General features: G+C 37.1%; 1 non-coding gene and 2 pseudogenes across 1 annotated transcript; 1 reads left to right on the top strand and 2 right to left on the bottom strand.

The window, feature by feature from the left end:
• Positions 1-51,193: 51,193 nt before the first annotated feature.
• LOC143641000 (RNA-binding motif, single-stranded-interacting protein 1-like) lies at positions 51,194-209,210 on the bottom strand (annotated as a pseudogene).
• Positions 71,138-71,268, bottom strand: LOC143387504 (small nucleolar RNA SNORA3/SNORA45 family). Its single transcript, XR_013089853.2, has one exon. It is a non-coding gene; the product is annotated as a small nucleolar RNA SNORA3/SNORA45 family (small nucleolar RNA).
• A 399-nt stretch (positions 209,211-209,609) lies between the features above and the next one.
• LOC143640999 (hexokinase-2-like) lies at positions 209,610-223,885 on the top strand (annotated as a pseudogene).
• Positions 223,886-276,520: the final 52,635 nt, after the last annotated feature.

Below are 276,520 nucleotides of genomic sequence, written 5' to 3'. Positions count from 1 at the left end.
TAGTTGTGGGAATCTAAGTGAACATAGGAAATGCATCATTTGTTCACTCTGTTGGATGTCAAAATAGTAATCACTATAACCCATTCCGTTTGGTTTTCTAGAAAAAAGTAAAATATGGTATAGGTGTTTTTAAAAGGTTGAATTCCATAGCAGATAGGAGGGGGAAAGCATAATGATAAGTTTCAAAGTTATATTTGCAATTTGCAAGTCTTCCTTTTTCACATCTCTCAGATAAACATGCTAGATCTTGTTCACATAAATTGCATGCAAGTAGTAGGTTGGAAGTCAGAAACACAGTTGGAGGAGATCTAAAAAACCAAGAAACCCTGAGTTAGAAAGAATGTTTAGCTATTTTATTTGGCTTTACCTAGCTTTGTAACTAGGCAAAGTTATAATAGCATTTTCTAACAACTTTACTCTAAAAATGTAGTGTCATTTTACTTTTTTTTATAGCCTGTTTCATGGAATATTGCAAATATGAATTCTTTGGTCCTGTTACTAATCCTAAAATTATAATAGCTAACAGTGGCCCCTAAAATATGTCAGACACTATTCTAAATTTATCGTACTGTGAGGTGAGGTACTGATATTAAAAAAAATATTTAACTTAATATTTTAGAACAATTTTGGATTCATATCATCATTGTTTTTCTTTTTTTAGTACTGAAGATTGAATCCAGGGGCACTCAACCACTAAGCCACATTCCCAGCCCTTTTTATAGTTTATTTAGAGACAGGGTCTCACTGAGTTGCTTACAGCCTTGCTAAGTTGCTAAGGCTGGCTTCAAAACTCACAATCCTCCTGCCTCAGCTTCCCCAGCCAGCCACTGAGATTACAGGCGTGCACTACCTTGCCTGGCTTATTATCCCCTATTATTAACATGTTATGGTTGGTATGGTACAGTTGTTGCAATTGATAAATCAGCATTGGATATATTATTGTTTTCTAAAGTTTGTTTCAGATTTTCTTAGTTTTTGCTGTTTCTGTTCAAAGATCCCCTCAGGATACCGTGCTGTATTTGTAGTCATGTCTCCTTAAATTTCTCTTGAATTCTCCCCATTTTACAGAAGAACAGATGTCACATATAGGAAGCTAACTGACTTGCCCCCAGCCTCAGAGTTCCTAGGAGGAAACAATGGCCTCAAATCCCTGTAGTCTGTAGGCACGTTTCTAACCTCTGTACTAAATAATTGATATCTTAATCATGTTATTTCATCTTGAATTGCTTGAGTTACTTGTCACTTCAGGCAGCACCATGGTGGAGCGGTATGCATACCTGGCCCAGGTAATTTCATTGGTGGTCTGTGACTGGCTGGACTTACATAGACAGTTTTCAATAATAGAACAATAGTTGCTCATTCTTAGAGCCTTCGGGAGATCTTAGAGGAAACAAGGAGGCTTAAAATAACAGAAATTGATTCTCTCACACAGTTCAGGCCATAAGTCCAGAAGCAAGGTGTCTACAGGCCTGGCTCCTGTGGGAGCACTAGAATCATCCCTTGCTTCTTTTCTGGATTCTGATAGTCACCAGCAGTTCTTGGCACCCCTTGACCTCGATCTGCGTCGCTCTGATGCCTTATCTCCACATGGACCTCTGCTCTGGTGCTCTCCTTCTCTGTCTCTTCTTCTTATAAGGACACTTATCATGAATTTGGACCCATCCCCCCCAAAAAAATTGGGGATGATTTCATCTTAAGAGCCACATGCCTTCAATCAGATTTCCTGGATTTGAGGCCAATTCGTCTACGTAGTATCTATGAAGCTGTGGGCAGGTTAGTTTACCTCTCTGTATGCCAGAGAAATGGGGAGAATTCAAGAGGAGCCCAAGGAGACATGGTAACAAATATAAAGGGTCTACAAAGATCCACATCTACAGATTCTGGGAAGGCAGACACATCTTTTGGAGGCAGCCAACATTTGACCCACTCCAGGTATTAGCAACTCATAGAGGGTTGTTGGGAGAATTAAGTGAGATAAAATGACACAGGCTACCTGTGTAGTAGGCATGCCTTCAACACGACAGTCATTTTTATTAACACTTTTGATTAATACTGTTTTGTATGATATGAGGTCTCCCATTACAAAATGTTAAATTGTGTAAATGTCCCAAATGAAATAACTTCATTCATCTGTGTCTAGTTTATGTGACTATTATTAACCCTATAATTGCTTGACATTATCGTCGTTGTAGTTTCTAATAGGATCTCCACAAGGTTGTATGAATGCAGCCTCTCCTCTTCCTTTTCTTGGTGGCAGAGGTGGGGCAGGGGGAGGTACCTTCCGCTAATAACACTTGTCAGAAACACAGAAGCTCTTTAAGGCTCATGAAGCCAGGATGCTGCTGAATGAATTTCCTGTTTGTTTGCCCATGTTGATAGATGTGCAGCAGAAAAGAAAACAGCTGGGCAGCTCAGCTGTTTCTCTGTCCTTTGGTTACCCTCTGTGGTCACTGGTTGCAGCACTTCCCTTTTCTGCTCAGGATCTTTACCCAAGGGAGAGAATTCCAGCTTGGTACTGAGCATCAGCCTCACCCCACCCATTGCACTGCCCTGCTGCTCCACCCACTGCCTGCGCTGTCTCCTGCAGTCACTCCTGGCAGCTACAGGACTCTGAGCTGGATTCAGTGAATTCCTTCTGCATTTGTCACAGTCTCAGAATTTTAGGGCCCTTAGGAGCCAAGTCCAACCCTACTTCATTGTCTCTCGGTTCCTTTCTTCAGACAGTTGTTGAGCAGAGAGGCAGTGAGCCCCAAACCCTGCAAGGTGCTCTGCTAGGTTCCAGCAGCAAGCTCCAGGGGTTGACTTCAAACCAGCAGTGGGCCTTCTATGAGCTGCCTGAGCAGATGTCTGTATGATCTCCAGAGTGCTGATAGCCTATATCTTACCTAGAAACAATCCTTTTAATTATATATCCGTTTTTCCTGTGGTCTGTCTACTAACACAACATGTAGAATCTATGACCTTGAAAGGGGAAAAATTATATCTTCATTTGCAGCAATCCTAGTCTGAAATTAAACATTTCCCTTCATTGTAGGCAACAAACTATGTTAATATTACCAATACCTGGAACTTGCACTAAGATAAATCATGTTGATTTTTCATATTACTTTACAGTTGTTACAGATATTGAGAAATGTTATCAACACTGAGCAATCTTCAGAAATCACTATAATCATTAGATCTGCCACTGGCCTTGTTATTTAAAGTGTTAATAAAAAGGTACATGTGTTACAATAATGTCAATTTGCTTTTCAATATTTTGATAACTGTTGCAATTTAATTGGATTGTTTCTGTAGTCATATATATTTTATTTTAGGAATTCAGTACTTTTTATCTGAAAAACAACATTCATTATTTTTATTCAAGAAATTTCATTCATTCAAGATTGCTAAAGGGGTCACTGACACAGAGAAAATGTTTGGAATCCCTAAGCAAGTACCTATTCTAGACCACTTGACATAATCATGTTCCTTTTTCCTGAATGAGATAGAGACATGATATGCAGAAGTGGGCCACACCACTGTTCTGGGATCACTCTGGGACCACTCAACTCATTGCACACATTGTCCTTGTAGGAAGTGAAATAAGTATTGCCTGGAGTTTTCAGAGTAAGGAATGGCACTGAGGAATTATGCTATATATATGTATGTATGTATGTATATGTATGTGTATATATATATGATAATTTATATATATATCTATTTGGTAAATAAATTATTCAGTCCTTTTGAGTATAAAATCAAGGTAGGAGTTTCTTTGTACATGTGTCCTTTGGGGTTTAACCTTACCAAAACAAAAATAAGGTGCAAGAAATGTGGAACTGTGTCTGTTCATTTAAACATATGAGCATAAAGTTGTTTTGTTTCACTGCTTCTTACTTAACGTGATGAATTCTTGAATATTCTTTGGGATAAGAAAGGATTTGAAACCACCCCTTCAATCAACTTTTGAAAATCTTTGATTTTGGTTAAGCCAATACTTCCAGATCTCCTGAACCCCAAAGTTAATAGCCATCCTGAGTTTTAAAATATTACAGAAATGAATTCCAATAATGATTCCATGATTGAAAACTAAAACCTGTAAAGAAAGGTTTGAAGAATTTTATGCACATACCCAGTGAATGCATTGATTTAAACTTTTGTTTAACCTACTAAATTTCCCATGGTAATTCACATTTGAATTTCTATACTCCAGTAGATGAATCAGCATCTTAATTTAAGCTATTATATATGGCTCTGTCTGGGTGGCACACATTTACACTGGGAAGCAGTACCTTCTTTGTTTATCAAAGTTTGAAAAATTGAATATTTTGTTAAATTAAATAAATCTGACATGTTTTCAAGTAATTGGATGGGAAAAATAAAGGTGCTGATGCTGTTTATGAGAAGAAGAGATGTCATAAACTTGGAAATCATTAGATTGAAAGCAGCGCACATTTAACCTTTATTTCTTCACTAAATTGTAGATTCACTTATGAAAGAAAAGGGAAAAACTTAAAAACATAGATCAGAAATATGCCACTCATAAAAAAGAGGCATGACCAGGTGAAGGGTGGGCTGGAATTGAAGATCATAACCTTCCAACTCTGGGGGATCCAATCTCTGTCCCCTCATCTCATGTCCCCTATAGGAGAACTTTTATACCCTAATTTCTACATGAATTTCAGGAAAACAGGGCTGTGTGCTTTTGAACTAGCAACCTAAATATTTACACTTCACTTTTCCCACCCCTGCCACCACAAATGACAGTAATAATTCTTATGTCAATAAGATGAATTCTATCTTGCCCCAAACCTTCCGACTCCCACGTTAATCTCAGTTCACAAGTGGGTGATGAAAAAATAGCTAGTCTGCTTTAAGTAGTCATTAAGTGGTCTCTCATCTCCCAGTCCTTGTTCCCCCACTCCCATATTATACAACTAAAACAATACTTTCATCGGTCACCATCTTTGGTGACTCTTCATAGCTCACAGAACAAAATCCAATTACATCAACACGGTATTTAAACCTTCCAGAATTTTGTCCTAATCTCTCTCTCTCTCTCTCTCTCTCTCTCTCTCTCTCTCTCTCTCTCTCTCTCTCTCTTTAGTACCAGAGATTGAACCCAGGGGTGATTAAGCATCCCCAGAACTTTTTATTTTTATTTTTTAATTTTGAGACAGAGTCTCACTAAATTGCTTAGGGCCTCAGTAAATTGCTGAGGCTGGCTTCAAATTTGCGATCCTCCTGCCACAGCTTCCTGAGCTGCTGGGTTTATAAGCACACCCCACTGTACCTGGCACCCCAATCTCTTATTGTGATTTATTGTACAGGACTCTCATAGAAAGCTATGGTTCTTGTCAAACAGAATTCCCCCATTTCCCAACAATCCATTATTTTGTTTGTGGTTACCAACCCTCTAACACCCTTTTCCTTGTTAGAAATGAGGGCACTCAACCACATCTGCTTAGATTATACATACCATGTGCATCCTTAATTGCGAAGTTCAGATCCAGTCTTTTCCCCAGTAATTTAGGCCACAATGACCATAATCCTAAAGATATTACTCATTTGGGATTTATGAACTATGCTGAAGTTGTTAATGTGTAACTGTATTTCAATTTCTTTGAATTGAGAAATAGCACATTTCCAAGCATATAGTAGGATTCAATAGCCCTAGACTTGTCATTTATTGATTATTTGATCTTGACTTCTCTAATGCTTAGTTTTCTCATTGGTAAAATTAAAATAATTGCTATCTTGTAAGACTGTTGCTAGAATTAAAAATTCTATATGTGAAGAGTGCTATATAACATCACAAATGAGATATCCCTACCCTAAAGTAGCTTTTAACTTAGCTGGATAAATAGATGATTAAGAAATTCAATCTGGTATGGGGAAGAATGCTAGCAAGAAGCTAGAAGATTCAATTCTATCTCAATTTAGCTTCTCAATAAGTCAGAGACTTTTCTGCTCATTCTTTTTCCAGGTTTTAATTTCCTCATATCTAAATCAAGGGGAGGTGATGTGTGTGGAATAAAAAACTCTAAAATCTTTTCCCACAATAATACACAATGTTTCTAGAAACAAAACATAAATACAAGACCAGAAAGATGTAATTCTGAGTTTTGAGGGTTATAAAGAGGGGAGTGCAGTTACTTAAAGAAAAAAAAATTAAGTTAAGATTTGAGACAACTCTTGAAATTGAAGAATAGAAAGGGATTCAAAAAGAGAATGGGAGAGGGGAACAAGAAACAGCAAAGATTAGCATCACAAGCAAAATACTGGAGGATTAGTGAAGAAAGCCATCTGATTCTTGGCTGATCTGAGACACTGGGGCTAAGAGACAGTTGGGCATGAGGGGAAAAAGCAGTGGATGGCAGCCTTGGACACCAGGCTACAGAATTTAGATTTGAACTGGTTGGCAGTAGGGAGTTGCAGAAGAGTATAAGCAAGTCAATGCCAGGAGCATTCAGAAACGTCCATTGAAGCAGCTACTCCACCATCATGCAATATGGAGACACTAGAGGCAGGGAGATTAGCTCTGGTGGAAACGCTTCCTTCGGAGCCCGATTAGATAGATTTAATAATGTAATCTAAAAATAATTATATTAGATCTAATAACTTAGGCTCCAAGTGATAGGAACAACTATCCTTGACTAGGAAGGTGTGATAGACTGTTTTATTGATCAAAATATTCATTTAATCTCTAGAAGGATTTGTACACTCATGCTGTGTGAGTTCAGGCTTGGCCATGTGACTTGCAAGGCTCCTCATTTTAAAAGTATCATCTATCTCTTTCTCCTGAACTCAAAAATCATGTGTCTTTTCTTTAGCCAAATGAGTAGACATAATGCATGCTACTTCCAAGCCAAAGCTTGAAGGGCTGTGTTGAGGTCCCATGTTTTTTTTTTTTCTTTATGCTATGAAGCTGTTGATGTTCCGGAGAGGAGCTGCTCCTCAGCCTGGACACTGGAGTCACAGGGTGTGAAGCAGAGCTGCAGTCAACCCACAGATTCCACGCAGTATTTGTAAGGAATGCACACTGCCTTGGTTAGGCAGTGACATTCTGGAGTTGTTACTGCAGCTTATTTTAGCCTTAGCTGATGGATACAGATGATAACTGTAAAAGCACACTCTGAGAAAGAGGAAAAAGAGAGATAAGGGAGTTGCTAATTTAAAGAAGTAGAAGACAGCAGCACCTCAGGAACTCAGGGCATTAGAACTTTATCTCAGCCATTACGTCTTTTCTGTTACTTCTACCTCTTGAGTTTAAATTGATTATGTTAACAGTAAAATAATGATGCATTGAGGAATATCTTATAGATGTTTAATACAAACCTTTTAAAATAAAATATTAATAGAAAAAAAAAGAACTTTACCTCAAACTGGTGAGGACCTCATTCAAAGTTTACAGGTAGGGAAAGCAAAGGGATCCCTGGCCTCATTCTTGATGTTCTGAGTTAGGTCTGACATCAGGACATCTAAAGGGAGGTTTCCTTGGGGGTCAGGCCTAACATGACTTTCTTCCCACTCCTCACTTCTCTAACTTCTAACAGTGGGTCTGGTGTGAGGAGTAGGGTGCTAGATCCAATGGGAATTAACCTTTCCAGGACTCCCCAACCACAGAATATATGACATGATAACCATTAGTTCCAGGATTTTGTCTTTAGTCAGTAAGTGCTGGCAGTTTACTGAGATAAGAACTGTGTAGTAAGAAGTATGGGACAGGTAGCAATAATTTAGGTGGGCTGGAGATGGGAAAAGGGAATTAATGAATCCAATCAAGGAATAGAGTGTCTGATCCCATATAAGATATGGGAATGGAGAGGGGTAGAGGTCTTAGAGATCAAATTCACATGACTAATTTATAGACTTACTACTACTAGATACCATGTTTATCCTTTGCATTACCCCTGAAGTCTTATATTCTCAATGAAATCTCCAATAAAGGAGTGTAGAAATTGGTTTCCACTTCAATCAACCTATCACAGATAGGTTGTAACTTTCACCTAACTGCCAAGCCTGCTTACTGCTACTGTTTCCTGTTAGGTTCTGCCATCAAGGGCAACAGAGGGAGCTTCTAAGTGTGGGGGAGTTAGGAGCTGCTCCTTCTTTGCTTCCTGTGCTGGTATGTGTCCCCAGCAATGCCTTCTCACCCTGACAGTGGGTTCGTTTTAGAAGCAATAGTTGAATCCACTTTGCTGGTTTCAACACTCACAGAATCAGCCTTAACACACCCACCCACAGACCTTGATGCAGCCGGGCCAGGCACCACCTTACAGGTCCCAGGCTCAGCCCTGTGGGAACCCTTCTGTCTCTAGGCTTTAACATTGTAACTCTTCCCATTGTCCACCTAGTCCTAAGGTGGCAGTTGCTGCCTTAGTGATACTTAGGCTTATCTTTTTTACCCATTTAGTTACCTAGTTAATAACTTTATACCTAGTCATCAATTCTTTATATTTAATTCTTTTTGTTGAAACAATGTGGCATTTGTGTCTCCTGCTGGGACCTTGACTTATCCTTTCATATATATATATATATATATATATATATATATATATATATATATATAGAGAGAGAGAGAGAGAGAGAGAGAGAGAGAGAGAGAGAGAGAGATAGATAGATAGCAACTAATGATTTCTATTAAGAAAAATTAAGTAACCTGCTCAATGTCATTCTGCTAGTAACTGGACTCCAGTAGGGAGTCAGCCTCCTTTTAACTCCAGAGCCCTGGGCATAACTGCTCTGGTCTTTGCTTTATTTTGAGCCCCACTGTCTTGCTCACCAACATGGTCTACCTTTCTTGGTGCATGCCTTCACTTGGCAAACTATTCTGGGGCAGGAACTGCTCTTTTCCCCACCCTCTGAGTATAGGATGGAAGGCCTGGGGAGGGGGTTGTGCACAGCATCAGTGCATTGATCTCATTGGGAGCAGACAGATGCCAAGGCCTCTATCTGCCATGCCACAAGTTCAGGACTTGGTATTATAGAAACTACCCTTTGCAGTCCTTGGCTGTGAATTCTCTCTACCCAGCTTCCCCTGGCAGCTTTAGGTGAAGAGAACTGGGGCACCAGAGCATGTACAGCCAAGCAGCCTAGGGAGGTAATAAGCCTGGCTGGAGCAGAAGACAGCATTTTCTGCTAGGAGATCCCCAGGGTTTGGTCTGCTTATTTGGGAAGGAAGCAGACAATTTAAATTTTAGTCCTCTATGAATTAAAGCCCTTCCAATGTAATGTGTTTTTGCTCTAGGCCTTTCTTTGTTTTCTTTTCTTTTCTTTTTTTTAAGTTGTTGATGGACCTTTATTTTATTTATTTATTTGCAGTGCTGTTTGCTTTTCAAACAAAACAGAGCAATAGAAGCAGTTGGTTTTCTCGGCCACTGGTTTCCAGACCTGAGCATCTCCTGCAAGTTTGATGTGTGGCAGCCTGTGCTGTGGGTAGGGCTAATGCTAGATGGGTGCGGGGAGAGAGGAGCCTCAGCCTGGCTCTTTTCCAGGGTTCCATGCAGTGTGACCTCAGCAGAGCCTGGCAGAAAGGGAAAATAACAGTCTCAGCCAGCAGCAGGCCTAAACTGGCTGCCCCATACCTCAAGCCCCTTCCTTCTACCCCGATGGCTCTTGGCCTTAGATGATCAGGCTGACACCTGGAGGTGGTGGGGGGTAGTCTGGGAGGCAGGCAGGACTCTCATGCCACTCAAAATGCTCTTGCCCCGATTTTAAAAATTCAGTAAGAGCGAGGGGTTGAAGGTTCAGTCAAGCAAACAACTAAGAATTGTTGTTCATTGTGCTTCTGATGTTGATAGGCATTATAATTGAAAAAGCTGGTTTCCTGATTGTTTACAGTGTGCCAGGGATGGGCATGAAGGTTACTAACTCAATTTAGCTGACCCTTGCCTGGCAGGGCACTTGGGGGAAATGCAATTCATATCTTTAACATAGTAGATTTGACTCTTTATTGTGATAATTGGAGTTTGCTCACAGCAACTTCTCATGTTGCTCCTATCATTATCCCCATCATAAAAGCAGGAAGGCTTAGCTTAGAGGATTTAAGTTACCTATGGAAGGCTCACCAGTATGAAGCAGAAACTTGGATTTGAACCTCAGCAGAATGAGCCGGACTTTTAATTTTAAACCATCGGTAGATATTGCCTCTCCATGGCTAAAAACAAAACTTATTAAGCTGCAAGAACCTTTTCCTTCTAGCCTGGTACTTGGTGTGATAGCACCCTCCCTACCTGCCAAGCCCTTTCTGACCTCCCAGGGATACTGGACCCGCTACAGCCATCCTCCTCACTGGTGGGAACACCAACCTGTCAGTGTTCCCTTGGGATACAAATGCCTTTGGGTTTAGGATCTTAGCTCAGTTTACAGAGAGACTCTCCTGGGATTCAGAGATCTAGTCCTATTAAATCATATATATATATATTTTTTTTTCTTCATTAAAATCTGAGGTTTGGGAAATCGCCTGCCTGATAATGCAAATCTATAAATTCTGCTTCCTGCTGTTTCCAGGCTGACTGTAAATACCCTGAAAATTCAGCTTCATTGGAAATGTTTTGATTATTCTGCTTCTGGCTCAATGGGCAGTAATAAATAAAAAATAAAAAGTGGTGGGAGATAAACTGGATTAAATTTATTTAAGCCTTACCAGGGCTCAGTTCAGCTGGGGGCAGGGTGTTGGAGGTGGGTGCTGGGTTGGATAGTTAAGAACTTTTGGTTTGTTTCTGTCATGTCCAACTTGGCTTTTTAATTCCTAAACCTGAGTACTCAAGGTCTGTATAGCCATCTCTTGTCTTGCTGATGACTCACCTTTAGCTCTAAAGTTAGTGGGGATAGATGAGTCACTATCATTTCAGAAGCCATAGAACCTAGCTTCTATCAAAGTAGGGCCCAACCAAAAGTGAACACCAAACCCTAAGAACTCAGGGACAAGAATTCAGGAAATTTGAGAATGGAGGTGTTCTAGGAAACTGGGTGCATGAATGACACATGTCATATAAATTAGAAGTCAGGGTCTTAGGTGGCCTGAATTCTCCAAAAAGGGCTCACTACCATTTAAGGACTGATGCATTTCCTAAAGATACATTGCTTTGCTGGTCACAGCAGCAGGAGTGATGTGACAGCGACTATCACAGTATGGCACATAACCACAAGATGCTGCAATCCTAAGACCATCTGAGCTCATCTAACAGTCCTGGGGGATCTATTTGATGGCTTCAAGTGTGGAGATCATCAGAATTCCAGAACCGGCCTCATGCTGCCTGGGCTAACCCCATCAGGTTATGGATACAAGAAAGACTCAGTAGACATTCCTCAATGGAAAGACTGGAAGAGAAATCTATGGCCTCATTGTTTGGAAGCAACCCATGAAAATAGCAGAGGTCTCAGGCTTTGCTGCAACTCCTTGCCTAAGGCTCCAACTATGGGCCTGGCCCTGTATCCTCACCTGTATTTACTTCCCCCTAGGTGCCCATGAATGCTTCTTTTCAGTAGGTCATCATTGACTCACTCCAAGGACCTGCCCCCACCAAAATACCACCATGATTTCTACTACATGCTCTCTCAAAACCTTCCATTCTCTGAAAACTTAGGAAGTTAGAGAGGAAGAACCCTAGGAACAAAAAAAAAAAACCAAAAAAACAAAAACAAAAACAAAACAACCTAAAATGCAACATCTTTGTATAATGTCCTCCTTTTTCTTTCTTTTTTTTTTTTTTTGCCTTTGGTGCCAGAGATTAAACCCAGGGGTATTTAACCACCGAGGCACATCCCCAGCCCTATTTTATTTTTTATTTTGAGACAGGGTCTCACTAAGTTGCTGAGTCTGGCTTTGAACTCACAATCCTCCTGCCTCGGCCTCTGGAGTTGCCTGGATTACAGACTTGCGCCACCACACCAAGCCATGGCCTCATTCTTGACCCATCTCATACTAGTTTCTTCCTACCAGAAGCCATTGGGAGAGAAACAGCCCAAGAAATATTTACTCTGATACACTGTTTGCTTTAATTATTAACATATGGCAGCCAACAGAACCAGCAGAACTTCCTCCAGACACTTGTGAAAGCAAAAGGAACAGCTCGTGCCTCGGCCTTCCTAAGATGTTTGAGCAGTCGTGTCAGATGGGCACATGCAGGGTTCACACATAACAGCAAACACTCCAAGTGTGCTAATGGATTCATTTACTCTACAAATATTTATTGAGCTGGCACCATCTAGATGCTGGGAACACATCAGCCAAAAAAACAGACAAGAATCCTGGTTCTTATGGAGCTTATACTCCAGTGGGAGGTGGAGGAGACCAAGATTTAAAAAAAAACAAGAAAATTATATGGTATGCAAGGAAGTAATCACACAAAAATGTAGCAGGGTAAGAGGAATGGGGAGAGGGTTCTATTTTACATGGTGGGTCATTAAGAAGGTAACATTTAAGCAACATCTTGAAGAGAAAAGGTGAGCCAAACAGATATCTGGAAAATGGCACTACAGACAGACAGCATAGCCTGTGCAAAGGCCCTGAGGTGGGAACACACCTGGAACATCAGTGGAATATAAGGAAGTCTGAATGTTGTGTCCGGAGAAGAATTGAGGGTAGTAGGGGAAAGGAGACTTTAGAGGAAACAGTGGGCAGACAAATCAGACCTCACAGACTCACTATAAAGTTTGCATTCTTTTAAGGAAGCTTGGTACAGAGGGACCTGATCTGACCTAGGGTATAACAGAATTCCACTTGCTTTCTGGGTGTTGGGTTTCATTACATGCTCAGATGAGATCACAGAGACAGGCCATTTGTACTGAAAACAATCACTGCACTTTTCCCCTACACGTTCAGGATTATTGTGCTGGGAGGCTCATGCACCAGCATCCTCCAATGAACGGAGCTCTGCCACGGCCCGCGTCACAACTCCCTGTCTCCTGGAAGCAAAGTCCCATTATGTTCCATTCCAGCATCACATAGAATTGGAGAGAGAAAAGGAAGTCTCCTCCTCCACTGGTTGCAGACTTCCCAGTAATTCAGACTCCACCTAGCAAGATCCATTTGAGCTAATTAACGGCCCTCTTTTCAGTAGGTGTCTCTTCACTATGATTAAATCTGGGTCAGAGACAGAAAGCTTGTTCCATTATGGTTCTTTTTAAAAATTATTATTCTTCAGGCTTCTAATACTGGCATGAACTGCGGGTGAATTTCTGAAGTCATGTTCCTTAGCTGTCACAACTAGTAATAGAAAAATTTAATTTATAAAGAATTAGGAGAGGCAGGAGAGGCACGCTTTTCGGTCTAGAACAAAGGAGATCAATCCTGACACAATGGCAGCATGACATTTGTGGACTTTGAAGATTCCAGCCTTCCTCTTCATTAATTAGAGAGAATCAAGAGTTCTGGTGGTTAATTATTTGCAGAAATTGCACTCTGCAAAAGCAGATGCCAACTCATTCCAGCCGCCGCCAGCTGCAGCTCTGCATGATAATTAAACTGTGAGTCACTCCTCAGCTCGGTCTGTGTTGGCAAGTAAACTCTCCACATGGACATCCCCACCGGCCAGGCCACCATTGGGTTTAGGCACAGCCATGGAACTTCCTAGCACAGTGATCTCTGAATGGATTGCCCTGGACAGGGAGCACTTTAAAAATCCAAGCAAGAAACATAAGATCAAGGTCACCTACAATCTGCCATCACAAGGTCTATGTTCCCTGGGTGGAGGGTATTCACCTGTCATGTCAGCTGAACCTCTTGAGCTATTGTTACAGGGTAAAGTGATTGATTATCCTAAAAAGCAACTTTGATTTTAATACGTATGCATTTATATTGTGTATATATGTATGTGTTATATTATACTCAGCTACATCCCAGCCCTTTTTATTTTTGAAAAGTTTGAGACAAGGTCTCCTTAAGTTGGTTAGGGCCTCGCTAAGATGCTGAGGCTGGCCAGGAACTTGCAGCCTCCTGAGTCATGAGGATTACAGGTATATGCCACAGTACCAGGCTTATTTTTAATTTTTTGTAAATGCACAAGTAATTGAGACTCATTGGATCAAAGTTAAGTAATATACAAGCTTATAAAGTAAAAAATGCAGGTTTCTCTGGCCCCCTGTCAATCCACAATCCTGAGGTCCTGTGGAAGGTTTGAGGCAGGGCGGTGGTAGGGGTTCCAGACTCTTCCCAGTCTGCAGGTTGCAGTGTTTGGATACGTTTCTGACCAGGCAGATATTGACTCTAAACATGATACCTCAACATCCCTGCTGCTTTTCTTTACCCACAAGAACCTCTACTCTCTGTATCTTGTCTGCTTCCACAAGATTGAGCAGCAAATTTAATATCAGACTCCAACCCCAGTTTATGAGTCTTGTCATAGGATCTGACTGCATGTCCTGGCAGAGGAATTGCAGGGACAGTGGCATCTATTCGTATGACCTTGATGTTTGTATGCAGGCAACCAGAGATCAATTCACAACACCACGTGGTGTTAGCAAGGGGATGGGGGGATGGGGGAGGCAGGGGGGAGGTGGGGGGATGGGGGATGGGGGGAGGCAGGGGGAGGTGGGGGGATGGGGAATGGGGGGAGGCAGGGGGGAGGTGGGGGGCAGGGGGGGGATTGGCATTCAGAAGCCATGGGCAATGAGGAGAATGCCTGCCTTACAGGTCCTCCCCTAAGTACCAAGACTGCCTGGGGTGTTTTGACATTTGCTGGCATAAAGACCTTTGGGTTATTTCACAGTTCATTTATCTAAAGTATTTAAAACTCTCTCCAAAGAGAGAGAGGCTAAGGTTACAATATTAGTCTGCTGATCTCAGACCCCTCTCAGGCTACCAAGGTTATTCTGACCACTTTGAGGACACCCAGCTCTAAATAGCAGTCAGCAAATTTCATGCACATCTTGATCGTGTTATTCGTTACACCATCTGCCATACTGGACTGTCTCTGTGGCCAGAGGCTCATCTCTCTGAGGGCAGGGGGTGTAGTAAGCATTTGAGTTTGAGTGCAGCCAGCACCTAACTGGAAGGGGCCAGCTCTGTTCCACGGCACCCTTGTTGCATAGTATCTGTTTGTCATGTTTTTTTGTGTGGTGCTGGTTGTGGTGGCTGTTTCTATGAACATAATTTGACCAGGATGTGATGGCTAGTTATATGTCAACTCAAGTAGGCTGTAGTATCCAGTTATTTCATCAAAAGCACCTAGGTATTTCTTTGAAGGCACTTTGTAAATGTTAGCAGCAGTTACAATCATTTGACTTTAAATTAATATTACCCTTGATAATGCAGGTGGCCCTCATTCAATCAGTTAAAGGCCTTTTAAGCAAAAACAGTTTTCCCAGAGACAAAGAAATTTTGACTCAAGACCACAGCATCAGCTCCTGCCTGAATGTCCTAACTGCCTGCCTCCTTCCCTATAGATTTTAGATTTGCCAGTCCCCACAATTAGGTGATCCAATAAACACAATAAAACTTATCCATTTATCAAATCTCATTGCTTCTGTTTTCTGGGGAAGCTTGACGTGATACACATACACCCATGTAAATCACGTCATTTGTTCAGTTGGTTCCACACTTATTTTCTGAGTGCTTCCTACATGCCAGGAGTTGTGCTAAGTACTGGGAATAGGAAGAGACAGTCCCCAATCTAAAGAGTAGTAGGAGCAAGTTCAGGGCAGTGCCCGAGATGTCCTAGAGAAACAAACCCAGCCTCACATTGGGAGAACTGGGCTCAGACAGTGAGTCACCTGTGCTGCCTCCTCCAGGGACTGGCATGGAGCCAAGAGGAATAAGACTCATTTGCCAGGGCACCCAAGTTTTTATGGTGCCAAAAAAGCAAAGAGACAAAGCTGGTAGAGGAGAGATGGGGTTATGTGCACTTAAGGTTGAAGAGGCCTTCTTCCCCACAAGTGACCATTCCCAAGATTCCCCTTCCTGGGGTGGTGGCATGACTTCAGTGGGGCATAAACCCCACTCCCTTTCCAGGAAGACCTAAAGATGTCTCACCAGTCCAGAAGCTTCAGGGAAGGCCTGACTTTGGACTGACAATGAACCTTAAACACTTCAACCTACTGGAACAGAGGGTAAGAGGAGGAATCTTTGCACTTTTAAATCAGCTTTCAAATGGAATGTTATCTGCTGTGTGAAAGTTTCATTTGAAAAAAAATAAGAGAAAGCAGTATAAAAACAAGACCAGCCAAGCCAGGCACAGTGGTGCATGCCTGTCATCCCAGTAGCTCAGGAGGCTGAGGCAGGAAGATGGAAAGTTCAAAGCCAGCCTCAGCAAAAGTGACGTGCTAAGCAACTCAGTGAGACCCTGTCTCTAAATAAAATACAAAATAGGGCTGGGGATGTGGCTCAGTGGCCCAGTGGCCCAGTGGCCCAGTGCCCCAGAGTTCAATCCCCAGCACCTCCACCCCCCTCCACCCCCCCCAAAAAAAAAACAATTCCAGCTTAAAATTTCAAAGAGAAGCTAGAGGTCTGTTAGTTTTCCTTTCATATAAGCTAATTGTTATAGGCCCAGCAGCCCAGATGGCTGTCACCAGGGCTCTCCTCCTGAGCAAGAACACATCCACATTTTTCCTTCTCCCTCAGGAGGACAGTAGCAAAAAGATTATACCAGGCTCAAACTAGGCACCACTGTTTCAATGAGAAGCTGAGGATTCAAGCAGAATTGAGTGAGCCCATATAGCATCACTGATAAATGGGAAATAAAGTTCAGTTTCTTCTGAGACACTTGACTATCATCTGCCATAATATGGTCTTAATCAACACATGAATCTATGATGATGAGTATGCTTTAAACATGGCTCTCCAGAGGGAGTTGCAAGGCACAACCATTCTTGTGGGTACTGGAACCATTTAGATTTCTAGTTTGAGCCAGGTGCAGTGGTTCACACCTAAAATCCCAGTGGTTCAGGAGGCTGAGGCAGGAGGAATGCAATTTCAAAGCCAGCCTCAACAACTTAGTGAGACTCTAAGCAACTCAGCGAGAGTGTCTCAAAATAAAACATAAAAAAAATGACTGGGGATATAGCTCAGTGGTTGAGTGCCCCTGGGTTCAGTCCCTGGGACAAAAAAAAAAAAAAGATTTCCAGTTTGAAGTTCTGGGATTGCTTCCTCTCAATTTCCTTTATTTCAAAAAGCTGGTGTGTTTGGGGGTTTGTCTGTCACTAAGGTGGTTCTCACCCTGTGAAGCTGATTCCAACTTCCTAGGGACCATTGTGCACATTACAACTCCAACTGATAGCTCCAATCAGACTGTTTTGGAATCCCACCAATAGTTCAGCCACCTAATAAACACTATTATGTACTGGGTTATTGAAAGGCAGGCAGCTTTTACATTCACATTTGAATGAATGTTGAAACCAAGTGTTACCACCAGAGTCCAGAGTTCCAGGGGTCTAAGCTAGGTGATCCAGTTTAGGCAAAAGTGAGCTCATAATTATATCAAATTATACTTTACAGCACTTTAGTTTATGGAGTCCATACCATATGCTTCATTTGCTCTTTAAAACCACTCTGTGAATCATTCGTAATATGTGAATTGTACAGCAAAAAATAAATAAAAACAATGCTCAAAAAGAACACATAAGCACCATTCAGAGCAGCTTGACTGGCTTCATACGCAGCCCAAGCTTTTCCTCACTGCACCATGGGCATCTCCAGACCTACCAAGGCTGCTCTGGACTGAGCTTGATTTCACAAAAATGCATCTGCTGGCCCAGGTATGTCCCCAAAGGAAGCTCCATCCCCAAAGCTTTCCTTCAGGGACTCTCCCAGAAATCATGAGCTCCATGGAGAAAGACATCTAGCAACATGTTGTGAAAGTAGCAGAGTTTTCCAGGTCTCACTCTCGCCTCTATCTTCCTAGTTCGGTTATTTACCAGGAAATCTCAATCGACTTCATTTCTCCACTGAGATAGAGCCAGCTGACTTTAATGGAGGCATATCAGCCAGGAGAGACACCTGGGATGATGCTGGCAAGCCAGGAGACCTGGATCTTCTACCCCTTCAAGGGCTCATCTGAGCAATGCCAACCCCTTCTCTGGTTGTGGACTGGCCACATAGATACCACCATCCTCCAGGAGCCTCAGTGCTGGGACACAGACCCAGAGATAGTCTTTCAGTCCATTTCATGTTGCTATAACTGACACATTATAAAACAAAGAGGTCAGTTTGGACTCACGGTTTTGGAGGCTCAAAGTTCACATTGGGGCGAAGGCCATGGGGGATGGCACCACACAGCAGCAGCGTGTATGAGAGCAGCAAGCAGGTGATGTGTGGAAGAGAGTCTGAGGGGAAGTGCCAGGCCCCCTTTATAACAACTGCCACATGCGGAGCTAATCCAATCCAGGAACTAACCTACCCACATGCAGGAGAAGGGCATTCATTCCTCCCAAGGTGGGGCCCCCGTGGCCTAATCACCTCCCACTCGACCACACTTCTTAAAGGCTCCTCCAACTCTCAGTACCTCACAGAGGACCAAGCACATGGCTCTGTGGGACAGAAACTGAACCCAAACCACAGCACTCAGCTTTGACTTGGTCAGCCTGGTCTCTGCCACCATTATCCTTCTGAAAGAGGGGAAAGGGGTGCTCCTTTGTCCTTGCTCTGTCCAGTACATGCCTATTTGTGTCCTTTGGGAGAGGAGGATGCCTAGTGCAGCTTCCAGAAAAATCCAACTCTGAGGTTCCTGGGTTCCTTTCTTAGAGCACAACAAGGCTTCCACCATCAAGCCCCACCCTCTTTCTCCATGAGTCTTGATAATCAAGGACTCTCACCTGTATTGGCTGCTAGACCCTTTTGGCCCTTTATTCCTGATGTCATGGGCTTGTTAGAAAGAGGAATTGATGGGTGTTGCCCTGGGCAAAATGCCTTCTCTCTCTCCAAACTCAGAAGCTGCTTCTGTGCTATGAGCAGTCCCCAGGAGGGACCTTTTTCTGCAGCCTCTTGAAGGAACTGCTACAAAGGATTAGCCATGCACTTAACAAGTGGTCAGATGTGTGCTCTCACCAAGTAGACCACTCTCTGTTGCACAGGCACTTAACACATCTGAGGGTGTTTATGAAGGTCCTTCTTCCCAGGTGCCTTGTTTGTTGATCTCTCCCATTCAAATCTTGTCTGCCATCAAGAATCATTTAGCTTAGGTTGGAGAGCTGACAATTTCAGGCAGGAAATAGTCTTTGACTTCCAACCACATACTGTTCATGCCTCTCATTGAGGTCACCTCATATTCCACCTGGCATTGTCATTGAGCTACATCATGTGTTCTTTACCCACCTAGACAAAGATTCACTGAAGACAGGGCTCTTGGATCCATAATGCTTTATGTGTCTGTAGTACTTGAAATATTTTATTGACTAAGTGCATGAATATACTTATTCTGTATGATGGGGCTGGATTTATAATAGGTGTTTAAGATCTGTTGAATTAAATAAATTTCAGATTTGAAAGCTGTATAGAATAGTTCTCCCAGAGGTAAAGAAGAAGAAAAAAAAACAGCTCTGTTACAGTGCATATTATTAATATCCTCAAGCAAAAGACTGAATTATCCTGCAAAGTGTATGATCAGAGTAACGTACAAAGCAATAAAATTGGTATGGATATAGAAAAACTTAGCTTCAGGTGAAATTGAAAAACTAATTGAAAACTATGACTCAGCCGTCTGCATTTTTCCTGGTTTGACAAAGTAGCACAAAATGTACGGTGACCATAAATAAACCCTTAATGGCCTTCGAGGTAATGAGTAACTGTGTGACTAAGACAAAATTAGGAGAAAGTCTTATACCTTGAAAAAGAAAATGCGCCCATGTCTGTCTAGTCCTGGAGACTCCCAGTTCTGGGAGTACATGCTGACTTTTAAGCAATAAGCTATTGGCCATTGTTGAGTAGCCCAGGAACCTCTGAATATTTGTAAAACAAAGCCCTGGGTGTGTGTGTGTGTGTGTGTGTGTGTGTGTAGGGAAGGGAAGGTGAAGGGAAATCTTTGTGACAAAACATGATGACAGTATTCACACATTTGCCAGATGTTTACAACAGTGGAGTAGGAGGCTCACATCTGCATCTCATTGTCCCTTCCCTAAATGGGCTTCCCTGGGACTGCTCAATAGAATATATGGTCATGCTGGTCCGTGTAGGAAGATCTGGCAGAGGTTGCAGTGTCGATGGATCAGAACTTGGGAAGTGGCTAGATCCAACATTCGACGCTTTACTTGATCTGTACCTCATATCAATCCAGTCCTTAGCTCAGAGGGCCTGGCGAAATGGGGAAGCGCTTAAGTTAGGGAGCCCTGGTATGAGTCACTGCACACGGGCTCCAGCAGGCTTCTGTAGCTGCTGCTGAGGGAGTTTGGACATTTATCTCCCTCCAGCAAGGCTTCTGCTGTGGCTTGAATATGGTTTGTCCCAGGGAAACCCCATGTGGAATGTAATTGCCCACGTAATGGTATGGCAAGGTGGTGAGTTAGGTCACGGGGAATCTACCCTCATGGAAGCATTTGTGTAGTTCCTGAGCAAGGGGGTCATGATCATGAGTGTTGGTTGTTGTAAAGTGGGTCAGCTCCTCTGTTCCCTTCTTCTCCTGCACTTTCTGCCTTTCTGACACGCATGGAACTGCATGATGCCCTTGCCAGAAGCCAAGCAGATGCTGGTAACATGCCCTTGAACTTCTAGAACCATGTACCAAAAAACCCTCTTTCCTTTATAAGTTACCCAGTTTCAGGTATTCTATTATAGCAAACAGAAAATGGACTAAGACAGTTTCTAACTTGGCCTTAATACTATACAAAGTTACTTTGTAGTTGCTCTTCTGAATAACTGCTTCTTGATTTTAGAGAAAAAGGAGAGGCCCAGAGAGGGCAAAGTACTTGTCTAAAGTTGCACTGTTATTAAAATGTAAGCCTGGGACCTGTACTCTCCTTGAAAATACAGTTTTTTGTCCATACTGCCCTTCAGGTCAGAATAATATCCACCCTATTTTCCTCTGGGACCTACCAATAAACTGTTCTTATGAATGAAAAAAAAAAGGGATTTTTTTAATCATCCCGTAGTCAATTATTACTAAAGTTGCCTCTGCAACTTAGAGGATGCTCAGAGGTCAGAGATGAGAATATGGGCTGTCTCATGGGGGTAAAAAGTATGAGTTATTGTGTTTTTTACATATTCTAAATTCAAATTCCAAGACTGACATTTAAAGCATCTCTCCAAAGCCAAGTTCGGTGTAGTTCTCTGGTTGTCAATAGCAAAATTGACCTTCCCTCCTAGACTCACACTCTAAATTATTCTGAAGATTCTTCCTCCACACCACTCCCGACAACCCACCTGAAGCCATCTCCAGGACACTCTTGCTGATTTACAACCGCAATATTGCTAAAAGGGAATGGAAAAAAGCCAGGCTGAGTTTCTGTTAGACAGAATTACTGGCATGAAATACCAACATCGCTCTGACCTGGCTATGACTGACTGGCTGGCCGTGTGGCTGCACCCCCATCCCCACCCCATTGCACTGAAATAGGTCATTTGTTGGAAAACCGAGGAAGCCTTGTTCCCCAATTCTGGTCCCCCAAAGAACCAAGGAGGAAGGCTGTGATGGCGCTATGTGCTTGCATGTAGCTCCCGACAGCCGGCCTTGGACTAGGAAGCCTCTGCTTATTGGGTTTCCATGTCAGTGGTTTGTCTTTGATGAGTGTCTGTGACTGCTGTGTGTGGAGCCCTTCTGCTTCCTGCCTTTCCAGAAGGAATAAAGTCGGCGAGGCAGAATGCAAGCCGTGAGCTCCAGCTGTCACTGGTTAAGATGCAATGATTAGCTGTGAATTAGCCATTTGGCTGAGGCAAAATATTATCTAAATGAAGGCAATCTCCTTCCCTTGTATTTATTCCCTCCCAGAACCTTGATCCAAGCTATCCATGCATCAACGAAATATTTATTGATACCCTCCCCATTTTGCCCCAAATGCAGAGCTCAGTAAGATGTAAAAATCTTACAAGTTACTGAAGACTTAAGTTGGGGAAAAAAGGTATTTGTTCATCAAGAGTAGAAAACTCAGATGACTGTGGGGGCTCAGTGGGTAGTGTGAATGGATGAATGAAACTGTTTTATCATAGCATCTTAAGGTATATCCCCCCCCCCCCCTCAAAGACACATCTTTCTTAAGTCAGGGGTAGTGGCATATGCCTATAATCCAAGTGATTGAGAGGCTAAGGCAGGAGGATTGCAAGTCTGAGGACAGCCTCAGCAACTTAGGGTCTCACCAAGTTGCTTAGGGTTTCACTATCTCAAAAAAATAAAAAAGGGCTCAGTGGTAAAGCACCCCTGGGTTTAATCCCTGGTATTTAAAGCAAAAAAAACATCCTCCTTGTATATTTAACATACAGGAATGTTCTTTCCTCAAGAATCAGAGCTTGCTGATCTATCTTTAGTTTTCATATTTTTTTTTATAGAAAGTAGAGTATCTTCAATTTGTCCATACAATAAGCTGAGTGCCTGGACAGATGGCAACCAACACATGGTTTTAGTGTGAAGAGACAATTGGAAGTGAATAAGGAGTTGATGGGACTGTCTAGCTGGAGCACTTGTGGGCTACTGGATGGGAACGGCTGCTTACTGTGTGACCCACTGCTTTGTGGCCAAGTGAGGACAGGGGCCCAGTGACACACTGTCTTCACAATCTTCTGAAGCATGAAACTTCACCATACAAGTTATGTGCCACCTTACCATTTCTTCCTTTTAGATTTCTTTACATTTTTCTTGTACTTCTGCTTCCCTCAAGTGGATAGGATGCTTGTCCCTGAAACCTAAACTGTTTCCCCCCATTTGTGTGCTTCCAGCTCTTTGCAAGTGGCTACTTACTATATCATCAGAGGACAGAGGACACCCTTCCTGTGGGCTGGTCAAACTTCGGCAGAATGTAATGCATTCATGCCTGAGTATTGATTTTTTTTTTTAACCAGAGATTAAACCCATGGGTGCTTAACCCCTGAGCCACATCTCCAGCCCTTTTTTATTTAGAGACAAGGTCTTGCTGAGATGCTTAGGGCCTCATTAAGTTGCTGAGGCTAGCTTTGAACTTAGATCCTTCTGCCTCAGCCTCCTGAAGTGCCAGAATTACAGACATGCTCCACTGAGCCTGGCTCTGAGTATTTATTTTTAAGGAAAGCAGAGGGAATTTGCCAAATGACATGCAGGCTTCATACAGATAACCATGAAAAGGTCTCTAAGGTAGATTGCAAAATGGTCACATATTCCTCTTTGCTATCCTCCTACCAAAAAGTCTATTCTCCATTCCTTGATTCTGAATTTGACTCTGTGCCTTTGTTCAACCTCTAGCAAACATGATACAGGTAGAGACTTAAAGGCATTTGCACACTGAGGTTCACACACTCCTTCTGCACTAGATCCATGGGATCACCATGAAAATAAGCTCAAATCAACCCATTAGGAGGCCACCCAGAGGAGAAAACACTTCAGATAACCTGTTAACCCCATACATGTGAGTGACACTTGGTCTAGACCAATCGTGGCTCAAAGGAGACCTCCAGAGGAACCACTCAACAGAATACAGTCCAAATTGCCAAACCACACACTCACAAACTAGTAGATGTAATTGTTTGAAATCAAATGAAAACTACAACATGCTACCCTGTCAATCCAACTGAAGGTCAGATTCTGCCCACTGCTATCCGTGTGCCCCATGCTGAGCAAGTGATGACCACACAGCAGTAGAGACCAGAGACACCCTGCATAAGGATACTGTCCCAGTTTCCTCTTCCTACACACCTGTTTGCCTCTGATTAAAAGGACTAGGAATCACTAAACAGGAAATTCAAGGTAGGAACTGTGCTGGTTATTGATTTCCAAGTCAGATTCTTCAGATTGAGCCTATTGGGGAATTGTCATAAATAGAGTACAAATATTAAAGGAGAAGAGATAGCCTGAAGGCATACTGTGTACAAGCCAGGCATTGGTGTCCATCTCAATTTAAGTAGCCCCTTTGTTTCCTAAGTCTTCCAGAATTGGGTGGTCTGCATAGGCAGCAAGCTCCAACTCTTCTTGCTCTTGCCTCCTTCTCTGATCTAATTCCCTTGTCCTCAAGACTTTTGCACCCCATCTTTCGGCAAACAAATCAGGTTTCCTGAAGTGAATGGAGCCTTAAGGTACGACCCAGCCTGGAAACTTGTGAGTCGATTTCTTTTTAGTGAAAGGCAGAGAGGTCAAAGTGGGAAGAGTATTCACATGATGTTTTCTTGGATAAATACTGGCTGATTTGATATTTGTGTTTTGATTAATACAACAAAATTTAATTAATTCTTTAGGTACGGTTCTAGATGTTATGAACACAAAAAAATAGTATTAAGTTCCTATAGTAAGAGCCCCACAGCCTAAAGAGCATCAGAATGGAGAGACTAACCAAATGGATGTGGGGAGTCAGGGAAAACTCCATCAATAAGTCACATACAAAATGAGACTTGAAGAAAAGTGGAATATCAATAGGCAGATCTGGAGTCATGGAAGAGCACGACGGGGTTGGAAGTCAGTAAATACTCTGTCTTGTCAAAGCATGGGGTATATTTACATAATGAGGGATGCCTCCTTAATATCAGTCTCAGTGCTATGGTCTAAACGTCCTCCAAAAGTCATGTGTTGGACTTCCTCTTAGTAGTCTACCAAATATCAATTCTAAGAGGTGGTACCTTTAGGGTGGATTAATGCAATCCTTGTGGGAGTCAGGTCACTGTCGCAGGAGTGTGTGACTTACGAAAGGATGTGATTGGTCCCCCTTTTGCTCTCTCTCTCACACTTTCTTGCTTTTCTGTCATGGGATAACCTACAAGGAGACCCTGACCAGATTCTAGACCCTTGATCTTGAACTTCTAAGCCTCCACAACTGGAAGCCTATATGCTATGTTCCAGTTATTGGGGGTTTTTTGTTTTATTTTTTATAAATTACTCAGTCTGTGGTATTCTGTTTTAGGCAGCCTAAATGAACCAAGACACTAGGAAGTTTAAAAATTGGAAATCTTACAGGTGATGGGAACCACTGAAGGATTTTAAACAGAAGAGGAAACCATTCTGATTTGTAATTCTTGAAGGTAACAAACTGCTACTTGAGTGTTTGGCATTGAAGGTGGGACAGTCAGCTTGGAGCTATTATAGCAGTCCAGAAGAATGGATGAACTGAAATGACAGTGGATGGAGAGGACAGGATAAGTTTCATATGCTTGCAAATCTGAGTGGATAAGAGCTGGTGATGACTGGAGGTTGGGAGTTGACTGAAGAGAAGAAGGAAGCTAAATTTGAGATGTCTTGTTTAGACACTCAGTTGAAGTAATTTAATGGAGTAGATCTCTACAAGTGGGTGAACTCTGTTAAATAATATGATTCATTTTCAATATTACAATTCGCCATATCTGTGAATATGCAGTGGGTATTATGAAGGCAAGGAGTGGCCAGTGAATAGAAAAGATAATGGTTTAAAATAGTATAAAAGTGAATGCCAGCAGACTCAAGGACTTTTGGGAACTCCAACTAAAAATAGCAGTCTGGGCTGGACTGGCTGGATTGGCAAGCTCATGCGCTGTGGCTAGGTGGGGGCGCCATGGCTGTGAGCAGGCTGGGTGGATCCCCAGATGACCTTGGCCTATAGTTAGCTCTCACAATCAGCTGTGGCTGATTTCCAAAGCAGCAGCAATAGCAGCTGACCGCTTGTAAGTATATTTCCTTCTCTGTAAAGAAAAAGTGCTCAGGAGCCATAAATTTCCCAAGTGACTATTGCTTCTGGTTTGACTAAGGGCTTCCATGACTAAAAATATCCCTTTGTTTTCTATAAGATCATTAAAAAATTAATCACCTTTTTCTTGAGTCAAAATACCTTGAACCTCTGGGGTAACAGGAGAATCAAAGTGTAAGTTCTATTCCTGGGAAATATGTCAAAGAAATGCCTGCTTACATGCTTTAGTTCATTAGAGTATCTTTCCCCCATCTACACAGCACAATAACAGTAAATTAGAATACAAGAATTCAAAGGCAGGGAAGGAGCATAACTCTAAGAATAAGAAGTAAATGCCTCCTTTGGGGATCTGAGGTCAGAATACAAGATTTCACTAACTTGAGACTTTCAGATAAAAAATTTTTTGCAATCACCTAGAATTCAGGGCAAAATATCTGATGATAAGTTTGCTTTAGTATATGATATCTAGGGAAAATACTGAGAGACTGGGGAAAAAAAAAAAAAAACTATTCTGTCTGTGAACTGAACTTTACATACTGTACTTTGTCTCAGAAACACTAGAGGGCGTGAGTCAGAGGCAGAAAGCTACAAAGAAAACCAGAGGAAGGCATTTTTGCATTTCACATTGGCACAACATTTTACTTAGTTAGACACTAATATTTATACTGGTGATCAAGTGACTTTATAGTGAAAATTCAGTATTAAAAACTTTATGATCTCTAGGACCTGTTCAGAATCTACAACAGTAAAGGACAACCATTTCTCTCTGACTAGAATCTATGTTCTGTCCATTTTAAACATTTTGAAAACCAATACAATACAGGCTCTGTGAGTCTTTAATTTTAGAGGATATATTATTTGGATGAATAACCTTTCACAGATATTGGATTTTTTTTAACACAGCACAGTGGTCATACTTACAGTTCTTGTAGTGAATAGTAATGACACCAGGCATTTCAGACCCTTATAGGAATAAAGTATACTCGCTATAGATAACCTGGATCCAAAGACCTCCCCTCTCCATTTTCTCCAGTATCCCTATGTACTACCTCTACATCAAAGCACCAGTGTGAATCCAGAAACACTTAAGTTACCTGTCCTAATACCATGCACATGTCAATGAGAACTGATATTTAATTTTCTTGTTTAAACTCCCAGTTCCTCAGTACCTTTGTGCCTCTTGAAAATGCCAAATGAATTAATGAAGGCAAGTCTCCTCACTAACTTTTTTAATGAACAATTAATTACTACAACTAGAAACAAATATCTTAAAATCTCAACAAGAGATTATACAACTAATTTTTAAAGTATTTTAATGAGTAACAAACTAATACATCAATGAGAGACTGTCCTTAAACCACAGCAGACTTTTGAAATATAACTGATAAAAGCATGCATGACTCCAAATGTAGGAAAAGTCACCATGCAGCATGCCAAGTTAATAAGGATCTGCCCTTTTACAAACCTTGGGGTCAGACTCACCTGTAAGTTAATGCCAAGAGAGTAGACATGACATTATGAATTCCTCAAGGCAGAGTCTGTTAGAAACAAACAATGACTCTGACTCTGATAAGAAAACACTTGGCTCCAAAATTTGGATTTGCCTTTGTTAGTCATGCATGATACTACTTACCTCTCAGGGAAGAACCTCTAATTTCAGAAAGTGCTGACGTGTATTACTGCACCCGTTAGCAAAAGTCTTTGGCAGAAATGCCATTTATCCTTGTTGTGGTAATGAACAGAATTAAAACATTCTGGTGTCACCATTCCTGAAAAAGCACAGTCACTTGACTATTTCTTCCATAGGCATAGTGAAATATTTCACGGAGGCACATGGGTGTAGAGCACTATGGAGCGATATTGCTGGTGAATGACAGAACATCTGTTTGATTTACATGAAGCCCCAAGTGCTCATATGAGAATAGGTTAGGTTTAGATTGACGAGCGAATGTGTAGCCAGACTTCTGGCTGACAAATGGCAGAGCTATGCCAGTGCATTCGTTTCTCTGGAGAGAGACCAAAAGTGAAACAGGAGGATCAAGTTCACTCCATAAAGGACATTCAAACCTAGAGGATGACAGGGTTGTGAGGGCAGTAAGCACATATAGATGGGAATTCCTCAGAATAGTATTGGATGAGTTTACAACTGAACACTCATCCAAGCCAGTGACCAATTCCTTATCAAGCGTGGCCATTCCCCCTGTGTGTTTATGTTGACATTCCCTCGGAGGGATCCAAGATAATTCTATTTTATGGGCATCTTAGGTTTAAAGTCACTAACTCTAAAAATGGCCTCTTTAGGTAAATTGGAAATGAAAAATAACAACTGATGAGATTAGTATTAAAAACGGTGCTAAGTATTAAATGATCCAGATTGAATTAGATTTATTTTGGCTGGGCACAACTGAGAACAGAAACCTCCATATAGCATTTGGTAAGGATGAATTGTTTGGATTGCACTCTTCTTTGTAGGCTGATGCTGAAATTTCAGGACTTTGGGTCTGCCTTGAAGGAAGTGAGAAGATAGTAATGACAGGTGCTGTTCATGGAATTTCTGTGGTGTGCTGGGCATCCTTCGTGGTACTTAATGTGTATTATCCCATTTAATTCTTACCACCATGCCATGGGGCAGGGTTTATGGTCTTTGCTTTTGTAGATGAGCCTGAGCTATGGTGACTGTAGTTGACCTTCCAAGGTTGTACACTGCAAGTGCCCAAGTCAGGATATGAACTCTGGTGACTTCAAAGCCCTTTGCATCCTGCCACATGGCATCCTGAACATCTGATGATAATACTTGTCAAGGTTGAGCAATCTCACTCCCTGTGGTATTTGAAGAGTTTTTAAATGAGCAGCAAAGAGAGCCATGTGACCTGGGTTTGAATCCTGACTCTTCTAGCTGTATAACCTTGGGAAATTCCCAACCTCCTTCATCTGTAAAAAGTTTGTGTGTGTGTGTGTGTGTGTGTGTGTGTGTGTGTGTGTGTATTGTGTTAGAATATTTTTAAGCTCCCTTTCATTTCTAACCTTTGATGATTTTATGTGCCTTCAAGGAACTTAATTTCTTGTAATTGAGGTGCATGTCTGGTCCCTTGCTCAGTAAGTGAATTCAGATGTAAGGAAACATTTTCCACTTGCAATTGCAGGACTGATTTAATTTTTGCCATAGAGTATTATCCCCTCCGTGCTGTAAAATATGTTTCCTATGCGGGTTTCCTGAGCAGAGACTATCTTCTATTTCCTGGGCAGACTACTCTGTAGAGTGTGGTGTTCAACTCGTGACTGTACAAGGCTTGTAGCTCATGCTAAAAATATAAATTAGCATTTTATAGTGTCACAGTTGGATTTATCTGAAGGCAATAACTATTACAAATATTTATGTACTCATCTATGTTGTGAATTAATGGGGCTTTTTTTATTGACTTTCCCTCCGTATTTCTAATTCACAATACCACCCTGATGGTGAAAATGACTGTCTACGAGTACACCATTGGCATACCTTGCTTGTCTGGCTTGCACCCATTCTTCTGTTGATGGGAATATGTACATTGGCTCTCCTGCCACGGACATTCATCACCCGCTGCTCTGCATTCTTGAGGATCAAATGACATGGGCTGTGCTGTATGTGAGGAGCAATATTTGAACATTCCTTTGATGTTGTGCCTTGTGACACTCAATGTTTAAATCCAAGCTTTTGCCATTTGACCAAATGCCAAATGTGCTAGTCTGAATATCTATCATCTTACATATAGCTGGATGGAAAAATAGGATCAAACCACTGGGAAAAATTTCAAAACTATTTTGGAGAACTAATTAAAACAAAGCTTTGATTAATTGGAAAGTTAGTTGAGCAAGATTTTCTAGCTAATTATGAGCTAGGGTATGACACTGTAAAAAATCCATTTAATACATACTGAGGATCATCTGTATACATATGGTATTAAGTGTTGAAAGAAGGACAAAGGTTCATGTAGTCCTTCTATTCAAAGTGTCTTCTGGTTCTCTTCTATCAGGTTCTATTAGCTTCCAGGTTTTTAAAATGTTTGCTTTTTGTTGTAATTGTTACAAAGATGTGACTATACAGAATATATATACTTTGAATTCATTTTTCTTCATTTAAACACTGTAATAATTTAACCTATGTGTCATTCTGATAGGAGTTAAACATTCCCTTGTTTGCTTAAAATTTGGGTTGTTTCTACTGTTTTCTCCTCCATTATTTTTTATTTCCTATTGCAAACTTTCAAATATAGAACTATTAAACCTAAGAGGATAATTTTAAATGTTCATTATCAATATTCATTGCAATTGCTTTCCTAGGGCATTTACCATTTACACACTCATGAACATGTTAGCCTGTAAATTTCTCCTTACTCTCTCCGTCATCATCCATCACTTGTTTATTTATATATTTTTGCTTATATGATAAAGTACTTTTTTGAGGTGGGGGGATCAAATTTATACCTGTTATCTTGCATTCACACAATAACCTTGCAAAGCCAATACAAATGAATGAATAGATACCAGGAAAGACTAAGTGACTTGTCCAAGTCCATACAAGTACTATCAGAACTGGAACTTGATCTTGCTTCTTCTAAGTCTACATCTGTTTCCACTGTCCTACAGCTGCCCCCTCAAGTAACATGCTGTATCAAGGGTATTGAGACCTTTAAGATAAGCTTGAAGGGGTTCAGTAGTTGGTCTGTATCAAGATAAAAAAAAAGGTCAGTGGCACATGCCTGTAATCCCAGGAGCTAGGGAGGCTGAGGCAGGAGAATCACAAGTTGAAAGCCAGCCTCAGCAACTTAGCGAGGCCCTAAGAAATTCAGTGAGGCCCTGTTTCTAAATAAAATATGAAACAGGGCTGGGGGTTTGGCTCAGTGGTTCATTCAGTGCCTCTGAGTTCAATCCCCAGACCAAAAAAAAAAAAAAAAAAAAGTAGATGAGTGGGACCATAACCAAAACTTTCCCCCAAAAGAGCAAATAATTTTGATTAATTAGGTCATGCTGTTTCACCCTCCCACATGCACATTAAAAAAATTTAAAAAGAAACAAAGCATGTTATTCAATAATGCTGGAGAGTTGGAGTATTTTAACTAAACTCAGATATACGTGAGTAACTCCAGTTGGAAGTTGTTCATGCATATCTGAAGGCAGAATGTGGCCTTTTGACTTTGTCCTATTAAACACAAGGAAATTCATAGTTAAAATTCCATTCCTAGCTCCCCAGCCAAGATGGGAATGGTCCAAGTCATGAAACATGATGGACAGGGCTGCCACCAGGCCCAATAATCTGTTGGTATTGTACAGTAGGGTGGTCCGGCCACAGTAAATCAAGGTCTCACCTTCATTTTTCAAAAAGGCAAATGGATTCAAGGTGTGTACATCATTCTTGACAGTGGGAAGACAGACAGGTTTTGCAAGAGGCTAGAGCAGGGCGTGTGGAGTAAATGACAAACACCTTTCAGTTGGAGGGTGTTTGGACTCTCCAGGTGTTCATTTGGAAGGTCATTTTGGGGAAATAATTTGGGACCAGATGCTGCCACCTTATTTGCAGAAAGAAGAAAGGAAAACCCAATTTGGAGGCCACAGTTGTGTAAAACAGCAGGATCTGCCAAACACTGGCTCCACAGAATGTGGTTTTGGGGGAAAGCAGTCTGTGCTTCATCTGAAAGCTCCTGGTGTTTAGAAGGCCCCAGGTGAGCTGGGCAGGAGGCTGAATAACGGGCACTGGCAAAACTCAGGGATGGGCTCACCTCCCTCACCATAAAATACCATTACATAATCAGACTACTGCTTAATGGAGATTAAAAGCAAAACAAAGCAACAACAAATCCCTAGTATTTGTTTTTCAAAGATGTGACTCTGAACAAAGATAGTAGGAAGAATGGCGAGTTACATCACCCTGTTCCTCTTAGATAATTGCAAAGTAGGCTGCTTTTTTTCAAGTGTTCAGACCATCTCCTCTGGAGACTTTTACAGGGCTGTGAAACTGCTCTGGGGCATCCTTCAGTGCTGAGATGATGATTTGGATTTGCCCTGCCTTTAAGGAGGAAAGCTAGAGGAAGCAGGATTTATCTGCAGAGAAGTGAACATCTCCCCAGGTCTCTTGTTTTATAGCTAGATTTTAATTTTAATGAGTGACAATCCTGAAAAACAATAACACTAAGCAGGTTGGAAGCAGTTTCAATTTCAAAGTCCTGTAATGATGTCTCCACCTCACCAATGTATTTTCACAGCTATTTGCCTGAAAACCCAGGCAATAAATGAATGCATTGTTAAGAGCTCTGCCTGAATTTGGACTCATTTTGCAGGCAGCATTAGAAAGAAAGCATGCTGAGTCGAGTTCTGGGGTATTTCCCCCAGTCTAATCTGAATGGTCATTCTCTCTGACATGACTGGAGTGTTTTCTGTCACCTCCAAACACTGCATGCTGTGATAACATTCATTTCCAAGGCTCCTACCCAATATGACACTCAGGAATGGGGAATTCAAGTGGGGTTGGTCAAGGTGGCTCTTCCACCCAGCCCTGCCCTGGTCTGGATGTGGAGCTGGGGAGAAGCTGACCCACGTTTGCCCTGTTGTATATGGAAGGCTTTTCTTTAGGTATTTAACTTGTGGGTGGTCCTTGCATCTCCTACTACATTCCAAATATTTTCAAAACTTTCTGAGTGGTAGTAGCTCAAACAAATGAGCACACCATCCTGCCTGATAGGAGGAGGAGGTGAGTGCCCACCTCTTTCTTCACACCCTGCTTCTCTTTCAAGTCAGTTTGAACAAGGCAGAATTTGTGAATCTGAAGTCCTAAGATTCAGGCCACAGTAGATTTTTTTATAGCCCATGTGGTTTAATGTCCAGTGGTTTCCAAGTTTTTTTATTTTTTACCTGTTGTTGGACCTTTTATTTATTTATATGTGGTGCTAAGAATCAAACTTTGTGCCTCACACATGTTAGGCAAGCACTCCACCACTGAGTCCCAACCCCAGCCCAGTTTCCAAGCATTTTAGATAGTTCATCAGAATCGGTGAACAATTTTAAATGGATACTCCAAATCCTTGTTATTCATTTATAAATTATATACCTATGCTATTGAACCAACATTTCTAGTAATTAAAAAGAGAAACATTTTAAAGATGAAATGAATTTAATAATTATTTTCTTGATGGCAGAAAAACAATTGGTGTTTTTACTGTCCTATTAAGTTTGTAGGCTCATTTTGAATTTATTTGGGACTGAACTGAACAAGGACCATTTGAAAAACTGGCTTTAACAATTTATGATATGAATCATGAGTCTGTTTCCAAGTTCAGTTTTGTAAGAAAAGAACAGAATGAGGGAAATAGAGAGGAGACACAGCTCCACAGGCACAGGTTTAATCAAGGCACTTGCAGAGGGAGGTCCAGTGGAGGCTGGGGCCAGTCTGCCTACAGCTTGGGGTAGACATAGGAGTGTCTATGTCTACCCCAAGCTGTAGATAGAAGGATTTTGGTGGTTAGGCTAGGGAAGTTATTAGGGAAGGATCCTTGTGGAATAGCCTGGGGTGTTTTCAGGATTTCCTTTCTTACAATGATAGAGTAGGGGGTTCTTTGCATGATAATGGAGTATTGATGTGGTTAGGTAAGGCTGAGAATGACCCAGAAGTGACTCTTATCCTGAAATGGAGGATATGTTTCAAACAGTGATGCTTGTGTCAATTTCTTCCTAACAAGTTTATTTTTATACCTGGTTTTAATGACTAGCATAGCTCAAAACAATGCTACAGAGAGAATGCAGGAAGGGCCTTGTTGGTTGTATTGACAAATTGTGACTCATTTTTTTTTTTAGTCACATCTATGTTTTGCAGAGACTTTGTTGAATGTTTACTGATTTCATCTGCCTTGGCATCAATCAAATGATCTTATAATCTAATAAAAAAGTGTTTTTTTTTAAATGGTGTCTCCCATTGGCCAAACCTGGAGAAAACCAGAAGACAAAGATGTCCTGTCCACAGCTGGGAGGGCTGAGGCAGGAGTACCTCGAGCTCAAAGGCAGCCTCAGCAACTTAGTGAAGACTTAAGCAACTCATTGAGGGCTTGTTTCTAAATAAAATATGAAAAATGGCTGAGGATGTGGCTCATTGGTAAACACCCCTGGGTTCAATCCCTGGTACCAAAAAGAAATCTGGTCCATTCAAAGACATTTAGCATTTAGATAATGGATATGTTCAAAGCTCTTTGAAATCATATATTTGCAATATTTTTAAATAATTTAGAAAAATACCATTTCCCATATATCAATCTCAGAATTTTTAAGAAATGAAATCATTTTCAGAAAAAAAATTTATACAGGGGGTGGAAACAGTTCTAAATACCTGCTTCAAAGTGTTCTCTCCATAGCATGCATTTCTTTTTTAAAAGCCATCGCTATCTCTCTCACTCATCCAGTGTTAATGTTACTTGGCTGGACAGACTTGGTGTCATTTTTGCAGAGATACCTGCTGGGTTGCATATTCCAATAGCTTCTAGTCACCATGTAAATTTCAGAGACATGCTCTTTATCCAGTAATGTGGCAGAAGGAGGTGCTCACTTGATGAGCAGGTCTGGTTTGTTTCTGTCAGTAGGAGAACACTTTAGGAACAGCTTGGACACATTTTGAGGGAAACAAATGAATCCATCTAAGTTTCTGCCAGTAACACCTGGTGGGCTGGCTCAAGGAGATGGAGAAGAGTTTAACAGAGACAGTTACCAATGCCTGGGTGCAGTTCAGGAAGCCAGCAGTGACAGGGAAGGAGGAACAAGGAGCCCTTACTTCTCTCCCGAAGCCTGGCCCCAGCCTAGGGTGAGAGCGCTTATTCCACAATGGGAGCACGATGGTGGCTGTAGTGGCAGAGGGCCATCTTGATCTACTCAGGCTCCCGTGAGAGCTCAGACCACAGAAGCCCATTTTCCGACAGTTCTGAAATCCAAGGTTAAGGTGCTGGCCATCTTCTCCCTGTGTCTTCACATGGTCACCTCTGTATTTGTCTCTGGGTCCATGTTTCCTCTTCTTAAAAGGCCACCAGTCTAATTGATCTTTCTTGAGCCTAATTACCTCCTTAAAGGCCCTTTCCCAGAATCAGTCATATTCTGAGATATGGGGGGTTACAATGTAACGTGTGAGTGGGATGGGGTGCAATTTAGCCCATGACTGGACACTGTCAACCTGTGGCCTGTAGGGAGGGTGCCCAAGAAGTCACACCTTAACAGCTGCTGCTTCTGATCTGCCTGGCAGTGGCTGGTCTGCCAGTACCTTTCACTGGCCACACCTAAATGGTGGGAGCCCGAGACAAACCAGCCTGTTTGCTGCCACCCTGAGAGATGGTCAGCCTGCTGGGGTCTGGAGAGGAAAAGGAAGAATCATACAGGAATAATATTTTACAAAGTCACTGTGCTGAACTTAGAAAATAGAGATTTACAACTGTTAGGATTTAACAAAGAAGAAAACAGAACTAATGGTCAGAATGGGGTGGCTAGTTTTGTAGGTTGCACAGGGTTGTTAGTTTTGGAAACTGCTGTTACTAGGTTCAGCTCTGTGTGTTGTAACAGTGTGAACATCATGCATAGAATTAGTCCTTGTGAGAATTAGAAGTCTTCCCTCTGGGCAGACAAATGAGAAAACGTGCCTTCCACCAGGCTGAGCAGTCTTTTGGGTGCATTCTTTGGTGGATTCCCTATTCATCTTCATAGGCCAAATGTGTATGACCTGAGGTAGCAACCCTTTGTGACCTCAGGTTGACAGTCCACACTCCACAGTCTTCAGTACCCCAGCCCCAAGGGTCACAAGCAATTGAAGGATACATTTCAATGTTGTATCTGCCATATTCTTGCCATACTCTGAAAACTGGAGGAAGAAAATTATTAAGCCATAGCAAAATTAAAACCTGTCACTTAAATCATTCAAGCCTTATCTGGCTAGTAGTTTCTGGATGAACTTAAATAAGTGTTTAGTGGATCTTCCTCCTAGAGGGAGTAACTAATTTAGATCACTTGTTAACACTTTGGGCAACTCTATTTTCAAAAAAAAAATGTTTTAGTTGTAGATGGACACAATATTTTTATTTTTATTTATTTATTTTTATGTGGTGCTGAGGATCGAATCCAGGACCTTATGCCTGCTAGGCAAGTATTCTACCATGGAGCTACAATCCCAGCCTGGGTCATTCTATTTTAAGAGTTTAGAATTATTGGCAAACACGAGTATAAGCACTGGGTCTAAGCATTGGGTTGTCTTTATCCATCCAGTAGCCTGTGGGTTACGGTGAGGAAGCTGCACACTGTATATCTTCAGGGGGTACCGGGCCATTCTACAGTCATTGTAGACCTGTATGGCCTCTCTGACAACTCTCTGGTAGATAGTAGTGAAACTTTCAAAGAGCAGGTGTCTCCTCCATCTCCAACTGATGGGAAGTTGCAGTGTGAGTAAGTGGCAGGCTAGGTACCTAGGTGAGGCACTGGGGATGGTGCTGGGGAAAGGGAAGGACCCGGTGAAGATTAGCACATGGCCCTAACTCCTCAATAATGTGAAGGAGATAGATGGGCACCTTAGTCCCAGTTTTAAAATAACACTCAGATGTACTGCCTTCCCCATATCCCCTCCCTGGCTCTGTTGGTGAGCCAAGAATGGAAGGTTGGCAAGGAGAATGAGCTGCCACCTACTCCAGCAGTGGCCACATTAGAATACAGAGGCTTTGGGTTTGAAGGGATGAGATTGTGAGACACCCACAATTGCCACTGCCAGGCCAGGAGAGGGAGGAGAATTACTGAGGTCCAGGGACCTGGGGTGGATGGTAAGCAGTGGCTGCACCAGCAGCAACCTCGCCTGGTCCATGGTTGCTGCAGCCATTGGTGGAAGCCACAAAACAATATCCCAGGAACCAGAGATCTGTGCCATAAACTGCATCCTGCCTTAGATAAACCCAGCTCCTTTTCAGAACAGAGAAGAGCAAATGAAATTCTATGTGAAAGCCATTGATACTGGTTGTACTCTAGGCCTGGCACCTTCCCTTCCCTTTTCCTTTCTTTGAGGGCCAGTCTTCTGTCAGCTGTCACTCACTGCTCATCTTTGCCAATATTTACCCTCCAACTCCCCGGTCTCTAATGACTGCACCCCATATGCCAGGTGGAGGTGTTCATTGTAAAAGATAGAGACAGACAGATGCAGAGATTTCCTCTAATCTTAAGGTGATAAACACTTTGAAAACATTTTGGCATTACCTTGTAAACCTAAAGCCAGGCCTGTCCAATGATCTAGCAGTCATACTTCAGGGCATGTCCCCTACAGGAAAACATGCATAGTTGTCCCAGTAGACACATGAAGACATGTTCATCACAGTCAAAGACCAGAAAGAGAACACGTTTATCAACTATAAAGTGGTATACAATGGATTACTGTGTGACAAAACAGATAGGTTATAGATATGCCAAAATGTGATTAAATGTTAAAGATTGAGCAAAAGAAGTCGGATGTAACAAATATTTAATGCATGATTTTATTTTTGTACAGTTTAAGTATGGGCAAACTAAAGTATATTTTAGGGATTCATATTTTAGTGGTAAATCATAAAAAAGGCAAGAAAATGAATACTGTGAAGACTGCAGAGTAGAACTTCCTGAATGAAAGGAGGGTTTTATGATTTTGAAGAGACACCCATGCGGAGTGGTCTGTGGAGGTGCCCCTGTTTGATTCTTGACTTGGGCGTGAGTGAGAAGGGTGTTCATTTGGTAAAGGTACATCTGTTTTATGCACTTTTCAAAGCTTATTATGTTTCACAAATTTGAAATAGTTAGCATGAAACTGCTCACTGCCTGTTAATTCTCAGGAAGATTAGGTATGAAGATGAAACTTACAGGATAAATAGGGGTTCTCTAGGTAGGGGAGAATATTCTAGGAGAGAGACAACAAAGTGCAAAAGTCCAGAGCAGAGAACTCTTCTGAGGTCTTAAGAGTTCATGATGGGATAAGACTGGGGATTAGGCTTCAAAGGCAGTAAAAATTAGTCATGGGGGAGCCAGGCACTTAGACTTGGTGGGGCTTGTCGCAGGATTTTAAACAAGGGAATGAAATTATAAGAATTGGAGAGCCCACAGGAACACATAGCAAAGAGGTCATTGAAATATGACTTCTTCAGCAGGGTCATTTGACTTGAGAACAGGAAGTTCCCTGTCCCCCCTATAGTATCGGCCAGTGCTATAAACTAAAAGTGGCCAAGTGGAAATGCAATGGGTGAGGTATGGATTAGGTTGGGAAATCCACTATTTCCCCATTCTAAGAGGTTGTAGCTCTTTTCATTCTCAAAAACTCAAAAGAATTTATTTTAGAGACATAAAAATTAACTTGGTTTTCCAGGTTGTTTTTCACCCTTCATATCCCTCCAATGTAATGAGGTATAATTGACAAATAAAAGTTGCATATATTTTAAAAATAAATAATTCATGGTTAACAAGATAGTTCAACTGGAATGTTGATGCTCTATGAGACTAGATGGGTTTCTCTTGGAAGGTGCTTGAAAAAATACCCAGGAAAATCAGGTATTTCTGCAGAATCAGTTTCTAAAGCATATCGAACAGAGATGGCAACTTCCAGCTGACATCTTAGAAACCTCATTTTGTCCTTAATTTAATACACACCAAAGCTGGTGGCTGAGAACTTATTTGCCCTTAGGGGACAGATTTAGAAAGTGGTTTATTTTATCTTCTTTTCCTTCCATACTTTTTCTTACTTTTATTTATTTTTCTTTCTGTGTCTTTTCTACTTCCTTTCTCTTTCTCCTTCATGCCATCTGCTCATTTCTATCTCCTTTCTGGTTTTCCACTGCCACAGCCTTCCTGATTGTCAATTTTACCATGCTCCATGTGACAACGGGCAAGCTGACTGCATGAGCCAAAATTATAACATCACAAGAAACCTCGTCTTTTGGAGGGTACCTGCCCTCTTAGGGCCAAATCTCTCCTGCTCCTTGTTACACCCTGACTGCTTCAGGAGACAGAATAGAAGGAGAGCAGCTTCCTCACACTTGAGGCCACACAGTGGGAGATAGCAGATTCTGAGCAGGGTGAGCCAGGCTAGGCATCTTGCACAGGAATGTGTGTGATGTGGTTACATGTAGAGATACTACCCTGCAATCTATCAGATCATAATGGAATGAAATTAGAAGTCAATAATAAAATAAAATATAGAATCTACTATAACACCTGGAGACTAAATAATATGCTATTGAATGATGAATGGATAGCAGAATAAATCAAGGATAAAATAAAAAATACTTAGAAGTAAGTGAGAATACCATACAACATAGCAAAATCTCTGGAATACTATGAAGGCAGTGCTAAGAGGAAAGTTCATTGCATTGAGTTCATTTATTAAAATATTAGAAAGTCAATGAATAAATAACCTAAGATTACATCTCAAAGCCCTAGAAAAAGAACAAATTTACACCAAAATCAGTAGAAGACAGGAAATAATTAAAATCAGAGCTAGAATCAATGAAATTGAAAAAAAGAAATAATTCAAAAAAATGACAAAACAAAAAGATGGTTTTTTGAAAAAATAAATAAAATTGATAAATGCTTAGCCAAGCTAATGAAGAGAGATAGAAAACTCAAATTACTAAAATTCATGATAAAAAATGAAATCGCAATGGATACTACTGAAATACAGAAGATAATTAGAAACTATTTTGAAAATTTATATTCCAGTAAAATAAAAAATCCCCCAAACATCAACAAATTTCTAGAGACACTTGACCTAACCAAACTGAATCAGGAGACATACACAATTTAAACAGATCAATTTCAAGCAACAAAATAGAAGACATCATCAAAAGTCTACCAACCAAGAAAAGCCCAGGACCAGACAGATTTTCAGCAGAGTTCTACAAGACCTTCAAAGAATAATTATCACCAATACTCCTCAAATTATTCCATGAAATAGAGTGAGTTTGAAAGCGTCCTTTCTTTTCTACCAGACAAGTATCACCCAGATACCAAAACCAGACACATCAAGGAAAGAAAACTTCAGACTAATATCACTGATGAACACAGATGCAAAAATTCTCAACAAAATACTGGCAAATCATTCAAAAACTTATTAAAAAGATAGTGCACCACAATCAGATGGGGTTCATCCCAAAGATGCAAGGTTGGTTCGACATACAGAAATCAATAAGCGTAATTTATCACATCATTAGACTTAAAGACAAGAATTATATGATCATCTCAATAGATGCAGAAAAAGCATTTGACAAAGGACAGCACCCCTTCATGTTCAAAACACTAGAAAAATTAGGGATAGTAGGAATATACCTCAACATTGTAAAAGCTTGCTAAGCTCAAGGCCAACAACATTCTAAATGGAGAAAAACTGAAAGCATTCCCTCTAAAAACTGGAACAAGACAAGAATATCCACTTTCACCACTTTAACATAGTTCTGGAAACTCTAGTCAGAGCAATTAGACAGATAAAAGAAATTAAAGGGATACAATTAGGAAAATAATTCAAACTCTCACTATTTGCCAATGACATGATTCTATATTTAGAAGATCCAAAAAATTTCACCAGAAAACTTCTAGAACTAACAAATGATTTCAGCAAAGTATCAGAGTATAAAATCAACACCCATAAATCAAATGCATCTCTATACATCAGTGCTGAATCACTGAAAGAGAAATTAGGAAAATTATCCCACTCACAATAGCCTCAAAATAAAATAAAATACTTGGGAGCCAATCTAACAAAAGAGGTGAAACACCTCTACAGTGAAAGCTATAGAACACCAAAGAAAGATATTGAAGAAGACCTTAGAAGATGGAAAGATCTCCCATGCTTGTGGATAGGCAGATTTAATATTGTCAAATGACCATACTACCAAAAGTGTAATACAGATTTAATACAATCCCTATCAAAATCATAATGACATTCTTATAGAATTAGAAAAAGCAATTATGAAATTGATTTGGAAAAATAAGAGACCTAGAATAACCAAAGTATTCCTTAGAAAGAAAAGTGAATCGGGAGGATGACTATTCCAGACCTTAAACTATACTACAGAGGCATTGTAACAAAAACAACATGGTATTGGGACCAAAAAAGACACATGGACCAAGAAGACACAGAGAAAACCCACATACAGACAATTATCTTATACTGGATAAAAGTATCAATAACATACATTGGAAAGCGGGCATGGTGGCACACACCTGTAATCCCAGAAGCTCAGGATGCTGACACAGGAAGATAGTGAGTTCAAAGCCAGCTTCAGCAATGCCGAGGTGCTAAGCAAGTTGGTGAGACCCTGTCTCTACATAAAATACAAATTAGGGCTGGGGATGTGGCTCAGTGGTCGAGTGCCCCTGAGTTCAATCCCTGGTATCCGCCCCCCGCAAAAAAAATACATTGGAGAAAAGATTGCCTCTTCAAAAAATGGTGCTGGGAGAATTAGAAAGCCATATGTAACAAAATGAAATTGAACCCCATCTCTCACCCTGCACAAAACTCAAGTCAAAGTGGATCAAACCCTTAGGCACTGGAAGAGAGTCTCTGTGCCTAACAGAATAAAAAGTAGGCCCCCAAATCTTCACCATGTTGGCTTAGTAACTGACTTCCCTAACAAGACTTCTAAAGTGCAAGAAGTAAAACGAAGCATAAATAAATGATTAGAAATGATGGTGGAATGTGATGGTCATCATTATCTAAAGTACATGTATGAAGACATGAATTGGTGTGAATATACTTTGTATACAACCAGAGATATGAAAAATTTGTGCTCTATATGTGTAATATGAGTTGTAATGTATTCTGCTGTCATATATGAATAAAAAATTCATAATAAAAAAGAAAAAGAATAAATACATGGGGTGGATTCAAACTAAAAACTGCTTCTCAGCAAAGGAAATGACCAATAATGTGAAGAGAGCCTACAGAATGGAAGAAAATCTTTACCACATGCAGATAAAGCATTAATCTCCAAAATATAAGAACTAAAAAAAAAACAACACCAAAAAAACAAATAACCCAATCAATGAATGAGCTAAAGAACTGAACAGTCTTCTTTTCTTCACAAAAGAAGAAATATAATGGATCAACAAATATATGAAAAAATGTTTAACATCTCCAGCAATTAGAGAAATGCAAATCAAAACTACTCTCATTTCACTCCAGTCAGAATGGCATTTATCAAGAATATAAGCAACCATAAATGTTGGTTAGGATGTGCGGGAAAAGATACATGCACACGTTGCTGGTGGGACTGCAAAGTGGTGCAACCATTGCGGAAAGCAGTATGGAGATTCCTTGGAAAACTTGGAATGGAACTACTATTTGATTCAGCTATCCCACTCCTCAGTTTATACCCAAAGGATTTAAAATTGGCATACTATAGTGGCATAGCCACATCAGTGTTTATAGCAGCTCAATTCACAATAGCTGAACTATGGAACCCACCTAGGTGCCCTTCAACAGATGAATGGATAAAGAAATTGTGGTAAATATACACTATGGAATATTACTCAGCCTTAAAGAAGAATGAAATTATGGCATTTGCAGGTAAATGGATAGAGCTAGAGAATATCATGCTAAGCAAAATAAGCCAGTTCCCAAAAACCAAAGGCTAAATGTCTTCTCTATGCGTGGATGCTAATTTGCAATGCAGTGGGTCTAGAGAAAAATAGAGGTACCTTGGATTAGGCATAGGGGAGTGAAAGGAGGTGGGATATGGGGGTAGGAAGAATAGTACAATGAATTGGACATTATTACCCTATATACACACATGATTATGCAACTACACAACCAGTGTGATTCTACATTATGTACAACCAGAAAGATAAGTTACACTCCGTTTATGTAAAATGTGTCAAAATGCATTCTGAACAAAATTAGAACAAAAACAACAAAAAAGCTAAAACAAACAAACAAACAAAAAACCCAAAACAAAAAGGCTGTCGGACTTGTGGCCTGTATCTTTCTCTTTTTTATTGTTATTATTTTTTATTTGAGGAGCTGAATATGAAAGTGAAAGAAGGATCTGGAATACTTGTGCTGTTGTAGAACAGATTTTGACCTTCAAAGTGAGAGTCATTGGCTCTGTGAGAGGGATGAAGGACATCACCTGAGATCATTTGGCAAGAAACATTTGGAGTACCTGCTGTGAGTCTGAGTCCTCACAGACTGACTTTCACAGGTTTTTGGCTGTGCTGCCTCTGACTTTCATGAAGGGGCCCTATCTGAAACTGTTTTAGGAAACAGTCATTGTGTGGGTGGAGAAGGGGAAGAGGGGTCAGACAATATACAGGTATTTAGAAATCCATAATCTGACATATGGGGAATGTGTCATCTAGGGCAAAAGAAGTCAGAATGATGTTCTTTGGAAAGCATCCCACACCCTGCACAATCTCACCCTGCACAAAACTCAATTCAAAGTGGATCACACCCTTAGGCACTGGAACAGAGATCTGCACCTATAGAATAAAAAGTAGGCCCCCAAATCTTCATCATGTTGGCTTAGGAACTGACTTCCCTAACAAGACTTCTAAAGTGCAAGAAGTAAAACGAAGAATAAATAAATGGTTAGAAATGATGTTGGAATGTGATGGACATTATTATCCAAAGTACATATATGAAGACATGAATCAGTATGAACATAACTTTTTAAAAAACCAGAGATATGAGAAATCTAGGGCAAAAGAAGACAAAACAAAAAGCAAGATGATACTTTCTTGTCATACCGTCTAAACATTTTCAGAGCAGGAATGATAAAGGAATGTCAACTCTTTGGACATCTGGTCCAAATCTCCTTCCAATAAGAGCAGAGCTACCAAAGACTTCACTTGTTGGCTTACCAATGCCATGTCTCAGAAGGCACAGGAACCAGGGAGGAAATGGATCTCTGGAGTAATTCTGATCAGTAACTAAGGAACTGGCTGATAATGTGAAAATGAGGAGATTGCAGGAGAGATGCCTGTGTACCCTGGTCCCCTCATAGTATGTCCATAGCAATTTACTTCACTCTTGCTTTGTTACTTCTCCTTGAAACATTGTCACCTATAGACAGTGAACTTTTATCTTTCCACAAGCTGTCCTCTGAGGACCAGGACATCATGATGATGATGATGATGATGATTTTTTGGTGGTGCTGGAGATTGAACCCAGGGCCTTGTGTGTGTGACGCAAGCACTCTACCAACTGAGCTATATCCCCAGGCCCACTTTGTGTGATCTTTATGTCTTTTGGTATCTGGTGCAGTATCTCTTAAAAGCAAAAATCAATCTTGCTGAACTGGAATATCAGGAGCATATCAACCACTGTCGGGATGATCTGACAAGGCTCTTTAAGAGTTTTTTCTAATTATGTTTTTATTGTAGTTGGGTACGGTGGTGTACTTGGTAATATCAGAGACTCAGGAGATTGAGACAGGAGGATTGCAAATATGAGGCCAGCCTCAGCAACTTAGTGAGGCCCCAACCAACTTAGTGAAACCCTGTTTCAAAAATAAAAAGTTTTGGGGCTGTATCTCTGTGGTAAAGTGCTCCTGGGTTCAATCTCCAGTACCCAAACACAAACAAACCCAAAAAACAAACATCAGCAAAATAAAGACAAAAAAGTTTCCAGTGTAGAAAATTGGGAAAAAAATCAGATAAATACGAGAAGATAGAAAATTTGCATAATATTCTCAACTACTATTAAGCATTTTGAATTTTTTCATTTTTTATACTTAAATATTGTTTTATAATTATGATCAGGCAGTAGCTACAGTACCTAGTACTTTTCTTCTTATATTCTGATCAATTTTTCATGACTAAAGATCTTTGATTTGATTTGGCACAGTGGCACACACCTGTAATCTCAGTTAATTGGGAGGCTGGGGCAGGGGATCAATAGTTCAAGACCAGCCTGGGAAACTTAGTAAGACCCTGTCACAGAACAAAAAAATATAAAAAGGGTTGGGGATATTGCTGAGTGATAAAGCACTTGCCTAAAGTGGGAAGTCCTGGGCTTGATCCCTAGTACAAACCCCCACCTCCAAAGAAAAACTTTAAGTCTTTTTTTTTTGGTACCAGGGATTGAACCCAAGGGGACTTAACCACTGAATCACATCCCCAGCCCTTTTTATATTTTATTTATAGACAGGGTCTTGCTAAGTTGCTTAGGGCCTCACTAAGTTGCTGAGGCTGGCTTTGAACTTTGCGATCCTCCTGCCTCAACCTCCCCCTGCTGCTGGGATTACAGGCTGCACCACCTTGCCTGGCCAAAAAAGTTTTTTTAAAAAATGATGTCATAATATTTGTTTGCATATCTTTGTCATAATTAATCATGATGATTTAAAAAGTAAAACAGCACAAGGATTTTCATGGGCTTCAACTTTTATGAATGTTGATATTCATGAAAAGTCAGAAAAGAAATACTACTTGTATTGGAGGGACTGGGCCAGGTAGGGTGGCAGGTTTGGCTCTAGGCTGTCCCTTGGGTTCTGAGCGTTATCGTGAGTCAGTTGTGGTACGTCTGGCAGGTGATCTGGTAGTGTGGACTGTGGAGCCAGATTTGAGGAGTAAAAGTTAAAGCTGCAGTGCTCAAGCCAGGGCAGAGCAGAGCAGTGAAGTCACATCTCCACCTCCCAAGACTGTCTGGCTTGTTTTGTGGTATCCTAGTTGGTATAACCAAATCTAGCAGGTGGAAATTACCACCAAACAATTTTAACTCACTAAGTAAGTTTGAGAGCTGTTCCAAAAAGATGCAGAATACTCCATGAGGTGCGGAGATATTCAAGCAGGGCCTGTGGCTTCTGGAATGTCAGAGGGTAGGAGTCACCTGCAGTGTTGTTAATGATCTGTGTCTTGAGTGAGCAATGAAATGGGCCTGAGCCTTTCAGAATCACGTGCTTTAGAAAAATAAATAACAGTATTTAATCCAAAGCCACTTATTTTCAATTCTCAGCAGTCTAGAGACCTGCCAACACTCTCTGGAACCTAAGTTGTGGTCTGACAAGGCCCATGGCTTATCCCCCACCCTTGGCTTCCTTTGTTCTTAAAAAGTCACGTTTATGTCTCTCCCCAGTCTAGCAACAAGGCTCACAGTCAGGATCAGTGCACTGCCAGTATCAGTAACAGTGATGGTGTGAGCTTCATTCAGCTACTTGGTTGAAAGAACCCCAAATTCAAGATCTCTGTTGTCTCTGGAGGATTTTGTTCCCGAGAATCTAACCATCCACCAGGAGTCAGTCTTCAAGATTTCAGCGGGCTATGACTGGGTCTTGGGTCTTTTAAGAGCTCACAGTTAAGGCTGAAGAATAATAAAAGCCTCCCTCTAGTGGCTCAAGCTCAAACAGTATCTTGTCCTGTAAAGGACCCAGTGTGAGTATGCAGGAGTCATTTCAGAGCCATTGCAAAACAGGATTGAAATTCAAGGGCTCTCCTGGTGGATCCCACACTAGGGGCCCTGCACACAGCGCGCCTCCCAGCTGTGGCTGTGCCAAGAGCTTCAGCCGCTGCCGTGCAAGGTAGCCCCTGAGAGCACGTGACCACCACCTGGCCCTGCCCTCCTAGGCCCAGCCTGCCTCCAGCCCTGGCGAGTTTTTTTCTCATAGAGTTGCTATTTGATTGGGGAAAGAACTGCCTGGATTTCCTTTAATCCTGAGCTTTGAGTTCTCCTCCCTCTCCCACCTACTTGGCATCTTGGGCTTCTTGTAGATGGGGACGGGGGAATCAATGACATTTGTCCCAGTTGTCACCTTTTGGCTACTCAAAATGAGTTGAGGCTATTATTAGTCAGAACTTAACATGTGTAGACTCCCACCCCAGGCTGGGGGCCACCACCTTTCTCCTAGTGAAGTTTTGTGAAATTCAAGATGTAGAATTCCATCTCTGGTTACTATGCGTAATGTTATTACCAATGGAAGGTGTGGCCATTGGGGCTATGAGGAAGATCCCCAACCAACAGGGAAAAGGGAGACTCTCATACCAGAGAACAAGAGCCACTGTCTTCCTTTTCTTCAGACAATTCTACTGCAGGTTAAAATATATCCCCAGTTCCTTGGTACCTAACTGCCTGAGGAGCCACAGCTTTTTGGCAAAGTGTGGCTTATCCACAAAGCTGTGCCACTCCACCTTGTATATGTGAGCCATCACTTTCTCTGAACTGTCATCACTCTGGCTTGATCCTCCTTATTATATAGAAGAGATGCTTTTAATAAGAGTGTTTATTCATTTCAGTATACGGTCAGCCCACTGTCTCTGTGGGTTCTGCATTGGTGGATTTAACCAACTCCCAATGGAAAAGTCTACATTGAACATGTACAGACTTTTTTCTAGTCAGAATTCCCTAAATGATATAGAATATCAACTATATACAGCATTTACATTGTTTTATTATAAGCAATCTAGAGGGAAAGCATCCAAAGGGAAAATGTGAATATGTTGTAGGCAGATGCTATTACATTGTATATAAGGAACTTGAGCACCTATGGATTTTTGTGTTTGTGGTGAGTCCTAAAACCAATCTACTGTGTATACCAAGGGATGACTGTATAATGTACTCAGATGGAAGTCCCTTTGACTTGTGACATAAAGATTTCTTTGCTTTGCATGGCAGTGCACACCTGTAATTCCAGCAGCTCAGGAGGCTAATGCAGAAGGATTGTGTGTTCCAAGTCAGCCTCAGCAACTTAGCAAGACCCTGTCTCAAAATAAAACAAAAAAGGCTGGGGATGTGGCTCAGTGTTGAAGCGCCCCTGGGTTCAAGTCCTGGCACCTTAGAATACAAGAACAAAATAAGGTGAGGTTAACAAAACTTATGGTGCCCAGTAGCCTAAATAGTATTTCTTCTTACCTTACCTATTTCTTCTTACAGTCATGTGAAAGGGCACTCACATGTGTAGCTGAAATGCAAATGAGACCAACCACTGAGATTCCTGTAGCCCTGATTGTCTCAAAGGCCAGGCTTCTCTCCTGCTCTAACATCTCTCTCTGAAGCACTGGTTAGCATCAGGAGTATGCGCTGTCTGTTCTGGAAAAGTATCAAGTACCAGGGTTTTCTTGACTGGGTCAAGTGAAGTATTCTAACTCCCCCTTAGCTAGTTCACATAGCACACCAAGGGCCCTGGAGGGGAGGCATGTAGAATTGGAGGGGAGTGGATCTTTTTCTTTTACCGCCATGACAGCAGAAAACCTAAATACTGTACAACATTAAAACATTTAATGCACTTTGGTGAGGAGTTAATTTCCTGGATTAAGTACTTTCCATATAGCATGTCAGTGAGGGAAAGGGAAGTTCTCCCTCTTCCAAGTCCCCAGTGAATGCTGCAAGGGACCTCTTACTGGAAAGAGCCAAACCAGGTGACTTTACAGGAAGTCATGGTCATAAAGGCCTGGGTGGGATCATTCTGTCTTCCTTACCCATGTGCTGGCTTCCACAGGTGGGAGACTATTATTCTGTCCATCTAAGAAGTGAAACTGTCAAAGGCTAGCAGTAAGGAAAGGAGGAAGAAAAGGGATCTGATTTTTTTGTTCTTTAAAGACATATTAAATAGATCATATCCCAGTGGCTCAGGAGGCTGAGGCGGAAGCATCAAGCCTCAGCAACCTAGCGAGGCCCTAAGCAAGTCAGTGAGATCCTGTCTCAAAATAAAATACAAAAAAGTGCTGGGGATGTGGCTCAGTGGTTAAGTGCTCCTGGGTTCAATCCCTAGTACAAAAAAAAAAAAAAAAAAAAACAACTCCCTCACCCCCACCATAAAAAAAAAATCCCAACAGATCAGCAGGTCTCAAGCTGTAGCTCAGTGATGGAGGGCTTACTTAGTGTGCTCAGACCCTGGGTTTGATCACTACCATAGCCAACAAAACAAAACAAACCAAACACCGAAAATAGTGTGAGTAGCATATTTCAGACTGGACTTGTGCTGAGATGTGGCGCACTGATGGTTAATGTGTTTGGTCACTACATGGATTTAAATCAACTGAGCCTGAAGGAGATCAGAAGTGAAATGAAACTCTGATAAACATTTAATCTTCTTGAAAAAAAAATTGACAGGAATAATAAAGTTTCAGATGTTTTTTATTCAAAGATTCCCAAAAGAAATAAAACAAAAAAAGCTAACAATCTGATCAAATGTACAGTTCAAAAATGTCTTTTGGCGTTTAACAACAAGTCCTAGGAAAGAAAACTACAGAGTTATCTTGAACCGGACAAATAAGTTACCACTGGCAAGTTTGTGGCACTAGTAAAACAAAAATAAAAAATTAACTCTCTTGATCATACAGGTATCTCTATGAAAATCTTTTTTTTTCAATCTGTACAAAAGGTCTTTCTTCATAAATTAATTTTTTATAATTTAATGGCTGTCTACTATGTGATGTTTAACTGATTTATTTTTATTTATTTTTTTCTTATGTACAGAGGTTATGTTTCCCAAATCTTACCCAGACGAGTTTGGCACTTAGTTCAGACATTTTTAGCAGCAGATTTCCCCTCCCCTCTAACTGAGCTATCAAATTTCTGTCTTAACTAATGCAAAAATATCAAGTAGTGAGAGACCCAGGTTTATAAATGTACTAGGTACACGGAGGGTGCTGCATTCAGTCTGGACTTTCACAAAGCAGTAATATTCCAGGGAGCATAGAACCAATAATACCACAACTTCAAAAAAAAAGAAAACAAAAACAAAACAAACACATTTCTCTTATGACTATTTAATTTTCACTTGAATCTACACTTCTCAGAGCAGCAAGGACTTTTGAAACTATGAAATGTCACTGACATCTATAATCAAATACAAGCAATAAAATTTAAGAACTAAAAAATACTCAAAAGAAATAACTGCTTAGGCCTAGCTCCTGAGCTAGGAGGATTTGGTCTGTGGAAACAGGGAGGGCCAGCAACTTGTCCCAGCACAAAAGAAAATAGACTCTGAGGTAGATAACTGATCATACATAGCTGACCAGACAAGTACACAGTTTTGGAAGACAACTTAATTTACCATTGCTTTGAAAACATATGCAATTACCTTAATAAAAGAGCTTTAATAACAGTGAATCATCTCATATGTACTAAACTGTGTATTTATGAATCAGGAATTTCATAGTTTCAAAATTGGTTTTCTTTACACTTGAACACTTGTAGTGATGAAGTAAAGTGTGGCACTGCTTGGATCCAAATCTTCCTTCATGCTTTTTGTTTGTTTGTTTGTTTGTGTGTGTCCATACATCAATTAAAATTATAAAACCTATATTCAAAGGTACAAAAAAGGCACATTCTCCTAACCGCAAACTGGTCCGGCAAAAATAAAGAGCACAGAAGATGTGATGCTGAGACAAGTTGGAGCTACTGGTTACTGGCTCTTTGGTCTTTGGTGAAGTTACCTTTAAATGTGCCAAGTCATTTTTATTTTTCAAATTTACCTAAGAGAGAGAGAGAGAGAGAGAGAGAGAGAGAGAGAGAGAGAGAGAGAGAGCGCTAGTAGCCAATCGTTTCGCTTCTATTCATATCTCAGCTTATGTTTGAAGAGAAATCCTTACTTTTAGCTTTTGCCATTTAGTTGCAATAGCAACATATTTTTTTTTTTCGGTTTGCCAGATCGCAGGCATGATTCTCATTCTAAAGCACTATCATTAGTATAAAGGAAGGACAAAACATTCGGTGACTCCCCTCCCCCCCCCTCCCCCAGCCCCAATGCTACCTAACACTAAATCTAGAACATCAAGTTAGTTTTTTTTTTCTTACTGAAAAAAGGCAAAAAAGACTTTACATTGCATCATACAGCAGATATCCTACATCAGTCAAACTATCAGAGGAAACTGTCGGAATACAGCCTTACAAATGCTTTAACCCTATTAAAAGTTCCCCAGTCAGAAAATGTGTTTCACACAAAACAGTTTTTCCCTTCTTGCATTTTACTACCTTACACATTATGTGAAAAATCATTAAAAACACCTACTACATATTTAAAAAAGCCAAAATTTCAGCAACTTTTATTGACTACCTTTTAAAAGCCCTATTCTGCTGTTTTACAAGGCATAATAGACCAGCTCATTTGGTCAAAGCATTCTACATCATTAGTTTGAACTAACTTTTACTGAAACAGCTACAGCATCAAAAGAGTTAAGGCAAATTGGAATTCATAGAAAAGGATAAGACACTTCACACTACGTTGAAAGAAAAACGGAAAGCTAAGGAAAGAGACATGACGGCAACACTGAGTTACAGCAACACTTGCACGGCAAGCATGGAACACCATGGGTGAAGTCGGACTAGTTAAACTTCAGAAAGCCCATTTCATACAGCTGAAAAAAACACAAATTAAACACAAAATGAACAAAACCTCAAAAATCCGGTCATGCACTCGGATAAGTCTTCATGGTCTTTGTGCATACCCAGGAAATTGAAGTTTTGTTTTTTTTTTCTTTTTTGCATCATAACATTTGATAAAAATCTTTTTTGGTGTTTTTTTTTTCTTGTTTTGTTTTTTACTAAAATAAACCTGTACAGGGGAACAGCTACTAGATTAATTTAAGGGTTTTATGCACCTTATAGAACTTATAGCAAAAATAGTTTTAGTTGATTTCATTATAAATAACGTTTTCAAGAACCTGTGCAAAACTGTCAATAATTTCCTAAAGCACAATTGATCAGAAAAATCCATGATTGTTCAGCCTTCACACCCTTCTTCATGTAAGAACACCCTTCTGTACATCTGCAAGAGAAAGATAAAAGACAAGTACTTTTGTGGTCTCGATATAATACACCATAGAGCTTATAATCTTATTTAAAGAGAGATGTATTTGAAAAAGGCTGTGCTGATCACTGATGTTTCATGGAGAGATGCAAACTCTGGACCTGATGGTCACTTTCAATGTTTTGAATCTGCCTTTCAATCTGGGACTTGCAAAGTACTTTCCTCTCTAAGGGAATCAGTGCCAAATACATATGGGTCTCCAAAGATCAAGGGTGACTTTATAAAAACCAACAATACATATTGTCACTAGGGCAATCCAGAAACCAGGTTCCATATAGATATTTTACTATAGTATACATGGTAAAGTAAAAAAAAAATGGTACTTGGGGAATACAATCTTTTAATCTAAGGATACTGACACTAGCAATATCCTGGCTCTGAGTTTTGACTAATCTTGTAATGCTTGATAAAGCAACATCTGATGCTAAATTGCCTTTAGTTTTGAGTACTAGAGAATACAGTATAGGATACTTATATAATAAGTTTGATACAAGATGTTCTATGATGTTATAGATCTTTTTTTTTTGAGGGTTCGAGGAGTGTGTGTATATGTGTTTGATTTCAATATAAAGTGTTATTCTTTTTGCATAGAACAGTGAATCTGCAAACTAACAAAATTATTGATTTTAACATTTTAACAAGATTGGATGCCCTGGCTATAATGAAATCAAGTATGATCGATCTGAGTTATTCTAAGCATCATTTTGATAAGGGAACCACAGACTGCCTGATTGGCGCCTTGGTAATGGAGACCTTTCTCTCATACCTCACAGTTACTTATTGGGTTGAAAGGAATATGGAGAATGGTCATTAGACATCTCTACAGCCACCTGCTGCTGACCACTCGCCTCCTACAACAAAGCAGAGCAGATGAAATGTGTTAGTGGTAAAATCTTAACTCTGCTACTTGGGTCTAAGTCAAAGGCATACACCTGAAAATAAGCAGTTTTTAAAGTGAATTTCTTAATATTATGCAGAGCTTTTTAGGTCATTCCCTCAAGTAGCTGAAATGGCTGATAGACACCAAGCACCTCCCATCCAAATCTTTGACTTCTCTATTCTGATCAAGCTACATTTATCAAACAAATTTCTTAATCTGTTTTTCCCTGGGGTCAGATGTGATTTAGAATTCATCATTTTCAAGGTTCAGAATCTGAGACATGGTATGAAATATGCTGTATATCATATAATACCCTCAAGTAGGGCTTAGGGATGTCCCTCATAATAAAACATATCAGTAATTCTATATAGAACCGAGTGCATAAACACAGTAACTGGGACAAATGTATCACCTTGTCTCAGTTCAAGTTGGGTTTTTTGAAAGGTCAGAATTTTTGCTAAGAAGTTAGTCACAAAGAGAATTTTTATTTTCAAAGTTTTTGGAGGGTTTCAATATTGCTGATAAAGAATTGTGGGCTCCGATAACTGTGGGATAAGTGTGGGCTCCGCACACTGAAAGGCAAATAATAAGAAGGCATGGTTCTTTGGCCCTTTTTGGAAATGGGAGCCTTTGGGTTCTGCCCAGTGCCTACTGGGAAAGAGCAAATGAGCTGAGTATTTTCCTTGGAATTTTAAGGATACTCTGATGGAAAATGCTGTTTCCGGTCCAATCATAATCAGATGCCAGACTTCTTCCATACCACCTCCAGTGACAAGAACCAAGAGTTATTTAGCTACACTAACAGCCTCTATAAAAATAGGTATGGCTTCTCTCCCACGTCTGCTACATCAGCTTTCCTTTTTCATTTACTATCTGAATTATGACTGACTTCTTTTTGTGAGTATCACCATTGATACAATCTTTAGGACTAGGATTACAAACTCCAATTTTATCTCATTTTAGGGGTGACAAGATAGAGCTCTGGAGGGGTGAAAAAGGTGCTACAAGCTTGAAAAATATTTCTAGGAGTTCTTGGGGATGTGGCCTGGATGTTGTTATCCTAATTTGTAACAATTATATTTTATAGTCCCAAATAACATATTCCCTCTAAAGTCAATCCTTTTATGCAAATATTTGACTTTTGATAGATTTTACTTTCAGTTTTACTTAATTCACCCATTTTTGAAACTACCTATTGCCAGAATGGCCATTTAATACTCTGCACCAACCTTGACAGGAACCACCGTCGTCTGCATGTGTGTATACTGTGGCAAGTAGGCTCCTTGCATAGCTGACGTTGCAGGCATGTACTGAAAAGGAGGAGGAGGTCAGGATGGACAATGGAAAACCATGCAAAATCGGGAGTACTCAGGGAATTTTGAGCTGGATATAAAATATATGGAGTTCTCCAAGAAGAAATTTAAATACGCTACCCTCAAAGGTTTATTAGTCCATGTAAATATGTCATATGGAAGGAATTTGTCAAACTATAAATTCCATGTTGTCTTTGGATTTCCTAACAAAGAAACACACAGGTGAAGATCATTAAAGTCTGTCATAGTGAATAATTCAATATCACTAATGCATCATTCTAGGTGATCTTTTCTCAGAAGACCTTGTTATCATCTAGCAGCTCCCTGAGTTGTTACCTAGTACTGTTTTTACAGGTGGAGACCTAAATGTGGATGACTTATTGGACCTATCATTGAAGATTAGGCCAGGGAATCCTGATTTCCTGATGCTGAAGTCACTAACTCTTAAAGGCAGGAGGAATTTCTGGTCCATCTCAGGCTGTGTCTGGCTCTGGCTTAGTCTGCACAAGAAGTTGCTGCTGGTTTTGAGTGTAAGAGGGGAAAATGCACCACCCTTTGTTCTTTTGAGCCACTATAGATACAGGCTGCATCAAACTCCTGTGGGCATCTCTTACAATTTAAACTATAAACAAACCAACATGGATCTAGTACCAGGTCAACCTCATTACTCTACCAAGTCCCCTGGACTCTAGTGAAATAAGTCACGAATATCATGATTCAGTGCTCTCAAATTCTAAAACAGAAGGAATAGGTGAGGGAATATTTCCTATTTTTGCTACCATGTGTCACCTTCATCCTTTGCTGCATGAAATGGTACTTCATGATATACCAGTGACATTAGTTGAAGAAGCTAGATGTGGCCATGTGTGAGTGCTAAATTTTGGCAAAGGGGAAACCTAGAGAACAGATTTTCAGTTTTTCACTTAATCAAGAAATATCTGAGTTTTTTCGTTTTGGAAGGCAATGTGGGGTGGGGCTGGGGCCAGGCATAATAACTGTCATCATCGAACCTGTGATTCTATAGGGTAGGCACAGGGGTGCATTAATTGACCCTCCTCTATTTGCAGAGACACATGATATTAATTTGCCACCTACTGTTCCGGTGCTGCCTGGTGAAAGATGACTCATCTGCTGGGCCAGAGGGCTGATCATAGATGCAGGCTGTAGTGACATGGTATGCTCCATTGAGGGAGTTAACACGGCACCCTGTGGATGGGAGACAGAAGCAACAAAGGATAAAATGAGAGTAGTTAAGATTCTATAATTACCTTTTGCAAAGGAAATCCCTTTGTGAGTAATGTGAAGCAAAAATAACATCTTTCAGACTGGCAAGGAGTATCAATAATAAATAAGGTTCAGAAGTCTTAATAGATTGCTTTTCCTGAGACTTTGTAAGAGTGTTAGGGGAAATGGTATTTTGATATTCACTTCACAAAAATTCCTGCATTAACAACTACCCTCACTTAACTGGGAAGCTAGTCCAGCAGGAGGAGCTATAATAGCAAGCACAGATTACAGACTCTCCTTGGCTGGCAAAGGTATAAAATGCTTAAAAAAGACAGGTGATGTTTTCTGTAGCTGCAAAAGAATAGGACCAATAATAATGATCTGTTTAAAAATGTTCTATAAAGAGAGCCCTTTGTTTCAAGATTAAGTTGTTGGGATCAAGAGCATTCTTCACTCACTCGGTGGTTCTCAGAACTTTTTGTGATTCTGGTGCCAAAAGAGGGAACATTAACCAACCAATTCCAAGTTCTTCCATTTCATTTAAAAAATATTGGTCAGTAAAAATCAAAATTTTTTAAAAAATTTGGGGTACTGGAGATTGGACCTAGGTATGCTTTACCACTGAGCTAAATTCCTGGCCCATTTTATTTAAGACAGGATCTCACTAAATTGTTGAGGCTGGTTTGCAACTTGCAATCCTCCAGCCTCAACCTCTGAGCTGCTGGAATTACAGGTGTGTGCTACTGCTCTGGACTAAATTAAATATATTTAAGAAAACAGGGAAGAAAAAAAATCACTTATAATCCAGCCTCTCCCATAACAACCACAATGTGCCCCTTCCTGCCGCTGCATGTTTCTCCATAGTTGCAATGAGAGAACATGAAGAATTTCACATCTTGGGTTTTTACTTTTAACTTAGCATTGCACTAAAAAAATTAACAGATTTCACAGTTGTCACTGTCATCATTTTTAATGCTTGGATCATGGTTCACTGACCATCTACACCAAAATTAATTATTTTTGGACTTTAATTGTTCAATTTTTTCTATAAACTGTGGATTTTATCATTCCTCTTTTGCATTTGGCCAATTACCTGATGGAGCAAGTATTCTAACATACTCCACAAGTACTAATGTACATTCTGGCATCATTGTAACTGATATCCTTTAAATAAGTTATTTGTTTTACTGATAATCTAATTATTGATATGCACAGTTGTGGGCAGAGGTATGTGCGCAGGCAGGCAATTTGGATCTGGGTGGGAAACGGTAATGAATTCTCAGCAACGTTCTATATACATTCCTCATGTCTCCTGAAAGATGATAAACTAAAATATGTGCAATCTTTGTCTCTAAAAGTTGTCAAAGGGGGAAAAAAGATACATTCTACTTCTAATGTGCATTATCAAAAGCACAGAGTAAGATTAACATGACTCAGAAGTCCAGAAAATGGGGAAGGAGTTTCCTGATCTTTTTGCTCATGTACACATAATACACATCACAAATCCACACATGGCCATGAATATGTGCACGTATGTGTCCCAGTATGAAATGTGTATATACCACATAATACATGTGCATTCATAAGCATCAAAGATGTATTTTCCTGTGTTATAAATATCAACCTGTTTTATTAGCTTCCTAAAGGTCATCTCAAGCATTTCTTGTTCAAAACTAGTTATGCCTGAATTGCTATTTCATACATACAGTCATATAGTACAGTGCCCACTTTAGGAGAGGTATTCTGAGACGAATTTCCATCTCATCTTAAGACCAAGAGCCAAGTTCTCTTCCTAAGCAACAGATCTATGTTTATCTCACAAACTCTTTAAACTGATTATCAGGATCCCCATTCTGCACTTGTCACCAGAAAGCTGAGGTCCAAGTCTATGGCTTTCTTAACAGTAAGCATGCAGGTCAGTGTAGGCATGCTTAGCTTTGTGATTTCATCTGAAGAATAGCTCATTTAGAAAAAGTAGTACTAGATACACATTAGATCAACAAGTGTTCAAGTCACCAAAGAAATCACATTTGTTATTTATCAGAGTGCATTATACTACACTGTACCTGATTTCCAAAGAGGCGAATAACACAGATGAAAATCTCCATCTTTACTTTAGGGTTGCATTAAACAGAGTAAAACCATGAGTGTGGTTTTATCAAATATTGTAAAACATTGTGACTCAAATATCCCCCCAGAACTGATGTGAGCAAGAAATTGTGTACTGCCCTCCAACGGAGTATGTTTTAAATTCTTATGAACAAATTTATTTAATGCTTACTACTGATTCATTTTAAACTTGTGCACTTTCATATTCCATGCTTAAAATTTCCCAAGTCCCTTATCACCTTTTGCAAGGGGTTTTAACCTGAAGAGTACACACATGGCTTACTTGCAGGCAGAACATTAGGCCACTGAGGTGAACAACTTACGGGTTGCTGCAGGATATATGGTTGAGGTTGCATCCAAGAAAGACTTTGCACCTAGAAAAGGGAGAATTTTAAAGAAACAATGATTTCCATTGTAATTATTGCCTAGTTCTCTTTTAATTGTGTTAAAAATCTACAGAAGGAAAATAAGGAAACAATACTATCAATGAGTAAAAAGATTATAAGGCAGTTAGCATTCTTGGCAAACTGGTCACTCTGAATGGGATGAAATAATTATTTAGAACCAATTTCTATTGGCCCACTCAAGAAGTATTTGTTGAGTATCAGGCAACAAAGAGAAAAAGATGAATAAGACATGGGACCCACCCTCAATAAATTTACTGTCTAAAGCAGAGAAGTTAAGTATGTAAAACGTCTCAAATTAGTGAAAAGTGTTACAATCAAGGTATGAACTAGGTGCTTTAGGATATGGATGAAAGAGGATTAATTCTAGAGCATCTGATTAGAAACTAACCCTCAAAGTATGGGCTGACTTAATAAAAATAACCAAATTCAATCTCTCTTTGATACTCAGGACATTAGGTTTCAAAAATCTTACATAGTACTTAATAATTTCTACTTAGTGAGGAAAATAAATATCTGAAATTCAGATTGAAGAAATTAAACTTTAGTAACTATATCTGACATCTACAGTTAAAAGGGCATCCACACAGAAAAAAGACCCTCTGAACTGAGAAATAAGATGTGAGGGTCAGGCTTGTGGCAGGAATTCTGGCTTGTGTCGTTTGCCACTCAGGAGAGGGATACATCAGTCCCTTTTTGATGCCCAGGGATTTCCAGAGTCTATGTAGTTAAAAAAATGTTTCAGTTTCCAATTCTTAACACAACCTTCTTGTATCCTGTCCCCTAGTTTCAACTTCAGAGATTCTACAGAGAGAATATGGGGAAGAGTCATGGGGGAAGAATGCATTGTGATTTACCTTGATAGCAGAGCCCCGATACTTGTTTTCTCTGGTTTCCTTTGCCACCTAAGGCAGACCAAAGTTAAGTGCTTCTGCCTTGTTAACATTTCAGTTATCTGGAGTGCAGCCTTTCCCCGCTGGGGTACTGGTGGTTTCTTGCAGATGCTAATAATTTCTCAAATCCAACTACATAAGCATATGGTGATTTAGTAGGGAAAGGCCCACTCCAACACGAGTGGTGGGCCCTCCTTGGATAAATCACAGGGAGGCAAGCAGTTCCCTGTACATCCCAATGTGGGCCAAATGCACTCAGTTTTGATATGCTTCGGTCTTTATAATCTAGTCAGGTACAGCATTATGAGGTTAAGGGCTGTGAGTCCTAATCCAATTTTCTCTGTTAAGCATCAAGCCAGCTATGGTCGATTTCTATTCCTCAATGTTCCCTAATTAGAAAATGGCAATAATAACCTATGCTTTTTAAACTCTTTCCACTGGTTCTTAGCCATCTTGGGGTCACAGATCCCCTTGAAAACCTAATAAAGAAAGAGACTGCCCCCACCCCCACTAATTGCACACACACAAGTGACATTCTGCAGCACAGGTCACTTAAAGCTCATTCACTGGCCCTACCTGGTCCCTGAACATATGGGGTTAAGTATCCGTCTGAGATGTTATGGCACTGAGTGTCAGGGAAAGAGAATGGAATTCCACAGGTATCTTAGTATACAGAATGCCCAGGAGAGGAAATCAGGCCTTTGAAATGATAACGTTGTTTCCAGTTAGCTATATCAAATTTATTACCAAACTGGCCTTCTAATTTTTTATTCTATGAAATGATTCTGAAATGCACATTGATTTCATATTAAAGAAGGGAAAAGGTAGTGGAGAAAAACCATAATAGCTGAAATATCTATAGCAGCATATGTTGAAATTAATATGTGCAATCTTTCATTTGCCTAAGAATAAGCTTATACATGCCCCTATTTTTAATGATATATAAATGACAGATTTCTAAGTTCAGATAGTTCAAAATTATCTCTTAACATCAGACATAGGAATTATTAGGGAAAATGCAAGGAAAATATAGAAATCTTAAGTACTACACAATTAAAGAGGCATTAAGTGACTTCTATACCCAGCAGGTTGAAGAACCATGGTAAGTATAAATGACTCTCAGAGAACAAAGAAAAGGGAAAATGACTGACAATCAGGGGAAGGAACATACAATAATCTAAAGGCTGAGAGAGGTGGTGATGACTACTTTAAAATTTCAGTCTTAGGGCTGGGGATGTAGCTTAGTGGTGGAGTTCTTGCCTCACATGTGCAATCCCCAGCAACACAAAAAGACAATAAAACCCTAACAACCCCTTCAGTTTTAGTGCATCTAGTCACTTTTCTGTTATTCAAAGCTACTTTTATGTTTTTTAGACAGAACCAGCTTTGACATTGGCTTAGGTTAACCAATTTATTATTTAAGAAGTATAACTAATATATTTTTATTATAAGCCAGCTACTGATGATAATAGTAATCACAGCTAATATTTCGAGTGCTCATTAACACTTTTCATAGACTCAGTCCTGTAACTTTTCCAAACCTATGAGACAAACTATTATTATACCCATTTTAAAGATGAAGAATCTGAGGTTACAGAAGTCAAATAACACAGCTGTTACATTAGATATTGTAGTCCTCTAAGATCAGAAATCAGGACTACAACATCTAATTCAATTGTTGTTAAAACAAGAATACACCAAAGTTTAGTTTAGTCCCATAGAATACCAATAGTCAAGAGAAGAGAACTCTCTTTCTCTGCAACTGAACTCCATTAGAAGCTCCTGTCTGGACTGGGCAGTCAACATCTGGAGGGGCTCTGATGCAGGGGAGAGGGCACGTGCACTCTTGGGGTCATGTAAAAGAGGAGCTATCCCTGAAGTATAATCAGATTGACCTTATGATAGTGCTTAATAGATTTCTTCAGTTGGGAATTTAAGGTAAAGCCTCTGCACAAAATAACATATATAAAATAGAGCTGCCTCTATTTTTTTTTCTTTCTTTTGGTGGGTAGACCCCAAATCTCATCTGCACTGTTTACTGAATGTAACCTAACTGACACTCCTTTGTGTATAAGCATATTTACTTCTTTTATTAGTTTCTGCTGACAAACAAATAAAAGCAAGATACACACCTATTCTGTATTTTACCTAATGGCATTTCTCTTAAATTTCAGTTTTTGGGACACCTGGCATCTAAAAGCTGGGCGGATAGTGGAGGAAGTATGTGGGTTTGTCTCAGTTCTAAATTGCCATGTTTCCAAGGACAGATAATGGGCAACCAATTCCCTGGCTTTATATATTTTCCTAAACATAAAAGCAAATTAGTCTACCAAATCAAAAGCAGCTAATTCTAAATTGGGTACCCAAAAGCTGCATAAATGAGTTAAATTTCATTATAAATATTCAGATTTTTAAGACACATTAACAAATGCAGCAGAGATTCACGATCATAAGTTGTTGCACTACTGACAAATCCTAAAGGTACAAATCTGGTAGGCAGATACAGGAGATGCAACATAGGTGTAAAAGAAGTTTGAGTGATCATTCAGTTTGTAGCAATACTGTATGGTGAAGGATAAAATCTAGAATAAACACAAAAGCCTGTATTAAGTAATCCTTTAAGTGGAATAATTCATGGAAAAACGATATTTTCCACCTTTAATTTCCCTCAAGCCATTACGCATTTATCATAACAACATACCCGTTCTGTATAGCAGCTGTGGTCGGGTCGTAAGGGAGTGTCATTCCAGCCTACAGGAAAGAGAAGGACATAAACGTTCAGCTGGAAAGGCATGATTTGATAATGCTATTTCTTAGACATTGCAACATAAGACAGTAACAGTAACATTTGATAAAAATGTTTTTTTTTTTTTTTTGCTATAGCCAAGCATAATTGTAAGCTCAGTAAGAGAATTAAGCTCTAGACCTGTTGCTTGTCCCATATGGTAGCCATTAGCCACATGTAGCTATTTAAAATTAAATAGAAAAATTCAATCTCTCTAGCAAAACAGCTACATTTCAAGTGTACACATGGCCACAAGTGGCTAGTGATTATCACTGGATGGTCCAGATTCTAGAACATTTTCTCCAGACATTCTGGGACCTGTATGCTATTTTTAAAAATTATCTTAACAATTCATTGAAAAGAAATATAGAGAAGTGGAGGCCCAATAATTTATTAAGAAATTGAAGGTTAAAAAAAAAACTATTCAAAAGAACAAGATTAAATAAACATACAACCCCCCCCCAAAAAAAACCCTCAATGACAAATACATTTATTTTAATGTTATTTAGAATACTTTTTGAATATAATAAATGTAAACCCTTCTAAATGGTCATACCTAAACCATGGCATAAAAGACCTTCAAAACACTCTTGCAGTTCCATAGCAATTTAGAGCCTCCTACTTAGGCAGCTAGCTGGGGAACACAGCTGTTTGTACCATCTATGTGGAGAACTGTCACTTTGTGAGCACCCCCCCACACACACAGAGGGAAGGGTCTCAGTCTGAGCATTACTTGAATGAAAACGTGCTGGCAGAAAGGTGTGACCCAGGCAGCTGAAGGGAGATGCCTGTGTGACCTTTCGGAGCTGCCCACGACTGTATACCCACACTGAAGTTAAGAAAGGACTTACAAGTCTCACCTCTCCTTCTCGGGGCCATGGTCTTCCATTAGGGATGTATTTGTTTGGGTTCTGTCTCTTCTTCTGTCCTCCATCCACAAATTTGCAAAATAAAGGTTCTGTAGGAGCTGAGTGATCGGGCAAAAATATTACAAAACCACAACCGTGCGCACGCACAGGTGACAAGCGTAACGGGATTTCTTTTTTAGTGGGAGCAGCGTGAGAGCTAGGAGGGAACTAATAGAACACTGCAAGGCAGAAGCTTCTTCAGACCCTTAGAAAATCAGCCACTGGTGAAAGATCTTAGTATAGAATAACACACTGGTTATTATTTCCAAACCAGGGCATCATGAAAACATCTGAAGGGCCATTTTGTTGAAGAAGCAAAGGAATCTTCCCATTCACTTTGGTGCTTTTTTTTTTTTTTTTTTTTTTTTTTTTTAACGGGCACTTCTTTGCCTTCTGGCTTCTCTACAATTCTGCCTTTAAACAGTCACTCAAATAATCTTCAAATGAAAATAGGATTGTGCCACCCTGCACTCCTCCAGCTGCAAATGCCTCTGGAGCTTCCCATTAACATTCCTCAGAGGGACCTCCACTCCTCCTGGTGGAAAACAAGTCCCCCCTTTGTAGCACATACCCCTATTTGTAATTGCAGCATTTCTAAGTCTGTGTTCCCTGATGCCTGCTTTTCCTTCCTGTGTGCTCCGTCATCACTGCATCCCCAGTGTCTAAGCAAAGGGCACTTGATAGGTGCTTCTTACCTAGAGGCTGAATCAATGAATGGATACACACAGACCTCATTTGTTCCTGGGACACAGGAGTGAAGTCTGTCATCGTGAGAAAGCTTCCAACACCTGCCCGTCCCATTTAAAGACTTTTCTGTACCTGAACCATTCCACTTGGCGAGTTTTTTTTTTTCTTTTTTTTTTTTAACCAAGTGTCCGTCTCACAAAAATGAGACAAAGGGAAATCCAAGCAACAAATGTAGAAAAGATGCAGAGATTCTTTGAAAGGAGACACATTCATTAGAACTAAGAGACATAATAACAAACCACAGGCAGCAGAATAGGCCACCCCTGACTTCCTTTTTCAATTTGCTTTTCTGAGATAGAAGCAGCAGCGCATTCCTGGAAGTTGTGCATTTTTCTGCATGCGTCTTGTTAATATAATAAAGGCACTCACACCTTCCCAACTGGTTCCCACATTCCATCCTTTGTCTACTGTAGAACCATGATTACTACTTTCAAGTTCTGTTTCAAACTTAAATAACCATGAAGAGAAAAATATTACTTGTGGAAAATTTACTCCTTTCTCCTTTGCCGCTTATAATCCTAATTCATCTCTTATTTTATATCACTATTATCCACCCGCTAATGACAGGGTAGAGGCAATAGTGTTTCTCAACATTTCTCTGCCAAAACACAAAACACCGAACTGTATGTGATTCCATCTCGGTGAGCTGTCTAGGCTGTTGGCTGGTATGCTTTTCCCTTCCTGGGTTGAACCACTCCTGAAGGATGGGTTGGAATGGGATTCATTTCTGAATGGCAACTGTACTCTGGGTATGCTTTGGTTTGGATATGATTTCCTAAATAAATAGTTCACATGTTGGAAGCTTGGTCCCTAGTGTGGCAATGTTTAGGTGAAGCACACAGGAGGGTCCTTAGGTCAAACCTAAGAAGGAGTGGAGGTAGTTCTTGCAGGATCCTGTGTTCTTACAAGAGCAAGCCCAAACCCTGAATTGCTCTCTGGCTTGGTCTTGTAATAATGCTCACGTAGAGATACCACCTATCATGTGGCTCTCACAAGAGGCAAGCTGATACTGGCACTATACCTTTGAATCCCTAGAACTATAAGCTAAATAAGCCTCTTTATTAAGTCATCCAGCCTCACACATTTTGTTATAGTAATGAAAAAATGGACTAATACAGGTAGTAGTTGTTCAAAGTAAAAATGTCAGGTGTCTGGTGAGAATTTTAGTGTTCCTTTGTTTACCTTCTTGTCTCTAATACCTCCACCTGAGCTTTCCTGAATATGGAACTTCCATAGAAGGCAAACTGGGTATGATAGAAGATGGACTGCAGCCAAATCCCAGAATACAGATAAACCATACTACTTGTCTTTTCAAAAAAATTGAGTTTTTAGAAATTCTACCTTTACCAATTACAGACAGTGAACAGATACAATGAAGCAAGAAAGTTTTATAATCACTGATATTAATTCTACTACAGGGCGATTAAGGGACAGGTAGAAACTAGGGCTGAGAAATAGCATCCAAGTAGGAAGGAATAAAGGACAAAATCTTCTGCAAATAAGGACTTTTTATACCTGGAATCTTTCAAAGTTACTCACCTTTGAGGGCAAATGCTACTTAAAATTCTAGCACTGAAACTCTCCTCAGGCTCCTGGGTCAATGTGAAAGCGTGTTAAGAGCAGGCCTGAAATGCAGGTTGTGTGTGTGTGTGTGTGTGTGTGTGTGTGTGTGTGTGTGTGTGTGTGGTGGGTGGTGGTGGCCTCATTTAACAATGACGGACAGAACAAGAACTCAGATGAAGAAAGGCAAGATCTCACTCTCTGCACATCTAGAAAGGGCCTCATAGTAGAATGTTTTCTCCAATGATATTTAAGGTTATAAGGTCTTGCTTCCATATACTCCTGTAGGGCAAAGAGTATAATAAACTCTGTGGAGCTGGCACTTTGTGGCAGACACTTTTATCTAGAGGGTTTATAAAAACTAGCACCTAGACTGAAATTTAACTAATTTTTATAAAGCGCTTCCTGTGCTCAGTGATTGATACAAACTGTTTTCCTCAATTAGTATAATTCTTTCCAGGGAAAGAAGGTGACCAGGTTGCTCATTCTGGAAGCTTCTCTTGGGCTGTCTCGGCGGGCAGGTGTGAATGAAGGCAGTTTGGTAGCAAGACCCTGATGCATGTTGAAGCTCACTTGTTAAATAAACGGCCAATGTTCCTATTTGGATGTAATGTCCTTCTAATGTGCTTTCATCTAGATTCTGTCCTGTCAGAAAAAAGCAGATCTCAGGTAAGAATGAAGTCTGCTAAAATATGTGGTAAGGGCATGTTTGCAAATACATATGGTATTTAAAATAACACACACACACACACACACACACACACACACACACAGAAACACATGGAACAAGATGTAGTTGAATCTTTCAAATATGAATTATATTTACTACCTGATTTTTGTGCTGCCATTAAGATATGTTATTTTCCTCTAAAAGCAAAAAGGTAAGTAGTAGAAACAGTGTGTACTGGCAGTAATTTCTTAGGCCAAACAAATTTCTTGTTTTTAAAGAATGTAACCAGTGGAAATGACCCAGTTTTTACATGTTGCTGGCTCCTTGTTTCAGTGAACTAGGAGTGCCCAAGTCTTGCTTGTGAAGCAATATAAAATTCTAACAGCTTTTTTCTTTTATCAAAATTCTCTCTGGTCTCCTTATCAGTTGAAGTTTTAATGCCCTACTATGTGGCAGGGACACAAGAGCCAGTGGTACAGTGGCAGTTCTGAGTTGTTGCCTCCATGGGGCATGCAATTTAATGGGGAAGAGAATATTTCCAATCTTATGAAAACTCATTTAGTCATTTACAGGACAAAGTACTGTTTTTAGAGAGATTTGTTCTAAATAGAAATGTTATGTGGAAGCAAAGTACTGATGTGGGGACAGCGGCCGTCTGTCTTTCACAATCACTGCTCCATTGACTTGGAGAGTGTGGCGAGAAAGAATGCATGCCTGAAATTTAATGTTTCTCTGTGTGCTCTGGAAAAGCAAATTAGGTGAAGACTTACAGGTGTTGTAGGTGGCAAATGGGCTTAATATATTTTATCTGACACCATGATGCTAAGCAAGGGTAAGAGAATTTCAGTTAGATTTTTGCACAGAAAAACAAAACACCCAGTTCTGTACCATGAAGCCACTTATTTTTCAGTGTGTGCAAGCTTGTTAAAAATTGAGAGATCTTTGGTTAGTCTCTCCTGTAATTCCTTCAAAATGAAGGGATGTCTTCAGTTTGCTTCTGGGAGCCTAATGTGCAGGCTACAGGCTGAAGGGAGATGGTGTGGGATGTTGGCATATTCTACAGAGGGATCCTCCAGCTTGCCTCTTTGGTTGTGTTTTAGAAGGCAGATACTGAGAACAGGAAGTGCCATAAAAGCTAGTAATAGGGCTATGAGCGAAGCTTGGGCATATTAACTTCGCAAAATTAGTGTGTGACAATCTCTCTTTTTTTTATTTTGGTGGTGGTGCAGGGGATTGAACCCAGGGCCTTGTGCATGTGAGGTAAGCACTCTACCAACTGAACTATATACCCAGCACCAGTGATAATCTCTTACGTGGTCATTTTTCTATATTAGCAACTCTTAATTGTTCAAAACAATAACTGCAAAGAGTTCTAACAGGATTTGTGATTTGAGACACATTCCTGAAATTAAATTGATATAAAAAGTATATAATCTACCCCAAATTGATTATTTTGCTAATTATGCACAGTGTTCTAGGCTGAATTTCCCCTTAATAAGGGTAAATCTCAGATATCTCATGAGATCTGTCAGGTTCTTTTCCTCATCAACTGATAGAGAAGTTATTTTCTTCCTCATCAGAACCAATAGGAACATGCATCCCCAAAGCCTGACAATCATGGTGTGACCGTGACCTTGCACACTTGTGAGAAGCCCAAGGCAACACCTCAGATGCAAACACTGATCATACGTAGTATCCGCTGAAGAGCCATCTATGATCATGGCATTACTGGACTCTTAATATGCCCTCAACCAAACTTGAGAGAGGGATGATATTTTACAAATGCCTGATTGCACATCTCTGCAGTTTCCTTAACCTGTCTTTTGAGCTCAGACTCTACAGTGATTTGGGCTCAGATATTGAAATGAACCTTTCCTCAGCCTGTCCTATGTGAGGTCTTAGTACTGTCATGTCTGATGATGAAATGCACAAACAGATGGAATGACCTCTCTTTCCAAAGTACCATTTTTTCTAGTTACGCAGTATTTTATCTCAATTAACATTCTGCAAAATGTAAACTGCCCTCGATAGAAGTTTCTCCCATCAATTTTGGAAAACCAGATCACTCAGCAACCATCATTAGCTTTCATAGTGAGGCGTTTTTAAAGTAACATTATCACAAACAATATGTAAGGAACTACCTGGTAAAAATTTCAACCTAAGGAACCAATAAATATTAATTTATTAAGATTAATTTTTTATGTGAACAACACCATTTCCTGTTTTAGCCCCTCTGTCCTATCCAATGGGCACAGCTATACTTTCTGTGAACACTTCTCCCAGGGGGGCTTTGATGGTATTTGGTCTCTCCTCCTTTACTATGCCTTACACAGTGTTGCTGGCTACCATTCAGGTTGAGAAGAGTACCGTTTGCAATTTTTTCATATCAGCTTCATTTCTGCATGGTTCGATTTTGGTTCTTTCACCTCTCTTCCCAACCCACCAAAGAAGGGTCACTAAAAGAACAATGTGACAATAGTAAAATCATGTTAAATAGAAAACAAAAACTCAATATCCTCTATTGCCCCCCATAAATATTTTAATATTCTATTTTCACTGCTTTTCCACGTCATTTATTTTTCACATTTGTGATGACAGATACTTTTCTTCTACCATTTCTATTGTGGATCTTTCCCTATCTTGTTATACAGTCATTTGTCAATGGTTACATAGTATTCCATTTGAAAAGGAGTCATGCTTATTTGTTTATTTAACTAGGAGTTGAACTCAGGGGCACTTTGTCACTGAGCTACACTCCCAGTTCTTTTTTTTTTTTTTTTTTACTTTGAGATAGGATCTTGCTAAGTTGCTGAGGTTGGCCTTGAATCTGAGATCCTTCTGCATCAGCCTCCTGAGTCTCTGGGACTGCAGGCATGTGCTATTGTACCCAGTTTTCTTTATTCTTATAACACTTTATGGACATTTCTGTATCTTATTTATCTTTTTAAAATCACTGTCAATCTGATCGTACTGCATGATGGCCAGGGCACTAGCTTCAGGGTTAGTGTCCCTGAGTTTGAAATTTATGAGCTAGCGACTCTGCAAATTATTTAATGTCTCTGGTTTCAAAATCAATGTATTTAATGTCTCTGGTTTCAAAATCAATGAAATGTGGATAATAGTACCTACTTCAAAGTATTGAAATTATTAACATAAAAAGTGCTTAGAATAAGTGAGGCAGGAGGATCACAAGTTCAAGGCCAGCCTGGGAAAATCAGGAAGACTCTACCTCAAAATTAAAAATAAAAAGGGTTAGGGTGTAACTTAGTAGTAGAAAGCCCCCAAGTTCAATTTCTAGTGCCCCTCCTCCCCCCAAATGCTTACAGTGTCTCAATGAGTTTTCAGCTATTCTTTTTATTGCTGCATCAATTGGCAGAGCTCAAGTTTTGAATGTTGGCTCCTCTCAACACTTTTGAATTATTAAGATCAACTGTTAGTTGAGGGACTTGTGGTTCAGAAGGTTCAGAAGTTTTTAGGAATTGGCCTGCCCTCCACAGGATTTGATTCTGAGGCATCTAGCAGGCTGGCTAGGTTGCTTCTCTTCGAATGAAGAAATGTGCAAGTTACAGTTAACGATGAAATTACTGGCAAACACCATTTAGAAAACCCCCACATCTTCCACCAAGATCCTTGTGCTTTGATAAAATTCCTCCATTATTTTTTGCTCCTCACTGGCAGAGTCTGATAAAGCTCAGAGATGCTCTTGGTGAGCTGGGTGTGGTCGATGGTAATAGCAGCTCCCTGAGTGCAGCCCATCACAAACCTGGCATGGCACTCATGTCCCCTGGGGGTGACACACTGCTAATCTCTCCTTGTGGTCCCTTATCACTATTTAAAACGAGCTTTCTCTCTGTGGTACAGAATATGGTTGAGGTTTGGGTCTGCTAGACAGCCCCTGCCCCACTGGCCACCCAGGACTCTTTGGCACTTTTGCTCCCCGGCAATGATTCCTTGTTAGAGCAGCCCTTGAAGGGCACCTCTCACCACATGAACATGAGACCCTGCTCTCTTGCGACAGCGGGTGAGGAGGGAGATGTGACAAGACTACAGTCCAGGGGGTATGATCCCATCGTCCTACAGGTACCAGGGGCACAGCACATGTCTTCATGTGTATAGCTGTCCCTCAGGATCTGCTAGGGACTAGTTCTAGCGTGTGCCACAGACAGGCTGCGTACGATACGTTAGCATTAACGCAAATTTCTCAATAAAACCCAAAATGCATTTAACTTGGTTTTTAACTTGGCAGTTGAGTGGCCTTCTCTGCTTTGGCCTGGATCAGTCTTCTCTTCTTTCTCCCTTATGCATATCTTCTGCTCTACTTTAAATCATTACTTGATGATGTATAACACTCCAGTCAGTATAGATACCATATAAGTAGCTGGTACCCTGTATTGTTCAGGGAATAATGATTGGGGAAAAAGTCTGGATGTGTTCAGTACAGAAGCAATTTTTTTTTCCTGAATATTTTCAATCCATAGTTGGCTAAACTGGTGTGTACGAAACCATAGAGAGGGCTGACTATATTTTGTCTTGAGAGCTGCCAGAATTTTCTGTTTGTACAGAGTAGCAATGCTTAAGATGAATATTAAGGGAACAGATGGACAACAGAAACCTCTGAAACATCTCTAGGCCTTTTCCCAAAATTGTAATTCTTCCTTCACACATTACCTGTTCTGTCTCCTGGCATGGGAACATGCCCTGATAAGATCGCTATAGAGAGAGACTTGAACTGTGGGCGAGAGTGTCTGTCAAGCTCGGGTGGGCACATGCCCAATCTGAAAAGTCCTGTCAAGCTCGGGTGGGCACATGCCCAATCTGAAAAGTCAAAGGAACACAGAGAGCAGACGCAGAACAGGCTCAAGACTGGACGCGGCCTGCCAGCTGTCGCATCCGCACTTCACTGGAGCGCCATCAAGACGCAGGCCAGATCTGAGCACTGCGGCAGAGTGTATACCAGCAGGACACTGAGAATCCAACAAGCTCCTGCAGGCGCCGGGACAGGACACTTAGAAACATACTCCGCCTTTAGCACACAGACTACTCCTGACTCCACTAATGCCATGAAGAGGTTCCCAGACATGGCAGTCACACCATCTCCTGCAGTGCTGAATCACTGCGGGCCTTTGTCTTGAGGAAGTGGGAGCAGTGACATGTGGGGCAGATGGAGTGATGAGGCTGTTCTCAGCTCTGGGAGAGTCCCAGCTAATACACCACACCCACCCGTCTTCCCAGAGACTGTTTTCTCTTTACAGGAAGGTACTGGAAGTGCATTTTAGACAAATAACTGAATCATCATGGCGACCCTGTTATTTCTGCCTGGGGCCACGTTTCCTAGTTTGGACACTGATTCTATGTAACTAAAATTTCCAGCCTTGTTTCTAACAGTCACTGTGTGGAAAACTGGTACATATTATTTCCTCACAATGGAATTTTTAATTGAGCAAGTATTAAGTAGTTATTGAAAATCTCTATGGAATGAACCTAAGTTGTGTGAGAAAGCAGCTGTGAGTCCCTTCATCCTGGCTGGGAACTTTTTAAGCAAATCTGACTTATTGCAAACCATCCCTGACTCAAAACCAAGGCAAATCAAAATAAAGAACAATGCTCCAACATTTTCAGGGAACAAAGAGGGATTGGGTGAGGAAAGAGGAGACATCTTATGAACAATCCTTTTCTTCAACAAACTGTAATGTACATTTAAAGAAGCATCTGCTCTAAGAGAAGACAAAACCTCTTTCAAATAAGATAACACCAGACATGAAAGCACCAGATTTTCAAAAAGCCTTTCGGAAACAGACTGCATTAAAAGTTGTGGTATGGAACCTTAGATTTTTCGTAGAAGTGTAAAAATGCACAACACGTTGTGCACCATGCCTCAGGTTGGGTGGCAGGGTGTGTATGGCTGCCATGGTGAAACCCAGCCATGTCACCTGAGTATGAAAGGTGTATTGGCAGGAAGGTGGGTGATGTAGAAGTGACTACTCATGTGTGCAGCTGATCTCCTTCCACTTAGTCTTCTAGAGACCTCCTTGAGTTCACTGTTCAGTTTATTTTCAGAAAGTGTCTTTGGGGACTGTGTGTAAGGCGGCTTCCTTTTTTTAGTTGTAGTTGGACAGAATACCTTTATTTTAATGTGGTGCTGAGGATTGAATCCAGAGCTTTACCTGTGCTAGGCGAGTGCTCTACCATTGAGCCATAACCCCAGCCCGTGGGTTTCCTTTTTTTTTAGGGGCATGTTTCTGACCTGGGTACTAACTGGGGAACTGATTGCCTCCACCAGTGAATCAAGATCAGCAGATCCTCTCCAAGGACTCCAGCACATCAGGACAAGAGCCATGTTGGGATGTGTCTCGCGTCTCGGGAAAGTGGGTTTCTTTTCTATACTTGGCTCCAATGTCATAGGTGAAGTGCCAAACATGCAAGAATCCAAGTACTCTGACAGGAACCATCCCGGGTAATTCTGCTTATGCCTGCTAGACAACATGCATCATTAAATAAACCATCCTCTGACTATATTTATGAAATGATATGTCTGCCTAGTAATGAGCCTATATTATTTAAACATTCAAGTGGAGGCTCATTCAATTTACTCTTTTTTTTTAAGATAGAGGGGGGAGAGAGAGAGAGAGAGAGAGAGAGAGAGAGAGAGAGAGAGAGAGAGAGAGAGAGAATTTTAATATTTTATTTTTTAGTTATCGGCGGACACAACATCCTTGTTTGCACGTGGCGCTGAGGATCGAACCCGGGCTGCACGCACGCCAGGTGAGCGCGCTACCACTTGAGCCACATCCCCAGCCCTCAATTTACTCTTGCCTGCCAATATTTTTGTTTTTCATCTACTTGTGCTGATCCTACTCACATGTATTTCATGGAGAAACTGAAGCTATGAAGCAGTCATTCAAGTAATAAGAGAGAAGAAGACAGTATCTAATAAACTGACAAACATTCAAAGATAATTCTCATGTTGTGTGTACAGGAAAAAAAATAAATCTAGAGAAGTTGAAAACTATTTCAAATTCTTTGTGGATACTGGGGACTTGTTTTTGGGAAAAAGTGAATTCCAAAACAGTGTGCTTCCAAGTTTTGCAGTGTACATTTCAAATTTACCCTAAAGGCAGTTCAACCTCACTGATGTGCAGAAGGTATCCAAAGTATTCCTCAAAATAGCCATAATTATTGAGATGATATCTACATGAAAATGCTCTATGAAAATACATGGTAATTTCTGCTGGTACAGGGTAATGCACAAAATTAAACCTAAAACACACCTCCCGCCCCTAAGAACTTGCAACCTAGTTGGGAACTAAGACTAAAACACAGCGCAGATCATTAAGCATTTAGAAATAGCATGAAATTGGGATTGGGGTTATGGCTAACCTAGCACATGCAAGGCCCTGGTTTGGTCCTCAGCACCACATAAAAATAAATAAAGTTATTGTATCCAACTATAACTACTATATATATATATATATATATATATATATATATATATATATATATGTGTGTGTGTGTGTAGTTGTATATAGTTGTACATAGATAGATAGATAGTAGTTTAATATATATATATATTTAGAGCATGAAATTAAGACCTGATTCGGAACATAGAGAATGGCTTGAGTGTAAAATTGTACAGTGATGCAATCTATATGGAATTTGTTTCTTGGTTCCCACTGCCACTTGGCAGAACTTGGAAGAAACTGCTCTCTACCAGCTACAGTGGTGTATAGGTTCCTACCATCATTGACATGTGGTTTGGAAATTGAAGTTTTTTTTTTTTTTTTTTTCTCCTTGAAAGGACATGGCCAGCAATCTGTGAACCCACTTCAAAGAAAACAGTCAATGGATACTGTTAAGTTCTTTGGAGAAAATAAGAAACCTGTCCAACCTCAATCTGTGGCAGCTGGAGATCTACTTCACTCAAGAAACTGGGAGATCTATCTAGATTGATTCAACATCAAAATTAATGTGTTCTGAAGGCTTTTTCTCCTTCAACTTTCCTTTCTGCCTGCAAGAAGGAACTGAGAAAATGAAGTGCTCACAAGTAAGTGGATGAGCAGCCCTTCAAAGGGACTAATGCTTTGGGGTCCCCAGTGTGGAGGGGATGACTCAGGGGAAGTATAGAAAAGCCAGTGGGCACAGGGGATTAACTTGGAGGGTCTGACCTGCAGGGATCAGGTTCACACAAGGCTCCCTTGCTTTTGCGTGGAGGTTAAAAACATCCCTTTCACTTTCCTTTTCTTTCAATCAAGGATTGTCAATGGGAAAACAAAATTAACTTAACAAAAAGGAAGCTCTTTCACGGGGGTAGAGTTCCTGGGAACAGCATCTTCCAGATCTTGTACTTTATGCTCTAAACTGGTGCCTGCAGGCAGTTCACCTTCAGATATATCCACAGAAACAGTGCGCTGTCAGGTTTTAGTACTACAAGATCAAATGTAGGCTGTGGTATTGCACAGACTTACAAATTAGTTCCTCTATGAAATGAAACTCAACTGGATACAGAAAATTAAAGTGAATCCCTAATTGTCATCATCAGTCATCCAGCTAAATATGGAACCTTGGAACTAGGGGAGGATAAATACTGAACACTAGGAGCCCTAGAGAAACTAATCACTTCAATGACTCCTGGTTGGAATTCATCTAACTTTAAAATACCTCAGTGCTTCTTGGAAAGGCCTGAGTGAAAAACCAGGGCACATGTTCCATAGGGCCTTTGGGCTTGTTCCCTAGAAGTGGGGCCTGACCAATCTTTCTGTTAGGTTCAACTCACTGGATCTACTTAACTTCAGTTTTACATATTTTTACATATAAAATGTGGTGAGGTAGCTGGTTAGCTGTGAGGTGGGGGCAAAGTCAAGGTTTGTCAAATGGAGAGCTCTGTTCTTATAGGTTGCTCACCTCCAGAGATTCCTCCTTTGTTCATAGGGGAGCTCCAGGGCAGGGTCCCCACATGAGTATTAGGATAAATCTAATTGATACATGGCTACTCTCCTTAGAAGACTCTGATGAGTAGGTGGCCAGACTAGCATGGTTAAAGACCCTCCAAACCTCTACCCAGCCCAGCAAGAGACCCAACTTTTACCCTAGGGCACGCCCTAAAGCAAGGCAGGAAAGTGAGGCTGTTTTGAATGACAGACCTAAGGACTGAAGATGACTTACTGATCTGAGATACAGACTGGGAAGCAGAACTGAGATGTGTCATGCTAACTAAGATGATTAAAATTACAGAGGACAAAAGATGCTGGAGAGTAGATGTTTCCTTTTTGTTCCCATTTTAAAAATTCTATAGCTCCTCCTTCCAAGCAAGGTAAGTTAGTTCCTAAATTTTGAATTTCTCCCTGCTGTCAGGCATCTTGTTAGAGGCTGGCTGCAAATCAAAAGGCATCTCAATTTTCCTACCATATGCTACCTTGTAAGGAGGTAGTACTGTCTTAGTGTTATAATGCTGTGCAATTTATTCAAAACCAACAAACACTGGTTATTGTTAAGCACAGTTCAGGCGTTGTGCTGGGCAGGCACATAAAAAAGATGAGAAAACAGTTTTTGACTTCTAGGAGCTTCCAGTTTAGTGGGATTGACACATGTTAAATGCAGATGAGCATCCTCAGGGTGCTTTGCAGACAGAATCTAACTCATGTATGTTAAAGGAGACCCCTGTAGGGAGAAGGCAGGCTGTGAACAGTCTTGAAGGGTGAGGCAGAGACATGCAGGTTAAAGAGAACCAAAGGGGTCTGAGGTATTGGAAACTATAGAAAGACTGAAAAGAGAAATGATGCAATGTGATGTACTAGGACTAGTACCTGTAGTTCAGTATTGGAAGAAAATAAATAGAAGGCAGGTAATGGATGAAGAAGGACTCTAGTCACCTTTGGCTTGCAATGTCATTCTTGGAATCCTGTATCTTTTCTTCTGGGAGAGGGAGAGGACATGATTTTTAGCACAAAAGTGATGCTGAAGTATATATACATTTTAAGTCTCTCTAGCTGCAGTCAAGAAGATGATTATGTGTGAGAGATGACACAGGTGGCTGGGGGGATCCAGTCCTGGATTTTCAGCTGGAGTATCTGGGTGGATACTGATTCCACTAACTTTAGTGGGAGAGAGCACTGATCTAGTTTTGGAGAGAATGAACCTAAGGTGACTGAGGCCAGGCAGCCTGATTCTCAGGAGAAAATTTAGGACAAGAGATGAGTATCTGAGAGTCTCTTAAGATAAACAGTAACCAAAAACTTTAGACTAGATACACTCTGTCAGCCAAAAATGAAATTCAGGGTAACACCAACAATTAAGAGCAAGAGTCCACAAAGGAGAAAGAGTACAAGATGGGAAGAAAAGAGAGATCAAGGGACAGCACATTTCAAAGTTCATGCAACAGATAAGACACAGCAAAGAAGAAGCCAGGAAAGTCCCCAAGTTTGATAATCACAAAGTAAATATTAGGGGTTGCACTGTGTTGTGTCTCTGACCCCACCCCAAACAAAACAAAACAACAAAAAACATTAGAGTCCTAACCCCATAATGCTTCATAATTCACAGTGTGACCTCCTTTTTAAAGTTACAATGAGGTCATTAGTTAGGTTGGGCCTTAATCCAAGCATGGCTGGTGTTCTGGGAAGAAGGGGAAGTTTGAATCCAGAGGCAGACACACTCAGAGGGAAGCAAACGCTGTGAGGTCACCATGTATGAGTCAAGGAGAGAGGCCCGGAATGGATTCTTTCCCCTAAGGCCTCAGGAGGAATCAACCCTGCCATACCCTGACCTTCAATTTCTGGTCTTCGGAACTCTGCGACACTAAATTTTGGTTGTTTAAGCCACTCAATTTATGGTGTTTTGTTGTGGTTGTCCTAGCAAACAAATATAAGAAGTTTATCAAGAAGAATTTCAATTGCAAACTTAAGGGGAAGACTGGAGAGAGCTGAGGTGTGAATAGGACGTGAGGAAGTGAAGACCACACTTCAAAAATGCTTACATGAGAATGAGTTAGAGAGGAGCACTGCTTAGTTTTAGTTTGAAGATCACAGACTTGAGTGATTTCAAACACAAATGGATATCTTTTTCCAGAAAATTCCTGGCATAAAGTAGTTCGCACATACGTTCACTGAACTCTGTGATGTTAAAAACGTCTATTGTAGTCATGCTCACAATTTTTTTGTTTCTGGTATTGTTTGTGAATTTCCTCTCACTTTCTCACTGCTTAGTCTTGCCAGAGATATGCTATCTTGTTAATAAAAAAATTAAAGTTTTTGTTAGAAAAAAGTAATTACAAGTAAAATACAGAGATGGTAATTATAGAACAGAGAGGCAATGAGAGGCAGAGCAAGGCCCTGATGGAACAGGATTTCAAAGACAGCTCTGAAACCTTTGTCCTTAGGACCTTGGGGAAGGAGAGGAGAAAGCGTGGGTGTAGGTGTGGATCCCTATATTGAAAAGATGTAGTCAGCTAATGATCTCAATGCTAATCACCGGCCTAGAGCTAGCTAGGGGACTGTACATGTTGTTAAAAGGGAGAAATACTGCTGGGAGAGGCAGAGAGAAGCCAAGTGGGGACCAGTGGTACTGAGGGTCTGGTTAAAATGAAGATGTATAAAATTCCATGGTGTCAATCCTTATTGCCCAGGTATAACAGGATCAGTAGGGTGGATTATTGTAGGATCAATGCCAGTTCATGGTTCTTCCAAGCAGATGTGACCAAGGGTTGCTGTACAAGAAATCTGAGGATGTCACTAAAGAAATGGTTTTAGTGCTCAGAAGTGGAGACCAGATTCTGTAGGAATGAGAAATGGATAAAGAGAAACCCATAACAACAGTGAAAATGAAAGGGTGTCTTTGTATCTCAGATCAGGTGTCCTGGGAGTGAGACTGAGTGATACTGAATGGGATGTTGGCTAGAAAAGTTCCTGAGTGTAGTGTTCTTGATAAGGACAACAGAGCAGGACAACAGGGGGAAGGGGCTAATGTGGAGTGAACATAAAGACTGTGGGGATTGAAGTCCAGGTACTGCTGGGGTGGGAAGGTGTCACGCTCCTCAAAGGACATGTCCTAAGGGTGGGAAGTCTATTTTAAGGATGGCCATCCGGTAGAATGAAGGCTGGTGCATTAGAGGGTTGGATTTTGCAATGCTTTACAAGTCAGAGAGCTCCTTACCTCTGGGTCCACTTCAATTAATGCTTGGACAACCCGTGCCCAGCAAAAGCTGAATTTTTTAGTCTTATTTGTTGATATAAATATAAATTTTAAAAATCAAAATGAGAGTTGTTGTTCTTACTATAAGAAGCATCATGTACTAAAGTTATACATATTACATAAATGACTACTGATAAAATTTTGGAGAACATACCAGAAACTCCTGGTGGTGTCTTGATGAATTTTCCATTAAAATGACCAATTACAGCTTCGCATTTTTCTGTAGATTCCATCCTATTTATGAAAACAAAGTTCATAAGTATGTAGCAGTCTCTTAGCTTTCATTTTGTTTTGTGCATGCACAAACATTCTTTTAGGCTTTTTGGATACAAATGAAATCAGGCAAAAATATATGTATATAATAGTTTATACTTTTATCTGTTGCTTTTACAGTTCTCCAGAGAAATAACTGAAACTATAGAGTATGTTCTAAATCATATAAGAAAGAAATTATATTGAGTGTTTTAATATCAAATATATAAATTCATTCTGATTGTTGAAAAATTGAGAAAAGCAATGTATAAAATCTTTCTTAGTCATGATATTGAGTTAAAAGCAACAGTTTAAAATACTAGTATATTTGCTACTTGTTAGAATATTGGTTATTTTAAACATGGTCTTCCCTTTTAAGTATTCATAAAATGACAGACTAAAGAGTTGTGATAATAGCTAGTGTCAATCAGAGGATGTGTCTCACATGACTTTTATATTTTCTCCAGGTTTAAAATTAAATTAGTGAAGTCAATTATATACTTCTTTGTCATCTTGGCTTTGGAGGAGTTAATTAAAGGCTGAAGCCTAACTTCATAACTTGTTTTATATCTACAGGTGGCTAAAAACATTTGAGAAACATTTCTGAGTATTTAAATTACTTTGACTTATATTTCTTTGATAGAAGAAACACAGAATAATCTACTTAAAATACACCATATTCCTGAACTACCCAGAGTATTACACCTCAGTTCTAATGGATAGTGACAATGTGAAAAACAGCAGCATTTAATTGGGCTCAGTCTTTGGATAGGTACCCCTGGTCTGCTTTCAGAAGAATATCCACGGAAGTGAGGAGATGTTGTCGAGCCAATTGGTGTCCCACCCAGATCACCAATGAAGTGTGCACTTGAGATGCTGGCCCTGATGACTTGCTATTTACTGATATATTAGCTTTATTATAAAATTGTCTGGCCTAACAGAACAATGGACTAAAAGCCAGAAGAACTAATTAATGGCCCTTGCCCACTAGTGGATGATGGAAAAGTCCCTCTGTGCCTCAGTTTTCTCATATATAAAGTAATATGTAATAATAATGCTTTATTCATAACACAGGTCTGTGGCAGGATGTGACTGTCTTCTATATGAAAGTAAAATGTCAGCATTTTTTCTTCCAAAGTCTAAGTTAACAATTTAAAACACATAGATATTGTTATTACAGAAGACTAACAAGTTCCTAAATAATGTATCATGTAAAATCAGATTTTTTTTAAATGGGCTTTAGGATTAGAATTTATCTGGAAATCAAAGCTCTTTCTGTTTTATATATTTTCTCTAGAAACCAAATTAATGATTACACTAAAGAATCCTTTCTGGGGAGGAAGAGATAAAATGGAGGAATAAGATACTTTAGTTATATCTGGAGCACTTATTTCTTAAAAAACTAAAGTGAGAATTATAAGATATATAAATTTATGTGGTAGTTAGGTGTTAAATTCTTTTCTTTCATAAATGTTTGAAAAATCTAATTAACTCACTTTATTGATGATGAATCACATTTCTGTTTAAAGAGAAAAAAACATACTGATTTATCTATGAAATTTAGGAGACTGGTTGTCATTTTAAAGAAATTTAATTTCTTAAAAATTAATTTAATCAGAACATAAGACACAAACACTTTCAGAATTATTGATCATATAATACTTCTTTGCCTTGAGCCAGCAAATATGTGTGCTCAGTTTCAAGAATACTAATGAAATTGCAAAAGATTTTTTAAAAATTACATGTAAATTTACACTGGTGCCCATAAGCCTGGCTTAAATTTGCTTGATTATTTTTTTTAATTTGTAGGATAACTCAACAGAGCTTCTGCTGGTGTAATAATGGGAGGGCAACATGCTTACCTAGCAAAGCCAACACCGCGACTTGTACCACTGGAATCACGTAGTATTCTTGTAGAAATAACTTGTCCAAAGGGTTTGAGCATATTTTCAAGTTCTTGCTCATCCATGGACAGGGGCAAATTAGAAATATACAGGTTGGTAGGATCCTGTTCCTGTTGCTAAAGCAGAACAGAGAATTGTCTATCAATTTCTAGGAGAAGGTGAGATATTTATGTTAACATATCTAATTGTATGTAGGCACCCTCTTTGCTCACATCCTTTTAAAGTATTATCTAGTGAAACCATGGGATCCATGGAACACTAAAATCACCTTGGACACTTGAAAACAGTGTCCACACTTTGGACAGTGTGTACAGGTCTGACCTAGTTCCAGAGCCCTTCTCGGCAGAGGTGGAAGTGGCATCATGTTGGAAAGGGTGATGCTGAGTTGAAGGGGTGCCCTTCAGAAACCACAGCTCTCAGCTCTTTTCAATGTTTCCAAAAATAACCAACGTCTCTTCCATTGCTATTTTTAGGAGTTCATTTCAGGCAGGAGGCTATTACTGCTAATAATTCAATTTAGAGATACATGAGAAAGATTTCTGGATCAAGTCACGTGGATTCCAGTATAGGCTTTCCCCAATCTGCCCTATGGCAAAGTCCATATGACTTTCAAGTAGTGATCAGCGATGGAAAAAGAAGAGCTCCTAACTTAATCCAAAAGAGAAACTCAAAAGCCATATAAAATGGTAAACTCTGGGCAGATCAAATTTTAGAATCTTTTAAAAGCTGAACTCAAGAGTAGATGGAGAGAGAAGGTGTGCTAACTCCGTGCTATACAAAGAGTGATACAGGGACCGGTAATACTGTTAGGAATTATCTGGGAGCTATTCGAAATGCAGAGTCTCAGGCCCTACTTCAGACCTGCAGAATCAAAAGCTGCATTTTAACAAGATACTCAAGTGACTCATAAGCATATGAAAACCTGAGAAGCAGTACTCTTAGATAATTTTCCATCTGACTTTAGTTTGTTGGGGGTAGAATCAGCTAGAATCAGATATGATTGCCAGTAAATGCAACGTTACGAGGAGTAGGGTATGTCAATCACCAGGAAAAAAGTTTACCTGACAACTAGAATATTTTCTGACCAGATCAAAACTCACTTCTGCAAATATGAGATTAGTGTAACCTTAATTTAAAATTAGCCTTTCCATTCCCTCTAAAATCTGGAACAAGACATGGATGCCCTCTCTCACCACTTCTGTTCAACATAGTTCTCAAATCACTGGCCAGAGCAATTAGACAGACGAAAGAAATTAAAGGCATAAAAATAGGAAAAGAAGAACTCAAATTATCACTATTTGCAGATGACATGATTCTATACCTAGCAGACCCAAAAGGGTCTACAAAGAAACTATTAGAGCTAATAAATGAATTCAACAAAGTGGCAGGATATAAAATCAACATGCATAAATCAAAGGCATTCCTGTATATCAGCGACGAATCCTCTGAAATGGAAATGAGGACAACCACCCCATTCACAATATCCTCAAAAAAAAATAAAATACTTGGGAATCAACCTAACAAAAGAGGTGAAAGACTTATACAATGAAAACTACAGAACCCTAAAGAGAGAAATAGAAGAAGATCTTAGAAGATGGAAACATATACCCTGTTCATGGATAGGTAGAACTAACATCATCAAATTGGCGATATTACCAAAAGTTCTCTATAGGTTTAATGCAATGCCAATCAAAATCCCAACTGCATTTCTTGTAGAAATAGAGAAAGCAATCATGAAATTCATATGGAAAAATAAAAGACCCAGAATAGCAAAAACAATGCTAAGCAGGAAGTGTGAATCAGGAGGTATAGCTATACCAGACTTCAAACTATACTACAGAGCAATAGTAACAAAAACAGCATGGTACTGGTACCAAAACAGGCGGGTGGACCAATGGTACAGAATAGAGGACACAGAATCCAATCCACAAAATTACAACTATCTTATATTTGATAAAGGGGCTAAAAGCATGCAATGGAGGAAGGATAGCATCTTCAACAAATGGTGTTGGGAAAACTGGAAATCCATATGCAACAAAATGAAACTGAATCCCTTTCTCTCGCCATGCACAAAAGTTAACTCAAAGTGGATCAAGGAACTTGATATCAAATCAGAGACATGGCGTCTGATAGAAGAAAAAGTTGGCTATGATCTACATACTGTGGGATCGGGCTCCAAATTCCTCAATAGGACACCCATAGCACAAGTGTTAATAACTAGAATCAACAAATGGGACTTACTCAAACTAAAAAGTTTTTTCTCAGCAAAAGAAACAATAAGAGAGGTAAATAGGGAGCCTACATCCTGGGAACAAATCTTTACTCCTCACACTTCAGATAGAGCCCTAATATCCAGAGTATACAAAGAACTGAAAAAATTAAACAATAAGATAACAAATAACCCAATCAACAAATGGGCCAATAACCTGAACAGACATTTCTCAGAGGAGGACATACAATCAATCAACAAGTATATGAAAAAATGCTCACCATCTCTAGAGTCAGAGAAATGCAAATCAAAACCACCCTAAGATACCATCTCACTCCAGTAAGATTGGCAGCCATTAGGAAGTCAAACAACAAGTGCTGGCGAGGATGTGGGGAAAAGGGTACTCTTGTACATTGCTGGTGGGACTGCAAATTGGTGCGGCCAATTTGGAAAGCAGTATGGAGATTTCTTGGAAAGCTTGGAATGGAACCACCATTTGATCCAGCTATTCCCCTACTCGGTCCATTCCCTAAAGACCTAAAAAGAGCACACTATAGGGACACTGCTACATCCATGTTCATAGCAGCACAATTCACAATAGCAAGACTGTGGAACCAACCTAGATGCCGTTCAATAGACGAATGGATTAAAAAAAATGTGGCATTTATACACAATGGAGTATTACTCTGCATTAAAAAATGACAAAATCATAGAATTTGTAGGGAAATGGATGGCATTAGAGCAGATTATGCTAAGTGAAGCTAGCCAATCCCTTAAAAACAAATGCCAAATGTCTTCTTTGATATAAGGAGAGTAACTAAGAACAGAGTAGGGACGAAGAGCCTGAGAAGAAGATTAACATTAAACAGGGATGAGAGGTGGGAGGGAAAGGGAGAAAGAAGGGAAATTGCATGTAAATGGAAGGAGACCCTCAGGGGTATACAAAATTACATACAAGAGGAAGTGAGACAATAATATATACAATGTTCCAAAACAGGGAAAAATCAATAGAAATGGTTTTAGGTACTAAAGTTTTCCAATGCAGACCTCTACCAACCCAGTAAACTGCCCAGTTCCTCTATTAGCCATCTCCCTTTGGCCTTAGTCTCCCCTAAGTTTCTGAGGCTTTCCTGGAGTGCCAGCGAGTATTTGTTTGTATAGAAATCTGGCCCTGCACCAACCAGCACAGAGTTCTTGGTCCTTAGTGTGGGTCTTGAGAGAACCTGTGGCTTCAATGAGCTCAAGGACATTTCCTGTGCCCCTCACACTTCAGACTCTCACTATAAAATAACTATGACCTAGTCCTGCTTTTTACAGCTTCCAATTAAAAAAGAGAGAGGGAAGCACATAGTGAAGGCTAGGTGTGTGCAAGTCAAGATGAGAGGACAGCAGTGGTGAGGGACACTTTGTTGAGAGGAAAGGGGAATTGAGGAACAAAAAGAAGGCAAGAGGTTGAAACCAACTGTGAAAGGCTATCCAGGAGTTTGGTTTTATTGTATCATCCCTTGCTGCTTAGACTTTCCTACGTAAGGAATGCTAAGGACAAGGAGATTGCGTATCCAGAAGAGTCCATGGGCAAAAGCCAAAGCAGCCTTGCCAGGGCTGGAAAATTTCCTTGAAATCCTGTGCTTTATCTTAATATTGCTTTTTTACATTTTTTTAAAACAATTTGAACTTTAACAGAGAAAAAATATTTCTGATCTAATATCATGGAGTAACACTGATACCTCAGGAAGATAAACCATGTTTCTCTTATCTTTCACTTTTCTGGAAGGTAAGGAGGGGTAGGAGGAAAGACAAACTGTAGTTTGAAACTTACACCTTGAAAAATTGGGAGGCTTTGGAGACACAGAGCAGGGGAATTAGAGAACCAACATACCTTAGATTTTTGAATCATGTTTAGTCAGATTCAGAACCAAGTGGAAAACTCCCTAATCATAGGGCATTAAAATACTCTTTATACAAAAATATGGCATTTTAAAAATGTTACTTACAAAATTATGTGTATTATAGACTTTCTTTTTAAAATTATAATCATGAAGATCTCTCAATGACTAATGTTTAAGAGTGCTCATAGGAGAATTTGTTATAAATGAAGTAATTTTTAGAGTGAGGCTACAACGTAGATACTAAGTACTTCCCAAACTTGTGTTTTAGTTTCTTGCATCTATGAAGTTAATAATAAAAATGTTTCACATTCTACAAGGTCTTGATTCAAATGAGAAGTTTATCAATGAAGAAAAAAAATTGCTTAGAATCATGATCCAGAAAGAAATTGGACTTTTAGTTCTTTCTTGGATATAGTGAAAGAGAGTGATCTAAATAGATGTAAATATTTCCTATGACTTTTTTTTTGTGTTGTTTTCAACAGCAACAATTCTTGTTAGGTTTCTTCATTTGGGATGACCATTAGTGCTAATATTACTTATATTTCTTTTTCAATACTACCCATAATGTTAAAGTAATTTTAAAGTTAAAAAACAAACTAACCACCAAAGAATGGGGAGAAACTGCCTCTTGGAGCCACAAAAATATATAATTCCAAAGTGTCTGTGTGTTCTTTACCATACATTCATTATGAATAGAACATATAATATTTTCACTCACTGATGATGTTTTGCACACTGAGGATAATTTAGTCTCCCTAAAATCGGCAACAACCATAACTCTGTTGTATTATGTCTGAATAATAAGTTGCTATGTCTGAAAAATAAATGTATTCTGTCAATTATAGGTGGCTAAACAAAAGTAGGACCAACGGCCTCTTTATGTCCCTAGACATTGAAGGGATTCAAGGGCCTCTCTAACAAGTGGAAAACTAGATCCCACATCAGCCATGAGAGGGATAAATGGGTACTAATGTTCACTTAAGTAGAAAAGTGGGGCTTGGAGGTCCCACATGGTGTAAAGCACGCAGTCATCATCTGAAAGAAATTAACAAAAACCTCCCTGTGCATGTGGAATGGTTCCTAAAATGCAAGAAAGGGACTTGGCAGTAAGAGCAGACATCTGTTTTCTCTTGTACTGAATACCAACCAGCAGATAGCCACTCACGGGCATGTGACGGCAAACTGCTTGGAGCATGGTGGACTAGGGGTGTTGTGAGGACTAAATTCCTGCTCAGTGACTACCCATTTATTGAGAAAAATGTGCAAGCTTCCCATCAGCCAAGTAGCACCCAATGATCTGCTGACCTCCAGCAGGCCTCAGAAGGTACCAAAGGTTTAGAGAAGTCACACTGTTAACAGGTATCACTGATGTTTATTTACATATTACATCTTTGTTTCCAAGTTTAACATTAATAGGCTTTCCAAAAGGCCCAAGGCCATTTCTATTTGAGAAGTTTTATCGGGGTACTCCATGAATATGATTTTTAAATGTCCCTTTCGCCCTTTTACTTTTTGGACTGCGGATTGATCCCAGAGGTGATTTATATCTAAGCTATATCCCTAGGCCTTTTTAAAACTTTTATTTTGAGACAGGGTCTTGCTAAGTTGCTGAGGATGGCATCGAGTTTGCCATTCTCCTGTCTCCCCAATTGTGGGGATAACAGGCAAGAACCACCGGACCTAGCTAAAATCTCTCTCTTAATTCTTAATAACTGCCTAGGCTCAGAAGGAAGTTTTTTCCCCTCTTAAATGATTTTTTTATTATTATTAACAAAACAAAAAAAAAATATTACCACGTGGGAAGGACCAAGCAAGCCATCAAAAATACATGAATAATAATAATAATAATAATAATAATAATAATAATAAAATCCCTGGTCTCTAATGTTTCAATTTGCAGTTTTGAACATCTGTGGGATCCTTTCTGAACTCAATTAACATGTCAAACAACATTGCATTTCCCCCTTCCCTCACCAAAATGGCCCTTATTTTTTTCTGATTATGTTTAATATATGGATTTTCAACACATAGGTGTATCCTGATTTGTCCATTAAAGGAAAGGGGACAGTGACAGGCCCTTGTCATTCAAGCACAGGAGCCAGATTAACTTCCTTTAAAAATCCTCTCCCCAAAAGATGTATGCCAAAGACTCCTTTATCAAGACAGAACAAAGAGGCTAAGCCAAACGTGGACTTGCAAAACCCTTGAATTTATGGTACAGAACAAGAGATCTGCTAGCATTATAAAATACATTTTTTAACTATAAAGATATAATAAAAAAGAATTTAGATCAAAGAAACTCAAGTCATTCTACAGGGACCTGAAGAAATTCATACTATGGAAAATGTTGGCACATGGCCAGCATCTCTAATCCTGCACAATGGTCTTCCCCACAGATGATGGAGGAAGGGATCATTTCTCCTAGCCAATTTACAGTATAAAGCCTACCAAGGAGGTCTTTGAACAGAGCTCATTATCGACCCATGGGGAAGCTGGCATTCAAAGTGCACCATGGATATGACATGTAGTACCAATCTACACCCAGTCCTATGTTGACTAAAAGCATTGCAAAGAATTTTTCAAAATAGTATATATTTAATATAATATGCTGCTTAATATTCAGGCATTGGGAATGATCCTAGGGCAAGTGTTCAGGGGCACTCAAAAATGGCTTTTGCATTTTGTTAACAGGCTGACAAACGGGCCTTTTTCTAACTCTGATTCAGCTGAGGCCATAAAACAAGGGGTGTGTGGTACTTCCACATTACAGAGTGAGAAACCAGGTCATCAGAGAGAGCCTGCAAGGAACTGGCTGAGAACTGGTTTGGGATGCTTATGTGAACACTGCCTCTTGTCTGTCTATAAGAGATTGCACAAGTGGAAATAAGGTGCATGTGCTCTTTATGTGGAAAGAAAGGTGCATGTGCTCTGAGTCTCAATATATGGGCTGTTTCCCTCTCATTATCCAGCCAGCAGCAGGGGCTTCAACAGACCAATCCGCAGGCCTGGTCTGTGTCCCACGGGCTTGCTGGATACAATGGTCCAAGCCACACTCAAAAGGTGAGTAATCTGGAAGCAGAAATGCTGCTTGAAGGGGGCTACAAGTGTGGCTGGGAAGAAACTATTTGACTGCAGATGGCCGGTAAAGGTGGATCAGAAGTAGGCCCATAGGCAGAGTTGTCTCCAGGTTGTGTTAGATCCACCCCAGGAAGGTTGGGGGACGGGGAAGTCTTAGAAGAATGGTGTTGAGGATGGCCTTCCATTATGAGGTGCTGAGGTTTCCAGCCCAAGAACACATATACTCTAGCTTCAAGGGATAATGGGGAAAGATCAGATTGAAAGGAAAGGTGGGGTTGGGTAAACAACTAAGAAAAATGCCAGAAGCATTCCATGAGAGAAAGCATCAGTCTGCTGCCTGGCCAGAGAAATCAACCCCAGATTACCTCTGCTACTCCAACCCTGGAGGGTTAGAAGCTGCAAATAGGGAGCTGAAAGAAGGGGTGGGAGCAGGAGAAGCACTAGCTCTGGAAACAGAAACCACCCATGTTCCCATCCCACCGCAACCATGCTGTTTGGAACAGACCTGGATCAGGTGGAGAGACTCTCATGTTACACAACACTCAGAATTTGTCAAATAAACAGGGATGGATATTGAAACACTGAACACTTAATATAAAGAACAACCTGTTTTTGAAAACCAGATATTCAGCATCAAAAAGTTAATCAAAGGTTAATGTTAAAATAATATTTCATATTATTTTAAATAAGCAAGTTATAATGTATTACATATTAGTCACAACCCAAACCAGTCTTCTAAAATATGACTAAATTGATTATCCTAAAATTCCCTAAGTTATAACTAAATACATTCATTACACATATCTATGTGAGTATATACACATGTAATAAATGATTATGCGGGGACAAAAACCTTCAAGACACTGCTTCCTGGTCACCAGATAATCAATAGAGTTGTCAGCAAATAGTTGTTACATACATAGACTGTGATGTCTTTCTGTAACAGTGACATGCAAGACACAACATCCCTTTTGTGGACTCTCAGCAGCTTTCAAAGCTTCTCCACAAGATTCTAACATTTGACAAATTCTATTTGAAATGTAACTTAAGGCTTTCCCCATATATTGACTTGTCTGAAATATCATTTTGAGGTTGGGCAGTAAATACACACAGAAGTGCCTGGAAAAGTATTAAAGGATATGTGTGTTTCATGGAGTTTAGACATGAAAAATAAAGAGGCATTCTAACCCACCATCTTCTAAAATCAACCAGAAAGACCTGAAATGAAAGAAGCAAGTAAAGGGACTTTTTTTGAAATAAAGAAAAGTCATGGGACCTGCCCTGGATTTTATCCAACCAGAGCTTCACAGAATAGAACAGACAGAGTGGAGGACAGAAGAGTGGTTTTCTGAATGAACGCCTAAGAGTCCTGCTTACAGAATATTTGCTCACTGTTTACAGAGCCAGATTAAACATTGTGGCAATCATGATCCACAGCTGGTATCTCATATTTACAATACACTTAAAATTTCATTGCTTCTCAACAATATTACAGGAAATTTCTCTTTATGGAGGACAAATAATCTAAAAGTCATCATTGCTAATTTTTAATATTTATTTTTTAGTTATAGATGGACACAATATCTTTATTTTATTTTTATGTGGTGCTGAGGATCAAACCCTGTGCCTCACACATGCTAGGTGAGCGCTCTGCCTCTAAGCCACAACCCCAGCCCATGATGCTTACTATTTATACTTTTGCTTAACTTTTACTCTGGAGTTCAAGAAAATCCAAAGTGCAACTCAACATAAATCTTTAAAAACATTCTATGGCAAGGTTACCTTAAAATGTGATACCTTCTATTAATTCCTAAAATCTTTATCTATGTTTATTCTTTCATTCAAAGTAAGCCTCGATCCTGGTAGTTGCACGCAGGTTCTTCAGTAGCCTGTAACTGCTAAGGTTTAACTTGGCTTTAAGTCTCAGCAGGTAATTTATTTCTTTCTCAGAGTTTTATTTTTTAACTTCAATAAACCTTTCCTTATTGACATGGGAGTGCTCTTTAGGAAATGATCATTTGCTAATATTTAGAAGTAGCAGAGGATAGTAGAAAATTCCTTTTTTTCAGTATTTTATGAAGCCAGATAATATAACATTGCTGCCTCTTTGAATTGAAAAGAATGCTTAAAATATCAAAGTGCCATATTTTAAGTTTGAAAACAGATCCTACGGTAATTGAAGATCCAAAGATGGGGAAAAAAAGTCAGGTATATCTACAGGTATATCTTCATAATTGCATTATTGGTACTTGCTATTAGCATATAACCTAAAAGTGACATTGACTGAATTGACACTTATGCCCAAGTCTTTGCTGCCCAAATGTAAGCTTGAGTTATACGCTTACAGCTAGTACCTACATGCAATTATGAAGATATACCTTTAGTTAAGTAGATTTTTTTCCTGTCTTTGGATCTTCAATTGCTGTCGTATCTGTTTTCAAACTTGAAACCTGGTAGTTTCAGAAGGTCTGTTACAGAATACAAACATGCCATTTCATGGTTCTTCTCTTTTCTGAATCTTAGTTTTTCTTAATAAAATGATTGTGCCTATTTGAAAGTAGGAAGGAGCACAATTGGAGGTCTCCTCAGCTTTGTAATCATGACTGCACCTGTCTGTGTAACTGAGATCAGGGATGGTCACCCTTCCAGAGTGCATCAAATATAAGGCATCATCATGTCTTTTGAAAAAGGAATTGGGCATCTTAAACTAACTTCAATTTTAAGAGCATAATATGAAAAGAAAGAGACAATAACTGGCTGGTTAACTCAATTCACCTTTCTAAATTATGATATTGTAGATTCTAGGGAAAGACTTGGAGAGAAGCTGTCATAAGAAAAAAATTTTCAAGGTAAACATTATGTCTTACAGTAATTAGTATCTATGTGTACTGTACTAAGCTATTCACTAAGCAAGAAACTTATGGTTTCCATTTTGTAATCCTTGGACATTCAGGCACATTCCTTACCCTGAGAATTTTTTTTTAAGTTTATTTACACGTTTTGTAATTTACTATGTGAATTGTATGTATTTATAAATCCTCCTTCCCATGGAAAATTATGAGGAATGTATAATATTTGTCAGAGTATTACTGCTGTGGATGTGGAGACACAGGGTAGATATTTAGCAGGAGCTGTGGCTAGCAGGGACAGAGGGAGCGAAGAATGGTGCAGGAAGAGGCTTCAGGAGCAAAGTGTTGACTCACCTTGGCCATTTGAGCCTGAACCCCACTAGCCTTCAGGGCTGACACAGCTTTCTGAGCTGCTGCAGGACTGTCGAAGTCAACAAAACCATAACCTGAAATGCAAAACACAGTTTTTATTAAGTCATTACTTTATGATTATGTGAAAAGTAGAAGAATGACTCCACTTTGTCTCCACTCTGACAAAAGAAACAGAAAACCCCATGAGAGGACACAGGTGTTCACAGCCACAGTACAGTGACATCCTTAATTCTTCCTCCTGGTGGTCACTCTGAGCTGGACAAGCCTCCCTTCCCAGTGTGTGTGCCGTGTGGAGAGGAGAACTGGCTTTGTTCCATGCAAGATCTTCTTAGGTGTCCTATTGTTACTATGAAAACAATGACATCTCAGCTGCCAACCAAAGTTAGAAAATGTGGGGAGGGGGCAGGAAACAACTTCAGAGAAATATTGCTTTTAATGATGTGGTAATGAAGATAAGAGCCATCCCACTGGGCTGACAAATGACAGCAGCAAAAATTATGTTGTTTCTTCTTCTTTATTTTTTTGGTACTGGGTATTCAACTCAGGGATGCTTTACTACCGAGCTACATCTCCAGGCCTGCCCTCGCAACCTTTTATTTTTTTTGAGACAGTTCTAAGTTGCTTAGGTCCTTGCTAATTTTCTGAGGTTGGCCTTGAACTTGCAATCCTACTGCTTCAGCCTCCGAAGTTGCTGGGATTACAGGTGTGCGCCTCCATGCCTGGCAAAAATTATGTTTATTCTGTAGAATCTTACTTTCAAAATTAAAAAAAGTACCATCATTAGATACCCAAAATATAAGATAATCTAAACTTTGGTAACTGGCTAAAAGTACTATTTACCTAAAACACAGCTTATTGTATCTCTTCAAAAGAAAGAGGGAAAGAAAACGCCTCCAGACACCTAAAATATTTGGAGCAGTTCATGCCCTAAAGTCCAAAACCAAAATGCAACATACACACACAAAAACAAATAACCACCTATAAGAGGTTGTGGTCTAAAGCTTATTTATCCATAGGTTCACATTTTTAACAAGCTGGTCATCTGTTTTCTCAGGCCTCAAGAAATCATAGCAGAAAATTAGGCAAAAAGGGGTTCTGATGAGGATAGGGCTACAAAGCAAGCACATGGATGGAAGCACCTAGCCATGAAAAACCACAACAAGCAATAAAAGAGAAAAGTTGAACAAACAGCAGGACTTCCACAGCATACGAGCAAGCAGCCCCATTAATCTCAACAGATCCTGAGAGCATGGCTGTATTAAAACAGAGAATTGTAGATTTTCATTCAGTCTGATAACTCCATTATACTTAGTACACTGTTTAAAGGAACAGGACTCCAAGTGAAGTACCAGAGTCTCCCTTGGAACTCATATCAATTATTACAAAATTAATTTCAAAGTAAGTACATTTTGAAAAAGGAAAGTACCATGTGGAGGTTGTGTGGAAGTGGAGGTTGTGTGGAAGTGGAGTCAGTCTGTCACTGATTTCCACATATTATGAAGAAATGGTACATAATTGAGATAGCATGGTACTAGTGTCAAAATAGACAAACACACAGCAACGTGGTCAAAGATAAAGCCTCAGAAACAGTCCAGTTTGTAGCACTGGTACCCAGAATATTGCCTGGTAACAAAATAAATTGTAATGAAATAGAGTAGACAGACTATTGATTACAGAGAGATGTTTCAGGAGAGATGAATGTTAATGCAGCTTCCTTGTAGTACTTAGAATTGGACTGAAATTATGCCCAATTTGATTTAGACAATAGTGAAACAGCCAGGTTGAGGAAAAGAAGAGGAGGCTGATCGAGGCCAAAGCAGAGGATGCTACTCAACTGCCAGGTTAGAGATCAGGTTAAACGTATTTTGGGTGTTATTGAGAAATTTGCTGTTACTGCTTACTTATCGTATTCTGAGGATGGATGCACATGCATGTGTGCACTCTTCAGCAGGTCATAAATGAACACATGGCCATGACAATCAAATGACATAGCTTCTACGAGTGTATGTTTAAAGTTTTCCACCAATTTTGCTATTTGCAATAAATAGCAATAAGCAGGTCATCTCAATTTCTGCTTCTATCTTAGTTTTTCCTGTTGGTCTGATTATTATATATATCTCCAAACTCTTGGTCTGATCTGCCCTCACCCTTTTTGATTACAAGAGTGTATGTTCTGGTCCATGTGCAGCCATGTATGAATGATCAGATACATAATCAATCCTTGGAAGTTCTGCCCTGAACTGCCACATAGAATGGTGTGGGTAAATCTTCAAATCTCTCTTGTTGGCCAAATTCTGACAGAAACTGAAGCATTAAACAATTGAATTTTCAATAACTAAGGCACGTGTTATTCAGATTTAATATATTCCTTAGCTTAATTTTGTCCAAAGAGGCTCCAAAATATGATTTATGACAAAATGTCCTATGACCTTTTATGAATTTTTATTTCCATGCATATAATTCTCATATTTAATCTCTAAAAATTAATATATAATACAAGCAACATTCATTTATACTAATGCTCTATAATCTCATGTATTAATTTATCTATATCCACCTCTCAGTCTATCTATCCTATATTTATCTACCTACCTACCTATCATTGTAAGTTGCTTTGGGTAGCATGCCATCTAACATTATTATGAGCTAAATTACATGTTATTTCTTATTTGTCTTAACATTATTAACATTTTCCCCCCATAAACTCTCTCATTCTGGTTTCCTATTCTTACCTCTACCTCCTTTCCAAGGTATCTGATGGCATCAAGTCCTGTGAGGTTTGCTCAAGGCAGAGCGCCCTGCAGGGTCTCATCACCACCCACACAGTGGCAGTGTCTCCCCAAGCCCAGGTGAAGGAAAGCTCTCCAGTGGACTTATACATAAAGTCAGTTCTGAATTACAACCTCCCTTTCTTTGGAAGCCCCATTAGCCTCTTCACTTATCTTTGGACCCATTCCAAATATTAGGGCTGTGCATTATAAAAATATGGGAGATGTAGCATTAATTTGTACCCATACCCTTTCTAAATCAGGATGGGCATTTAGTAGAGTGTTGGCTTCCAGGGAATAGGCTGTCATTGGAGAAGAGTATACAGTGGTGGTTTTGCAACCAGAGGACTCTGGGTCCTCTCCCTCACTTTACTAGTGCAGCTCTGCTTTGCAGCAAACTGAACTGCCTTGTAAGATTTCTTGTTAGGCCAGGAAGAAAAGGAGGGGAGGTAGGATAAGGCCAAAACCACTTATCTACTGAAATGTCTCTCTTGGTTTGAAACTGTTGAGATCAGTTTCCTGTTTTATGCCAGCAAGTCTACTTTTCTTTATAAAACCAAAATATTTTGTGTGTGTCTGTTCTCCCAAATAATTTATAAGTGTTCAATAAGACAAATCGTGGCAACTAAGTATATGTATTTGAGTCTACAAGTTAACTCTCTCTAATTTATTTTAAATATTTATGGGGTACTACTCTACATAAAGCACAGTCCCAACGCAAAACTGCCTTAATGTGCCATGTTGATTAAACATGGGCTTAGATATTTGTCACAATAGCTCCTTTAAATCTAGGCACTTTGAAGAAGAGACAGAAATACAATGGACCACTTCAAGTCTAGATTAAAGGAAATGGCTGGCTTAAGAGGAGGGTGCATTTATGTTCTTTGCCTTTTTCAAATTGTACTAAGCCACTGCCCCGTCACCACTACTTGAAAAACAAGGGTCTAATTAATGAGGAGATTTGCCTTCTCTGCCTATTCCTGTCAACCTTATTTCAATTCATGGGGTCAGTAGTTAGATTCAAAATCAGCTGACTCCATTCTTTCCTTTTCCTAGAAATCACATGCCTATTGTTAAGATGCTGGATCATTAAAAGTCAGAAGCACAGAGCATCCGAGCTGCCTACTGCAGATGCCTCCTCTTCCAGCTCATGGAGTTGGATGAGCTCATCCTAATTACACGGAAAACTGAAGGTCAGTACCTCAAATTAATGCAGCAGCATATTTCAAAGGGGTGCATGACCTCCCCTCCCCATTACAATTTGGTCAGTGAAAATGGTTCTCTCCTCCCTGCTGCCAATATTGTCAACAGGCATTCAGCAGAGAACAATTGGGAGTATTGAAACATGTAATTAAGTACTGCTTAAAACTACTCTATTCTAATTAATAGAGCCAATTTGCACAATATGTAATCTTTTCAGTTCTTTAGTACAGTCCAATGGTCTTCAGTAAGCAGCTCTAATCTCCTCAGGCTCAAGAAAGAAAAGCTATTTTCTAAACTCTACTCCCCTTTTAAAAGTAGGGGCTAAATGCCAACTAGTATTTTGCATGTTAACTCTACTGGCGCCAAATCTGGAAATCTGGCAAACTGGAAGTTGCTGTTGAGTTTCCAGCCAAAACCCAAACCAGGGACAAAACAAATGTAAGCAGTGTGATAATGTTGTGCAAGACAGAAACTGGGTGTCACATGAGATTTGATTTTGAATAAAATGGGGGGTAATCTGGTAACCTAAGATCAGATTCAAAATTCCATCATTTCAAAGTTATGATTTAGCAAATATTCAGCCCTGAAAACATACCTTTGCATTTGTTCGTTGTCTTATCCAAAATTGCCTTTGTGGAAACTATTTTCCCATATCTGAAAAAGAAAGGAAAAATGTTATAAAGAAGAACTCTTATTAATGTCTAAATCTAAAGAACAAGCATACTTTTCAAACACCTGCAACTTTAAAGTACAAAATATTCTTTACTAAGCGGCAAGCTGTGGAAATTCCAAATTCAATACTTAACTAAAAACAGGGAATGGCCAGTCTTCCCTTCGGAATCTTTGGGTTACAGTTTGATGTTTAGCTTTGACGAATGGGTACTTATCTGACAATCTTGATATAAAAACACAGGAAATGTATTCTGTGAAAGTATTTTCTTCTACCAACACTATGTCTATGGTCAAATACAAGTCTGTACAATAATTAAAGTTCTATGACCTGCACAGCTTTTATGAAATAGTAATGGTGGAGAGCTGCTGCATTCTTCTATGCCTGGTGATTCCACAGCCAGTGCTGCACGGATCATCACAGAGGGCTGGTGGGCCTGTGTGTAAGTTTAACACACTTAACGATAATAAAATAGGTTTTTTCATTTTTACTAAAGACTTCTGTCATTATCCATAAATAATTTACTAATGCTACTTCTAACTCTAATAACAATACAGTACACTAATATGTGTGCATGTAACATGTGTGTAAGAAATGGATAATCAAGAATATAAAAAAATGCACCAGGGATTAATCATTCATTTTATGAGGGTGTGTATGAGAAATATGTTCAAATTCCTTAATGTGCTATAGATGTAGGAGGAGATGGAAAAAATGGAGAACACTAAAATTTAGTGCACGCCTACTGAAAATGAAGAAATCGTATAACTTAATTATGTGTATCTCACCTCACACCCTCTGAGAGCACAAACTTTGAGAAAAAACATCATTGACTATGCTTGTCTTCTAAAAAATCGAGGGGAAAAAAATCTTTGATTTTTAAGAAATTTTTTTAAGAAGTATTTTTCAAAGTAAAACTTGGGAAACACATAACTTACTTCATGTATCTGAATTGCAAGTTTCCTCATTTGTACGTGGTAAATTCCAAAATTCTATTTTCTCACAAGTTAACTTTAAAACAGTTTCACATTTGGTTTCCTATACCTTTCTCATGATTGATTTTTGAGGACTAAAACAAGTTTTTAAATTTCTAGGAAACCTAAGTATCTGTGCAACATGTTAAACCACCTTGAATATTGTAACCATCTATTTTATACACATTGAAATCAGCTGACATGTATTTATCTGGAAAAAACAAATGGCTTGAGCCACCTCACTCCTCCAGGTAATTTTCCTTATTTTCATTCTGTCTAATCATGTAGTCAGATGATTACTAACTAGGCATGAAAGTAAAGATAATTTAAGGTTCAAATGTCAATTACAACCGAGAGACATAATGGTGCACAAACAACTTCAATTCCCCTGAATGATATCAGGAGGATCTAAATAAATAATGTAAAATAGTACCTGCAGTAAAAAACAGGGAGAAATTATATTAAATTATGCAAACTCACAAGAGTATGACCCTGCAAATATCCAAAGATATGATGTTCCCCAAGGAGAAGAGAGTTATGTAAATTATCAATCACAATATTAAATTGGAAGGGGATGATCTGATATAGGTTAGGTGTGCTGTGTGGAATATACTCATATGCTCTTGCTAAGAAAAATAACCTGGGTGGTGTTTGAGAGATAAGAGGAAACAATAATTTTAATGTAAACTTTTAAGTTTGTTAATTCAATCTGAATACTAAATCACCTTTAGAACTTAAGGGGGCAACAACCATCTAGTTCTAGTTGGTAAGATACTGACATCATAATGAGAGTCCTGTCATAACCAAAATTCCTTTTATAGAGAAAAGTAAGGATATTTTAAATTTACAAATAAAAATGTTGATAAACATAGTCTGTGTCAAAAGTTTAAAGCAATTTGCCTGAATCTTGCATTTGTCCTTAGCAAACTGAAAGAGAGATAGAAGTGGCTATTTCAATGAAATTTCTTTGGAAATCTTTCAAAGAAATGAAGAAGCATAACATGAACATTTTGTCAGGCCTCAGGAGTCTTGGTAAATATTATATAAACAATGGCGTTTCAGTATTATCCCCAGTCACAATCACACCAGATGTTACACTTCCAATCCTGAATCCCTGGCACGGAGTAAAAATAAAAGGACAAAATACCTTTCTACTTAGGAAAATAAGGGCAAAAAAAGGCAACTCTTTTGACTATAGTTCAAAGATAGTAGACTAGAGAATTTTCCACTGAATAGAAGTGTATTAAAATGGCAAATAATGGCAATGTGGTTTTATTACATCCTGTTTTTTCAAAACTCAGCTAAACTTGAATTTTGCTTCTTTCACAGATTCAAAGAAAAAACAAAAGAAACATAATCTTTACAATAGTTATTGGAAACTTTCTATGAGATTGGAAATGTATTCGCTGTGAAAAAAAAATGAGTCACTAAGCCTTCAGACTGCATTCCAAAAGTCTACCAGAGGCACTTCAATCAAGGGTGTGAGAATGTGGCAGCCAGGGCCATTTGGGCTAAAAAGCATGGTACAGAATTATGTTGGTGAATCTAGAGCCCTTCAAATGATCTCCATGTGACCATGGTATTAAGTCATGGAGACATCTATTCACAAATTTAATATTTTTTTCCAAAAAAGGTAGAAAAAGAAAGAGTCCTGAGTTCCCAGTAAGAATGCTAAATGACCCTATCTCCCAATGTAATGCTTCACTTTCATTTCCAATATCAGAGAAGCCTATTGACCTCCATGGTGTTATCCTTCTCGCTGCTCATGCAGTACTTTCTTTAATCTCTCGGATCAAAGATTGGTCAATAAAAATCATCTCTGCTTTTTTGAGGAGCAAACAAACTGCACTCCATCCTATGATAATTGTAAGTTTCACAAAATTCCAAGAAAGGAATCCCCATGTGTTGTTATTAAATTACCAAAGGTGGGGAAAAACACCCTAAGATTTCTTTGGCAAGTCCATTTAAAATGCACTGTGTTTTCTAAGTAAGGTGCATATTACTTCTCCTTGGGATTTTTGTTCTGTGTTTTTTTTTCTTTTTCTCCTTCTCCCTAAAAATTTTAAATAAATTTAGAATCAGTGAAAGATCTCTTACCAATGACCCTGAACACTGAAGTCCAATTTTTCTACAGAAAAAATTACATGGAGGTGTCATTTTGAAAAAAGAACATCAATATAAATGACAGCCTCAATATGAGCTGCCCTTTGCAATAAAGGAAACATGCCTCGATCCCAAATGAAAAGGACAACTTCTTTGGCGAAAGAGTAGGCCGGTTGTTTTCTCTTTTAAAGTTTGGTCCACTTTGCTAAGTAGTAACAAGTTTTAGTAGAAGCTGGGAATGATATCTAGTTTTTGATAGGACTATGATTAGTCAATTGAAACTAGATGTAATTCATTGACTTATTTCATAATATATTAAGTAATAGCCCCTCCTGCAAGATTCATAGTTCTAAATTATTGCAAAGTTGGCAAATCACTAATTCATTGGGGCATAGTATGCCACAGCCAACCCCATTAAGCACTTAAATATTTATTTCAATTTCCTAATTGCCGATCATAAGACATACATACTGTCTTCTAAACCATTCTTCTTCCATCCCTGTTTTAAGAGATGGGAAATTAACACAGTACAAGTGAACTCTGTGGGGGGTATTGTGAAGGCATACCATCAGAGGAAAATAATGATCAACTTCAAAGATACGGTAGTAAATACCAATTATGGGCAATAGTTACTTTAAATACTACTAGATATTGTATCAGAAGAAAAGTGTGGGTGAAACTATAAAAATTTAGAAAGGCAGTTAAATACCAAGCAGGAGAATTTATTCCCACAGAGACAGAACACATTTTTCATCAAGCTCATGTTTTCACATATTTTGCTTTCCTTTAACAGGGGCACTATTACTGATCTTTTCTGCTTAAACATGTTCTCAATAACTTTCTAGTGTAATAGCAAATCATTATCATCCTCCTATCTTATAGAGCTTTATAAAAACAAATAAAAAGCATTCAGTTTAAAATGACCAGAGGAATAAAAATAAGTTAACACAAGAATTCCTAGCATCTCTAATTTGAAAAAAAAAAATTGTTCATTAAAACTTTGGGGATAGGGAGAGGGAGCATGGGAGGAATTGATAAAATCTAAATAGGGCAGAAAGGTGGGAATGGAAGGGAGGGGGCATGGGGTTAGAAATGATGGTGGAATGTGATGGTCATTATTTTCCAATGTACATGTATGAAGACTTGAAATGGTGTGAATATGCTTTGTATACAACCAGAGATATGAAAAATTGTGCTCTATATGTGTAATAAGAATTTAGTGCATTCTGCTGTCATATATAAATTTATAGAAATAATTTAAAAAGAAAATGAAAAAAAAATTTGAAATTCTAAAAAAAGTTACTGTTATTTAAAAATAAAAAAAAAATTAACAGGATTGGCTTTGGAATTATACTTAAGCTACCATTCTGGTTTCACAATTTATTTTATACAGTTCTTATACTAATTTGGTTTCTTCTGTAAAATTGGAATTTTTTTAAAAAAATCGTTCTTTGTGACAGACTAAATATAAATAATACATACAAAATGCCTAGAGCTATTCTAGGCTTAATCTTAGGTTCTCTAAAGAATTAACATTTACTGAGCACTTAACCACTGCCAAGCTTTGTTGTTACCACTTTTCCTATCGCTGCTCATTTAAACTCCAAACTCATCTATAAGGTACACATGTGACAGTCACAGTACTTATCTAAAGTTACAGAGTAAGTGGTAGAGGCAGTATTTGAACCCAGCTCTCTTCCTCAAGAGCTTGAATCTTGATCACCACAGTATATTGCCTATCTAGGTAACAGTAACTTCCAACTTGTCAGCTATCATGTGTTTATCACTGTCTTGCATTGGAAGCACCTGAGGTTTGAAATCTCTTAACTGGGAGTCCAAGGCTGCCTTTGGCCTTCACTGGTGATACATATGGCCAGTCCTTTCAATGCTTCTAACTTTATTCTTTATTGAGTATTATGAGTAGCTACCTCTAAATTCTGGAAATGATCACTAAAGATGATGGATATGAATATGCTAACTAATCATGATATTATAAGGGGCATATTTTAGCCTAAAAAAACCTATTGCACTTTGACTTAGTGATCCAAATGTTTTATGATTACATGGTTTTCAGAATTTACTTCCAAATGCAGACCTCTGAAGTTTCTCACCCCTAAATATTTTGTTCTATCACTAAGAATGTACTTTCATAAAAATGCCCAACCTCAATACATTTAAAATCTCCAAATTCTGTGGTCTGTTACTTCTAGCCAAAGTTCAACTAGTCAATGATTATAATTCATTCTACTCTATAATAAAGAGATTTTTTAAAAGTTAACTAATTTCAGAGTAAACTGCTTTTTTTAGGAACAATATGCTACATAGGTTCTTAAGGCTTGGAAAAGCTTATTAAACCATTTGTTTACAAAATGCCATCATGTTAGAGACAAAGGAAATAGGAAGAGGGCATTGAAGACTACTTATTCATCACTAATCTGACTTGATTGCATGTGTATAAGTTAACCAGGATAATTCAATCCTTGTAGACAATAGCATCTCAAACATGTATATTTCGAATAGCTCAATATAAATACTAACTGCAAAGAAATAAACCAAGAAATACTCAATATGATTTTCTTGTGCATAGTTGTTCCAATATCTTCACCCATGCATTCTCACATTAAAAAATACTTTCTGAACATTTATTGAAACTCTGTGTCAACTGCTGTAAGAGAAATAGATATTCAATATATAAAAATAAAAACATCAAAAATTTTAACATACTTTCAGGCTTTTTGCAGTTTTATACATAGTTTCATTTAATTGCATGAACAAAACTTCATGTCTTACTTTTAAATAATATAATTTTCTAAACATAAAATTGACATATACTTATTACAAAAATATTCATGCAGATGGAGAGTTAAATGAATAAAAAGAACTCATCCAGAATCCTACTTAAAATCATTATTATCAGATGGTATATTTTATTAAAATAATATCTCCTGTGCATTTTTAAACTTGTTGAGATTATTTTGTGGGTTTCCTTTCTTAAGGATAACTAACATGACGTCATTTAGAGGGCTTACATGGAAAGGAAGTAAGATGGAATCAGGGACAAAAAACTGACACTGGACATTCTGTCATATTAAAACAAAAGTCATCACTCAAGTCATTTAATACAAGTGGTAATATGCAGAAAATTAATTATTCAAGCATCTTGCAATTAAAAATAAAAAGGACAGTTTATTATCCACTCATCCCCAAACTGGTAAGGGGTTACAACCACCTGTTTTCTTTCAAAATCTCCTAACTTAAAAATACTTCGCATGAGCTGAAACAGAACAAATTTGGTTAAAACTTTCATTCTGAACAGGTACAGTCTTTTCTTTCAACATATTTGTTTCTTAATGCATAATATTGATAGATAGTGTCAAGATGTTCAATAGTAATTTTCAAACTTCAGTAAGTACACGAAATACCTGTAGATCACATTCAAGAACAGATTCTGATACATTAGATCACCATAGAGTAGAGTCCACATCTCTCACAAGCTCCCAGGTGATAGGGATGCTGCTGCTGATAGAGAGATCATGGTCTCTGGCCAGCTCCAGCAACTCACCCATGTAGAGGTGACTCAGAACCTAGGCTCTGAGTCAGGGAGCACTCTTTGAAATAAGGAAATATATCTGCTTGCTTTATTGTAGGTAATAGAGACTGGTGTGTTGAATGTTTAAAAATTATTTAGAAATCACCGATTGACATATTTTCATTTCCATTATTTTATGGATCTTCATAAGAAGTCTAGTAGGGAATGAGGAGGAGAAGCATCAGGGACAACTAACTCTTCATTATTGAAATCAGAAGTTAACAAAAAAAAAAGATTGTAACATAATGTGAGCTGTTTCAAATAATCAGCAATACATAAGCTTAAAGGGAGGAACTGCCCAATGAACTGTAAGAATTATGACTTCTACACAAGATGCAGAACTAACGTTTTATACCTATTTCTTTCAAAGCAAAGTTTTCATATGATATTAGCAGCCTAAACCTGTGGTTCCGACAGGTGAGTGTAGACATATCCCAGGAGAGTCCATGCCTGGGGCCAGGCACAGATGGCTGTCAGTGATGCTGGTTGGCATTAAAAACCTCATGCAGCATGAGAACCAGAGCAGAATATAATTTAAACCACATTGCAAACAAAATCAAATGGGAAAGAATTTCACTTTTAAATGTTCATTCACTAAAAACAAAAATAAACAAAAACAACCTATCAACATAACCTCATCATGTTCCCCAGAGGCAAGTGACTATGTCCACACATCAGCATTTAGTTTCAGAGAGAGCTCTGGGAGCCAAGATAATGAACTACCATTAACTATCATCCTGCCCAGAAGCATGGGGATGGGTAAAATGACCTTCTGAAGTCCCAGTACTGTTACTTAGGAACCAGTTAGGACTCCTTCAAGACAACCAAGAAATGGTGATAAAGGGTTAGGAGGCAGTGGCCGCCAACAGGCATCATATTTTAACCTACTGTCAGCCACACAAGGATGATACCAAAGAAAATGTCATTTTTTCCAATAACTGGAAATTTCTAAGTCCCCATGAACCCTAATCCTAGTGGAAGTCATCACATAGTTTCCTACTGGCATGCCAACACTCTCTAGAGAATGTTAGAACCTTTGTGGGTAACTTCACCGCATAATAAACTGGCACAGAATTTTTTCACTTGTAGTTTTTACACAAAAAAGTACAGGTTCAAAGGTTTTAAACCATTTTGACAGATCATTTTGTCTTAATGGTTCTAGACAAATAAAACTCATTTTGTGTGAACCTCAGTTATCCAGAAGGGATAGTTTTTATTTTAGCAGTCTATGTTGTAAGGTTTGATAATTTATATTCCATAGATGACTAACTTTCAAAGACTTACAATCCTGAACTCTATGGCTAACCATTTCTGGCAGTCTTTATAATGCAGAGCATGAAGAAGATGGAAATCTGGCCAAAAGACTGAATGATTTTGCAAATCTATTACCAACCACTGAAAAGAAGACAAAACAAGAAGAGACAAGCTCAACTATTGATATGACTTCAAGAAAATCTGCATTGTTGACAGAGGAGAGATTTTATTATGGGTATTGTGATGCATTTCTGTTTTTGCCACAGGCTGTCAATTTCCAAGTCAGAATCTATAATTCATAAAAGTTGGAGCAATTGGAGCTCTCTGCCATACCCTTTTATAGGTCCCTCAACTTCCTTTCATGGAATTCAGCAGCTTTTGAGTTTGTACTTGTGAATCAGCCAATGAATTCCCTTCCCCATTCTTCTCTGATAGACCATATGATTTCATGTTGACAGAAACATTATTTTTCCCTCTTGAATACACACAGTACTTTTAAGCTTAGTAACTTACATGTAGTTGGACCTCAGTTGATAGTCATGGAATAAATTTTAAATTAGCTTGGGATTTTTATATATACATTTTCCTTAAGCTAACAGAGGTTCACTAACCCTTTCCCAGACTATTTTTTGGTACAGTTCATATTAGTCATAAGAATAGTGTATTAAAAAAATAAATAACTTTCAAAGGAATATAAGCTTTATTTGTGGAACTGATTTCTCATTGTCTAACCATCTTAAACTAAATAAGCAACTCGGTCTCATGTTTTGGATAGTCAGAGAAGAACAAAGATTCTTAATTATCAAAATTAATATCCCATATACATAAGAGAATTAGAAGCCAGATATGCAATCATGAACTTGAAATATTCTGTTACCTGCTCAACAACAAACTGCAACTCCCCCATTACTAACAATGTTCGTCCATTAGCTCCACAATTATATTAATGGAAGCACAACTTAAGACACACAAGTGCCTAATGACTTATTTTTTAAGTTTGCATGTGTTTGAAAAGTATGGATACTGTAGGTAAATGCATGTGCATACAATCAATAAATAAATAACCCTTACAATTTTTATTTTATTTTTCATATGTTATATAACATTTTTCCTATAAGAAATAGAAGCAACTCATCAGAAGATATCAAGATTTATTTTTTAAACAAAGCACTCAGATACTAAAAAACTGAATACTTCATAAAGAAAATAGGTTGCTCTCTCCTAAAATTGCCTCTAATGTTAGCTGAATATTAATAAAATCCATAAACCATTAGTACATTATAGCTGCTTTGTTCTGAATTACATAGACCTTTTATGTTTATTCCTCAGTGAAAATGCATAAAAAAATTAAATCGACTCTAATTGTACTCTCTGAAGATAGCTGGTAAAATCATTTCTAGCAGCTATAAATCAATTGTAGTATTAAAATGACCTGCCATGTGCATCTTCTGGGTATCAGACTAATTAAGGGAATGTATTAATTGCAACTATTCATCAACACCACCAACGTTGTTAGGTAACCCTTAAAATGAATCTTTTTACCATATTATCTAGCAATAAAATTCCAGTTTTATAAGATGTGAAGAAAAAAGAGAGAGAAAAAAAAAGAGAGAGAGAATAGCTTCTGCTTCTACATTTCAAAAGGTCTTGTACAGAACCTCAGAGTGGACAGAACAGAATTATATCCTACACAAAATCTGTAACTCACCCTCATGCTTGGTTTCAACTATGCTTTATTTTGTTAAATACTTTAATATGTCTTATAAAACCAATTCTCGATGATTAAAACCCAGTTATTTTAATGCTTTTTATCAAATTAACTGCTAATAACAGCATAATTTGGATATACACATTTGTGTCTGGATATTATGCATATATATCCATAATACACTTTATATATATTATATATGTATATAAATATTATATACACACTCACACACACACACACACATACACATATTTGTCTTTACATATACAGCAACCACCTTGCTATGGTGTGTGTGTGTGTGTGTGTGTGTGTGTGTGTGTGTGTGTATCCTTCCCCAGAAGGAAGCCAATTAAGCTGTAATGGTAATTAGTATCAAAAGAATGTCAGAAAAATGTAGGCTTTGATCTTTAAGTAGTAAACTGAGTAGGCTTTTGAAATTAATTTCAAATGATGGCCATATCATTATTACATTTTCTATTCCTCAAAGGAGAAAAGAAATGTAAAATCTAGGAAATTGTTACAAAACAATATGAGTTTTTTCTTTCTTTATAAGCCAAATTCTTAGTGAGTGCTAAGTGACTCACTAGTTCTAAGACCAGCACTAATTCACTTTGTCATTATGGTTAACAGTTTTCTAAGTTTCGATCTCTTTAGTATGCTAAATAATACAAATGAATAAAATGACAAATTCCAAGCAGAAGAGATGACTATATTCCGTTCTTCTAGTGTAAGTCACTAGGAGAGGTGGTATTGATCCTGAATGTCCCTAATCACCACTTCTAGGAACTGGTTTCAAGCTTCAGAAAATGTGATTCCTTTCAAACCAGGTTTTGACAGCCTGCTCATTTTTGGAGTATCTCTGCTGAAAATCTATTCAACATTTTAAATATGCCAAGTTCACAGGATGGAAAGCAGAGAGGACTTTAAGGTCCTTCTTAACATCCTAGTGCATCTGACCTTCCTGTAGTACCAAAGGACAGAAGCAAGGTCTTTGGAGTCTCAATAGTTAACAGTTCCACATGGTCATGTTCTCAAGAGCACCTAGTGGGACAGTCCCCAACATGGACCACCTCAGCACAAATTGCCTCTCTGGGTTTGGCCTTGGCCTGTCAGCTTACACAAAGCTATACTAAGGAAAAGGAAGTGCCCTCCTTCTCCATGGTTGGATTTTTCTAAGTGGAACAAGAAACTCATTTGTTTAAAAATTGCCCTAAATCTAAAAAGGATCTATTTTACCCCCTGAAGTAAACACACTGGAGATAAGAAATGAACAGCTATGTTTGGAAATTCTGGGAGGATGAATAAATTCTTCAGCTCAGCCATGGAGAGGCAAAATCACAAGCCCCATATCAGGAATTGAAGTTGTGAATTCATGCTTATTCTCCATTTCTCAAGGGAGCAAAAAAGGACGCAAGTCTGAAGGGACAGACTAAGCACCTCATAGGAGAGCAGTAGGAGCAGAGCCTCAGGCTAGAATGCCCAACACTACTGGAAATTGCTGGTGATAGGAAGCTCATTAGTTTAATCAGCCCTGTCTGTTGCAAGCAGTACTAGGCATCTGAGTAGTCACTAGTAGGTTTTGAGGGCCAGGTTTCTGGAGTCGGAGCCAGTCAAATTTGAATTTGCCAAAGAAAATATTTAGGCTATTGTATTTCTCTAGTAGCATACAAAAATATGGTGGAGAAGTAACTGAATCCCTACCCACAAATACCTGAAATGTCCTTTGAATTAAACCCTTAAAGTTAACTCAAGAAAAAGAAATGTACAATTTTAATGTTGGTACCACTTCTTAATTATTCAGTATATCAGGCACTTTGAGTACTTTGCAAATGTCAGTGATTACTTTGCAAATGTCACCTATTTATCTTTTTTTTATCCTAGTCACCAGAATAGGATAGTGTGAGCTGACATTCGCCAAAGATAAATAATTTACATAAAATTCCAAAATTACATAGAAAAAGGATTTGAAGCAGGTGAGTTTGATAAGATGATGCCTTTAATCAGTAAACTATACTGTTCCTGAATATTCTCATGGAATTTGGAGACATCTCAGTGCATAAATAATAAACATGCACACCTCATTATTTTTTGTCACCACTCTGATTTTTGTTGACTCTACTATGCCCATGAAATGACTGTCTGCTTGGTCTGTGTTTTCTGAATTGCCAGTACATTCCTGGGAGTACACTCCTGATCTCAAGAATTATAAATTCTCATACTTCATGAAGGCACTGCTTCCATTAAACAAAAGTTAAAATCCTTTGTGCATGCCATATTCCCTCACTGAAAAAGTAAATGCAGATTTTCAGATCTTTGTTTACTCACCTGGGTTTTCCTTCATTTTATTTTAGAAATATTTTTCTTTCTAAGTATCAGGGGATACAAAAAATGATCAATTAATAATTATCAGATTGTGAGCCTAAGAAATTTTGCACAGCACCTAAAAGAATATGTAATATGGTTTTCTCCATTTAAAACATCAGTTTGGAACACAGAAGAGAAGCACAGATTAAGTCCCAGAGACAAAAGCAACACTATTGGAAACTTAAACGACAATAACCACGACTGTTGCACCTGCATGAAGATAAAACACTTTTTTTGAAGGTATAATTGAAACAACTGTCCTCTGTTTCTACATATTCATACTTATGCAAAGAAATAGTTGTTTTTGAAGGTCTCATTCAGAAACAGGGTCAATTCACTTACTGATGCTAATCAAGGAGAATAGAACAGGGAAAAAAACAAAGGTTACTTGAACTATGTAACAAATGTGCTTGAATATTTTATTCTGGATAGAGGGATATTGTTTCTATTTACCTTCTTTTGGCAAACTTGAAAAAAAATTGTTTTATGATTTCTCAGACTCATTTATTTCATCTTTGTGGATAATATTGTTGGGGACACAACACAAAAGGAAAGACTTGATTCAGAAAATGCTCACAAGCTATTCAATTTTCCCAGTCAGTCCATTGCTTGACATCTTGGTATTCTCTATGTGGGAATAATTAACTCACTCAAGCTGACATTTTGCATGGCTCCTCATCTTTCTGTGTATATATCAAAGGTGCAATTATCTCTGACAACATTCAAGCTTATAAATATATTTACTGTGTCTCTTCTTTACCTTTGACACAGCACTCACCATCCATTAATCCTCTCAAATCCATATATGTTCAGGCCCTGTCCTTTACCTAAATGATATAAAACATCATTTTCCAGATATTTTTGCCTCCCTTCTCTCCACTCCATCCATAGGTAAAGAAATTTCTTTGTCAAGCATTTTGATCCTGCTACTTCACTTCTCTGGGTCAGCTACTGGGCCACAAACTCTGAAATTCAAACTTCAATTCTAATGGAAAGCACTATTTTAAGCAGCATCCTTTAGAAGAAAGTTAGCTTTTTGCTCATTGCCCCTACTGTAGCTCCTACAAAATTTTATAACATGTTGCATTCTCAAGAGCAATTTGTTCATCATCCAAAGCCTCATTACCTGTAAACTCCTTGAATGCAGGGCTCATGGCTTATAAATCTTATAAATCTAGCACCTATATTTTTTGCCTGGCATAAAGTGGCACTCATTAAATGTTTGTTGAATAAATGAATGGAGACAGGATTCATTGCCATCACGTCCTTTGCAAAGCTGTCCATAGGGACACTCCTCCTCTCAATCCTGTCCAAAGAGTCTCCACATATTTAAATGACCTTGCCTCCAAGCTATCCATACCCCATACCATGCTCTCTAAACTTCAAGAACCTTTCCCCTTCTACATCAAGTCTGGTCCTTTCAAAGTGCTGATCAAATTAACTGAGCTCCCTTTTAGAAGAGTTTTTCACCCAATAATTTCCATAAATTAATTTGAAACTCTGAGTATGAGGATGATGAAGAATATCATTAAGAGTTTACATAGTTGATTTCCTTGTATCTATTATCTTGTCTTATAGCAGTTTTGAAATTCATGAATGTAAAATTATCCCCATTTTAGAGGTGAAATAACTGATACTAAAAACAGTAAATAATATGCTAATTTGAAATTCTTTTATCATTGACTCAGATATAGTCTTTTGTGGGGGGCGGGGGTAGGGGGGATATTCTCACTATGTTACCCATATATTACCAAGGATGGCCTCAAACCAATGATCCCCCTTGCTGCCTCAGACCTGAATGAGTTTATAGGCAGATAACCCTGCACCCAGTTTAAAACACAGTCTTGTGGGGAAGAAAGTGAAAGGACTATAGAGTCAACTAAATCTCTTTTCAAATTCTATCTTGGCCACTCATAATGATTTAAGGAGTCTGGTCATCAGTGTGTGAATTCACAAAGAGAAGATATGAAGTCCAGAAATTCAGTTTCCTTTTCCTTGTCCCGGATCAAATTATTTTCCACACGAAGCCATCAACAAATGGCTTTGATTACAGTGATGTCTATAACATTGTATCTTCTCCTCTGTATATACAAATACAAAGGAAGAGAGTGGATTTTTTTCTTCACTTTTCAGCACACAAAAATATTTACCAAGGCTTTTATATTCCTGGACAAGTGCTACTTAATTTTTTTTAATTAATGAACTTTAGAAAATCTAATTATGTAGCAACTATCTAACTGGATCTACTATTATTACTTTTAAAAATAAGCTAAGAAAAATATAACTGTACTCTATTGAAAGATGAGAGACTTTCCTGACAGAAAAGTGATAAAAAATAGTTTAGAAATCATAACATTATTTCCATTTTATTAAGGGAGACTTTACCAGGATAACAGCATTTAAAATAGTTTTCTAATGGAACCTTTTAGTATATACCTGGATGATTGTCTCTCACCCTCAAAATCACAAGGATAGATTTGACAACTTCAATTTCTTAATGTAGCTATTTGAAACACTCATTCATCACCCAGGTATCTCTATGCTTAGTTAAAGCCTTGTGTAGCCTTAAAATGGGAAACAAATGTCTCCTGTCAAGAAAGAGTCTTAGCACATAGTAATATAACCAAATGGTATAATTTCTTTTTTGACTGCCCTGGAATTTTCCTGTCAGGGTGCTGTTTCTAACTGGTTTGGTGGCACTCCTTGGATTTTGCCTCTGACAGTCAGAAGGGGATCCTGGAAATTATTGATCAGCTGTGGCCCTGCGGTGAGAGTTTGAATGCCATTCAGTGATGTGGCTTGCCAAGAAAGCGATATGCAAAGTTGTCCTGAAATTTCCACCATGCTGGTTTCCTTTAGGTTGACTGATGCCTCAAAAGGAAGCCTGTAAAGCAGAAAGTCGACTGATGTGGATGGCGAGAGGAGGACATGCAGGTGGGATTTAAGGGTAACATCAAGAAAACATTTGTTAAAAAACATGAAACTCTCTCAGGTGCTTGTAGGCACCCTCTCTAACACTGCTACTTCAACAACACTGGCTCTCTGCCGTCCTTTATTCTCCGGTCTTCTCAAAGGGCTACAGAGCCATAAGCAACAACACAACAGGGAGTACTTATGTCAACCCCCACGCAACATTTCTGTGAACTGAAATATGAGGTGTGGCTAAGTAGACCTCACTATTGCCGGGGTCCACATATTTTATCTGTGTGCTCACTGCCTAGAATTGCTCTCCTACTACTGCCCTGATTGTAACTAAAAACAATAAATGAAAATATGCTGAAAGATGACAGTCTAAAGTCATAGTGGAAATTAAAGGCACATAAAGCTGCACCAAGGTACCTACATGGCCATTTGACTAGGCATATAGATGTTCTTTTCAGACAAGGCAGAGCAGCCTGCATCCCCCACTACTACCCCAAGCTACAAACGAACACCTGAAATGTGAAAACATGGAGGCTTGGCTTTCCTTGTAGAAACTCCTTAGCAGCTCTTTAACTTTCACACATAGAGTTCCTGAGATACTGTCCACCATAAATAAAAGTCCCTCTGAGCTGATGACTTGCCCAAACTATTTTGCATGGTTATGAGCCATGCAAAGAGCTAAATAATTCTCATATGTGTCTTTTAGTATTAAATCACACTGGTAGGAGCAGGAATATCAAATTCTGTCCTGATAGGCTATAGGTCAGGGTATTTCTGAGCAACTTCATGAAAAATCAAAGATAGAGTGTCATATTCTTCAGAAGATAGCTCTAGTCTAAAATTTAGAGATAAGTATTTTATGTAACAAAATGATGCTATGGTCATTATATTTGGGGAGTTCCACACTGAATCCTAAACATATGTGGTCATAAAGTCTTGGGATATGTAATTCATTCAGTGTCCCTACAAGTACAATTCCATAAAATATAGTTTGAAAATCCCTGTTTTATTCATTTGAGGCATTAGATCTGGTAAATATCATGAAATGTTTGTGCTCTACTATTTTTTTTTAACTTTAAGTTTTCCTCATTTCATTATCATTTCTAACCAACATTTTAGGTCCATTAAATTCAAGTATTGTCAAATAATACTAAGAACCATTATTTTCAAAGATAATGTTACAATTTCTTTATGGGCCTGTTTTTGGAGCTTGTGATCTAGAAATAATCTGAAACTCCTAGAACTTGAAAAAAATCCCTGTATCCCTGTGCTAGCTGAACAAGGTTAATCAATTCACAATAGATGTTATTTTTATTCTGAGAGTTTTTAATGTACTTTTTGAATGGTGATATATGTGTGTGTGTGTGTGTGTGTGTGTGTGTGTGTGTGTGTGTATACACATATAATTTTACCTCTGCTGAAAAGGGGACTCACTGCAGTTAACATTCACAGCACAAGCGACTATGCAAATTTATACCCCCAAATTCTGCCCAGCTTTCACCACAACATTATCTCTGCCAATAATGTGTGACACAAAAAATAAGCTTTGCATTCAGCAAAATGCTTTTGGTACCTGAAAATAATATAGTCTTAAGCACTAATTCATTAAATTTCTTTCAATATGGGAACTTTCCAGTGCCCTGCTTTCTGGCTACCTGCATCCATAACTTTCGGTGCTTTTTAACACCAACTGGTGAATTTAAAATGCCTCCACAGGCTGATGATGCTGGGACACAGGCTTAGAGTATTTGCTGGCCTTGCATGCTTGAGGCCCTGGGTTCAATCCCCAGCACAGAAACTAAATAAATAAATAGAATATAAAACAGAACAAGCAAAAATAATGAAATAAAATACCTTGAGAGTTTAGTTCCTATGCTGAATCGAAACAAGAAATTCTTCATCCTTTTTTTCTTATTGTACTCTTTAAAAATCTTTCTTTTGTCCTCTATCTCCTGCTTATCCCTTTCACCTTTTCTCTACTTGCTTCACTCTCTTGATCCATCAGATGCAGCCCAGCCTTCTGATATCTATACCTTAAAGTAATTTTGGACAGAAGCAAAAGGCCCTGGAATCCTTAGTAATCTGCTTCAGATCCAGCCACTGAGCGCTGGTTAGGCTCCCTAGCAGCCTACAGTCTTTTCAGGCAACTACCTTGGAAATTAAAAACCTGTTAGAGCATCAGTGGAATAACATAAGCCCTGAAACAAAAATCATACAAATAGAAATGAAAACGTCCTTTCAGTGTTAAGTTAAGGCACCTCTGAAACAATTGAAAGGAAGATAGGCTCTAGGTGATCTCTACTGATGGGCCTCAAAGTGGCTGGTGCTTAGAAGCAGACTGGTTATTTTGCCTGTATTTCTGATGTCATTAGGCCTCTGCCCTGAAGGCCAAGCAGCTTACTCCACTGCACAGAGCTTCCTGTCTGAGAGCGAATAGCAAAGCTGAGATAATGCATATTTGAGAGTTACTTGTGGAGCAAGCAACACACACAGGGAACATTCCATCCCAGCAGTGCCTGTTACTTTGTTTAAGGGAAAGATGGCTTTGCAGAAATGCCTGCTACAGCTGCTTCCTCCTGCTTTCCATTGCCAGCCCCCACACATGCCCTCTCTGCTCTCCTCCTTGGAAAAAAAGAAAGCAATGCTTTCACCCTCGCCCCCTCTTTGACTCAGAGTCTCCTGAATTGCTTTCTTCTCCCAATTCTTTCACTCCTTTACTGTCTTCACCCTTTTCCAACTAAATTGCATCAATCCAGAGTGCTTGACAAAGACTTACAAATATGCAAAACAGATATTCCTGCTGAGCCAAGTTTGGGATAACTTTTCTTTGATAAGATCATCCTGGAAATTCTTCCCATGATTCAAGGCTTTCATTTCTTCCCAATGCAAGGGACATTTTTAAGCAGATAATTTCATTTCTGCATGCTAGACTGCTAATGTTAACAGCTTCTAATGTGCAGAATGTAATACATCCCCAGGAATTCAAGTCATTCCACCATTGTCTCTTCTTTATACAGGTCTCTCTATTGTGTCTCTTCTCTGTATTTCTCACCTTACACCTCCTTTGGATTCATTGCCTTTCATTTTCCAATCTCCTCCCTTCCCCTCTCCTCTTCTAGTCTTCCCCAACTAAAATAGATGCCTCATCTTGACATTTCTGCCACCCTGTGACCTCTTAACAAGACGCACCATCTTTCCTTTCCCATTTCTGCTTTATTCTCCAACCAGGCTCATCCCCTTGTCCCAGGACAACCAAGCTCTGCAAGATTGGGACAAGGACCAGGAGCGGAAAATTTTACAATGGCAGAGCTGTGACAAGTTAATTAAACTCCTGCTGTTAAATTAACCAGTGTTCCAGACGAGTTAACGCGTCACCCAGTTTCAAAAGGTTAAGCTCCAAGCTTAATCTTATTCATCATTATGAATTCTTCAAATTGGCTGAAATATTTAAAATTCAGTGAAATGAAAGGACCGCAGGAAACATTTAAGAGCCAACTACCCGATCTTCAAAAAAAAAAATGGAGAAATAATCTACAAAGATTAGGAAAAGAAGGCTTCAGAATGGGTGAATGGAGACACTCGAGAACCAGGCTGGAGTGAATAATAAAAGGACATTGAAGACAAGGGCATCTTATCTTCCCACTATTGTGAAGAGATTCAGGCGTTAGGAAGAAATTTAATGGAGCACCCTGAAAATGCTTGTCCTATCTCATCATAAGCAACAGACCAAAACTGAATGCTAATGAAAAGGGCATGTACGATAATACCCACTGAGCTTTCTGCTCCTCTTTGTCTTTGGACACAGATGGAAGGTGGGTCACTGTGTGCCCCCACTTATCACCGACTGGGAGGGACATCACAGCCCCCTGTGTGCTCTCCACTCAGGCTGCTGTGACAACAGAGAGCCCTTGTGAATCTTGAGAGAAGGAGCTGTGCAGCAGAAAATAACACTACAGGCTCCAAGCCTAGCATTTGTTACTAAGCACAATGTTCAGAATACAGTAGGCTTAATAAAGTTTCGTTCTATTATTATGACTTCTGTAATATACTTTTGGTCACAAACCTCTGCACATTTTTGAACAGCATAACAGCTGAGGTGAATTGAACTGTTATTCCATATGCATCCTTTCCCACTTCTCAATCTCTCACCCCAAGCTTACACATGTGCCCTGTTTTAAATGTTCTTTCCCAGTGTATGAGCTCCAGCTACCAATACTTCCCCAGTTCTCTACATATAAATAGCCACATTTTGCTCAAGCTGGTCCTCATACCTGAATTCCTCCCTGTTCCTGCCTGCCAGTTAGTATGTTTTCCCGAATGCCTTCATGTTCCACCTCTTTCTCAGAAGTCTTTTATATTTGGATTATCTTTATTCATACTTACAGGCTTTAAAAATAGGTAGTTTAAGATTTTATAATGATACTGCTATGTCAATAGTGTTTTATGTATATATTTCATTGCTGATGTCTATGGGGTGAAGACCAAACCTCTCTGTTTTAATATAGCCTCTGAATGCCTGGTACAATGTTGTGCATTTCTTGAGATCCTAATAAGAATAATTCTATGAACATCTGTCTACTCTCCATCTTAATGTTTTGCCAGAATTACTTTATTTCTTTCCCTCACTCCCCTCCCACTTTTTCTTTCTTACATGTACACGGGACACACACACACACACACACACACACACACACACACACACACACGAATAGTCATGAGCCATTTCCAAGTCATATGATATCATTAATTGTTTACTCTGATCTTATTGGCCCAAATCCTCTATCTACTCTTAAACAGTAGTGAAAATAGTATGCATCTTGCCCTCCCGTCAGCAGGTGTGCCTCTAGCATCTACCCACTAAACAAGATGCTGAGCATGAATGAATGTACTCTTCAGTAATAGTCAAACCATTGTCTCCCATTCTAAAGTTACTTATGCAATGTGAACTTGCTACTCTCTCATCAAAGAATGATGGTTAATTTTCTTCTCCTTGATTCTAGCTCTGCCTTTAATAAGATGACTTGAAAGTAAAGTTGTTTGACTTCTGAGACTAGGAACAAAGACACCCACGGTCCCTAGATATTTAGCTCTCCAGATCCTCCGTGTCAGCACATAGTCCCTCATGGCCAGCTGCCACGCTCCAAGAACCCCAAACCAAATGGTGAAGCTGCACAGAGTATTCTGCTCAATGTCCCCAAGCAAGCCCAGCTGCTTGTGTGAGTACAGAATTGCCAAGAAGATTCCAGGACTCAGCATTCAAGTCATCTCCAGCCACTTTAGTTCCCAGAAGAGGTCTGGACACTAAGCTTCTGACACAAGCCACCCTGATATACCTGGTCAGAATTCAAGAACTAGATCCAATAAAGGAGTTGCTTTATCTAACCAAGATGGTTGATACCTATTTTATTAAAAGTTTTTTTTTTTTTTTTTAATAAGGAATTGTTAAATTTTGTCAGAAGACTTCTGAACTTCTGTGGAAATAATCTTTTCTTTATTCTTTCCAGACCCAGTAATATATTAACACATATTGATAGATTTATTAAAATCAAATTATCTGGGGCTGAGGTTGTGGCTCAGTGGGAGAGTGCTCACCTAGCATGTATGAGGCACTGAGTTCAATCCTCAGCACCACACAAAAATAAAATAAAGAATATAAGTCCACCTAAAACTAAAAAAAAATATTTAAAAATTTACATTTAAAAAAAATCAAATTATTTATGAAAAATGGGAGTTCATAATCCACTTGAATCTAATGTAAGTAATATGATATGTCAAGAGCTTTGTAATGTTTTGAACAACCAATTTTAAAAAAATAAAATAAAATAAAGAACTGAATCTTATTTAGCCATGATATATTATTTTGAAATACACTACTGGATTCTATTTCCTATAATTTTTTAAGATGTTTTCATCAATATTGGTAGATATTTGTCTTTGATTTCTTTTTTTTCTTTTGCTTATTCCATTATCAATGTTATAACTTGTTTCATATAAAGAATTGGAGAGCTTTTTTTTCTTTTTTTTCCTATGCTCTGGAACAATTTAAGTAGTATGAAGATTGTCTTGTCTTTGTGACTTGGTGTAAATACATAAGACTGATGCTTTTCTCTAGGGAATTCAAAGATGAATTATTTATTTCTTTTATGGAAATTATTATTTTTAAACTTTCAATCTCCATTATGGTCAATTTTGACAAGTTATATTTTCAGGGAATTTATCCATTTTAACAACTAGGGCCATTCTTATGCATAGGACTGGGCAATATTGTCTCCCTTTCAAATTATATCAATTTGTTTAATGGTGCTTCACAGTTATTTTTTGTATTATATGTCTACCTTTCCCAATTAATTTCCTAACAATTTATTCCTTCTACTTATTTTTTAAACCACTCATGTTTCTTTGATCTAACGGGTTGTTTTTTTTTCCTTTATTTTTATTCTATTTTTGGCTTTTAACATTATTTCCTTTTGTATTTTCAACTTTTAACTTGATGTTTTCTCTCATTTTTAGGCAATTGTTCATCTTCTTTATTTTGGTTTTTATTGACCTAATTATTAATTTTTCAGAAAACAGTTTTAATAGTACCTAAGAGACTCTGTTATGTAGTGTTTCCATTGTGACCAAAGAATTGTTCAATAGGGAGCTTGTGCAATTTCTAGATAAGAAGAGCCTTTATAAAATGTTATGATTAAATTCCAACTCTTTTTCTTCACTTTGCTGTAAAATATTGTTTATCTTACTTTTATTTTGTAGAGCTTATTAAGTTTTCAAAACAGAATTGATACATTGTAAAAACTTGTTACATATAAACAAGATTCACATGCACAAGAAAAGATGGAGCTTTCTCAATTTTCAATTTTCCAACTTTAATTTAAAACATTCATAAAATTAAGTCTGTTGATTTTTGTGCTATAAGTCTTCTGTAAGTTGACTTTTATATTTACATGGACTGTGAATAGCATACCTACGAACTCATCTTTTTTTTATTAGTTGCTCAAAACATTACAATGATCTTGACATATCATACATTTGATTCAAATGGGGTATGAATTCTTATTTTTAAACTCTTTCTTCCCATGTACTATAAGTGAGGAATTCCATTTCTACATATAAATATGACTGAAGTATTTGGCATCATCTCAGTCATACATACACACATATATGTACAACTTATTATGTTGCTGTATTTTTCAATATATTGAAAATATATTGATTTCTTTTTTCAATTTTGATAAAAAGGTTTGTATTTTTCCTAATGATTACTTTTGGGATAATATTTACTTATTTTATCCTAATTCTTCTTTTTCTTTACTTAAGCTTTTCCTATTTTTTTTCTCAGCTTGAAATAGTAATTTAGTGATTTTTTACTCCAAAATGCTAATGACATACTATTTCATGAGCTTTTACAACTAACACTTTCTCCCTTCTCCTCTCACTTCCTTTTTAGTTGTACCATTTCTTTGTTAAGCACTGTTAAAAAGTACGTGCTCGTCTTCCATACTTTAATCTAGCTGAACATTTTTAATTTTCACTACCCATTGTATTCGTCATAAATTCCTTTAGCAAAAGGAATAGATAGGTCCAAAGTAGATTCTTCTTCAGGAATATATTATGATTATTTTACATATATATATATATATATATATATATATATATATATATATATATATATATATATATAACCAGAGCAACTGTAGAGGAAAAAAAGTTTACTTGTGGGCTCACAGCTTCAGAGATCTCAATCCATAAACAACAGGCTCCATTCCTCTGGGCTTGAGGTGAGGCAGAACATTATGACAGAAGAGTGTGGCAGAAGGAATGGCTCTCTGCTCTCTGCAGAGAGAGATAGCTCTCCACTTGTCAGACACAAATATATGTACCCCAAAGCCATGGCCCCCAGTGCTCCACCTCCTCCAACCACACCCCACCTGTCTTCAGCTACCACTCAATTAATCCCATCAGGATATTAATTCACTGATTGGGTTAAGGCTCTCACAACCTAATCCTTTCCCCTCTGAACTCTTTCATATTGCTTCACACATAAGCTTTGGGGGATCCCTCACATCTAAACTACAACAAACTCTTACAGGTTTAAACTGTTTTTAAACTGTTTTTCTTTAGCATAACTCTCTCTCTCTCTCTCTCTCTCTCTCTCTCTCTATATATATATATATATATATATATATATATATATATATATATATATATATATATAGTGTGTGTGTGTGTGTGTGTGTGTGTGTAGTATAGTCCTGGAAATTAAACCCAGGACACATTACCACTGAGCTATATCCCCAGTGCCTTTTTATTTTTCATTTTGGGACTAGGTTTTGCTAAATTGCTGAAGATCTCACTAAGATGCTAAGGCTGGCTGATCCTTCTTCTTTAGCTTCCCAAAGTCCTTGGGATTCCTACTGTGTGCCAGTAATCTCCATATCCAGTTCCTTAGCATAATTTTTGTTCTCTTTCCAGAGTTTTTATTGGTGCATTATAGTTGTGGATAATGATGGAATTTGTTGTTTTGCATTAATACATGCACACAATATAACAATGTAATTTGGCCAATATTGTTCCCTAAGCATATCTTTTGAAGAAAATTTGACAAGATATGAAATATTAGTCATTCTACCCTAGCATTTCTTAAAAACATCTCTCCATTTCTTCAATTGTTTTGATTTGTATATTGCTATCAAGAATTCCAAAGGTGAGCTGGTATTCCTTTCTTTTTAAGTGGCCTTTTAAAGCCTGAAAAACCTGAAGAAAAAAAAATTAATCCTTATAGTACATTAATTTTACTAGAATATATTTCAAAAACAAATTTTTCAGTGTATGGAAGACATTTTTGTATAATCATGTCTTCTTTTATTTCTGGGAAATTTTCTTAGATCATCATTTTAAATTGTAGTTCACTTCCATTATCACATTTTTTGTTGTTTTTGTTCTTGCACATCAATTACAACAGTCCCTTTCTCCATGATTGTCTGCATTGCTCTTGATCATTCTCCGCATTGCTCTTGATCATTCTCTGCATTGCTCTTGATAATTCTATTCTTTCAGCTTTTTTGTTCTCATTACTATTTTTTTTTATTTTTATCAAATGTACCTACTTTCCCGTGGGCACATTGTAATGAATCTGCATTATTAATACGGTTATTCTTTCCTTAAATTATTTCCTTAGTTTGGTCAGCTCTTATTTTTTTAAAAAGTTATTTTTTAAAATTGTTCCAATTAGTTGTACATGACAGCAGAATGCATTGTGACTCATTGTATACAAATGAAGCACAACTTTTCATTTCTTTGGCTATACAGGATGCAGAGTCACACCATGCATGTAATCATACATGTACAGAGGATAATAATGTCCATTTCATTTACCATAATTCCACTCCCATACCCACTCCCCTACCCTCACACCATTCTGCTCAATCCAAAGTTCCTCCAATCTTCCCTTGCCACCTCATCCCATTATAAATCAGCATCAACATTTCAGAGAGATAATTTGGCCTTTGGTATTTTGGGGACTGGCTTATTTCACTTAGCATGATATTTTCCAACTCCATTCATTTATCTGAAAATGCCATAATTCACTCTTCTTTAAGACTGAATAATATTCCATCATATACATATTTTTTTCATTCATTCATTCTACAGTTTCTTTATTCATTCATTTATTGAAGGGTATCTCTGTTGGTTCCATAGTTTAGCTGTTGTGATTGAGCTGCTATAAACATTGATGTGGTTGTTTCACTGTAGTATGCTGATTTTAAATCCTTTGGGTATAGACTGAGGAGTGGGATAGTTGGGTCAAATGGTGCTTCCATTCCACGTTTTCTAGAGAATCTCCATACTGCTCTCCAGAGTGATTGCAATAATTTGCAATCCCACCAGTAATTCCCACATCCTTGGCAACACTTATTGTTGCTAGTATTCTTGATAATTGTCATTCTTACTAGAGTGAGATGAAATCTTAGAGAAATACAAATAAAAGTTGCTCTAATTGCTAGAGATGTTGAACATTTTTTCATGTATTTGTTATAGATTATATATATATTATTCTGTGAATTATCTTTTCAGTTCCTTAATCCATTTATTGATTGGGTTATTTGGCTTTTAGGTGTTAAGATTTTTCAGTTCTTTATATATCCAAGAGATTAGTGCTGTATCTGATGTGTGTGTGGTAAAATATTTGCTCCCATTCTGTAGGCTCTCTGTTCACTAAACCAATTATTTCTTTTGCTAAGAAGAAGCTTTTGAGTTTGAATCCATTCCATTTATTGATACTTAATTTTAATTCTTACACTACAGGAGTCTTATTAAGGAAGTCGGGGCCTAATCCAACATGATGAAGATTTGGGCCTACTTTTTCTTCTATTAGGTGCAGGATCTCTGGTCAAATTCCTAGGTCATTGATGCACTTTGAGTTGAGTTTTGTTCATGATGAGAGATAGTATTTTAATTTCATTTTGCTGCAGATGGATTTCCAGTTGGCCAGCTCTTATTTTAAATTATTCCTTTATGTGTCTGTTTTGAATCTTATGGTTTGGGTATATATTCACAGATGGTCTAATTAATAACTAAGCATTTTCCTGTTTCATTGGCTCTTTATCATCAAATTCTTCCTCTTTTTTTTCTTACATACAAAAACCTCTGATTAATACCTCCTATTTCTATACTGCTACTTGATATCACAGGGGTACTATTCTCCTCAAAAGTGAAACATCCTCTGGTCCAAAGCACATTCTAAGTTCCTACCTTTAATTTAATTGCACTCTTTATCAGGCTTCTTCATAATCAGCCTCACACAGCACTGGCTAACATGATTCAAATTGCATCCACAGTGGTATTCCCCTCTCATCCTCCTTTCCTCTGTTCAATCTTTGATAATTCTCTGCTTTTTGAAATGTTCAGAACTTTGTTCTTATTTTGAATGTTGATTTGCTCAATTTGTGTGAGTTGAAACTTGCAGTCATCTCCCCCTAGTTATATCTAAACATAAGCTATGGCTAATGCTATTTCCTTTTTTCCTTTCTGCATGGTTTCTTGGAGACTTTGTGAAAAGATATGATTTTGGGATTCAGCCATTATCTTAGAAGAATCATGAAATGCCAAGTAATAGAGCATTAGTACTCAACTAAAATAAAGGTCATTAAAAACCTTTTATTAGAAGAGTTATTAGAGAGTGAAAATGCTAATTGATTTACATTTCAAACTATAAGAAGAAGTGAAAGATCTAACATTTGGTGGTACTTTGAAAGAAGTTTGAATACAAAATTAGCTTAAAATAATCACTTTTTCCACAACTCAACAGATGAATGCATAACTACAAATATGTGAATTTGGAAATTGTACCAATATTTTAATATCATAAAAGCCAATAAATCAAAATGGTACACAATGTTGTCCTTATTCAGTAGATTATCAATAGTGTCTATTGAAACATTTGGTCTCAGAGTATGATACTAGACATATATCACAAAACTTCCCATCACCACATAGAAAATTTGGTAATTTATAAATGTACTTAAAATATAATGAGTATAGATTATATTTTAAATATTTTTAAAACATTAAAAAAAACTAAGTACAACATTATATTTAAGCCAAGGAACACTATTTCTTTTTCATCTTTTCTAAAATATTAGATCAATAATGATGAATTGTTGATATTTCCTAGTTACTGTTGTTAAAGTCTGGATACATAATTCCCACCTCATGATCTGTCCCTTTCCCTCATTCCAACTTTGAAAAAGAATATACTCTGACCATACTTTGCTTTCTCATTTCCAAGACTCTACTTATGGAATTCCTCCTTTCCTGAAAATTAGTTTTGTTCTTCATTTCCTGGTAAAGGCTCATTCATCCACATAATTTTTGTTTATTTTTTTCCACAAATATCTCTTTCATGTCTAATCTTTACAACTCTAAAGTTTTATTTCTCTACAAAACTCTTAAGACTAACTGTAGGGTATATTAGTCAGCTTTGCATTCTATAATGAAATGCCTAAGGCAATCCTATACCTAGAAGATACAAAAAAAGAAAATTCCACCAGAAGACTGCTAGAGCTGATAAACTAAATTGGCAAAGTAGCAGATTACAAAATCACAAACAAAGATCAACAGCTTTCCTATATATCAACAATAAATCTTCTGAGAAATAAATCAGGAAATCAATTCTATTGACAATTGCCTTTAAAAAAATCATAGGAATAAATCTAACCAAGGAGGTAAAAGAACTTGACAATGAAAACTACAGAATATTGTACAAAGAATTTGAAGAAGAACTCAGACTATGGAAAGACTTCTCAAGTTCATGGACAGGCAGAAATAATAGCATCAACTTGGTCATACTATCAAAAGCAATATATATGTATATATATATATATATATATATATATATATATATATATATATATATATATATATATATATATTTTCCAATGCAATCCCCCATCAAAATACCAATGATATTCTTTACAGAACTACAAAAAAGTCCTAAAATTTATTTTGAAGGAAAAAAGACACCCAGGATAGTCAAAGCAATTTTAAGCCAAAAAAAATCAATAATGGAGGCATCACAATACCTTCAAATTATACTAAAGTAACAAAAGCAGCATGGCACTGGCATAAATACAGACATATAGACTAATGGTACAGAATAGAAGACAAAGAGACAAACTCATGCATCTTGCTATCTAACCCTTGACAGAGATGCCAATAACATACACTGGAGAAAATACAGCCAATTAAACAAATAGTGCTGGAAAACCTTGTTATCCCTATGTAGAAGAATGAGAACTAGGAATTAGATCAGAAATGATACAACTCCTACAGGAAAACATTGGTTCAAAACTTCAGGGTGTAGAAACAGGCAATGACTTTCTCAATAGGCCCCTTAAAGCTCAGGAAATACTTTTAAGAGTTAATAAATGAGGTGGCATCAAATTAAAAATCCCTGCACAATAAAGGAATCAGTTCAGAATGTGAAGAAGTAACCTGTAGAAAGGGAGAGAAATCTTTGCTAGCTACTGTTCTGACAGAGGTTAATATCTAGAATATATAAAGAACTCAAAAAACTTCACACCAAATACTGAAGTAATCCAATTAATAAATGGGAATGAATTAAACAGATACTTCTCAAAGGAAGAAATACAAATGGCCAACGAATGTAGAAAAAAGTGTTCAGCATCATTATCAATTAGAGAAAATGAAAATCATAACTACACTGAGATTTCATCTCATGCCAGTCATAATGGCAGTCATCAAGAATACAAATAACAATAATTGATGAAGAGAATGTAGAGAAAAGGAACATGTTTACACTGTTGGTTGGATTATAAATTAGTACAACTACTATGGAATCAATATAGAGGTTTCTTAAAAGACAACCACCATATGACCCAGCTATACCTCTGCTTCATATTTATCCTGAAGAATTAAAGCGATTATACAATAGTGATACATGCATACCCAGCTTATAGCAGCACAATACACAATAGCCAAACTATGGAACCGGCCTAGATTTTCATCAATGGATAAATGGATCAAGACAATGTGGTAAATATATACCATGGAGTTTTATTCAGTCCTAAAGAAAAATGAAATTACATCATTTGCAGCAAAAAGGATGAATGTAAAGGCCATCATGTTAAGTGAAATAAGTCAAAATCAGAAGGTTATAGGTGGTTTGTTGTCTCTCATTTTTCTAGAGAGCAAAAAAGGAAAAGAAAGATGGGGGTGGATCTCTTGAAAATTGAAGGGAGATCAGTACAGGAAATGGACCAACAGGTGGGATGTGAAAGGTATGTGGGATGGAGGAGGATAGCACTGGGGAGTGATATTGGCAAATAATATTATTATATTGTGCAGTTATGAATATGTAACAACAAATACCACCATTATAATGCACCAATATAAATGTAGAAAAAAAATCTGTTTTTCACATCTAATTTCTACAACTGTAAATTTTTGCTTCTCTACAAGACACTTGAGACTAACTGAAGACTACAACTTGAGACTACAGCTTTTCATTACTGTAATGAAATGCCTGAGACAACTTATAAAAAAGAAAAGGTTTATTTAACTCAAAATCCTAGAGTTTCCAGTCCAAGAAAGTTTGGCTCTGTCACTTTGGGCCATTAGTGGGGATACCAGATTTAATGGTGCAAGTCACATGACAGAGTAAACTTCTCACATCAGGAGCCAGAAAACAGAGAGAAATGAAATTCTGGTCCCTCAATCCCCTTTGAGGGCATACTCCCAGTGATCAAAAGACCTCCTATAAGGGTCCACCTCCAAAATGTCCACAGCACCACCTAAAAGCACATACCTGAGATCAAGCCTTTAATACTTGGATCTTTGGGAGATAGGCTTAGACCATAATAAATTATTATAAAATCTTGTTAAAGATAATCTCACTCTCAGGTTTAATGTAATAATCCTAATGTTATTTTATTAAGCAATATTGCAGAAAAAATTATCTAATAAAGAAAAATTGATCATGTTAATGGGTACCCATGAATCATGAAACTCCCTTAAAAACTTTACAAACTTAAAGTAAGACTTGTGGGAAGTCACAGAGATGTCATTAGTGGCTCGCTACAAACTTTAAGTTAAAGCACCATATTTCATAGTAGTGGTCAGCATCAATCATTAATTTATTAGCTATTTTAAAATATTATCTGTACTGTGAAATTGAAGATATTCTTTAATGTTCTGACAAAAGCCACATCCATCCCTTGAGCTGTGTTACTACCTCTTTACATTTCCTCCTTTCCCCACTCTTACCCCATCCTCACCAAATAACTCAAAGGCTAGTACAGATATTGAGATAGTTGCTTCCATCCATAGAGCTAGCACACTTCTCATTCTCTTCTCGTCTATGTATGACTTAGACTTCTTTTTAAATTGCTGTTACCACCTGTTCACACTCAGTTTCCTTACTGGCATCATATCAAGACACATCCCAATAATTTTACACCTGATATTGTGTAAGCATGTAATATACATAATGGGAGATGGGAAAGAATAAGGACATTGTCTAAGCGTTTCTAAATGGAAATTAGAAATTAAGGGTTATTGGCAAAATTCCGATTCTATCAACAAACATCAAAAATTCAAATGCTCCACACCAAGAAGGAAATCAAAGATCAGGGAATCTGGCATCTTAGAATGAGAATGAAACTCAAGAGACTTTTCCATTTTTCCAACAGTTTAATTCTGATTTACCTATTTTACAAATGTAACCACCACACTTCTCAAGTACTAAATACATAACGACTGAGAGGTGGTATCAGGTGAGGAAAAATATCCATGCTCTCCTATGTGGTTTTGCAATGCTTTGTCCACTCTATCACAATGGCCATGTTAGTTTAAGAATTAATTAGGTACAAATAATCTTTTAATAAATTTTAACCTACTAGTATTAGCTGAATTGTGAGTAATTTGATAGGAAAAATTAAAATGTAACCAATAAGAATTATTTCATCAAATGCACTAAAAACATAAAAAATATTAATAAAAAATAATTTAAAAAGTATTAAATAAAAGAAAAAACAGGCTAGAAGCATGACTAAGTGATAGAGCACTTGCCTAGCATATGTGAGGTCCTAGGTTTGATTCCCAGCACTGCAAAAAGAAAAAAAAAAGAAATATAATATGATCATGGGGCTATGATGTTCACTAAGAAAAAGGGTAAAATAGATAATATAAAAACATAGCCAAAATGCAAATATCTGAACAAAGATATTTTTGTGGTGTATAATAAGTAGTAATATTATCTAAACTAAATATAATCAAACTAAATATAATCAAACTAAATACAATCAAAATATAACTAAATATAACTAAATATAATCAAAACTCAACATTTGAGATAAAAGTACTTTAACCCTTGATATAAATTCATACAATCTAGGATTTCCTCATTTTGAAACAGTCTAAGAAATTATGGGGCTTATGTGTGACTCAATGATAAGACACTTGTATAGTATGCTCTGGAGTCAATCACCAGTGTCACACACATACACAAAATCTTCAAAGAAAGATGTGACAGGGTTAATATAAACTTTGGATATGAGTTATGATGAGGACAAATATAATTAGAAAATAGTTGGTTTTTATATGTAATATTAAAAATGAAAAACTTACAAAAAGCACAAAGCCTTATGTAACTGGCAATAATTCAATCATAGTGTATATTTTCATTGAGATAAGGATTGTTAAAGCAAATAACATTAGCTTTATCATCTCAGAACTACATGCTAAATAGCATTATATTTAATGAATAAAATGTATCTAGTTCACAGTTTAATCATATCAACTCAAAGAACACTATTGTTTTGGATATTTTCCTAATGTCAAAGATTACTAGCTAGAATTTTAAAGTCTTATTTGTTAAAACCTTTGAAGACTTTGAACATTTATTTTATCAACTTTGAATATCTTATACAGTATAAAGTGGTTTTATACAAATTTGTAGCAGATATAAAGAAATGTAAGGACAAGGAGATAAAAGAAAGAAAAGTCTCTTTCATCCCATGTAATGCAACTTCTTCAAAATGAAAACAATGAAACTGTTTTCTGTGAATATTACACTTACTTTTAAGTAAGTGATTCTTATAATTAAAACTACTGGTGAAATAAATTATCAAAACAAGTAACCTTCTACCAAATATTGCCATGACACCATGCATCGTGGAGTGTTTCTTTAATTATTATTTTTTGGACAGAAGAATGAAATGCCATAATTTAAAAGGGGAAAGAGTGCTGTGGTTTTCTTCTTAATACTCCAATGGGAACTCATTATTCACACTATGCTTAAGTCTGTTGTTGACAATATGTGCAAAGCTGATACTTCTTTTCAGATTGAGGCCACTTAAGCAGGCACCATTGATACTTTTAATTAATCTACAAGAAAGTATTTGTTATATAACATTAGAAAAAGACTAGAATAGAAGGAAAATATACACTAAAATAACATTTCTAAGCAAAATCTATGAGATATTAAACAAATACAACATTAAATTACAAATGACATGAGTGTATCAAATCTTGGGTAAATTGGGTTATGGTAGTGGTTTTTAAGTACGCTTTGAAGCAGTTTTCTAGTGTTGTGTATGTGTACATGATAGCACTTTCTGAGCTTCCTTTCATAACACCTTGGTGACACTCCCTAATCTGAACCCAAACATGACCTAAGCATTCTAATAGATGAATATTCCCTGTTAGGAGAAGTTCCCTGGATTTTTTCAAATCTCCAAACTCACCTTTCTCTTCCATGTTCTTGTTAAATTTTGTAAGCACTCATTTATATTATTGTACATTTGGCAAAGTTAACCAAATCTCACATATATTACATAGATTCTAAACACAGAGATCACAATTGCTTTTTTCGTGTGATAAAACTCTCTTCAAATAAAAACCCAAGGTCCAATACTGGAATGGTGTGAGGCCATGGATTAATCATTACTCCTTGGACAGCTAATTGAATCAAAATTGTTGCTAGGCACCATCTGACCTTGTTCTCTCAGTTCCCTCACACCTGAGTTCCAGCCAATCACTGAGTACCTCCATTTCCCACAAAGAAGAAAGTTCCTGTCTTTGAGGAGCAGTTTTATATTTGAGAGCAGTTGGATTCAAGTTTTTGTTCAGAGTCATTCTTCCATGTCTCTATTACCCTAGGATTACCAAGATTACAGCTCCCCATATGCTGATTCTACTGTATCAGAATCAAACAGCAAGACAAATAATGCAGGAGTGAGGAGAGAATTCACAAGATATAATGCCAGAGTGGAGCCTAATATTCTGGACCTGAAAAATCAGAATGAATATTGACTATTGTATATGATAAACTATTTTGAATTAGAGTGTTTTAGAATGGTTTCAATTTGCAAGTGCTAAGCTAAAGATTTTCATTTGTAGTTAAGTAAAAGGATAGCTTTATTTAATGGGTGATGAGTTTGAAAATTGTCCTGAGATTTGTAATTTAAAACCACTGAGAAGCCACTTTAATGAATATCAAACTATATTAATAAGATGAAACATGGGACATAAAGAACCCGATATTACTTAATCTGACAAATGTTCAACTAAAAAGACATGAGTTGCTATAAAAGGTCAGGAAAGACTACCATGCCTAAGTGGATGGTGATCAAAGGAATTACCTTAAAATATATTATGACAATTTTTTAATTAAAGATCAGGAGTAGACATTTATTATTGTGAAAATGATTTGAACAGATTTAGAAATACTAAATAAATGATAAGAATAATCCCCCAAAGTTTTGGAAGTGTATCATTACCTTATTCCTATGTTGTTTGATATTTTTGAATATTCATTGATATATTTGATTGTTTTGGTCAGCCTTTTCACCACTATAACTGAAAAGACATGACAAGAACAATTTTAAACAAATAAAAGTTTATTTGGGGATTCATAGGTCTCAGTCCAGAGACGGCTGGCTCCATTTCACAGGATCTGAGTTAAGTGAGGACATCATGGAGGAAAGACATAGCAGATAAAAGCAGACTAGGACAACAGGAAATGGCATCAGAAAGCATAGACAGAGAAAGACTCCCCTTACCACAGACAAACTATATACCCAAAAGGCAAACCCCCAGTGACCCACCTCCAGGCACATCCTACCTGCCTACAGTTACTACCCAATTGATCCCTATCAGGGGATCAATGCACTAATTAAATTAAGGCTTTCATAGTCCAGTCATCTCACCTCTAAACTTTCTCACATTGTCTCACACATGAGCTTTGGGGGGTTATTCCACATCTAAATCATAACATTGACCATCATAAAAGTCTTGAGAAATAGAAAGACAACCTGATATTTGACTGAGATATCTCAAGTTTAGACTACTACAAATAAAATATGCTCATTTTATTTTTAATATTCCCCAACATGCTGCAATTTAGTCTAAATTATATGAATACTATGGATATAAATTCCTACTTTATAAAAGAGGAAACCAAAGTTCTTATAAAAGTTATAGATAATAGAACTGGCATTGACCAGGAAGCTTGTGATCCTCCATTTTTAAAGGTATGTTCTTCCAAGAAACAGGGCTAGATAATTTCTAACATGTATTTTTATTTTTAAAGAGATTTTTCCTAACAAAATAACTACTAATTGGTAACCAAGTTTCAAGACTTGTAAAAGTATACAAACAGTTACTATGACAAAAAAATTCATATTTCAAGATTCAATCTGTTACAGTTGATTAAAAATAGAAAATAGAAGGTATGACAAATTAGAAATGACCAAAAAGAGTCTTTGAGATTCTTTTCCAAAGAAGTTGCCCTATGTTCACTCAACTTGAATCTGTCTGGGTTTTGTGACTGTTCTGAGTGATAGAATATACTGGATGTATACCCAAGTCAGTTTCCAGTCCAAGGCCTTAAAAGACTCTCTTGAATTCTTTGTCTCTTGAAATAATTTGGAAACTTTGAACTGCAATGTTGAATCCATCTACTAGAAGAACTCAGAGCTAAGATAAATGTGTTATGTTCAAAAGTCTCAGAGGAGTCATATCAGACCAGGAGTCAAATCAAAGACTGGGGATCAGGCATGTTTGTAAAGTAATCTTGACTTTGCAGACTATCCCATCTATCAGATGAACCTTAGAAAATGGCACTATTCAACATCATAAAGAGAAGTATGGGCTATACAAGCCCTATCAAATTAGTGAGTCAGAAAATCATGAAATATAATAAATCATATCTTGTTATAAGCATCTAAGTCCTAGGGTAATTTGTTATTTTAGAAATAGATAACTAGGACAAAATTTAATACCTGTAAATGTGTTGCTATTATAAAAAAATTTTCTGAAACAGAGTATTTGAAACTCAAGTTGTATGGTGGGCAAGAGCTGGATGGAACTATTGATGAACCTTTGAATGGACTTAGGGAGACTGCTGGAACATTATGGATAATGAGGAAAAATTTATTAAAGGCCAATATAAATAACAGTTGGGTTATATATAGAGAGAGCAGCTAGCAAAACTATTGTTTACAATAGTATGGAAAACATAAAAGAACTTTGTGATCTCAGAAATCTTGCTAAGATTTGCAGGCTCAAATTTTTCTAACTTCCTATGACAAAATGAAAGATTAAAGAGCCAAACTGCTGAAAAACTCCTGGAGAAAATACTAAGATCTCAGGACATCTTTTCCAAACTAAAAAGTAAGAAATAGAGAAGAGGTCACATGCAGGTCCCTGTTAGTAACGCATGGTCTGAGGGTGAAAGTGAAGCCAAGAGTGAACGTGTAAAACCCTTTTTTAAGACGCAAGACTAAAGGTGTTTTCATGGTTCCTTTCATTTGGACCAAATGACTACTAAGGACAAAAAGAAAAAAAAATCTTCTTAGGCAAAACCTGTAGAATATATTTGTTAAAATAGTAGGCTTCCAAAAATCTTGAGGTCATCTTTTTAACTTCAGAGAGTGCTCTAAGTATAGAAGAATCTATTTTGAAGATATTTGTGGGTGTAGTGGTGTTCGTTGGAATGAATTGTAAATTAATACACATAAAGTTTACAAAGCTTTTAAAAGATTTATACCAGTTGGACTGGAAAAAGATAGTTACATTACAGAATGAAAAAGGCAGTTGGGCCTCTAATTTTCTGTAGATAAAAATAAAGCTGAGAAAACTACTCAGCTACAAACATACACCGTGTTTTATAGAATGGAAAGATAAATTCAATGTCCCAGATGAGAATCTTATCCTTCAACAGCACTGGACTCCAATAATTAAAATGGCCACATGTACCTGACTAGATTTCACAATTGCTATGGGCCATACATTAACATATGCTTCCTGTTTTTCCCCTCCTTTTTGAAAAAACACATCTATTGCTCTTTTTAATGACTATATCATCACTGTATATTGTGTGTGGAGGACAAAAAAAGATAATTTAGCTCTTAATCACAGGTTAAGCTCCAGAGAAGCCATGTGTAATACATGCCAGTCCTCATTTCAAGTGGAATGAAATTTTGGAATTCATAATAATACTGAAAGAGGCTGAGACTGTGAGATTTAGAAGTGAGTATATTTTCCTTGTAGAACAAATATAAACTATTTATAATTCAAGGCAAACCATGATGGGTAAAAATGGCTGCATATTTGAAATACCTCTCATGATAAGAGTGGACCTATCATCCTTCTCTTTGAATTAAGTGGACTGTATTACTGCTTTAACCAAAATAATTCAATAGAAATGACACTAGGCATATTTAAACTCAGAAAACTTCTTCAACTCAATAAAATAAAAAAATGCGTACAAATAGCCTACAGCAAGTATATTGTATCTAGTAGTAAAAATATTAGACATTTTCCTCTATGATTGGGAACAAGACATTGATGTCCTGTCTTAGTATTTCTATTCAAGATCACACTGAAAATTCTAGCTAGTGTAATAAGAAAAAGAAACAAAAATTATACATTTTACAAAGTAAGAAATAAAATAACAATTTCCACATTGAAACCTCCCAAAGAACCAGTTAAAAAAAATTAAAATGGGACTGATTAATAAGTAAACCACCTTCTCAGGATCCAAAGTCAATCACAGGCTAATTATTACTTTCTTATAAGCCAACAATAAATAGTTAATATAAGAAATCACAAAACGATATCATGTCCAATATCACCAAAAAAGGCAATACATTGGTACAAACTGAAAAAAAAAACTACATATAGGGTTTGTATGCAAAAACTATAAAACACTGATAAATTATATCTAAGAATGTCTAAAAATTGAAAGATATTCCATGATCATGGATTAAAAGACTCAACATTATTAAATTATCAATTCTTCAAAATTTTATCTTTAAGCTTATCTGAATCTTTCTCAAAACCCATGCAACTTCTTTTGGAGATATCAACAAACTGATTTTAAACCTTAAATGCAGAATCAAAATACCCAGAGTTACCAATAAAATATTGTATAAGAAAAATAGTAATAACTAATTCATTGATTTTAAGACCTACTTTAATGTTAGAGTCTGTAAACAAGTCAGGATGGTGCCTGGCATTTTGCCAGAGAAATGTTAGGGTCTGTAAACGAGTCTGGATGGTGCCTGGCAAAATGCCAGAGCGAGTGGTTTGTGAAGTAACACCAGTGAGCCATTAAGTGTGGAGATTCCTTATTGGTTGACTGCTGTATCTAGTTTATGCTAATTAAGATAAGCTGTGTGGAATGTATAAATATCGCTCCAGTCCTACAATAAACGACTCCCTCTCCTGCTGTATCAAATTACACAAGTTGTTCGTCACGGTTATTTTGCTGCAGCCGGACTGCAGCACTTTAAAGCTAAAATAAATCCACATATACATATGCAATGCAGATATATACAGTAAGGTAAAAGAATATAGAACCTATAAATAGAATCTCAAAAGTAGTCAACCTATTTTCTTTGAGAGAATGTGTCTCATTATGTTGCCTAGGCTAGTTCTGAGCTGCTGAGCTCATGTAATCTTCCTGTGTCAGCCACCTGAGTAAGTGGGAATTCGGGCATTTGCTACCTGTGCCTGGCTCATCTAATTTTTTTTATAATGTCTTAAAAACAATTCAATGAAAATATGATAGACTTTGCAACAAAATGCACTGAAAGAATTGAATATCCATATAAAAATAAAATAACACAGATGCTATACCTTCCAATAAAGTTGCCTAAAAATGGATTTTAGACATCAATGAAAAACTAAAAAACAAACAAAACTTTTTTAAAAAATTGCTAGAGGAGAACATTGGAGAAAATGTGTGACCTTTCATTTAGTGATGAGTTCATAAAATAAATATAATATAAAATCATAATCGATTAAGTAATAATAAATTAGACTTCTTAAAATTAAAACTAAATCTACTGCTCTGAAAACACACTGGTAAGAGACCGAAAATGGGGCTGGGTTGTAGTTCGGCGGCACCACACTTGTCTAGTACACACAAAACTCTTGAGTTCAATTCCCAGCACTGCAAAAGGGAGAGAGAGAAAAACAAAAAAACACAAGACAGAAACTGGGAGAAAATATTTGCAAAACACATATCTGATACCAGATTTATATTCAAAATATATGAGGGTCTCTTAAAGTTCAACAGTAAGAAAAAAGTAAGCCAATTAAAAATGAACAAAAGTGTGAAAGGATATATAGGTAGCAAGCAAGCCTATGAAAAGATGCTTAATAGCTTAATATAATTTGTATTTAAGAAAATGAAAATTAAAACAACAATAAGAAACTGGTAAACACCTAGTAAATGACTTAAATCCAACATTCTAACTCCATGTATATATGCCAAAATATATTCTCCTATCATGAATATCTAAAAAGAACAATTAAAGTAAATTAATTAATTTATAAAAACCCAGTATTCTAAAAATACCAATTCCTGCAGATCTGCAGGAACTCTTATTTGTTGCCAATGAGGATGCAAAATAAATGTATGTGGTTCATAAGCCTCCCATTTTAAGGTATTTTGTTATAGCAGTCCAAACAGACCAATACAATCATCCAGTGATTAAAAAAAAAAGGAATGAGCCCTTCAAACATTTGAAGACATGGGTGAATCTTACTAGCATGTTGTTAAGGGGAAAAAAGGTCGACTGAAAAACTTCTATATTGTATTGTTCCAACATACGACATCTGGTAAAGACAAAACTATGGTTACTCTACCTAGGGTTGGAGAGGGAGGGTTTAATGAGTGATGCCAGGGGATTTAATAGGTCATGAACTTATTCTGTATGGTAATATTATAGTGGATACATGATACAATGCATCTTTCAAAACTAAGAGAACTTTATAACAACAAGAGAGAAGCTTAACATAGTCACTTATTAAAATTAAAAAAGGAAATAGAAGTCACAGGGCTCCAGGATAGAATACAAATGTGACAAAAACAAAGTAACTGTATTACAGGTGTCTAAAGACAATTCACTGAAGGGATTGGGGGTAGGGAGTGAGCTTACCTTAGTAACTTGGGAAATGATAGAATCTGTAAGACTAATGGCAGAAGGAACTATGCATAAGCACTGTACTTTAGTTGACAAAACTGCTTCCCTAAAGGTATAAGCTTACAATTCTAGAATTACTTTGCATAAATACAGAAACTGAACACATAAGTAAGTGGATGGCAGACAGCGTTAAGTCAGTTTTCTCATTGTTGAAATGAGAGATTATAGAGGGTAAAGGAAGGAGGCTAGAATGAATCATTTGGAAATGGATTGGCGTTGGTTTATGAACTCATGTTTAACTTAATAAAGAGACAGAAGTTATTGAAATGTTTATAGATATGTATATACATATTCATGTCTCCTTGCTCAATTGGCTAAGAGGGCCTAGAAGCAATAATATTACTAAAGTAACAAACATGCTTAGGAATCTGATAGTAAATTCTAATAAGATTCTCCAAAGAAATTCTAGGATTCTGAGAGAAATGACAGATTTTAGAGCCGAGCAGTAAATATACATGATGAGTTTGGAGCATGCTGTAGTAAAACTCCCCCCACCCCAAAGCAAACTAAAGTATCTTACTATGATGAAATAGTCAATTGGAATAGAAGTCCCATTGGCCAAACCTGGAGCAACAAAATAAACAAATTAGCATTTCATTATTAACCAATGTATAAACAACATATTCATAAATAAATACATTTTTATTTATTGATATAAAAGATTTCACAAATAGACAAATGAGAGAATATCCTGTGTAGATAAATTCCATATAATTTATATAATACTCCCTTAAGGAGGTGGTCCCTAACAAAAATCAGGTAATCAAGTTAAACATCAATCATGTGTTAAATCACATTGATAGTACATACCCTTCATAAACATCAAGGTATGCATAGCACACACCCATCATATAACCTTGATGTCATGAAAAAGGCACTTTACTTCTGTGTCTTCCTCCTGAAAATACATTCCTTCAATCTGATCATGAGAAAAACATCAGAAAAATCCAAGCCAAGATATATTCTATAAAAGACCTGATGAGTAGTCTTCAAAACTGTCAAGGTCATTGAAAAGAGGAAAATCTGAGAAACTGTCATTTATAGCCAAGTGGAGTCTGAGAAGACATGCCTACTAAATGTCCTGTCGTTTTCTGGATAAAATCTGTAACAGGAAAAAATGGCATAAAGGGAAAACTAAGGAATATGAATGATGTATAGACAGCATTTAATGATAATGTATCAACAGTGTGGTACTAATTGTGACAATGTACCAGATGCTCATTATGAGGAAACCTGAATATGGATTATATGGGAACCTCTGCCATGTTCTCAATACTTCTGTAGATGTAAAACTGCATTAAAATAGAAAGTTGAATTTTAAAAGGAGCAAGTTTGGAAAATTCACAGTATGTGAATTGAAATTAACATAGGTTGCTAAACTATGATAATAAAGACTGGTGTCAGCATTAAGAGACACATAGGATGATGGAATAAATACAGAGTCTAGAAATATACTCACATTAATATTATCAATTGAATTTTAGCAAACTTAATAAGGTAATTCAATGAATAAAGGGTTTTTTAACAAATGGAAATGGAAGAGTTGGATATCCATACACATATAATACAAAAAATATTTTGTTTTGTGTTTATAGAAAAGTAGATAAATACTCTTACATAGAGACAGGTATAGAGAGAAATCAAATATCATTTTAACTATTGAAAAAACTACATGATATATGAGCATTCTTTTCACTATTTTTGAAACTTATCTGTATGTCTGAAAGTTTTGAAAACTAAATATTTGGGGGGGTGGAGTACAATAATAGAGTCAAACAGAGAATTATAAAGGCTGCACTGCTGGGAGCAGTGACACAGCTTGTAATTCCAGCAACTCAGGAGGCTGAGACGGGGATCACAGGGTGTAGGCCAGTTTCACAACTACAGAGACCTGTCTCAAAATGAAAAAAAATAAATAAAAAAGAATTTAAAAATAAATGGATTGTAGATGTTGCTCAGAGCTAAAGCACCCCTTGGTTCAATCCTCAGTACCAAAACAAAACAAAACAAAACAAAACTGCTTTATAACACTTCTCCAAATGCCTTGAAATAATTAAATTTGACTGAATTAAATATTCTAGCCATAGCAATCAATGGCTTTAAAATGAAACAAAAGGAAGTGGTAAATGCTGACAAATATGCAAGAGATTAGAGTAAGATAATGACAGAATAAATATCCATTGAGTTTAGCATCATGAAGGTCATTTGTAACTTACAGGAAAATAGTCTCCATGGGCACTGAGTGTGGAAATGAATTGTAAGTAGATGGGTGTAAATAAGCAGTGAATAAATCAAAACAGCCTAGCAATAACCTCTTTGAGGAGATAGATGCAAGAAATGTTTCTTTTCTAGCAGGACAAAACCAGGAGAAAAGGGGTGCAAGGTTTGGGACTGTGGGGGGAGATGGCAGATTTTGCGTTGGCTGGCTTCTATTTTTCAGATGGAGAATGAAACAAAGTTCTTCACATTAAATTTAATCTGGAGAAATCAAGAAGCCTGAAGAGTTGGAAAGTTAACTTTTTAGAAGATCATAGTAAGTTTTCTGTCCTATTCTGGCAGTCCAGATGAATTTGTAATAGAATATGGAATATTCGTGGATGTACATAAATTATTGTTAATTAGGTAGCAGTGTATGTTTTGCATTTATCTGAGAGAAATTCTAACTATGTTCACTCAGAACACTGTCTAGAAATCATTACAACAGATTTAATTATCAAACATCTCAAATGTCTTTCAACTATTAAATGGGATACATTCATACAATGGAACACTGCTTACCTTCAAAGAGGAAGAAACAAAGTTCTCAAACATGCAGCAACATGGTAACTAAAATGTCTTATGTTAACTGGAAGAAGGAAGACTTGAAACAATGCACAATGCAGAAATTCACCTACATGAAGTTATAAAATATGCAAAATGATAACCTATAGAAAATAAACCAGTAATGACTTATGGCCCAGGGATGATAATGGAGTAGGCTACAGGGGCATTCTTGGGCATTTCTTATATTGATGAAATTGTTTTACCTTTTGATTGTATTGATACTTACATGGCTCTATGTATTCATCAAGTCTCATAAAACTCTACACTAAAAGGAAGACTCTTACTAAATGTAAGTTAAATAATTTTTCAGGTTTTTTTCTCACTTCAAGAATATGTATTTTTATCTTTTTTAACCCAACAAGAGTTTTAATACTAGTCCTAAATTCTTATTTTATTGGTTCTTCAATATTAAGATACAATATCTTAATATTAAAAATGTAGAGTTTTGGACTTTAGATATTGCCTGAGGAAAATAAACAATTGCATGAAATATGATAAAAGTGGTTTTGACAGTCTCTCAAAGTAGACATTCCCCACTGTCCTTCCAAGTGGATGTTACAGGTGTATCAGGGATGCTGATCTCTTGTAGTTCCAGGGAGAGCTGAGTAGACCTTGGGCACCAGTGCTCCTAAACTATCCATTTCAGCAGGAAGCAACTTCAACAGTTGACCCTATAGGAATGCACACATATTATCATTGTCTGTTTGCCATGATGTGAGACAACATGCAAACACCATTTTTGGGAAGTGTTGGGGTCACCTCAGAGGGAGACAGTGCAGCAATTCTGACCATTTCATTAAGCTCCTAAGACAATAGCACCTCAGTGATGAGGGAGTACTTCTGCTCCAGGTTCCTTATGGAAATCCAGTCCAGGTAACAGAAGAAGGTACAAAAACTATTACAGTTTATGTTCAATATAACAGCATGAGAAAAGCCATACAAGGAAACACAAAGGATCCAATCCAGGCTGTGGTTTAAGGAAACTAATACTCCTAAAATGCTTTCGTTGTTTAATAAAGAAGAATAAAATTCAATAAACTTGGCATTTTAATTCAGTAGATTGGAACGGGGGATTGAGAAACAAAATTAATTTAAAAAACAATAAAGTCATAAATTAAAGGCAGAAAGGAATAAATTTTTAAAAGGAAAGATGTAAAGATTTTATTCACAAAAAATGAACTCGCAAATTAAAAAAAATATTTTAAATAAAAATCAAAAATAGGTTAGGAACAGTTTTAGCAATAAATAATAATATAAAATTGTCAGTAAATCATGGGTTTCCAAGATTTTTAAAAATCACTAAAATTGATCCAAAACCTAAAAAACACAAATAATTATTACCCAAAGATATTGGAAAAGGTGCCAAAAATTATATTTAACTTTCCTGTGTTATATAAACTTTTCAAAACACAGAAAATTCTGTCAAGGCTTTCTGGGAGTAGCAGCAATTTTTTTTCTGTATTTCACAATTATTCTAGTTAGTATGTGTGAGTTTTGAAATCAGAAACAAAACACTAAATTTTATTTTTGAAAGAAATATTCTTGACTATGCTTCTGTTACCATTATTAATTACTTTGGCATTTGGCTTTTACAGCCCCACTACTCAATAAACTAAAATCAGACTACAAGTTTTTAAAAAATCATCTTCATTCTTCCAAGAAGAAATGTGCATCTTCTCAACAAATATATGTCACAGTCTGTTAAAAGTAGTATGCTTTCTTAGGAGTAGAAACTTGTTTAAGAACTTTATAAACAAATCACACTTCCAGAGGCCTGGATGGTCATATGTGAACATGAACCACAGGAATCATCAAATGAATCTGTTCAAAGAGCCTATCTCCAAGTCCGCCCTCATCACATAACTGTCAGATGACTGCAAGTGTTGAAATATAAACTCTTTCTGAAACCTAAGTTGTATTTTTGTCAGATTTAAAAGAGTTTCCACATTCTGACAAGGCAAAGGGAAATTTATTTTTTCTTCTAAACATAATGAATGTGTACAGGAAAGATACTGCTAAACATGTGCTATGCATGCTGAAAGAAAGCCCCTACTTGTCATTGAGGGTGTGGGCACAGTAACATACATGACAGAACCAACACTTCTCTGTGGGTCTGTACAGTGATGGTAAAGTAACAATGAAGAAGGTAAGACTCTTTTTTTTTATGGTGCTGAGGATTAAACCCAGGGCCTTGTGCATGTGAGGCAAGCACTCTACCAACTGAGCTATATCCCCAGCCTAAGAATCACTTTCGTAACAGGAGAAAAACTAGGGGGAAAAATGCAATAGCATTATGAAGAGGGAAACACTAGAATCAACTAAACACATCCTCGGTTTTTTATTTCCTATTTCCTCTACTAATTTTTTAACTGAATAACAGTTTTCAAAATTATCTAAGATAAATTATTTTAATTCATGGTGGACTATCGATATCTGTAGGTATTGAAGGAAATGGAGGTGAGAAGTACAGTAACATGAGTGAAGAAATAATTCCAAGGAATGCTTTATGTCTTTACCAAATGAGTACCATGTGAGACATGTACCAAGAAATGAAATTACTCTAGGGCCTTGAGGAATTTCAGAATATGTGCTCTATGTAAACTAAATTCCTTTTCTGTGATGGAAAGGTAGTGCCAGCAAGAAAGTTATCATTGCATGGTTTCCCATTCCTCAGACAGCTTTAGAGAACCTTCAAGTTGGGGATGAAGATGTGGGAAGTCATTAAGGAAAAAGTATCTGAACTTGATCCTTGGAATCATGATAGGTAAACAGATATTTATCAAATTATTTCATATGTGTCCTGAATATACATTTCTATAAAAACTTTATAAGGAAAATATTTTAGAATAGTCAAACAGAAAACAACAGAAGGGTAGCCAGCCATTGCAGATAGGAAGAGACCATTTGAAAATGGGGGATGATCCTATATTTTCCAATATGGAAAATTTCTGTATGGGATTGGATCTAGACATATTCTATTTCAGAAAGATGATAAGAAGATATAATTTTATAACTGCTGCAAGAAATCATAGAAGACAAAATGTAGCCAAATACTGCAAACAGTTTCCTGATTTTTAAATCAGGGGACAATATGGATTTATTCATTCACCAAATATTAATAAACACAGAATACATGTTAGTTCCTATGATAGATTGGAAACTAGAATAATGAAAAAGAAACATTGATTTTTCCTTGAATTTGACTGAATAAGATAATAGACATTAAAGTTGGTGTGAAATGAGATAATTCATTAGGGTTGGAAGTTAAATACTACAATTTCTCTTTAAATTCTCACCTGTAAATAATAAGTATATAAAGCTATACTAATATTTAATGTACAAATTGGCATGAAATTCCTTTTTGAGCCCCAATGCAAGACCTCATATGTGCTGTATAGCTTCTTGAGATAACCTGATGAAACTGTGGGAGTTCAATAAGACAGGTGACCTTGCTCCAATTTGAACTGTTGTAAGTTAAGCACACTAGTTAAGCATCTCAACAGATCATATTGTCTAGTTTTAATTAAACACACACCAAAAATGAGGAAAAAATCTTAAAAGATTTTTACAAAGTAGTCCACAAACGGCAGGCAATTCTCTTAATATAACTGAATAGTTAGAAACTGATAGTGCTAAGATCTTGATTGTTTTTCATTTTTTATCAGACACTTAAGAGTTAAAAATCAATAATACTTCCATGAGATCTAATATAGTCATGTTCATTAATAGTATTGATATTGACTAAAATATAATTTTAAAATCTAACGAGAAAGTTTTCTACTAAAACAAAAAAGAAAATAATTAATATTACATCCACCTTTTCCTCATTCGTTTTCTATTTCTGTAATTGGCAAAGTTTTATAATTAGATATCGTATATTTTACTATATTTATATTTTAATACAGGCCATATTTATATATTGTGTTAGCTTTTCATCACTGTGACAAAATACCTGATAAAATCAACTCAGAGAAAGAATAATTTATTTTTCTAACCATATCAGAGATTTCAGTTTACGGTCACTTGGTGCCATTGCTGTGGGTTTGAGGTAAGGCAGAACATCAAGGTAAAAGGGTGTATCAGAGTTGCTTACCTCAGAGAAGCCTGAAAGCTCTTGCCTAGCATTTGTGAAGCACCGAGTTTCATCTTTAGCATTGCATAAGAAAAAAAAATAAGAAAATAAATGTTACCTTAAACAAACAAACAAACAAAAAAACCAAGATGTCCTTCTAGGATATGTGTCTTGTGGCTTACTTCCTCCAACAAGGCCCCACTTCCTACAGTTTCCATCGTCAATTCCCAAAAATGCCAAATTATAATTCATCAATAGGTTAAGCCTTTTGTGAGGTGAGGGGACTCATGATCTAATAACTTTCTCAAAGGCCCCACCTCTGAACACTTCTGCATTGGGGATCAATCCTTCCATTGGGGGATACTCTAGATCCATAGGGTAACATATAATTAAAACGTTAGTATACAAATTCATGAAAATATTTACTTTATGAGAGACACATCAAAAACATTTTGTAAATATTAGTTCAAGGAAACTAATATCAATAACCAGGAATATGATTAAAGAGTTGCTTTAGGGACATTTGAAAAGCAATGTGAACATGATACAAAGAATGCAGTAATCATTAGAAACCAACATGACTTTTCTTTAAAAAAAAAAGCACACAACTGACTTCATTTATCTTTTCAATATAATTTTTATATTTAGAAAATAGATTAAATATTACCATATTGTTTTGAGCAAGACACTCAAAAAAATTAAGATGTGAATAAAATAGCAGACTTTAGATGACACATGCCAGGAAGAATAGCTTATATGATAGATAACCAGAATAATCTTTCTGGCTCACTTCCTCTAGACCACATCCCAAATTTCTTCGATTACCCTGAGAATGAGGTCTACAATCCATTGATTCTACCACCCTTCACTGACCCCCAAGTGATGCCTTCACTACCATATTTAGCCAGTTTACATTTCACAGCTCAATCATTACCATCACTCTTACTAGGCCCCTAGCTCCCTTGGCTCTTGCTGGCTTTATCCACTGAACTTCCACCCTCTACACCTACATCTATGATTGAATCTTAACAAGGCTACAACTGAGCTAGTCTCAATCACATATCCAGTATCACTTTAAATTCATGAACATGTATTCTTTAGTACCACAAAAGATCACAATATTTGTACAAATTCTTGTTTGTTCACATTCTCACTCTCTTTAATAAGTCTTTTAGACATTTTTGTCCTTTCCAGACACCAATAGGTTCTCTTCCATCCCTGCTATGTTTTAATAAACTTGCCTCCAATTGAATTGAGATAACTGCAGTTATCTCAATCTTATTCACATCTATGATCATAAACCCTACTTACCCTTCTGTTAACATAGAAAATTGCCCAGATCCTAGATATTACCTGTCAAGAATTATGAAGTTTACTTATTTATTATAATTACAATTATTTTTATTTTATTTTATGATTTTTTATTAAATTTATTATTTTAATTTTAGTATATTTAAGTTTAATTATTTATTTTAATTTGAGTCTGCAAAGTTAGCTTACCAAAAGCCATGAGAGTCTTGGTTTCTATACAAAGCACAGTTTAGTACTCTTAGAAATTTCAGTACCTCATCCATACATTGCTGGTAGGACTGCAAATTGGTACAAACACTCTGGAAAGCAGTATGGAGATTCCTTAGAAAACTTGGAATGGAACCACTGTATGACCAAGTTTTCCCACTCAACAGCATTTACGCAAAAGACTTAAAATCAGCATACTATAGCAATGTGGTCACATCAATGTTTTTAGCAGCTCAACTCACAATAGTTAACTATGGAACCAATCTAGGGGCCCTTCAATAGATAATTGGATAAAGAAAAAATGTAGTACATAAACAGAATGAAATATTTCTTAGGCATAAAGAAGAATGAAATTATAGCATTTTCTAGTAAATGAATTAAATTAGAGACTATCATGCTAAGTGAAATAAGCCAATCCCAAAAAACCAAAGGCCTAATGTTGTCTCTGATATGCAGATAATAACTCACAATAGCAGCAGGGGGCAGGGGCAGGAATGGAGGTTCACCAGATTGGATGGGGGGGAGTGGGTGGTGGGAAGGGAAATGGGAATGAAAGAGAGAGTAGAATGAATTGGACATAACATTCCTATGTTCATAATGGTTACATGACCAGTATAACTTCACATTATATACAACCACAAAAATGGGAACTTATACCCCATGTATATTTGTCAAAATACATTTTACAATCATGTATAACTAGAAAGAACAAATTTTCTTTAAAAAAAGAAATTGCAGTACCTACTGTACATGCATTTTCTTTTGATGTGTCATCCTAATCAGGCCATAGGGGCCCCACATATTTGTCTAAAATTATTTTGGGGTATTTGTGGTAAATATGGTAATTTCAGTTGCAGACTGATGAAAGCAGATTGCCCTCCCCAATGTAGGTGAGTCTTGCCCAATCTGTTGAATTCCTGAATAGAATAAAAGTCTGAGTCAAAAAAAATTCTCTTTTTCTCCCCATTTACTATCTTCAACCTGGGTCTACAACTACACCATCAACTTTCTTAGGTCTCTAACTTGTCAACTGCAGATCTTGCACTATTCAGCCTCCATATTGTGTGAACCAATTTGTTATAATAAATAAATAAATGTTATAACAAATAAATAAATAAATTCTGTTTCTTTGATACCCTGACTAATATAGTTCCCTTGGTCACAATTTCCACAGGGCTTTGTATTGAGAATAAGCAACATCTGTATATGCAGTGGGTTGCATTACAGGAAAGGAATTTTGAGTTTAGGGAACCTGAATATTTTATAATGGGATGTGAACAACTTCTCTTGACTTGTACCCAGAGGGAGACATTATCTTTATTATACTAAACAGTAAGGAAACCTATCTAACTTGCTGTACAAACATCCTTAAAAAGTAGTCCAGAACAAAAGAGAAATATGTTACTTTTCTCTCAAGACATATATAAATTTGAGAAAAGTTGAAGAATTCATTTCTAACTTGGCCAACCCCTCAACCTACATGTTTACTTTAGCCTGTCCCCTATTGCCTACTCAAGAATGTTGCACAAGTAATTTCCCCTTCTCCCTCCTGAGTGTTTTTTTTCTTTCTTTCTTTTTTAATTGAATCGTTTCTATTTACATAAATTTCACCTATCTTAAAAAAATGGACTCATTTTCCTCTCATTAACATCCTCATCTCTCGCCTTTCTTTCATACCAAATCTCACAAGGAAAAAGAAAAACCCTATTTATTTGCTCCCAGTTTTCTTCTTCTGTTATCTCTGTAACTCATTGTAACTAGGTGTCTTCCTTCCAGTCACTCTACCAACCTCCTCTTACCAAGATCACCTTCTTTGTCCATATAGTTGCTGTGACAAAATATCATAGGCTGCGTATCTTATAAAGAATGGAAATTTAATTCTTACAGTTCTATAGGCTGAGAAGTCCAAGATCAACATCACAGCGGTTTCAACGTCTGCTAAGGAACTACTTCCTGCTTTATGGAAAAGTGCCTTCCTGCTGTATTGTCACATAGTGGAGAGGGTTGAGCTAGCTCCCTAAGGTCTATAGTGTATCAACTATATTTTGGGCTCTGCTGTCCTGACTATTAACTTCTATAAGACTCAACTTCCTAATACCACTGTCTTGGGAGCTAGAATGCCATCCTATCAATTTCTAGGGGACACAAACTTTCAAACCATAGTTACCACCAATGACTTTCCTGTTGTTAGCTCTGATGACAATCATCACTTCTCATCTTAGTCTAGTGGCAGCACTTGCATCTTTTGGGTTCCGTGTCCATTTTGACCCCATTATTCTTGGGGCTTTCAGGAAACCATTTCACCACATTTCCACTGCTCTCTGTGTGCAGTCTTTCCTAGACTTCTTGGCCAGTTTCACCTCTTCTCTAACTTCTAAATGCTGAAGTGCCCCAGAGATCAGTCCTTAGATTTTTTTTATTTATATCTTCATTCATTCTCTTGATCATTCTTCTAGTTTTATGATTTTTTAATAGCATCAACTATATGCTGCTGACTCCCAAAACTATCTATCTTTCTGGTTCATATTTCTTGCCAGAACTCTAGACTCATATGTCAACATGTTTTTTATGAATATTCACTTTATCTCTCAAACTTAGAAGCTGCTGGTAGCTCCTGCTTGCCTTGCTTCTATTGTAGTCTTCTCCATTTAGGATAATGGAAACTCTTAAGTTATCCATGACTTCTCTCATATTCTGCATTCTATCCTTCAGCTGATGCTTATTATTTTTCCTTAAAAAAATATAGAAAAGATTGCCACAGTCTCTGGCTGGGCACAAATCACGAGTCTCCACACAGCTTGTAGATTCAAACAGCAATTCTTTATTCCCGAACTCACACCGGCCATCTACAAACACGTTCTGGGGGAATCCACATTCTCTGCCCAAATCCACCCTCCTGGGCTTCTGTCTCCCAAAATATACTGTCTGACCCTAAGAACTCAAGAGGAACTAAGCAGCAGGATACGCCCTATTCTAAAGGGGGAACACCCTAATCTCCTATTATGCTAAACTGCCCTATTCTAAAGGGGGAACACCCTAATCTCCTATTATGCTAAACCGCCCTGGTCCTTGAGCAAGGTCACCTTTCAGAAGTCCTTCCACTAGACAGCATGGGAGTAAGCTGGCAAGGAGATTGTCATACCTACTTGGCTGATGGCTCCCAGCAAAAGATAGCTGATCTTTACTACTTGCACTGTTAGCCTCCCAATCCAAGCCACCGAAATCTCAAACTCCTCTCCCTATCCCCAGAGAACCTGGTCCTTCCTTTGGCTCATGGCCAACCTTTGTTTATTTTCAAAAGATCATCCAAAATGATCCTACTTTAATGTAAGTCACACTATGCCAATCCTCTACTTAACTTCCTCCAGGAACTCCCCATGGTAAGAGCTCACATCCTTTGCAGAGATGTATAAAGTCATTCTTTTTCCTCTGATCCCATCCTAATCTCCTTTTTTTTTCATATCACTTCATTTACACTAATCCTGACTTGCTTCTTGAACAAACCAGGGAGGCTTTGCCCCCCAAGACTTATCCAGGAATGACCAACCCCCAAAAAGTCAATTAGCACTATACTGTTTCCTTTACATGGTAACCATACCTGGCCATCTTATCTAAAATTCTAACACTTTTCCTCTTTCCTCACAGTGCTATCTCTCATTAAATTCCCTAACATTTATTTGTTTACATTCTATATCTCATTTATTTACTATGCTTATTGCCCCCACTAGAATGTGAGCCTAATAAGGGAAAATTAGTTCATTGCTCTGTGCTCAGTACTTAGAATAGCAACTGGGACATGGAAATGGCACTCAACATTCATTTACAATAGTCAGTCATTCAATGAGGAGTTCAAAAAATAGGGATGGATTACATTTAGATGCAAAAATCATGGGTGAACTTGGATAAGAATATTCTAAGTGAAATAATTTAGTCACAGGAAAACACCACAAGAATCCACAAATGTGACTTATAGAAGCAGAGAATAGAATGGTGGTTGCCAGGGTTTGGGGGTAGAGGGAATGGGGAGGTGCTGTTCAATGGATGTACAGTTTCAGTTATGCAAGATGAACAAGGTCTACAGATCTGCTGTACAACATCTTACTGTTAGTTAATACTGTGTAATGCACTTAAATTTTTAAGGGGGTAGATCTTATATTAAATATTCTTTGCCACATATGAGCACAAGAAGGTAGAGCACATGGACAATTTGAGATGTGATGTTTATTGCCTTGATTGAGGTGCTCAGTTCAAACTCATCACATGATACACATTAAATATGTACATTTTTGTATATAAAAAATACCACAATAAAGCTGTTTTCAAAAACCTATCACAAAAATAAAGGAGAAAACTTATTTGACTTCTCTTGCAGTTTTCCACACACAGTTTATTTGGACTCAGTGACTTTGTATATGCAATTTTTTTTCTGACCTACAGTCCCTTTCTTCTCACTACTCATCATAGGTTTCAATTGCTCCATGAAATCTCTCAGGTTATTAAATGGATGAAATCCTCTTGTAGCATGCCTCTGAAATATGTTCAGCTGTTGCCCTTAGTATGCTATATTGTAATTTTTTGTCCTCAGCTGTCTCTTAATAAGCTATATGTTCCTACATGCTAAGATCCGTGTTCATAATATGCTGCCTTTCAAATCACTGCATTCATAGTACATAACTATTATTCAAATGTAATTAAATTTATGATTTAAAAAAGCTAGAGTGAAGTAATTTTTCAAGAGCTTTAGTATATAGCAAAATTGATAATAGTAGATATTCATTATCCAACTATGAAAAGTAGATATGAAATACTCTGCCCCAAACACTGCCTTATGAGATAGTGAGACTCCCATCAATGTGGAGCCTCCCATCAAGAGGAGCTTGAATGGCCAGTGCTCAGGGATTTGGGTAAAAGATTCTCAGATCACAAAGGGAATTATACTTGGAAAGCTCTCCTGCAGGATCTGTAGAATTCTAGTACCTCATTCTCCAATTTTTCTGTTTTTAAGTTTATGGTACTCTGAGATTTTTAGCTTTCTATACTATCCTGATTTAGTACAATTTGGATCCAACTTAAAGATTAAACACAAAGTTAAATGTAAATCTATACTGAATGCATTTGCTCAAATAGCCTAAATGACTTTATAGTCAAAATATAGTTTATTTGTTTGTTTGTTTGTTTATTTATTTATTTAGGTACCAGGGATTGAACTCAGGTACACTCAACCACTGAGCCACACCTATATCCCTATTTTGTGTTTTATTTAGAGACAGGGTCTCACTGAGTTGCTTAGCACCTCACCATTGCTGAGACTGGCTTTGAATTCCAGATTCTCCTGTCTCAGCTTCCTGAGCCACTGGGATTACAGCATGTGCTACCGTTCCAGGCAGACTATATTTTAAATTTAAAGGTCTCAATCTATTTTCATGTCACGTTACTCTTTACATTATTAAATTTAGCTTTCAAACAATATTTTGTATTTCTAAAATGTTTATTACTATTGATATTGTCTTTTAGTTCTTATTCCCCAATTTTTCTTCTTTTCTTCCCTCTTTTCACAATTGAAATTGAAATGCTTTTGATCTTTCTATGTAATTTTAAAGAAAAGAAAGCCATAACTATAAGTTGCTAACACAATAAGTTTTCTCTGAGGACTAACTTCTGGAGATCATGAAATTCTAGAAACTGTGAAAATATTCCATAAAAGTATATGTCTTATGATTTCAAATTCCATTTGTTTTGCTTATGATAAATTCATACATTTTTCTACTGAGATATTTCTATCACAATAGCAACATATTTTTTTAACCTCACAGTATTAATGGAATGGAAATAAAAATTGTGAACCTGATATCTATTTACATTATCATAAAGTAAATCCAAATCTCCCAAGAATATAGACAATTATTTGAGGAAATTAGTAAAGGAAAATTTAATTGGACACAATAACTTTGTAAGGACATGTGGAATTGGAGTAGAAATCACATTTTACTACAAGGTATCTTCATGTGATTGCCTGAGACATATACATGATGTCTCTCAGATTTTCCCCCTCTACATAAAACCCAAGTAAAGGAAAATCAATCTGTAGAAGGTAGATATCAATCTTTCCATAAACTAAACTGCTAACTATTTGTTAAGTATCTTAACTTTGCTATGTTAGCCTTCAGCCCTAAGAGAAATAAAGAAATGGATGTAAGTTAAAAAGTTGCTTCATGATATGATATTTAATAGCTGTAATAACCACTTAACTTTTTTAAAATAATTTTTTAGTTGTTGATAGACCTTTATCTAATCTATTCAATGGGCAATCAATCCAACTAAACCTAAGCCAGTCATGTTAGAGTCCCTTGTACATCCAGAAAGAAGGAAGAAGGAAGGAAATGATGACAACAATCTTCCAATACTTCTGTATGTCAAGAAAGAGGACACCCATGACCAGAATCAACATCTGATTCCTTAGCAGAAATGTAATCAACAAAATAGGGAGCATGATCATCTAAATAAGGTTTTCATAAAGAAAATGGAATTTAACAGTTTCCTTCATTAAGCCTGTGTAGTATGTAGTGTGTATGTGCGTATATTTTTTTTTCCAGTGTTAGAGACTGAACCTAGAGCTCACATATGCTAGACAAATACACTACCACTAAGCTACATACCCAACCCTATATGTGTATATATTGCATTTGTCAGTTAATGGATGGAATTGGAGAATATCATGTGAAATAAGCCAACCCCACAAAACTAAAAGCCAAATGTTTTCTCTAATATGTGGATGCTAATTAACAATAAGGTGAGGTGGGGGGCACTAGAGAAGAATAGTGTTAACTTAGATTAGGTAGAAGGAAGTGATAGGAGAGGAGGGGAGGGGATGTGGGGATAGGAAAGATAGTAGAAATAAACAGACATTATTACTCTATGTGTATATGTGACTACACCACCAATATAATTCTGCAACATGTACACTCAGAAAAATGAGAAGTTATATCCAACTATGTATGATATAGCAAAGTGCATAAATGCATTCTACTATCATGTGTAAATAACTAAAACAAATTTAAAAATTAAGTTAAATAAAAAAGGAAAAACCCAAACTAAGAAAATATATGCCCCACAATTCTTTCAAAACCTTTGGAGTAATTTAACATGCTTGCCTATATAAAAAGTGATTGTGTTCAAAATTCTTAGAGTCTAAAAACCTCAAAATTTCATTGAGTACCAAACACAGGTCAGACAAAATACACAAAACAAATCTTACGCAAGTAGGTCTACGGCATTTTCATGTATTTCTTGAAGATAGTTTGCACCTTTCAATTCCTTATATAACCACCAAAAAGAAAAAATAAATAAATCTAGATAACAAAGTGACACTCTCTGTTGTTTTTGTCTTAATGATAGAAAATAAGAAGGGAATTATTCATTCCTTGAATGTTTAAATCATCCAAAAGATCCTGTTCTCATGGTGCACTGTGACTCCAGTAAAGATGTATACTTAGATTTAAGTGGTGCTTTGCTAATTTCCGTAGGTCCTTTGCTTTCTGTTTTTTGTTTTATTTTCTTCCCTGACATTTCCTCGGCACTTGCTCCTGCTCCCTCTCCCTCTTTTTCTCCCTCTCCTTCTCCCTCTCCCTCTGTCTGTCTCTGTCCCCCTCCCTTTCTTTTCCTTTCCCTCTCTTCTAATTAGGCCACTTCTTTCTTCCTATCATTCTTGCTCTAAATATACTTGCTAAGTCCATCGCTGCTACTGCCTCTTGTCCACTTTATCTTTTTTTAGGCACAATGTCAGTGCCATTTTTCTTGTGACTTGTGAAAGTCTTTCTTTCCTGTCCCTGCCCAGGCCTCCTACCCCCTGCCTAAGCTTTTCCTTTTTCCTCTATTATATAGTACACTCTCTGTTATATTTCTAGCCCTTAAAGTTCACAGAGCTCATGAGAAAAGAAAACTACAGCTATGGTGAAACAACAGAGTTTTGTCCAAAAACTACCCTTGGTTATTTGGATCTAGTTTCCTATGTTGTTTCTAAACAACAGCTTAATTGCTCAGATGTGAGGGGGGAAAGAAATGCAAAAATCAAGTAAAATCCCTGGAGAAAGCACTAGTAATCTGTTTCTTCTTAATTCTTAGGGCTACTCAATTGCCCCATGCCTGCATTCATATGATAAAACAAGACATATTTACATTTTCCCTTTTGCTTACTGGGCAGTAGAATAAAAATATTTCTGTTCACCCAATTATCATTAACTCTTAGTAGAAATATGGGACAAAGTAGAAATAACATGCCATCTTAAACTGCTAGTACTAAGTATAAGGAAAATACATTTAATTTGAAATTAATGGGATGTTGACAGTCTTCTTCAAAACACTGAGAAAAGTAATGAAGTTCCTGAAGCCTGAACTCCTAGTGATACATGCAGAATCTTATGGGCTAAAGAAACTCCTAGTGGACAATAATAGCCAGTTTATGTTTTACCTTTGATGCAATTCTTTGCTTAGATATGTATTGATTTAAAAGTATTTAATTGTACCACTGTTATTTTGTATTTTTTTTTATATAACATCCTTTTGCGTTTCTTTTTATGGCTGGATTAGTTACCTAAAAACATTTTCCTTACTCTGTAAGCACAAGGCACCAGGTGAATTTGCCTCAGTACTGATCAGAATTTTTATTTTCCTTTCACAGATGAACAGGTTTTTTACATGCTTTGAAAAAAAGAATAAATATATTTAAAGTCTTAATAGGGAAATTGATCATTACAAACATAATTGGATCCCTTGCCTTTCTCATTTTTTTACTCTATAGGCATCTGCAGTAGTCTATTCACCTACTGACCCACAGAGAAAACAAAAATCTTTCTGATTATAACTGGAAACACTTTTAAAAATTCTATATTTGCAAAATCAAAATTACCAAAAATGATAGCACTGGGAATGCCAAATTAAGTTCTCTGTATGCTATAACCAGAAGATATCAGTGCAGACACAGTAAATTGAGCTGAAGATGTAAAAAATCTTTTACACAACCACACCTGAATTAGCCTTATGGGAAAGAAGGGAAGCAGAAAATATATGGATGCAGAATAGATCATTAGGAAATTAAAGATGAACAGAATAGACAATAAAGAAGAAAAAAAACAAAAAGCAGAAGTACAGCTATTCAATTAACACTGATGTATAACTGCAGATATAATATAGATAGAAATTCATACTCTAAGAATCTTCTAAAGAGAAATACTGCTGTGATAAGAGAAAAGGAAGCATGAACACTGACCAGCTTTTGAACAGTTATATTTTGCCCTATGAAGTTCTGTGAAAATTGCACTGTACCAGTAATATTTAATTGTAGCATAAAAATTAAACACCATTTACTTGATATAAAATAGGGATAGTATGTAAATAAAGTAAGTTTCAATTCATGTCTTCTTACATCTGTTGGCAGTTTAAATAGTTTTAGTGTCATTAATTGTTATAGAAGTGCAAGATTTGCTGTATGCTTGCCACTTAGGACCAAAGGCACAAAAGTCTAATTGAACTAAGTAATTAGTAATTTGTCATTTCCTATGGTCAGCAATTACTTTCCATTAGAAATCCTCATTGAAAATTCTAATTTGAAGTGAGGTTTGCATTTTATTGCTGTCCATCCAAATTAGTTTAAAATTGACAGCTACATTTTCATTTAAAAATGTAAAGATATTAAGTATGCTTGAAGAAAGTGGAGCATACTCAGCTCCACCGAAATGCACATGCACGTGTATAAGCATGCGCACATGCACACACACACACACACACACACACACACACACACACACTCAGAGCCAACACCAAAGGAGGTGCTTTTATTTCCCCAAAAGGGAGCTGCAGTGGAAATATCACATCATTGTTGCTTCTATAACACTCCAGGCTTCTGGTTTTTAAATTTACACACAGACCCCTGCCGTGGCGCTCTCACCTGCACATAGACAGACAAGGAAACAGCACACTATTAGACTTCTTTCTGGAGATTCAGCCTCCCTGGGATATATGGATGTTGGACGGTTTTCCATTTGTTCTTTCTTCATGCTTCACTAGCCAATTAACACTCTCTTTCCTAAGTTCTGAGCACCATATAAAGCAAAGGGGAAACTTTTATCAGCCCTAAAAAATAATACTAAGGAGTCAACTTATAATTAGCATGTGTCCACTGATGTACTTTAAATTAAGGGCAATTCAGTGAGTCAAGGTTATGCTTAGTTTCTTTTATAAATGTTGCAGACCTGTATATTTTCACTAGATATTCTTCCCCTATTAAAGAATAACATGTTTTTCCTTTAGAGTGCAGCCAGATTTCTTAAAAAAAGACTAGCTTTTCAGTAGTCAAAATTTGAAATTTAGAAATAAATTTGCATATTTCTCTGTGCCCCAGGGTTAAAAATCCCAAACTGTACAGCAGATCTTTAACTAAAAGCCTTGAGTTAATATATACATACACAAAGGCCCAGTATCTTAGATGAGACAAACAAAAATTATTTGGGGAAAAGTATATTAATATATTTATTATGATAAAGCTGTCAATATTCATAAAGAACAGGTTTGATTTATTAACCTAGAGTTGGGATTGCATTAGAGGGCAAAAGACAATGAAATTTTACAATTATGTCTCTAATAATTCAATAACTAATAAGACTAGTATTGAATGCATCTCTGTATTAATTTAAATGATAAGGTTACTAATTTCTTTTTCCCTAAATTATGTACATGTTAAAATTGACTTGCAACACTGTAAATGATAACGAATTTCTATTATTTTTAAAAATGACACTCTAATCATTAATCTTAATTCATATACTTTCACAGAACAAATTTTCTACAGTTATTCATTTGGTAACTAACTAGATATATCACACATCTGTAACACTTAAGTGAACATTAATTAGTGCTAATTTACAATCAAATTCCAATGGAGAAGCAAATTATTAAGCTTTCTGGAACATCAAAAGTCTTCATGACTATTATTATGAAGAATGCCAGAACAACTTAATTATTTCTGCTTATAAATAATGTTTCCCACAAATCTTCAAAATGCATAGAATACTCTAGAAAGAAAAAGATGCTAGTCTCATTGTAATTTGGTTTTATGTAATAATAATCCAGTTTACTTAAGTAACTGTCTTTTTTTTTCTTTTTTTCATTGCAGTAGAGAAAAAAAATTACCTGAAAATCCAACATAGAATGTTTACATTGGGCTTATTATTAGAGAAGTTTTGAAATAAATTTAAGAAATTTTACTATACTTCTGTAAGATTTTACTACATGAATCTGATATTGCACATAATATTCCACTATATATGAACCAAATATTAAATTATACATTTTCTTCCTCCCATGATTCATATTTCACATATTTCTAAAAGAGTATGCTTACACAAGCTGCAGACACAAACTCCTATTCAGCTCATTCTAAAATTGTGTATAATTGCCAATAAGGCACTGAAGAGGAGAGAGAATTAAATTAAAAGTTCAATAAACACTGATCAATATGCTTGTAAATACCAAGTCCATAAAATGATCTTCCCTTTAAGTGTAGTTATGCCACAGGTTCATGTTCCATATTTTGGAAGTTGACTGATCATTTTTAAGTCTAGTTAAATCTGTCTCTAATAGAAACATGCCAGAAATCTAGGAAATCTGCCAGAGAGGATTTATTTAAAAAAGAAGAAAGAAAAAGCAAACACCAGTCTGGATTCTCAAACTGTCAATGCCTCCTGGTTTAGCATTAGCTCACAATCAGCTGAATAAAGAAGTCATCTCTGTCTAAGATGTAAATAAATCACAAGCCTCAGTTACTTTACCACTAGCTGTTTGTCATTCAGGAAAATAATGGTTAATCAATGTCTAATCAATGAAGATGTGTAACATATTAGTTTGCAGTCCTTCACCATGCTATTTTCTTGAATTGCCTGGGGGTTTGTGTTCAGTACTTACAGAATTGATTACAATTGAGAGTGATCATTCTGCTCATGTTGAGAGCTGTCAGCTGTGCTTTCCATGAGGCCGCTTTACTCTTGTTTCATATGAGATGCTAATATTTAGCTACATCTGACAAACTGGGTTCCACTGTGGAACATTTTATGAGAAGTGCTTAAGTAACTAATTGTATCACTACATGTCACTTGATGAAACTAAACTTTTCCTGACTTCACAATAATCATAAGCATTACTGGCTTGCTGTGGAAAATTAAAGGGAAATAGCTGCCTGCTTGAGTCTGATCATGCCTGCAGGGAAGGTCTAAGAAAGGCAACTACCACTGATGCATTTATAAATAACCACAGGAGGTCGGGGGAAGGGAAGAGATTCTTCAATTTTCATATAAAACAATATTTTTCAACGTAAGCATGGTGTATACTCATGTGCAAGCATACTAGCATGCTCACAGTGTCTCACAAACACTAGGGGAAAGGTGGACCGCAGTCTCTAGACACATTTGTTTTAAGAAACAACCTTTTGTGGCTGTGTGCCTTCAAATTGCAATGAAAATGTTAATTGCCTGACAAGCCCGTTTTCCTTACCATTAACAATAATGTATCACCAACCTATATCTCCAGAAGAAAGAGAGGGTAAGTACTGAAAAGGGTAGAGGAGGAGGAGAATCTTGATTTCAATAACAAATAATTGTTCAGTGTGGAGTTCTCAGCTTGAATTACTGTTTTTGTGATTTATTTTGGAAGTTATGCAAAAGACAATCACAGAGTCCAAGGTCAAAAACTAATAACAATATAGTATTTCTTACGGAACACTTTTGGATCTTGATAGTATTCATTTAAAAGAACAAGTTTAGATTTCTCCTAGTTAGTATCAGTTCCAAGAGCACCCTCTAGCGCCCATAGATTTGAAGCATCCTGTAGAAAGTGGGAAAAAGTCATTTGTACGCAGTTCAAGCTCATTGACACTTGCTTTATGGCCAATATTAAGAAACTTTAAAAAGCTTATCTATCATCACAAGTGACCTAAAAGGTGCTCTTAAACTTAAAAATGTTTTAATATAATTCTGTGATGAAGCATACTGGAGAAATTTTAAGTGAGTCAAGATTTTTTTTTTTAAGTTCTAATAGTGCATTAACACTATTAGGGTATTACTTTAGTTATACATTGTCAAGTTTTATGGATATTTAGGGATATATTTTAATTGTTTAAATTGCTTGAAGAATGGAGCAAAGCTTAACTAATGACAACACCTTAAAGATAAAGGTTATTTCACACTTGATGCCAAAATGTACAATGAAACATTGAATTTACATTGTTTCCAGGAACAGTGGGAAAAGAACTTTATCTTTGAATCACAACTTTTAATGAATCTGATATTCTAGAATAAGAAAAAATTATAAAGTTGAGTAAAAATTATTAAATCAATAAGTTTTTCTTGTTTTAACTCCCTCCATTTCACAAATAAATCCCATTACAGGCTTGAGTACATCAAACTAAAATGGTCCCCCTGGAGAAAAATTAAAGGAGATTTACAAAATACTGGGTATGGAGGCATTTTGAAATAGAATTTCATTGTCCAAAAGTACAGATGCAGGGAAGATGTATATTCAATATTAAAGAATGTACATATATTTCTGAGTTGGTGGGCTAATTGTGTAAAAAATGAAGGAATAAGAAATCATGAATTTATAATAATATTTTGATGCAGGAACATACTGTATTCAGATTTAAAAAAAAAGCAATTTAGCTAACCTGATCTAAAAAAACAATAGCAATCTCAGCTTTTAACTGAATCAAAAGTGTCAAACCAAAATAGTTTTGTGCTTGGAGAGAAAATAAGGAATGACTGAGGATAAAATTGCTGGAGGTACCCAATTCCACAGAGATTTCCAATCCACAAAAATGCTAGAATTTCATCAAAATATACTGGATGATGTTTTCCTCCTTTATACCCCAATTTCTTAAGGAGAAATAGTTCATACATTTATATCCTGAGGAGTTTCAGCAAATTTCACCAGATTATTTCTAATACATATTTCTAGTAACAATTAGAGTATTTCAAATGATAAGAAAACATTATGCACTTGTAAAGGATCAGTCTCCAGGAGAGGCATAAATGCAAGTGCTAGCTCATGTAGAATAAGATCATGATCAAGAAAATACTTTTTGTCAACATTTCCTAGAAGTTTCTTGTTTTTAATTTCCATCACTCACATTACTCAGACTGTGGAAAAGGCTGTTAGCTGGATGTCTTATAAGTTGTACTCACCTATCTGTGTGCAAATATTTATAGTCTTCTTAAATGACACTTTCACCATCTGTGGAACCGAAATCAAGCACATATTCTTAAAAAAGGCAAACCAACAAAGAGGTATGTAAAAGGTCTTCATCTACCACTGCAAAGCGACCAGGGCAGGTGAGCTTGTCCCACGAACATTTGTACTTTGATACGACAGCTGTGATAATGATGAAAAGTTAATGGATTTTTATCGACATCAACCTGATGATCATAGACTTTGTTATTTTTATTATTTTTAAGGAGAATGGTGCTGCATGAATATGAAGGCATATATTCACAGAATTTCTTAGATTTTTAGGTACAGGTGCTACAAAGCCTTCTCTCTCCTTTCTGAGGTAGATAAATTGAGTTCCATGCAGTTTACTATGTAGGAGTCTTTCAAATGAGACCACAAAATCGCAAATCCTTCCTCTCCTGTGTGGACATTAAAGATCCCATAGCAGTTTTCATAAGAGTAGGGGCTTGTAACCATGCCACTGTGCAAATTCCTAGGACCTACCTTAAAGTTCAACAGCTAGCTTCTCTCCACAGGATATTAGTGTATTAGATACCCTGAAAAGTTCAGTATATTTACTCAATTTATTAAAAATATTCTCCTAATGGTTCTGAAATATCTTTTTCCAAAGCAAAAAAAAAGAACCAAAGGTCTTCTTAGGTAAAGTGACAGTAATGTTTGTTACATGAAATCAAACTTCCTTCCAAAATATTTGATTAGTCTCTTTTGAACACAAATGCCTATGGTATTAATTTTATTTAAAAAAAATAAAAACAACCAGTATGTAATAAAAAAATCTTATAATCCATGATCCATGCTTTATGATACAGGTAATGTAAAATAAATGATATAATCTACAAAACAATGACAAATGAAAGACTTGGAAAAGGTTATGGTTTGACAAGGTAACATTTTTGAAATCTGGACACCAATCAAATTGATGTAGCTATTGCTGATGCAACACTCTCTGACACTAAAGTCTTTACCACTGTCCAAAACAAATAGAAGAGCCCATTGTGATTGCTTAATGTCAGCTTTTGTTCATAAGCTCTTTCATAAAACTGAAACCAGGAAAATGATTTAAAGCAGTTCAATTTGTCTATTTACCTTTATCTTTAACTATTCCCATATTTCTGGCTACATGATGTATGACTCTTCATAAACCAATTTTTCAAAGGTATACATGACAGAAAAAAGTCAGGCTCCTAACCTTTTATGTGCTTAACTTTTATAGAGCTCTGGAAAACAAAATGCTTTTAGGTTTCAGAAAAGGGGAACAAAAATGAAGAAAGGTTATTTTCTTTTCCATTCTTTTTAGTAAATATTTGCCTCAGTGAAAATACAGCATGCACTAATTTCTAGACATATGAAAAGTCCTTTCAGAGTTTCCTCCCAAACATCACGATAAAGGTTTTTGCTAGGAAATATATAAAGTTACTTTTAAAAAATGAAGATTCATAAATTCACATCATTGAGCTCCCACAGATTCTACAGTTGAGGAAGGAACATTGTGCTAGGTATAATACCACTCAGCAAGGATATGTAGAGAATAAGAAATGCAGATCAGGGATTCCTTGAAGGAGTCTGAATATTTAGAATATTTAGCTTCAATCACAGAAAAAAACAGTACTCAGAAAATTTATTCAAATATTTATATTTGAAATAGAAAGTTCTATGTTTTTAATCACAAGATCATTAAATCAAGTTTCAAATAAATTAGAAGATGGAAATAAAAGAAAATTATATCTCTTTGTCCATTCAAGTAGCCAATACTTAACAGGGCACCTATTATGTGCTTGGAGCTAGAAAAACAACTATGAACAAGGCAAAGTCACAACTTTGTCCTCTTGGAACCTATGTAGTTTCAAACTAAAAACCCAGCTTCAGGACCATTATTATCAGTTTATGATTGTGAGCCAGTCTAGAAGTGAAATTTTTCTAGTACCCTTAGTCCTTGAAGCCTCTTGTTCTTATGCAAATTTTCATTCTATACCCTGTGTTATTTTCAAGGTACCTGTAATTCCCCAGCTGGTTCACCTAAATTAGAAAATGTAGTCTTCTCTCATAGAAAGGCACAAAACCTTAGAATCTTTACAATGAATATAGAATGTAGAATAGAAAGAGAGAGTTAGCATTTGTTCCCCATCTAATGACCCCACTTCCAGGCACTTTGCATATGTTCCACACAGACATGTTCACAATACGCAAGCATTAACATTTTTCACTGCAAACATTCACATCTTTCATAAGCAGATTAAATCAACTAAGTTGTTTTATAGAATAGTATAGTCTTTATCTTAACATTGAAGAAAGTCCAATAGGACAACCAATTAATCTTTAAAATTAATTCATTGTGGATTAATTAACTGTGTAAAACTACTATTTCTACACTTATTGTTGGATAGACAGCATTTTCTTATCCAGATTTTGTGAAGATCTTAATAAATTATTAAATAATAAATCATGATATTTAATACAACTTCCCAAAAGTAGTAGCTAGCTTATATCTTTAAAAAGTAAGCATGTCAACCAATATGGAAAAAAAATAACATTCACATTATCATCAAGTATTATTTAAATGTAAAAAACCAATTGCATCAATATCAACCAGATGCTGTGCAAAGCTTATCAGAGCATTTTATTCTCAACATCACAGCATATCATGTTTGTTTGTATATTCGTCCATATAATTTGACCAAATTAGCATAAATACCAAACTTAAATTTTAGAATCAGCTTCTAACATTCAATGAATTTGTCTCACATATACATCTATCTATGAAACATTGAAAGTATCTTTATACATATGCATGTATAATATTTACTATAGTATGTTTAAGTATACTTGTAGTCCTTAAAATACCAATGAAGCTACCCTTAAAATTTTGAAAATTAGAAACCTAACATATGCAAATTAGGTGCTAGAATTTACCTAATCAGGTGCCGTTTAAATGCACATCTTTCAATGCATTAAAACTGTGAATAAAAAAAAAACTCTGTGAATGAGGATGACAAGAAATTATTATATTGCCACACTAAGAATATTCCATTTTGTGTTATTTTTTCTGTTGGTAGGAAATCTAATTTCTAATCTCATTCCAATTTTAGGCTAGCAAAGTTGTCATCTTCAAGCAATCTGGAATAACTAAACAAATAAACCACCTAATAATTAAAGAGTATAAAGTTGATATGTGTTTAGATGAAAATATACTGGCAATTCTCATAATGTAGTAGGAAGCAAACATACTTGTGTGACATTTGGTAAATGGCTTTAATCTGTTTACTTAGAAATCTTGCCACTTAACTTGCTCTTAATCCAATAATACAATAAGGAAAAAACAATGTAATAGAAATAAGACAGACATCACAAAGTGTGTGTTTATAGATGGTTATTTGTTGTTCATTAATCAGATTTTAGGAGAGTGAAGTAGATGAGCATTTAAATATATATATATATATATATATATATATATATATATATATATATATATACACACACACATATAATATTTCTATAAATAGAAATATTATGCAACTTTAAATATTAGAAATTATTTTTTAAATACAGTAATTTAAATGCATTTAACCTCCAACAAACATGATTAGATTTTGCTGTTTAACTCATTTGAACTAATACATTAAAAATTATTTCACACACACACATACACACACACACACACACACAAAATCTTATTTACAAATAGATTTTTTTAAAAAATTCCTGGCTTTTTTTAATGGCTCATTTAAAAATTTCAAGTATGCTTGAGAAACTGACTGTGGATCATGTATACAATGTAGGGTCAATGCTGTATTGAATTTCTAGACTATTTTCAGACTACCTTCTGGCAATGGAAGCATTTTGACCACTGACAATTTCTATGGGTATATCTGACTTACCTGGTACAATGCACCATTCCCCATTATTGAATCTACAACAAACTGCTGTAGTTTATTCATTGATTGAGTGTTTAAGTATATTCTTTAGGAGCAAATAGAGAACTAATCTTTAAGCAATCACATAAAATAAAAAAAAAATCAGCAGAATCCCTTCTTCAAAGATGCTTTGAGCTACAGCACTTAATTATGTGCATTCTTTGATTATATTGTGTCACATCCAATAAAGATATGTAGGAATTCTATTTCTTTATATCACTGGATTCTTCTCAGCACTTCATTTTACCATGCAAGGAAATTAAGACAGCACCTGCCAAACCAACCCTACTCGGTTAAAGCACCCCCATTCATTTTTTAAACTCATATTTTGGGGCTTGGATCAATCATAATACTCACCAGAATGTTTTTTTAACCAACAAAGATGCCAACAGTGATTCTATATTTTCTAATACACATAAAACTATCAGGAAATACCTGTATGTGCATTAATCTGCATTCATCTACATGGTATTTCAAGAATAAGATTAAGGGCCTCTTGAACAGTATTCTTAAACAATGCAGAACCTGAGCGAGCATGTGGTGGCATGTGTGAGAGAGCAGACAGCTCTGCATCCCTTCACAAGTTCCTTCTGTCAGTGTGTATTTAGGACCGCTTTCTAACATGAAATCCACTCAGCTGCAGTGTCGATTTCCGGGGGTTCTGAGAAAGAGAGAGCGAGAGGCAGAATACTTTAGCTCCTTAAAGTGCATTTTCCTCTTTTCTGAAAACTGAAATGTGTTTCTGATTCTCAAATAGTGACTTTGTGAGCATATATCTGCTATACCAAACAGATTTCTTTTTCTTTGAATCAGGTTGGTAGACTTTGAATATTGTAACACATAAGCATTTAGAAATGTTTCAGAGGAGAATAAAATCTTTAAAAGATCTGTGCTTTCAAAAAATAATATAGAAACATGTATACCACAACACCTGCATTTTAAAGGAAGTAGGAAGAAAGTGCAGTGGAAATATTTCTGCAATCATATATTATTCACATTTTTTTTATTTTATTCTTTTGTAAAGCATACTTTTAGTTGGTTAGGTTCTATGTAGGTTCTCAATGAAGTCTCCTTTTGTGTAACAAGGAACAAAAGAGGACAGAATGAGACAGTGTTAATATCAATAAACATTAAAAGCCACAATTTTGTCTAAATTCTTTTTCTAGAATGCAACCAAAGTACTTTTTGAATGTTGATGCTTTTTATTTAGTTCATTATTTTCAATATAATAGTAGCATAGGAGGCATGCGAAGAAAGCTATTCATTTGTTGCCTTTCTAATACAAAGTTCAGAAAAATGTAGAGATCATTCTAACTAATGAAATACTTTGGTATTTTTAGAGATTACTAAATATGGAGGTAATTTATTGCTAATGAAAGCTTTCAGTAATATTGTTTTTCAAGTGAAAAATAACCAGGGAATAGAAAACAATTTTAAAATACAAGCAAACAACAGAAAGAAAGAAAGAAAGAAAGAAAGAAAGAAAGAAAGAAAGAAAGAAAGAAAGAAAGAAAGAAAGAAAAACACCATGCTTGATGTCACATTGCAACTCACCTGATAGTTTATAGAGTTTTTGAAGTGTAGCAATTAATGCTCCAGGTCAATTAATCTACATGATTTTGCTGTGGTTACCTATACATGTAAGAGAATGTGTCCCATTCACAAAGGACATTGCACTATGGCACAAGACAACATAAGTGGAAGAAAGTTGCTTATAAAATAGTAAAGAAAATATGCTAGCTTAAAAACAAAATACACTGATGATATGGAATGTTAGTAAAAATGATGTATGCTCTTCTCTCAAGATGCTTTTCCTACATTCTCATAATTTTAAAAGTCATTGAAATAAAGTGGGAGGAAATGGCATGCAAATATTTTTTGCAATCCTTTTACAGTATGATGGAAATTTTTATTCCTTGGTAAATTACGCTTTAGTTGGTTAGGTTTTGTAAGGACACTGAGAGTACTTTCCATCTTGAGGTCAAGCTATTACTTTTATATATATATATAATAATTTTATTGTATGGAATTTATTAACTCTATCTTTTTTATTCTGTAAAATACATATATTTAACTAAGGTATTCACTCAGAAGGGCATTGGGGAACTCTCCAGTAATTTTTAATAGAATAATTTTGATTCTTTCAAGGAAGGGCTTTTCCTCAATTTAAGAAAGATTCTTGCTTAAAAGGTAGCCTGCTAAAGGTTAACACACATGTAGATATGCCACGTCAAACACAATTTTTAAAGTTGCAGCCACCAATGACTCTCAGCTAACATTGTCCTACTGGCATTTTTGGTCAACAATGTTTATTCCCTTATTAGATTGGATTATTATATGTTATATGTAACAGTCCTTATAAATGATGAAGGTTTGAAATATTTGAACTGTATTTCATTCAAAGTTTAATTCAGAGAGGAACATGAAGCAAATATGTAATCAGTATTTATGGAAGGACAGAATGAGACAGAAAGAGAAATGTAGGTGTTAATGAAGGAGGGACAAACTTGAATAAGATACCTGAATAACAGGAAAATCCCAAAGATAAAGAATGGTATAAAATACGTAGCAGGACTAAGTTAACCAGCTTTTGCTATCATACATGGGATAGCATTAAGTCACAGACATAAATATGCTCCAAAGCTGACAATTCATCTATTATTAAGAATTTCAATAAACAGTAGAGCATGTGCTTTAGCATCAATGCCCTGGATTCCAGCATCTGCACAGAAACTCACATGACAACAGATAAAAGACTTTCAATGTGGAGTTTTTTATGATATAAAGTAAGCTTATTTCATCATAATTTCTCAAGAATGCATTTTATGATAGTGGATTTATGCTTTTCTTTCAAATAAAGAGATTGCATCACACCAATCACTATCTAGTTTCTCAACCATATTGATATAACTGATTTTCTCTTCTTGTAGACTCATAAGAACATCTGTGAAACATAATGCCACCCTCCTCCCTTGGAAACCACTGGAAAACAGCAGCAGGCAGCATCATACCTGGGCTCCAAGTCCTGTCACATGGAAAGACTATGCTAGCAAGAACCTTCGACCTCAAGTCTAACAGGTTTGTAGTTGCAAACTTCACCAGTTTCTGCTACCAGGGTCACCAGCACAGAAGCAATTGTCACATAGGTACTGTATGAAAATGAATCTCATCTTCCTGGTATATTAATTTTTTTGAATTACTAAATATAAGCAGGGCCTTTATAAAGTATTTTTGAAATTTTGACACTCAAATTTCATTCAATCATAAATTAAAGTTCTATATGCTACAGTTTTCTGCTGGGCATGGTAGTGCATGCCTGTAATCCGAGAGGCTTGGGAGGCTGAAGCAGGAGGGTCACAAGTTCAAAGCCAGCCTCAGCAAAAGCAAGGCTCTAAGCACTACTCAGTGAAACCCTGTCTCTAAACAAAATCAAAATAGGGCTGTGGATGTAGCTTAGTGGTTGAGTGCCCCCAAGTTCAATCCCTGGTACCCTGCCCGCCCCCCAAAAAGTTCTATATGCTACAGTTTTCTGACAAAGAGTAATATATTTTCATCTCAAAGCTAATATGGATTCCAACTCTACCACAAGATATGGTTAATGCTGTGGTCTAGAACAGGCATCTTTCATTTGGCTTAGGGTCTGAATGCATTGTTTAAAACTGCATGATATATTTCCCTTGAGCTTTAAAAGCTAACAGAAATTAATTCCAGTGTCCTAATATGTGGTCAATGCATTTTTATTGTAAATGGTGAAAATACTTAAAATTAGAAAATAAGTTAAAGGCCTGGGAAACAATTGTAAGATAACTCTATAAACTCAGAGAAGACACTTAAAATGCTTAATTCTATAGGAGCTGAGTAGAGTCCAATTGTTTGGAACGAGGAGAGGAGTATGCTTAATTTCTTTTGAATCTGCCCAGTTTTACTAATTGTTAGATACTATGGATAATTTTTAATAAAAATCATTCTTTAGCTCAATTATATCTGACTTGAAAGAAGTGTACATATACTTTCTACTTTCATAACAGAGCCTAATTTATCTGTATATAGAATATATCTTGCTGAATTTGTTTCATTTATTTGAATTGAATGAGGGATTGGGTCATCTTCATCTGGTTTACAAATGATGAGAATGCACGCTGAAAATAGTGAACAAGATTTTGAGAATTTGTTTGTGAAAAGAGAGAGGTTGAAAGGAAATTATTAGTCAGATAAGCTTTAAGCTGAGCTGAGAGAACCTCACTAAAAGATTTCATGAAGGTTTATTTGGTATTGACATATACATGTGTTTCCCTCCCAGCTGGAATGACTCCGAAAGGGCTGTCATGGTTGGTTGAGTAAATAATACATGCTTTAAAAACAATTATAAATCTGTATTCACCGGATGGACTTTGTATTCATTCCAGTCAATTGGGCATATAATACTCATTTTAAAAATAAGTACATATAATGCATTAAAAAATGCTTAAACGCCTATTTAACCGGCGGGGCCAAAACAACTCTAAAATGGAGCATGTGATTAACACTAATGGAAGTTATGCATACGTAATGCAAGGAGAACCCCAAACCCTTTTAAAGAGGACTATGACAGGAGAATGACAGCTGGGAAACATGAAGATTTAAGACTACGATTGTTTCTAAAGTAGTCTTTGCCCTTGTAGCAACCAATAACTCCCAGAGTGGTGAGTCTTGGGGTCCAAGGCAATAAATGTACTGATATTTAAAATAAAGCATTGCTAAAGGGAAGAGCATTACAGCCTGATGATAAATAATGCAGCAATGTAACTGGATTGCATCTCTGTACTTAAACAGCTATTTACTTATGATGGTTCCTGTCCTGCTTAGAGGTCTTACCCACGACTCCTTCTTTATAATGTTAAACACAAGAGACACTCATACCATACTGCATTTTAAGTTGTTAATGAGCCTAATTTGAAAATAATCTCACAATATTTTAGATTAACAACATTTTCTTTTTAAAGAGGGTGAAGGGCATATGCAACAGTTGGCCTAAAACACATAATAATTCTGGCTCATTTCTCTTTTGGTTGGAGTTTTAAGAGAGTATTTCCCAAATGGCTACATAGATGGTGGAAATTCAGAAGCAATTATGAATCTACCTATTGAACAAAATTTTTCTCCATTAGCCTGAAAAACATGTTTGACATTATCAACATGGGTGCTTTTTAGGGGGTACGGGTTGGTTAGGATGTCCACTGTTGAAATGCAAATATATTACCTAGACAATATATATATATATATATATATATATATATATATATATATATATATATATATATATATATATATATATTAACTCATAAATACTCTTCAGTCCATCAATTCAATTTTCAGATAAACCATCCATTACCTAAGAAAACAGAGTGGTCTTGTCTGAGTGTGGGACACAGGAGCAAGTGGCCTGATGCAGAAAAAGGCCTAAGGAATAAATATATAGTGTACTCGAAGGTTATGCAAAAGGCTATGAGCAATCAATGGGCAGAATAAATGCTGAGACAGTCAAAACCTCAAAATAGACTTTCATATTCTCATCCATTACCTTGCTGATCACTTTCAAAATGATATCACAATATCAGATTACATATAGGGAGAAACAAATTTGGATCTCAAAGTGATATCACATTGGTAATACTTGAATTCCATCCCAGTCCCAGGCTCTTTTCTATTTCAAATACTAGCAACAGCGGTTTGAATGTTGCTAGAATGCATGCATCTGGAGGACAGATATTTTTGTGTGTATGGTATCTAGGCAGTATTATTGATACAAAGAAAAGCACCTGACACATAGGAGGGTCATAACAAATATTTGTAAATGAATGAACTGAGTGAACAAGAAAAAGTATGGTAAGCCTTTCGGAAGCATAGGATCAGAAATTAATATCAAAGTCAAATGATAATGATGAGTTGGCTTCTCACTTAATTTTGTCTTCCAAGGTATAATAAAGATAGCTTCAGCTCTAATAGATGCTTTTAATGCATAATAGCTTTGACATAGCAAAAAGAAAACATAAAGTAGAAAATAAGAAAACTTGCTGCCTTCAAGAGGAGAATGGAGAAGTCCAAAATAAATAAACAAACCCCAAAGAATGTCTTAGAGTGCCATTAACAGGAGAACATGGAAATGAAGATCTAAAAACCAAAGTCCCATCAATATCCCTGAATCTAGTTCTGGTCTGTGCTAAGACTGGATTGTTATGAATACTTCTTTTATATTCCCATGAGATAAATGCTGCCTTCCGAACTCCCAGGTATAGTCTCACAATTAATTCCTATAACCTGAGCCTAGCAAACTCAAGGTCCCAATCCTCTGAGAGTCACAAAATTCTGGGTGCTGTGCAAAGGGCAGAAGGCCCTCCTTCCCAACTCTGTTTTCCTTTATTATCCAGGGACAGTCTACGCTGAAGTGTTCGACCACTATTGCCTCTCTGTAGTCACCAAATCCTAGTCCCAGAAATGAAATATGCGCTTATTTAACCCTCCAGGTTTGCATAAGTGACACCATTTCATTTCTCCTTCTCTTCTGTCCTATGGATATCATTCATTAAACCTTTTCTCTATCAGTGACCTAATAAAGCTCCCAAGTGAAAGGAAACAAATACTGGGGAAGTGGATGTTGAAGGGAAGTACAATGGTCTAAAATCAGAATAGCCTGCTGGGTGTGGTGGTACATGCTTGCTTATAATCTTAGTGACTCTGGAGGCTGAGTCAGGAGAATCTCACATTCAAATCAGCCTCCACAATTTAATGAGGCCCTAAATAATTTAGTGAAACAAATTTGTCTCAAAAAATAAAAAAAGGCTGGTGATGCGACTCAGTGGTTAAGTGCCCCTGGGTTCAATCCCTGGAACCAAGTGTTAATAGATTAATTAACTAATTAATTAATTAAAACTTAAAAAAAGAGTAGCCTTTTACTACCCCTCTTTGGAGATTATCCTCATATTTGATATGTTGAAACTTAGACTAAGTTAAGAGATGAAGTAACTCACTCAAAAATGTTGTGAGCATGTTCCATGCCTTGGCACTGGAAGCCCAAGTTTCAGCCAAAAAGTCATCGTCCTTGCCCTCATGGAGCATACTGAATAGAGAGAAAAGAGCAAGCATGATATTAAATTAAACATGCTACAGTAGTGCCTAAGAGAATTCCTATCTCTGACCTGGGGTGGGTGGTGGTGGGAGGTTAGAGAAAGTGTTGATTATCTTGAAATACAAGATGAATTGGGGGGCTGGGGCTATAGCTCAGTGGTAAGACTGCTTGCCTCACATGTGTGAGGCACTGTGTTCAATCTTTAGCACCACATAAAAATAAATTAAATAAAATATTTATTAAAAGATGAATTTGATTAAGCCAGTCTAAAAAAGCAATGAAGATTATGTATGCTTGCCTAGCATGCACACCTCTCTGAGTTCAATCCCTAGCATTACAAGAAAAATTCAAAAATAAATAAATAAAAATAAGCAATAAAAAAAGTCCTTGTAGAAGAAACAATAGTACAAAGGCCAGAGATAAGACAAGCAATATTATAAGAGTAGAAATTTTCAAAAATGGGTACTGAAGAAATCACTACAGACCAGATCCTTAAGGATCTTTTAGGTTACAAAAAGGAATTTGGAACTGATCTCCGGTTTAGAAAAATATTATTTGGGGGAAGATTTATCTGATTGCAGTATGAAACAAATGAATTTTTAAAAATAGAGTAAAATATTTTAGGTGAGATTAAATAGATCATCAGTACAGATATTCTGTCTGACATAATATGCCAGTTTCACATGGTTTACTCTTACTGGTTATGGAGCTGTTGTTTCCACTAGAGGGAGAATAGAGAGATCTAGATGATTTCTATTCCTTCAGCAGCTATTTATGAGAAAACAGAAGCTGAAGATTGACTGGATATAACTAATGGAGGAAAAAGGCGGCATCAAGAGGAACCCTCCCCAGAGGTTTCTAAACAGAGCAACTGTGTAGATGGTGATGCCAAATTTCTATGCAAGAAAAGATGTGAAAGAGACCAGGAGGAGACCACAAAGAAATGGATTGATCAGAGGAGTTTACTTACTCCAAGAATTCACTATAGGTAGAGTAAAAGAAATGCTTTAAAATGAAAATTCTGATTTAGCAAAATGAGGGTTTTTTTTTTTTTTTAAAGAGTGATACCGTTAACAGAGCTATCAACTCTTTTATATTTTAAAAATAAAACCCTTAAGCTAAATTGTCAATCCCTATCTTTCTATAAAATAGGTATCTTTCTCAATCCATAAAATATAGGCTTTTATTTTTGCATAGATTCATAATCTGACCTTCTCCAAGTTGCCAAAGCCTAAGAAATAGCTTCAAGACTATAGATTAACCTTTATAGGCTGTACTTGACATGAATTTTTAAGAGATATAGTGTCTTCAAATAAATGATCCCAACACAAATTTAAGATTCAATCAGCATTAATGGTGGTATTAGAAATGATAACTTCAATTATAAGCATAATGCATTTTCCTTTGGGAGATTAATTAATTTAGAGTAGGTACTTGGAGTTTGCCCTAGCACAGCCATACTTCAAGACTGCTTATGATCAAGGAAAGGCTCTTGTACTAGCTTGATTTGAGCTAATAGAATATGTTTTAAAATATTAATTTTATGTAACTCATTTCCATAAATTTATTTTTTTCCAGTCTTCTGAAAAAAAAAGGATTATAAGTTAAAATAAAAACAAGAACTAATTAAAGAAATCTCCAATTTGGTCTTCATGTGAATTTTATGTTTATGACTTAAGAAGAAACAGCTATTAAAATGGCATTGTGTTACATAAGAATAAAATAAACAGTTTCCCCTCAGTATTATTTTTCACCATTTCACTTTCTGAAAGAACAAAAGTTATTTTAGGAGGTGTACGACTAAAATCATAAGTAAGTTTTAAGGATGTTGAGAGCTATGTTCAAAGTGAGGATTATTAGAGCTTTCCTGGAAATGAAAACAAAAATATCTATGACATCAAAGTTATCCAAACTGCAAACTCAACAGAATTTTCTTCTCTATTTAGAAAAAAAAAATGTGATTAAAAGAAACTGGTGTCAGGGCCATGGTGGGGTTGGGGGCGGATTTGACAAGGTAGAATAAATGGATATACATACATTTCTTTACAGTGTACAATAAAATAAATGGAATAAGTTGGGAATGGTGGCCCATGCCTGAAATCTTGTTGGCTTGGAAGGCTGAGGTAGGAGAATTGTGAGTTCAAAGCCAGCCTCAGCAACAGCAAGGTTCTGATCAATTTAGTGAGACACTGTCTCTAAATAAAATACAAAAATGGCCTGGGAATGTGGCTCAGTGGTTAAATGCCCCTGGGTTCAATCATTGGTATATATGAATTAATATAAATTTGGATAATATAAATTTGGTAAAGTTATAGATTAAATTAACTAGAATTCTTTTAAAGGCTCAAGAATGCTAGCAATTATAGATAACATTTACTAGCAATTTTTATATGCCATAGAAAATATGTCAAATGAGTTAAGTGCTTTGACACAGATACAATTATTAATCTCAATTAAGAAATAAACAAAACTAGGATTTGTTACTAATCTGAATTCTCCCAGTTAAGGAACACTAAAGTCAGACTCTTATGCCCATTTGCAAACCTCCAAAACATTAGCTTAACTCCAACATGCTATATATTGACCCTCTTTGAAAATCAAGGGCAACCATTTACCACAATATTTGTATTAGATTAGTGTATTTTATTGACAATATCTAATCAATGAGGGAGGGGTACCACAAATGCAGGGAAGGAGTAAATATCAAATATTCTTCTGGCTGGATCGCTGAGATTATGCCAAGTTCATAATTTATTATTCAGATTGTGTACCTACTAAATGAAAATTAAACTAGATTGTAGAAGGCCACCATTCTACAGAAGTGATAACTTTGGTGGTGTTATTGGTTGTTATGCAAATTCATCATATAATTTTAACCATTTAAGTGAAAAATCCTTCATAAAACTTAACTTTAAAATAGTTAAATACAATATGCATTAATTCATTCAACACATACTTTCTATACAGTCAAAACACCTTGGTAGGTACTTTGAGAAAAATAAAAGTCACAGACAGTCTATTCTTTCCATGATACAACAATCTACTTGCATGGCTTATAAAAAAAAAAAAAACTGCTATTAAATTTTATATATAATTGTTAACATTCAAATAATACAAAGCACATGCTTTCAGCATAAAATTCATAAATGTTTTATAAACCAGTACAAAATAATGTAATAAAGTATTCACCTATGAAAGCAGAGAACATGAAATAAAAACTTAGCAACATGCATAGGCATAACAAAGAAAGAGGATTGGAAGGATGGGTTTTCATCTAGAACATCAAAAAAGAGATGAAAATGAATGTCTGAAGAGAAAAGGGAAAGTTTTGGTCAGCTTTTTCACTGCTGTGACTAAAAGAACTGATAAGCACAATTGTAAGAGAAAAGATATTTATTTAGGGGCTTAGGGTTCCAGAGTTCTTAGTCCAAAGAAGGCTGGCTCTATTTCTTGGGACTCAAGTTGAGGCTGAACAACATGGTGTTCAAATGTGGTGTAGGGAAGCAGCTCACATGAAGATCAGGAAGCAGAGAGAGAGACTCTATGCTTCAGATACAAAATATATACCCTATATCACCCATGCCCCCAATAAACCACTTCCTCCAGCCACATCCCATCTGCCTCCAGTTATTACTTAGTTAATCCTATTAGGGATCGATTCACTAATCAGGTGAAGGCTATGACCCAATCATTTCTCTGCCAAACCTTCTTACATTGTCTCACACATGAGCTTTTGGGGGACCCTTCACATCCAAACCACAAGAAAGAAGGCATGAAAATTTATATTTGAAACTAATAAACTTATAGAGGAAGTAAGAATGAAAAAGTTGGTGAATAGCAACTGCCAGAGGCCTTGAAGATCATATGATACAGATTTAGATTGAATAAAAACAACTTTGTTATTTGGTTCTTCAAATTACTTTACATTTTGGAAAAAAATCTAATCGAATACATTATGCCCCAATAATATTTTTAATACCATTTGTCCAAAGTGCTTGCCTAACATACCTGTCAGATAGATGTTTCATAAGTTGCTCTCCCAATTTCACTCTAACCATAAACATATTCAATGAGATTATCAAACCCAAATATTTCCAGTGCAAGTTGAAAGGTAGCTCTTCTTAGCCAAAATCTTTAAAACACACACACACACACACACACACACACACACACACACACAGAGACACATTTTTTTTTACATTTTTAGAGCTTAAACTATACATTTTTTTAGAGAGAGAATGAGAGAGCGAGAGGGAGGAGAGAGATAATTTTTTAATATTTCTTTTTCAGCTTTTGGCGGACACAACATCGTTGTTTGTATGGGATGCTGAGGATCAAACCTGGGCCGCACAAATGCCAGGCAAGCACGCTACCACTTGAGCCACATCCCCAGCTCTAAACTACAAATTTCCCTCCATTCTCTTTAATATTACCTTAATGACAGATGTGTCTTTTGTTTCAATTTAATCTCCCTTGTGTAACTTTTAATGCTTTCTGCAAAATTCAACAGTTCAATCTGGAGCCATATAAATAAAACCTTGATGACTCTTAAAGACTTTAAGATTAATGCAGGAAGAAATTACCTTGGTTAGTCATGCCTATTCTTATTAGTAGCCTGCAGTTTGCCTTTACCCAAGAACTGGTGGGAGTTTGATGTGAAGCCAAACTCAGCGGATCATGTTGTGTGGTTGGTTTTTAATCGCTGAATTCAAGGAGAAGCCAGAATTGCACTTCGAATGATTATATGATTGTATATGATATCAAGTAATAGCAAACAAGATGAAGACATTAATGTACATAATAAACAGAAATGAACACCATCCTTCTTATTTAGATTATGTCAACAAAACAAGTAAGTCATTCTATGGTGAAGAAGCAAGTTTAGAGGATTTTTTAATGGAAGCCCACATATAAATTTCACGAATGTCTTTCTAAATAAGAATATCGTGGACAGCTAAGCAACATCAAGACATCTATTACATCGGGGAGCTTGTAATTGTTCTTTCAGAATATGCTATCAACACTGCAGTGTATAATCAATTAATCATGCAGCTGCTATCATGCAAACCTCTACCAGGTGAACTGTGAGTGTATCTGCATACTGTGCATGAACTAAGAATGATAACACAAAAAAACAATGTCTTTTTTTAACCTGCTTCCCCCTGTTCAAAGCAAAAATAGCAGAGCCAGTTGAAACTCTGAACTAAGAATATTCATACATAACTGAGAGAGTGATTGGAATCTTCTCATCTCTACCTTATTTAATATATAATAAAAATACCACAAATATCACTCACATTTTTACCTATGGACAAAAATAATATCTAATTATCTATTGATAATTGCATGCCAGATACAATTCTGAATTCTTTGTGTAGACCTCAGTATTCCTACTAAAACATTTTTGTAGTGGTTTTCTTCTAGCACCATTTTGCTTCCAGGGACATTCACCAATGTCTGGAACCATGCTGGTTGTCAGAACTTTGGGGAATGGTGGTGCTATTGGCATATAAGAGGTGTAGGTCAGGGATGCTGCTAAGCATCATTCAATGTACTTGACAGCCCCCACAACAAAGAAATCCAATCCAACATGTCAGCAGTGTAGAGAGTGACAAACTCTGCCCTATTTTCATCTTCATTTAACAGATGAAAGAACATGAATCTTAAAGAGTACATAGGCTGCAAAAGGTTCAGTGGCAATAAGCAGTAGAGCTGAAATTCCAGCAAAACACAGTTCAACTTCAAAACCTATATGCTTTTGGTGTGGTTAGGGCTGTAATCTACCCACCTGATCCTCATGACCCATTCAAATTCTTCCCAGAAAGATGGGAATTTATAGCCAGAGCTTTCTTGTTTCTCCTAACTTTCTATGGCTCTAACTATGAACCTTCTAGAAAGGTTACCTGATTGTGTCTCCATTCCTCCCCTGGGTGTATGAGGCCTCCCTAAGGTTTTGCCCTACTGTTACCTGTTTCTGACCAAGCAATAGAGGATTCCCTGAAGTGGCCTCTGCTGGCTTTCTGTCTTCTCTGTGAAATGGAATCCTCTTTGGTGAAGTCATGGACAACTTTTTTCACCTGTAGAAAATAAGCCCCAACTACTAGGGAAATAAAGAGGATTTGGCATTGTCCTTTCCCTCCAGATGCCTCTGCAATATCAGATATTAGGGAAACCACTGCAAAGTAGTAAAGATTTCTGGTGGAGGAAACATACAATCTGACCTTCAAACCAGATAGCCAAGAGCCCAGTTCATGTTGCCCAGTGACCTGAATGCTCTCCAGGGTCCAATTCAAAACAGCCTAAAAAAACTAGCAGTCATCATGTACCTAGGTTCCCCATGCCATGGGTCACTTTACTTTTATACCAATTATGGAAGTAACACACATGTCCCCAAAACAGCAGCTTTACTAAACTACAGCAACAGGAGCTAAAATTTGTCTCTAAGCATAGATTTGAAATAAAGCAAGCAATACTTCCTATTATGTGCCCTTTTGAGATTTCTTTCTATTGAAAATGGGATGGGAAAGAACATACAAGAATGCACTAGGATATCAATTAGAACCAAACCCACGAATCAGGATATTCTTCCCAACAGCAGCCACAGATGTTATTGACAGAGGATTTCTGACTCTTTAAATGTACCAATATAATCCAGAGGTGATGGGTCTATCTGAGCTGAAATGCATCACTTTCACACACAGACCCCACTTACACATAGCATTTGTAGATAGGTAGATCATGGACTAGTCTTCATACCCAGATAATTGAAACCCACATCAAAACCTGAACTTTAACAAATAATTTCTTTTTAATCTCCTTCATTGAGTCATTCCTCGGATGTGCCCACAAAGATCAATATATACAAGGTTCAGTACACATTCCTTAACTCCACCAAGCTAGCTTCTCTCTGGTAAGATTCAAATGATGATTAAATTCCAAGTAGCAGAATAAGAGAGCAATAGGAACCCTACAACATTAAGATACTTGAAATTTCCTGCATCTTAATTATCCATACCATGGAATCTCCCTTATGTACTCTTACCTCCAATTTCACCTCACCCAACTCTGCCTGGCTTGGCATAGAGTCTGCTTTCATCCCTGCTGAAGGAAGCAGGGACCTGCTCATTGGAAATGTCAACACAATGCAGAAACTCAGGCATGTTCCCCATCAGAAAAACAATCAAAGATAAGACAATAAGAACCTCATCTCTGGCCACATTACTTAGAGTGCTGGAAACAGTCAAGTTCCCTGAATCCCACAAACCATATGGCAAGTTACTGGGCACTGAGTGCAGTACCACTATCTAGATGACACCCTTTTCTTTATGTGAAAGCCAATCAAACAGCTTAGAAATAAATCACAGTGCCTTTCTACTCTTTGAGACTTGGAATTCTGAGGAAGTGAATCATCTTCTTCCAAAAAGATAAACTGATTTGACACAAAATCATTCACTTCTTTCTAGTCACTCCAACATGTTCCTGTTTATGTGCACACATGCATACACACACACACATACACACACACACACACACACACACACACACACACACACACACACACACACCAACCCTCGTATTCCATGTATTTCCATGTATTTGGTGGGATAAAAGTGAGCCAGTGAGGGACTACAGGGAGGTCTGTCAGAGCTTCCCCCTCAGACATACAAGTCTGCCAAATTGCCGTAACTGACAAGCCATCATTTTCCCAGAGCAGAGGCTGACATTCAGGGTTGCTCTAGAATGTGGACAGAGGTCTTCACAGCCAGGAAAAGACACTCAACTCCTCTGTCTCCCCTCCCCCACACCCTGCTCCCCAGTTGTGGCTCCTCTAAGGCTTGGATACAGGTCTCCAGAGGTGAAAGGAGCATGGATTAGCCCACTGTGCCGCCTTGCCCACAGCATAGTATAATATTAATTAGTCACCTTCCTTATTATTCAGTCAAAATATGCCAGACTGAAATAAATTACATCCTTAGCACATATTTCACACCCCTGGATCAAGTCTTGCAAGGGTTTTCTTTTATTATTTATAAGATCATGTGCTGTCTTCCTGCAGAAAATGAGATGGTCTGCATGAGGAAAAAGGTAGAAGAAATGCAGAGAAATGAAACAATCAGATATTCCCTAATGATATTTAAAAATAGAAAATTTGCTACTGTTACATACAGCATGTTCCATCTTTTGAGATTTAATGGCTCTCTTGTGGTTTAATGGAGAATTACTTTCAGTAATTGATTATTAAAATTTAAAATTGCTAACCATCTTCATTATTAGATGAGCGAACATGTTATCCTTGTAATTAAAAAAGCCCGAGACTCACTTTCATCCTGTTGACAGAGCGGGCAGACTGTCTCCACACTCAGACTTGATGGTTTCAGGCTTCTTGTTTGACAAAAATAGCCAGGCAGTAATTTGATGATGAAAATGCAGAAGATCCACAGAGACTGAGAGGAAAATATAATGAACAAAAAATAAAATAATAAAAAGCCCTACAAGCTAATTAAAGTTTTCAGTCCCGACTCATTAAATGCTATGCATCACTTATGTGATATTTCAGTGTGCCTGGCTCAGGTATCACAGGGCACTGTCACTTTCTCCCAGCCTCCCTCCAAGTGCCCTCAGAAGGCACACAGCCATTCCCTCTCCTCATGAGACAGCTCTCACCCTTTGACATTTCACCTCAAATGTTTACCGTTGCAAATTGTTGATTTCAAAAACATACTACACAAAGTGGGCACTGGAACAATCCAGTACAATGCCCATTGTCTAAAATGTGTATAGGGAATCTCTAGTTTTTGCACACAGAGCTCCAAGGTTTGACCCCTGCTAAGTCAAAAGAGAAACCCTTCCAAAGTCTACATCCCGAGAGACAAAGTTTTGCCAGTCAGTTTCCCACGCGTTGGGGATAGGGGATTGCCAGTGTGGAATCTGGTGTTTCCTTTGAAGTTTCACCATATTAGAGTTCCATTTTGTAACAGCAGCAGGCAGTGATTTCCAAAAGGATCTTTTATAACTTTCAATGAAAAGAACCTATCCAAAAAGGCATTTTCACAGCCTAAGTATTAGACAGATGTCAGCCTTTAGGAAAGGAAAATCCAGCATACCTAAGAAATACAAATTTGAGTGAAGCAAAGATTTTTGTTCATGAACAGGTATTCTGGAAATCAGGAACGACATTTGAGTATAAGCATTCCCACAGTCTTAATTGTTTAGCTCGTAAAATCCCTCCTTTGAATGTCAATTTTTAAAAATTGACTTGTCAATGAATTTCCAATATTGTTTTAAGATCCAGGTCCTCAAGGATGTCCTCTCTGATTCAAGCCAGCCAACCCTGATTATTCTTGAATGCAAATCATATCCCTACCCTTTGTCCACATTCAAAGACTAGGATATCACTGGGCAGTATTTAGATCATGCTGTGAAGCTGCTCTCATGTTTTTGTCCTTGTGTTTGTCTTCCCAATTAGATTATGAAACCCTCAAGAGTAAAAGCAATTCCTTTTATTTCTTTTGCTATTTTCACTTACCTACAGTCTCTCACCTGATGTCGAACTTAACAGACATCAGACCTACCACCCATCTACCACCCATCTTATTTGCTTACAGAGTTAGATATGAAGGTTTGACAAGAAGCTGAGCTCGGCTATTCTAATTAAATATAACCTTGAATTTAGGATACATACAAATATAACCTTGCATTAGGACCCTTACAGACTGGATCAGCCTTTCTCACCATGGAATTATTTTCTCAGTACTCCCAAGGATGGTAAATAGCTAGCGCCATTCTACATACAGATGAGACAAGTGAATTCATTGTATCACTGAACATAAGGGTTTGATAAAGTCTAGTCTAGATCATTCTTTCAGATTATTTAAACAATTTCACAAAGTCATTAACAAAAAAGAAAATTCCTTTCCTCCCCCATGAACTTTCTGGCTTTGGTAATATGACTATTCATCTTGGGATATAAAATGTCATTCAATTTTTATAGCCATATCACACATCACCCCCTCCTAATCACTTTCCTATACCCCAACATCATGGTACCTTATCTGTAACACTATCATATATGTGCCAATAGGATAATTCATAATTGAGCATTTTCCTACCTCTCTGGGCACCTAGTGGAGTGCTTTTAAAGTGTAAGAGATTATAGTATATACTAACTGAATAATAAATGAAACCAAGGGGATGGCTTCACCCTGGATTTTTATCTATTTCTCAATTTTATTTCTTAAATTTAATCATTGATGAAAATAATTACTCAATTTAGAAATTTAGAAAACATTTCCTTCTCATATCAGCATTAAAAAACTTATCTCTGCAAATAAATTCCCATCTCAGTTGATGGCAATTCCATAGTTTTAGTTGCTGGCTATATCCTCTGTATCACCCTATAATTCTCTATATCTCTCATTCCCCTTGTCCACTCCATTAACAAAGTGTGTCAAATCTTCCAACAAAATAGATCCAACACACACCTGTAATCCCAGCGGCTAGAGAGGAGGAGACAGGAGGATTGAGAGTTCAAAGCCAGCCTTACAAAAGCCAGGTGCTAAGCAACTCAGTGAGAACCTACCTCTAAATAAAATACAAGATAGGGCTGGGAATGTGGCTCAGTGATAAGTGTCCCTGAGTTCAATCCCCAGTACAAAAAAAAAAAAAAAAAAAGATCCAGACCATTTCTCACCATCTTCATCACTAGCAGTTTGTTCCAAAGTATCATCCTCCATCCCCTGGTTTATTCTATTGTCTCTTAACCACACTCCCTATTAATCTTTACAAATATCCTCTTATGACATCACATGGCTCAAAATCATTCTTTTGTCCAAACCCTCTAATTACTCCCCATTTTATTACAATGGCCTACAGAAGCCTAGGAAATCTCCTGTCCCTCTTCATCATAACATCATCCTTTACCACTTTTCCTCTCCTGTATTTACACTAGGCATGCTGGCCCTCTTGCTATTTCTAACCAAGCACCTCACTGTCTCAAGAAAAGCTTCAAGGGTTCTGCACATACTCTTTCTTTAGCCTCCATGCAGATCTGAAAATAGAGGTTTGCTTTCTCACTGTCTTCAGATTGCTGTTCAAATATCACCATTTGATAAGACCTCGAAGAGTAGGATCCATCTGTTTTTTACTAAGAGTAATTTAATCCAGTTAGTTTTATCAAAGCAGATTTATAGTGGAGAAATCCTAGCGTGTTAAGCTATTTGCTGATTATCACCATGTCAGAGGAAGATAAAGAAGATTACAGAGTTTGGGTCCATTATGTGGGCACATTATATGGAAATGTTATGGCTTCCTAGAAGGGGACTGCTGGAAATGCATTTTCCACTGCATTGTCTTTGTGTCTCTTTTTCCTCTTCTACATATGAAGAGAACAAAGGAGAAGTGTTCTCAGGAAGTTACCAACAACTGAGAGAAATGGTTTAGACCACTCCCATTCTCAATTAGTGCCTAATTGGTTTGATTTTCTCTATTTTTCTGCATGGTTCATGAGGGAAGAAAAGAAGAAAGAAAGTGGAGAAAAGGAAGAAAAAAACATTTTTATAAAGAAAAAAATTTACTACTTCTTTGTGGTCAAAAAATCAGAGTTTAAAAAATTAAGTGGAAGTGAAGTATTTTCCCTCAAGATTTTGTTTTTGTTTATGCTTATTTTTTTTTCAAGTTCTTACCACTCATGATAATATCCTGGCACCAATACAACTGATAACAGTCTGTTGGCATTAAAACAATTTTTAGAAAGTACTTGTTTCCCAAATTATTACAACCTTACATGATATGTGGGCTACACCAAAGCTGATTTTTATGTTGAAGGAAAGATTTTGTAGTAGAAACTTTTTCTGTTGAGTGACTTTATATATTTTTTTTAATTCCACAAGTATCTGAAAATTTAACCTGGATACAACATTGAATGATTTGCCTCCTCATTTCATAGATGAAAATTCAAACACTAAGTACGATTAAATGGTTTTCCTAGAGCACAGGGTTTGTTACCAGGAGAACTGAGAATAAAATTCAATTCCTTGGCTTCTGAATCACTTTTTCTGCTGCTCTGCTATGTCCTGTGTCTTATCCATGATTGTGCCATTTTGGTTCTCACAACAGAAATTCAACTAATATCTGCCCTACTTCCTAGAAAGTTGTAAACGAAAACTTGAAAGTAAATAATAACATGGAAATAATCATAGTCAAAATTATGATGAAATAGATCTACCAACTTCCAATTTATAATCTTCAAAATATTTATATATTTATCACCTCATTCTGTCCTTGAAAGAATGTTTCACAAATTATACAATAGAAAACATTATATAAATATTAATAAACAACACTTAAATAATCAAAGATTTTCTTAGATGGTGATGAGAAAAAAAGTCACCATGGCGTCTTAGATGGATGAATGAAATGTTGCTTTCACCATCTGTGCTAGGTTTCATTAATTTGGCTTGATGAATTAACCTTTATATGTATGTATGTATGCATGTGTGTGTGTGTGTGTGTGTGTGTGTGTGTGTGTGTGTGTGTTTATATGCTGTGTGTTCTCATATTTATATTTGGAATTTACTAATGCTCTTTGCCATTTTCCATGTGTCAACATTGATGAAAGCCATCTCAGGGCTCTAGAAATGGCAGATTGTAAATCATTAAGATCAGGCATCAAGACATTGACATGTCATTCACTGGTAACACAGAGGGACAGGATGCCAATAGTACTTTTTAAGTATGCCACCAATGGAGGAAATGCCTAGATCTTTAATAAAATTGGCCGCTATACATAATGGATATTACCAGCCATTATCTGCTTTCTACCACATGGTTTGTCTCAAAATTATGAAGGGAAAAAAGGAAAAAAGATATTGTCCTTTTGCTTATAGAATAGACACCCATTTATTCCATGAAATCTGAATGGAGTCAGGCAGGGCCTCTGGTCAAAAGTATATCCCACAATACCTGTAACACTGCCTGAAATCCTACTGTTATTGACTCATTCCTTTGTGCATTGAATCTTTTTTTTTTAGCCCTTAATCAAACCCATTAAAATGCATAAACCCATAGCACAACCACAATCTCCTCTCAGATCAAGCCTTTAATTTATGGGGACCCAATAAATCAGGAATAAGGAAAGTGATAGTAGAGGGAGTTTTAGAAATAATGCAACATAAGCAAATAATAATTCCATACAAGGAAAATTGGCCTAGGTCCATGCTACATATGAGAATGCTGCAAGAGACTTTTCTGATTGTCTCCAAGTGAGCACCAGCATTCACAGATGAAATACAAATGACAAGAAAAAAAAAGAATGCCTAAACTCTAAAGAGAAAAATCACCAACCCACTGCATCAGGCAGTCTGATACCAGGCAGGAGCTTGGGATTCTTAAGAAGTACCTGGAGCCTGGTTTCTGGAAAGGAGTCCAAAACAAATTCTCTATTTAAAAAATAAATAAAATAAAATAAAATAAAATAAGCTTCCCCTGACAGTGAGAAGAAGGTCCTGTTTTTTTTTAACCCCCGTGAGTCCCTGTTTGAAATCCTGTATGCCTACCAATGAGTTGTAAGAGCAGATTATGCAATCATGAATATTTCTATTTTTTTCTCTCAGAAAAATCAAATTCCATGACAATCTCACCACGTGGGAAGACCTGACTCTAGCTGACTCAATGTCATTCAGGCTTGGATTCCTAAAATCTAATTGGTTTAACTAATATGTGACCATTAAAAGATATTCAGTTGAATCATTTGTTGTGAGATTAAGAAGATAAGGTGGACAAAGAAGCGCTATGTAAAACTCCTGAGGAAGATGTGGCAGCAAAGTGATCGTGAGAAGTGCTAGGATTCTTCACAGTCATTTTACACTCTTGACAAACTCACACACGCCTCCCACTGCCGTGTACTAAGGGAAATAAGCATGAGGATGGCCGAGAACAAGAGAATATTGGCAGCCTACTGTGCAGAGCCAAGATGGAATGTCTCTATTCTCTATTGCATCTGTTCATTTGACCACTAGTAGGTAGAGAGGAAATGTTGCCCTAGATCCTCAATAAGAAACAAAACTCTACTTATGATTAAATAAAACCATGGTTGGGTTTAAAACCAGTTGTGATTTTGTAAAGAATGAAGAAAATGGTAGTGAAAATGCAAAATGCAGTAGACTCTAGTAGATAGGCTATCTGGCAAAACCCCTTCAGTCATACCAGTCTGTGATAAATCCCAGGAAGCAGCAGCTCCTTTGGACAAAAGATGTTTCACGACCCCCAGTGGGACAATGAGGCCATCAAGGACAGATTCTACAAACCTAGACAGACAGAGTGGGGAAAGGCTCTCTTCGCTCACTGGAATTTCCTAGCACTTTCATAAATGTCAATAAACACTGGTCTTAGGGGCATATCATGTTCCAATATATTTTGGTATAAAAGTTGTAACCAAGAGAGTCTTAAAATGAAAGTACTGAAGGGAAATGTGTTAGTTTGTTGAAAAAGGCAGGTCATTCTCAAAGGCAGTATATAACTGCAGAGGCGGGGCTTGAGTGCCCTGAAGCCAATTGAATAATCTGTTTTATTGACACAATTATTAAATCATTGATTAGTGTGCTGAGTGGTCTGAATCTGTTGTCTTTATTACAGGTGAAGTGTAGTCATTTCCAGCTGTTTCTGTGGCAAGTTCTTCAGCTGCAGCAAAGCTGGTATTGTGCCCAGATGCAGGCTGGGAGCCCCACAGCTTCAAAGTGTTTTTTCTTTCCCCCAGCGAGTGCTTCTCCCTGTCATTACATGGTTTCCCTGTGCTCTCATCATTACAACAATAGAATCCATAAAACCAAACGCAGAAACAAAGAGATAACTTATTGGCAACTAATGAAACACAGGAAGATTGTTCAAGCGTTTTAAATGCAAAAGGGCTTTGAACCGTTTTAAATGATCCACTCGTATTCCATCGCCCCATTGTTAACACAGGCGTGAAGGCAAGTGTCTCAGCCTCATAAAACTTGCACCATCTTAGCCTTAAAAGTCTGCTCTTTTGTTGCCTCTACTTCTAGAACTCTTTTTGGATGACTGCTTTGCTTTCTGTCCACTTGCCCAAATTCTACCCACCAGTTGAGGATGACTCATCTGGCAGTTTTTCCTGAAGAAATTTTCCCTAGACACTGCAGACTCGACTGAGTTTTCCTTCCTTTTCATTCCTCCAATAACTTAGTCATGTGTCACTCACATAGTCAGCAGATGTTAGGATAGGATAAGAAATTATAGAATCCATGTCACATCATAAGTAGTCCAAGGTGCTTCCCTCTGATACCAGATGAGCATTGAGAAATTTTCTCAATCAACTCTCTTATTAGCTTGCTATGATGTGAGGTGCCCTCCAAAAGCTCATATGTGAGATGATACGAGAAGGTTTAGAGGTAAAATGTTTGGGTGATGAAAGCCTTAACCCAATCATTGAATTAATACCCTGATAGGGATTAATTGAGTGATAACTAAAGGCAGGTACAGTGTGGCTGAAGGAGGTGGAACATTGGGACTGGGTCTTTGGGGTACATATTTTGTCCTTATTGAGCAGAGCTCTCTCTCTCTGATTCCTGGTGAGACGTCTTCAGATGCTTTCCTCCACCACATTCTTCTGCCATAATGTTCACCCCACATTGAACCCTGAGAAATGCAGTCAGCCATCTATGGACTGAGATCTCTGAAACTGTGAGCCCCAAAATTAACTTTTCCACCTAAAATTATTCTTGTGAAGTCTTTTAGTCACAGCAGAAAAAAACAAAAGCTGACTAAAGCATAGCTCCATCAGTGACTCAGCATTGGCACTTGGGCTGAAGTCTCTTTTCCATTCCTGATGTTGAGGAAATTGGACAGGCTGTGTTATCAGACCAACTGGGATTCACACTCCAGAACAAAAGCTTATAAAGTGTGTAATCATGGATTTTGCTCTTTTTTTTATTTTTAACCCTCTGAGACACAGGGTTTTAATCTATGGAAAAGAAATTGTGGACCCTTCCTCACAGTGTAGTGCATACTGAGCATCTGGTACACAGTATACATCTAATATATGTACATTTTCTATTCCCTGGGCCCCTACCAACACTGTTCATGTATTGCTAACTAGGTCTTATCTGTCCGACTAAGTTTTAAGTCTCTTGAATATAGGGCTACAGAAGCTTCTTTATACTAAGGCTAAACGTATCTATCTATTATCTCAGGGTGTTTATCCTATTTCCCAAAATGGTAAGTATTGACTGGAAGAAATTTAGTTGATTTTATGAATGAAAATAGGGGATTAATGAGCTAATATTTTCAAGCAGTTGATACCAGTAATATAATAATTCTCCATAGGGTTTATGATATAAAGATACATAATCAAAAATCCTGCTCATTTATAACCCAGATATGTAACAGCCTTAAAAATCTTCTCGTGGATTCCCGTCAAAATTCTGATTCATATTTTCAGTGTCTCAATGGGGTCTGCTCAAGTCTAGAGATGAGGATCTGATATGGTCAGGCATAGCTTTGACAAATGGCAAATGAGACCCACATCCACCCCTAGCCTGATTTGTTCCTGCCAAATTGTACTTGAAAACCACTTTGGACAAGGACTGGAGTTAGTACAGATGTCAGGTTATTCTCTTTGAGCAAAGAACTAGCCTATCCTGGACATAAAATTGCACCTCTAACCAGGGCCAGAGGCATTTTTAAAAAATACTTTCATGCCCCCACCAACTGCCTCAATGTGCCACTACATGGGCAGGTTACTATAAGTAGTTCAAACTATATTAGAAATCAATTTCTTTAATTCTAATATCTATATCTAAATTTCATTTCCCTTTCACAATCAAACTTACGTACAATGTAAGTAAAATTTCTAACTTTCCAAGTTAAGTTTCCTTTGCTAACTTTCTACATTTGGCAATTGCAAAACCTTTGGTAACTAAGAAAAAAATTAAGTAATCATAGAATCATAGAATTTTCAATGCTAAAAGAGACCTTAGAGATCATTTATTCCAACCCCCTCATTTTAACAGACGAGGAGACTGATGTCAGTGGAAGAGTATAGCCTCAGGGGTAAACCAGAGTTCATTAACTCATCTTAGAAAGCACCTGTTTTTGTTGTTAGAATAAATGATTAAATGATTCCAATTTCATGCCATCTCCTTTATTCAGAAAGTTTACCATTGCCTTCTCCTTTTGTCCATGTAACCATGACAATTGCTGGAAATAATATAGCTATGAGTATAAAAATAGCCTCATTAGCATCAACAAGGAGCCCGCCAATCAGCTTGGACCTATTAAAGGGCAGATAACTGCCCTCCCTGCCTTGTAGTTTGCTACATGCCAACTCTCCCACTCCTCCCTCAGGCTGGCTCTTTCCTCTTCTGAAGCTACGTCCCTCATAGTTTGACAGCTGGATTTACAAGTGATATCCTACCTGAGAAAGCCCTGTTCTCAAACAGGCTCAACTGCCTCTTTCCCTGGGATTTCTGGCCTGCTCTGCTTTTGAGATCCCCTGATGCCATGTCTAAAGTGAAAGTGAACATTTTCCCTCTGTGTATTAAAAAAGCAAAGGACAGAGAACAAATGAGTATAATTTAGAAATTGACATACTTATTAGCAGGAAATCTTTAGAGGGGTTTTAGTGTTCATTTCTGTTCTTTCCACAATCTTTCCACCATTGCTTCTCACCCCACATGAGTAATTTGATGATTTATGCTGACTTGTATGTTTCTCTGCAATAGAAAATAGTGTATCACAATGTTTCAGGGGCACCTCCTTCTCCTCTCAAAAGAAGCACAAACCAAATAAAATGGAAACTGGGAACACAACTGGAAAAGGGCAGGAAGAGGGGCTGGGGTTGTGGCTCAGTGGCAGAGGGCTTGCCTGGCATGTGTGAGGTACTGGGTTTGATTCTCAGCACCACATATAAATAAATAAAGCCCACTGATAACTAAAAAAAAATTAAAAATGCAGGAAGATATTTTTAGAGTAATTGTGATCACTGGCTAAATTCATTTTGTCTAACTTTCACTGAAAGAGAAAATTACACTGAGTTTCCCTGTTGAGGAACATGGAAAGAGGAGGAGATAGATGGGAAGACAGTCAACAAGCTGCTTCAAGAGTTAAAAGTTTTCAAAATATATCACAGTCTTAAAGTTCACAAATAGAATAAAGAAGTAGAGTGGAGAAGAGTCCAAAAATGGGTCCACCCATCAATGAGCATTGATTTTTTAAAATGATGCTAAGAAAACTCAGTAGTAGAGAAAGAACTGGATTTTCAACAAATGGCACAAAAGCAATTGAATATACCTACTGCAAAAATATAAATATTCATTTATGCCTTTCACCACAGGAAAAACGTTTATTCAAAGTGACTCATAAATCTAAATGTAAAATCAAAATCTATAAAACTTTTCAAAGGAAACACAGGAGAAAATTTTGTAATCTTCAGTTAGAAAGAGATCCACACACACACACACACACAGAAAAAAAAATTGGTAAATTATAGTTCACCAAAATTAAGAACTTCTCCTCAGAAAACAGCCACAGAAAGGTGAAACTATTGAAAAATCATGTTCCCAATAAAAGATTTTTAATCAAAACATAAAAAACCCTCAAAAATCAGTGATGATAAAACAATGAACTCAAAGGGAGAAGGCTAAGTTTTTGAATAAGTACTTTACTAAAGAGGATATGAAGAGGAGGAAGAAGCACACGGGAATCATTAGAGAAATTAAAAATAAAATCATAGGGAGATACCACTATGTCACTCTTAAAAATAGCCCAAATTAAAAAGATCAACCACGCCCAGTGTCCTGGGGCATATGGAGCAAGTGGAACTCTCACATGATGATGAAGAGAAAGGTGGGGCACAAGCTCCTTGGGCAGCAATTTAGCAATTATTCAACAAATTAAACCTGTACCATATGATCCAGCCCTCCACTCTTATGTATTTCCCCAAAAGACATGAAAGCACCTGTCTGCACTAAGGCTTGTGTTTGAATGCTTAGAGCAAATTTATTGGCAACAACTTGAAACAATCAAAACAGACAACAACAGGTAAATGGAATGATAAATACTGCTGTGTTTATACAGTAAATTTCACAGCAAGAAAAAGAAATAAGTCATGGATACCACCCAACACAATGGATGCATCCAGTAGATAGGATGCCTCATGAGGTCAAAATGTTTACCTTAAAAAGAAACCTCCATATAATTATGCTGCATGAAAAAAAAGCAGATCAAAGTATCAGCAAATGAAAAAATAGATACTGGACAGTTCTACTTATATAAAATGCTGGGGAATGGAAACTCCTCTATAATGACAGAAAGCAGATCAGGGGTTTGTCTAGGGGTAAGAAGGTACAATGGGAGTTGAGGTGCCAAGAGGGAGGGGGCAGGAGAAAGAGCAGGAGAAAACATTTGGGAGTGATGAATAAATTCATAAATTTGATTGTGGTAAAGATTTCATGGGTACAAACATGTCAAAGCATCCAATTTTAGAACTTGTAAAAAAACAGAGGAGAAATGATTAGGCTAACTATATCATGGGCTCATTTATTTATGTGATTCCCTTTGATGATAGAGGGCATAAGTCAAGGAGAGGTCATAGGTCAAGGAGAAGGCAGAGGTCAATGAGAAGTAAATTATGAGGAAACCTGAATAAAGAATATTTAGCAAAGGCATTACATAGGTAATTGTTGTTCTTATTTCAACTTAATTTGTGAGTTGGGTTCTAGAATCAAGCTTCTTAGAACAGCAATTGTTTCTGGTATTTGTTTCTTTAATTTGTCCCTCCCCACTTTAAGCACTGCCCTCTACTGAGCATTTACTCTGTACCTCGAATTTTACCAAACGGTCTAATGCATTTTCTAATGCATTTTCTCCCAGCAAGCATTCTTACACCCATTTTACAGACGAGTAAACAGAGGGACCTAAGAGATTAAGACCACACTTGAAATCACACAACTAGCAAGTATCAGACAGAACCAGGAGTCACAAGCAGGTCTGATTACAAAACTCCATGCCCCAAAATGTGCTGTTCTTCCTTGATTATTCAGAAGACAGAAGCACTATACTGGGTTTGAAAATAATATGAGATTCTTCTGACTTCATGAATCTATCCCCTAAAGGGGCTTGCCTGCTCGAGTGCATGATCTCCCCTTCATACAGCTCACCAGAATGCATCCTACTCCAAAATGCTTAGCAGAGTTGTATTCTTCAAGGCCTGAGCACACTGAGAAAACTTGCTTTTCCCTGGTAGTAAAATGTAAAGACCCATGAAATTGTGAATGAAAATAAGTGGAGATAAGTAAATACAGATAAGTAAGATAAGACATGGAGCCACTAAAAGATGGCATGTGCAGCAGTACAATTCGTTCAGGGCTTGGGGCTGAAGGGATGCCCGGGTTTCTGTACCCCAACTCCATTTACCACCCCTGGACTTTTACTCTTGCCCAAAGCTTCCTTGACATAAGAAAGGGCATTCTCTAAAAACATCTGCATAGAGCTGCTTCATGAACCAGCAATGGCCTTGATGAACAGATTTCCTTTGTTTGTCTTTTGTTCTTTTACTGTCTTCCAAACTCCTGGCCTTACATTACCACTTTGGATTCTGTATTATTCATGTCAGATAACCTGCTAAATAATGTGTCCTAGAAAGAGCAATCTGAACCAAGGTAGTTCACATTAAAAAGAAAAAAATACTGGCATAAATGATAAATGAAATAAAGATTTTAAAGAAATTTTATGGTATTTAATTAATCTACCAGTTTTACTAAGTTGCTTTCAAGTGAAATTGCTCTTTACCAGCACCTTTTGAAAAGGTTAGAAGTGAATTCCCTGAGCTACAATCATTAGCATATAGATGTCTCTAAGTGTTAATTTCTGTTTTCACTGAATGAATGTAATTTAAAATGAGGCCCTTTCAAATCAGTTAACTTCGGCCATTTGAGAAAGATAAGAAAAATGGACTCACGCATGAACCCCCAGCAGAACCTGCTTCTTCGGGATAAGTACTGTATGCCACAGCCACGCACTACTTTGGGAAATTACAGATCTATACAGAAAGAAAAAGAGGGTTTGAGGTGAGCAGGTTAAAAGGACCCCAAACATTTGCTTTCGATTTAACTAATCATGAAAAGGAAGTTGAAAATAAATGAAGGAATCAACTTGAAAAATATGGCAGTTCTGTCCCTGTTGGAAACCCAGTAAGGTTGGTAACAAAGCCCAACAGCCCCAGTGTTCTGATTCAGTGTTCTGCTTGGCACAGTGCTTGGCACAGTGCTTGGCACATGGCTGGTACTCAGTATGCTTTGGCTTAATGGTGCCCTATAAATGAAAAGTTGTGCCTAATTTTTGTGCTTAGAGGATTTTATTCATGCTCTCTTCATACCCTGTCTTGGTCTATTTGCCATAACAAAATACCTGAGATTCAGTAATTTATAAAGGATAAAAGTTTATTTCTTTTAATTCTAAGGTCTGAAAGGTAGGTAGATCAAGGCATTGGCAAGTTCAGTGTCAGGTGAAGGCCCTTTCCCCAAACAGTGTCATCTAGGTGTTCTCATGGGGTGGAAGAGCAATAAAGAGCCTACTGGTTTCCTCTAGCCATCTTACAAGGCACTGACCCATCCACATCCACCAGGGCAAGGCTCTCACCATTTAATCACACAGCAGAAGGCCCCTCCTCTTAATGCCACCATGAAGGGAACTGAGTTTCAACACGTAAATTTGGGGAAACACATTTAGACTATAGAATGACCTGCTTCCCTTTACTTTTAAAATAACTTTTTAAAAATATAAACCATTCCTGTTATCTTATGCTTACAACTCTTCAACAACTTCTCTTTGTTTTTTTCTTAGAATAAAACCTTAACCCCTTTGCATAACCCACAGATCCACATGACATAGCTGCTTGATCCCCCTCTCACTTTCATCCTAATAAGGCTCAGCCTCACGGCCTGCCTCAGTTTTTGCACGCACACCCTTGTTGTACCTCCAGCCTGCATTGTGCCTCTCTCTGAACAGGATGCTCTTCATGTAGCTCTGTTATGGACACCATGTGCACATTCCTCAGCTCTCAGGACAGACCTCACTTTTCTCAGGGAGCCTCTTATCAGTCAACTACAGTGTGCCCACCACTCCGAGGGACTGTTATCTCACCACTCTCTTTCTATCACAATACTTATCAAACTGGAACATTGTCTTTCTTATTAAACATCTGTCTTTCTTATGGATGTAACAGCATTGTAAGAAGAGAGAAGTCATCTCTCTGTTTACAGCAATATTCCCAGTGCCTAAGACAGTGTGCATAGTGCCTGATGCATTTTAGGAGGTCAAAAATATTTTCTGATTTAATGAGCAAATGGTAAACAGATAGATATTGCCAGTCCCATGTTAGATTTCTAATGGCATACAGACCTAAGAATATACACAACCCATTGCTTAGGTCTAAATCCATTAGAAATCTAACATGGGGTTGGCATATCTATTTGTTTACCATTCACTCATTAAGTTAGAAATTAAATTAGAAAGAGTATAAAATGACGGAGTTCAAAATGCTATTTTTAAAAAGTCAAGTTGTGTCTATGTTCCCCCACTGTATTTACAGCACACTGTAGCAAAATGGAACTTCATATACCGTGCTAATCTGCCTGCCAAGTTCACACTACACTTACTTGCTTATGATCCCTTCACATCCCCTAAATTAGAAGATGTGTTATGAAAGAGATCACACCTTCCTTGATTTTTGTACCCTCCATAGAGTTGCTTGCACATAATAAATGTACAATAAATATTTAATTAGTTCTCACCTTTACCACGATTCAGACACACTGTCACTTGAAGTTTTTCTCTAAAATGACTTCATATTCAACCTTAATTGAGTCATCAATTGATGACCTTCATACATATATGAAACTATTAGTATGGAGCTCCAATCCATGTGACTGGTAACAGATTCTTCTAATGGATCTCCAAAAGAGAGAGCAGGATTATCAATTCATTCATTCATTCATTCTTTCTTTAACCTACCCACCCTCTGTGTTCTGGACAATAAGTGTGGCCTACATCACAATATAAAAGGCAGAGTAGGATCCCTCTTAGATCTTAGTCTAAAACCACATACAAGCAAGTATAAACAAAACCCATAATTCAAGTCACAAAGAGCTTTATGAAGATATCAATGGGGCTAATGATAAAGATTAAGACAGCCTAACTCATACATAGAACCTAAATTGGATGCCCACTTGGGAACAGAGAGAAGAAAAGTAGTTACCAGAGACTGGGGGACAGAAGGTTGCCTGGAAGGTGGGGAGAGATTGGTTAGTGGTACAAAGTTCCAAGTAGATTCAAATAAGTGCTAAAGCTCATGTTCTACTTGCACACTAGGTGACTGAGATTAACAAAGATGCATCTTATACTCTAAAGTAGGCAGAGGACAGATTTTGAACACTCTTACCACAAAGAAATGATGCATGTATGAGATCATGAGATTGTTAATTTTCCTAACTTGCTCATTATATAGTGTAAGTCATCACACTTAACCTCACAAATATGTATGATTATGTACATTAAAAAAAAATTAAAAAGAATGAGATGTGTAAGGGTCTCTCTGAGACAAAATTGAAGAGGAGACTTTGAAGATGAGACGGAAACATTCATGCATAAATCTAGAGGACAAGTGCCCTAGGCCAGGAGCAGCATGTGTGACAACCCTGAGGTGTGAAGATTCTGGCTGCATAAACAGAGCTTCAGAGACCCCGGCATCTGGCAGCACAGCTGAGAGAAGAAAATGGATGGTGATGCAAAGGGAAGCAGAACCTGTGTCCAGAGGACCTCATAGGTCATGGTAATAACTTTCTATTATACTCAGTGCAATGGAAATTCATTGAAGGTGTTTAAACAAAGGCATCACAGACTATTTTATTGTTTTAAAAGATTTTTCTGGCTGATATGTGGTGAATTACCAATTTTACAATAGTCTCTCTGCCACTTGTCAACATTGTATTGGCATAATAAAATCTTCTCTTGACTGATGGGACCTCCCTAATACTCTCAGAAATCTCCACTGAGGGTCCCTCGTTTATCTGGGTATCTGATTGCACTGTCCCACTCATCATAGCTTCTGCATGCACAGGGACACAGACACTGGGATATTGCTGAGTCTCTTGCCTTGACACTGGATATATAATGGATTTCCTCCAGAAGGACTTCATTCTTTTGAGAGGAGGTCATTCCTTTTGTGATTGCTTGCTTCATGTTTATTTTATTTTTGCTTTGTTTACCTAGGTTTGAGTTGTATAACTGTAAGGTCACATGTTAAAAGCCAGCAACTTCAGACACTATAACGTCTATCTCCCACTGTATTGCTCAGCCAGTTCTCCCAATCCTTATTGACAAAGACAATCGTGGGTCACTCTGCACACACAGACATATGCACATACACACTTGGGGCAATGGATTAAGGGAACCAAAAGTTTTGTAATTTTGTTTTCCTTTTTTCAAGGGCAAAACTAGAATAAAACCTTGAAGGTCACATAGCCACTCAATGGCTCAAATCGCCACTCTACAATAGCTCCTTCCTTCCTCTTGAAGAGCTATTTAAAGGACTCAATTCTCTGAATGTCCATCCTTCCTTCAGTGCAGAAAACACCAGCGCATAAAAAGCATCTATTCTCTGTGCTCTAAATAATATCCTAGGCAACCTGATTTGATGTGTCAACTAAGACAACAGAGAATTACCTAGAGTACCCTAAGCTACAAGTTAACATAGTTAAAAGAGGGATCCTTCTCTATATTCAAGGTTAAACTTCAGAATTCATGATAAAAACATGCTACTAGTTGGTCAATTCAGAGTACAATCTGCTTCATCTATTCCTCTCCCAGCTTTATTGATGCAACAAACATGTATATCACTAGGACAGTACTGACCTTAGAGGATAAAGATAATAATATTTATAACAGCTAATTTACATTGAGCAATTCAGACACTTAATCCTTCTAGTATAATATAATGATGAATTAATGATTCCCATTTGACAGAAGAGAAAAGCTGAGCTCCACAGTCTATATAATGTGCCAAGGTCACATTTTTACTATATGACAGACCTTGATTTGAAATCCTAGGTGTGTCCAATCCCAGGTACAAATTCTTAACCATATACAAATCAGTTTATTGCTTTAAGAAGCTCACGGGGGGAACGTCAATCATGAAATCTATTAATGTTCACTGTGCAACATGATGATCACAACGACTATCTGGCAGATGCTCAGACAAGACTCTCTGGGTGGGAAAAGAGTTGCAAGAGCCAGGGAAGGTATAGCTGAATACTTTGGTGCCAGTGTCACATGGAACTTTCAATATCCTGTTCTGGAGTTACATTGTCAGTACTTCAAACTGCTGTAGGCTTCTTAGGAAAAAAAAATGATTCAATATTTCAGCATAGCAGTTTTTCCATCTATCAAATGGGAATGATAACAACATGTATTATATCAGCTCCATGGGATGATTTAATGAGTTAAATCGTATCATGTGCTTAGACCAGTGTTTGGCAAATAGTAAGCATGCAATTAATGTCATTTTTTTAAATCTATGAAAACATAGAAGGTTATCAGTGTGGATTAAATGTTGGCAAAAATGGCTTTCTAAAATGAAGGGACACAAATGCCTATAAGGAAGAAAGTGACAGAGTCAAAATCTTGAGACATTCTATAGGTTGGAATTTTGGGGTTTCCATGTGTAGAGGAAGGTGGTATTATCACATGACAGGAGAGGGAGATAGTATCATAACATCAACAGCATAAGACCTTTGTATTAAAGAATTTGTACTTAGTGTTCTCATCAGTAAAATGGCAGAATTTGATGATATGATAGAGTGGCCCCTGGCAGCTCTATTAATAAACAAAATCAATAATTCCTGTACTCTATTATTGTAAAGTGGATGGAATGGACTTGTGAGTCTTTTTTTATCTACCTGGCCACTGGGCACTCTTACTAAAGAATCCTTAATCAGTTGATGTAAATAGTGGACTTAACATATAATATCATCAATTTTATTCATGATTGTATCCCTGTAAGAAGATAATCCTGACATTTTGGTAACTTTTTTAGTTTTGTAAAATTTCTGGTAACTGTTATGGTCTAGATATGAGGTGTCCCCCAAGAGCTAATATGTGAAACAATGCAAGATGGAGAGATGAAATGATTAGATTATGAGAGTTGTAACCTAATCAGTGGATTAGTCCACTGGCATGGATTAACTGGCTGGTAGCTGTATGCAAGTGGGGTGTGGCTGGAAGAAGTAGGTCACTGGGGCCTTGGCTTTGGGGTTTATATTTTGTTCCTGGTGAGTGTTTTCTGATTGTCATGTCCAGAGTTGCTTTCTTTTGCCATGCCCTTCCACTATAATGGTCCCAGACCTATAGAGTCAGCTGATCAAGAATTGAACTCTAAAACTGTGAGCAAAATAAACTTCCTCTCTTTTAAATTGTTCCTATCAGGTATTTGGTCACAGCAATGCAAAAGCTGACTAAAACAGTCACTAAGCTTTTCCTCACCAAAATGTTGTCAATTTTGACATGGTGTCTTTTTTAAACAAGTCTATGATAAAGCTATAAATACTCTTCAGAAATAATAATAGAGAGAAATGCTGGGGACATAAAATACTAATATTATTTAATGCCAAACAGTAATGTGTATCTAACAAATATGTACAGTGTGTTTGACATTTCTCCTGGCATCAATTTATTTTATTTAGGTTTTTTTTCCCACTTACGGTAGTGCAAGTACATTTAAACAGTAAATTTGCTTTACATTTAAAATGTTCAAACTCAACTTAAATTATATATATCTTGTTTTAATCCCATGTTGACTCTTTTATGAGAGATAGATCCAGCACCCCATATGTGTTCAAAAGATTGCTATCAGGGAAATCGTTTGTTTCCAGCACGTTCAAGTCCTGAAAAAAAAGAAAAAATAGGGATTGCCATTGTGCTGTAGATACTGCATTATGTTATTTATAAAGTGCTGCAGTGGAACAGAACAATGCCATCCATCAGTTTCCAATCAGCAATGAAGTTGGCAGAGGGAAGTGGGGTGTACAAGAATGCATTGGCACAGACCATTTAAACTGGAAGATTCTAGAGCTTGAACTTGGCAACAGTTTTTGAAATTAATTTATTTCTTATTTGCTGGAATGGGTTACCACTTTGAAACACACTCAAAAAGTTTCCAATTTCAGGACATTGAAGAGTCAAACAATACAAATGGCACTCTGTGTGATTTCTTTCCAACCACCCGCTTCCCCCAACCACATACCTGATAAAATGTCATTTCATTATCTGCCATGGTTACATTTTTTTGCTCATTCTCTATTTCTGTTTTTAAAATTGAATCCTCTCCAAATTCTTTTCCATTTTTAAACACCACCTGCTCTTCTTGTTAAAGTACCTTCAACACAGGTTCACGTTTCTTGAGGGTCCCATTAGTTTTGGAAGTGATGCATTCCTGCTTTTTCTTGCTTAGCTTGAAAGGCCAGAGTAGTACTGATTCTTTATTCAAATATATTAGCATTATGTGGACAAGTCCAAATGCCATGGGCCCCATTAATTCAATGTCATTCCAATCAAAAGCAAAATAGGATTTTTCATATACCTTGACAAACTGACTCTTAACTCCATATAGGAGCACAAAGCTCTGAGACCTGACAAACATTTGTGAGCAAAGAATAAGAAACAAACAGATTTTGCTCCACTAGAAATGAATGCTTTTAATTTTAGACCATGGTCATTAATATAATATTTTAGACTATAAAATGACAAATTGATTCATGGGAATTAATTAGGATCTCATAAACAAAAATGCACATATAAGTGAATTTGTTAAATGATAGAAGAGACTTTGAAAATACATTATCACAAAACAGTTCATGAAATGGCTTCTGGGCTGGAGATGTAGCTGAGTAGTAGAGAACTTACCTATTATGTGCATGGCCCTGGGTTCTATCTCCAGTACTAAAAAGAAAAAAGCTTTTCATATTAAATGACAATAATAATAATAGTAATAAAATCAGACTCAAATAGCTGTATGTGTGTATCTATACACATATGCATACATATACATACATATATATGTTATACATATTTATATTTCAAGGAGATTGAAACATATATAAAGCCAGGTGTAGTGGTACATGTAGAGGTACCACAGGAGCAGCTCAGGAGGCTGAGATAGGAAGATCTCAAGTTCAAAGTCAGGTACTAAGCACTACTCAGTGAGACCCATCTCTAAATAAAATACAAAATAGGCCGGGGGATGTGGTTCAGTGGTCTGGATTGAACCCAGAGTTCAATCCCCAGTATCAAGAAAGAAAGAAAGAGAGAGAGAGAGACAGAGAGAGAGAGAGAGAAAGAGAGAGAGAGAGAGAGAGAGAGATTGAGAGAGAAACTTGCATATAAAAACAAAAATAAAAGTATTTGTAGTCTTAAGATTTTATACAATTAAGAGTCATAAAAGAATGGATGAGTTAGTTTGGCCAGATCCAGATCAAAACTAAAACAAAGTTTAGCGACAAGGCACACACAAGGAAAAACATTGACACACATATCACAAGAAATTGGATTAAAATACGATTGTACAACTCTTGTACGTGATTAAAACACAGCCAGATAGTAAAATGAGTAAAGGATATAGATAGTCAACAGAAGAAGAAAGCATTTTTAATTACCATGATCCCATAAAAGGGATCACCACATACAAAATTTGTGAAAGTGATTACCTTTGGGGAAAAAAGGATAGAGGAGGCTATAATGCTTTACTTTAAAAAAAAATAGCATGAAGCAAATATAACAAAATGTTATTTATTAATTCTCGAGGATATGTAAAATACCTGTCATTAAAAATAAAACTGAATTGGAGGAAGTATATCATTTTTGCTTCTTACATAATTGAGGAGTTAATATTATATCTCTGTTATTGTATGTTTTGCCTCCCTGAACTAGATCTATGGTTATTTTTCACATTGCTTCTTGAATAAATTATACTTTAAAAATTTTAGAATATCTTAAATTTAAAATTTAAGAAGAAACTGATTGTGAAGTTTACACAGATAGAAGCTAGCAGGAAAAGAATTATGGTTTCAGAAAGAACTAGTATTCCATTGGTACCACAGGAAAAAAGAGGGGAAAGGCTCTCACTCTGAATTCATTCTCCCCTGCCAGTCAGCATGGAGTTATGGCTGAGGTATAGCTGAGCTATGGCTGAGATAGAAGATATTCTACCAACATGCATTTTCTTGCATAAGAATAGCATTACCTTGAAACACTCTGGCATCTGCCGTCCCATTGCTTTCTTTCCTACCTCTAAGGTGGAGTATATCTAGTAATATTTTCACATAAATTGACTTATTTCTTAAATGTATTTCTTAAACACCTTTGTAATCTAATGAAACAACCAGCTAAGATAAAGATAGTTTCGATAAAAAGTGTAGGAGTGGAAAATAACCTGCGTTGGGGCTTTTATTAATTAGGTTGGACTAGGTTTTGCTTAGAGGAGAAGATTGCTAAAATAATTCCAAAAGTCTAATTGGTTTTACATAAAATGTATCTTGCTCATGTCATATGCACAAAGCAGATGGGTGGAGGGCTTCCTTTCACCAAGGAATACAGTTGACAGAGGTTGCACTGTCTTGCAGCTGTGCCATCTGGAAGATGCAACCTTCTCAGTCTATTGGTCAGGTGGAGAACAAGTGTAAAAAAGCAGGCCTTTCACTGTCAAGGTTTTTTTTTTTTTTTTTTTTTTTTTTTTTTTTTTTTTTTTTGTCAAAGGAGGTCCAGAGCCCAGGGAATCTCTATGTCATGTGCCAGGCATGGGAGAAAATTGAATGTTGGGGACAGTTAGTGATGTCCACCTAGGTCTGGGTTGCCAAGGGCAGCTAGAGTGGACACCTAGGGTGAAGGTAAGGATAAAGTCAAATGATGGTTAAGAAGGCAAAGAAAACAAACGATCTCAATATCTGTATCTTTCGTAGAGACATTTTTATTTACATACAAAAATTAGGGGAAAAAACTGCTTGAAGTCCAATGTTTTTAGTGTAGAATTTCAGTGAAAAACAAGACATATATTTTCAGTATTTTTTTCCCTCAGAAAATTCAAGTCAGATGTCTTTTATTTTGCTGATGGATACAATTGACAAATAGATGCTAGATCTTTCATAATTTGATATGAAAAGATACAAAAATCAAAGAAAGATAACTCATTCTCGTTTTTTTCTCTTATTTTTATTGAATTCACTATAAGAAAATGAAAATTTGCTAAAGTGCCATACACACTTTGAAAGAGTTTTTACAATGATCTTTTGAGGAGATTATATTGTTTATCTTCAGTGATGGCTACAGTTTGCACAATTACATCTAAAATTAATCACATTAGGATGAGTCTTTTTACACATTTCATTTATTACACTATAGCTACCATAATATATTTGATTCACTTCTGGTTTAGCTAAATTGTGATCATGTATACTAGCAGTTCTCTATGGGAAGTTGCATACTAGGTATTTTTAAATCCAAGGCAATTTAACAGAGCTTGTCTGCTTCCTTTATATTTTGAAAAAAACTATTGGTAATTGCAAAAATAACATAATCTCTCCTCAAGCATAATATTTATCTATTGGCTCATAATTTGTTAAATTCAGTGGAGCAACTATAATGAGTTTATTCAATTTTGCATTCAGAATCAAGATTTTGGGAATAAGTAATCTTCTTACATTTCTGTTCATAACTAAAATCCAAAGCACTATTATCAATTTGTAAGATGGCAAAACCTCAAAGAAATTTCTGCAGTCAGCTAGATCTGTAGGCTTAATTTTGACAGCACAGATAATGTGATAAACTTATTCAGGAATATTTTTATTACACCTAATTTAGACACACTGCATTTATTTTCAAAATTTTCTCTGAAAAAAAAAGCATTTCTCAAAAGCATTCCATCTCCTTTCTCCTTTTTTAATGGAGAAAGAAAACTAAGTCAAATGGCAATTTTTGTTCCCTCAAACAAGAGCAGCAGGGCCTTTTAAGGACCTTCATTATTTTATGTGTGATTGTTCACAGCTCTCAAATTTATTGGTACAGCTGTCAACATGTATGTATAATTTGATAGCAATGTTCCAGCTTAACAAGTCCTCTTGGAATTATTTATTACTAAATTTCATTACTTCGTACAAATGTTCAGGCTGAATAAGCCCACAATTTCAGGTTTCACCACACTTAGACCAATCACAACATCATGAGATTGTAAGATTTCAGCTAACTCACTTTCTACAAGACCTATTTTGTCAAGGCTTTACATATAATTCAATGAAATGTCTGTTGATATGGCTACAGAAAATAGAAAAAATATTTTTAAATCACCAGCTGTTCCTGAGATATATTTGCAATCAATGAATGTTGAGAATCACTTGTACATTTTGGACTGCCTTTGTGTGGAAAGAATTATCAAATATTATTCCAAATTTACTCTGCAATGAACATGGTACATCTTCCCTCAAGAACATGTCTTCCAAGACTCAAATCTCTATAAACATGTCATGAAAAGAATTAATTTTAATAAATACTTTTCAAGCTGTATAAATTTCATACTTATGAATGTTTCAACATGGAATATCAAAATACTAATTTTTTTCTGAACTCAATAAATAGGAACAAAAAGTGTGGATGTCAGGTAGAGGTACAGAACCACTTAAAATCTCCATGGGGAATCGTAGGACAATATCTTAATTTTGAAAACAATGACAGCTAAGAGCAGGTTAACTTTACCCATTTGGAGTAAACTTATGAGTCCTATATTTATACCAACATTATTTTCATATTTATATTTTAATGCATTTGTCCTAATTTTTTATGAGTTTTTAGAGAATAAGGATCTTCCCTTTCTTATGTTTCATTTCCTTAGGGAAAAAAAGGGAAAATAAAACAAGTACTAAGTGGGAGGAAGTGTTCAATAAAAATTGAATAGATGAATGGAAGTTGAAAAAGCAATCACAGTCACAAGTTTGTGAAATTTTCTTATATTCTAAATTGATTTAAAATTATTTTATAATCCTAAAAAAGAAAAGATTAAATAAGTAGAACGAGAAAAAGAGCAAAATTATTTCTATAAACTTGAAAAGGATTTTTTATATTCTCCCTGATATGATTTAGTTGGAGATATATCTGCTAATATTTACTTGTCTACCTTACTAGGTAGCATTGAGAGGACACTGACATGAAATACATTCCCTGAGAGTCTACCTAAAGGGGACCTTATATTCTCTTTCAAACACATGCTAATTTGACAAGGCACTCTTGAATATGTCTTCAGAAATGTAAAATTTTCAGAGAGCTGTTTGCTGTGTGAATCTTTTTTTGGGGGGGAAGGCTTCATGGGAAAGATATATTTTAAGTTGTTCATTGAAGTACAGCCAGAGTGTGAATAGCAAAGGAGAACTTGACGTACAAAAACCAACTTCCAGGGGTGGATGTGAGCAGAGGCACTAGTGCCTGCCTAAAAAGAGCACAGTGTTCAGCACATGGTAATTCAGAGAGGTGTGGGGAGGTTTTCAAGACAGCCTGCAGAATGGAAAATCTTTGCCTGCTACTTTCTGACAGGGGAGTAATATCCAGAATATATAAAGAACTCAAAAAGTTAAACACACACACACACACACACACACACACACACACACACACACACATCTAATCAATAAGTGGATGCATGAACTAAACAGGTATTCCTCAAAAGAAGAAATGCAAATGATAAACAAATATATGAAAAAAATGTCCATCTTTAACAATTAAAGAAATGCAAAACAAAACTACACTGAGATTTCATCTCATCCCAGTTAGAATAGCAACCAAGAATATAAATAATAATTAATACTGTCCTGGATGTGGGGAAAAAGAAACACATATTGCTGGTGAGACTTCAAACGGATACAACTGCTGTGGAAATCATTGTGGAGATTCCTCAGAAGACTAGTCAACTAGATAGTTCACTTCTTGGAATTTATCCAAAAACGTGAAATCAGCATATTATAGTGATACATGCTTTCTGATATTTATACCAGTACAATACACAATAGCCAAATTATAGAACCACCCTAGTTGTCTGTCAACAGCTGAATGAACCAAGACAATGCAGTCTGTATACACTATGAAGTTCTATTCAGCCATTAAGAAGAATGAAATTATATAATCTGTTGGTAAATGGGTTGGACTATAGAATATCATACTAAGAAAAATAAAGCCAGACTCAGAAAGCCAAGAGTTGAATTTTTTCTCATATGCAGAAGCTAGAGAGAAAAAAGAGGAATTTTTTTTTTTTTTAAAAAGAGAGGGGGGATCACAGCAAAATAGAAGGAAGATCAGGAGAGGTAGGAAACCAAGGGGGAGGGAGGAGAGGAGGAAAGTGGAAAAACTGGGGAATAAAATTAACCAAATTAATTCAATACAGGTATGAATATATTATGATGATAATCGTATTAAGTTTTTAAATCCAATTCTATATATAATTATATATATAATTGTGTATACACACACACACACACACACACACACACATATATATATATATATATATATATATATATATATATATATATATATATATAATTTGTAGAGTAGAGGAAGGGGATCAGGGAGGGAAGAGGTTAGGAAAAGAGGAAGTACTAAGAAATGAAATAGAGCAAATGATGTTATGTTCATATATGAAGGTGTCACAAAGAATCTAGCTACTATGTATAATTATAATGCAATAATAAAATCTTTGTAAAATTTGGAAAATGAGATAATGAAAGATTATGACAAGAATGGACATGATAAATCTATAAATAGGTTTAAAATTTGTTTATGCAGTACTTCATAATTTATTCTCCTAACCAAAATTTAGTGAAGGATTATTGTGTCCACAAAGAGAAAGAATGAATAAAAGAATTTAAAAATACTACTTATTGACCTATTTTTATTCCAGGTCCAAAGTCTTATGTTTTGTATATATTATCTCAATAATTATGACAATTCTCTTTATAAAGCAAAACTACAGTAAAGAGAGATTATTTGTTTCTTTGTGATAGAGTTAGTTAAGTGGGCTTGAACTCTCTGTGTTTCTGTGCCTAAAACTTCTGGTCTTTTTATCCATGCCACCGCTCACACACATAGTGCTTCCCACAAATTCCTTCCAACTGAAGCATTCATCAACAAGTTCCTCTACACAAAGAGCTTATAACCTATTTTTTTTAAATAAAAAAGATAAAGAGATACATGATAGATTAGACAATTGAAAAACAGCACATCTGAGCAATGGCAAAATAAAGCAGCTTCATCAACATTTTATAAACAAATAAATCCTAAAATATGAAAGAAAAATGCAACACATTACTTCACCAACATATTTGTTCTAAAAATTCACACTATTACTTTTTTATTGAACCTAGTTGAAACCACTTTATTATTACTATTCATCCACAATGTTTATCTACACATGTAATTGTGTCATGCTGATGATATTAGAACTTATAGTTAAATATTACCGAGCAAATATTATAGTTAGGAAATTAATTTTAAAAATTTCTACATCAGAAGTAGGCTCAATAATCAGCTTCAAACAGGTACTATCCAGGGGCCTTACATGAGAAAAGCTGGTCAGTGCTAGGGATATGTCTAGATTCTTGAAATGACCTTAGAACCATCATTTATATTCACTATGGTTCTTCCATCTTTAAATTAAGTTTGAAAATATCTTCCACAGTTCCCTTCTTCTATGATAATGCTTCAAAGCCTAATGTATAAACGTTAATGTTCCACTGGTTCTGACTCCACAGTTTCCAAAGTGTAGGTAACTAGATTCAATGCTATGGGTCAGCAGAGACAGAGCCTACTTCAAAGGGCTCTGGAAGAGGCTTAGCAGGTACTTTCTGTGCTCACATTGAGGCATGCACTGCCAACCCCTAGCCAACACACTGCACATGGAGGGAATTCAATCCAATACCAAGGCTTTAGAAAGCATGGCAACAGCATTATTGACTGAACGAGTCCTTTTAAAAATTCTTAGGCAATTAAATCAGACACCCCATGATTTCAAAGTGAGCTTCGGAATTTTGTTTTCTCTTCTGTGATACTAGAGTAACACAGCTTCCTTTATAGGATTTTTTTCAATGATTAAATGAGATAAACTAATCAAAGAGTCTATGAACATTTAGCACAACCCCTCCACCCCAAATAACAATGATTCCTGGTATTGTTTGATTTGCCCTGTAAAACAGGGAAGAAAAAAGATATGTAAGGATTTAAAATGTCTTTTCTACTGTCACACAATGAAAAAACCCTGGAATAACTCCAAATGTATGCTTATAGTAGAAAAGAATCCATGATCTAAAGAAAAGCACATTTTAAAACTTAGAATTGGGGGGTCAGAGTTGCTGAGTGCAATTTCTTAAATTTACAATTAACTAAAAGTAGCTTAGTTGTAAGCCCAGGGATCTCCACAGCAGCCCCAATTTGATTTGGTCAGCTATGATTCACTGCTTAGACTTTACAACAAACCTTCAAATGGCAAAATTCACTGGAATAATGAAGGTTTAACTGGAGGCAAAAGTATACAATTCACAAAATGTATTTAATTAGCCCTCAGGCCACTCACTGATTTAATATACAATTTCTAAAATGAATTGTGGAATTCTATAACATAAAATTTACTAAAAATGATATCAGTGTTTTAAGACAAAACAGTTCTCACTTTCTTATAGGGTATATTCTAATGAAAGAATATTCTTACTTCTTGCCATTTAGCCTGACTCTCTTTAAATTTTCATTTTCCTTACATGCTTTCAAGCTTGTTTTTTTATTAATTATACAAATCATGAGCATTAAAAGGCAATATAATAGTTTCAAAAAGTAGATTCAGTGACTATCTGAATATTTAATTAACTTCTCTAAATTTTTAATCATTTGAGCCCAGGTTCTTCTCTTGAAGCTTAACTTGATAACAAACCTACCAACTGGTATAACTAATTGGTACAGAATCAGTCAATAATTTATAAGGAAAGGAAAAAAACACATTGGATTTCATGAAGGTATAAGACCACCAGCCAGTTATTTCTGAGAGGTAACAGCAAAAACAACCTTGGCTCTACAAATCCAATGCACAGTAGTGACATCCACTGGCTGTCCCTTAATATTGTGTAGATTCCTTGGGATTTAGTGTAAGTCTTGTAAAAAAGAATCTGTATGCCCTACATATTTATGCCTTTGCTTCATGTCAACTGTAGTTGCATTCACCTATACATTCACTGCATTTAGTGCTTCGTGTGTCTCATACTTAAACCTTGAAATTCAATAACAGATGAGAAATATTCTGTGTTTTCAGAGTTAGAGGGACTCCAATAAACCTCATCATTATGAGACTGAAAGGAAACAAACTAAATATAGTGAGAGGGGGAAGCATCTTTACTGGTTGTTTAATCAATAAAAAAAAATCAATATTGTCATTTTACACTACCAGAAATTTGGTGCATTGCTCTGTTAGTATGATTTTGAAAATAGTGAAGTATTTAGAAAAGATGTGCCATGGGCATAACTTGTCAGGTGCACTAAGGCAGTAATTTCCAAAGTTTAGTAGGTGTTAGAATCTTCTGGAATGCTTACTACAAATGCAGATATCTGAGTCCCTTTGCATAACTGTAGAAGAATCTTCAAGAGACAATTTTGGTGCATTTGGTATATTTCCACATTTTGAGGAACACAGCACTGATAGGCCCTATTATCTTTAGTGTTCCAATACTGAAATCTCATGCACAATGCAGGTTGTATGCTGTTTTGAATTCCTTATTACTGACAACCTAGAGAACAGGTTCAAGTTTATCAGGGGGACAAACTCTTCAGAAATACTGTATTTTGTACTATGCCACTTACTAATATTTCATCATCTAATCAATTAAAACTTACAAAAATATTTCCACAGATTTTCCAGGCAGTGCATAGAAAACAGGAATAGTTTATGATTGCTTATAAGTAAAAATCAGGTGCACTCCAAATATGAGATTAAATAGATGGGGGGTAACTAGTATGAATTGTTCAACGACAGTACAGAATGTATTTTCACTGTATATTTTAATATGTTAGCAATATCACATCATCTGCTGGTGATGAAACTACAGCTGATGTTTTTCCTAATGTTGCCTAATTTTTCTGTAATGAAGATGTACTATGTATGTGATTTGTTTTAAGGAAGCATATCCTACAAGTTTTGGGGAAAATTGTGGGTGTCAGGGAGGACTCAATGCTGCATTCAGCATTCTTGCAATATTTAACCAATCATCATCATCATCATCATCACCATCATCATCCCTCTAAATCACACAACAAAGCTCTCAATTAACCAGAAACTTCATGGATGATTTGAGTTATTGCACAATGAATTTGGGTACTTACTCGGAAGCTATGATTTAATAACCTTTAAGTTAATAATTGTGACATGGAGTAAGGACAATTCTGAAAAGCACTGAGGAGGTAAGAGACACAAGGGCAAGAAAGCACAAAGGCTAAGCTATTTTCTATGAGAAACCAAGGAAAAGGTATTAAAGGGATGGAGCTATAAGATGACAAGAACTGAAGAGACAGCACCTAGAACTTAGAGTGGAAGAAAACAATTTTTTTTTAATTTTCTAAAGGGACTAAAAATTAACCAAGTAGATTGCAATTCCAGATAAGCAACTCCCTCCTCCTATAGAAAAGTGTTAAAAATTACAATGTGCAGCAAGAAGAAGGTAATATTCTTTCTGAAAACATGTTCAAATAACCCCCAGCTTCCCCAGTACCTGTGTAGGATGTATGTGCATCTAGGGTAATGGTGCTTGCTGGAAGACGACTGGGGAGTTTGATGCTAACGCCAATTTGTAATTTTCACCAAGCCTCCCAGGTGAAAAGCTGGGAAAATTCTGGCTTCAGAAGTTAAAAATAGGCCTCTTTGCAAAAAAAAATTTTAGGCTCCTTTGGGTTACCAAGACCACAGACTAGGGAGAGAGTCTAAATTTAGATTCTTTTCCTTAAGGAATAGGCAGGCACCTGACAAGATGCATGTTCATCATCCATAGAGAATTAATGGAAACTAATGAATCTCCATATTTTGGCAGAAAAATAACATGCTCAGGCTCAAACTCTGGATTGTTAGGATGAGACAGCAATATACAAATGTGCATTTTATCCAAAAAGATTGCCAGGTCACATTAAGAGCCTACTAACTAATGTGGTCAAATTTTGAAAAGTAGGGAGAGAAAATAAACAATTTAAATAATTTCATCCTGTATAGGCAAGTTTGTCTTTCTTCCTAAAATGAAAGGTTGTTTGTTTGTTTTTTTCTAATTAAAAACAGCATGCCCATTCATAGGAAAGCTACATGGAATGAAAAGATAAACCAATTTATAAAGTCACCTCCAAAACCCACTAATTTTATGTGATAGGGAGAGCCAGGCCAACTACTTCTATCATTTTGTTCAGATTTTTGTAGCATGGACACACACAAACATACAAGCTGGCCTTGAACTTAAAATCCTCCTGAATCAATCTCTCAAGGCAAAGAGCTTTTACATGCACACACACACACACACACACACACACACACGCACGCACATACACACTTTTTCTCGTTGTAGTAGAAATTTTTCCTAATAAGTGTAAGCAGATAGATGATAAATTCATTATGATCCCTATTAATAAGTATTTGGTTTGAAAAATTTCACTATTATAAATGGCATTATGGGAAACATCTACTCTTACTCAGTCTCAATCCATGATCCACAAAGCTTTAGAAGGGATCTTATAGGAATAGAAATCTTATTTTATCTTTTTCATTTGTTTGTTTAAAGGCCATTCATGGAATTCCATTACCATTAGAATTAGGCTCACACTCCTTTCCATGGCCTAAAAGATTAGAATGTTTCCTGTATCTTCACTACCCTCTTTACCCACCATGCCCATTGATGCTGATCTTTATTTTTTCCTCAAATGTGACATGTTATTTTTTGCCTCGGGGCTTTTTATACATGCTCTTTCCACTGCTTCGAAAGCTCTTTGACTTCGGGATTGATTCAGTAGGATTTTAAGTTCAAGGCCAGCTTCAGCAATTTAGCTGGGCCCTGTCCCCCCAAAAAAGAACTGGGGATATAGCTCAATGATAAAGTATTCCTGGGGTCAGTCCCCAGTACCATAAAAAAAGCAAACTCTTCACCCAGAGCTGTCTTTAATTTCTCAGTGTTCATCTTTCCATCTTTCTCCTCAGGTTCAACCTTCTACCTGTTATTGGGCTCTTTGTTTCTGTCTCCATTCTTCATCTTTATGCCCCAGTTCTAACTTCCTGTGTAAAACAAGGTCTCAAGTCTTAACTATTCCCTTCAGCATCTGCCGTAAGAAGTTCTAAATAAAAACAATTCTTGCTCTAAGAATTCTCATGACATGCTAAAATCAATTTTTCACCTACATGAATGAATATCCATTCTCCTAGTCTTCTAGACCCTAAAGGTACTAACTGTTTTCTATACCTCCCTTGCTGCCTCCCCATGCCTCTCATCCAGTGGCATGTGATATCACTGACAACTTCTCCTACACAAAACATCTCTCCATGCCCAGACTCTGGAGCAGACTCTTCTGGTGATTGCCAAGAATATTCAATAGCTCTCTGCTGGGTTCTACTCCTGTGATTTCCTTCTCCACCTTACTCATCAGTCCATGGTTACCCTTCTCACTCCAGATCATCAGATTCCTTCTAAGATATAATAAATTTACACATTCATTAATAGTTTTGAGAATTTCTGATGTGCAGGGCAGAGATAAAAATTTAAATAAAGCCCCCCCATGATTTCAAGCAGGTGAAGTGTGCAGGCCAAAATACTGAAGTGCCTGGCTATGGCCTTACTTAACTGGAGTATCAACTGCTTTGCCTAACATTGGAACTCCCCTTAATGCAGCAGGAGCTTGCTTGTGTTCTATTTGCCATGACTTTCCTTTCTGTTATACTGTTCCACACACTTCAGTTACAATGAAGTTATCATTTGCTTAAAAACTCTTAAATTCAATCTCTGTCCTTTCCATGCTGGATGGCACTGCTCCCTCCTTTTGATGACGCTGCACACTCCTGTCTCCAGTGCTTTGTAAATCTAACTCCTGCAACCTTCCAGAAAGCCACTTCCCTCCTCCCATCTTTCAGCAAGTGTAACCAATGTCCCTCTCACTTTGTGTTTATAGTAGAACACTTACCCAGCCCACCTTCTAGGTTTTGGGTTATTATGCATGAGTATTTTAAGTAAAATGCAAATTTAGTTAAAACCAAGACCAATTTACCAAGCTCCAAACTTGCAGAGGTTTCTTGAGGAACTCTGAACCTGGGCAGAGTGAGTCCCTGTGTAAGATTCTAGAGGCAATTTTGCTCTTCTATTGGGGAAGTTGATAAGAGAGAAAAAATGGGATGTATTAAACAAATTCCCAGTACCTTCTTCCTGATACACTAGTCAAAATAATTTTTAGTGCAAAAGAGTTTTATCCCCCCAAAAAGGAAGTTGTGCTCTGCCCCATCACTTCCATTTCAAAGCAGTAGGTCATAAACCTGAATAGTAGCACTTACAATACTTAAGGTGTATCTTGTGGTAAGGGGAGTGAGTGGATCCTTAGACCAAAAAAGAAAAGGAAAACTTTCAAACTCCTCACAGTGATGCCGTTTGAGCTTTTTTATAGCAGGAAGATGTTAGCTCTTTCTCTCAGCATCTATCTGTAGGTCCTCAGCTAACAGAAAAGGGGTTAGGCTTCCAGTTCAAGGAAGCAGATGGTCTCCTCTTCCCCACTTTAAAAAAAGGTAGGAGGCTGAGACAGGAGGATTATGAGCTCAAAGTCAGCCTCAGCAAAGTGAGGTGCTTAGCAACTCAGTGAGAACTTGTCTCTAAATAAAATACAAAATAGAGCCCAGCCCTGGCCAAGGGAAGTTTTTGCAGGGGTAGAACTGCTCTCTATCTGGCCTGCATGATTCTGTAGCTGTCAGCATCTTGAGGCATTAAGTACTTAGGAAGTGGGGCTACTGTGATTGGAGAGCTGAATTTTTATTTTTATTATTTTCTAATGATTTGAAGTAGCCCCAGATGGCCAGTGATTACTTTGTGGGCAGGGCAGTAGTTAAAGCATCTTCACTGTCTTTCTTCTCTGCCTTCCCATCTAGAGAGGGAGCTGGTGAGGGGAAGGGCTGGTGAGGGGAAGGTGACTTTCTACTTCTCCTTTTAAAGACTCTTCATCTCTAAAGATTGCTTTGTCACTTTGAACAGCTGCTGCAACTTCCTTTATGGGGGAATAAAACTGTTTGTGCTAAAGATCAATGACTAGTGTGTCAGTAAGAAGGTGCTGGGAATTTGTTTAATACATCCCATATTTTCTCTCTTATCAACTTCCCCAATAGAAGAGCAGAACTGCCTCTAGATAGATATCTCTAGAAACCCTATTTGCATATTAAAATACTTGACCTCTGTTAGAGGAAGTTGGCCCTTGTACACTAGTGATCTCCTTTGGTGAGAGACCCCAGTCCTAGCTTAGCACTTATCCTTGAGAATGTTTTGGTTTAGAGGTAGAAGGTTCAGTATCAGCTGTGTTATCAGACAGAGGGACAGAATACACCTAGGGAGCCCAGTTAGAACTCTACCCTCCTAGGTTGGGCTGGCTCTGCCTTCCAGCTGCCTTCTGCTGACCACACCCCAGGCATCAGAGAGCCAATCAGGACTGTGAATCTTTCCTCAACCTTTCAGTTTCTAAGTAAATGCAAACAATTTTATGTGGTTTAATCCACAGCAGAATTTCTGCTATGGTAGGTCTTGGGAGGAGGGTGAATGGATTTTGCATTTTTAACAGGTTTCCAGGTGATGGTGGTGGTGGTGCTGCTGGCCCAGGACTATTCTTTGAAAATCTTTAGTAGAATTTTTACTTCTTTCTGGAAAGGAAAAGATAGTTGTTCTTTTCCACTTCCCTCTCCCCCACTTAGCTTTTCATTTTTGCCACCTGGTTAACCTTGCACTTGGAATGTGTTCAACCTCTTCCTTATATTTTGTTCCCCAAAGCTCTGGCCTCATCCTTTCTGCATCTGGAGGGTCACCAACTTCTCTTTGAGGGTGCTGAATGGCCAAGAAGGAAGTCAGGGCGCTTTCTTGGGGCTGATTGAAAACCTGGCTCATTGTGAATGCAGCTTTCTCCAGGGCTGAGGAGCTGTGGGTCCTGCTCAGTGTAATCACAGTTGTGAGAGTGTCCATCCACAAAACCCTATTCTTTGTTGCTCTTCAGAGAGAATTTAGTCTTCCATTTTTTTAAAAGAGAAAGTCAGAGAGGAGAGAGAGTGAGAGAGGAGAGAGAGAGAGAATTTTAATATTTATTTTTTAGATATCGGTGGACACATCTTTGTTTGTATGTGGTGATGAGAATCAAACCCAGACCGCACACATGCCAGGCGAGCGCACTACCACTTGAGCCACATCCCCAGCCCAGTCTTCCATTTTTGAAAGTAGAAAACAAAGATAACTTCTTTAGATTGCCCCTAGGTGATTAGTTTTCTAGAATAGAGGAAAAAATAGGAAAAAGTTACTCAATTTTGCTAAGTTGGTTCATAGAATGCCAACACAGAATGTTCCACCACTCCCCCAGTCACAAGAAAGATGGATGATGAAGTACTACTTGATGGTGAGGTGAACTTTCCTTTCTGGTAAGATAATTGGCTAGGCATTTGTGTCTGGGGGGTCTGCCAGGGCCACCAAAGGATGTCCTATTTGTAGGGCGTGCGTGGACTTTCTGATAACTTTGGCCACAATTTTCCCCTTCCTCTCAGGGTTATTTTGACAGATGTTTAGATAAATGGTCTAAATGTAGGACAGCTTTTAATGAGTACTAACTAGTATTTAGCCCTTATATGAACTGACTCTTTTAATCATTTGAGGAACTGTTTGTGGGCAGTCCAGTTACATTCCCATTTCTTTGATGAAAAGCAAATGAAGACTCAGAGGGTAGGAAGAGGATCTGGTACAAATTCAACTAATTTATTTGTGAGCCCAAGGTCTTAATTCCTGTGCCATTCTGCCTGCTCATCTTCCTGTATCATGTGTCCTTAGCTATTTGACCACATTACTGAATGCCTGGCCAACTTCATGGATAAGCTCCAAATCAAAGACAGGAAGCTCCCATTGGGCTTTACCTCCTCATTCCCCTGCCACCAGACTAAGCTAGATGAAGTAAGATGGGTTCTTCAGAAGACTTGCTGCATTGCTTCGCTCCTGGGGCTGGGAGGACTGGGAAGAACTCCCTGGTGGCCATCTGGTGCTGTGGTATTGGCAGTAGCACTGAAGGATTTTATAGCTAAGGATTCAGTATTGAGAGTTCTGGGCTCCAGGTGACTGTGTATGTGTGGAGGTGTTGAGGGGTGAAAAAGTATCGGGGAGGTGGGTGCTCTTTGTTACTCTGCATTTCACACCTATTGCACAGTGTCCCAATCCCACCCAGGGTGACAGGAATGAGAAACTAGGAACTCTTTTGATCCTGAGTGTTTTGATGAAAGGTCTTGAAAGAAGGATGCTTTGTGAGTTAATGATTCAAGTATATACATATCTTATTTTGGCAAGTCTATAGCTTGCTCCTTCTGTTTCTTTGAGGCGGTAAATCATGAAGGCATCACTCATTTGATCTCCTTTCCTGAACCTGGGAGGAGCCCGAGTTTCTTTTTCCTCCGCTAGTCAGGAGACAGTCTACAAATTCAATGATGACTTTAGCTGGTCATCAGAGAGCTCTACTAATGATGCTTGGAAAAATGTGGCCTGTGTTTTAATTGTAGAAAATCAATATTCATTCCTTGGTTGTTTTGTAGCAGAGTTTCCTGGTCTCATGGACCAAGGGCTTCAAGTCCAGTGGTGTAAAAGGCAAAGATGTGGTGGCTCTGATCTGGAAGGCCATCCAGCGAAGAGGGGTGAGCGTGGAGTGGTGGGACCTCGGGTGTGCAGGCCCTTTGGGATTCACTCTGAAGTCTGTGCTCAAACTCAGCCTGAGAAGCTTTTGTAGAGCTTAAGGGGAGGTATTCTTCTTCTCTGCTATTACCCAGTAATTTTATATATAATCAGATGCCTTTGGGGTTTTGAGATTAACATGGTGGAAAGTAATCTTAGTCTTGGTGCAAGAAAAACCCTTCAGTCCTGAAGAAGACTTCATATCATTTCAAGTAAGGAAGTTGGCATGATGGTGACATGACGGTAGAATGGGGCAGAGAGTGGACAAAATAAAGTTCTGTCATAGGAGTGGGAGGGAGAGAGAGAAAAAGAGAAAGGGAGGGAGGGAGAGAGAAGGAAGAAGAGGGAGGTGAGAGGGAGAAGAAAGAGAAGTAGAAGAAGCCATCAAGATTGACTTTTCTTAGAGCAGTAATGGCTACAAATTAGACCACAGGGCTGGTGTCAGGAAAATGGTTCTCCACAATGAGAACAAGCAGGGTGGGAGTGAGTTGCCCGATATTCACTCGGGTGTGGATCTAGCTTTCCAGCTCGAACCTTCCTTGGCTCTGAGTTGGGTTAGTAAGCCCGTTGCACTTGAGCTGTGTGTCTTGCTGCTCTTTTTCCATCTTTACATCCTGTATCCATCCCTTCTGTGATGGTGAAGGTCAGAACCCTCCATTTCATCCCTACAGGACTTTGATATTGACATTGTGGCTGTGGTGAATGACACGGTTGGGACCATGATGACTTGTGGTTATGATGACCAGACTGTGAGATTGGTCTCATTGTGGGTGAGTGAGCTCTGGGTGTGAGAGCCGGATGTGCAGTAGGGGGAGTAGGCTGAAAAGAAGGGAGTGACCTGTAGACTGGGTTATATTTGAAGATAATGATGTAGTTGCTTTGGAGGGCCAAGCCAAGGCTTGTGGAGCTGGGAGTAGGGTAGTAGAGTTCTGGATCATATATTGGGTAGCCCAGGAGTCTGCAGGAAGGGATCCTAATATGGAGCAGCCTTGGACAGTAGCGTGAGAGGAAGATGGGGCCAGGGGAGGGACGTGTAGGGAGGTGCTTGAGCAGTTCCTTGATTTGGTCAGGCACTGGCAGCAATGCCTGCTACATGGAGGAAATGCGCCACATCGACATTGTGGAGTGCGATGAGGGGCGGATGTGTATCAACATGGAGTGGGGGGCCTTTGTTGACGATGGCGCGCTCAATGACATCCGCACGGAGTTTGACCCAGAGATCGACATGGGCTCGCTGAACCCTGGGAAGCAACTGTGAGTGGGCCTTTGGGTGGCGGGTTGGGCGGTGTGTTGGGAACTGAGGTTGGGGCTGCTCAGGGACAGGGGATTTGTTTTCAGGTCATCTCTGTAGTCTTACTTTGTCACCCAAAGTTTTCCAAGGCACCCACCAATTATGGGAACATTTGGGAATATAACTTGCTGAGAGGGCTCTAAAACCAGCGCGAGTAATAAACCCCATCATCCTTCAGCACATTCACTTTGGAAGGTCATATCCTAGTTCTTGAAAGCCCCTTAGTAGCTCCCAACCCCTGCACCCCACAAAGGACCAGGTTATATCATATGGCTGCTCACTGCCAACCCACAGAGTCCCAGGGCCTCCTGCTTCAGCTGCAGACTGACTAAGGCTTATGGAAAAGCTGGCTTCTCAGAAGCCTTTTTGGGCTCCATCCTGGGTCTGTGGCCCAACCATAATCTTGAAGTAGATCGGATAAAAGGCCCCAGCATTTTGTGACCTGAATGTTCTACACTCCAGCCAGGCCAGACTTGGTTTTATGTTACTTTCGACTCTTACACAACCTTATTTCATTCTCACATTGGCCAAATGTCTCTGAAGATGTTGAGACAGGATTGCTGCAAGCACTAAACATATTTACAAAACATTTTGAGCAATGCAGCATCTCTCTGGTCTTCTTGGTGTTGGGACTGTTTTGGGAAGTCTTTTCACACAGATCTCTACTTAGAAAGGAAAACTAGCCCTATAAACCAGGTCAGTGGTGGGCAGCCTTTTGCTTTACTGGGGAGTCCTTTCTTCCTCAAAGCTTGGTTTCATTAAGTCATAAGCTTTTTTTTACGTGTAGGAATGTGAGTCCATTTACCTGAACTTAGGAACATACTGGTTGTGTCAGCCATAGGTGACCAGAGGTTTATGAGCTCAGAAGTCACTCACTCAATGCCTGCCTCCAATAATGAGACACACCCATGTCATTCCAAAGAGCCCTGTACCCTTTGAAGTATCAAAAGACAAAATTTCCAGCCAGGTCTTGACAGCATATTCCTGGTTTATCCATAAAAAAAAAGATTGGGGAGTCATCTTTCAAATTGTCAGCTGAGGTAGCCCCAAAATCATGAGCGATGACATCACACTGTAGAGACCCGCTTGCCCTGGGGGTGTTTCCCTTACCTCCCATAGAACTAGATTCACATGTGAAGATGTGGAATCCTCACTGTTGAAGCCAGGTTACTCCCAAGGCAGGTGCCCATGTTGTTACTTTGACATTTTCAATGTGCCTTGTGCTCAGAACAAATGCTGCCACCTGTCCCTTAGCTCCAATGCTTCCTGACTTGTCCTGAGTTGTCTCTTTGAAGGTAATGTCCAACTCCCTTCCACACCCCTGCTCTGGGCCTCCTTGTCACTGAAGCCAGTCCTAGACAGTACCAGTAGCCCTAGGAGCCTCCTCTCTCTAAGACCCAGAGGCTTTCTGAGAGACCAATGGGTCTTCTTTGCACAAAAGAGATTGAATTTCCTCTGCCACATAGTCATCGCTGGAAAGACTTCTAAAGGAAACAGTGTCACCTAGTGCTGCAAAATTAAGTTACAAAACTGCCTCAGGTTGGGAGCTGATCTCTGCCTTTCTAAAACATGTTTCTTCTATCACCAGCCTGCTCAGAAACTTCCATTGTGTTTACCCCCAGACTCTTTGAGATCTGTTCCAACTTGGTCTTGTAATCTTGCCTCACTATCTTCCTGCCCCAACTTGTCCCCCAACCCCACCATTTTCTCAGGAATCCACAAATCGCCTGTAAGAGGCTTGTGTCCTATATTTAATAAGGTTAAAAATTTTTTTCTCTTGAAAAAAAATATTGGGACTCTACATGAGATTTTATTTCAAAGAAGTTTTTTTTTTTTTGGAGAGAAGAAATTTTAAAAAACATTCTCCTACACAAAATTAAATTACCTAAAATTCAGTCTGTTCCAGAATGTTCTATACTCCCTGGTTGTTTCATCTGTTTAAGTCCTGTTTTTCCCCATTGTTCAAGACTCACCAGCCTGAGGGTCAGTCCCAATCCCACAGTTCCTGCAGCGCCCCCAGTTGTCACGTCGACACACACCTGAATAAGTTAATCTTTAATCATGTTGACCTCTAAAGCATGCTGAATCTTACATATTTGTGTCTTGCCTCCCTAGGAAAGTTGTGCATTCATGGACGGTGAGGGGGTATTATTGCTTTGATCTATATTTCCCTGCAGGTTTGAGAAGATGATCAGTGGGATATACATGGGGGAGCTGGTAAGGCTCATCCTGGTGAAGATGGCCAAGGAAGAGCTGCTGTTCCAGGGGAAGCTCAGCCCAGAACTGCTTATCACAGGCAGCTTTGAAACCAAAGATGTCTCAGATATTGAAGAGTAAGTTTCTGGTCCCAATGCCTCTCCCCATAACCGAGTGTCTGGTTATAGGGAGAGGCATTTGGGGAACATGGATGGGGCATTGGCTTTTGACACTTTGAGCAGGAGGTCCACATGATTGTCTTTTTTTGGGGGGTGGTGGTACTAGGGATTGAACTCAGGGGTGCTTAACCACTGAGCCACATCCCTAGCTCTTTTTAAAATATTTTGTTTAGAAATAAGGTCTCGCTGAGTTGCTTAGAGCCTCACTAAGTTGCTCAGGCTGGCTTTAAACTCATGATCCTTCTGCCTCAGGCTCTCAAGCTGCTGAGATTATAGGCATGTGCCATGTCACCTGGCCACAAGAGGGTCTTGAAGGTGGCCCATGGTGGGCCTGTGAATTCACTCTACTTACTTGTCTGTGCTCCTGTGGATTTTGAGGGTGATGCTACCAAAGTGACTCAGGGTTCTGGGAACAGTTGGCCTGCACATGCAGGGACTTGGGCTGTTGCACTGGGTTAAATTCTGGAGGCATTAATGGGGGCAGCTTAACACTTGTTTGCATCTATCTCCTTGTTCTTCTCCTGAATTTCTGACATTTCTTTTCTTATCAGCAGTTCTCAAAAGGGACTACCCTGAGCCCTACTTCAAAACAGAAAAATAGGTGCTTGAATGCCCACAGATATATTCACCCACTTATAGTCCAGCTGGGGAGTGGGAGTGAGGATGGCCCATGGTATCCTGATAGCTGCGGCTAGTTTTCCATTCTTGCTATTTCCTCGTGTGAATAGAGGAGGTCCTATTAGTTGAGGAACCAGGTAGAGAGAGGAAGTGATTTCAGTGCCAAAAGGAGTAGTGAAAGCATTCCAAGGACTTTGTTCTGAGTGGAACCTTTAAACAGTGGCTAAAGTTGCTACACCCCAAGGGGATGGTAGTACTCAATTTAGTGAAGCATTTGGTTCCACTGAGAAGGGCATTTATGGTGTCAAATCACCTACCCTTTCCCACCATCTTCAGACACAGACAAACTCTGGCTGCTTTAGAGAGAACAAATGGGCACCACAGCTGGATTCAGATGTTTAGAGGTGACTCTATATAGGCAGAGATTCTGTCTGTTTACCCTAAGACAAGCAAACGGCAAATGCAAAGAGTGTAGAAGGTCCATGAACCAGGTCTTATCTTCATATTAGCACACAGAAAAGAAATACTGGAAATACTGTTTTTTTTTACTGGGGGAAAAATGAGCCAGGGTAGTACTGTATGTGAGTGTGTGTGAGTGTTTGTGTGTGTGTGTGTGTGTGTGTGTGTGTGTGTGTGTGTGTGTGTGTGTGATGTCTGGGAAAGATACCTCAGGGTGGTGATGTTGCATTGTATTCCCTCCTTGTTGTCCCGGCCCTGCTCACAAACAGGTAGCAAGGTCATAAGATATGCTGTCCTCACTGATAGTTGGGGTTGGCTGGAGCTGATGGGCTTCCTTGCCAACCCATACCCTCCTCCTGTTGGCCACAGTGGGTCAGACAAGTGCCCACACACTATCTTTCTCATTCCCCGTGATAAGGATGGCATCCAGAAGGCCTACCAGGTGCTGGTGCGGCTGGGTCTGAATCCATTGCAGGAGGACTGTGTGGCCACTCACCGGATCTGCCAGATTGTGTCCACACGCTCAGCCAATCTGTGTGCAACCACCCTGGCTGCTGTGCTGCAGCGTATCAAGGAGAGCAAGGGCGAGGATAGGCTGTGCTCCACCATTGGGGTTGATGGCTCCGTCTACAAGAAACACCTTCAGTGAGTCAGCATGTTGGGCCCAGGAGTTAAGGAGGTCCAAGAGTACCTGGGACCTGGTGACTCCATAGGGCAGCTCTGTTTTTCATCCCAAGGTGTTGGGGGGTCTTTGTAGAATTATAGTTCCCAACAGAGCAAGCGGCTACTGGAGGATGTCATTCCTGGTGTGGGTGGAGGTGATTTCTGAAGGCTGCTGATGACGCAGAGCTCCCCTGGCTGCTGGGTACTCTTCTTGGCCACCCTCTTATTTATAAGACAGAGTTTCAGTCTTTACTCTTATGATTCTTGGTGGTTCTTATTGGTATGTATTCTGCCAGGGACCACCTCAGCACTGGGGGTTACCAGCCTCTGATTTGGGTATTGAATTGATGCCACACTGCATGTTTTGATCCCTTGGGTTATATATATCCAGACATTCAAATTTCAGTTGGGACCTGGAAGAAGCCTCTTGTTGCACTCACTTAATTTCTCCTAACATGAGTGCCAGGTCAATATGTCATCATTAACTGAGCTGGTCACTGTGGAAGGTCTCAGCTCTGAGGTCCCCTAATCTCCTAGCTCAGTGCCTCCCAAACTTTAGTTAATGTGCACATGAATCATATGGGGATCTTAAGAGGCAGATTCTGGTTCAGAAGGTCTGAGGTGAGCCTGAGATCCTGCATCTCACAGCCTCCAGTGAGGCAGTTGGCTCATGGACCACACTTGGAGTAGCAGAACGATACCTCAAAGCAGTCATCACCTGGAGAGTTTCTTGCCAAACATAAGATATTATCTTTAGTTGTTCAGATACCTTGAGATGGTTGGCAGAAATTGGCAAAAGAGAGACGAAAGTGCAGAAGAAGTGACATATTCAAATAAAATGAGTTATGAAACATGAAAAATGGGTAATGTTAGAGCCACCTGATTCTATTAGACTGCAGAGGCTGATTGCAATCTCCTGGGCAGAGGAGATTTCTTGTGACTGCACGTAGGGAACAGTGTTTTGCTAGAAGTGTCCTTTCCTTTCATTGGGGATAAACCCCACCAGGGCGGTCATCTGAGTTTTTATACAGGGATTCCTAACATGGGAAAGAGTGGAGGGAGAAGGCTTAGGGAAGCCTCTGCTCTTGCAGGCCCAACTTTTGGGCTGAAGCAGTGAGTCACTGTGCAACCATTTATACCACTGACCTTAACTGTGGACCCCTGTCTCTTATCTCACCTGGGTGGCTACAGTTTTGCCAAGTGTCTTCACAAGGTTGTACGTTGGCTGGTGCCTTACTGGGACATTTGCTTCCTCCACTCTGAGGATGGCAGCGGCAAAGGGGCAGCCATGGTGACTGCAGTGGCTTACCAACTGGCTGATCAACACAGAGCCCACCAGAAGACCCTGGAGCCTCTAAAACTGAGCCATGAGCAGTTGCTGGACGTCAAAAGGAGGATGAAGCTTGAAATGGAGTGAGGTCTGAACAAGGAGACACACTCCATCGCCCCTGTGAAGATGCTGCCCACCTACTTGTGTGCTACCCCCGATGGCACAGGTATGCAGCAGAGATGCTCACCTAGCAGGCATTTGTCCTAGCATTGATGCTTGGGTAGCTCAGTTAGCATTAGCCTTGGACATTTGAACTGCCACCTGTTTTTGAAGCTATATTACTATAATACTAGAGTCAACCAGACATATCTCAGCTAAAATCAAACAGTATTTACTGGTACCTACTATGTATCAACACATTTAATGCCTATTAATTCCTTTAATATTTGTTAGCTATTAAAGATTAGTAGTTACTTTTGTGTATTAACAAACTGCTGTATGTGGCAAAAAACAGAGGCCTGAGAAGTTAAGAAACTTGCCCAAGTTCACACTACTAGCAAATGTCAGAGCTGGGATTCAAATCCTGGAATTTAGGTACCAGAGCCACTGCTCACAACCATCACTTGGTCCGGGTCAAGGTTCAGTATACTGTACTACCTGGGCCAGGTTTGGCCTATGCCTGTTTTTGTGAATAAAGTTTTATCAGCACACAGCTATGCCCATTGGTTTGTACAGCATTCATGACTGATTTGTACTACCCCGGCAGAGTTGAGTGTTTGCAGTAAGACTATGTGGTCCACGAAGCTTAAAATATTTCCTGTCTGTCCCTTTACAGAAAAAGGTTGCTATAAACCCTCTTGTAGGTCTTGCAACCTAACAAATGGAGGTCTTTTCCCAATTCAGAGAAAATGATTGCTGAGCAGGCCAATCTAGCAGTTAGTATAGGTTCCAGAGACTAGGGTTTGATCCCTGCTCCCTTTTTCTACTGATGTGATTCTACATAAGTAATGTTGTCCAGCTCAGCCAGATTTTGATCATCCATAAGAAAGGAATGAACTGTATCCCTAAGTGTTGGATGGGGACTGTGTGTGAGGCTTGTGGCACACTGAAATTGCCTAATGGTGGCAGTTTTTCTCATTTTAAAAGATTTTCCTTCTAATTCTTTTAAAGAATTACACTCTCTTTTTCCTTCTCTAGTCTGGAATCTAACCTAAGGTGGTATTTGATTTGGCACAAATAGCGTATTTAGATAGTTTTAAATGTACTATATCAGCATCCCCAGAGCTCTGCAGTGCTCTCTTTGACTTCTGGGCCCCCAGCATGTGGACTCATTTGAGAGTCACTAAGGAGCCAGCAGAGATCTCATCCTGGGGCATCATTTTTCTTCATCATTAAATAGAGCTCACACTCCATCACCCCCTGAGGCTGCTGAAGCTATAGAGTGGCCCCTGTCAGGGGAAGGCACATAAACTGTCACTCTTTGTCACCCCAGCTCATTTCCTCCTTGGATTTGTTTTCCAGAGAAAGGGGACTTCTTGGCCTTGGACCTTGGAGGAACCAATTTCCAGGTCCTGATGGTGCGTGTGCAAAATGGGAAGCAGCAAGGAGTAGAGATGCACAACAAGATCTACTCCATCCCACAGGAGGTCATGCATGGCACAGGCAATGAGATGAGCAGCATGGAGCCTCCAGGAGGGCCCAGGAAGCTTCTTGCTTTCAATGGCCAGGTGCTCGTTCACTGGATATGGAAGTATGAAACATTAAGAGATGTACTGATGTACTGGCCCTTCTGATTTAAGTGAAGGACAGGGACAGGGCAAAACTGCTTTGCCCATTGAAGGAAACATGTGTTGGGACATTTGCACAGTGCATATGAGCCATTAATTGGAGTCAGCAGGTCTGGAGGTGAGTCCTGCTCCTAGCTTCAAACTAGGCCTAGGCAAGTCACATGGGTGCCTGGGTTACCTGTAAAAGGTGGGTGTGATCATGATAAATGTTCTCCAAAGATGGCTGTGGGGATTAAATGGTGTATCATATATCATGCACCAGCATTGGTGCACAGGAAGTACTCAGTAAATCCAAGCAACAACCTTAGGGACAACCTTAGGTTGAGTATCACTGGTAGGTGATATAGCTAGTTACTCCAGGGAATCTGTCTAGTTTAAGAGGTTGAGAGCCCAGAAATGACACAGCAGCCCTTCTCTGAGGTCTTCTCTGTGCTTTTTAGAGTATCCTCCTTAAGTGGACCTAAGGCTTCAAGGCATCTGGATGCGAGGGTGAGGACATGGTCACCCTGCTGAAGGAAGCGATCCACAGGCGAGAGGTAAAGGAGACCCCATGACTTGATTCATTGATGCCTGAAGTGATCTGTGAGGGGCAACATTGAGTGCAGTTGCTTTGGCTGGCAGGAAAATTGATGTAATCATTCAGCTCACAATGGTTGAGTGTCCACTGTGCATAAAGCTCTGTTCTGGGTGTGGGGATTCAGGAATGACAGCAAAACAAAACAAAAAAAAAAGAACGTTTGTTCTCAAACATAAATCCATCATCCAATGGCAACTGTTATTAAGGGCTAAGATAAATGAAGTTGGACAAGGAAAGCAGGTAAAGTGAGCAGGGAAGTGGCAATCTTAATAGCAGCACAACTAGGGAAGTGTTAAGGTCTGTAAACAAGTCAGATTGGCACCTGTTATTTTGCCAGAGAAATGTTAGAGTCTGTAAACAAGTCTGGATGGCGCCTGGCAAAATGCCAGAGGGAGTGGTTTGTGAAGTAACAAAAGTGAGCCATTAAGTGTGGAGATTCCTTATTGGTTGACTGCTGTATCTATTTAATGCTAATTAGATAAGCTGTGTAAAATGTATAAATATCGCTCAGATCCTACAATAAATGGCTCTCACTCCTGCTGCATCAACGTACACAAGTTATTTGTCACCCCCCGGTTATTCTGCTGCAGCAGGACTGCGGCAGGGAAGTCTTCATGCAAACCTTGAGTGAGCCTCGCATGAAATAAGGGAGTGAGTCACAGCATTTGAGATGTATTTTATATACATGTAAGTGTCCTTGCAAATGTCTGAAGGGAGAATGTTGGGGTTCACTTGTGGACTAGGCATCTGCTTCTGCCTTCTTAGGAGTTTGACCTGGACGTGGTGGCTGTGGTTAATGACACAGTTGGAACTATGATGACCTGTGGCTATGAAGACCCTCACTGTGAGGTTGGCCTCATTGTTGGTATGGTTATCAACCATCCTCCCCACAGAGGTGGGGGGCAAAGCCTTGGATGGGTGGGAGGCTTGAGCTGAGTGAGACCTGGTGTCCCTGTGATTGGCAGGCATGGGTAGCAATGCCTGCTACATAGAGGAGATGTGCAACGTGGAGCAGGTGGATGGAGAAGAGGGGTGGATGGAGAAGAGGGGCAGATGTGCGTCAACATGGAGTTGGGGGGCTTCAGGGACAATGGATGCCTGGACGACTTCCACACAGAATTTGACAAGGCTGTGGATAATCTTTTGCTCAACCTGGGCAAACAGAGGTAGGCACCCAACTAGGTGAGGGTCTTGTATCCCAGAATGGACAGCAATGAGTGATCGGAGTCTCCACCATAGCATTTGCAAGGAAGCTTATTATCTTGAGATGACAATGGGTTTCTTAGAAAGTTCTGAGTTAGTAAACGTGAGGAAGCTGCTTCCACCTTGAGGCCTGGGAGAGTGGAGGTGGGGGTGGGATCAAAACCTAGGGCTGAGTCTGTGAGGGACAAATGATGAGTGGACCACTGCTGCTCCCAGGGTAAAACAGCATTTCTGGGGCACCCACACAGGAGTAAATCCTTTCTTCCTCCCCAGCCATCCAGCGTCAAGCACCCTCTCTTGCCAGAACTGGTCAAGGGCCAACATCACAAAGCTTCATGAGTGGTGGTGGTGGTGGTCGGGTGAGGGGAGGGTGTGAGCAGAGAGCACATGCTCAGTTTTGCTGAAGGTGGAGGATCAGTGTGAGAGGACACTAGGAATCCTGCTTAAGTGAATTAAGTGGCATTCCTTTCCCACCATGCTGCCCTCCGCTTTCCGTTCTGTCTCAACACATCCCACCACCTTTCTATTTAACCTCCATGAACTGCAGGTTTGAGAAGATGATCAGTGGCATGTACTTGGCGAGATTGTCTGTAACATCCTTATCAATTTCACCAAGCATGGGCTGCTCTTCCACGGCCGCATATCAGAGCGGCTCAAGACAAGGGGAATATTTGAAAAAAGTTCTTGTCTCAGATTGAGAGGTGAGAGTTTATTTAGGGTTTGGAGGAGGATGCGGTCATGTCCTATGTATTTCTCATGGACAGACAAGCTGAAGGATTTCACAGCTCAAGTGAGATCAGAGCAGGGCTCACACAAGTCAGTCTAGTGGCTCACACATGAAAGATGGTGCTGAGCATGGCATGGGGCCATGAACAGGGATATTGTTGTATTTTTAGGTCAAATAGAACAAGAAAGATACCCGATCATAGGATGTAAATTAAAATGTGCAGAGGAAAATAATGTGATGAAGCATCCATGCTTGGCTTGGGGATTCTTCTTCACTGCTGGTTGCAATAATCAGGCAATGAGGATTGATTAAAGAGGGCAGGCTTCACTCTATCAAGGACTAAGTAAACATCAGGCAGGGAAGAAGCATGCTATGCTGTGGCTTGTTAGAGTGAAGCCTCTGTCCTCTGGTCTAATGGCAGAAAACTCTGTTCCAAATTAGAATGGTGAATTTCAGAGCCCTTAAAAAATTAATGCTATGGTTACTCTCAAAGCATAGACCAGGAACTGGGTTACTGACCTGAGTGGGCCCCAAGGGCATCTGCGCCAGTGAATAGAGTCTGCTCAGTTGAAGGGTAAGGAGATGATTCCAGGTCTCTAAAATAGTTTTCTTTATAAAATAGGGTTTATTTTCTCACTACAATTTTATGTGCACCTATTTCATAAAAAGGACACAAGCAGAATGCAGTGTGGGGAATGGAAATCAAGCAGGAGTGTAATGCTAGTGAGTTAATGCTTGTCCTGAAGACCCAGGGACAGCAATGAGAGAAGGGACATGAATGTGTTCTACAGCTGGAAATGCCACATGCTGGCATGGCCACTGTCTTTATTATTTCCAAATGTGTAGACAGTGAAGTTCCTTTGGGTTTGGATATGTTTTGTAGTGACAGTGTTCTACCTTCCCTGTACAAAGCAGAATGAGGACCTTCTTTTAAAATTTCCTGTCACTCTCAGGAAGAGTGAGTGTGGTCCAGTGGGATGAGCACTAATCTGAGTTTGTGATCAGGGCCCTAAGGTTGTCAATTTAATCTATCTCTGGGAAATGAGCCATGACAGAAAAAGAACAAAATGGTAAAGCAGAATACCGGAGAAAATAAAACTGACTCTCATTGAGGTATCTTCAAAAAATAGATATACCTGCACTGCAATAGACCAATGTGCATCTGAACCTTATCTTTCAATTTTGCATGTATGCATACAGATCAGGGACAGCCTAGCTAACTTCCCATTTCTCACCGTACAATTACCTGAAAACACATGTAATTGAATATATTAAGAATTCTGCAGATGCAACTTATATACCAGCATGAAAATTGCATTTTACCCAATTGTAAAATATTATTTAATTTAGCAATAATAGTTACATATTTTAATAACTTTGAAAGTGCTCACATTCCTTATACACATTTTCTTTGCAAAATATGTGTACCAAAAATAATACTACAAAAGGACCAAATGCAAGTCATACATGAGAATATACAGGGAATAATTCAATTTTCAAAATTGACAAGTAATAATGGTCTCAGATTATTCTACACAGAAGGTATATATTCTCCTACTTGATATAAGTCAGCATAGTTCATCATTGAGGTAACTATTCTCCTTGTACAATTTCTAGGCCTCACAGTAATTTCATTAGTTAAACAAGTAAACCCATTTTAGAGATGAGGACATAAATCTAAAAGGTTTGTGAACTGTATTTTTTATAGCCAGGAGATCATTTAGACCTACACTTTCAAGGAAGAACAGAGTTCAACAACAATGAGTGTCTGTACTAAAACTAGTAAGCTACAATTAATTGATTCCTATCCCAGTGGTAGGTTTTTTATATTATATGAATCTAATTTTCTTTAGGCAATATAAAAGAAATAATTTGAATACTTCATGCAGTCACAGTCTAAAATTATTAAAGGTGAAATATATAGTTTACAACTTCCTAGTAAATAATAATGGTAAATACCCTGAAAAATAAGGTCACACTTGTTTGTAATCAATGATTTAAATTATCACCTTGTTATTCTTTTGATGTTACAGGACTGATAAGATTGAACAATCCATTTTTTAAGATATTTAATTTGAGAAGGAAATGGAAAGAAATCACTTGAATTTTCAATTACTATTACTTTAATTACCAAATTGAACAATCTCCTTTCTCCATTGAGAAACAGTGTAAAATCAAGCCATGAGTCTATTGAGAAAAATGATTGTTAATTTTCTTTCAGGATTAAAATCCTGTTTGTATATCATTTTAAAAAAATAGCATTACTTACATAGTTAAAGAGGAGAGTTGACCAGTAGTTTACAGTTTGGGATTGATCAAGGAGTTTGATGGTAACCAGTGCTATAATCATTAACAGATTTAATTAGCTCTTTGTTGATTTGATTATATTTTATTTAAATTTTATTTGCCACCTATTCAATTGGTAGCAGGAGTGCAGTAAAATCTGAATTTATCTGTTCAGTTATATTCTGGATTTCTACTACTCCAAATCTATAAACCATCAAGATGAAATGTTTAGAGTTCAGCTAAAACTATATTTTGTGACATGAGGCCTCAAAAATATAACTGGATCTTTTGGTATTTCTTCAGTATAAATTTCCAGGACATTCAAATGTAAATGTTATACAATAACTAACATAAAAATACTAGAATTACAAAAGTTATAGTTTACTATTTTTTATTTTGATTAGCAAAAATAAAATATCATACCTCTAGCCTGAAACACATCACAGTAGACAAAGATTAACTTGTACTCAGGTAAGTAAGGTTCAAAATCAGGCCTATTAAGAGCAATCAAATAACTTTAGATTTTACTAATCAAATAGATTTTTAAACAGACATTAAAGGTGGTGTAGTTTAAAAGAAGTTAAATGACAGCAATCTTTTATATTAAGGAAGCAGATGTTTAGTAGGGAATACAAATGAGGACAAAATGACACATTGCATTAACAGGCAAGGTCACTTAGAACTACACCTAGCAGAAACCAAACAATTCTAAAAAATACAAGAAAATCTGGAATTTTTTGTTATGCATTCCATTCTGTAAAGATAAATACTGTGATTCAAGACTTTAAAAAGCATTCATTGGGTGTAAACTTTCTTAGTTTGTGGAGAACAATATTATTATTCCTTTGGTCATTTTCAGCTATTACATAATATTTTTATGTTTATAGTCTCAAAATCCTAATAAATTATTATTTCAGCTTCAAAAGTTTATTTCTTCAATTTTTCTGACATTTTAGCCTTCTTTTTTTTTTTTTTTGACTCTCTGATATACTCTTCTCCAAACTCCAGGTTATGATTGCTAGTCTGATTATTTACTTTCAAATTATTTTTGGTGGTCCTCAAATCTATCCCTATTCCTTGTTCTACCTCATTAAACTGGCTCACTTTCCCACAAGATATACAGGATTCTAAACGTCTTTAATGTTTATGCCCTATCTGCTTTACTATAAGAGCACTTTTATACATATATAAAGCATCTCACACTTTAAGAATCACACTCATGAAAACTATGATAAAAAGAACAGTCTAGTATTTATTCTATTCAATGCATAATTTGCATATATATGTTACACAGCACTATATAATGAAAAGTGATAAACACACAATACCAGCCATTTGGCATATAATAAATCCTTTCTACTTGTTTTATTAAATGAATATAAAACTATCTCTATTTCTTAAAAATATTTTTAAGTACCTATAATATATGCACAATTCTTACATTTTCAGAATTAAATAATAGGGATTGGAGCATATTAATGAGAATATAAAAATTCTAGGGGAATGATAATACGTGGTTTCAACTTTCTAAAGTAGTACTAACATTAAAATATAATAATGGCAAAAAAGTTAGAAACTGAAAAATACACTACCATTTTAAAATTTTTAATAGAAAAAGTTAGGCTGAAATATAGCTTTAAAATATGAAACATAACTTTAGTAAAATTTAAGGAGAATTATTATATGTATAAAATTTATCTGATAATAAAAGTATCTACATAAATATAAAAATCAGCTTCATAATTGTGAGGACTTGCAAGAGTATATAATTACTTAGATTTCTATATACAATTAAAAATTGTTGAAATAGGAGGGTTAACCTACCAGTGTCTCAGGATAGAGGTTTGTGAATAAAGGAAAATATAAAATAAATAAGCAATCAAAGTACAAGGAAAAAAAATCCTGCTCTGTTAAGAATTTTTTCTAAAGCTCAGTTTCTTGGCTGGGACCTCCTTTTCTGGTTTCTTCTGGCCTTCCCACACTTTATCACTGACCTATGTAAATGCAATGCACATATATACACAGATACACACACAGTCAACACCTTGTATTTCACGCATTAAACTCCTATTATTTTAATAGGCAGAAAATATGTACAAGGAAACAGAAATAAATATTTCTACTTTGAGGTATAGTCTTAGCAAAAACATGTATATGAGTAATATGTAAAAAGATGAAATATAATAAGACTCTACTATTCAAATACTCTTGCAAGCTACATGCCTCAGTTTAAAGGTGAAACTATATTCATATTTGAAGTGAATATTTTGCCAAGCACAGGATGGGGCATAAATTAATAGTGTCTGCAATACTTAAAAGTTCACAGATTTTCTGGTTAGAATTAGTTGATATTTTATAATAAAAAGTTTTATATATGTTCAGTTATATACATTTAAAAATATATGTTCTAAACAGAATAACCCACATATAATATTCAAGCATAGGTCAGATTTTTACAAATTATTTGGGCAAATATACTTTATTTTGGAGTAGTATTTACTTAAAGATACTGTAATCCTTCAATCAGAACTCTCAATTATGATGAGATTTTATAAACAGAATGACAAATCATTTAAAGGTAGAAACAGCAAACAGGTGTACAGCTTATGCCTAATAGGCCTTCCCTTAGTTTCACAATCTGATAATCTTTTTGCATACTGTCTTGACCTGATTATTCATGAATTTTTGCATAAAGAGAGAAAATTTTCCGACACTTTAGATATGACATACAAAGTTTGCAGCTACTCAACCATCCTGGAAAGTCCTGTTGATTTTTTTAAGTAGATATAGCAGTCAAATTATAATTTGATCCAGCATTATTAAAGGGGTCAACCTATTTAGTGAATTCCTTGAAAGCAAAAAATACTTTAAAATATTTCAATGCATCATCACATGCATAAAACTACCTTATACTTGAATAAATGTGTCTAAATGAGGAATTAACACTCTTCAGCACTGTTTTAAAAAGTTCCCTAAACTATTTTACTCTATTACATTTGTTAATATTGTCCATATTTACAAACAAAATCTGAAATATTAATTAAAAATATCATTTGTAAAATGTTCTTTGAAATATAGAAACTACAGAGATAAATATGATCAAGGAATTTTTTTAAAATTCATATTAACTTGCCTAAATTTTAAAATAACATTTAATTCAGGATAGCATATTCTTGCACATTCATATTTTCAGTATCAATTAGAAAATTTTTCTATAACTTCAATTATTCCTATTAATACTGACTTGTTAATTATGCCATATATATAAACACAATGATTTAGATAATCGGCTCCCCATCTTTTGGCTTTAATTTAAAATTTATTTTTATTATTCAGAGTGGTATTGTGATGTTTGTTCAAGTCTTTAATTTTTTCTATTTATCTTAAGTTACTGTGCCAAAATTAAATATTTTGTGAATTTATTTTATTGGATGGTATACTCAGTTCTAGGTTATAGTATCAGATTTAAGATTTTCCTTTGAATTTCTTTTTTCTGGTATATTTACAATATTTTTTTTTTGTATCTCATGTTACTTTCTTTCAATTTTACTGTAATGCACTGAACTATTGGCTATGGACTTTCAGGTGGAATTCACAGAAAGAAAATTCTCAATATCCTTCCATTAAAAATATTATTCCATTTGTCTATACTTTTCAACACTTTCATTTTAATTTACTTGCTGACTATATTCTTCTACAAAAAATATTCTTGCTTTTATCATGGACTGACAGAATATTTTTTTTATTTTTGAAGCATTTCCTATTACTGATGAAGTTTCAAATATCAGTTATTGTTCCTTTTAGTAATCTTTTCCAGAACTACCAGGATTCCTGGAATTCTTTCTGTCTTTTGCTTTGTTTTCATTCATGTCATTGTGCACTTGGTGATTTTTTTTAATTGAACATGTATATCACACAGTAGCTCAGGAAAATTGATCTGAAGGTCAAAAAATTGTTCAATATTGTTCTCAATGCTTTTGTTATCTTCCTTTAGAACAGATATCTAAATTATATTGTGATATTTGTTATATCACATCTTGCCCCACTACCCATTTTTTTCTGTGCCCATTTTTCTATTGTGATCTTTTTTTTCTACTTTTTAGGATATCTTAAGATTATTAGCTTTATCTTTAATCATGTTTATTTCATTGATTAATTTAACCATATTTTTATTTCAAAAATTATAGTTCTTATTATTAGCAAATATGTTTTCATGCCCTCCCTCAACCTTTACCTACTTTCTGCAAACAGTAACTCTAAGGATGCCAAGTAGAAATCGTGAAGTTCCCGTTTTCTAAATTATTTGTTTTCTCTGTAACCAGAAGTGGTCTTTGTCCATCTTGTGCTTTCTCTTTTGTGATTTCTGCTCCCTGCCCCACTCTCCACCCCCATTGTATGCTATACTCCATACCCCATGATCCTTACCTGAAATCCTCAATGGCTAACTGCCTACTTGTTTATGTCAAAAAATGCTCGTGTTGATTGAGAGAGAAATATTGTGTGGTGAGAAGCTTATGTCTACTTCAGGTATTTTGATTTATTCTTGTTGTGTTTAGAATTCTTTAGGAATCCCTTAGAACACACTACTCTAATCATAATGATTTGGATTATTTTTTCCCTTTATAAAAGTGTTTTGCACTTAGGTTTTCTTAGTTTTTTATGCAATCATTTTAATCTTATGTGCTTCCCTTGCTCAAGAATTATTTCAAGCATGAGAGTAAAATGACATGTGCTCCTTTCTTAAAGTTCAGTGGAATTGATTTTTTACACTTTCAAGAATTAATATTTTCTATTAGAAACTATTTTAAAAGTATTTGAAATAAAATTGTATTTTTATATTAATATATTCAATTTTGATATTTTATTTTTAATTTGTATTTTTTTCATGAACTTCCTGACAATTTACATTTTATAAAAAAATTCCCAAATGAAAGTGATTTCAACAAAATGGTGCATTAGAGACTCAGCACTTTTCCTCACACAGAGGATACAGCAGTTCAACAGCAATGGAGGAATCAGTTCCTTTTATGACCAATCTAGAAATTAGTAAGCTAGAACTCAGCAGGGACAAATCCAACCATGTGAAACTACTAGGAAAAGAAGAGATATCATTTTCCCATTACCCTCAATCTCACCTCAATGTGAAATAATCTTGAAGAAACTCCTAACCTTCAGCTTCTCCCTGAGAAGCAGAGGAGTTGAATTGCATTTGTAGCATTCCTAATAGGGAAAGTAGTTCCTTCCCAAGGGATAAGCCAACTTAGCTGCCTTAGAGAGATAATTGGGCTCCATATATGCTAGAAACTACCAAGACCAAAGCAATGGTTTGGATTAACTGTAGAACCAAGCAGCTAGAAGAGTTTAATATAAGTGGGAGATAATATCCAAATTCCACTAACTCCATAGGAGGAAAATATTAGATGACATATATGACACCCTCATTTTTCAGATGGCTTCTCAAAACACTGTTTTCTATCTAGTCTATCTGAGAATACTAAACGGAACCAGCATATTTTTAGTTTCTAATGGCCTGGGGGGCCAGTCAGAACTAGGATGGTGGTTTGACATTGTAGCTAGTTGTTACAAATTCTATGAACCAGCTCTTTGTTAACAGAGCAAAAAGAGAAAGAAAGAAAGAAAGAAAGAAAGAAAGAAAGAAAGAAAAAAGAAAGAAAGAAAGAAAAAAGAAAGAAAGAAAGAAAGAAAGAAAGAAAGAAAGAAAGAAAGAAAAAGATCTCAGGTCTCACCAGCTACCTGTGGAGGGAAAGAATTGTAGAAGCATCCATAATTCAACTTTTGAGGAGCTGACCAAGAAGCTGACTTTGGTCTCACTTGTCTTCAGAACATGACAGGCCCTGGCATGTTCTAGGTTTCTGGAGACCACTAACAACAAAGAAAGTGGATTCATCTGGGAGGAAGGTTTAAGAAGCTTCCAGAATCTCTGGTTGGACTGACTAGTGAAGTTATTTATTTACCTGTATGAGGCCTGTCTATGAAGACAGGGAGAAATAGTCATTTTGTATCATGTACAAATACCAATACAAAGAATGAAGAAAAAGAAACAAAAAAAAATGTTCCTTCAAAAGGTTAAAATAAATAAAACTCCAATAACCCATTTTAAATTAAATAAATATGATTTATTGACAAGAAATTTAAAATAACCATCTAAGAGCTGAAGAATTTAATTAGTGAACTAAAAATTTACTACAGGGCTTAAGAGAAGATTATATCAGATATAAGGAAAAACCTCACTAAAATCAAAAACAGATTACTGGAAGTTATTTCAGTTAATGAAGCAAAAAAGAAAAGGAAAAATAAAAGAAGAATGAAGTAAGCATAGGAACTTATGACTTATGGAACATAATAAATAAGATTAATATATGCATTATGAGAATCTCAGAATGAAGAGCAAGAGCAAGAGAGCAAGTGATAGAGAGGAAGAAACTAAAATGTATTGAAAGAAATAATACTTGAAAACTTTTCAAGTCTAGTAAAAGAAATGTACATCCAGATCCAGAAAGTCAAAAGTACCTTAAATAATAAGTATCCAAAGAACTTCACACTAAGACATATTCACATTGTTAAAAGTTAAATACAGAGAATTTTGAAAGCAGCACAAGAGAAGCAACTTGCTGCATACAAGGTTATGTCCACATGACTACCAACAGATTTTCCAACCAAAACTTTGCATGCTGTAAAAGAAATCAGGACAATTGTTTATAAAATGCCAAAGGAGAACAATGGCCAAACAAAATTCTACTCATAACAAATTGTCTTTTAAATATGACAATGAGATAAAGATATTCAAAGATAAACAAAAACTTTATTTTTCATCAATACTACTTTAGAATAAATGGAATAAATGCTAGAGGTTTTTTTTTTCTTTTTTTCCTCCAGTTTGAAACCAAAGGATAGTAAACAGTAACACAGGACCCTAAGCAAGCATAAAATGCATTGGTAATGAGAAATATACAAATAAATACTGTACTGTTGTAATGGCGGTGGATAAATCACTTAATTCTAACAAGGCAGAGACTTACAGTATTAAAATAACTATAATTAAAATATATGATAATGGACACACAAGATAAATAGTTGCACATTCTGACATCAATAACTAAACATAAGGAAAAGAGATATTGTAGTATTTGTATCCCATTTAAGTTGTAACCAGATTAACATAGGCTGCTATAAAGATTGGTCTTGGGAACAATTTCTTATATGTCACCAAATGGAGAGGCATATAATTGAAAAGCAGACACGAGTGCAGCAAACTAAAATGCTCTGCACAACAAAACGGGGAGGGGAAAGTCAATGGAGAAAATGACAACGTGTAAAATGAAAGGCATTCGTAAACCATTCATGCAATAGGGGTTAAATTCCAAAAATAGTTAATCCTGCAATTCAATAGTCAAACATAAAAAACCTAGTAATCCAACTAAAAACTCAGAACTTGAACAGATATTTTTCCAAAGACACATTGCCAACAGATATATGTAAACATGATCAATGTCACTAATTATTACAAAAACACAAATCTAAAACACAAAACAATATTATCGTTATCTCTAGAAGTATTAGGAAATATTATCTGTTAACATGGATGCACACACACACTCACAAACACACACACACACTAGAAACACTCTACAATTGGTAAGAATGCAAAATGACACATCAGCTGTGGAAAACATTAAAGAAATTATTCAAATAATTAAAATTAGAAGTATAATATGATCTAGAAATTCCACTTTTGGATATTTATATAAATTAAATGAAACTATCTTCTTGAAGAAGTATTTGTGTTTCATGTTCCTTACAAAACTAGCTTCAATAGTCAAGATGTGGAAACAATAAAAACATCCACTGACAGGTAAGTGGATTAAAATATGTGGCACATATATGATGTGAATATTATTCAGTCTTAAAAGGAATACGAAAGTCACAGAAGAGCAAATAATTCATAACCTTGCTTACATAAGGTATCTAAAATAGTCATAGAAGAATAGAATACTGTTACCAGAAAATAAGGGAGGACTGATAATCAGATTGTATGAAATATCAGTTATGGAGACTAAGAATCTGAGATCTGCTATACAACATGTTCCTTTAGACAATAATACACTCCTGGCACTTAAAAACCTGCTAAGAGGGTAAATCCTTTGTTAAGTGTTTTTTCCACAATTTAAAAAGTCCTATTTGTATATCCCAATACTTCTGTCTTGGTTATAAAAGGAATTTTAAAATATTCACATATTTACCTTAATACTTCAATTAAGTTTCCCAAACTGGAAAACTTAACACTTTGATAACTAACAAAACTTGATAGTAAATACAAAAGTGAGAATATTGCTGACTTAATCAAAATGTTTAAAAAATCTCTATAAGCTAAAAAGCCATTAGCATATGATAAATTTCTCCAAATACATGAGATTAAATCAAACAAAAATTTAAATATTACTTCTTCAAAAAGAAATACACAAACATCCCCAATATGTAAAGATTAATGTAAATGGATTATTTTTTTAAAAAAACAAGAAAGATGTTTCCTCCATTATAACATCATGGTTTTCAATTTTTATTTAAAGTCTCAGAGAATGCAAAAACATCTTGGCTGTTTGCAAAGAGACAATGATCCACTATTACAATTTACTCAGGGCAATTCATCTCTTCCTGTAGAAAGATTATCAATAGTAAAAGATTATCCAGACCTCTAGAATCTTAGAACATATTTATTGAAGTGATAAGCAAGTGGGACATCACTGTAGAGATTGATAGTAATGGAAAGAACATTTGTGTTAGGTTTTTGTCACCAGGACAAAATACTTGACCACATTAATAATTGTGCCTATTCATATATATATTCCACTCTACTAAGAAAACCACCTGCATTAATGCCGCTTATTAAGACCAAACAAGTATAAACATCAGAACAAGTATTATAGCTAAAAAGGATTAACAAAAATAGCAAATATTGGACAACAATTTATTCCTTTCAGTAGGGTCACTCACTCAATCCCTTTTTTGCCTACTCTGTAATTTGAAGGTAGTTGAGAATATTATCCTAAGTATCTGAAAAAAGAAGTTTTGAATTGTTTTTGTCATTGTGAGAAAAGAAAATGGATACTTTGGGTTTTCTGTTGACTAGTCTAAGATTAGTACCAGAGGACTGTGGTCATTGACTGGTGATGTGATACCTGTGGCCATATGTCCTCCACTGTATCTGGAAAATGTGAGCTTAAGTGTCTTGTGTCAGAAGTGTTTATTTTTGTAACTCTTTTTTTTCTCCCCAAGAGTTTCCCAATTGCCCCCCTCCTTCCTATTCCTTCTCTGTAAAATAGTTTTGTAGTGACACAAACCAAACACATTCTTAATGAAATGTTTCACAACATAATTTGGAGATTTTACTATTATTTGCTTATAATGTTCTTCTCTCTCAGACATGGGTAACTCCTTGCATTTTGAATGACTGTTCACAGGTGCAGTTATCACAAATGTATATGGAAATGTACAAAGAATAGAAAAGATAGAAAAAGAAAGATTCAGTTTCCTTGTGGCAGTGATCCAGTTTCCCTAAAGGTCACTGCTCAGTGTGGGCAGCACAACCAGCCTGAGGGGCCAAGCTTATGAACAGAACTGAATCCAGGGTACTCACGGGCCAGAGCTTGTTTCTGCATAGCAGGAGTTCTATTTGCATGAGAAGGCTCTTCTTGCAGAATTAAGAAAAATTCTGGAGGAAAAAAAACTATTGTAAGTGACTACTTCTAGTAATTAATGCCCAAGCAATTTCCATGGTTTTCTCCATTTTTGTTCTTAAAAGTTTGTTTCTGACATCTTTTCTTGTTACCTCGGAGACTTTTCTTCTCAAAAGCAGACTTACTGGCTGCCAGAAAAGGCCAGTTCATACCTTGTCTTTTTTCGAGCATGTTCTTCTGCTCCATAGAGATAGAAAAAACTCACAAAAGGAGAGGAGGGAAAAAAACTCTCACAGTCCCAATATGTGCATGTTGGGTGAGTTTCTAAGCTGCGAGTTGCCAGAACAAAGCTGCAGGAAGAAGTCAAGATGCCAAAATGGTATCCGGTCTTTGCAATGTGAGCAAATGTGCCACATCCACGATCAAAAAGCCACCCAAGATAGGACTTTCCTTTGCATTCTGTTTTTTCCTTTCCAGCTGCTAAAAATTACCTTATTTTATCTAATCCCTTAGAATTTAGGCTCTACCTATGATCTTTTACTCTGTCACTTCCTTTGCAGTGATTATGTTACAGGTAAGTTCAAACAACAATTAAAAGAAAGAATAAAAGGTGGCACTTATGTATGTGCAAACAAGAAATTTTCTCCAGGTTTGATTATTTTTCATTTTTCTTTCATATTACAAACAGTTGGGTGAGTAGAATACTGTTCCACAGTGAAATCAGTCAAGTGTGGAACTGCCTGCCCCTTTCAAATTGATAGAGTGAAGATGTTGAAGTAGATAATGGAAACTTTCTCTTCAGTGAGGACTGGAATGAAGAAGCCATTTCTAGTCACTCATCAGCATGGATTGCCTTGGTGCTTGTGGCATAGATCAGAACTTAGACTTCACAAAGGGAGATCCAAACAAGCACACTGATCCACTTTGGGAAATGCAGTTGGCTTCTGCTGACTATTTAGTATGAAGCAATAATAACAAATGGAAACAACATGGATAAGTCATGAACATGAAGGATGACAATGGTGAAGGCAGATATTTCTTCATACACTCTGGTCCTGCACTATTAACTGGGGTTGCTAAGTGTTTAGTTTTTTTTTTTTTTTTTGTAAATCATGTGTAATTTAGAAGGTTTTTATTTGTTTCTTTCCTAATCATTTGTGATGATCAAATTTTTAAGAATTGTTTAATTTTCAGAATAGTTCAGTGATAAATAGCTATGCTAAAAATGCAATTTAGTGAACATGTGTGAGCTTGCATACTGTAGTTTATTTTCTGTAAAGGAGGTATTGAAAATATGTAAATTATGCCTTCAGTAGTTTCCAGTTTTATTTTCCTTTAAACATTTACAAACTTTATATGCCACAGAATATGTACATGTTTTCACTACACTGAATGAATATGGTAGCTCGTACGTTTGCTTTTGGACAATATATACTAGCAAAATGAAGTAGAGAACTGAAACAATTATCCAAATCATTCAAACAAAGGAGCACTCTGGCCCCAATCATTTAGATACAGAATTTCAAATCAAAGTGTTTCTTTGGCTTGAAGGATATGGGCAATTTTCTCGTTGCTTCATTATCGCTGACTATAGATTTCCAATCTGATTATGGGTCTAACATAAGATGGAAAAAATAATAGCATGTAATTGTGTTTTGAGAACTTGGCTCATTCCAAAATAATTGTGCCAGGGTGTCCTAGTGCAGACACAATCTGAAAGGTTAGTCATCTTTTGAAGATGAATGAACACTTAAAGTCTCTTGAATACAGTTTAGAGCAGAAAAGTGCAAACTCCTTTCTTGGTTAGTTTGTCTCTCTAAAGGTACTTTTTGCTTCAACAAATTTTAAATATTTTCTTTCTAAAGTGAGTAATGTTCCTCTGTTCAGTGGAACATGACAAGCTATGAAATTGTAATGTGACTTTTGCAATGAATATGTAAAAAATGAGTTAAATTTTTTTGTCATAAATATGTATGATTACATCAGATCAGAGTTTTTAGTTTGCCCTAATAATTTATTTATTTTTTTAAATTTTTATTTATTTTTTTTAGTCATACATGACAGTAGAATGTATTTTGACATATAATACATACATGGAATGTACATACATTAATCATATTGTCTATTCTATTCTGCTGCCCTTCCTATCCTCCCTACTCCTCCCCTCCTCTCCCTCTATCCAATCTAATGTGACACACTTTTTGCCTTAATAATTTATAAATAATCATAAGCAAAGCCAAAGCATTAAGGCAATTATTTTATTTTATTGAATATTGACATACATAGAAGAAATATACTCCAATCCAAATCCCTTTTAATTCCTTTTTTTGTTACCATGTCTATCTTTAGGGAATTTCCAGCAAAGGTCTGAATTTGGCTAAAAAAATTGTTGGAGTGCTGATGGTTTTCTCTGTGCACAATATTTTTTTCTCCTAGGAAAAGAAGGTAGATAAATTCACAACACAGTTAAATAAATTTCTCAAGTGCTAATGACCTTTTTGCATTTGTAAGTAATTACAGGGTTTGTGGTGTCATGTCTAATATGTGCTTAACACATGAAGATTCACAAGTAGTGGGTGCTGTGTGCCAGGGGTTTCTCAGTGGGCTTTGCACCTCTGACACACATCATGTGCATTGGCAACATATTACTAAGGACTGCCCCTACTGAGGAAGATCTCAGGCTTATGTGAAATTTTTAGTGCACTGTTTTTGGTTTACTATTTCCTCTGCTAAAAAACTCAGGGGCTATGTGACGAGTATAATCTTAAATATATTGTAAGTTCCAACTTATTTAGAATGTAAACCATTAAAAAATTATAGTTTTTCAAGAAATTATAACAAAATCTTTGCTAAACATCCTAACTCAGGAACCATGGATCAAGGGTCCTAAATTCAATCCCAGAAACTCACTAAGCATTGGAGCTTCTCAGATGTCTAGTGAGTTAATGAGCTCCAGTTGGAATAACACTGGATAAATGATTTGCTTTTTTATCTGATAAAGAAAAAAGTGCATTCCTCTTTATTTTCATTTTCTATTACCCATTTCTCTGTAGAATTTTCTGATTAGTGTTTTTCATAATTTTCCATTTTCTTGCCAAACATAACACTTTTGTAAATCACCATTCTGCTTTCTTTCTATATTTTTCTGTTTTCTATTAATAATTCTCTTATAAAATATTTTCTGTGGACTTTAGTGAATATCAATTATTTTAATAAACTCAGCTGTTAACATTTATATATAGTATTTCACTTCCTTAATTGTCCCAAATCTTTACAATAATCCTGTGATGACATTTATATTCCCATTTCAAAGAAAGAGTGTTTAAGGGTCAGATTAAATTATTTAACTTATAGAGAAGTGCATAGGCATTTTTTGTCAGCTCAAATATCTTTAAAACAAAACAAAAACAAAAAGTAAAAACTGAGCTTCTTTCATTAATACTGCAACCCTTTATTAAAAAGATGCAAAATGGGTGTTTCTGATCATTCCCAGATCAGTCATTTGCCTTAATTCTTCATGACAGCATTTGAAATATTGAGCAACAAAAAGATCAAGTTACTCCCCAAAATTCTCTTCTTCAAGTAGGCTACCTCTAAAATTTACAAAAACCTCTAAAATTTACAAAATAGAACAAAGTTTTCATCTTACTTCTATTTTCATCTTCATCATGTATTTCAGTCCCTTTCTGAAATGCTTTGTTTGGATTGTCTGTAATCACATATATAAAACCTAACCATATATTGCTTTTAGAACCCTGAAATTGAACCATGTTACATTTCAGTGAACTCAAACTGCACAAAAGCAAACTAGGCCAAATTTCTCTTTACTGAAGTGCCTTATTAGGTAATATAATTCTCTTTCTGAATTCTAATTTTATTTATGTTACATGTCATATTTTTCTATCAATAGCTGAGAATGTTTTTAGTCTGAATTCTGCATCAAGAAGTCTATACTTTTAATAATGTTTTTTTCTAACATCCATCAAATTATTGATTAAATATGCTGAAGAAAACAGACAGATCCAAGCAAATTGATGTAGACTCCTTTATTTTATGATATTAGAGTTTGTTTACTCAATAAGGCTGAATTTATCATGTTCTTGAAAAATCCCCTAATAAAGCCAAGGTTAGTAATGCCATGAACTTGAAAATTGCCAGAATAGACAACATAATTTTGTTTAAGGGGTCTAAATTTATTTTCACATAAATACCTATGGTTTAGGCTTTTTCTCCCTCTGGAGGTGGCCTGCATTCTCATTTGAATGTGTATTTCTTACTTTTCCCTAAACGAAGTCTCTTCCCTGAGATAGTCTACATTCTCTCTTGAAAATCATCTACTTTTCTAAATAACTGTGTCTCATAAAAAATAAAGACCTATCAGTTAGGCAATAGCATTGCCCTTAGTGATATGAAAAGTAAAATTTGGAGTTAAGCCCCGTATCAGGAAGGACAGTGTCTATATGGTTGAGCTGAGAATGAGGCACCTGGTGTCCAAGGAAGTCTGCAGCATACAATTTTTCCTCCCTCTCTATTGCTCTAAATTGGAATTGCTATACTCATTATTTTTATAGAGAAAATAAACTCTACACAGACATTTTTACAATGTGGTAAAATAAAATGCATATATATGCTAAATCATTTCAAATCTCATGTGTAAGTATGATATATTATGTGAGATCATTACTATTTATTCAAGGAAGTCTGCAGCATACAACTTTTCCTCCCTCTCTATTGCTCTAAATTGGAATTGCTATACTCATTATTTTTATAGAGAAAATAAACTCTACACAGACATTTTTACAATGTGGTAAAATAAAATGCATATATATGCTAAATCATTTCAAATCTCATGTGTAAGTATGATATATTATGTGAGATCATTACTATTTATTCATTTTTATAATTATCTATACCATGCATGTTCTATGTATATGAAGACACACAGGGTTACACAATACAAATCTCAAGTCAGTAATGTAATGTCATCATTCTGTGTATAATCAGGGGTTTCACATTCAAGATTTTATTTGTTTTTCTCACTTGTTATATTATTTAACTTATAACCATAATCATTAGTTTATAGTGCATAAGCGTATAACTTGGTGAGGTGATTTGTAATTACATAACTATTAAGTAGCAGTGCAGAATTTAAATGAGTCTCCCTTACCTTAGTGTCAATGGTCTTATAAACTAACACCTTATTGATTGATGTGAATTAATCTTGTCCTGAATACTTACATGTAAAAACTGCAATCAGAATATTTCCTAATAATGACATTGACACAGTCTTCAATATATAAAGAATATCAGTGGCTCATTTGCAAACTGGAAATTTTAGCACCATTGTCTTCTAGAACTTTTCATTTTTCTAAAATTTCCAAATAATTGAAAAAATTTTCTCTCTGTTGTTCATCTCTGCAATTATCTTTTAAAAATAAATCTGGAATATAGCATTTGGAATGTTCAGATTCATTCAAAATGCCTATATGTTTTATTTGATACAATGCCCTGGCTTACTGTTTTTCTCTCTCATTTCTAACTTTAAGTTTATTCTTGTGGAAGATATAGAATGAAAATTGGATGTTAGTTTTGTAGTTTCTCTGTCATTCATTATCAAACATTCACCTAACTTTTTGTTGTTGTTGTTCCCTGCTACTATCCAGAGTTTGGATATGACAAGCTTTTGTTTGTGTTGCTTTAAAATCTCACCATGCACTTTTGTATTCATTTTCTAGATTTATCTTTAGAGGTCCAAACCTGTGTTCTGAGTGCTGTTCATTAACACACAAACCAAAAACTGATATTGAAGCTACATATTCAAGCTCCCATTGGTGCTCCTGTTGAGGCTCCCAGTGCAAATATGCTTGATTATAGGGAAACACTGTTGATAGAACTTTTCCTCATCTTAACTGTGTTCCTGGCATAAGTCCTTGCCTTCAAAATACTTTATGCCATATAATGAATAAGATGCTACTCCCAAATGTTTATGCCACATGGCAATGGTACTTCATAAACTAGACTCTATAGAGTCTAGCTCAACTAGATAATACAAATCCTATACTTATTATAACTTCACCGAGAAAATGATTTTTTCTTCATTGGAATATTATTCTTTTATGAATTTGTTTTCTGGCACTGTTTTTTTTTTTTTTTTTTTTTTTTTTTTTTTTTTTTTTTTCGTAACTCTTTCCCTAGATAATTCTTCTTTGGGCATCTTTGCTAGAACTATTCATTGTCTGTGATTAATTTTTAAGCAATTAATGTGTTTAAATCTAGATCTGTGCTACATCTATAAATTCAAAATTGCCCATGAATGTGCATATTGGTGTTGAGCAAATCACAATTTCTCAAATTTCTGAGAGACTGTAGTTGGTCCAGAATATGACAAACACTGGATTTCTACATCCAACTTCATAGCTTCACAACCATGTTGTGATTGGTAATGCCATGTAAGATTCAATAAACACTTGGTTTTTGTTTACCACGCCATTTTAAAATGCTAATCTATGTTCTTCAATACCTTTCATTTTTCTGGGAAAAACAAGTGACATTTTTAACAACTAACTATGGGAAAAACATCTATGTATATTCTTACCCAATTTTATTGATGTGAAAATACGTTGCATACAAATTTCTAATAATAATAAAAACATTATTTATTGTAAGTTCCATATAGCCAGATCATTTTTACAGAATGATTTGTTGATTTTGACACAATTCTTGTGTCCATTTATATATGAATATCAGTGACAACTGACAAAATTGTCTACCTCCAATAAATGTTGACTAATTTATTTATATTTATATTAATAATAAGACATAAATAAAATAAGGAAGTAATTATTGAAACTTCATTCATTACTCAGTAATTTATCATTGCTGAATAGGCAATGTTTTCTGAATATTGTATGAATACATTCTTAATGATTTGTGTTGCTCATGACTTAAGAGCTAAAGACACTTTAAAACATTTTTTTGTAAAGTTTTATTTTTTAGTGGTAGTTGGAAACATTACCTTTTATTTTATTTATTTATTTTCATGTGGTGCTGAGGATCAAACCCATGATCTCGCACATACTAGGCAAGCACTCCACCACTGAGCCACAACCTCAGACCAAGATACTTTAAAATTTAATCTTCATTATTAAATCTTTTTCATTCCTTTCTTAAATCTTGTATTTTGACTATCCTTAAAACAACAAATCCAACTCTCACTATTAATTGCCAGTTTTTGAGTCTGTAAATACTATTAGGATACCTGATTTCAATCACTAAGGAGCTGAATGGTAAAGATAAAAAATAACACACTAATGTGTAGTATTTCTGTGATAGGGCTATCATGGCCATAAACAACAAGAGTATAGGTAATAGTGTAGAAAATAATTAGGAAGTTATGTGTTTTGAATTGTGCATTACCTATCTTAAATAGCATTTCATATTTATGTGGAAAGTAACTAAATATTTAATAATTCCTGTGTTTGACATCAAATCAACCAAATTTCAGATATTTTAATATGTGGCTTTTGCAAGAATACACAAGCTATTTCCAGCATCCCACTGGAATAGTATAAATTCCAACTTTGTTAAGGCAAATTATTTAATTTTCTGAGCCATGACTTTCTTAATCAGTCAAAATTAGATAAAAGAACACATTTGACACCCTCAGAACAACATTCAGAACATGTTAAGTGCTTGCTGCTACATATTGCTCCAGTGGCATTTGGAGAACTGTATCTATCTGGTTAATAGCAAGAAACTTCAGAATCCACATCGACTTTAAATGTGCATATTATAATTACAATGACAAAATTTCAGATTGTTTGCATTGTTCAAAATATTACATTATAATAGTTATTTATTAATTTTAACTTATCTGAGTTGTTTACATTTCTCCAGTTATGAAGTACTATCAAGGAATATTTTTCCTTCTAAATACTATTTGTGGATTTTTTTCCTATAGATGCATTTCAAATTATAATGTCTGAGAAGAAGATTCCAAATTACTGTGTACTATGTAGAACACTTTGAAACTTTAAATGGCAAGAATAATTCCTACTCATAGCTTTCAGTTTTGCCAAACTGCTTTCTTTGTATCATATAATAAACGTATGTTTTGCAAACCTCTTTTCTCTGCCCTCCAGTATTAAGTCTGAAGAGACCTTATTATTTATTCACATGTTCGCAGGTATCTGTTTCTACCTTAATAGAGCCCAAATTGTCAACTTTTCAAACAGTAACTTGTTTTCTATTCCCTAAGGTTTGAAAGAAAGTAGTCTCATAATGGAAAATAGTAAGCTGACTTTCTGAATGCATACATTTCTCAATTCTTTCTCTAGCTGACTGCAGGTGGAGAGATGGTCTTCTAACAATAGGAAATGAAGTTTGTGGATAAACAGGCCATAAATAACCACATTTGCTACTTCCCATTGGGTTTTTGCAGCCTCAAAATGAGCTCTTCAAACTCAAAGACATTCCTCTCACCTAGAATTGTTTTAAATTGTAAATAAAAATAAATGAATTTAAATGTGATGCAAGGAAGAGATGATGTAATGACTATCTGAATTTCAATATTTTTTTTCCTTTCCAACCAAATATACGATTTATAGTACAGGTAATAAAAAGATTCACATGATGAGAGAAGTCTGACAAACAAATTTGTTTGTTTTTAACAATAAGGGGCTAGGGATGTGGCTCAAGCGGTAGCGTGCTCGCCTGGCATGCATGTGGCCCAGGTTCGACCCTCAGCACCACATACAAACAAAGATGTTGTGTCCACCAAGAACTAAAAAATAAATAAATAAATATTTAAAAAATTCTCTCTCTCTGTTTAAAAAAAATTAGCCTTAAAATTTTAATTATAAAGAAATTCTACAAATAAAAAACAACACTAGGAATAATTGATATTAAATAATTCTCCATTTTTCAATGATTTTTCTAAACAATTCTTCTGTCAGATAAAGATAAGGAGAGGTGTTAGAATGTTTTCTGTAAAGACTAAGCAGAATCAGGACTTAAGATTTTTACTGAGTTGGCAAATGTCTTAAAAATACCTGGATATCATTTTGTTAAGGTAGAAATATAGGAACAGATATCAGGTGTTTCATATTGAACTGCTTAATAATCTATTTTCATGCATTCCTTTGGGTAATCAGCAGTTTTATTGCTTTAATATTGTAGAAGTGCTAGATTATTTTTGAAGGAGAAATAGAGGGGAAAACCAATATTGGATCAATGCCTTGACATTGCTAGTCAACTTAAATCATGAAAACATCCATTTAAAACTCTAACTAGTAGATCTTCATAAGTAATCAACAGCAGTACTCTAGTTATGCTGAGAAATCTTCCAATTTATTAGAGAATTTCTCCTCATCAGGTAATATGCATGGAGATTTAACATTACAACCTAGACAAAGACCAAATTAGAATAATACATTTAAAGAAAGGTGTAAGCAGTTTTTCAAAGTGTTTTGAATAAGTAATAAATGCATCCCTTTACATTGAAAGTTCAGTCTAGGATACATTTGAAATATTGGCAATACATAATCTTTAGTAAAAACAAAATTTTCTACATAGAATGATTTTAAATTGTCTTCTCATCTCTCAGTACAACTTTCACAAGGAATGTCAGATATAATACAGAGACTTTTTTTTTACTTTTACTTTTTGCAGTAGTGTCTGAAATGTGGTCTGTTCCGGTCACAATTGGAATGAGGGATCTCTCTTTACCACTACACCCCTTTGGTTGTTTTCAAGCATATGGCACAATCAGGCACAGTGTCACATGCCTATTGTCTAAGTTACACTGAAGACTGAGGCAGGAAGATCACAACTTGATGCCAGTCTGTGTAACATAGCAAGATCCTCTCTCAAAATTAAACGTATGAATGAATGAATGAATAAACAAATAGGGTTTGGGATGTAACTCAATGGTAAAGTACCCTGGATTCAATCCCCAGTATTGAGGGAAAAATAAAAATTCAAATACATAATATACAGCCTTTCTTAGTTTATAATACTTGCTCTTTACCATGAGCATTCCTTCTCTGCTCTGTTTTACTTCCTCACATATTTTAGATCATTACTAAAATGTCTCAATCTTTGAGAAGGCATCCTTGACTGCCATTGTTAAAATGACCATGTTTATTCATTTAGTTAATTTTGATCTGCTTATTTTCCCTCATGTTCTGCTTATTTCTTTTAGTAATTATATTCCTCCCCCCAAACCAACCAACAGAAAATAAATTCCATGAAAGAAGGAATCTTTACTGTCTCCCCAGGGCCGTAAGATGTATCTGGTAATAATACCTTAAAATATTAAATAAAATTATAATATGCAAGTTATAAACTGAGGAACTCAATACAGGGCATAGACAATGAACCCCCCACATCTGTAGCCTCTGAATCAGCAGTTTCAACCCATTACACTTGGAAAATACTAAAAACCAAAACAACAACAACAACACAAAAAACAAACAACAAAAACACAGCTATATTTACTTTTTGTTTTCTCATTATTCTATAAATAATAAAATATAACAGTTTACATACCATCTATATTATATTAGAAGTTATAAATAACATAAAGATGACACAGGAGTATGTGTGTGAGTTCAGTGCAAATACTACAAGTATCTTATATAACAGACATAAACAAACATGAATCTTATTATCTGTGAAATTCCACAAATCAGTATCCAATGAATACCAAGGGACAACTGTACTGATAGAATTTGTTAGTCATAGCAATTAGCAATTTGAATATTTTTAGATATCAAGAATCATGGTTTAAAGTATTTTCTTGGAAATATGCAAAACATTTATCTCATAATTTAAGAGGTGTGACTCTTTTTTAATGCACTTTACTTGGATCATTTCATTTATTTGTAGATTTTATTTATTGAAATGATAATGTAAAATTCTACAATGCATTATTAGTCACCATTATTACTAGGCACAATCCAATGTCATAAATACACTGAAGTACATGAGCAATAAGCCATGTAGGTTTCACATAATCTTATAAAAAATAGAACTTAGATGTTATTGATAAGTTTTTTAGAATCATGTTATAGGTGATGTGATTTAGTCTGCTGCAATATCAGGAAAGAGTTCCCTGAAGAAGTGATAGTTGATCTGATAACTGATGATGAATTGGTTACTAAATAAAAGAGATAGAGATAATTAGGGTTTAACAGCGGAAAAAACATTTGCAATGCCTGTGGCAGTTTGGAATAGTGTGATCTACTGCATCCAGTCCCATGAAGACATAATTTTGTTTAATTTAAAACTACATTTAAATTCAATCAATTTTCAATGGAATTTACTTACTGTGGCACAGATTGAAGCCTTCTTTTGAAAATTAAAAGTTGGGATGCAAATCATTATTGGTAATGATTCATGATAACAAGAGAGAAATAGATTCTTTGCTAGTAAACATTTTTTTTTCAGAAGTAAATTCTTCAATAAAACTCTTTTTAAGGTTTTATCTACTTGAATAGATATCCTTTTGAATGTATACAGTGCAAACATCCTATAAACAATGAACCCTTTACACATATAAGGTAAAAATTTAAGACACATGTACATGTATACACCAATTTGAAACTCTAACAAATATGAGCAACTGAAATGAATTTCTTAGTAGTACTTATAAACCAGAACACTTCTAGTATCATGCTTTCAGATATTAGAGCTTAAATCCTAATGATTTATCTCTGCTATATTTCTAGGATTTCTTGTCATTGTAAATAAAATTAAAATTAAGGCAAATAAATAAAAATACTAAGAGTATTGTCATATTGATGGAATAAATGCAAAAGCACAAGAAAAATTTTAAAATAATATAATTAACAGTACAATTAGAAACATAATAATAAATAAATAAAATACTTATCTCTAAAATCTAGTAAGATGATCTGACATAATAGCAACTTTCACACAATTATTTATAATTATTTTATACTATAACTTTGATATAAAAGTAAGATTGCATGAGAATGTGCTTTTTTATTTTGAAGGAAAGAAAAGAATTAGGTAATATAAAAGTTTTGAAAATATCAACTTATACTAAAATACAGGTAATTAATCAATATTTGGGTGTTGAAGAATTAATGCCACAATGAAAATATTAACATAAATCTGGAGATATGTGAAAAATGTGTGTTTTAGAAATGATATGAAAATTCAAGCTCCTACCTTTAGGATCCCTTGGATAATTTTATATCCTACTTTTATAGCTACTTTATATTTATCTCTTGTGTACCATGTGAGCTATCATTGCATTCATAGCTAGAGGCCTTCGTCTCAGGATCACAATAAAAAAGACATATGGTTCTAACAACCCTCCATTTCACATTCTTTTTCTTTTGAGGCAAAATCAATGTAACCATCTGTTTCAAGCAGGAAATGAACATTTTTAATTTCCTTCTTTCTGATGCTTCTTCAGTTTTTATTTCTGTTCTTTAAGTTTTATGCTTCTTTTTAGTTTTTAAAGTATCTGAAGTCATACAAAAATATGTTATTTGGGAACATGTCCTTCCATCTTGTAATAAGCAAAAATACCACTTACAGACAAAATAATGGTTTTTCATGAGGGACACTTAGGTTCCTCAGGGGAAGTGTGAAAGGGAAGTGGCATCATCTATACCTGGCATCATCTATAAATGATTTTGTCAAGTACCATAAGGCTTGGGTTAATCAATTTACCTAATATGTTGCAGAATTGCACTTTCTTCTTAAAATTATGTCGAAAATTTGATTCCTAAATTATTCACTTTATTCCTGAGATATAATATTTTAAAATGTAATCAGACATATTGACACATTCTGTAATGAAACTGGTTACTAAATACTTTGTTAAAAGGACCATGATCAGGTAATTTCCAGAATACTAAGAATTGAGGAAAATCTAGATTTTTTTTTAAAACTGCCTAACATCTGATTTGTCATATAAAATATATAACTGAATGTGAATTTATATGTATGTTTTCCACATATATGTCATAAGTTCTAGATATTTGTATCTGAGGTGCAGAAAAAGAATAAGTATTTTTTTATAAAGCCCACACCAACCCTGTCTAAACTAGTATATTTAAGAAATGATAGTTACTAGTTTTTTTGTTTTGGTTTTTGTTTTTTTGATAGAAATGATACAATTTTTTAAGGTAAGTTGACCTTTTTGGCTTCATGGTTAATATGGATGTGATCATTTTTTCTTGTTGTACATTGCATTTAGTCTTTAGCATCAATGTGGCGAATCTATGAGGTTAATAATCACATAATAAGAAGGCTGAGTGATTTCTGGTCCTCAACCAACCTTCATATAAACCCAGCAAATAGAAGAAACTTAAATATCTGGCTCTCACCCTTTGTCTAGGGGCACAAAGACTCACTGTTAATCAGAACCATTTAATTAATCTTCTTATTCCAACTCATTGAATACACGTCTCATTGAATAACATGGCTAAAGTGAGACATAAGAAAACCTCATATTTAAGCACTATGTCCTCTATGCTTCTTCCCCAAATATAAATTTTATAAAAACATTTAAATAAAGCATAAGGTCCTGCAATTAATATGCACATGAAAAAAATAAATGAAAATGATTATTGGCATGTCTGACCTATGGATTCAAATCTTGTTTATGTTTTTAAATTTTCCATTTCTAAACTGGGAAAGGTTAATTGCTGTTTTCCTTTCATGTTTCTTTTTACACAATCACTCTGATTCAAACACCATATGAAGCTTTAGAACCTAGCAGTGTCTGGTTAAAAGTCAATGTCATCTAAAGAGATGAATGATTAGCAGTTTGTCTTGAGCAAAATAGCTTTCTGAATGGAAAATAATTCAGACTGACTTCAAATGTCCAAATTTGAATATTGCTTGGTGGTAAAGCAATGTATGAGTTGTTTTGTTCTCTTATAGTCTTATATTTGCTTTTGTTTATTTAAAACATTTATTTCCAGAAAATAATATGAGCTTTACTGTACTATTTAATGATAAAGTAAGAATTCATGAAAGCATTCATTATCCAACTGCTTAATAAATTTTTGAACACAGAAGTAGGACTCAATAATTTGTTGGAATTAGAAAACATCAAGTAGAAATTTATATCATGTGATTTAGTCATAAATTTTGAACCAGAAACCACTTCCAAAGTATTCTAATCTGCTTTCTTTATGTCATAGAACAGAATTAGAGATATAGAGAACATAAGTGAGTTACCCCAGGTCATAATCCCTTTTTAATGACAGAACCCAAATAATTACCATCTTTATTTCTACTTCTAACTTGTCAGGTCTAGGTATCAAAATTTAAGCCACAAATATATTAACTCAGTCAACCCCAGACCTTAACATATTTGTTAGATTAAAAATAAATAAGTGAATAAAAATCTTGCAAACTCACATATAGATTTTACAGTTGCATTTCACCAGAGATAAAAAACACAAATAAAATTAAACAATCATAAATAAAAATGAAAGAAGAAAACAACCATGTTTTTCTGATTATCCTATACCAGAAGATATTTTACTACTACTGAAAGTTATAGACAGTACCTAACAGCAACTTGAAGAAAATCCTCTTGTATGGACTAAATTTTATTCTAAAATCCTCTGGTGTATACTAAATATTATTATAAACTTTTAAAATTTTATCCTTATTTTTGTCATATCCTGAGCCCAAAAATATCCCAACACTGGCCAACATTGAACAAACCCTGTGTTAAATCATCTGGTCTCATAATGACCCAGTAAGTAAGTCTGGACAAGTGTCCACATTTTGCAGTGAAGAAGAAAAGTTCACTAGAATGAACTAAGATAAGTGGGCTAGAAAATAGCTGTCAGGAATAGAAATGATGAATTCCAAAACAAAAACCCAGTGTTCCTTCCATTGTACAAACAGTCCGCCAAAAAGGAATAAAAGAAAATACAATTTTCACTTTAAAAGTAAAATGTTATAAATAAATAGAAAATATGAGAGAGCAAAAATGGATAAGTTAATCTTGGAAGCAAAGAGCTTATACAACTTGTGCACATTTTTCTTGTTGAAAAAGAGTATGTTATTATATGCTATTTTAAATCACATTTACTTCTTTATGTCCAAAAAAGAAAAAAAAAATAAAATCACGTTATTGTTAAGAAAAAAAGGCAGCTGTTTATATGGTCCTATTGAAACAACTTTGTATAAAAATGCTTCTTTTGACCAACTACAGAAGAGAATAGAAGGATGGTGTTAAATACAGAAACTTAAGTTTATTTCAGATTTTTAACTATGTGGTGATACAAATGACATTTTATCTCTTCAGGTTCTCAGCACTATAGTGAAGCAGCTGAAAAAAAATAATAATTTTCATTTATTTCTTTATTTATGTTTAGAATTGCAGATTTATATCACCTTACTAGTTGAAAAAAATTTCCTACTGATTAATCCAAAATTTTTCTTTAGTTAAAAAACACTTATCAATCCCAAATTGCTCTGACAGTGCATACAATCATGAGTAAACCGCAGAAAAATTCCTGCCCTACTTTCTTGTAAGGGAGATAGAATTTAAATAAAGTTAATTTTTTTCTTCTGGTAACTTGTATGACAAAAATAGTTAAAACAAGAAAAAATCAGAAACGTGTATCTGGGGTGCCATGATCGCAATAGGGTGGGAATGGAGTCAAAGTGAACTGGAAAATAAAAGTCAAAGAAGGCCTAATCTAATAAATTCTTCAGAGGCCATAGAATGGTTATTATAAATGAGGTAAGAAGACATGGAAAAAATATTTGAGAAGGGGAGAATAATCTCACTAATAATTTGACAAAATCCCTTGGACAGCTGTACTGAGTATAAATTGAAAGATGAGTTAGAGCAATGAAGAGGTCATTGGGATAATGTAATGTGTGTCTTTCTTGGGTATGGTTGAAACACAGGTGGTGAAAATTCTCAGGATTCCAGACATAATTCCAAGAAGCTAAAAAGGAATTTGCTGAATGGTTGAAAAAAAAAGCTAAGGATAACCCCAATATTTTGATGTCACATCCACATATGTAATTGTCCTGGGTTGAGATGGGAAAACTGCAGGTGGAATTGTTTGGGAAAAAAGAATTTTGACTTCAGAAGACATATTGAGTTGGACATTGCTAGTCACCATTTCAAAGGACTTGTTGGATAAGCCCTCAGAGGTGACCTCAGGAAAGGAGCTCGTGTCATTCTCAAATAAATGACAGTCAAAGTCACAGTATCAGATGAAATCACCAAGAGGAAAATGTACATCAGAAGGTACTACGTAGAGCAGCTGCCCCAACCAAGGCAGGTTAACTCAAGATTGGCACATCCCAAAGAAGATAACACAAAGCCTTAGGGAGACCTGACATTATTTATCTGATGGGCAGGCAATCTGCACAGCAGAAAGTTCTGTTCAGTTTATGTACAAGATTACAACAATGTTGGCCCTGTGCCAAGTATGATGTCCTGGGTTATATAAGACTATGAACGTGCTCTTATTTTTGACTTAAGACCTCTTACTCATGGCTTCCCAGACATCTGGGTAGGGTACTTTATGGACTCCATTTTCCTTATAGCTACCTTCAAAGTGTGGGCTCTGGGCTACTCTGATCTCCTCAGGAAAGAAAGAGAAACATGGAGCCTCAGGTCTGGGGGTGCAGCTTAAAAGTAGAGTGCTCGCTTAGGACAGGTAAAACCCTGCTTCTACCCTGTCACCACCCCTAGAGGGAGGGTTGAAGCATCAAAGGACAAAGAATAGGAGACCAATCATTGAGGTAGGAAAAGAACTTTAAATACTGAGGTGTCACAAAAGCTGAGTAGAAAAAGTGTTTTCAGGAAGAGTGAGGAGCCCTCAGCTGGGTCAAATGGTGTTGATGAGTCAAATAAAATGAATACTGAGAATTGCAAATAGGAATTACCAATGCAAAGGCCATATAGGGAAATTTGAGGAGAACAATTTCAGGAATGCTGTTATTCAAAGAGAAAATCAGAAGGGTTTAAGTAAAAATGGTGAGCACATTTCCTCTGAAGAATTTCAAGGTCAATAGGAATGGAGCCATGTTTGGAGAGTGAAGTGAATTTAACAGAAGTAACTGGGAGAAATAAAAGCACAGGTGGTAGTTGCTTATGGTAGTTTCCTTCTGGTTCATTTGACAGACTAAGGGTTTTATAAATAAGGCTTTCAGTTAAAAATGAAGGTGGAGATGTTTTAAAGGAAGATAAAATATTTAACAATTGGAGAATGTTTACTTGAAGAATTGAAAGTACTTCAGGTTTTGATCATAAACATAGAAAAGGTATGAACAGATATGCATTTTTCTCTAACTGCACTAAGTTGTGTGGGTGAAGAAATGAGCTGTGGTTAGGATATGCTAGGGATGACAGGGTGAGAAAAGGTTATTCTGTGGGGGCTGTTTTTTGGAGTGGATCAAGAGGAAAATGAGAAGAGCTGAAGGTGAGTGATGAAGAAAAGGTGGTTAAGTTCCATGGGCTGTAGGTCCATGTGGAGCTAAATGAACTTTTTGTGGTCAACTTACCAGATCAATTGAACTTCAAGGAAAGAAGGTCTGACTAAAGAGGGGGACACCTGGAACTGAGAAGTGAAGAGTCTGCTGTAATCATGCAAGGTCAGTGGTCTATGGCTATCCAAGGTCAGAAAGTGACCAGATCAGAAAGGGATTCAGGAGATAGAGTCTTCTAGGAGAGTCAAAAAATTTAGGAACCTGCAGGTTTGGGTGGTTCCATAGGAGTGCCTCTGTGCCAGGTTCTAAAGATGTTCACAGCCTGTGGACAATGCAACAAGATGGCCAGGGAACCGAGCACTGTGGGTGGTGTGGGCGAAGGAACCCACATTTAAAGCTTGAGGAGGGAGGAAAGTTGTTGAGAAGTGCAAAGGCGGGGTGCAAGCCTCCCTCTAACTCAGCCTTCCCTTTCTGGAGGAATAAACTGCCATTAGAGAGCTTCAAGAGAAGAGGAAGTGTGGTCCTCAGTGAGAGTCTTATTCTGTAACGAAAGAAGGGAAACAAACTGTAAACATATTTTGTGCTGAATATTGCAAACAACACTGTGTCAACTTTAAAGCAACTCAATTCATTTGAATATATGCTACATATATGTGCACATTTTATAGTGTTTTATGTAATTATTTCACTTGGATTTCAGTTGTAAGTATAATTGCTCCATTTTTAAGTTACACACAATCTGAGATTAAGTTACTTCTCCTTGGTCACACAGCTTTAAGTGGCAAATTCCAAGAGCCATGTTATAACAGATATATATATATAATTTCAATGAATACATTCTTAATGTTTTCTCCCCTGATGTTAATTTGTCTTTTTAAATGAGGCACTTACAAAATAATCCAAAGATCATCTACTGAATGCCAGTATCTTGGAACACATTCCTACCTCTTGCAGATAATTCTCAGAGATTTATTCAGTAATAACGGAAGTAGCCCCTGAGAAAGCAGCAGTGATCAACATAGATATTATTGCTTCATGGAGTTTCATGGACACCAGAAAAATAAATTAAATATGTAATGATACACAGAAACTGTGAAAAGGCTACAGCTGTTAAAAAATCCAGAGAGTTCCTAGCTTGGATGGGGGGATTGGAGTTTCTCTGAAAAAGTGACATTTAAGAACAACTATGAATGTGTGCAGGAATTTGGGGCACAAGTACAGGAAAACTGCAGGAAGAGAAGATTTGATGACCTTGAGCAGAAAAGGAGCTTGGAGTCAGTAAAAACTTAGGGAGGGTTGATGTGGGAGTAAAAGAAAAGCTCTGGTCATAGAACCAAAGAGAAGCAGGGAAGAGTCTGAAAGGGAAGTCAGGCAAGCACTTTAAGGCTATTTCCCATATTCTGCTCTTTGTCAAAAAGCTCTAGCAGAAGTTTGGAAGCACAGGAGTCATGTGGCACTCATTTAAGCAACTGCCTTGTCAAATCCCTTAATTGTGATGGCATTCACCTTGGTGTTGAATTATATTAGATACTTTTCCTCTGGCTTTTGCATGCTGAAAAATTACAAAGGGCATCATGAGTTTCTAAGGCAGAACATGAAGTCCTTTTACGTTATACATGAATCAGGAGCAGTGAAAACTTAACAGTGAAGGTCTATTGTGTGGTTTTGTTTATGATTTTGTTATGATTGCACTAAGTGCCCTTGCTTTCCACAAAATGTCAGATAATGGGGATGACAGGTATGATTTAGACATCTTTCCTTTTGGATTTCAATGTTTTTATTTTTATTGAAAACATAAAATCCATATATGCACATGAGCCTTGCATTAGTTTGATCTTGATTGAACCTTCCTGTGCTTGCATTTTTTCCATTGATCTGGCTTTTGCTCTCAAATTTTTATGATTGTGTAGTTTGTGGAACATTCTCTTTTACTGTGTATATTTGCTAGGTGATTTCTCAGGGGGTGAGGTAATAATCATAAAATCTTTTGGCTTTCTTTGTTGAAACTAGTAGTATAATAAAAATCATGAAGTATTATAGAATTGGCCCTGATTTTATAGTTTCAAAGGTTTTTTCCTTTATTAATTTCAAATATATAGCAGACTCCTTTTTGGACAAATAGCATTTATTATAAGGAACTTCAGGGTCATTATATGTGAGCTATAGTATTATATAAAAGTGAAAACTGTTATTGGTATTTCTGAATAATTTAATTTCTTTTTGTGAGGCAGCCACCCATGTACTAACATTTCTGTCAGTTAGTCAAAGCAGATCATTATTTTCAAGAGGGAGAAAAATGCTTGTTATGCAATGATGTCTCACAAAGCAGTATTAAAGTTAGGTAATGAACTGAAAAGATATATAATTCTCTTGTTCTGGTGTTTTCTATGAAATAAAACAAGGAAACAGTACAGATGTACAAACACAGTTAATAAACACACACACACACACACACACACACACACACACACACACAATTTCTTTGACCTTGATGTTCAATTAAGCTTCATTTTTTTCTCTTGACTACATTCAAATCACCCATTTCCAAATGACTTTACATAACACTCAATACTTTTATCTGGCTTCAGCAATCCTTGCTACTAAACTATGTACTTCAATATAATTGAACATAAAAATTCAAGATTCTTTTTTAGATAGTCCGTTGGAGCAACCACAATATGTTTTTAATAGCTCTTCTTACTTACCTCCAATTGGTAACCCAATCATTGTTTGAGATTTCTGTAATTCATAAGGCATTACAGTCTACCTTTGACTCAGTAACTTTCATTTATGTTTAGTAGAAACTTGTCTTGTTACTTTTTTTCATTAGTACTAATTTTCCTATGTGGCCAAATATAATGGCTTGTTTCTAGTCCTCATCTACATTGAACTGTGTTCGAGATATAAATACCAGAAGCTCATTGTACATACAAATAACATAAGTAGAAGAAAATGCCAAGATGCTGTAGAGAGGCATACTGTAAGATGGGTCATCATAAAATTGAGGAGTTTTTAATAGAAAAGAATGACATAGAAGGTTGTAAATAGAAAAACTGTTGCTATGCCCAGTTATGGTGACCAGTCCTGTCTCACTCAAATGTTGAGGATGGATAAAGCAATGGAGGGGATTCACATGGAAAGACAAGTCAAGGAAATATTCTAGAGGACTGTGAATGCCAATCCAGCCTGCTCCCATATACAGAAATGCTAACCCATGAGGCGGCCTCAGCCAACAACCAATAATGGCCGTGGTTCCAAGGGAGATAAAAGGTCCCAACACAGGATGATAATATTTTAAAAAAATAAGTATGTTAAAATACTACAATTGTCCTTTACCTACTCTATCTCAAATTTTATTACAGGAACTCTGCCTATCCCCATTATACAATGGGAAAAGTGACTCTTCAAAGCTGAGATAACAAGCTTGAGGCCATATGAGGAGCTGGTGAATAATCCTGAGGCAGGGGTATCGTGCATTCTCCCTGGAATGGAGACACACAGAAGACTCATTTTTTAGCACTGTCATTTTCAGTTTTTAACATGCTTTAGGAAATTAGCTTATCAAATTGCCAAATTGCTATCTAGTCAGACCCATGTTTCTAAACCTAACTCTTTATTCAAATCTAAATTTTGCATGAATCAAGTTTCACCTAGAAGTTTCTACTTGGATTTTGCATCATCTGGAAACTTAAAGTAGAAAATAAATTCTCTGACTCGACATTAGTGTGCTACTTTCTGTCAAATGAGAATCACTTACTTCTCATATTTCTTTTAATGCACGAAATACACATCAGCCACTTTATTGTTCACTCCATAAAACTTTGTTTGCCTTTCTGATACATATTTTGTTTCCATGGCTAGGACTGAATCAGTTCATTACTCAGTTTAAAAACTGAGTTTGGCTTTTTAATTGTTTGGCTTTTTCACTCTGTCTTGACTATTTCTTTACAAAAGGTAGAACAGGATGGATTGGATGAATTTTTAAATATCTTCCAGTACATTTTCCTCTTTACAAAAACCTCTATATAAACTTTCTCTTTCTCTGGATTACTGTTATTTTCCCACTCATTTCTGCAAAAATATTACCAAAGCCAGGTATGCTTTCTGCCCATCTTCTGATGGCAATGCTAACTATCCTTATGTCATCTGCGAGTTCCTTTCAAGTTAGTGAAGACCAGTACTTTTTTTCTGTTTTTTTCATGAATTCCTGTTGAATTCACTAATTCTATTTTCTACAATCATTGTCATGTTTTTTCTACATTTTTACTTACTATATTAAGTATATTAAGCTAATCATTAACAGGTACCTAGTGTCTAAGGATAAATATATTTTTTTCTTTTTAGACCAACCTTTTACATAAGTGTTATCTACAAACTCCATTCTCTAATAAAAGTGACCCAAGTATTATGTCCTGAATGTTGTACCATTTATATTCCTTCCTCTATAACTTTGTTTAATAATGATATATAATGTCCTCTTTTTTGTTTGGTCTCTCTACCCTTGTAATTTCTAATTTCATTTTAAACTCAAAACTCCAGCTACTTTCCAAGCCTCTGGCAGTGTCTTCATGAAAATGTATTTGCACTTGTTTCACTCATTTAGTATTTCATAACCCTCTTTGAAGCTTTTAGTTTTATCTGTCTCTCTTGTCTAAAACATATCATGAATCTCCTAAGCATATGCACCTTGTTTTATTCTTCTTTGTGTCTATCTGCATGCCTATCTTGGTGCTTGCAAAACAGTTATTTGGGGTTACACTGACCCTGAAGACTCCACTAATGTACATAATTTTCCAGAGATCTATGTATTGAATATTGTTACCACTGATGTAGTTTTCTGTCTGTTTTTTCAGTAGTTTTAAGAAAATCAGAAATATTTTAATCCATAGTGTTAGATTTTGTAAAATTAAAACAACAGCTCTGCAAGCTTGCAGAGCATGTGAGTTTTATAAATTCATAAAGTTTATAAATATATAGTACAATCCTTGAAAAAGTAGATAGTGTAATATCTGCTTATAGGGTGATATCAGGAGTAAGTAATATGTTGTCATTTAACTAAGAAATGGTAATTCACTAAAGTGGCATGTTGTAGGGTTTAAAAATGAAATGTCCCCTAGAAGTCAGCAGACAATGTAGCAATAATCACAGGTGAAATGATTAGATTATGAGAGGTATAACCTAATCTATGGAATAATCCACTTGATGGATAAATAATTTGAAAGCATTATGTAATGGGTGGTGATAATAGCTAAGTAAGGTAGGGCTGGATAAAGTAGGTCACTAGGAATGTGCCTTTTGATTTTACATTGTATTCCTGATGCCTGGATTGCTGTTTCCTGGTTACTATGAGGGGTTTTTCTCCTCCATGCACTTCCATGATATTTTGCCTCATCTCTAGCCTAGAGTGATGAAATTAGGTTTTCATGAACTGAATCTCTGAAACTGTAAGCTCAGAATAAATTTTTCCTCCTCTGTACATAAAAGAGAAAATTTATCTTATGAATAAGAAATCTCAGATTTGAGATATTAGTACTCCTCTCCATCCTACCCCTGCCCAATAAATCAGTAAAAGCATTCTTTCAGTAATGTATACATACTTTGGGGTCAGATTTGAAAACACTTCTTAACATTACAAAATAACAGAATGATTGAGAGCATGGATCTGAATAGTTCCTTGCTTAAAAACGTGGCTCTACAACTGACCAGCTATTTGACCTGTGGCAGGTTACTTGAATTCCCTGTTTTTCAATTACTTTATTTGTAACATGGGACTAGATAATTGTATTCAACACTTACAGATGTTTAGGGAAATTAAATGAGTTAATATGTTTTAAATGGTCAGAATGATAAATCTTCTAAAATTGTTGATTAAATAAAAATGCATTTTGTGATGGTGATTTTTTTAATAAAGCCTGACACGAATGTATCTTTTTCTCTTTTTCCCAGAAGCTAAGAGGCAGAAGGAAATCAAAGTCAAACCACAGAAAAGAAATGAATCTGCTTTTTACAACATGGTAAAAAGCCACTTATATCAGTTCAATAGCAGGAAAACAATAGAAAAACCAAAAGAATTAAGAAAATGGAAGGTGTGTACTGAACACACAGTTAAGCTTTTAATATATTTGTAATGAGGCTTTATGATCTACAAACCTTGGTGTTAATCAAAATTAGACTTCATGAGCATCAAAAGGACTTGTAAATAATGAGATTTCTGAAAGTGAAGATAACAATAATTGGGTAATCTTTGGAGTTCAGCAATATGCTTTTTGCAGTCAGATATATTTTATATCACTTTAGAGAAAGTCAATATCCAAAAAATCATTTTCTATTTGTTTAGCTGAGGCCTTTGGCATGAGAGCTGCAGCTCTTTTTGATTAGGAGCTCTTAGTTTCCACAGGTGCCTTTTCTCTGGAAGACGTATATGCCTCATAAAAGCTTTATATAGCTTTTAATTGCAGACTTTCAATCCTACAGGTACTGCTGTTCTGGAAGTTTTGTTTTATCTCTTGGGCTGATGAAATGGCACCTCCTTTTTGGGAGATGCCAGCATGAATGGCAGAGCAATGGTATAAAACTGCAAGAGAGTGATCTAGATGGAAAAAGGGCAAGGAGAGGAACTGGGAAGCAGAAGTCCATAGGGAGAGAGGCAGCTGCTCACTGGGAGCTGCAGGAGAGGTGGGTTCACAGGGAGAACTCAGAGGAATGAGCACAGAGGCAGGAGAAAACAGAGCAGAAAACAGAATCTCAGATCAAGTGGAAAAAGAAACAGGCTTACCCAGGCCTCCTGTATTCAGATTTCCTTCTGATAATGTGTATTGCTTTCAGGACAGTCTAGGTTCTTCCACTCATTAAGCTAGTGTGGCTCAAGAAAAAAAAATTGCTGATGGGTATTTTCAAAATATCTAATACATTGAAGGCAGATTTTTTTCTACAAAGTTATAGATAATAATACACCTTAGTAAATGCTTATTATGTATGTGGTGAAATAGAAACAGTATGTGTAATATCTCTCTGGATAAGAAAGTAGGATAAAAAGTAGGAAAAGAGTCAAAGAAGAAAACATATAAACATTCATCTTTACTGTCAATCAAAAAATTCAGTTATGAAGGCTGGCAGTAAAGATGGGCAAAGGTCTGAGATATATTCTGAATACGAAATGACACATACTCATGCTTAATTTATGCCAGAACTTTTCTAAAAGTTATAAATATTTTCCTTTATTTAATTATTTAAAGAATCCAGAAAGGTAAATATTCTGTTATTCCTCTTTAACAGAAAAGTGGTGTGTGGAGAGGGATTTAATTAAGTTCCCTACTCTGAAATGTTGGAGCCAGGATTTTGGGGCTTTCATGACTATGTCAGTCAACAAGGGAAGCTAGCAGTAATTTCAATGGGGCTGAAATCCAGTTCAGTGCTGCACTTACCACCTAAATGAATGAAGACTCTTCTGAAAAATTCAAAATTATCAACTGGGATAAGGACAACCCTGTAAGACATGGACATAAATAGTTTGATACCAGACTCTGTATTTTAAGTTTCATGCTGATACAATATACGTGGGGAGAAAGGGGTGTCTGGAATCAAACATGGTTTCCAAGATTCCATTTTAAACAACTGGATAGCCCTTACCACTGTTTACAGTTATAGTGTAAAATATTATTGTGGTTATTGCACAAATTATATCATGCAAATTAAATTCAATACATGGAAAATTAGCTTTAATATTATTTCAGATTATGTCTAAAAAGACCCAAGAAAATAAACTTGTTCTAGGTCCAGAACTAATATGCACAGGTCAAATCAAGGAGTGACTGTGGCTCTTTGGTGAAATCTGTCAATGGGAAAAAAAAGGAGGAGAGGAATGTCAGGCAGTATGTTTTCAGCTAGATGCACCCTTCAAATAAAATCCAGAGGTCTGTGTAGACAACCCTTCCCACTCAACTTCCTCTCTTTTTATTCCTCTCATTGCTCTTCCCTTGCTCTTTCAGTTGTAGAAAGAAACACCCTGTTTTTTACTAACATAGGTCCCCACTATTATTTTGTTCTCACAATACTATTTCGACATTTATGAATAAGGCTTTGTGATATTACAAAATATATATTTGATCTTTGTTCCTATTTTCTGGCTCAGACATCCTAAAATCTTTGGAATCTCAGCATTATGAATGGCTTTTTTATGCTAATAAGATTACTGGTAGCTGGGGATCCTTAGATAACCTCAGGACAGGGCTTGGTCACCAGGAAAACCAAGCCATGATTACATAGGCCTGACAATCAACCTAATCCTCCCAGAAGTGGAGAAAAGTTGAAATTGAGTACATCATTGGTGGAGGATTATTTACTTAACATACCTTGGTAATGAAGCCTCTACAAAAAACCACAGAGTTCCCAGAGCTTCCCAATAGTTGAACATGTGGGGGTGCCTGGAGGGCAACATGCTGCAGAGGGAAGGAAAACTCTACACACTCCAACCTGAATGGCCCTAGGTGTCTCTTTCATCTGGCTTTAATCTATATTGTTTATAATAACATTTATAACATATAAATAAGTGTAAGTAAAATACTTTCCTAAGTTCTGTGAGTCAGTCTTGCATGTGAATTGAACATGAGGAGAGGATAGTAGGAAACCCAATTTAAAGTTGGTCACTCAGAATCACAGGTCACATTAGCATCTGAAGAGGATCAGTGCCGCAGTCTGGCTGGGCACAAAATAACAGAGCCACCACAAAGCCTTGTAGATTCAAACAGCAACTCTTTATTCCCTTACTCTCACCAACACTCTACCTGCACATTCTGGGAAAATTACACTGCCTCCACCGGGCTCTGTGTATCAATTCTCTCAGAACCCCACGAAAACTCAACGGGAACTCCAAAAAGCGGGTGCCTGAGGCACCAGGATACGCCCTAATCCTGGAGCCGCCCTATTCCCAGCAGGATCCACCCTAAACCTGGAGCCACCCTATTCCAGCAGGATCCACCCTAAACCAGAGCCACCCTAATCCCTGAGAAGCGTCACCTTTCAACCCAAAATGCCATGCATCATTCCTACTTGGCTATGGCTCTCAGCATCTCCCCTTTTCTGTTTAAATAAACAACAAGCAATGTGGCTTAGGGACTGTGACTGTTAGGTTGTCCAATACAACATATGTTTCTTACCCGTCATTGGATGAGCTGACATCTAGGCATCAGCCTCCTGTCTTATGTTAGTACCACTGCAATTGGATCATACCCATCACTGACTACCGGTCCAGCATATAGCCATACTTGTGGATTGGCCTATGCACCAGTGTGGGGGGGTGAGGTTCTTTGCCTCACCTCTTTTGGCCCCCAAATTTGGCCTTGATGCCAGTGGGGAGGGTGAGGTTCTTTGCCTCACCTCTGTTGGTCCCCAAATTTTAGACCATCACTAGCAGAAGGAAAGAGGATACAGAAATGCCACGACACCAAGCCAATCGACGGCTCCTAAGGAAAAATTGTATCACCAGTGACCCCATCAGCAAAGATACGCCAGCACTACCACAATTCGCTGTACCAACAGATAGTTCACAATGTATACAAGTGATACATAGTCCAGGAAAGTTCTGCAAGCAGTTCAAAGTGGAGGAGTCTATCAATATGTCCATTTCCTCTGAAAGTAAATCAACTCCTTGAATGAGCATTACTTGTTGAGTTATTATTCATTGATGCATCAGTTTATACAGTTTATTGTGTTAACTATCGAAGAAACTGTAGTTTGGTTTTATATTTCTCTTCACTAGCACTGGGATGAAGATACGAATTCTGGCAATGATCCTAAAAAAAAAAAAAACATGTAACATTCCAACAGGTACTAAGAAAACAATTTTCTGAAAAATTTACATTATCCTGAACAGAATTATTAAATATAATGAAAAGGAAAGGTGAAAGTAAACAAACAGATCTGTTAACCTCCTTATTTGTACACATATTAAAACAATCCTCAACAGCTGTTTACCCAATTTAAATTAAACCATTAAAATCACATGAATAAAAAAAAATTTGGATCCATTTTTTCACGAGCGCTCCTCATATATGATATATGGACATACGCACATACAGACATACAACACAAAACACAAGAGTGCACACAAACATACAACACATAAGACAATAGTAAAGGCCTTGTAGCTTTACCTAGATGAAATCTCCATTGCAATGTTTAAAAACTCCACAGTCAAAAAATAAAACTGATCAGAAAAACATTAACCTAGGTTTGTATGAGCTCAAAAAATAAAATAGAACTTTATGATGTGGGAAAAGGCAATAATAAAGTAGATATTGAAAAAAGCATCCTGGTTAATCACTGTCGCAAAGGTAAGAATAGCCAAGCTGGAGCTCTGGATATCAGCTGTTATGGATTTGAGTCAAATCATCTTCTTTTTGGTCTGTAGAAATCACTTTGGTTAGTCTCTCTGGAATTCAAATCAGCTGCTGTTCTCCCTGTGGAGACACACAAACAGAACCCCGACTCCAGACAATCACTGGGTCAGAACCTTTCCATTGTCCTGTTAGAATGTACTTCCAAAGTAGCTTAGGCTTATGTACATTTTTTGGATACATATGCCTTTCCGCAGCACTAAGTCCTGATGAATCCAAATTTAAAAAGTTTAGAGTAAAAAGCGTTATTTTAAGTTTATCTTTGGGGGATATATACCCCTTTCCAATTCCCTCTTTTTGCTTTAATAAGTACATTTTAATAGTTTGATGAGCTCTTTCAACTATGCTTTGTCCCTGTGGATTGTATGAGATTTCTGTTAAGTAAAACATTAACTAATTTTTCTTTAGGGATGATGTGCCAAAATATCCTATATGCATCCTTAGGAAATTTAAAGATCCTTTTAAATTCAAGTCTTCCAAAAGCATTTTGCATTAGTTTTTAGAATTACTTTAGTCCTTTTAATTTTTTGATGTGGGTTTTAAACCCATTTGCTTCTAGTTTAATGTTTTCTAAATTGGCTCTTGTCTATAAAATTTAACACCCTCATCTGAGACTTCTAATTTATGCACCACCAGAAATTAAAGTTGATGGGCTTTTAGAAAAAAATTCCTAATAATCTCCTTGTTCTATTTTATCCAATATTTGACTTTAAAATTCTCTCTTCTACTTTTTCTATCTTGAATGTCTGTATCTAATAGTCGTCTTAGCTTTTTGAATTTTCTATCTGAAATACCTTTACTTGACATTTTCAACCATTTTCTATCTTATTTCTATCTTCTAGTTTTTTTTAAGGTTTGTACATTCACCCTTTGTTGCTTTTTTTCCTCCTAGTTTTCGTTTGTTTCCTATTTTGTGGGTGTAAAATTCTTGTCTTCCTACATCTTTTTTTATCTTCCTACATCTTTCCTATCTTTTTTTTTCTTTTTAACTTTCTATACTTCTGTCTTTAAAGTTTTTCACTTCAAATTTTTAATCTTCTTTATCTAAGTATATTTTATTGTATTATCTTCCCATTTTATCCTATTTTCTTCCCATAAGCTTTAATGTTAGTTTACATGGCTGCCCTTCAACTAAAGGCTTTTTTTTTTACTCCATTAAGAAGCTTTGTCTCAATCTGCCATGTACAAATACCGTTTTCTTCTTTTTTCCTTTCACAAGCTTTTAAAGTAGGTCTAGATTCCTCAAAATCTTTTAAAATGGCATTTTACAACTTTTTACTTTACCACACAGAGATTATCTCATCTAGAAACATTTCTTTTTCTTTTAACCTTATATATTAAAATATATTTCCACATCTTGAATCTTTTAATATCTCTTTTCTAGTCATTAACCCTTTTTATAAATTCACATTTTGAAACAACTCTTCTAAAATTTCTAATTTAGACAAATTACTCCACCTTTATTGGATGAAATACTTTCATGTTTTTTTATGGTACTATAATACTATAATTGAAACCCAACTGAAACTTCTTATACTTTTTGTATATAAATTACACATGATAGAATCTTACCTCTTAGTAACCTTGTTGTAGCAAAGACACAGACACAAAGCAATATTAAACATTTTTGCATTTACCAATTTATGAAAACACACATAATGTTTAAATATATTACCTTATGGATCTTAATAAGTAAAGAGTACTTGATTTTATATTTAGTGGTTGATATTTTAACACTTTAGCTTTGTAAATTAATCAGATGTTTACTACACTTGTCTAAGATCTTGGTTTTTTCAAACATATCAATGGGATCATCTCTTTCTTGTTGAAGAAAAATTCTTCTACAGGATACCATGATGGTCCCACTGATATACTTAATAACTCCTCTTTAAAAAGCCATGGGCTACATTTTTGTATTTTATCAACATATGCCGTAATTGTTCTTGGTCTTACTGGGGTGTCAGGGGCTAGAAGGAAATTCTCCTTCAAAGAATAGCCTGACATTTACAAGAAACAGCCCCCTGGGAAACATCCTGCCTGGGAGACATCCTGCAGCCATCTATCTCCCTGAATCATCCAGCGGTTATCTCGCCTTGTGCAGACATCCTGCAGCTGGCAGTTTTACAACCTATACCCAGCAACTGCTGATAAGAGAGCTTCCCCATCCCCAGCATATAAATACCTCTGTGTGAACAATAAAAATTTTCAGCTTAATCAGAACTCCTGTCTTGCTATCATCCCTTGTGTCTCTTGTCCCTTCATTCCTCCCTGCCTAGGTTCGCTGCCCTTGTTGATGTCCTGCCTGCCGGGAAATTTGGCGCCCAACAACTGGGCCTCGAGCCTTTGACTGAGGGGGAACGCCGTCCTCCATGGAGAATTGGCCAAGTGGAGCTCGCGATCCCCTCAGCAGACACCACCAAGAGACAGATCCAGGAGGAAAGTGGGGACGATGCACGGTGAGTGACCCACCATGGCACAAGCAGTCTCATCACATGATTTGTTTTTGTCAGGCCTCCTTAAGGGAGGCCCTCAAGACACGGGGGGCATGTGTTAAGAAAAAGGACTTAAAATTATTCTTTTCATACATAGGAGAATTGTGTCCATGGTTTCCCCTTGAAGGGACCATTGATGGTAAAAGGTGCTTAGTGTAGGAAACTGTTTGAAAGATTATTATGAATCCTTTGGCCCAGAAAAGGTGCCTGTTCCAACCTTTTCTTATTGGAACTTAATTAATGAAATTCTTAAAAGTTCACCCTTTGAAAATGGTACCTTAAAACTTGTCAGGATTGGGGAAGAGGCTATGCAAAAGACTTCTCATCCCTCTTGTCCCCCCTCGGCATGCCCTTCAGTTAGTATAGATATATATCCTTCTCAGTCTCCCCAGGACTCTGGTAACCTTCCTGGCCCCCCTCAAAATACCACCCTAATGAATAAGGCTACAAAGTTTGCCAACCACCTTTATCCAGTTTTAAATCCTGGAGATACATTGACCCTTGGGTAGGAGACTACCTTGGAGAAGGAAGCAGTTTGCTACCATTCAGAAGACCCACCACCTCTCAGGACCCCACCACAGCCTATAGCACTTACAAATTCACCTCCCACCTATATCGCTCTTGCCTTTTGTGCTCTGGCCCTTCAGGGTCTAACTGCCCCCTCAGATATTTTTTCCCCACTTCCCTTGCCTAACCTGGCTCCCTTGTGAGAGTCTCTCCAACATAGACGGGAACAGATCCAACTTTTAAAAGAATTAAGATCCCTTGACTTTAATCTCTGCTCATTAGCCTTAGGCAGGAAGTCAACACAAGCTGGCCCAAGGTGGTCTAATACAAAGGCTAAGCCACGCCATCAGCCTGTTCTCACCTTCCCAGTACCCCACAGTCAGATAGATAAGCCAGCCCAGACTGAGGACAAAGACTTAGAGGAGGATCAAGAGGAGGAAGTGGGGGAAACAGATCAAGGGGAGGAAGCCGGGGAAGGACAAGAGGAAGATGAAGACTCAAAGGATGAGGAGTTCACCCCTAGGCAAGAAGGAGCCCAGAGTCCCTACAAAAAAATAAGCCTGCATTTTCTTGAAAAACTTAAAAAGGCTTGTGTTCACTATGGCCCCACTGCACTTTATACGTTGGCCTTATTAGAAAGCCATAGCGCACAATGGCTTACTCCTAATGATTGAAAATTTTTAGCCCGAGCTACCCTCAATGCCGGAGACTTCCTGTTATGGAATGCAGATTTCAAAGAGCACTATCAGGAAACTGCTCAAAAAAGTTTAACTAAGGCCTCCTTTAAATCCTGGACTTATGTTAAGCTAGTCGGCAAAGCGCCTTTTGACACTAACCCTAAACAGGCACGTTTCCCTGCTGGACTTTTGGCGCAAATTCATATGGCTGGCTTACATGCTTGGAGACGCCTCACTCAAAAGGACTCAGCTACCACTTCCCTGGCAAAAATTCGACAAGGGCCTGACGAGCCTAAAAGCGACATTTTTGCCTAGCTCAACCTAGCTGCGGAATGCCTACTTGGACCAAGCAAAAGTGAAAGCACCTTTGTAAAACATCTTGCCTTTGAAAACGCCAACCCGGCATGTCAGGATGTTCTTTGACCACATAAGGATAAAGGGGAACTTTCTGACTTTATTAGACTCTGTGCCAGGGTGGGTGAAGCCCATGCCATGGGTCTTGCCTTAGGTGCCACCTTTACCAAGGCCTTCCGCAATCCTGGCTCATGTACTTGCTTTACTTGTAAACAACCTGGCCATTTTGCATGCAAGTGTCTGACAGGCAAACAAAGCCTAGGGATAGTGTCTCCTCAAACTGGGGCTAAACCACCCCCAGCCACCCTTTGCCCTAGATGTGGTAAAGGTATCACTGGGCCAATGAGTGAAGATCTAAGACAAATGCCCTTGGACAGCCTATTTCTTCCCGCTTCTTGGGAAAATCCCTTCGGGGCCAGCCCCTGGCCCCGACCTCTCCCAGGACAAACCCAGGGGCAATAAGGTTTTTTCCCTCCCAAACTCCCAACCTACCTCAAAATCCTTCTCCACGATTGCCTCCCTCCAATGAGCCACCCCAGGCAGCACAGGATTGGAACTCTGTGCCACCACCGATACAATACTAGACTCCATGCGAGGGCCCCAAATAATACCCACTGGGATTATGGGTCCCCCTCCATCTCATATGTGTGCCCTTATTCTTGGAATAGCCTCTACTACCTTACAAGGTGTTCAGGTCTTCACTGGCATTATTGATAATGATTTCACTGGAGAAATAAAAATACTGGCTACAGCTATCAATGGAGTTGCGGCCATCTCAGCAAGAACAAGACTTGCACAATTAATACTCTTTCCCTTAGATTCTTGAGGCACTTCCACTGCCCAAACCCTACCGCGGGGGACTGACTCCTTGGGGTCCTCTGATGTGTATTGAGTTCAGCCCATTTCTCACAATAGACCCACCCTTACCCTACATAATGAAGGAAAGGAATTCCAAGGAATCCTAGATACTGGCGCTGATGCCACAGTTATTTCTCAAAAACACTGGCCATCAGGTTGGCCCCTCACCCCATCCTTGACTGACCTTAAAGGGATAGGACAGTCAAAAAATCCTCTGATCAGCTCTAGGGCACTTAGCTGGACTGATAAAGAGGGTAATAAGGGAACTGTCACTCCTTTCGTTGTTCCTGACCTCCCTGTTAACCTATGGGGCCAAGATATTTTGAGTCAAATGGAAGTTATCCTTGCCAGTCCCAATTCCATGGTGACTCATCAAATGCTTCGTATAAATTTTGTTCCTGGTACAGGCCTTGGGAGACTGAGACAAGGACTGGTTGAGCCCATACAACCCATACAAAAAACAAATACATATGGACTGGGTATTCTGATTTTTAGTGTCGGTCCTGGACCCTCCTGTACACCATGCAGATAAGATTATTTGGGAGACTCAGACTCCTGTGTGGGTGGATCAGTGGCCCCTTACCCAAGAAAAATTGGAGGCTGCCTCCATGTTAGTGCAGGAACAGCTAGCAGCCGGCCATGTAGAGCCCTCAACCTCACCACGGAATACTCCTATTTTTGTTATCAAGAAAAAATCAGGCAAATGGCGCCTTTTACAAGATTTGCATGCCATTAATAAAGTTATGCACCCGATGGGAGCACTACAGGCAGGCATTCCCACACCAGTGGCTATTCCCAAAAATTATTGTAAAATGCTTATTGACTTAAAAGATTGCTTTTTCTTACCATTCCTTTACATCCTGAGGATAGACAGTATTTTGCCTTTAGTCTATCTCGCATTAATTTTCAGGGCTCTATGCAGAGATTTCAATGGAAGGTTTTTCCCCAAGGTATGGCCAACAGCCCTAGTCTTTGCCAAAAATATGTCGCTCAGGCAGTAGACCTTGTGAGAGAGCGATGGCCACAAATTTATATTTTACACTATATGGATGATATGTTAATTGCTACAACTAATAACCATGACCGTAATAATTGTTACTTGGACCTTTACAAAGCCCTCACTACCTTGGGACTACAGATAGCTCCTGGCTCCTGATAAGGTTCAAGCACAGGACCCTTATATCTATTTGGGCCTTAAACTTCAAGATAATCAGATCCAAATTCCTAAAATACAACTATATGTGGACCATCTTCACACCCTTAATGATTTTCAAAAATTACTGGGGGATATTCAATGGCTAAGACCATATTTAAAATTACCCACTTGTGTACTTTTGCCCTTAATGTTATTTTGAGAGGCGATTCCCACCCCTCCTCCCCTTGAAAGCTTACTCCCAAGGCATGACAGGCATTAAACCAAGTCACAGAAGCCATTGCCCAACAGTTTGTTACACAAATTTCTTATAACCTTCTTCTGGTTCTGGTTATTTTACACACTAAATATTTTACACATACACCCACAGGAATATTTGGCAGTGGGATCCACATTTTAAAAATAAAGGCTGCCCCTTGCTTTGGGTCCATTTACCCACCACATCCTCCAAGGTTATTACTGTTTATCCTGCTCAGGTAGCTTCTATTACTATCAAAGGTCACTTTCTTTCTCATTTTGGCAAAGACCCTGATACTATTTTAATTCCATATACTAATGACCAAACCCAATTTTTACTACAGACAGTGGATGAATGGGGTATTTCCCTATCAGACTTTTTGGGAAAAATTGATAACCACCTCCCCAATGACCCCCTTTTACATTTTGCCCAATTATTTCCATTCATTTTTCCCAAAATTACTCAAAAGTCTCCTATTCCTCAACCCCTTACTGTCTTTACAGATGATTCCGGTAATGGCCGTGTGGCCTTTGTTGTCAATAACCAGCCCACCACCTTTTATACTGTCTATCAGTAAGCACAGCTTGTGGAATTGTTTGCCATAACACAAGTTTTTATAACATTTTTTTGAAAAGCCTGTTAATATTTATACAGACAGTGCCTACATTGCCCACTGTGTACCCCTGCTGGAGATTTCACCCGCCAATAAGGCTTCTTCCAATGCAGCCTTTCTGTTTCACCAGCTTCAGCAGCTAATCCAGGCCAGACAACACCCATTTTTTTTTTTTTTTTAGGAAACATTAGGGCACACTCTGATCTTTCCGGCCCTCTAACACAAGGTAATGCCCAAGCTGATGCGGCAACTCATTCCATCTTTCCAATTTTTGTTGGCTCCGTTCAAAAGGCCACGGAGTTAGACAATCTTCACCATGTAAATTCCCAGAGACTTCAATTACTTTGTATAATTACCAGGCAACAGGCATGAGAAATAGTAAAAGCATGTTCTACTTGCACTGTCTCCCTCCCCATTCCACACTTGGGAGTTAACCTCCGAGGATTACTGCCCAATCAGATTTGGCAAATGGATGTTAATCATTATCCTGAATTGAAAAAACCAAGTATATACACGTTTCTATAGATAACTTCAGTGGCTTTATTTTTGCATCACCACATTCTGGAGAGGCTACCAAAGATGTCCTTTCTCATCTTGTTTCAGACATTTCTGTAATGGGTAAACCAATACATATTAAAACAGATAATGGCCCTGCATATACCAGTGCCAAGTTTAAACAGTTTTGTGCTACCTTACTAATTTGTCATACTACTGGAATTCCATACAACCCTCAGGGCCAAGGCATTGTGGAACGTGCCCACCTTACCTTAAAGACTTGGCTAACCCTCCTTAAGGCTTCCGCCCTTGTATTTACCACTCCCAGGGATCACCTTAACCATGCATTATTTGCCCTTAATTTTCTTACCCTAGACAGTGAAGGCCATTCGGCCGCAGACAGACACTGGCATCCCTCGTCCAATTCTGTTCGCCCACCTGTTATGTGGCACGATCCCCTTACAAATAAATGGAAAGGCCCAGATCCTGTCCTTATTTGGGGACGAGCCTCAGCTTGTGTTTTGGACCAAGAGCAAGCAGCCCCAAGATGGTTACCAGAATGCCTGGTTAAACAGGTCAATGACTTACCTCAACCCAGGGACAAAGACCCTCCCACTGAGGACAAATTTTCCTCTTTTTCATATGCAGCCAACAATCTGTGTGAGGATCCTGCTTAAGGCACTTCTGTTGAACAGGTTTGTACACGGAGGCCTTGGCCCTCCACCTTCCAACATCATGGAGTACCTTTTTGGCTCCCCCTGTGAATGCAAGGGAGGATCTTGGACTCAGGCTGCCACTAGTTGGACCCAGACTGCTGACTGTGTGACTAAGGTGGTTTACCTCTGTGCCAGGGTATACCATAAACTCGGAGGAGTTCACCAGCCTAAATGGGTATGTGTCAACAAACCAAAGATTATTCCCCCAAGTACAAGTAAAGCTCTCCAAAATTGTTCTGCAACTTGCACGTATACCCAGGCGATGCATGTCTCTTGTTATGCATTGGCCTCAATTTTTGTTAACAATCAGGGAGAACAATTTTTTGAAGCCACCCTAACTAAAACTCGTGCAGCAGGGGGGACCACTATTCATTATACACCCGTTCTCTTTGACCGGGGAGGAGAAGGCAAATACACCAAGCTACAGTCAGCTGGATGCCAAGGCACTGTCAGTAAACCCTCCTGCTGGCCCATTAAGGCCCCTACTGGGGTCTCTGATGGTGGAGGACCCACTGATGCTGTCAAGCATCTTCAGATAATCAAACATTTGAAACCCCAAATCCCTGAGCTCACATATTATCCCTTAATGCTGCCTAAATCCCAGCTCCCAGATTTGGATACCAATACATTAGCTATTTTGGAAACTACCTTCTCCTTGCTTAATAATTCCAACCCCACCATTGCTGGTGATTGCTGACTCTGCATGACAACAGGGGCAATCATGCCTATGGCAGTTCCTATTAATTCTATCATAGACAATGATAATACATGCCAACCCGGATTTTCTTTTAAAGTACAGCCTATAGGCACTTTTACATCATGTCTTTTAGGCGTGATGCAGAATAATACCTATGATATTGATGTTGGAGGTACTTCCTTTGGAAATTGTTCAACAGTACAAAATTATTCCTCACCCACCCCACCTCTTTGTCCTCCCAATGGCACAGTTCTTATGTGTGGAGGAAACTTGGCCTTCCCCAGGCTTCCAGAGAATTGGACCGGTGGCTGTGTTCTTGCCTTATTACTCCCTGATATAACTATTATCCCAGGAGACAAACCTCTACCCATTCCTAGCCTAGACACCTTAGTCAAAAGACACAGGCAAGTAATACAGGCCTTACCACTCCTTGCCAGCCTGGAATAACAACTGCTGTGGGCACAGGTACAGCTGGCTTAGGCATGGCTATACACTCTTACCGTCACCTGTCTCAACAACTTATAAATGATGTACAAACTCTATCAGGAACCCTTAAAGATTTACAGGACCAAATAGACTCCCTGGCAGAAGTGGTCCTTCAAAACAGATGAGACTTAGATTTGCTGACAGCTAACCAGGTAGGTATTTGCTTGGCCCTAGGGGAATGATGTTGCTTTTTTATTTATGCCAATAAATCAGGCATAGTACACACTAAAATTAAGCAGCTTCAAAAAGATTTAGAAAAGAGACGAATGGAACTATTTGAAAATCTCCTCTGGACTGGGCTTAATGGATTTCTACCCTACCTTCTTCCCCTAGTAGGCCCTTTGTTGGGTTTACTTTTAATGGTGTCCATAGGACCCTGCATGATAAACAGGCTGGTACAATTTATTAAAGAACAGATTAATATTTTGGCCTCTAAGCCAATACAGGTCCACTATCATCGTCTGGAAGTGGAAGACCATGCTGCCAACATTTAAAAGGATGTTCCACCCTTCTCACAGGCTTATTTCTTAAGTTTACATCCCCACAGATTTCTCTTTCTTATATAAAATTATAAGTAACAGCTCTGACCAACCATTTTCTGCCCTTGTAATAAGGGTTAAATTATCCCTCCTCCCATGGACCCCTCCACCTGGGGGAGGACACACCCATGGAGTGAGGACGTTGGGCCAAAATAACAGAGGGTGCAGGAAGGACTGCAGGAGGATGGATTCATGGATCCCAAAACCCAAGGCCTCTGAGTGACACCCTCTGGTGCATGGCAGTTGGCATGCTTCTCCCTCAAAACTGTCTCCTCCAGAAACATGCCAAGGCCATGAAATCTTCTAGTGAAGAAGCTCGCTCAGATCAGGAGATATTCTAAGGCCTCCTGGAGGAACAGAGCCTCTATCACCCCCTAAAAACATGGCCAATAAGGTATGGTCAAATATTTTATATAAGAAAGGGGGAAATGCCAGGGGCAAGAAGGAAATTCTCCTTCAAAGAATAGCCTGACATTTACAAGAAGCAGCCCCCTGGGAGACATCCTGCCTGTGAGACATCCTGCAGCCATGTATCTCCCTGAAACATCCTGTGGTTATCTCGCCTTGTGCAGACATCCTGCAGCTGGCAGTTTTACAACCTACATCCAGCAACTGCCGATAAGAGCTTCCCCATCCCCAGCTTATAAATACCTCTGTGTGAACAATAAAAATTTTCAGCTTGATCAGAACTCCTGTCTTGCTTTCATCCCTCGTGTCTCTTGTCCCTTCATTCCTCTCTGCCTAGGTTCACTGCCCTTACTGATGTCCTGCCAGTCTGGACCCTGGGGTGCCTCCTTCCTCTAACAATTTCTCTTCCTCAGGGGTGAACAACTTCAAACTTTGAGTCAACCATTTTCCCCAGTTTGCCAGAGAAAGTTCTAGGAACAGGCAATTTGAAATAAAAACAAAATAAATCAAAACAAGAACACATTGTTTTTTTAAATGGTCACCCATTCTTTTGCTCTCCTTGAGGGGTGAGTAATTTCACTTACCTCCACGTTTCAGGCGTTCCCAGCACGGGCCACCAAATGCCACAGTCTGACTGGGCACAAAATAACCGAGCCACCACAAAGCCTTGTAGATTCAAACAGCAACTCTTTATTCCCGAACTCTCACCGACACTCTACATGCACATTCTGAGAAAATTACACTGCCTCCACCGGGCTCTGTGTACCAATTCTCTCAGAACCCCACAAGAACTCAATGGGAACTCCAAAGAGTGGGCGCCTGAGGCAGCAGGATACACCCTAATTCTGGAGCTGCCTATTCCAGTAGGATCCACCCTAAACCGGGAGCCACCCTAGTCCCTGAGCAGTGTCACCTTTCAACCCAAAATGCCATGCATCATTTATACTTGGGTATGGCTCTCAGCAGGTCAGTTTTGGGAGATTGTTCCCTTCACCTATGGGATCTGCCACTATCTCCAAGTGGATACTGTCTGAATTGAATTATAGGACACAGCATTGTCCACTGGAGAATATGGTATCAGAATTGTGTTGAGTGATGTGAGAGAATAGAAAAGACACTTTTCAAAAAATCATTAAGAACTCTTTTTAAATTCTTCTCATAGGATACTAGTCTTGGAAATCAGGATCAGATCCTCATTCCCATGGGGTTAAATTTTAAACACCTGAGAAATGCCAAGGCAAGCATAGAAAGCAAATTTTATTTAAAAGACAGAGAAAGAGAGATAGTAGACTCCTTTGGAGATGATCCAGGGACCAGGGCAGGTGCCCATGGGAGTGGGGGTGTCTTGTATTTTTATAGACACCCCCCAACACACACACACACACACACACACACACACACACACACACACACACACACCCTCTTTTGTTCCTACCTTCTTGACCACAAACAGGAAGAGAACTACCCAAGGGGTAATTGCTTGTATTGAAAAATGAAATCCTTCCCTCCCCCTGAGGAGTTAGCAACCAGTTGTTGGAGAAGTGCTCTCTACCCATTTTCTTTCCTTTGATAATCAGCTTCCTGTCCTTGGAACCAGTGTCATTATTAAACAATTTGATTAGCCCAGGTTACCCACTCGGTTTCATGTCAGAAATCTGACCTAGAAAGCTCCTTTATTCCAGTTTACCTATGAGGAAACTACAGGACATGTAGCTAGTAAGTTCAGTTCACCTTCAGAAGGACTCCTCATACAGCAACCAAAAGAAGGACACAGCAATCTTTGAGGACATCAGTTTTACAGAGGATTCCTCAAAGTTCTAGAATGTCATTGGTTCAACCAAAAAGGGAAAGCATTATAGACAACTGTATCCTGTGGAAAAGGAGGGAAGAGTAAAAGGTAAAAAAAGGTGGAGGAAACTACAAAGAGATCCTTGCTCTTGCTGCAAGGGACCCAAGAATGGTGGAAAGAAAACTTGGAAAGGCATCCAGAAAGCTAGATATGACAGGAGAAAATGGGGGAGATCAAGTAAACTACAGGATTTTACCAGGAAGCCTGAATGAGTAGAAAATTAAACTTGATTTTTCCCGAAGCTTGATCATAATCACAAAATAACTTTGATTTTGAAGACATAATATGTATGCACACATTTGCATACATTTCCTCTGCAATCATCTATCCATTGTCTATGTATTGATAGGAAATATGGTAGTCAGGTATTTCTGTGGTAAGTAGAAACTAGATATTCTGCGATAATATCTCATAGCCTGAATATGAGTAAGCAAAATTTTAAATTCAGACCAATATTCTTTACAAAATATTTTTTTTTAATTTGATTTATCTTTTTACAGTGAAGATTCACCATATTCTTTAGTGGAAATCAAACTTTTGCCTTTATTAAAATAAGTAATAAAACTCTTTTTCTTAACATATAGGCTTGCATAAAATCTCATAAAGTTTGCAAAGTTTTTTTTTCTAATATTCATTAGATGTTTTACATATTGAAAAGGTCATTAAATAGGTGAGATGTTCTGTCTTTGTTTCCAAACAGGTTTGAAAACTGCACTCACCATGGTCATCATGAAAAGGGTAGGTGACAGAAAAAAACAATGAGTTTTTTACATGTTAAAATTAGTTTCTATAATAGGCACAGAGAACAATAGATTCTGGAATCAGATTCCTTGAGATAGAAAAACTACTTAATCTCTCTGCCTGTTCCCTATTTATGTCTAAAGGAGGATCAAATGAAGCATTGCACATAAAGTCCTAAGAATAATATCTGATACATGGTGTGTCATTCATGTGTTTTATGCTTTGATTAAAGACACTCATACATTTGTTATCATATAGTGTTCTTAACGGTATTAGTTGTTACTTTTGAAGTCTGCATTCACAATCAAAACATTGTAAAAATCATACACTGGAACACAACATTCAATGTTTGAAAAAATTCTCATATGAGTAAGAAGAACAAAATTAAACTTGAGATGCTTTGATTGACTAGACAAACACTTGCCAACAGTTCTCATATGGACTGATTTTGATTACCATCTTCCCCAAATTTCATGATAGTTGATGGGTAATGTTGTTGACTTTGTGGCTAGTGTTTTCTTAATAAATTCGTGGTGTGGTAGTGGAAAATATGAACCACTGTGAGAAATATCTATAAGTTACCAAGAAAGGAGAATTCTATACATTTTAACCAGCTAATCCTTCAACTTTAAAGTTTTTAAAGGGTCTCCTAAAATCTTTCACAATTTCTTTTAAACACAGTTTGCTGAATAAAATAATGAGAATTTAAATCATTAGACAAGCAAAAGTCTCTGATGTTCACAAATCATATTTTCTTTGCCTCTGTAGATAAGTATGCCAGTCATGAGAGTCGCCTACCTCTTCTCCTGTGAATGACAGTATTCTGCAACTGACTGCATTTTGCTTTTGTAGTACTGGGGATTGAATTCAGGGCCAAGCAAGTGTTCGCCCAGCCCTGCAATTACTATGGTTTTCAAATTTCCACAATAAGCATGACCAGAGAACAGACAATAGAGGTTGAGATGATATAATATCTATGATAACTTAGAGTTTTGTCTATGAGATTAATTAATATATCAAATAAATTCATTATTAATATATTTCTAAGTTCAGGTTAGGAATTCAAGAATAATCTTATCTCCAAAGAGAAAATGAGTCATAATGGCAAAAAAGGATTGAAATATCTTCTCAGTCTAAATGGTCTATTGTCTCTGTGACACATTTGAGGTTCCATTTCTGTCTCTTTCTGTAATATTTTGACTGTGATTTCCCACTGGCATCTGGAGACCTAGAAAATATTTTCATTCATTTTGGCAAGGGGTAGGGGAAGCTACCAGTGAAAAGATGTCTTAAAGCGAAGAGAGGCTTCAAAAATATAAATTTTTGGACATACTTACAAATAAAATTGGTTAAAGTGCTGTATTTGCTGAAAAGCAGACAAGAACAAAGTAACTGATGCAAGTACTTTAATTTTTTTAAATTTAAATAATCAGTTGTTATTCTAATTAGAAAAAAATTAAAAAATAATAAAATTTAAAAACTGTTATTGCAGAACAAAAATTAATTCCTAAAATGAAGGAAAGAAACATCAATTTTCTGATCATAAACAACTAGAAAAAAGGAACATTTTTTACATATACCATTACAATGGAATTTCATAACTGTATCTAATAAAAATAACAACATAAGTTCCCCCTCCACTTAGATGCCTCTATAACAGAAGAAAATTTATCTCTAAGCAAGTTATTTTTATTTCTTTGGATGAGCACAATATGCCTAGTAAACTTATTCCGATACAATGACTGAAAGTGGGAATATTCATTAACAAGAATTGTTGAGATTCCATCTGTATTCAGTACAAGACACTTGTGTATCTGTATAAAGTTAGACACCTTAGATCTGTGTAAGATCATTTCAGTTTGATCACTTATATTTAGATTAGTATTTTAACAAATTTCTTAAATATTGATTATATACCTAATATATATATATATATATATATATATATATATAT

The sequence above is a fragment of the Callospermophilus lateralis genome, unplaced genomic scaffold (assembly GCF_048772815.1).
Source record: "Callospermophilus lateralis isolate mCalLat2 unplaced genomic scaffold, mCalLat2.hap1 Scaffold_82, whole genome shotgun sequence".
NCBI lineage: Eukaryota > Metazoa > Chordata > Mammalia > Rodentia > Sciuridae > Callospermophilus > Callospermophilus lateralis.
This window is presented reverse-complemented; position numbering and strand designations above follow the sequence as displayed.